The following is a 288,358-nucleotide window of genomic DNA, read 5'->3' as shown; positions in this document are numbered from 1 at the left end:
GAGGGGGCTCCCTTTGTTAGCCCATTGCTTATGGGTTACCATGGCAGTCGGGGCCTAACAAAGGCCCCCAGGTCTGCCATCTGTATCTGCCTAATAGGCTATGCCAAAGGCATGGCCAAATAATTTGCCTGTCAGTGATACACTGACAGACAATAATTCTTTGAAATACTAAGTATCGCTGCTTCAAGTCATCTAGTGGGACAAAGCAATTTTTTGAGTTTAACAAAGTTTAATTAAAATGAAAATGTACCCCCCCCCAAAAAAGTTTTTTTTATTCAAAATTATATATTATAGAAATACATATTAGGTACCGCCTCAATTGTTGCAACCCATCAATATATAGACTCCAAACAAAATTGTAGTAAGGGCTGGGGACTGTTTAAACCACAACTGTCCCCCCATATCATCTAGGCGGCTCCATGAACTAATCTATATAACACAGAGAAACAATTAGTAGAGCCTTTGACGCCAATGTATATATAAAAGTTTTACATTTTTATTAAACAAACACCATAAATAGTTAAAATACACAGGAAGATACGACTCTAGTATAACAGGCGAAGACCGCACAAAATATCATTGCTAACTAATGTCTATGGGCAAACATGTAGAATACATTGTGGCATCAGGGGGAGGGGGGGGGGGGGGGTAATGTGAAGAGGGTTTTGGCGCAACGGGAATGTAAATGGATTGTCACGCTGGGATCTATGACACCACGGGGACTTAATGAGAATCTCAGCTTTGTGCCATTTCTATAAGCTTATCCTACAATCTCTACCGTCCATTCGTTTTTATATTTGTGTTTTAATTATGTGTTGTTCTATATGTCCTTTTTATTAGGTATTATGTGTGATATATCAAGTACCCTCTACTTTGTTCCTTGGAATGGGCCTGAATGCTATGAATCCTCGCGGGACAATATATACAGCAATTGTATTTTTGTCTTTACTGTATGGAAATTGTATTTGTTGTGTTTGGGCAGTGTCTAAACACTTTCTCTCTGATTTTGTATCTCAGTGTATGGGGATTGGTACCTAATATATTTAATATATGTTTATGAGTATTTGTAATGTTATATATATATGGTATACTTTTGAGTAGGCTTAAAAATGGAAGTAATATATGGCTACTATTTATATATTCATTTCTTTGTATTTATTGACTTGTTTGATTAATATTTCACTATTTCTATATATGGGTTTTTGAGCATGTTTTATTTGGAAGTAATGTATGGTTATCACTTATTTATATATTTATTTTTCTGTAATTATTGACCTATTTAATTAAATATTTCACTATTTTTGTATATGTGGCGTTTTATCTATTTATACCCTTGGGTCATTATGTACTGTTTTTATTTATGCTTCTGTATTTATCGATTTATTTAATTAATACTCCACTACTTTTGTATGTGGGGCGTCTTATTTATATATTCGGGTCACGATGTATTCTATTTACTGATCGCTCTGTATTTATTGACTGTTAATTAATATTCTCTATTTGTATATATATTAATATTCCACTATTTTTGTATATGGGGTGGTTTACCCATATATTTGGGTCAGTATGTACTTTATTTATTATAATTCTGTAATTATTGATTTACCTAACACTGGGTGTTTTTTTATATATGTATTTGGGTCATTATGTACCCCTTAATAATAATTTTTTAGGGGTATTCTTGATTTTTTTTTTTTTACACACTGCTAGTTGTGGGTTCTTTTACCTTCTTAATCTTTATTACTTTTTCTTTTCTCTTATACACAATCTCTACACTCACTCTCTTTGTTAGTCTACACAAATTGCAGTAGTCGTAAAACCAGATCAATTTGTCCTACATATTAACATTCTAACACTGTATGTTTACGTAGTTGTTCCTTTTATTTTTAGATACACATATGTAAATAAAGACACCAATCTTCTTGAATAAATTTATAACTATTGGGTTATGATATAACCCTTACATATCTATGTCCTATATGCACTTTATCATGGAGAGATAGTTCGCTGGGTTTACTAACCTACACACTGCTAATACAATCCATAGTGAGAGGATAGGGAGATCGATTAACTCAATACATCGGTTCAGGCTCCTATAACTTCGATTTGGTGATGTTGTGCGCATGTCCGCTGTGACGGCTGCCTGCGATGCACTTCGCCTCCGCCTCCTTGAGCGCACTGCGCATGTCCGGAACTCCCGTTACGCGTCGGGAGTCCGGACACGTGCTGCCGTGCCTCGCTTCCGGCCATTTCAGCGGTGATGCGCCGCTGTACATCATCATAATCACACGTTCTAGGCATTATATAAAGGTAGCGATGGTGCACACACTATTATACATCCCCCTGAGGAAGCACACGTGGCGAAACGCGCGTCGGGTTTTATACGGCGGAGCAGACACTGTCTTTTACTCTCTATTGCTACCTATGGGTAAGTCTGTGATCAGACAGCTAACTTTGCTCAATGTACTGTTCTTTGTATTATACTTTTGAAATAGATGTCTGTCTAATATATCTACATGTTTGCCCATAGACATTAGTTAGCAATAATATTTTGTGCGGTCTTCACCTGTTATACTAGAGTCGTATCTTTCTGTGTATTTTAACTATTTATGGTGTTCGTTTAATAAAAATGTAAAACTTTTATATATATACATTGGCGTCAAAGGCTCTACTAATTGTTTCTCTGTGTTATATAAATTGTTGCAACCCGTAGAATAAAGATTATTTCTTATTTATACCACACAACGCATGACATTAAAAAAAAAGAAAAATTTGCTGTTTTTTTTTTTTTTTTAAATTCCACCCAATTTTTTTTTTTAAATAGTCAACTAACTATGTGTACCCCAAAATAGTATAAAAAAACAACAACTTCTCCCACAAAACAAGCCGTCATATCGCTACATCAACGAAACAATAAAAAAAGTTATAGTTTTCTATAAAATATGCTTTATAGAGCAAAAGTATTAAAACCTATACCTGTTTGGTATCGCCGCATTTATACTGATCTGTAGAATAAAGTTAACATGTTATTTTTACTGTACAGCAAGTGGCAAAAACAAAAACTGCAAAATGCAATGGAAAAATTGCAGTTTTTTTTGCATTCCCGTAAAAATGTAAAAACTTTTATAAAAGCTAATCAATAAATTATATGGACCCCAAAACAGTGGCATTGAAAAATACAACTTGTCCCGCAAGCTCTCATACAGCAAAATGGACGGAAAAATACAAAATGGAATGTGAGGATGAAAAAAATTCAAAAAATGTTTTCATCATTTAGGGGTCAAATAAATTAAATTAATTTAATAAAAATTGTTAAACAGTAAAAAAATATGTTCATATTAGGTATCCCTGTACTTGTAATGACCCGTACAATAAATTTATTTTGTCAATTAAGGAAAACAAAAACAAGAAAATAATATGCATTGCCACATTTAAAAATTATATAAATTAAAGTTAACTTAAATGTACTTTAAAATTACATCCTGTAAAAAAACAAGGTTTCAAAACGCTATATAGACATAGGAAGAAAAAAGTTATGGCTGACGTATTGCGATGAGGCAAAACCAAAAAGTTCATGTGGTCCTCAACACCATAATTGTATGGCTCCTTAAGTGGTTAAGAATGAAATAGGCACTACAGTACTGAAGCTTGTATCATGTATTACATCCAAGAATGATCATCCTGCGAAATAATTATCCTCCCAAATCAAGTGGGTCGTTTTCGGGCATGATGATTTGCGCTGTCACAAGATCATTGAAGACATCTTCTGTTTTATTATGCATGCTATTACCTTCTACCTTCATAAATAGTCTGCAATGGCCTAATAATCTGAGATTGTACTATTTATCATTTCCATTAACAACCAATCTGGGCAGCACGGTCAGGCATTAAGTTACATGGTATTTTTACCTCATAGGGTACAGGTTGTGGAGTAGAAGTTATTCCTCATTAAAATGGCACTGCATTGAATTAGGACACCTGAGGATGTATGCTCGCAGAGCTGCATGCTGTAATGATAATACTGCTGTATTACAATTCTCTAATCTTGGCTTCCAATATGTGATAGTCTTCATAAAAGCATCTGTGATGTACCAACACCATAGCAACACGATAAAATAAAACAAAACAATTGTTACAAGAAGTATGTTGTTGTGGTTGTTTTATTTCACTCTGTTACCATGGCTTCTTTACTTTTAAAGATCCATCTAAGTTTTCTCACAATTTTTTATATGCTAGAATGCCTTCTCACGGGCTGTTAATGGAGGAGCTAGAGCAGCGGGTGATATCTATTGCAGCTCTGAGAACAAGATGCTGAGCAGCAGCCTTGGTGTGGCATGTCTGGCTCTAGGGGACATTTACATTTTTCTCACATGTTGGCATTGACAGGACACAACTCGGTGGGTATATAGGTTTATTGAATGGCTTTCTATTATAGTGTATCGATAAACCTCAGCACTCAAGAATGATAAGAGTTGATCTTATTGCAAAAAAGTATTAACCAACCCAAACCTCCGAAGTCACCACTACCAGGAGTGCGTCCCATCTTAACGTTCTAATTTCTATTATACTGTTACCTTCTTCTTTGCAACCTTTACAAAAGATAGAATCGTAGTGTTGGTTCAGTCGCAGAGATTTATGTTATTTAAAATTTCGTCACTGACTTCTTACCAAAAGACCACACACATACACACTGGATAGTTATTAAAACTTAAGTGGTGTGACATCCTACAAATGGCGACTACAAAGAAAAGAAAAGTCAATGCAGAGTCAGCTAACATCACACGTCTCACCAAAGAGAAGCAGATCCAGACATCACATCAGGGGTGAGTTAATTAAATGTTTGACCAAGTATAGCAGGCTCATTTTTAAGTTGATCATTTTGTATGGCCCGCAAATAATTTTACAAATATCCAAATGGCTCTCGGTAGAAAAAAGGTTCCCCACCCCTGTTCTAGAGCATGCCAGTACAGCCTCACCTTTGTCATTCCCCAGACAAGCTCATTAGGTGCACATATGCAAATTTTAAAGACTGAGTAGATCATAAAGACTGGACTATAGTTGTCATTATACCTGCTTAACAGGATTCCACAAAGGATGGATGAGAATGCAAATGGACAGTAACAAAAACGCAGTTGGCTTAGAGGCAGACAGATGGAGGAGACAGATTACAAAAGGGGGAAGAAACACTAGACCTGAAAAATGGCATTTATATTGGAAAAAGACAAAGGTAGGAATAGACATTAAAAGGGGTTGTCCACTTTGAACAATTCCTTATTAGTTTATAGTTATAGTTTGTTCAGGCGGGCGTATTTCATGTTCGTGTGCTATCCGTTTGTCCAACAGATTGCAGACAGACAGCAAAGGACCAGTATAATCAATTGGGATATTTACACGTCCTAGGTCCGTGTAAAAAAATTGCAGCATGCGCTACTTTCATCCATTTTGCATCCTGGACTCGTCAATAGGGACGCAAATGCAACGGACAGCACTCGGGCACCATACATGTGTGGCCCATTTTTGCGTTTATGTTCCTAAGAACGCTAAAAAAAAAAATGGTCATGGAAGTGGCAGTAGTAGAAGTTTGTGGACGAGAAAAAAAGATGACATACGGAAGTAAAGAAAATGGACACACGGAACACAGACGGACCCTCACACTGATGAAAAAGAGTCTGCAAAACCGCACACGCTCATCTTAATATGCCCTTGTAGTTAGTAGTTACCTACGGAGATAAGCAGGTCACAGGGTTTCCCACTGCTAGGACCTGCGATCAGCTGTTATCTGGTGTGCAATCTACCAGCAAGTTTTAAATTTCCCTTCAGCGCCACCACTGATGAAATGAAGCATTACATGATCCCCATTAAAATCAAATGTTGCTCATTGAAAATAAACCGTTTCACTGCCAAGGACGTAAGTGATATGTTATGTCTTTAAACACGTGCCGTGACTAGACTATAATAGCTAAAACTTATCATATTAAAGGCCAGAATCTTAGCCTTAAATGATACCAGTCTCATAGTTCTAGATGCAATATTCGTTTGAAGCCGGGTGCAGAATGAAAAGTTTAGGAGGGGAAAGCTGCAAGTGAGAGCAGAAAGAAAGATCACAGCCTGTTTCTTTCATCTCCCCCTCTGTGCATCCTTCCAGTTACCCTGGGGAATATAAGCATTTAATACATGTTATTAGCCGCTTATTAATTAGAGAGCCTATGTGCTCTCCCATTGTCTTATTTAGGGGGATTTTTTTTTACCTACTACAGGGGTGAGCAGTTGCACATCTAATCACCCCTTTCACCTAATCATGCCACTTGTCGAATCTGTGACAGATGTTTACTTGCACGTATGTGCACGAAGAAATACAGTAAGTGTTTTTTGCATTTTTACGCTTTGTTTCAAAATTGCATGAAGGCACCAATGAGTGTAAAGTGCGTAATATGTCATAACATTCCGATCCCATAAACAAAGAGACAGGTTCCTTTCTGCATTTCTCTTCCACAGCAGCACTCCCTGCCACTTGCTATGCAAGAAGCTGCAACACAGCTCTATTCAATTGAATGGGGCTGTGTTGTTATTCTCTGCACAGTAACTGGCCAGGAGCATCACTGCAGGTAAAATCAGTGCTTAGTTAGTGCTAGCACTGTGGCCCCTTTGATCTGAGAATCGGTGGAGATCCCGACAATCAGAACCAAACCGATAAGGGAGTGATGCCATCTCTTAGCAATATGCCACACTTTCCATAGTGGGAAAACCCTTTATGCATTACACAGTGCATCATGTGTAATTTACGGATATGCTGGGCCCTCCAGAGCGAGAGATGCTCTTTGTGGTTATTCACTGTTCTGACTAGTAGATGAGAGACCTCAACTTTATTTAGACTTGGTGTAAAGAATCTGCCAGACACAACTTCTGTGTCGACGCCCATAGGTAATCAGTCTGCACCTGCTTCTATGTCTGTGAGACTGACTCCATCTTCCACCACCCAGGATGGCAGGCTTAGGAGTGGGAGAGCCTATCACAGCCTGGCCAGACGGAGCTAGCTCCCGCCCTCTGTCTATTTATACCTGCCTTTCCTGTTCCTCCTTTGCTTGTGATTCTTCTCTGCTGGTTTCCTGGCCCTGCTGCAGCTTCTTGAACTACTGATCCTCTGCTTGTGTTTGACCTTGGCTTTACTGACCACTCTTCTGCTCTGCGTTTTTGTACCGCGCTCATCTCCTGGTTTGACTCGGCTCGTTCACTTCGCTTGTTGCTCACGGTGTCCCCGTGGGCAACTTCCCCATTTCCCTGGCTTCTTTGTACCCTTGTCTGTTTGTCTGTCGTGCACCTATTGAGTGTAGGGACCGTCGCCCAGTTGTACCCCGTCGACTAGGGCGGGTCGTTGCAAGTAGGCAGGGACTGAGTGGCAGGTAGATTAGGGCTCACTTGTCTGTCTCCCTACCCAGACATTACACTTGGGTATTTGAAAATTGCTTTGAAAAAAGTTATAGATGCACATTTCCCAGATAAAAAAAAAATGTAAATGGTTGTCCAACTTCACCTTTAAAACTACATTTCTTGTACAATTGAATGTAAAACAATTGTAATGATGTAAATGTCCACCTTTGGGTTGTGATGATTTTTTGCTTCGGGGATCGTTCTTTAGTGGTTTAAAAAAAATTTAGACATTTTAAGCTACATTAAAGTAATTTTTAAAAAAAAAAGCTAGGCATGGATTACGACCAATGGTGAGGCCCAAGCTTCTGTTTTGTTTGGTGAGGCCCCAGTAGAAAAAGATTGAGAAGCCGTGGTCATAAATCCCTGAGCTACTCCACTTTTATTGTAATTTTATAGTGTCAGGGATCATTACTATGTATATTGTTTGAAAAATATTATCCTCACACATATGTATATACATTTCAGTTCTTTGTGTAATATACTGATATATATAACAAGTTCTTTGTTCATGTCGGACACACCTATGGAAGACACCGCCCCCTGGAATGCAAGAAGAGTGAGTCTGAGAAGTTACAGCTGAGAAACTGGTGGGGGCTTGGGCACTCCCACATCTCTGGGGAGGAGGCATGTGTCTCTTTCTGTGTTTCTTTGTTGTGAATAAAAAGTTTTCAGTCTTCCTCCTGGCTGACAGAGAGAAGCTGTGTACCAAACATATTTGGCTGGTTTACTTCTTTCCAGGCATGCCTTCAGCTTACAAATTTACAGAGGTGGTTATTCGGTGTGAAATACGGACCAGACATTTGGCGCCCGAACGTGGGGCCTCACTCGAGGAAATATCAAAATCCGGACAATCGACAATCACAGGGTGAAACAGATAACTCAAAGTTGCCCACTGAAGGAATTTGATCACCTCCGCAACACGGTAAGCGAGTTGATTTTATGAATCTTCGACTTATCTGTGTTAGTGGACAGTCTTGTGGCGATTTGTAGAACCCTTTTGTTGATTTCCTGGATTATCTCAGGCGACAGAGGTGATATTTTCCGCTGTGAGGTCAAAAACCTGTGAGACCTTAGTCGCGCCCGACTAACCATCCTCTGGGTAATTAGGGACTAGATAGAAAATACGCGGACACAATATATATGTGTGATAAGTCGTGGATAGTATTATAACCTGTCCTATACACGGGCACGCGGGGTGCAATGCAATGCACTGATAAGACATGTGATAAGACGTGAGACAGGTGCACGCGGGGTGCAATGCAATGCACTGATAAGACGTGTAATAGATTTGTAGGTAATATAGTGGCCAGACCAGAGAGTTGTAGACCGAAGATTGTTATATAAATTACATGTATAATATAGACTGTTAGAATGGATGGTTTACGTCCATATTCAAATCATCAGGATCACCCAATCCTATTCATGATTTGGTGAAGTGAATGGAAGTTAGGAATAAGAAAGGTATTGTATGTTATATGTATTAGAAAACACAGGACCAGCCGACGCCCGGTAATGGTGTCCGTACCTCGTGTTGAGTGTGTCCTCATTGTGGGTGGGAAACCCCCCCTTCACAGCTGCGCAATGTGTTTCCAATGGGAGAGGCTGCCCCCCACCACCCACCCCTGATGTGGCTATGCCCGGCCCAACCAAATCAGTATGAAATAATCGCCTTGTTAATTTTGTCATTTGTAGTGTCTTTTCTATTTTTAGGTTCCATGCTAGTGTGCAGGACGCTGTTCACTGATGAAACAACACGTCATCATAATATAGAGATGGTGGCCGACAGATTGGACTGTTACAGATTATGTGTTTGATGATTTGAATTTAGATAATTCCTATACAATGGTGTGATGAATGATTGCAGATACGTATGTTGTTTTGCCGGCATTGAAAGTGTTAAGATTGTGAGACTAGACGCCGTGAGAAGTGAGTGTGTGACCCCCCCCTCCCCCTGTAGTATGCTGTGTTTGGGAGGAGGAGGGGGGGCTGACTGGGTGCAGTCTGCAGGGCTGATGAGACAAAGGGATTTCAATATGCACTGCTTAGAGAGATATATATATATATATATATATATATATATATATCAGTAATGTCTACAAACCTAAATAAATTTCTTCTCTTTGCGCATGCGCTGTTGTTTATAAAAGTTACGATATTTATGTGTTATGATGTGATCAGATTTCATGTGTTTTGATGTTAATTCAGATGTATTAAACTATAGATACTGTGAGACACAGGGTTTTGAAAATGTATGTGCCCCCACCGTTCCCTATTTTTATATATAGTTTATTGGTTTGCAGTAATTAATGTTATCAGATATAATATTTTCTGTTTTATTGAATAACTAACTACAATTGTTTTGTTTTTGATTTCACACATGAGTTATGTCATTGTAAAGATAAAATGTATTTTCGTCAGGAAAAAGTCATTTTTGTTTCAGGCTGTTGTACATTACAGGGGGTTAAACTAGTGCCCGACTTTGTTATGTTGAGATGTAGTTTTGAACTCTGCTACATTACTTTCGCAGAGTCCACAAAGGGGGGAATGGTGAAGGGACTGATCAGGTACAATTTTGGTTTGTTTTGAATTAATTAATTTGTTTTCAGGAGATCTAAAAATGTGTATGAGACCCCAATGAGTAATCCAGATTAAATGTGTATGAGAGTAACCTAAATTTTGAGTTTTTTCTGTGTAGATGGTTCCAGATCTTTCCAGAACAGTAAATATGGCACTGGGTAAGCTGTGCTGTAGTCTCCACCCAATATGAGGTATTGTGTAATAGACCATCCCCCTCCAGCAAAGTTACACAGGAGGTGACGTCACTCACAGATGGGTCTTTACAGATTTAGATGGGGAGAAGGCAAAACAAAAAAAATAAATTGTCTGGACATTGTTAATTTGATGTAAAGTTTTTAGGAATTTTTTTATTTGTTTTTGTATTAATCAAGTATTTGCAGAACCTGATAAAAGTGAGATTCTCAAAGTGTTCTGGATTATCAGATGAGTGTGGAGAAGTGTATAACATTTGGTTTTATTTTAGAGGATGAAGATGCCACCCCTTTGAGATGTTCTATCTATATGTGACATGGGTTTTTAATGTAAATTTGTAATAAAGAGATTTTATTATACAGTATGTACAAGACAGGATACGAGGCACCAGGTAAATTACCCAGAAACCACTCTCACTTTCTTGTTCATCTCAAGGAGCGGAGCTGGAGGTGCTCGCTGAGGCTGTAACCTGGCGAAAGGTAAGACGGCCGACATTTACACTGACTCTAGGTACGCTTTTGGCATCGCCCACAATTATGGGCCCATTGGTAGTAGGAACTTTATTGGATCATCGGGTAAGCGAATTGAGAGAGCGAGAGAAGACAGACCTGACAACAAGGATATGTGCAGCCAGGTATCAGTAAATTGGCTTGTCCCTGGATACAATAATGCCACCACTAGGTTTGTAGCAGCCGGCATGATGTGCGCACGGCATGACATAGGTAAAACAGCAAAGGTACCTGTGAAAAGTGCAGCCCGGCCAGATTATCCGTCCCAGCGACTGCAGAACATACAACTACCCGAGGTAGAAGTGTATGATAATGTGCTCGTGTGTGTAGACCTGTTCTCAGGGGGGTCTGAAGCCCGGCCTGTATCTTCCCCACTGCAGATGTTGTGTGTAAGTGACGGGGGAACAGTGTTATCCCAAGTATTGACCTGATGTTTGTACAATGATAAGATGTTAGCAGTTCTCTAGACGTTGTCCCAAAGTTAGTTTGTTTAATAACTGTATTTAAGAAGTGTTGTGGGAATATTAAATACTGAGGTTAAGTTTTATGTAAAGTTCTAGACCAGCCTTAGCATTGGACTATTAGAGTCATGCGACAGATAAAAGGTACAGAAGCGGAATATTCCCATTCGAAAACATTTTTATTTGTTTATTTTTATTTTTGTTGTGAAAGGGAAATTTTAGAGCAGTGAATTCTGTGCAGTGTATATGTGTATGTATAGATATATATATAAAGAAAAGAGGAATCAGTTTGTAGGTATCAGTTTTAGTTACTGCCCAGTGTGAACGTTTAACATAAATCTGTCATTGTTAATGTTTTTCTTCAAGTTAATTATCTGATTAAGATCTAATTAGTATGTCCCAGGCTTTACAGCTGTTGCTGCTAAATTCTGTTAGAGCTGTTTGATTTGCCTACAGAACAGTCCTGGCAGACCGGTGCCAACCTTATCATACCCGCCTCCCACGAAGAGAACCGACCTTGAGAGGCCTTCCCAGGTAGAACGAACCAGATTAGAGTAAGAAAAATAGGTTTAAGACACTTGTCAGATAAACATGTGGAATCTGTGTATATTCCTGTGAGGTGGAGATGTTCTAGGCAATCAGCTGAGATCAAGGTACAAATCCTGCTGAAAGAGTATCACCAAGTGCAAATGAAATGTACCCAGTAATCACACATATTCTAGGTGCACTGTCCATTGTAACAGAGAAGTTTTTCCTTTTATATATATATATATATATATATATATATATATATATATATATATATATATATATATATATATATATATATATATATATATATATATATAAAGGTGTTTGATGTCATTTAAGGGCCTGACATTATTGTATGTACTTAGAACAACGTTTATAATGTATGCGGATGATGTTATCACCAGATTAGTATTTATTTTAACAATTGACAAGAGTTGGGGGTCCCCAGCAAGTGCCAGTAAATATGAACTAAGAGACTTTTAATATGATGAACTCCATCACTGAGATGCGGCAGGCGCAGCCTGAGCCAGTACAACGCGTTTATCATGAACTGACGGCAGTGTCACAATTCTAAGCGGCCGCCCAGACAAGTAACTTGCCAGAGGAAGAGTACAGATGCGGAGGGTTTGTGATAGTCACAATACAACTCCACTAATCCGCCTACGTGGGATCTCACCCCAGGCTCACAGCATGAGGTGCTATGTACAGCCCGGTGACGTAAACTAAAGGAGACGGTGTCGGACAGATGAGAATGACCAAACCAAGTCCTGATGACATCAGCAAAGATCAAAGTAAAGACCAAAGACCTGAGTGAATCCGTCAGCAGGATCAAGTGTTTTGATAAGTAAGTGGCTAGGAGGGGGTAATAATAACTCCCCCACTGGACACCAACGTAGTCTGACTCCACAATTGTGTGGGTTACCCTGAGAGTGACAGTCAGCGAAGAGCAGAAGACAGGAGAAGAAGGGGACGATGGTGTACAGGACTGGCAATGAACTGATGGGACCCGAAACCTGAGGGTGATAGCATGAGATTGGTGATAGCATTATGATTATTAGTTGAGGCCCTATTGTTTATAATGTCTGAGGTTTATAATTATAATGTGTGTAAATATGCCACGGTGCTGCAAATTACAATCTGAGGTGTGAGGTGAAGGTCACTGTGCTGCCCATGACCTGTCATATCTGCAGGGGTAAAGTCCCATTAGGACAGTAAGTGACAGTGCGACAATTATTACTGTTAATAAAAATGCAGACCGGATTAATTATATATATCACAACCAGCAGCGGTTTGTAGATTATATCAAGACAACCATCCTGTATCCAGAGGAGAATAGGGAAAGTTAGGACCACTCCGACACCTTGGAAGTCCAGGTACAAAGGGGAGTAGCTTGTCTCAAGCTGGTGAAGAAATCCAAAACCCCTACCCGCCTGGTTCGAGTGGTCAGTGGTAGGTTGCTAGGCAAGACTCAGGGATAGAGTAATAATATTTTTAGGGGGGACTGTCAGGGATCATTACTATGTATATTGTTTGAAAAATATTATCCTCACACATATGTATATACATTTCAGTTCTTTGTGTAATATACTGATATATATAACAAGTTTTTTGTTCATGTCGGACACACCTATGGAAGACACCGCCCCCTGGAATCCAAGAAGAGTGAGTCTGAGAAGTTACAGCTGAGAAACTGGTGGGGGCTTGGGCACTCCCACATCTCTGGGGAGGAGGCATGTGTCTCTTTCTGTGTTTCTTTGTTCTGAATAAAAAGTTTTCAGTCTTCCTCCTGGCTGACAGAGGGAAGCTGTGTACCAAACATATTTGGCTGGTTTACTTCTTTCCAGGCATGCCTTCAGCTTACAAATTTACAGAGGTGGTTATTCGGTGTGAAATACGGACCAGACATTAGGGCTAATTAGTTAGAATACATATCTTTATAAAGAAATCAGTAGAATAATACAATGTAAGCAGTGGAAATATTAGGATCATGCCTTCGTATTTCATGAATGGAATCATTACTGTAATGTCGTAGAGAGATTAAAAAAAGGGGCTGGAATCAGGTGGAAGTCACGAATTCAGGTATGGCCACAATTTATCGTTTTTGGGAACAAAAAATCTTATGGCAGCAGCTTATGGTCTAAAATAACGTATAGGCATTTACTAACCTTTTAATTCTCCCGCCAATCCAGCCCTGACAGGCCTGTGCTCCCTCCTATGGTATCTGTCTGTAATGCTGCAGCAATGCTATTCCATATAGACACGTGAGAACTGCAGCCAATCACTGCCAGGTTAATTGGCTGAAGAGGTCAAGTGTCAGTACAGTATGTCATCACTCCAGTGATGTATACTTAAAAAGATAGAAAACCCCTTTAATATACTGATATAATCACAATTTTATTTGACAGAATTGTAATATGTAAGACCATCAGAATTGGATAGAAAGTCCTAAGAAAAGATAGAAAATTGTGGTCCGAATCCTGTGAAGTACAGAAGATGTAGACAAGACACGACCATATTCCAAGTGAAACACTAGATGGCGATCTTATTGCACTATTACTTACTTTGCTGCTTGCTGACTTCATGATTGTTATTTGCTGCTAAAGTTGTCTAAGTAATGTTGACATAGAATAAAAATTGCTTATGTTCAGTGTTTTTACAGTTTACATTACCTAAAACCCCACAGGATAAAGTATTTATATACGACTCTTATTTATGTAATTAACTTAGCATTGTAAATGTGTATCATTAAATATATTGTTTAACAGATATCTTTTTGTATATTGCCTTGTAATAGATATTTAAATGCATTACATATACATTAAAGGGAAACGTCAGTCTTTTAGATTCCTCAATGAATTATTTTTATGGCAGCACTGTTCGCTTAGAAGCAGCCCAAATATGTATCAGCCACTGCTTAGGAACAAAGGACGCAGCATAATGATGTCAATGCTGGATCTGACAGCATCTGGAGATGTGGTAACCCAAACTTCCCAAGCTTTTTATCTTTATATGTTTAGGAATCCGTGGGAAGCATTTTCCCATCCTGAGGAACTACTGCTCACATTGATCAGTCACTCCTATCACACTGAAAACATACACACATGACCTCATTACACACAACACACACACACACACACACACACATACACACACACACACACACACACACACACACCTTATATTCACTCCTATATCCTAAATATACCACAATGTGCATTTTACTTATCTAAATAGAGACAATAAATGTAAGGCCAGAAAAACGCATTAAATAACTCAATCAAACTTTCTAAATATGTTATCCACCCCATACCATGTATTGGAAAACTAGATATATTGTACATGTCCATGAACTTAAACTCAATAGAAATTGGGTCATCCAGCAAGAACCTAAGCACTCAAGTCTGTCTGTCTCTCTCATTGAAGCAGAAATGTCACATCATGAACCGTCCAAGTTCATGCCTTAATCCATTAAAACTTTTATGGCAGAACCTATAATGGGGTTTCCATAGAAAAAAAAAATATTTTCGTTCATGGAAGTCAATAGGGAAAAGCAAGCTTTGTGTACACTAAAATACTTTCAACCATATAGTATGTAAAATAGTAATAGAAAATCACAGATAATAGAAACATACGATTTAGCAACTAATTCTGTCTCTATAAAATACCGCTGACATAAGGTAAATAATATAGCTGTGGGTAAAGCCTGCCGAAATGACATCATATGAAATGGTCATGTTTCCATGCGTGACTGCATTGTCTATAGACTCAGTCCCAAATGCTAAAGGCTTACTGGATGTGACATCATGTGGATGAGCTTTGCCTGATAAACTAAAACAGGGTTTATATGATATATTATCTGCATAGTGAATAACTTTTTTAACAAACTTGATATTATGTAAATGCAATGTAATCACACAAGCCACGGTCAAAACCAGTCGGGTGCGGATAATCAGAATCGGTAGGCAAAGTATTAACGAGAGACAAGCCAATGTCAGTATACACGAGCTCCGGAAATCAGAAATGCTTTAGCAATGTCCTTTTGTGGCTTACCCTCTTGTGGAGGGTGTTAATGACTGTCTTCTGGACAACTGTCACGTCATCAGTCTTCCCCATGATTGTGTAGCCTACTAAACCAGACTGTTGGAGCATTTAAAGGCTTAGGAAACATTTGCAGGTGTTTTGTGCTGATTAGCTGATTAGAGTGGGACACCATGAGTCTACAATCTTGAACTTTCACCCAATATTCAAATTTTCTGAGAGTCTAAATTTTGGGTTTTCATTAATTGTTAGCCATAATCATCAACATTAAAAGAAAGAAAATGCTGGAAATAGATCACTCTGTGTGTAATGAATCTATATAATATATGAGTTTCACTTTTTGTATGGAATTACTGTAATAAATAAACTTTTTGATGATATTTTAATTCATTGAGAAGGACCTGTATATGAAACCAAATCGAATAAGTAAGAAATGGGAAGAAAACGGAAAGGAAGGGGGGAAAAAAGGGGAGGGGGCTAATGGAGGGGAAAAGTCGTCAAAGGAAAGGAGGGACATTGCAAATCAAAATTGCAACAAAAACACAGTTTAAATTGTACAACCAATACAATTAAAGAGAACTGTGAGTTCCAAATGGTAACTCGAAGCCAGCCATGCCCTCCATGCCTCCAAATGTATGACCACCCACTCCTCAGTGCACCTTAATACTCTTCGGGATTGTACATTCGAAACGACCATGCGTTATGAATTTAAATGGCGGGGTCGTGCCAACCAGATTCCAGACAATATCTCCATGTAGTCATCTAATATATTAATTAAAGTAGTGTCATAACAGCGATGACCCCATCAGCACCCCTTCCTGGAACCAAATAGTGATTTGAAAACTGTGTCTCAGTGCGTCCTTGATGCGCTGTGGGAGAATGGAAATAAAACTGTCCCATGTGGCAAAAAATGAGTCAGTGAGTTTCTCCTTTCATATTGAGGTCTCAGTCCAATCTATTTTAAAGAGGAAGGCTAGTTGTCCAAAATGAGCTTGAGTCTGTTTATGTAGCCTTGTTTGTAAAATGGATTTAAGTCCTGCTGCTGCCACTAAGTGCAACAACTTGCTCGCCCCCTGAGTACATTTATAGCGTTCTTTGTCTAAATATCCAAAAAGCAGCCCAGTGGGTCTTGGGGAACAAAGTTAGTTAGGTTAGTAGTGGTGAAGATCTGTACCCTAACCCAAAACTGCTGTATCGTGGGACAGGGCCCAGAGGCAGTGATATAAATTTTCCTTAGGGAAATTGCATTTGAAACAATTGGGGGATTCAAAGATAAATCGCCTCTCGATGGAGTGAAGTATTCTTTATGGCACACTGAATCTCACCTCCAAATATCTGGCCGATGGTAAATACCTGTGAGCCTGGTCCAGTGCTGTACGTATTGTCTGATAAGTAAGGTCTGAATTGTCTGATGCCCATTTAGTAAGGGGAACCTCCAAAATAGCATAATCTATTTGCTTGTGTAGAATTATTTGCTGTATTTTATATTGCAATGATCTGCTTACACGTAACAAGAATTAGCACGATTCCAACTATTACGTGCATTAGCAACAATAATTTACAAATACAAATGAACATAAACAGTAAATCAACACATTTAACTATGCCTAATTCTGGCCATGGTCTGTGTCTGATATTGCAGTAAATGGGTCTGAACTGCAATACTAGACACAGCCCATAGACAGATATGATGCTGTTTCTGGAAAAAAGCAGATCCTTTTTCCTAATCCTGCACAACCTCTTTAAATTGGGCTGGGATGCAGTTCCAGACACAGCCCATGGACAAGAGTGGCGCTAGAAAGCAGCCATGTTCTCCTAAACTCAAACAACCCATTTAACGGACCCTTATAAAATTGTAGGAGTTTGGACCAATAATTGCTTTCATTAAAGACTTGTTGGAACAACTCCCCAGCAAATATAAAGGCAGCAGTTCAGTTTACACATATGTACTGTAGAAAGTTCTCAAATTAGAGAAAGTAAAATGCTGCAAGAAGTAAAGGAGATTCAAAAGAAGGATAGTAGGTAGAGTACTAATGGAACAGAAAATGGGAAAGTCTTAGTCAAGTTAGACATGACAGCACATGTGACAGTTACCTTTTTCTAAAGTTTCGTATCTGGAGAGATGAGTATATAAAAGTATGAGAAAATAATGTGTGTATATATTTTATATATATATATATATATATATATATATATATATATATATATATATATACATATATATATATATATATATATATATATCTTCATAAATATGTATTACATTGTTGTTGGCAGGAGCGATAAGAGCACTTGCCAACATACTTACTATGCTTCATCTTTAGTTTAATGAACCGAGACAGCAGCAATGGTGTTTGCATTGAAATATCTTTTATTCTGACAATTAAAATCAAATGCAGTCATTTTTCTTTGAAGACGTAGGTGAGACATGAAAAAAGTTGTGAAAACTGATTGCATTTGATCAGTGTACAGGAAGGATTAACAGGAATTATACACATATAGAAAAAGTGTGAGCTTTTGTAGATCAGGTGGGGCCAAACTTTTTCAGTATGTGATCTAACGGGCCAGGGACAAGTACATGTAGCGCACAGGTGATACACATTTTTTGCTTGCACTTTTTCAGATACTCTTATAATAGTGGTAGCAGCCACAGTTACCTACTTCTTGCATTTAAACCACAGCCATGTCTTCCTAATACATGACCGTGTATTAGTCATAAGGGAGTGTGTGAGACTTACATTAGCTAATAGCACTTGAAATGGCTGGTGACAGCAATACTGAAACACATACCAATGAGGATGCCGTTTTTCCACTGCAGTAGAAAAGCCCCAAAATCTACTGGTCGTCGCTTTGAGATCTACTGGTAGACTTGGATCAACTATTTAGCCACTAATGATGTATATCATAAGGGTATGGTTCCACGTAGCATGCGTCTGAAACCCACTTAATTCTGGTGTCCAATGGCTGCACAAGTTTGCTGGGTATTCCTGGTAAAAACGTTTGGCCATTAGCCACCACAAGTGAGCAGGGTTTCAGTCGCATGTGGACGCTGTTACACAGGGCCATACTCTTACATTCCTTGATGATATGGGTAGGAATATAATTAATTTTGTTCTCTAGTAACTTATTTAACCCTGACCAGCACCAATCCCTCTTCAGTTACTATATTATGATATAGTCAAAGTCTTGGTGCTGGAAACTCTCAAGAGGTATCCACATTTTTTGAAATTCCAATTGAAACTCTTATTAGGCTGGCCATATACATTAGATGTATGTCAGCTGAACCTGACAATTTCGTTGGGACCATCCGACCTTCTAATGTGTATGGGGGCGTCCTGACTTTCCCCTGACAGCAGATGTTGGGGGAGGGAAGGGACGGGCATGTTGAATTTCAATATGCCTGGTCTTTTTGTTTGCAAATAGGTAAGCCACATCTGACAATGGCTTTCTCACTTCTCTCTATTGAAAACTAGCGCATGCTCAGTAGAGCCAAGCATGCATGTGTATGGGGGAGTTGGGAGGAATAGCTAACGGCCGAACAATCGTTTGGCCGACAACTATGACAAGTGTATGGCCAGCTTTACACCTGTTATTGTCTATTGTTACCACATCACCTTAAAAAGAAAAGATGTTGTTCCACTCAAAACATGAGAATTGGCCATATATTACTAAATCAGATGATAGAATGGTAGCCAAGGTTTGGAAAATATATTTTATTTGCTTACAGTGATTTCATTTTTTTCTATTCAGTTGAAAGGTAATTTTTGCAAAAGAGTCAACAGGAAGGGCAGCCATATTGGTTGTCTGTTGCGAATTAGTTTTTCAGAAACTGATGGTAAAATTGTCACTGTTGTTGCTGGAACGTACACTTGGTAATCTGTATTTGAGAAGCTAATTCAAAAGCCAAAACCAATATGGCTACCCGTACTGTTGTCACTTTTTCAAACGTTTTTATGTAACTGTATGCATATCTTAGTAAGTAAAAAATAAAATGAAGTTACCAAACTTTGGTGATCACTAATTTGATATTTTTTAAGATATGACAGTTTTTGCATTTTTGGTGGAAATCCTATTTAACATGAGCCACCACTGATGTTGAATCTATGTCAGTAGAAAACCTACCTACAGGACTGTGCGTTGTGCTGGTTGCAGGTTAGGGGTTTATAGAGTTTTGAGCTGCTACATGTACAGTATGAAGGGACATAAAACCGTAATAAACCATAATAAAGCTACATTTAAAGAAGTAGAAGTACCCACTTTCCTAAAGGAGTGTTCCAGTTTGGCTGACCCTTTCTTATAGCTTGCTGATTCCCTGAGGTCAAGCTGATTTCTTAGGTCACGCTGCAATAAGTTGTTATCACCAGGAGAAATAGACGGATATAATTTTTTGTTCACAGCAGGAAAATAAAACATTGCAGGGTGCTCATTGAAGTGCAGTAGCATTTATTAATTTTAGTGGGTGTCTTTGGTTCTCCAGAATTGAGAGTTGTGCTGGAAGCGGCTGTAGATAATACAGTAGAGTCCCAAATTCGGATGATCTACTTTAACTAAATATCATTATTACATTGGAGCTGAAAATATCCATGTACTCTTACAATTATTATCGGAAACACTAATAGGGTCGATGCCCCTATCTATAACATATTAAGGTATTGGGCATGACAGTATAGACTATATCATTATGGCTATAGTTAGTTAAAGTCTATACAATGTATAGGTATGTTTATGTCCATGTATACAAGCAGGACCAAAGTTACAATGAAAAAGTGACGGAAATGATCCTTTGCCATCATGTGGCATCAGGTTAAATTTGTTTGTTCTTATTCCTATTGTTTTATCTCGTTAATAATAAATATCTGTTGTGGAATTTCAATTTGAGCAATACCCCAAAGGCTGCTGGAGAGTGCAAACGCAACCTCGAATCCATCACAACTCTGATCGACAGTGTCTAAGGCGACCCTAAGGTGTTCGCCACAGCCGACCGCAAGGTGGGATGGACTTTGCCGCTTAGGACCCAGGTTGTCTTTGCAGAGTTCAGCGTTGGATAGGAAGTGCAATGCAGACTAACCTGAGCAGGAAACCAGGGTTTAAACAGAAAGTCCAAATCAGAAGGCAAGACGATATCCGGTATAGCAAAGGTCAAAACCGTACGGGAGCAGATAATCCAAAATCAGCAAAAAAAGGGTTAACGAGAGACAAGCCGAGGTCAGTTTCCAAAAGGTCCAGAAGTCAGGAGTGCAGGGAATGTAGGAAGCTTGATCAGACACCAGAAGACAGGAAAATTCACAAGCAGTGACAGGTGGAGGAGGCTGTGTTTAAATACTAATTCTACACCTGAAGGCAGAAAGACAGACAAAAGAGATAGGCTCAAGGTAAAACAGACACGCAAGAAGCCAGAACCATAGTCATGGTAACCTTAAGGGAACAGACGTTTTCCTGACAATATCCTACAAATAAATAGTATAGAAATTGTTCTATTTGTATTCTTTTATTCGTATTTATACCTTTATTAACTTCAAATAATAGACCAATAAAATAAAACTAATTAAACTGGCAAAAAAGGTACAAAAGACAGATGAGAATGAACTCAATCATAAATCTACTGCAGGAAGAACAGGTATTTCTCATCTTTCCATGTCCTTGTTTTCTTTTGGTTTCCTTTAATAATAGTGGCAACTAGTGTATCATAGAAAATAATTACAGCAGAAAATACTTTACTATGGTTGCCAAGGAAACTGTTAAAATAATGTTCTCCTGATGGCAAAATTATAACTACTTGCAATATAAGACCCTTCCTGACGATAACAGGACATCACCTAATGTACCAATGGGATTTGATGCCCTCAATACCATTTACTTAAATTATGTTTATAATAAGCTACGATATTGATGCATTATGGTTTCTGACAAATACATTATATTGTGTCAATCAAAAATATCTTACAAGATATCAGTCTGACAGATGGGTCACACATTAATGTTCAGGACGAGGGAGTCTGGGTCCCTGTTTTCAGTGAATATTCACCTCTTCATTGAGATCATGGAAACCTACATATGCTCATGTAGTATGCTAAATGCAGGTTTTATTAACTCCTTAAAACCCTCACCTTTAGGCATCATTTACACGAGCGTAATATACGCGTGTGCGACGCGCGTGCTTTTCACACTTGTCGTACACACCTATATTACTCTATGGGGCAGTGCAGACAGTCCGTGAGTTTTGCGAAGCGTGAGTGCGCTGCGTAAAACTCACGACATGTTCTATATTTCAACGTTTTTCGCGCATCACGCACCCATTGAAGTCAATGGGTGCGTGAAAACCACGCAGGTCGCACGGAAGCACTTCCGTGCGAACTGCGTGATTCGCGCAACAGCTGTCAAACTCTGAATGTAAACAGAAAAGCACCACGTGCTTTTCTGTTTACAAACATCCAAACGGAGTGTCATAATGATGGCGGCTGCGCGAAAATCACGCAGCCGCGCATCATACACTGATGACACACGCAGCTGTTAAGTGCATTTTGCGCACGCAAAACACCGCGTTTTTTCGTGCTCAAAACGCACACACTCGTGTAAATCAGGCCTTAAAAACAGCCTTGATCACCACATTCCCAACATTGGTGAAGGTCCAATTTGCCAGATGCCTTGAGTGCTGCATCCTATTGTTTACACAGGGACAGCAACATGTCCGTAAGGGGCGACTGCCTGGTACTGTATCTCAGTCTTATATGGAAAAAGGGTTGTCTTCGTAAGATAGCCCCTGTAATAGGTGAGACAACCCCTTTAATGAGAAATTTTATAAACTCAAGTGTATTTTGTTTATTATTTAACTGAAGGACTAAAATCCACAGTTTTTTCTACTGTTTTGTTTTACATATTAGATTCTAACATGAGATTCAATTAGTTCTCCCTTTTGTCGGTGTGTACATGAGGAATATTAGCTTTCGGCTGGAGTTAGTGCAAATAATACATTTTGACCATATGTCAGAGTAATATTTTGCTTTGAACTTTAGGAAAAGGGAATGTTTGCTTATTCTTTAAGAGAATTATCACTTTAATTCCTGCACATTCTGTCGAAATTATAATCCTGTTTTTATTGCTCAACAATCTGCAGTAAATGTTAAAGCTTCTATAAGTATACACTTTGGAATAACAACTCCCTTGTTGTAATGTCTGAAGCATCCATCACTAAATAGCTCTTGTTTTGTAGAAAGAAAACCCTTTTCTCCCTGTTCTGCCTTTTTCTAACAAATACATCCTTGATTACATAAAAATTCTGGGAATTCTTTGTGTCAGAGAGGCACCTGTTTGGCAGGGTGCCATGTTCTCCTTGCCGAGACGACGCTCAGAAATATGTAGGCTTTTATAGCACTTTAAAATTGTTTTAACAGACCGCGTGAAAGGCCCATGGGAAAATAGGACATGTCATATTTTTGCCCGTTTTCTCGAAACCCTCAACAGACTCAAGTCTATGAGTGATCTGAGAAAACGTGTCCCGCACGGGTGCAAATCGGCCTTGAAAAAGTGCAGTTTTTCATGGACGATTTCACACATGTTGGTCTGAATGTGTAATTACAATGTAATTACATATGATAGACCTGAAAGTCATCACCTGTTAGGTGCTGTGCTACAGTACAGCATTTGCATTGGGGTAAAGAGTTTTAGTTAAAGAGGCTCTGTCACCAGATTTTGCAACCCCTATCTCCTATTGCAGCAGATCGGCACTGCAATGTAGATAAGAGTAACGTTTTTTTTTTTTTTAAATCGAGCATTTTTGGCCAAGTTATGACCATTTTTATATTTATGCAAATGAGGCTTTCTAAAGTACAACTGGGCGTGTTTAAAGTAAAAGTACAACTGGGCGTGTATTATGTGCGTACATCTGGGCGTTTTTACTTCTTTTACTAGCTGGGCGTTGTGAATGGGAGTGTATGATGCTGACGAATCAGCATCATCCACTTCTCTTCGTTAACACCCAGCTTCTGGCAGTGCACAGACACACAGCGTGTTCTCGAGAGATCACCCTGTGACGTCACTTCCTGCCCCAGGTCCTGCATTGTGTCGGACGAGCGAGGACACATCGGCACCAGAGGCGTTTGCAGGTAAGTCGATGTAGCTACTTACCTGCAAACGCTGATGCTGCTGCAGAATCAACTGTAGCCTGTGGTGCCGATGTGTCCTCGCTCGTCCGACAAGATGCAGGACCTGGGGCAGGAAGTGAGTGACGTCACAGCGTGATCTCTCGAGAACACGCTGTGTGTCTGTGCACTGCCAGAAGCTGGGTGGTAACGAAGAGAAGTGGATGATGCTGATTCGTCAGCATCATACATTTCTATTCACAACGCCCAGCTAGTAAAAGAAGTAAAAACGCCCAGATGTACACACACAATACACGCCCACTTGTACTTTAACTTTAGACACGCCCAGTTGTACATTAGAAAGCCTCATTTGCATAAATATAAAAATGGTCATAACTTGGCCAAAAATGCTCGTTTTAAAAAAACAAAAAAAACTTTACTCTTATCTACATTGCAGCGCCGATCTGCTGCAATAGGAGATAGGGGTTGCAAAATCTGGTGACAGAGCCTCTTTAAGGTCCATCTTTTAACACAGCGTTCTTCCTTAACATTCTGTTCTGAATAATTTTTTTATATATTTTTATAGCAGTTGGAGCTCCTTTTTTCTGATAAATATCTCTAAATCCTCTGCATAGACATTGACACAGATTTACTATTCAAAATGCTCCAGAATTCTGGTGTACATGATGTTCGCCACATTTATTAACTGTTATAAACACTTTTTAGCCCACCCTCGACACGGGTGTTTGGCTTATAATAAAAGGGGCATGGCTTAAATTATGACGAAATGAGACCAAATTGTGCCAAAATTTGTACGCAAAAACGAAATCAAGCACTGGTATAAGGAACAGAAAAGTGTCTGACATGTCTAGCCAAATGCACCAAATTTATCATGCAGCATGCACACCTTTAATATAATTGGGGCATCTTCTGACTGCCTTGTCTAAGTTTACACTGTCTAAAACTGAAACAGTATTAGTAAATCTTCTCCATAGAATTAACAGATAACACTGTCTTCTTGCAGCCACCACTAGGGGGAGCTTAGGAGCTTACTCAATAATGTTATTTTAAATACAACCTTTCACCTGCCCATACATGTGCAGCATGTAATGGGGAGGGCTGAACAAACCCTGGGGCACTTTACATTTTTTTTCTACCTCCCTCCGTTATTTAGATATCGGTGCTGTTATATTTGGCGCCCGATATTTAAATAACCCCCTGAACAGTCAACGGGGTGTATATTGGCAAGGGGGCTTGTTACTATGGCTGTGACACTGTCCAATCAGATATGGACCGTGCTACAGCAAGAGTGAGGAGAGAGTGTGAGATTGCAGTCTTTTCACCCGAACTGGCAACGGGGCGTGTCACTGCTACGGACAGTGTAAGGGCTGTGGAGAGGAGAGCGCGCTGTCATCTCTTGCGTGAGATCAGTCTTGTATTGTCTGCCGAACTGGCAAGGGGGAGCGTCTCTGCTATGGACAGTATAAGCGCTCCCCAGCTCTTACACTGTCCGTAGCAGTGACACGCCCCCTTGTCAGTTCGGGTGAAAAGACTGCAATCGCACACTCTCTCTCCTAGTTCTTGCTCGGGCACTGTCCATATCTGATTGGACAGTGTCACAGCCATAATAACACGCCCCCTTGCCAGTACATGCCCCGTTGACTGTTCAGGGGGTTATTTAAATATCGGGCGCCAAATATAACGGCACCGATATCTAAATAACGGAGGGAGGTAGAAGAAAAAAGTGTCCCAGGGTTTGTGCAGCCCTCCCCATTACATGCTGCACTCAGCTTCACATGTATGGGGAGGTGAAAGGTTCTCTTTAAGTTCAATGTTTACATTGAACAGTATTCAGTAAGCTCTTTAGCTCCCTCTAGTGTCAGCGAGCATTTTAACTATTAACAATATGTCTATGGAGGGGATTTGGAACTTTTTATCAGAAAAAAAGCACGGACCATTTTAAAGATACATAAAGAATTGAAGCGGCCCAGAATTTTTGACCTATTCAGCAAAAAAAAAGAGTTTAAGGATGTACAATCCTTTTAAAGCTACACCTCTACCTCAAATCGACAACAAGAGAGGGAAAGTGAAAACGTACAGGATATTCCTTGCTACCTGTCTGGTGAGTAATACTAACATTTACATGAGTTGGCATGACACTATTTATAATGGAATTCACACACTTGGTAGTGGCACAAAACACCTATACATACTATTTACTGATATGTGTGACAAGTTATATTATATAAATTAATTAAAGGGGTTTTCCCACAAACACATGTACCACTTTCCACAGGATACATGTGTGATCGCTAGGCGTCCAACCGCTTAGACCTCCAGCAAAGAGGAGAACGGGGGACCAAAAGTCCCCCAAAGAGCTCCATGAGAATTTAGTGCTAGTGCGCAAGCTCATTTCTATGGAGCTGCCGGAGACAGCGCTCTCGGAAATGGATAGGGGATGCATGTGTTTTGTAGAAAAAAAACCTTTAAGGATACATTTTGCAGTTCAGGACTTCATGCCTCGTCACCTTTTATCTTAGACCAGTGTTGACTAAACAGTATATTTTTATCTACCAGTAGATCTCACAGTGGGGACCAGCAGATCTTGATTTTAGGCCTAGAGTCTGTTCTCCAGAAGTTGAGGACTACAGTCTCCTAGATTTGTGCTTCACTGTGCCTGTCCCTATTTCTAGTTCATTGGTGAATCATATGGGGACTGGTAACGCTCGAGCAGTACTACTAGTTTGTGTGGGTCTCATACAATCCCTGACAGCTACCAATTTCTGCTAACTTTTTCTTTTACAGAGCAGTTGTGAAGGAGAGAGCAGCGCTTCATTTTGCGCTTGGCAATGCTGATCACCAGGAGAAAGAGCAGTGCTGCATTGTGTGATTGCCAAGTATTCAGCAGCGATAAATACTATGAAGCACTGGTCTCTCTCCTGGTGATTAGTGCTGCCAAGTGCATAATTAAGCGCCACCCTCTCTCGCAATGTTCAGCGCCGCCAAGCACACACGGGCGCTGAACCCCGTAAGAGGGAAGTGTACCAGCAGACTATGCCCAATGTGCCGACTGGGACCGTGCCACAGGTTGCTGACCCCTGCTTTCGAACATAATAGGGCAGAGGGAAGTAGCAGCATGGTCATGTATACAAACAGCATGGTTGTTGAAAGAAGGGCAATAATTTGGCGGCTATAACTATTATATGGGGACTGGGTCATCTGAAGAAGGGACATGCAATAAATTTGTAGCATTGTCCTCTGTTCCACATGTGCCTTGGTTTGGTCTGTTGATAGGGGACCTAACTTAATGCATAAATGTTGCCACTCTGCACGTCTTTGACCACATCTTTGTCTCCTGATGGGGTATAGCACCTATCTCTGGCATTTGGCCTGAACTTGACTGTGACGATCACCGATCTCTGGTCACGTCACAGGGGTGAACTACACTACTGAGTTTATTAATTTACCTCATAAATCCACGCCCACCTACTCTAGATGACAGGGTTATGCTAAATTACTCCCGTAGTTTCCAACACCCCAATAATTTATACCACAGTATGCTACCACCACCTATACTTATCTAGGCAATAGGGGCCTAAGTCTCTATGTTCCCTTAACACCAGTTCCTATAACACAGGTTATCTAAATTGAACATAAAATACAGGTAACGTTCCTCACCTTCGGAAGATTAAGTTCTGTAAGACTACAAGGAAGAGACTTATAAATATTTCAGATTTAATACACAATAGTGCAGTGCAATACATAAAATAGTTGTCAGAATAAAAGATAAAAAATATACATACAGTTACAATGCAATCAAACCGTTTATGAAAATAAAAGGGATAAAAGAAACAGAACAAAACCTTACTGATGTACAGTGGCGATATCCTGACTGTGGGGACAGCTGAAAATATGGGCAGTCACTCCAACCGAGATATGGATCCCCAACGACTGACACTGACCCTCACTTCTCATGGCATTTTAAACCCAGTTTTTTCCCTCCAGTTCACTGGCTGGTGATGTCACTGAGAGGAGGCTGTTCATATGATAATGAAGGGTACTCCTCCCATTACACAGTTGTATTTCTATAGAGAAACATAAAAGTGATCATGTGTCCTTGCAGGAATCCCCTAGAAATATAATATTACCTGCATTCACCTGTGCAGACATTTACCAACCAGGGCATATCAAACACACTATAATAGGCCCATGTTTTTAGCCAACAGCCAATTCCAGGTAGTTCCTCTGAGTGTAGGGATCTGAATTTGACATATATATGAGGGCTATTTTCCCTGATCATAACTAGCTATGTGGGTCATTACAAATATAAATTATGACGGGGTTTGCCTTGATGTATCATACTTTCTTTGAACACCATGCCATTCTCCCATGTTTCTCCTGGTCCACAGACAGACACACCACAGGCATCCATTTGCATAGCTTTAGATGTTTGGTCAGGATGTTTGGTCAGCCCTAGTGACAAATCCTTAATCAGCACATCTCGCACCTTGGTGAGGAAAGAGCCAATTAAACATTTGTCAGACAGTGGACATCCTTTGATGGCCAAAGATCTGCATTTCCTATGCAAATCAGATGTATCTTCTGTGTCAGAGGGAGTTATGAAATTACCTCCTAGTAACCTACTTTTGATTCTCTTACCTATAACACCACATTGACCAGTCTTCTATGTACTGATTTGGTATAGCTTTAGGAGGTTCTGCTTCCTACTGTACTTCCAGAGCCCGTGAGTTGTTGAATAATAGCTGCAAGTTCAAGTCCCGGATCAATCTTATTGGTAAGTTACAATGTTCTAAGGAAAGGGGGTTGTGATAGGTAAAAAACACAATTAACCTGGTTTTTATTTCCAATTAACATAATCTTCATTAGGACCATAAAATGAATCAGGTCATTCTAAATCATTTTTTTTTTTTTAGTTCTTTGTCTAACCAAATGTGTTTCCTGTTTGTGGGACATGTCTTTTGTACTCATGGTCTAGAGATATAGTTGTTTCTTGCTCCACTATAATGTCTTTAATTCAACTAATGAAACTTAGCTAATGATGATAAACCCTCCAAATAACACAACTATATCAATAGAAACCATGTATTTCTCTCCATCTCACTTGATTGCTATCTTTCATTTCACTCTCTTCCTCCCACCAGATGTTATGCACATAAATATTTCAGTTCATTGTCACATTGGCTGTTGCTCTGAAAGCTAGAATCCAGCTGCTGGGGTGGGGTAATAGGGAGGCGTTAGACATCCGTGCGCCATGATTACAAATGAATCAATATTAATTCATGGCATTTCGGAAAATGTTATATTTTGGCATGACATGAATGGTTAAATGTAAAAATGTAAATTGAAATACATTAATCATATAATTATAACAAAACAGTATAAACATTATATCACAGTGCTGGCTCACATAAAATTGTATTTCTAAGCTAGAATTCAAAGTTATTAAATATTTTCCTTTATGTAATTTTCTTTTGCAAAATAGAAGATTATATGAATCTTTCTCATGTAAATCAAATTTATAATAACTACATAAAAAAATAAAAGTGATTTTCTTTTTTGGCTAGTTTTCCGCTTTCTATTTTAGAAGGAACAGTGCTATTGTTAATAATAATATTAATAGTATTTGATGTACTGTATTGAGGATTTCTGAAAGGTCAGCACTTTTGTTTCTCTTTATTTTTTGTTGTTTTTTTTAATTTTTACAGAAGCTTTCCTTGTCTTTCACATTATCAGAAGTACATGTGCCCTTCCACACCGGGAATGTGGTACTGATTTTACGGATTGAAATATATACTGAAATATACTCTTTTAGCTAATCTGGTTTTAATTTTTTTAATATACTGTATATTTTTTATTGTTTTCATTACATGATTATAGGGGCAGGCATTTTGTCTGGGCTGCTGCCCCTGGAAATAAGACACCTTAGTCAGTAAACAACTCATTAGTCCCTATGGGAGATTGTTGTGGGCATGATTTGGGACACGTGCTATATATAACCTGATAGTCCCATATTTCTCTGCTGAGAGTGGACATTAGGATGACAGCATCTGGTTTATTTTAGAATCTGACTCCGGTGGGCCTCATTGCTCCATTTTCTATATAAACAAGTTCTCTAGTTTAAATAACTGTGTATGCCTCATTACGGGTTCAACATTATTATTAGGCCACGTCACCTATGGGTAAGTGAAAACATCGGTACATTGTCCCAATGCCGTTAGTATATGTTTTTTTTAATTTAGACCATCACCACGTACACATGTTTGGTTGAAGCTCAGGGGCTTGCCACATTTACCATAGATAGGGATAGTGTGACTATAATGAACCTGGCGGTGAATTCTCCGTACCATAATCAGAAACTTGGGTATAGCAGCTAAGGAAGCCCTGGTATTAACCCTTAACCCTATGGACTTTGCTCAAGGAGATCCCCAGTTTGTTGTCCCGAGATTGGTCTCCAATGGCAGGTCTCAGAATATGTTTGACTGTAGTCAGGCAGGGCCAAAATGAATTCAGGCAGCTGATTTGTAGTTGAAAAATGTAGCTCTGGTAGCCAGGATAGATTGAGAGTGGAAACCAGAAAGCATATATATCAAAGCAACAACCAGAAGGACAAGACCAGAATCAGGACTGAAGGACATGCCAACGTCACACCAGAACCGTGTATGGCAAAAGAACCAAAGGTTAGAATCTGAAAAAAAAAAACAACGCTAAAGCTCAGGCAAAGGCCATGGCAATAAGACAGAGCCAGATCATACCAGGAGACAGTGCTGAAGCAGTGAGCAAAAATGTACAAAATGCCTGATAATATCATAAGACATCGCTTGTAGGTGAGGCTGTAATTGTATCTGCTGGGCAGCTGCTGTAGTCACCACTGGATGAGTGATATGTAAGTAATAGCCACCACAAATCTCGTCCTTCAAGATGCAAATTGTATAGCAAAAATCTTTCTTAAAATTATAAATTCTATTAAAGACTCTAGTGAAGGTAAGCAGTGGCTAAAAATAAGACTACTTTCCATCAATATAAGTTATTTGGCAGCACTGATCAGTATTAATATAAACTGTAAGAGTTTTTTTACAGACTGGCCCCATGCACACAAACTTATTTTTTTCCTCCCATAAATACTGGCGTAAATACGGGTCCTTTGTCACACGTATTCGACCCGTATTCCACCAGTATTTACGGACCCATGCCTGTAAATACGGGTCCGGTGTCACCAGTATTCCACCCGTATTTACGGACAGGTTATCTCTGCACTAATCGGCAGCCCCTTCACTCTATCAGTGCTGGAAAGAGAGAAAAGGCAGCCCTTTCGGTCAGAGTTTCCGCAGCGATTGTAAGTAAAAGAAGTTCATACGTACCGTTGTCTTGGTGACGCGTCCCTCTTTTGAAATCCAGTCCGACCTCCCTGGATGACGCGGCAGTCCATGTGACCGGTGCAGCCTGTGATTGGCTGCAGCGGTCACATGAGATGAAACGTCATCCCGGGAGGCCAGACTGGAGGAAGAAGCAGGTAAGTTAACTTTTATTACTATTAACTCCAGCGGTAGTCACTGTCCCAGGTGCTGAAAGAGTTACTTTTTATACATAGAGGAGAGAGAGGAGCCTAGAAGCCATATAGTAAAAAATGAAAAAGCTTTATTACACATAGTTATATACACAGAACAAGATGTTTAAAAAGGTATAATTGGATAGAGTGACTCTATAAAATTCCAATACAGAAAGGCAGGCTCGATAAGTTACGTATAAAGGTACAAAAGGTTGTTATGGAGAGTGGATAAGAGGCAGTAAGTAAAAAAGTACTAGAAGACATATCCTGGCATAAGTATGCAAAGATAGAGACATAGACACAGTATAATGCTGGTACAAGTCTACAAGTACAGTTAAGCAATAAACAATCAGTCACAGACTGATACTTCCATACATTCCCTAAGTACTAAAGAGTCTTACCCATAGTAGAGTGTAAACAGGAGCCTGACAGACGTGTGGAAAACCCCAACGCGCGTTTCGCGGTATGCTTCCTCAAGGGGTGTAAAGTGTCTAATGCAAAGCAGCCTTAAATACTGTGAATTCCAGGTGTATACAATGTCTCCTGATCCAAAGAGAGTGTAGCGCGTATCTCCCGCCGAAGACCGGATGTGAGGCATGCCCCACTTCCAAGCCCCAGCGCCGTAGCGCACATCCCGGGTCCCCGACGCGTACAGGGACCCCGGACATCTGCAGTGCGCTAAGGGGGCAGCCACACATCGGCGATGGACGGAAAGGACGCGGTTCTCATTGGACAAGGGACGAGAGGGAGGTGAAATATCCTGTGAGCCAAACCCCTGTTCTAAGTTGAGTGTCAATGATCGCATGTATTTTTTAGTATTTGCGATCTTACTAAAAACAAATCAGACATAAGAATGCAGAGGATAGCAATGAGTGCATGACAGCAATAATAATCAGATAAATATATGGAGACAATTCATAGCATTATGCGCTCTTCATTGAGAAAAGTGAAATGAGTTAGATTTATTAGTGTAGCGCAATCTCCGTACACTAAAATACGGAGATGCAAATGCATCTTATATAAGTTGTGTATAAGAAAGTTAGCGTGAAGTTATCACTGTGAAATAAGATACAAGAATACAGATGTATCATATAAAAAACACAAAGGAATTAATATGGGGATAAAAAGGTGAGGCATAGACAAATATAATTTTTATATACTGAATAAAGCCCAATGCACATAATTGGCATATATGTACATAAGGACTGCCTATTAGTTAACTCTTTCAGCACCCTGGACAGTAACTATCCCCTGACGTCACCTAGCAACGCTCCCATAATTACGGGAGCCCCATAGACTTCCATGGGCCTGCCCCTGCCGTAATTACGGAATAGGACATGTTCCATATTTTTCAACGGCACGGGCACCTTCCCGTAAGCATACGGGAAGGTACCCGTGCCCAATAGAAGTCTTTGGGCCCGTAATTACGGGCCGTAATTACGGCTCGTAATTACAGGCGTTTTTACGTTCGTGTGCATGAGGCCTATCTGTAATCATAATTTTGACATAAAAATCCAATCTGGAATTTAAAATAGGAATCAGTTTATTTTTTTAAGAAAAATGTGCAAATTCCAGAACACCAATCATACTGAATAAAAAAAAAATTATCTTCCATGCGTTACATTGCTCTAGAAAATTCTGTGCTTAATTTGTTGTAAACATATCTCTTCTTTTATGGAGTCAGACAAGTTGGCAACCACATAAATACATACCATACAGCTGGCCATACATTTAACATTTCTCCTAACTCCACCACTAAAGGGGTATCCCCAGAATTAAAATTCATCCCCAATCCACAGGATATGTAATAAGTGTCTGATCGCTGGGGGACCCACTACTGGGACCTCACAATTACTAGAATGGGTGTCCCAAGTCCCATGATTCTTCTTACTTTACGACCGCATTAAGGAACACTGTCAATGGAGCAGCGGACAAGTACACGGCTGTCTCGGTCAGTCCCAAAGACTTTAAATGGAGCGTCACTGCATATGCTTGTCTGCCTCTCCATTTAAAGTTATCCACACTGCAGTTTAGCAGTGAGGAGGAATGGTTGGCTCGGGGTCCCTATATTAATGGTTGGCAGGGGTCCCAGTGGTGCACTTATCGATCATGCACTTATCACCTAAGCTGCGGAGAATACCCATTTAACAGGCTATGCTTGCACTAAACAACTCCAGCCCGCTAGTATCATTATTCACTACACATAGATATGTAAGCATATAGAGTGTGTCTAGTAGTAGGTGGTGCCAAGACTAAAGTTGGCCATATGGCCTAATTCAATACTAAAACAAGAATTAGGATGTTGATGGGTGATAATGAGCATTTAAACTTTCAGGGTGGTGCGTAGGTGTGAAAGTGGCTTTGGAACCGGACAGATATATTACACTAGTAGGTTAGTTCTGCTATTCTCTACTGTCTCTCAAAGATCGCTTTTGTTGGATGTTCCTTCTCTAGTACCAACCACTTTTTGACAGAAGACTGACATGTGTTCCCCCTTTTTTTAAGAATTGGTTATTATCGTTATAGCAGCTGCAGTGTGTATTATACAGTACTGTGCCTTAGACAGTGCAGGACATAGAAATACAGCTGTTGTAGACATCTCTCTCTCTCTTTTTCTTTAATAAAAGAATGAAGGTGTTTCGTATCAATAACCTCATTAATGAAGAGGACTATCTTATGCTTTAGAATTAGGATCTTAAACGCTGAGCTGCGTATTATAAAGATGAATGTACCCCCTACTCTACATTTTTAAGAATATTAGGATTCACCTCTGAGGTCCATGACCTGTATAAAAGCACTCAATCTGTGACTTGCATTTTTATATGGTCACAGAATTCCTCAGTGACTGCTAATGTTCTTACAATTTATAGCAGGGGACATAATCCCATATACAGTATATTCTCTATTTTCTCCGGTACTGAAACAATGATTCAATTGACACAAAGAAATAAATATATAGACTACAGATTGTAGAAGTACCGATTATTTATCCATTCCCTGACAAAATATTAGTAGTGGCTGATTTAATCCATACACTGTGTTATGATATTAATCGGAAATACGGATTAACATTAAAATATTCTCCATTACAATAAAGGGAAAACTATTTATGTTAATTGTAGAGTTGTGTATAGAGCTGCGCACAGAAAAAGATGAATGTTTATAGAAAAAAATTGCTGATCTAAATTATTTGCTAGTGATGGGGCCAGAGTTGTAAAACGTCTGGATTCCAGACTAGCTGGTTAGACAGATTTTATTTGGATCAACTTGTAATGTAATATGCTAAAACTAAAAAAATAACATCCATGTTTGAAATAGCTACAGATGTAAACTAATGTGTTTTCCGCCTTATATAATCAGGTAAGTATATGAAAGTATAATAAAATAGGGAATATTATTGGGCTATGACAATATTTTAAGGAGTTGTTTAGATAACAGTCCCGTCAAGCATATTTTTAGTTATATGTTAGTGTATTTATTATTTAAAATGTAATTTTACCTTATGTTGTGGAGTTGCCTCCATTAAAATTAATAGAAATGCTACTAGCATAAATTTTGGCGCAAATCTATACCTGAACATAGTAGATTTCGTATTCTGGCATGCGGATAGCCAAAGATGCTCGAAATTTTTTAGAAGACTTGCGCCTCTTAATAAATTTCTCGCATCTTACTGCATCGCACTTTGTTTCAAGACTGAAGTATGATACGCCAGTATTAGTAAGTTCCCCCCAAACTGTTTCTCAAACAAGTGAAATATTGTGCAGACCTTGAGAACAGTCACATTTTGAGCACACGTATAGTTTCATGAATGGGCTTTAATACAATTGCATTGTTTGTATTTCTTCTATTAGTTTAGAGAGTAATACTGTCAGTAGCAGGCGAAGCAGTTGGAAGACCAAATTCTACAAACGATAGTCTATAGATTTCTGATAGACTTACAGAGAACCCGCAAAGAGTTTAATGTTCTCCTGGCTGATAGGCTTTGAGTAAATCCCTAAATAAACTGTATTAGTGGACTGCTTTGTTAAGGGATTTGTTTTTTAAAAAAAAACAAAAACTAATTTTCCAATACCCTATTTGAGAATTCTAAGTTAATATTGGAGAGTTGACAGTTCTGGACCCTCATCTGTCAACCAAAGAAGAGAGTAGCTACAAAGGGCTTGTTCCACTACTGGGGACCCAGTATTTCCATGCATTACATGGACAACTCATTGATTTAAATGGAAACTATGTAAGCTTCATTATACCTGTGCTGGCGGTGCAAGGTAATAGAATGCTTTTTGCAGAATTTCTCACAGATTATAGCTGATGGCGAGGGGGTCCCATCCTGTGGTCATTATGACGACAACCCTTTTAAGCAACTGCCTATTATATTTGCAATTGACACTACATTGTCTTGGAAAATATTTAAATTTTTCTTACTGGGTTACAATCAATCCTTTAAATAGATGGGCTGAAATGAGAACCATTTAGCACACAGTGGACTGTATGCCAATTCATCTTAAGGTCTTATTACACGGCCTGATATGAGCCGTGAAAACGAGCACCGATCAACGAGACAGCTTGTGAAACGGCGCTCATTTACTCCTTTCACAAGGAGCTAGGATTGCTTATGTATGGGGATGAACCTACGCAACCTCATTTCACATTTATGTACCAATACCTATAAAATTTGGTTAATTTAACTTTTTACAGATAAAATCACTTTATAATTTGATACTTGACCTGAAATAAACCATGTGTCATCCTAGGGTATATTCTGTTGCATAATTGTACCAAACTTTTTAATTAACTCACTTGCTAAACTGTTGACTTTGTGCTGAAGCTGACTGGTGCTCATCTGGGAATGAGCAATATTATGGTATTCTAGCAATTCATGTTTAAGAGTAGACAATTATGCACCACTGCTACGCTCTAATAATCTGTCTATTGGTAAAGACACTTTCATTAGTAATGCTGTCCAAATGTGTTTAGTAAATGCAGAACAATAAAGTATTACTTCACCATGAAATCATAAAAAATTGCAAGTAAATGAGCTTGGATAACAAGTTGTGTCCTCATGGATGTAGGAAATAAATAATCTGAAAGTGTTTGAAGCACACAATGCTGTTCTTTATCTGAAGTCATTGGGTGAGTGTCTAGAACTATCTATCCATCTGTCTTTCTATCTAGTAAGTATGAAGGGACCTGACTTCTTTATAGTATATAAAAAAAAAAAACACTACAAAAACACATGCAATTACAATTGTTTCCTAGGCTGTGTCAGGATCCTGAAAAGGTTCAGATAGGGGCAACTTAAAGGAAACCTGTGATATTGAAAATGCAGTCCAATCTGCAGTCAGCATGTCATAAAGCAGGGGCAGTAAATTCTAGCATGGATTTAGGCCGGATTCACATGAGCGTATTCGGTCCGTGATATACGTCCGTTATCTATGACGCTAGTTGTCATTGCCTTGTCTTGTACTGTAATCATGTTTTCAGTACAGGACAGTAGTTCTGCGGTAAGGCAGGGACACCTAGCATCATAGATAACTATGATGCTAGGAGCCCCGGCTCCTTGCAGTGTGTTCGGTCCGGGAAATGCGGCCGGCATACGGACCGTATATCACGGACCGAACACACTCGTGTGAATCTGGCCTTAATGGTTAAAATGGTTGTCCGGGCACGGGGTGGGTTTTCATACTGATGACCTATCCACCGGATGTTATGCAGTGGCCATACTGATGACCTATCCACCGGATGTTATGCGGATAGGTCACCAGTGTGAAAAACCACCCCATGCCCGGACAACCCCTTTAAACTGTAAAAGTTTAACAACTAAACTTCTTTCGAGACAGCAGTTGTCACAGCTCCTGTATGTGTCGGGAGGACGATCTTCCCGTGACATACTATTAGGTCATGGAGCGCGAACGATGCACTTACCATGACCTAATAGTAGGTCACGGATCGGGAAGGAGTTAATTAGGCTCATATTCATAGAGATATATGATTGCCACATGAACTTACATCTCAGATGATAAAGCTTGCAGGAAATGTTTTCCTTTTTTTTACTCGTTACTACCATTCTGAAAATGTACTATGGTATAACTGTAATATATAACATCACTTGAGAGGGCCGCGCGGTTAGTATTTTAAATCATATCCCCTGAATCTGGATATAACATTAGAAAAGTCATAGAAATAATATGTTAAAGTGTAATAATATCACCAGAAGATAAATCTCACCCCTTGGGTTCACAATTGCAATTTTACACACATATTTTTTTCTCCTTTTGCTTTTTATATTGCTTTAGGTGTGTATCGTTTCATGCACCAGTATGTACTACAGTGGTGCTAGCCTTTTTGCATTTTTTTTTTTACAGTAAATCACTGTGACAATATAGCAACAATTACCTTTGTGACATCATCACAACAATCCCAATTGTGATATCACAACATTCTGACTTTACAACAGTCACCATTATGACATCATCACAAAAATCACCATTCTGACATAAAGACAATCATCATAGTGACATCAGAACAATACCCATTGTGACATTACCACTATAGTCATCATTGTGAAATCATCACAACAATTAGCATTGCAACATCACAACGGTCACCATTGGGACATCACAACATTTACCAGTGTGCCATTATGACAATAATTACCATTGTGACACTATTGTATTCGATCAAATGGAGGGCCCTAAAAGGAAACGAGCGAACTGTGGCTTTCTGGACACAATTTTAACTAAATTATAGGCCCTATTCCACACCTATAGAGAATTTTAGCTGGCAGAACAATGTAACACCGCCAGAATTGACCCCATTTTCAAAATAAAACCCCTGAGGTATTCATCTAGGGAGTATAGTGCGCATTTTGAGTCCACATTTTCGTCCAGAAATAATTCAAAGCTGGTGTGAAAAATTTCCTCAAGATAACTTTATATTTCTCCAGATATGTGAAATGGCAGAAGTAAAACCATCATAGGCAGTAGGTGCAGAATGTTTATTCTTGATATAATTTCTTTGCCTTGCATGTGGCATCCATGTTTATGGTCTCCTTTCCAACTCTACAAGATCATTCCGGGGTGAAATTTCCTTAGCCTTTAACTCCATCATCACATAGACATTATCAATGTAGTTTATAATACTCATTAGTCTCGAACAAACTCTGGTAACAAAAAAAGAAAGAAGAAATGAATCAGGAAATTTAGCATGGTCAGATATCGAGTTAAACGACTCCAGCAATGACGGCACCAGTTCCTCTACTAATGACTTGTAGAAGCCCGCCGTATACCCATCCGGCCCCGGACTCTTCCCAGCTGGTAATGATTTAATAGCCTGTACTATCTCCTCCTTAGTGAACTGCAGATCCAGACTTAGAGCCTCATCTTGGGTCAATGTAGGCAGCGCAGTATCCTCAATATACTCCGACAGAGAGAGCAATGGCTCGGGAGGAATATTACCAGAAGTTGGTGGTGGCAAATTGTAAAGCGAGGAATAGTACGCACAAAAGGATGATGCTATATCCTCTGTCTTGTACGCCAACTCACCCGACTCAGTCCTTTTAGAGGGTATAAAAGAAAGAGCCGCACGATCCCACATTGCTCTAGCCATTGCCTTCCCCATTCATAGTAAAAGCGAGAGCATACCTGACGAAGCCGAGCGCTGTTCTTATCCAAGAGAAGCTGAATATCATGGCGTGTTCTAGTAAGTTCCCTAAGTGTACGCACTTGCGACGTCTGTTTATGTTGGGATTCCAAAGCCTTTAACTGGGCTAAAAGCGTGTTAAGCTGCGCCCCCCTGCTCCCTCTTGAGACGAGAACCATGCTTAATAAGGACCCCCCTAAGAAGAAATTTCAGGGCCTCCTACTTCACGGCAGGAGCAGTTGTATCCCGTGCATGATCCTCATGAAAATTCTCCACTGTCCTTTTCAACATACACAAGGAATCTTTCAATAAAGACTCGTTGAGACGCCAGGTAAATTCTCTACGCCGCTGTGGTGAAAATCGTAAAACACAAGACACCAGAGCGTGATCAGAGATAAACACATTGCCTATTGAGGTATCCACCACTGAGGATAATAAGCTATGATGAACCAAGATATAATCTATCCTGCTATATGAGTTATGAGCGAAAGAAAAAAAAGGAGAAATCCCTATCATCTGGATGAGCTAATCTCCACGCATCCCAAAGTTGCATATCTCTAAGCCTCTTCCTCAATTTATTCAACTTATTATATGCCAATGAAGTCCGCCCGGAAGATGTATCAATTAAGGGGTTAATGGCCAAATTAAAATCCCCACACAAGATAGGAGTGCCTGATGAAAAGGATCCCAAAGCATCTAACATTTTAAGGAAAAAAGGGACTCGGTTAGTGTTAGTGTTAGGAGCATAAACATTGGCCACCGTGACGGTGCGATCCCCCAATTCACATTTCAGGAAAATAAACCGTGCCTCGGAACCCATGAAGGAATCCACCACCCTACCTTGGAAGGATTTGTGCAGGAATACAGAAACACCTCTAGTTTTACCATTCGGGTTACTACAATGATAGCCTATCGGGTAATATTTATTTTTAATCATTGGAACATGATCCGTCTGAAAATGGGTTTCTTGTAGACAAAGAACCTGGGTCCTCCGTTTGTGCGAGGAATACAAGATCTGCGACCTCTTCTCTGGAACATTAAACCCTTCACGTTGAGGGATGAAATAGTCAAATCAGCCATTATCGAAGAACGCGAGGAGACCCCTGATGCTTCTAGCTGTAAGGCCAACTAAATTCACAGCTGTCGCCACGTGCCCACAAACATATCAATGACGTTAATTATATCCCGAACACTCCATGTATACCGTGCATTTCTATAGAACAGCATGAAAAAAAAAGAAATAATACAGAAAACATAAAGACAAGCAAAACATCCTGTCAAGAAGCAACTACTATATTGTGCCACTAAGCACCTGTATCACTAAAGAGAACCGACCAATTCTCAGTGAGATTCCTATGTGGGGAACAACATCGATTTTAGAAGTGCCCACTACCCCCCGTGGATCAAAAACTTACCCTTTGGTCAATTTAGGAGAGTGAGGAAGAATTGCTCATCTGAACACAATTTTTTAAAGGAATGCGACATTTTAGAAAATAGATTTAAAGAAAAAAAATTTCCTGCACAACTGGTTAAAGGTGCACGTTTCAAAGCGGCAGAATTGACCCAAAAGTCCTGTGTGAACCAAACAAAAAAGACGGAGGATACCACTGATTGTACAAACAAAAATGGTCAAATTAATACTAACAAGACCAAGTTTACAAATAATTTTATTACAGCATTTAATAGTGGACATAAAATGGTGAGATCCATTTTGACCAAACATTGGCATATCTTGAAAAACGATCCTTTTCTCAAAAATTCTTTACCAGATAAACCAAGTGTCACCTTCAGACGGTCAGCTCATTTAAAAAATATATTGGCCCCTAGTCGTATCAATAACTCTAGGCCTTCTATCCCAAGAGTTCTACCAGTTTTGAATGGATCCTATAAGTGTAGCCAAGGGCGTTGTTTGTGTTGTAATAATATCTCACACAAAAAACTGACCTTCTGTTCCAATACAACCAAAGAAATTTTCCCTATTAAGGCTTTCCTTAATTGTGGTAGCAATTTTGTAATTTATCTCCTTGAGTGTTCGTGCCGTTTACAGTACATTGGGAGGACCATCCAATGTTTGAGAAGCAGAATTAACAAACATAGATATAATGTTCTAAAGGGGTTTTTAAAACACAGTGTTTCGAGACACTGTGCTTCTTCCCATAACTGCCAATTCAATAGAATTACCATTACGCCTATTGAACAAATTTCTTGCGACGTTCCTAACCGGTTCCAAAAACTCAAACAAAGAGAAAATTTTTGGATTTTTAAACTACTAACCCTACATCCAAACGGTTTGAATGATATCTCGGAAACCAGTCTTGATTGATGGTCTATGTATTTTTATATCACAGATGAATTTGTGTTTTTTTCAATTACTCTGGGACCACTTGGTTTTATCCTTCTCGTACATAAATTGATTCCTTTTTGTTTTAAATACGCTGAAGAGCTTTGATGTATGTCTACTTTTATATCCACTTGCTCTATATGTATCTATTTTAGTTGAGTTACCTTTTAGTCCATTTCATCATTATCCAGGAATTTGAACATTTCTGTGGTTGTTCGCTTCCTCAGGGAAGTTCCCTAACGTTGGGGTATTCTTTAATTCTCCTCATTGGTAAAATGGTTGTTATAATTTATTTATTCCTTGTAGTCTTGAAAGGTTGCTCATTATGGGTCCCTTGTAACAGATGAATTTGTTGCCCTGATTCTGGGTGACCGTTCTACATATAAATTGTTGGCTCCTTTCCTTCTCATTTTTATTCTCATTTTTAGCATATAGTATTTATTTCTAATTTATATGTGTGTACCTAACACTTATATTTACATATATTAATTTTTTTATGATAGAAGTTCACATTGAATTTTCCACATTTGATTCTAAAGGGCAACCATTGTAAATAATATCAAGATCATCTTAAATGGATGATCATTAGTTTTATTAAAATAGACATCATTTGGTGTGATTGCTCTGTTTAGTTGAGTTCTGGATGATATGGGGTTAATAGTAGTTTTTATCATTTTCTCCCTTTAAGTTCATTTTTCTCGAATTCGTTTTCATTATAATTAATTGGTGAATTACCGCGAAACATCGCTATTACGATACAGCACAAACCTCTGTACATTTTGTTGAGTTTTTAACTCTTGTCTAAATTCATCGATATGTATATTATTGTTTTTATGAAATTGTCTGCAATTGTCCCCGTTCATTTACATCAAGTATACTCAACACTTATATTCATTTACGATAGAATCCCCCACTGAATTTTCCACACTTTAGTGCAATGGGTTACTACTAAAAATAACATTTAAGATCATCTCAATGGATGATCATTGGTTTTACTTAAATAGACATCATTTGGTGTGCTTTCCACGTATAGTTGGGTTCCTATTAATATGGGTGTAATAGTAGTTTTTATTATTTTCACCCATTTAGTGTATTTCCCTTCGATTCGTTTTCATTGTAATTAATTGGTGAATTACCGCAAAACATCGCTATTAAGATACAGCACAAACTTTGGTGCATTTTGTTGAGTTTTAACTCTTGTTTAAATTCATTTATATGGATATTATTGTTTTCATGAGATTGTCTGCAACTGTCCTTTTTATGTATATTTCATATCCCACACCCCCTTTCATTTAATTTTGTCTATTCTAGTTTTAATTAATCAGTATATACGAAGGGATGTTTTTCATGTATTTTTTAAAGTCTGTACCTCTCCCGGTGATTACGTCATCTTTGCACTTTGACCCTGTTTACATTGGCGGTTTTTTCTCCCGCGTGGTGTATTTAAAGAGCTGTTGTTTTGACTGCAATGTGTGTGGCCTGAGGAAGATGCCGGTGCGGCATTGAAACGCGTAGCCTACAACAATAAAGCATCATTTATTAATACTACCGAATTATTCTTGTGTAGCAGCGCCTCACGGGGTCCCGTTTTTCCAAAGAATTTTTACAATGTGGGGAACAAGGAAGACTACTGTCCAGCAGAGAAACTCTATCAATTAAAGTAAGAAATGTGTATAAATCGACACTCCACAGCCTATGTAATCACCTCACTCTGAAAAAGAGATATACAAAACTATTTTAGGGATAGACCTACATTACATTGCGATTAACTAGATAGGGGGAACATATGAGCCTAGCAAATTCCCTCATCAGACCTCCACACGCAATTAATGAAGAGACCAACAGTAAGTACGAACAGGGACCATACTCAAACCCAGCATGAACCAGCAAGTGACCCTGTTACAAACTTCTTGGAACTAAAAACACAGAAAGTCCCCGTCTTGACGAGTACCTGCAACATAAAAGGATTAAGAGGGAAGAAAAGTTAATCAACGCTCCCGATGTCCTGATGGGGAGGCTCATTGTCTCCAACGCAGTCTCTATGGCAACGGCGATCTGGATCTCTCCCTCCTTCCAGATCTGGGCACCGCGATGGTCCACTTGGAAGGCGTCCCAGTCCGGCAAGGAGATGGCGGGCAAACCTAGGGCCCGCAAAAAAACTGGAAGATCAGCATGCGTATACAAGGAAACTGCCCTGTCCTCCACTCACACGTGGATGGCAAATGGATAGCCCCATCTATAAGGCATTCCACTCTGTTGCAAAACGGACAAGAGAGGTCGCATCAATGCACGCTGCCGCAGCGTACGTCTCGCTAAATCTGGAAACAGGAGTAACTTTGCTCGATCAAAATCGATCTCGTTCTGCAATCTTGCTTTCTGCATAATCGTCTCCTTTAAGCCATAGTAATGGATATGACAGATGACGTCACGCGGTCTCGTGGAATATGCGCTTTTCGGCCGCAATGCCCTGTGGGCTCTATCAATCTCAATATGAGAATCCACTGGTCGATTAAGCAAAGTGTTAAAGATACCTGTCAAGGTTGGAATCAGATCTGAGGTACGCGTAGCTTCCGGTAAAGCTCTGAGACGTATATTATTCCGTCTGTTCCAGTTTTCGAAGTCATCTAATTGCGCTTGAAGTTCACGCTGCTGTGTAGAGGAGACACTCTGCGCTTCTTTAAGTTGTTGAATGGAAGCAGACATAGACTCTTGCAAGGATTCCAGTTTCCCCACTTTTGATCTCAGGGTTGACACCTCAGACTGTACAACATGTAGGTCACGTCGCTACGCCATTTTTAGGTCGGAAGCTAGTATGTCCATGTCCCTTTTGGATGGTAGAAGTGCCAGCAAGGCCTGTAGCTCCGGGTGACCTCGGAGCGTTTGGGCCGCAAGTTCTGGAGGCGGCAGATCCCCATAGGATTCTCCTGGAAAGGGTATAATGGAGAGGATACCCCCCCTATATCTCCACGAGACCTCCGAGGCAGGCACGTCACCGGGGGTACCCCCCCCCCCTTCGTCTGAGGAGGAATCGTCCATATCCCCCTCAATATGGCCTGACTCTCCATGAGTCTGGGTGGATGTCTGCCCAAATAGCCTCCCCGACACAGCGACAGGGCCGTCTGCTCTAAGGCCCTCATCGGGTCCACACACAGAGGTAGAGTCTGCAGCCACACAGCTCACCTCAACATCCTCCTCTCTCTCTCTCCTCCATGCTCCGATCCCGGCAGCTGCCATCTTGGGCCTCACCAGGTAAGTGTCCTCCCGGCTTCACTCCTCCACTGGCACTCACCTGATCAGTAAGGCATCGTGTGGCCTGCTTTCCGGTCCCCGGAGACCTCATCTCCTCCACCCGACGGGCGATCCGAGCAGGGCTGCGCTCTGCACACAGTGCAGGCGCATACAGCAATGGCGGCGGCGGTGCGGCTCCCTCCAACCCCAAATCACAGTCACAGAGCGGCTGAAAAAAAAATTAAATCGGGGTATCCGAACCCCCTTGTGTCTGGGTCTTTCTAGAACGGGTTTTCCCCATGCTGTCACCGGTCTGTCCCTGTATAGCTGAGGCCTATGGAGAGCACTCCTCAATCACGTCTGCTCTCCAGCTCGTCCAGCCACGCCCCAAGATGTCGTATTTTTGATCATGTTTCATCATGTCCCAATATTTAATGTTAGTTGTTTTAATAAGATTAGAATGTTTATCGTAAGTTGAAATGAACATTGGTGGCTGTTCACTTTTAGCTTTTTCATTGCGTTTTCGTAAATCATATTTGCTACAAGACAATATTTCACTACCTATTTTCATCATTTCTTTCTTTTGGTATCCTCTATCAGTAAATTTTTCAATAATATTGTTTTTTTGTTGGAGATATTTGGTGTCGGTACTGCAGATCCGGCAGGCGCGTATGAATTGTCCCTTAGGAATACCTTTAAAGACCTGTGGGGCATGAGCACTGTCCCTTCTTAATAGATTATTTTTATCTGTGGATTTAGAAAATAGGGTAGTGATTAGATTATTGTCTTCGGTTTTAATGATTTCAACATCTAAAAAGTGTATTTTATTTTTATTAAATTCAAGAGAGAATTTGTAAAGGATCTGCCAGGCACAGCTTCGGGGTTAACTCCCAGAACTAATCAGTCAGCACCTGAGAATACATCCCTGAGACTGACTCCTGCTTCCACCATTCAGGCTGGCAGGCTTAGGAGTGGGAGAGCCTATCGTAACCTGGCCAGACTCAGCTAGCTCCCGCCCTCGGTCTATTTAAGCCTGCCCTTCCTGTCCCTCGGTGCTTGTGATTCTTTCCTTGTGGTTTCCTGGCCCAGCTACAGCTCCTGCTATTTTTGATCCTGCTCCATACAGACCCTGGCTTACCGACTACTCTTCTGCTTCTCGTTTTGTACCTCGCACACTCCTGGCTTGACTCGGCTCGTTCACCACTCTGGTTGCTCACGGTGTTGCCGTGGGCAACGGCCCCTTTTCCTTGCTTGTGTTCCTTTGTATGTTTGTCGTGTTTGTCGTGCACTTACTGAGCGCAGGGACCGCCGCCCAGTTGTACCCCGTCGCCTAGGGCGGGTCGTTGCAAGTAGGCAGGGACAGAGTGGCGGGTAGATTAGGGCTCACTTGTCCGTCTCCCTACCCCCTGCCATTACAGAATTAAATTAAATTATGACATTTATTAATATATGAGATGCATTTATTAAGATCCTCTATGTTACCATTCCATAATAGGAACACATCGTCCACGTAGCGAAGCCATATATTTATATGTTATTTAAAGGGGCACTCAGTGATATATGTAGTTTTGAAAAAAGTCATGAAGATATTAGCGTAGCTTGGTGCTGCAGAGGACCCCATTGAGGTACCTTGCAGCTGTAGATTATATTCGTCATTAATTCTGAAGTAGTTTTTAGTCACTATGATATCGAGGAGGGATAGGATAAATTAGATTTTTTGGTTATTAAGTGTGGCATCTTCAGCTGTCATGCCTTCATTATAAGTAATATTAGTGTACAGGCTTTTAATGTCAAGTGTACATAATATGCTATGTGTATGAATGGGGATATTCGATATTTTATTTAAGAAGTCAGTAGTATCTCTAAGACAATTTGGTAACTTAGTAACAACTTTTTGTAAAAAGGAGTCGACGTAAATAGCTAGAGGCTGAAGGATGAAATTAATGCCTGATACTATAGGTCTTCCTGGTGGTTTATTAACATTTTTATGTATTTTAGGCAAGAGATAGAATATTGGTACTCTTGAATATTTATTAATGAGTACAGTTCTCAAATCTTGATCGATAATGCCTAATAAAAAAGGCATCCTCTATTATTACGTCGATCTCCTTTTTAAAGTTGATAGTTGGGTTGCCTTTTAATTTTTTATATATATTACAATCAGATAGATGTCTATTTCTGCAAAATCTTTTAAAATCGACAATAAAGTTAAAAGGTTTGGTATCTTGTGTTCGAACAAAACCGAGCCCTTTATTCAAAAGACTAGTTTTTGATTGTCAATATAGAAGATGAAATGTTGATAGCTAGTTCGTTTTTTTCTTGTAATTTGTTGCTTTAGTTTTTTGCTTTCGAAGGTTTTTGTTCCATGCTGGGAGTTTTGGTACTTTCGTTGGACGAATCCATTTCCTCTTGGGTATTGCTTTTTTGTGTTTTCTCTAAAAAATATGTATTTGTGGATTTAGGTTTCCTTGAAGTGGATCGCAGGGTCATTTGGCCATCTTGTTTTCTGTTATTTTTATTTCTTTTGTTATCAGTGGAAGAGTAGTCATCACTAGTATTGGATTTATACTATTTTTTTTTTTGTCTATTAAATTTTCTTTCTTCGGCCCAAGTATAAACTTTATTATGTTGGTAATCTAAAGTATCACACTCAAAATTATTCAGTTTACTTTGTAATATAGAATTTTTTTAGTTTTTCGATACATAGTTTAATATCCTCATGGACTTGATTGTAGACATTGATATCTGTAGTTTGTTTGAATTCGCTATCTAATTTCGATGTTTCTTTCTGAGCGGCATCAATCGCAATTTGTAGGTATTGTATAGGTAAATACATGAGATCGAGAGAATATCGATTGCTAAGGGCAAACCAACGTTGGTGATAGACGGTATCGTTTTTCAATAATATAGTGTTTAATGAACTCCTGAGTCCTCTTGGGATCCTTTGCACGTTGATACATTCTGTAAGTGTGGAAGCGTGGATTAATAAACTGGTTTCTTTTTTCTTTAGTTTTTGTTTCTTTGAATAGTCTATTTTAGTGTTTTCAGACACTTTGTAAAATGAGAACCCAGCTAATTCTGCCAGCTGTAGAATATCGGATCTTTCTGTCTCTGTGAATGTGTATGTCTCTGGATAATTTTCTGTAATTTTGGCTATATTTTCAAACGACATGATATATGTCGATAGTATAAACTTTTATTTGTTTATTTTGGTCTAGTGAAAGCTATAATAAATAGCATAAGGAAAAACGAAAATAGACCTTTAGGCGGGATTCACACGAACGGGTTGCGCCCGAGCCAAAGTGCCGGCCGGTAAAATCGGCCATTCTGCCCGGCCGGTTTGCATAAAGTTTTGCATCCGTGCCGGGCAGATCTGGACAGTGACATCAGCGGCAACTCCTGAAGGGGAATCCCCATGTGTTCGGGGATTCCGCTTCAGGAGTTTCCCCTGATGTCACTGCCCAGATATGGACAGAGACATCAAGCGCTCTGTCCAGGAGCGGAATCCCCGAAAACACGGGGATTCCGCTCCTTCAAGGAGCTAAAGTGCGGCTAGCACATAGCAGAGCGGGGAGATACCTCCCGGCTCTGCTATAGTGGCGTCGCTGCAGTAGTAGCAGCTGCTGCTGCTGCTAGCGGCGCCATCAAAGGTGTCGCCGGGCCAGGGCGCTTTTAAAACAAGCAGGGGAAGGGAGCCAGCGCAGTGTACAGTGTACACAGTGTACAGCGATGCCATTCGTCAGAATGGCATCAACTCCTCCTGCTCACATGCACTCTGTTCTGTGCGGAGGAGGAGGAGATAGAGCGACACATCCCGGTGATGGCCGTGTATTACCCGGCCCAATAGACTTCTATGGGAGTCGGGCGGCCGGGTACCCGGCCGAAGATAGAGCATGTCCTATTTTTTGACGGCCGGTTTCCCCGGCCGTCAAAAAATCGGTCGTGTGAATAGCCCCATTAGGGGTCTATTATTCCTAATGCAGCCGGGTGCCGGCCGATTTATGAACGGCCGGCACCCGGCCGGGAAACCCTGCCGTGTGAATGAGGCCTAATTGGCATATGGGTGTGACGTGCAAAAAAGACATTTTCAAAATCTTTAAGTAGCCAAGAGTATAAATATGTACGTATCCATTAAAGACAATCCTTTTAGCGAGGGAATTTTTTTAATATATTTTCCTTTAAATATTTTCAAAGTGATGTACAATAATATGCACTATAGCAATAGTGTATACTATAAGGGCATGGCCAGACTTGGCAGAATTGCTCTGGAATTCTGCTGCGGAAATCCGCAGCGGACATTTTCTCCATTGCTTTCCACACCTTTTTAGTTAGGTTCGTGCACACGTTGCGGAAAACTCCGCTGCGGACCATAGGCTGCGGTGCGGAATTTGGTGTCCGCAGCATACAATGGCTGTTGCGGAACGTGTAGCGGACTTGTTGCGGACTTATTGCAGAATTTCTCCATTGACTTCAATGGAGATTCAAAATTCCGCAATGAAATCCGCAGATGTTATGTGTGTTGCGTTGCGTATTGGTTTTACGAACAGGATATTTCTTCATTCTGGCTGGACCTATGTATTTCTAGGTCTATAGCCAGACTGAGATAAAATGTTTTAAAAGACAGCAGGAAGTACTCTTCACCTGAATATGCAACGGCTAATCCGCATCAAATTACTGCACATTTTAGGCAAAGCCGCAACAGAATCTGCAACACAGATTATGTGCGGCTTTGATGCGGACAGTGTCTACAGAAATACGCCACGTCTGGCCATGCCCTAAAGGTCAGAGTCACCCAATATGCTGGAATCCTGATATATAAGATCCTCCGGTAGATGTTGTCTTTTTCCAGATGGATCTGTGAGAGGAGTCCTGCAGAGATTCACGTTAGGAGACAGAAAAGGCGTCTGACTGCGCCAAGTGCTGGTGCGACGTTTCGGGGGTCCGCCCCCTTTTTCAAGCAATTAGCGTTACATCCGGTGCCAGTTTAAATAGAAGGCGTGCAGCTTGTGACCTAGTTAAGTACACAATTGATTTTTTTACACACTACATTTATTTATTTTTTGCTACATATATTGTGTTCAGGTGTATGGCGTTACATGTACCAGTATTTATTACAGCTGTGTCTGCCATATTTGCATCTCTGAAGAGTGTATGTGCCCTATCTTATCTGTCAAAATGTTAAGTTTAACACAAAGTAAGAAAGCTTTTGTGGTCTACCGTATATGAGAGAAATATCTTTGCATATAATTATGGTGTATATATAATGTTTAGATATTGTTCCTCTGGATGTTTTTATTTTTTATAGTTTTTATTTTACTGCCTGTTTTAGGTAATCTTTATTTAAATTGTATTTATGATTATGCACAATAATGTACGTGCATATATATATATATATATATATATACTGTATATATATATATATATATATATACAGTATATGTACGTTAGCCTGTGCACCTATACCTAAGTATACGCTAACAACAGGAATTCTAAAGGGACAGCCATAGGGCCCTTTAATGTATGGATAAAGATTGCATCACAGGATGTCCCTGTGATGCAATCAAAGGGGTAATCCCCCCATTTGCTTTCTTCTTGTATGCTGTGATCTGCCTTGATTGCAGCATACAAGGAATTAAATGAGGTTTTTCTGATCTCTGTCACTAGAGCAGAACTGAGGCTATGTACTTCACAGTGCCAGTGCCCACGCGATCAGAGTGCTGTAATAGTACGGCACATGTACTTTGCATACTCCTGCCTGTGCGGTACTATTACGGCCTAGGTCGTCAAGAGGTTAAAAAATGTATTAAAAAATTCAATACATTTCTCATTTGTTCCGCACAAATTTACTAATATACTAAACAAGGCCAGAGGAGGTTTGTCATATACAAAAATCACACACACATGTACATAGTAAGAAAAATATAAGGAGAGGAATGTGTAATTTCCTGCAATTTATAATTTGTGGTTAAACAATTGTAAACACATGCGTGCACACATACAAAACACACACATGCACACATATGTACACAGGCACATATACAATACACACATGCAGATACGCACATACATATTCATATAAAAAGATTTATAATAATAAAAAGAACAGGTTTTCTACAGAACACCCATGAGACATTTTGTCATAATCTGGTAAAAGCTTTCAACATAATGTACAGTTATTTTAACTGACTGCAACAACAACTTGGCATTAATGGACTTCGGTAAATCTAGGTCACCCTACAATAGAGAGAAGAAAGCTTATGTATAAACTCATCCCATCAAAGTGGATTCTTCATTTACTACTGCTAGATTCACTTTAAAACATTTTTGGAAACATTTTATATGCCGTCCATTGCCATTGGAGTGGCATGCTAACATAAGAAATGGGTTACTATTCTAAAGTTACTAAAATCCATAATAACGCTTTGTAGCACAAGGATTTACCATAAATTGAAATGGCTTAACAGATTTTCATGCTGAAAAGACAGAAGCCTCTGTAGTAAAATAGCAGCTTGACATATAAATACAGTATATACAGATGGGACCTAACATGCAGATCAAGGGTTTGACAGTTTTTGTTCAGTGATATAATAGCTTAAAATGTAGCAAAAGTATAAAGCAAGTAAAAGTAACTATCAGTTCAAAAAAATTTCTTACATCTCATAGTGATGTGTTGAGACCTACTGATCGCTAGACTAAAGTGAGAGAAACGTACATAGAAATGAGGCAGAAAAATACATAGAAACGAGACAAAAAGCTGATCATAGCCAAAGGGGCGCAGCGCTCCAGCCAAACGCTTCTGCCCCTTTGTTCTAGGGATCAGTGGGATTTCAGCACATAGACCACCACATCAAAACTTCTGTTATGTCATTATGACGTGTAAGTAGTTTTTTTTTAAAAGGAGTGACCTTTCAAGTTCTGCTCTTATGTGAAGTTTTCTTCTATTAAACCATTCCTTAGTAAAAAAAAATAAAAAAAAATATTGCTAGGGATTGTAACCCAACTTCTTAAAGAGGCTCTGTCACCACATTATAAGTGGCCTATATTGTACATGATGTGATCGGCGCTGTAATATAGATTACAGCAGTGTTTTTATTTACAAAAAACGATCATTTTTGAGTAATGACCTATATTAGCTTTATTCTAATGAGTTTCTCAATGGACAACTGGGCGTGTTTTACTATATGGCCAAGTGGGCGTTGTATAGAGGAGTGTATGACGCAGCCCAATCAGTGACCAATCAGCGTCATACACTTCTCTCCATTCATTTACACTGCAGATAGCGATATAGATATATCTCTATCTGCAGCCTCATACACACACTATAACGTTACTGCAGTGTCCTGACAATGAACATACATTACCTCCAGCCAAGATGTGATGTGTATTCAGAACCCTGACCACTTCTGTAGCGTCTCTGTGATTTACAGCATAGCAGGCGTTGTCTCGCGAGATTACCCTGTAAACTGTCATTCACAACGAGATCTCGCTGTGCTGTGCTGTAGTCTCACACAGACGCTACAGAAGTGGTCAGGATTCTGAATACACATCACATGCTGGCTGGAGGTAATGTCTATTCATTATCAGGACACTGCAGTAATGTTAGTGTGTGTTTATGTGGCTGCACATAGCGATATAGCTATATCGCTATCTGCAGTGTAAATTAATGGAGAGAAGTGTATGACGCTGATTGCTCACTGATTGGTCAGCGTCATACACTTCTCTCCACAACGCCCATTTGGTCATACAGTAAAACACGCCCAGTTGTCCATTGAGAAACTCATTAGCATAAATCTAATATAGGTCATAACTCCGTCAAAAATGATAATTTTTCTAAATAAAAAACACTGCTGTAATCTACATTACAGCGCCGATCATATCATGTACAATATAGGCCACTTATAATGTGGTGACAGAACCTCTTTAAGGCTCCTGAATGACAGGTCTGTCTATTCTCGCAGGTATACATCCAAAATTGCTTCATAACTAGGCAGATTTGTTATTCAAGAGTCTAGAAAAGTTAACCCCTTTCCCAACCTTCCCTGGTGAGTCGTTCCTGCAAACTGCCATACATGTGCGGCGCAGTGATGGATTAGGCTCAGCAGTTTAGCTTGCTCCATCCATAGCAGATGTGAGCTTTAACAACAAAACCTGAAAAACAATGGAGGATTTGCAGTTTTTTTCCCAGTTTCCCAGTACATTATAAAGTATTTTAAATGGTGCCAATAAAAATGACAACTCATTCTGCAAAAAACAAGCCCTCTTACAGCTATGTCGACGATATAATAAAAAAGTTATGGCTATTGGAATGCAGATAGGAAAAAGCGAAAATAAAAAAACGAAAAATGGCTGCGGTGACAAGGGGTTAATATATAGCAGTATCAGTAGCTTGGCATTGTAAGGTTTTTTTTAGTCTTTGATCTAGGGCTAATTCTTATGATTTTTTATGGTTTTTATCTCTGTATAATATCCTAAAATGAGCACAACACTGTCCGTACATTGGCCCTATCTATAATAATAAATAGTTCAATTCACATACATGTTTTTCTGCACAGACACACGCAATGCAGTAAAAATAAAAAGTTGATACGGGTGTGATTCTATAAAGAATAAGGTATAAAATAAAAAACCTTTATTAGTAAATTGTGATCGATTAAAAAAATCCAATGAAAGTGTAATGTATTGAGTGCAGGTGTCCCCTAAGGGTATGATCACACGACCCCTTTTCAGACGTAATGGAGGCGTTTTACGCCTCGAATTACGCCTAAAAAGACGGCTCCAATACGTCGGCAAACATCTGCCCATTGCTTGCAATGGGTCTTACATTGTTCTGTGCAGACGAGCTGTCATTTTACGCGTCGCTGTCAAAATACGCCGTGTAAAATGACGGCTCGTCAAAAGAAGTGCAGGACACTTCTTGGGACGTTTTTGGAGCCGTTTTCTCATAGACTCTAATAAAAACCAGCTCCAAAAACGGGCGTAAAAAACGCGGCGAAATACGCGAGTTGCTCAAAAAACGTCTGAAAATCAGGGGCTGTTTTCCCTTGAAAACAGCTCCGTATTTTGAGAAGTTTTTGACTCTGCGTGTGAACATACCCTAACTCTGAACTGAGAAACGTAATTCAGTCCGTATATTTTATAAATACTCCCACGCAATACTTACATACTTACATGCAAACACGAGTAGGGCAATTTTTCATCTAGCCCGTAATTTTTCTATCGCCAGTGCAAACACTGGTGAGTTGATGCTGTGATTGATACTTTCACATACAGAGTGTCAATACTTAACACTGTGGTACACAAAGGGTTAAAAAAAAAAATTTTTTTTTTTTTTTTTTTTTTTTCTTTTTTTTTTTTTTTTCTTCCTTAGTCCAGCAAACAATCTGCTCATATTATATTGGGTGGCTGTGACTTCTGGAGACAATGATTATTGCACGATACAGTATGTGCACCTATAGCACATAGAGATTAACAATACCATTTAGTCCACATTCAATTGTTTCCCTTTAATTATTTCATTAGTGCCCAGGGCATTTTTTACCATCGCAGAGTATTCATAAAATGTACGGACTGAATTACATCCTCAGTGCAGAGTTAGGGGACACCTGCACTCAATACATTACACTTTCATTGGATTTTTTAATCGATAACACTAACTGATTTACTAATAAAGGTTTTTTATTTTATACGTTATTCTTTATAGAACCACACATCTTTCCCGTATCAATTTATAGACATATATTGGTGGTGTACACATAGTGTGGTTCCTCTTGCTGCATTATTAGAATTACAATTTTGAGGGCAGTTGCCTACTTTATCTGTTTAGTAAAAATAAAAATCCAACATGCATTATTAGATACCGATTTGTGGCTGAGAATTTCTCAGGGAAGTCAATAGAGACTTAAAATAATCATATCCGTATTACATCCATTGGGACAATAGAAGATTCTATTGAGAATTTCTGAGAATATGTACGGACGTAAAAAGAAACGGATCCATTACGGATCCAACACGGTACTAACACGTATCTAATATGGATAAACGGCCGTCATACGGACATGCTTACAGAACTCCATACGGATGATGCAATAATTCTTACAGACATGTGAATCAGCCCTTACAAGTACATTCAGATACTTCTCTTCTAGTAATTCTCCCAGTTTAAGTGGATCGTCAGCTTAATATACTGTTCTATTTGCACGAGAAATAACAGAGAAATGATACAACGTAGAGTTCTAAGAAAAAATGCTCCAGAATCATTATTTTATGGGGTTTACAAGTATTTACTAAAACAAACATTTTGAGGAGAACTGACGGGTCCTATTTAAAGGCCACGATCACAACAGGTGAAATATAGTATTACATGGCGGCCATTACATTACATGCCAGGTCGGCAGAGCTGTCTGCGTTGACATAGAGAGGGTTCCCGAGAAAGGATCTCCACTTTATCATGTCCATATGCCCTGATATAGTATATGGACAAGAGTTGTTTTGTGAGGCAACCTCTTGAACCCGTAGATGCAGCAACATCTTTTTTCAGTATTTTCATCACCACATTTCAAGCCGTAACATTTACATTTTTCCCATTAACATAGCTGTATGAGGGCTTGTTTTTGCGTCACGAGTTGTATTTTTTAATAGCATGAGAAAGTAATGTGTTGAATAACTTTTATCAAGTTTTTTTTAAGAGGGATTGGGAAAAAAACAGCAATTCCACCATTTACTACTTTTGTACAATAAAAAAAACACTTAAAATCATATGCTTTTGCATCGCCAAATTTTGTGAGCCATAACTTTCTTGATTTTCTGTTGACAAAGCTTTATAAAAGCTTCTTCTTTTTTGCAGGACGAGTTGAAGTTTTTATTTTTACCATTTTGGGGTACATAGGATTTATTAATACATTTTTTTCCCCATTTTTTTGGAGGGGTAAACAAGAACCAGCAATTTTGACATTGATTTTTTTTTAATTGAGTTTTTACAGTGTTCATCGTGCAGGCTAAACAACTCATTAATTTTATAGTACGGTCTGTTGCGGTTGTGCAAATACCAATTCGATTTTTTTTCTCATAATAAAACATTTTGTAAGGGGAGATATGGTAACAAATAGTCATTAACTTTTGACTCACGCTGTACATCTACGTCGCTGTGTGCCGAGTACATCCTGCCTACACTGCAATTGTATAGTTTGTAGTAGATTTTTCCACATTTGTAAAGTAGATGCCCGACAGTCCGTGTGTGTAGGTCAGTCTGTAAGTTAAAATCTTCCATAGACTGTATTACACTCGTTTGACGTCATCTGCAGACAGAAACAGTGCTACTAATTTCATCCTCTATGTAATTTATGGTCCCAGAACTGAACCTTGAACCAATGTCCCACCAAAATCACAATCGGGAGGGCATACATTCCTTCCACCAATACAAATTTTTGATTAAAGTTCTGGAATCTAAATGAGTGATAAAATCTTCATCACTCTCACCAAAATATGTGTTGTTGTATTCTTCCTTTTATGTTACTGCAAACACTTTTTTTTCTCTGCTATACACATCAGGTGGAAAACAAATGCAAAGACCTGGCAACATTATAGAGTAATTTCAAAGCCCTTCTGACTCATGCAGACTTGTTTAGCTCGAACTATTTGTTTTTCTCTTTTTCGCAGCATGACCTAAAGGGTTTATTGGACAAATGGCGTACAGTAGGAGTTGCAGCTGCAACAGTGATCATTGGTGTAAGTGACCTTCACCTACTGTGGTGATGCCAAGAAGAGATGAATAATCATGGTCATGCAAGCATTTTAATATCATGTCCACTGGGATTAGCAGTATATCATTATTATAGCTCATATTTATCCATTAACTCATATTGTTGCACATCTACATATAAAATATGAAACATTGTGTCCTGCCCTGGGGGTCTCATCATTTTGGCTTGTATTTATTTCTTTGTATTCCTGTACTTCCCGTCCACAAATCTGTCTCTCGTGGAGAGCTTAAGTAATTCTCCTTTATTCTAAATGACAATGAATCCTTGGATATTGCAAAGTGCTTTTGTGCTTCAGTGAGCACAACTGTAAAACTGAACTGCATGTGGGAAGTGCTTGAGCGTACCGGCAGGCAGTGATATTCTTACCATCTTCCATGCACTGCTCATGCTTATCAGAGCAAGAGGATAGTTTACACGACACAATTCTAAAGGAGACAGAACAGTGGGAGTACCCATTAAGTTGCGTTCCATTTATTTATCTTTTTAATCCTTCACATCTTTCGTGGAATAGGTTCCGGTTTTGCTTCTGTTTACATGAATTGGTTTACTGGCGTACAATGGACTAAGGAATGCTTTTACTTGGTGGGAATTATTATCAATGTGACTGTTGCACCTTAAGGCACAAACAATGGATTCTACAGCGTCTGAATCCTTGGAAAATCAGTATACTTCGTCAAAATTAAAAAAAAAGGAATCAAATGATAAAATGGTCCAACGTTTGCAAGGAATGTGAGTATCATATGTTCCACTAATATTTTATCTCAATTGTTCAGTATTATTACTGGTATGTTAGAGATTTCACTTACACTGTTCCTATATCTGAAGTGGTTCCGTATCACTCAATTGTCTTATTACAATACAGTATGTTTGTTGAAATGCTGCTTTGATACAATCTCTGTTTAAAGGAGTTCTGTTTGGTTAAATACGTATGGCGAATGGTAAGTCTATGTAGTGCTCTAACTTTGTAATGTGCTTTAGGTTACAATTTCTTCATTGAGTGCTGACCATGAAGACTGGATGGGCGGGTGGACATGTTTGTTTTTTTAACTTGTAATTGGACATGGTTCAAACATTAATCTCAAAGTATATTTTAAGGTTACAGTTCAGTTTATTAAGCCACATTTATATAAGCATATGGAACATCCTTACAGGGAGTCATCTGCTTTACACCATTATTTTGTATATATGTCCTTTTAGGAGAAGTAGTGTTAATAAAGGGCAGTAAGTAAATATAGCTAAAAGTGGATTCCAGTGAAGCTCTTGTCTCTGGAAGACCATAGGTGTCCACTGAAAACATTAATCACCCTTTCATTTCAATAGGTGCCTTGTAATACTCCGTTCCCGCTGCATTGTACATGCAATAAAAATTAGCATGTACCCTGTGGCTTCCTGGCAGATAACAGCTAATTGTAGGGCTGCAGCCGTGAGGACCCACAAAAAGGAACCAAGAGTGTTCAAACCAGATAACGCCTTTAATTGCTTGACTAAATGTTTGTCAAGTAAACATGTCATCTTTGAAATATAATAGACTAGAATGCTTTCATACAGAACTTTATAAAAAATGTCAATATAAATGTCTTTACAACCATTTTATGGCTCCAATGCTTCTAAAATATCCTAATGATTGTGTCTATAGCTCCTATTTATGTGTCTCCATGGTAACAGACAACAAACAAACCTTGTGTAGTCTGATCCTGCAGTCATGCTCACTTCCATCTGTCCGTACTTTTTTCTAACCTATTGACTAAACACTAGCAAGAAGTAATGGATAGCTTAAAGGTTTTATGACTGCAGGATAATTTTAGATCAATTGGTAGCAATGCAAAAAATGATTTCAAAGGATTACATGCCCTTTACAGTAGCAATAGTTTTCTATGTAAGATATTAAATTTTTTCATGCATTTGTATTGGGCTTTCATTTAGATGAGCATTATTACTAGAGAAACATGGTCTATTGTACTGAAAAATTATTACATGAAAACTCCATACTGTTTATGTACCACTAATTGTAATTAGTTCCCTATGCTTGCTGCTTTGTTGCATGTTTTGTAGTTAGGAGTATGAGATTAAATAGCAAAGCAGGAACCAAATCATTTACTTAAATGAGTAAGAAAAGTTTATCTAAGCGTGTAACAGGATAAATAAAAAGTGAAATTGGGGATTATGGATTCAAATAGAACTTCCAAGTATTTATATTGATCAAACCTAATAAAATGATTTACTTGTATTAACCATTGAAAAAGTTGTATTAACAGTATGGCCACTTTCACATGTGGCGGAATTTTTCCGCTGCAAATGTTGGTGCAGATTCGGGGTAATTACGCACCAACATTTGCATATTTGACAGGTAATTCAGATGTTGCAGATATCACAGCGGACTTGCCACAGATTTCCGTTTTTGTATTGCAAAGGCTGAAATCCACAGTGAAATTCCGCTGCTTCTCCGCAACATAATGTTCCGCACAGTTATTTTCCACAAAGTTTCCTAAAAATGTATAGAAAAAAATATAAATAACGGCTGCTGCAGAATTCCACTGTGGACAGTCCGCAGTGGAATTCCACCGCAATTCTGCCACGTCTGAACGTGGCCTAAACGTAAAGAGATAATGTAAAGGAAATCATTCACCTATATTTTTTTTAGTGAATAAAACCAGCTAGTCAAATATACTCTTTTTTTTCCTAATCTGTATTTATTTTCTGATTTGTATTTCCTGTACATTATTATGTGGGCCACCATCTTGCCTGAGCTGCCGCTCTGCGAACAACAGTTCGGAAAGTTTCTTTACAGCATTCAACTGGACAAAGGAAACCTCAGTCAGAAGATGACTTATTAATTTCTATGGGAGAGTGTTGTGGGCATGCTCTGTGATCTGTGCAGAGGTCACTGTATATGGAGGAGGATTCTTAGGGAAGTCAATGGTGTGACTCTTTGTTAAATGCCTCCAGCCTTATAATGGAGGTTTTACCTTTCATTGTAATCCTGCCTGACATGACTGCTGAACGTGAGCTCTACAAAACAAGTTACAGACTGCAAACAAACCCTGTGAGTAGTCTGATTCTGTAGTCATACTCCTGGCTCCAACTTCTTGCTAACGTACATTCGGTAATAATAATACTAATAATATTAGTATTAGAAAGTTCCTTCCTAGGGATTCTCAATTTGGGTCCATCTCTACCTAATAAAATAGAACCCCATGAAACAAATCAAAAGAGCTCTTGTTCCCTATGGACTACCTTCAATGATTTATTCCTGTGTGCCAAATTCCCTTCTACTAGTTAGACTTGTCCTAAAAGGGCATTTTATTATACTCTTTTTTTCACTTTCACCTAAAGTAAAAACAAAACCTCAAAATGCTAAAAGATGTAATATAATAAAGGTAGTAGTTTCACAAAATATGAACACTTTATATTGGTCCAGAAGTTTTCCTGTGGCAAACAATATAAGGCCTTATTCACACGAGTGTGTCTGTTTTACGTGGGCAAAAAATGCTGCGTCTTGCGCGCGCAAAAGCTCAGTGTGGTAACTGTATATGGTGCGTGGCTGCGTGATTTTCGTGCAGTCGCCATCATTATGACACTCTGTTTTTATGTTTACAAACATAAAAGCAGAAGGTGCTTTTCTGTTTTCATTCATTCTTTTTACTACTGTTGCGCAAATCACACGCGGCACCCGGAAGTGCTTCCGTGTGCCGAGCGCGATTTGCACGCACCCATTGACTTCAATGGGTGCGTGCTGCGCGAAACACGGACAAGTATAGGACATGTCGTGAGTTTTACGCAGCGCACATACGCTGTGTAAAATTCACTGACAGTCTAAACGGCCCCATTCACTAACATAGGTCCGTGCGAAGCGCGTGAAAATCACGCGCGTATCACGGATGTATAACACGTTCGTGTGAATAAGGTCTCACTGTCTTTATGTCTCCTAAAGAAATGGCATTAGAGGAGAGACTGACCTTTTAGCACCTTTTAACGTCTGATGGAAATATTAGAATACGGAGGTTTTTTTGGTGCTGTTATTTAGATGTTTTTTTAGCCAGTTTTCCTTAAAATAAATACTTAAGAATAGTTTACATGTTTTATCTGCATGTTTCTTTTCTAATTTTGAAAAGTTATAAAATGGAAAATTTAACAATAAAGCACAAGAGAGTAAATTCTTTGTAAATTGTTATTTACTATAACTTTGAGAAGTTGCGACCATCTTCGAACATTTCGCTAGCTGTAGCACACTTGATTATGTTGGTTTAATGCTAACTTCAAATGTCTATTTTTTTAAAGAGATACTTCAAAAACAAAGCATGATTATAGACAGCAGTGTGGGTCCCAATAATCTGCAACTGCTTATTTAGTTAATTGATTGATTTTTTTATTATTTATTTGTCAAATATAATTTAAGTGAACCTGTCATTAGATTTTAGGACACTACATGTCGTGATGCTTCTGGGTGTAGCGTCCTAAACATGACCCTCTCAAAACTGTCTGTTTTATAACTTTGTCTAAAAAGAAGTTATAGTACAACGTACTGTATGTAAATGACCAGAGAAGAGACTTGAGATGAGTCCAGCGGCATCCTGCACATGCTCAGATGCAGCCGAGGCCAGTACACCTGGACTCATCGCAAGACTCTTTTCTAATAATTTACATACTGCGCACTCTGTAGTATAACTTATTTTTAGACAAAAATCTAAAACAGACAGTCTTGAGAGGGGCATGTTTAGGGCGCTAAACCTCAGTAGTATAATGACATTCTGGTGGTGTAGTGCCTTAAAATTTAGTGACAGCTTCCTGTTACGTAAACTATCAAGCCCAGCATCATGAGAATGTCACAGCTATGGTTATAATGTTGTATGATTATTAGATTGGATAATCCCCCAGACGGCCAAAAATACCAGCTAAAAAACAAACGGTGAATACATTTTATAAGCATTTATTTATTTTACTTATTAATTACATCCAATTTTTGGATGCTGTTTTTGGTTTTTACTCATTGTTTATGAGAATAATTTTTTTAATTTCTTTCAAATTTATAAATACAAAAATAAAAATGTTTATGAGCATGTTGGAGGTATTTATTATTATTTATGTTTAGTTTTTTTTAAACTTCCCTGTGGGACACCATTTTAATGCCACACACATTGTTCCTACATTGTCTGTATAAACAGTGCCACAGGGTATGTGTGCTTTATGATAGCTTACATTTTTGGGATTTAATGGACAGAAACGTGTCCATAGACTAATCAATATAGTCTCCAAGAAGAGATGGCGTACAGTCCCCTCCACAGAGACTAAGGAGTGGAAGGAGTAATGCATAAAGAGCCAGATCTAAGTTTATAACATAGTGTTGCTACCCTGCCTTATTAAGGCCTCCAGCAGCACAATAAATCTGTAATCTCTCAATAAATCCCCCAACCTCTAATGACAATAAGATTACTCTTCTGACTGGCCCCAGACTACACAGCAAAGCTGAAAGGTGAGTTTTAGAAGAATATAAAATGTCAGTTCCAGTAGATAGTGTCAGTGCTCCAGTGGCTAGTTAAAATCTAGAATATTTCAGGATTTTTGATCAAATGTAAAAAACAAATGTAAAAAAAATATGTTTAGAAAAAAAACACCTGATTTAAATAATATATAATTTTTACTTTAAGAGATTTAACTCAGATCCCCTACATGTTTTATAAAGTTAGTCCCCCAGAGGAGTACTAGAAAGGGTTTTTTTTTAACTTGTATAATTAATTCATTTTTGGATCCTGAGATATCCCTTAAAATATCAGACAAATAGTAATACAAAACGGATACTTACATATTATGTACAAAGTTCTAGAAAACCCAGAGGAAACCTTAACTGTACCACTAACTTAGAAAACAGAGGGCTATGGCAAAAACATATTTAAGGTGCTTCGCCGTGGTGCCTAAGAGTGGCCAATGGTGTACAAGTTAACAGTATGAGATGTGCGCAATATCAATGACAGAAGGTGGGCCCTGGCACACATTTTGCCCAGGGGCAGGGGAGCATAACGATGCACCATATTTTCTCGAAAATCATTGAACACAAGTTTTAAGTGTACCTCCAACTTCATTCTGTAAATTAATTATCCTACCATAACATTCCTCTCCCTAAGGCTAGATTCACACTAGAGTCTATGGAGGAATGAGTGAAGCGTGAAAAAAATAGGACATCTCCTATTTTCTCATGGACCCCTCACACGGTCCGTTGGAACAACGGCCGTGTGAACGGCCACATTGAAATATATAGGTCTGTGTGACGGCCGTTGTGTCAACGGCCGTCACACGGACGTTTAACACGTTTGTCTGAATAACAGGCCTAAGACAATTCCAACTACGCCTCCATTGTACCACTTACAGATGTTGTCGTCTTTACCTTGACTTTTAAGTCAAGTTAAAGATGGCTACATCCGTACATGTTTCTGGGCGTAAATAAAGTCATTTGCCCAGGAAATTGCCTAAATTAGTAATTGAAGCAGCAGTAGCATCACTAAGACCAGGGCTACACCTAGACTTTTTGTATTTCTACTGATTGATTTTAACTATTGAGCTACAGCTGCAGTCCCAATGAAAACATTGAGTTGTATGCAATCTTGTGGACTGCAGCTGTCACTCAATAGATAAAATCAATCAGTGGCACTACAAAAAGTTTCAGTGTAGCCCTGGCCTTACACTATATAAACAGAAAGTAAATAATAGGTAAACTTGCATCAAAACACTGACCAACAGTGATTCCCTCCTTTTAACACAATGTTAAAGGGATTTATCAGCAATCGATGTCTGATCGGTGAGCGTCCGACTCTCGACACACCCGCCATTCAGCTGTTTTGAGGGGGCCCAGGCACTCGTGCGAGTGCTACTACACCCGTTATTGCTCACGTTGCTCTGAACTATCAAAGGCCGACACAATTGTAGCAGCGGTTCACAGTATTAATGCCTTCTCTTATTCAAATAAATAGAAACAGAGATTTGGAGATTTGGATTACAAAATTATCAACCTATTAATATAAAAAAAAAAAAATTGTGTTTAACGGTTGATTTATCTTTAAGACCTTACAAAGCAGAAAATAATGAACTTATTTGTGAAGCATGTGACTACTGTATTTGTCAGACCAAAAATAATTAACACATTGTTATATTGTTATGGGAACATTGTTATTTTTTACTATACAGTAAAGAATACAGAATACAGTCCATATTGCTTGCAAAGTATGATCCACCATTTAGCAAACCTGTAATGCCCAGTTATTTATTCAAGGAATATTCTGCTGAAAGATGCTTGGCTTTATATTTCATGTACTGTATGTATCCATGGCAATGAATTGTCTGGGAAATATATGCTAAATTAACTGAAACAAATTAACTTTAAAAGTTCCTTTTTTTATACTTCAACTACTTGATCTAGCCTAATCATTGCCGTAGCTACCAATATATACTATAAATTGCTATAGCTAACTTTTCTGTATTCTTTGTGCATTCACATATTACAATTGCATCCAATCGGTTCTTTTTTGCCGGAGTCGGACACAACTGATTCCGCACCTATGTCCTGCAGTGTTTCTCTGTCCAGCTTAGGCAAACATCTGGCATCACGTCTGATGCCACCGGAGACAAAGCTGACCCCATAGGAAACTATGGGATCAGTTTCAGCATCAGTTTTTGCACTATATGTCAGAGGGAAAAGAGACTGGAGGTCCGGACATACTGTATGTGGCAGGAGCCAGTAGTGTATGATATTATTATAGGTGCTATCTGAGACCTGTGTATGATTGCTATCTATCCCTTATTCACAGTCTGTAAAGTTAAAAGCTATGTACACCTTTGAGGGTATTTTTTTTTTTAATAAATAGATTAGTGTAACTTTGTAATTAGTCTTTATTAAAAAAATCTTTTTACTTTTGGAGATACAGCTGTTCTTTATTCTCTATACAGAACAGTTGTATCGTTTGTTTTACAATGAACCCGTCAGTCCCGCAGACCTGACAGGTTCAGTGTCTGACACGTGGGATTCACCTGTAAACTAACACATCTAAGTTCATAAAATAAATATTTGGGCAGTTGCCATAATAAAACATAAATAAAAATGTGCCTGTGATTATTTTAAAATCAGAGGGGCTTGTGCAGGTTATTGAGATTGTAATTACATTCATCTTACATTTCACAGTAAATGATTCTAATGTGTTATTAGTATTTTGAGCTATAGCCATATATACTAATAACTTTTATGATTTAGTTTTGATTTCGATTTTTTTATATAACTTTTGACTGTCTATGATTTTTTGCTAAGTTCAGAAAAAATTAAAAAAAGAAGGCTGGCAACGTTGGTGCTCTGTTGCTATTTTCCGGTGAATGGGGGAAAAGCAATTGAACTGGTCCTCTTCAATATAACTTCTTGCAACCATTTGTCCTCATAGGAGGCATTTTTGAGTATGAAATATCATAAAACTGCCCAAATAGAACCTTTACTTTAAGTCTCTTAATTTGAATGAACAAATAGTGTTACTTTTTGTAAGATCTTTATCTAGTTAGAATTTATTCCAAGAAAAGGAGGGAAAATCTCCAGTAGAACCTCTTGTAGACTGGTCACTTGTGCAAAACAAACCCCTTCACAACGGCTAAGGACCTGCAGGTACATCCGGTTGCCATATGAGAAGTGGTGCATCGTCTACAGTGCAGCTTTTCTTGTACAAATCTGATCTATATGCAAAAATTACCAGAAGAAAACTTTCCTGATCTATTCAAGAACATCAACTTCTCAAATATGCTAAGACACAGAAAGGAGCATATGAGGTGGGACATTATGGCCGCTGATCCCGCTTGTTGAATCTGTCTGATGCGTAATCACACTCTGTGTGCTTTGTTGTGTTCCCAGACTTGGACTCTAGACTTTTATTTCCTATGGGACTGCACCACTTGCCCGGTGGTGCTTACTGCCTTTGACATGGAGGTCAGGGTCTCTATAGACAGAGCCTCAGTTGCAGATTGTACCTCTCACGGCCCATAGCCACTGGGAGAGGTGCTTATTTGGTGGAGGTGGAGATAAGAGGGATGGACCGCAGCCCTAATAGTTCTGGACATGCCGAGTGCACTTTGTGGCGAAACGTATAATTTACTTCCACTGGATTGTTGACTATATTCCTGTCTTTTTTTTTTTTTTACTTTTTACAGTTTGATGAACAATTAGAAGAACGTTGAAAAGACAATTCCTATAAAGAAACAATATTATTTTATCTCCCAGTAAACAAAACCCTAATCCTTTCAATAATAAAAGGAAATCATTGGAAACGTCTCAACCATACCTCATAACAGTGATATGGCATGGTCTGAAGAAATAAACATTGAATTTAGATATATTTGGGGGGAACAAGGAGCATTTCAAGAAAAGGACACCTTGCAAACTGTTAAGCACGGGGGTTGCTCTGTTACTCTAGAGTTGTGAGAAAATATTGTGCAGATTAAAGACTGGATGCCACTAAATATCAACAAATCTGGAAGTTAATGTCCCACAAATATTAAGGTTTTGGAATGATCCTCACAGTTCCCAGATGTGACTATTATTGAAAATTTTGGCTACATCTCAAACATGCCGTGGATGCAAGACAAACAAAGAACATGTATGAACCAGAAGTGTTCTGCAAAGTAGCCAGGGAAGAAAAATCCTAAAGCAAGAATACAAAGTCTGATAGGTACTACAGTTGTGCAACTAAGTATTGAGTGACAAACTTGAATAAGACATACACCGGACACATGCAAGTATACAAGGGTAATTTATTTAATGATTGGGTGAGGCTTATCACATCAGATTAATGGCTACATTTATTATCGGGACTTGGCATCTCAGAGGCCAGATTTAATGTTTATCAGTTTTAATAGGAGTATTAGTAAATTTCATTTCTGCTCATCGTCCAAGTATCTCAATTTAATCGAACAGATTAAGACTTTGGATTGGATCATACCCTCATATATATGGATGACAGTTCACAATCTTAGCGAAATGTAATCAAAATTCAGAAAAAATAAATCAATATAAATGAAGAGATTAGAGAAAAGCCATTAATACTTTACTGAGTGGAATCACTAGAATCTCATTGTAAGCTACAGTATGTGAATCTTGGTAAGTACAGATCATTTTAACTATTCACCCACATTTATTTGAAGCTGTTTTACAAATCACTTTCAGTAAATTAAAGAGGTCTTCCTTACATCAGCCCACGCAGTTCAGTAATTAATTGCAAACAGGTGCACATTAGCTTGATAAATGGCTTCCATTCTGTAGGATTTTGATGTGACACGACTGTGTTTGCCCCGTGGTAATTTGTGTCAATGTGTATAATGAATCGTATGTGTTTTACACATTTAGAATCAAGCATCTCCATGACTCTTTGTATGTGCAATGTACTGAATGAACTTTAACAATGTATCATCTTCATTATTTCCCAAGATTATTAAGCTGTAAAATGAAATGTCTTGTCCCTAGTGCTTACTTATGAATCAAAAGGAATTAGGAAAATCAGCTATGATCCGAAAAGACTGAAAAATTAATGCTGTAGGTCGGAAAAATTTCTAAATAGATTTGGTGTTTTTCCAGGTGGCGGCTTGTTACAGAATGTCTTCAGTTCATTTTGTTTATTTCATCATTGATTCATGTTTGTGAATTATTTTTTAAGGGCACAGGTGTATAATCACTATCTCCAACAGTTTTACACCTACACTTACTAACAGATTATATTTATTTCAACCACTTCACATATTTTGACCTGAAAGTTCTTAACAGGCATCCTCCGAAACCCTTGCCACTTTCTACTATCGATTGAACCATAAGCAACTAAACCAGGATATACTGTTAGGCCTCATGCACACATTTGTATTAGGAATCTGTGCTGTATGGATTCTTATTACAGCACCTATAGCCTGCTATGGCTCCATACTATGCCTCTGTTTGCCTCCAATTTTATAAGGAGGCATAATGAGATTTTAGTCTAATGGAAAATATGGCATTCTCCGCAGGGGCACCATATGACGCCACCCATAGTGCCTATGGCTCTGTAATACTATGTGCGATCGTGCGAAGGCCCTCTCTGACCCACCTGTAGATAGCACCACCCCATATGTAGCTAGCACCCCCCCCTGTAGATAGCACCCCCGCCCCCATAGATGGCACCCTCCCTCTAAATAGCGCCACTGTAGCTCCCTGTAGGAGCAGAATCCCCAGCCAGTACCCACTCTGGCCGGGGAATCTGCTCCAGGTGTAGCCCCTGACATCACTGTCCATATATAGATAGTGGTGCCAGGGGCTACTCCAGGAGTGAAGTCCGCGGCCACAGCGACGGCCATTCCCCTGCACGGAATTCCGCACCTGGAGAAGCCCCCGGCGTCATTATCCATATATGGACAGTGATGTCAGGGGCTACACCTAGAGCGGATTCCCCGGGCAGAGCGCTGCCGATGCTCTATCAGAGAATTCTACTCTTAGAGGGAGCCGCTGACGTCACTGAGAGATTCCTCTCCTACAGGCAGCTACAGTGGCGCTATCCACAGGGTGGGGTGCCATCTACGGAAGGGGCATGGTGCTATCTACAGGGGGCTGGAGCTATCCACAGGGGGGTTGGTGCTATCTACAGGGGGGTGTGGCACTATCTAGATGGGTACAGGGACCCTATATGGGACTATGTGCAGGGGACATTGGCGCTATCAACATGGGCACTGTGGCACTATGTGTGCTCTGGCACTTTGTATGTGGCCACTATGTCACTTTATATGTGGGTCCTGTGGTACTATGTGGACACGCACTATGTGAGCACTGGCACTTTATATGTGGGCACTGTGTCACTTCATATGTGTGCACTGTGGCACTAGCTACAGTGGGCACTGTGGCACTATGTGGGGTCTGGCACTCTATGTGGGTAATATGTCACTTTATATGTGGGCACAGTGGTACAATGTGAGCACTGTGGCACTATGTGGGCACGATGTCACTTTAAATGTCTGTGGTACTATGTGAACACTTTGGCACTATCTACAGTGTGCACTGTTGAACTATCTACAGGGACATAGCTGCACTACATGGGCACTGTGGTGTTTTCAGGGGGTTGGGACAAAAAAACAAAACCCTGACAAATGAAATCCATCCATTGTTTTTTTAACGCCCATGAAAACCGGATGACAAACGGCCATTTAAAACGGACAGACGGACTGGAAATTGATGAAAATTTGGAGAAACACTGATGAAATACTGACAGTTGATCAGTTTTTAATGGCCATTTTTTTTTACTGTCTTGTGAATGTAGCCTTAGTAATGTCAAAGTGACAGCAACATAAATAGCTATGGGTAAACGGATAGTAGCTGGTGGTAACAAACAGCCTGTTTTAAAAAAAACACTACACTGTCGGATTTCTTATACTTTTCAAAATAAAAGAATGGTCCAAAAATGTTCCTTTTTTTTTGGGACAGATGCACATTATCCACTACTTCCACTGCCACGACTACATGTGCCAGTGATAGTGTGCCTGTTCGTCCTGGAAAGTTAAGCAACAATAGCTTTTTACTCTATGTATTTGAAAAAAATTGTCACTTGGACACAGACTGATGTATAACGCCGGTGTTTAACTGCTTGATGCAGAATAATATGCCAATTTTTGGTGGCACTATTATTAGCAATTAGATATATGCAAAACAATGAGTGATGTCTGTATCAGCAGACAACGTTACGCTATCAGCACCAGGATTTAATTTCAATAAAAAAATATTTTTGAAAAAAATTATCACTTGGACACAGACTGTAGTATAACGGTGCTGTATAAATGCTTGATGCAGAACAAAACATTCATATTTGGTGGCGCTATTAGATATATGCAAATCAATGAGTGATGTCACGTCTGTGACATCTGTATCAGCAGGCAGCTGTATGATGCCAGCACCAGGATTTTAATGAAATTGTCACTTGGAAAAAGACTGAATTATGACGGTGCTGTGCAAATGCTTAACGCAGAACAATACGCCAATTTATATTTGATATATGCAAAAAAACGAGTGATGTCACATCCGTGATGTCTGTTTCAAAAGGCAGCTTTCACACTATCGGCAACAGGATTGATATTATTGAAGACAATTTGTGAATGATGTGAAGAAGATTTATTGATTCATAAATTATGTAAGAATTGTATAGCTACAGCAGTACTTACACCAATGGCTGCTTGTGCCTGCCGAACAAACCAACTGACACTGACTCCTATCTCTCTCTAAAATCTATCTCTATCAAATGATTGTAAATCTATCTATTCCCTCCTCCTTACTATGAAACACACTCACTGACACTTAGGCTGGGTTCACACGACCTATTTTCAGACGTAAACGAGGCGTATTATGCCTCGTTTTACGTCTGAAAATAGGGCTACAATATGTCGGCAAACATCTGCCCATTCATTTGAATGGGTTTGCCGACGTACTGTGCAGACGACCTGTCATTTACGCATCGTCGTTTGACAGCTGTCAAACGACGACGCGTAAAAATACAGCCTCGTCAAAAGAAGTGCAGGACACTTCTTTCAGACGTAATTTGAGCCGTACTTCATTGAACTCAATGAAGCACAGCTCAAAATTTACGGCTGTCAGACAAGCCTCGCAAACTGCGAGGAGGAGGAGTTATGGCTGAAACTAGGCAGCTGTTTTCTCCTGAAAACAGTCTGTCATTTCAGCCGTAAAAGCCTCTCATCGTGTGCACATACCCTAATCCACTCTATCTGTGTTTTACTACGGTATCTCTCACTCTCTGTCTGACGTCCTGTCTCTCCTGTCTATATCCTAACAAAGTCCAAGGTCACGTAATCCTTCTTTATCTTTTTGTCTCCTTCTGATCTGTAAAATGGGATCTGCTAATTTGAGCGATTCGTGTGGGACGAATCACAAAAGTTTCAGATTCGCTAAAATCCAAATCTTTTGGGAAATTCATAACAAATTCATCGATTAGTGTAGTCGATTTGCTTATCTCTTGTTACACATATTAACAAAATCAAGAATCAATGAATAAATTAAAACTAACCAAAACCAAGCAACCAACCAAACTCAAGCAATTAACTTTAAGACTCCAAAGGTTAACATCACACCACCTTGTCCAGCCAGCCAAAGCTGGTCGACAAACCCCTAAATAACAAACACTGCAACAGTCTTTTCCAGTGGTGGGTGCATTGGGTAGCTGCCAGCCTCGCTTAAATCTTCCTCTCCATCCCACGCTACGGATCTTCCAATGACTGCAGCACGCTGATTACCGCACCTGTGACCGTTCTCCAGCTTTACCTAAAAAGGATTCTAGCACAGGGGTGTTAACGTACAAAGGGGAGGGAAGGGGCAAAAGGAGGGAAATGTCCTGGCTCATTGCCGATAAGGCCGGTCCATTAGTTTGTTTTTCATAAAGCTGAAATTAAGTTTAACAATAATATCTAAGCCCTCCAACAAAACCTCTTCTCCAATGGCAGGGCTAGGCCAAAGTAAGGTTTGGAAAATCTCAAAAAATGATTGACTGCACTTTCCAATATGACTGTATAAAAAAAGGAATTTTACTGTACGACGAATATAGCCTAATGGTGACAGAGAAGGCGTTTTATCCTATGACAATTTTAGACAGACAACGACAGCACCAAATATTTTGGTTTATTTTATTAGATGAAGCATTTGATCACTGTGAAATCGTATGCGTTCGCATGCGTTAATTTTATGACTTCTGGAAATTAGTAAGTATGGGAAATTACACTATAAATATATGTAACAAACCAAGTGTTTCTCATGCCTCTACTCACATTTGGAAACAAAACTTGTTATTTTTAATAGTCTACAAACAAGATATTGAAGGTACAGTTAAAGTTATATATATATATGTAAAACCTAATTATCCTTTTAAATTCTGTCCATGAAAAATATTTAATATGCTGAGTATAATTATATATCCTAAAATTATTGGAACGTTTGGACGGGAAAATTGTTTAACGCCAAGAAAAGACCAACTCTATAAAAGAAAGTTGCCAAGACAACCAGCTTATATTTATTTTCTGCAAAATTACTGTTTTGTTGGAATTAATATAAAGCGAAGTTTAACCCCTTCCCGACATTTGACGTATACATACGCCAAAGTCGGGTAGGGGAAGTATGGATGTTACAGCCGACACTTCATAGTAACGAGCGGGGTCGCGCTCGTGTGCGATCCCGCTCGTCCACCTCGTTAAATGCCACGATCAATAGCGACCGCAGCATTTAAATTGTTAGAAAGACTGGGGCGACCCCCTCTAACAGCTCATCAATTGCGGGGGGGGGGGGGCGATGGTTGCTATGGCTGCCTGGGGGCCTAATGAGGCCGCTGCCTCTATTCCTATACATTCCTATATATTCCTATACACAGCGCTCGGGCAGCAAGTTAAAATCCGCGCCGTGAATAGTCTATGGCGCAGGTTTTAAGGACCTTGACCACTGGCCGTAAATACGCAGCCGGCAGTCGGGAACCAGTTACTGCATCTTTGTGTCACTTGTGGCTAGCTATTTATGCTATATAAGTCTTGTGAAGACTGTACAGGACATTACATGCTTCCTCTCATTTTGCTAGGTACTTTACATTGTATTCATTCCCAGATATTTACATTTGTCTGTGTGTGATATTCAAGCTACCTCTTTGGGTTACTTTTTTATCTTTGTCTTGTGTATGTTTGTCATTTATATTTTGGGTGTTTTTCCAGCCTAAATTTTGAATAAAGCATTTTTGCATACTTGAAATATTCATGCCTTTTGGCTTTTTTTTGCTGATACCTTCTCATTGGTTTCATGCACACAATAAGGAGAAAGAGGGGATTTAAAAATCTTGCTTTATTAGTACACACATTAAAATTGAATTAATCCTGCTTCTCCCTGAATCCCCTGTTTCTTTTTTTCTTGTTACTGATTTCTTGCTCCTTGATAGGAAATTGTTGCATATTAGCCACTGAGAAGCTCGCTAACCTGTACTGTAGCGTCTGGACTCTTTAATCTCATAACTGTTAAACTTCTCACCCTACCTAGTTCACAGGCGGATGACTACATATTTTCCTTTACAATGGGCTTGAACTGTTACAGGGTGCGCTCAATGAGGAGCATTTTACCATTCTGGGTTTTTTGAAAAATGTATAATAAATGCATTGCTTAAAAAATAAAAATGTAATTAATCCAGAGCAAGATTTGAGGAAGTACAGCCAAAAATGGACTGTATCCTCTTGAATTTTCTACCCTATTGTTTACTTTGTTAGCACCTTTATAAACTGGCTTTAGTCTATATAAAAGTTAAAGAGGTTTTCCAGGTTTTCTAAAAAATAAACTTTGAGCTACATATGTGATAACTTAATTAAGAAAAGCCTGTACTCACTTTAAACCCACCACTCCAGTGCCACCAACCCATTCACTAGACTGTTGCAAGCGGCCACATGATGTACTCACTGATATCACCACTAAGACCAGTGATTGGCTGAAGCGGTCACATTCAGGTTTGGCATGTCACAGCTTCTGCCCACGTAAGCACAGACCAGTGGAGGACCATGGACGAGTACTTTTTAAATATTACTGATTACCTAGAAGGATAGATCATGCTTGCTGTGTAGGCTTCCATGGATAATACTAGATCTGTGGAGAACATTTTGCAATCGTTCTCTGCTTAGGTTGTTGTATTTCTTATAATAATTGCACTTGATTATATTTGTGCTGTTTCCTCTGTTGAATAGAAAGCAGAATTCAGTTTTTAGCTATGTACTTTGATACTCTACCAAAATCAAAAATATAAGTGGGTGGGAAAATAGGAATTGTTGCTTTGCTTCTAGTGTAACTACAGGAAACAATTATGACTTGACAGCTAATCTTCTTTTCATTGCTGATGATGTTGATCCATTATACAAAAGTGAGAAAATTTATATTCTGTCAAGGCTAAAAGTATATCATAAAAATTTATCTGGTTCAAGTGTGAACAATAAAATGTTCAGCTGCAGCAAATTTCATGTAAACGTTCTGGCCTCTCAAACATTCCCATAATATTTTTTTAACATCTAAAGCATGTCAGTCACCTTTTTAAGGTACTTTTCAGGGCAGGGGCATACGCTAGATTTTGTAAGCGGACATACCTGCAATGTAAATGCACATGTACACAATTTACACAAAAGAACACACATACATCATACATATAGTATATTCCTGCAAACATATACACCCATACATACACTTAAAATGCACATATATACATTGTGACACATGTATATACATACAGTACATTCATACACATACACACGCTGTGACGCACACATATAAATACTGTGACACATACACACTAATATCTCCTGTGCTGGTTTTCTTGCACAGAAGGACAGGACTGCTCCAGACAGCAGTGACGTGGAGAAGCTGAAGCTCTCCCCCCCCCCCCTTCACTTCTGACCCCACCTGCTGTTTGTATGTACTGCTGTCTGCCATCTGTTGGTTAAAGGTAAACATCTCCCAGGGAATAGTAACCACATTGATGGATAAAAATAATCAATTTGAATACTCTCGAAAGCCATTATTTAAGGACACTGAACAAAACAAAGAGATACAGTGAGGTTTATTGTGCAATTCCTAATATCTTCTATGGAATTTTCCCCTTCCACCAACAGTTTGCAAACAAAATTACATACAGACTATGTACAAAAGCCTGAGGAGGAGAGCCGTGGCCAGGGGAAATTAATTCACAAGATATTAACCCCAAAACCCCATCTTGTGTATGCCCCTCTCAAATCTCATGTGCTGATGTATGTAAGACAAGCATAGATGCATGTATCAAACTGAAGCTCATTTCATGATAAATTTGGTGCAATTCGCTAGGCATGTGTCACGTAGGGCTCGTGGACCCACTGGGCCGTACCGCCTTGGCGGTATGGCAGCTGGCCAACAGGGTGCAGGTTAGAGTCTATAGTTCATATAGGGTACCTGTGGCAGCTCGGACAGTAGCAAGGCAGGCTTAGCAAGAGCTAGGCAGCAGGTAGATGTCAGGCATGGAGAAGCAGGACAGCACAGCACGGCTACAGCTCAGCACGGCACTAGATCAGGATACAGGTTACAGGAACAGGGAACACTGGGAGCAAGAAACACTAGGGGACCATTTGCAAGACAAACTTGGAATACGACAACAAAACTCAGGTGTGGGAGGATGGGGCTGGGACCTTCTTGTAGCCCAGGGTGGTCTGGGAGCAATTAGCTCAATCTCCAACTTGGCTTCTTAAGTCTCGACTGAGCTCGTGATCGTGGTCACTGTGGAGCAGGACGGCCGTATGTGCAGACATCTCTTGAGAGAAGGGCGTCGACTGGATGGAAGGCATTCGTGGTCAGCGACCATGGAAGTTACAGCATGTTAGACACTTTCCTTTACAAGTTGGCATGGCTGACACACTTTACAACAATATTTTTGCCCAGTCTAGTAAATTCGATGCATTTTTTTAGCCACGCCCCTTTTTCTATCTATTACTGCCACTCACTGCCATTGGTGGATCATCATAGGGGTGTTTGCCTAGAGTACATTGCAATTTTGTCACTTTTTTTGCTGCGGATCATGGCAAAAAACACGACAAAACTGCATTGTGTATGTCCTGCAAACGGACCTGCAGACATAGGATCAGATGGCCTTATGTTTGCAGTTCTTGTTACTGTTAAAGACCTGCAGGTCACATGACCATGTACTCCTAGTATAGCAGCAAGACTCCATAGAGAGGACTGTGAGCTGCTATATAAGTATATGGGGTCTGTGTTAGTTTAAGGGGTCTGGGGTCTGTATTTAGGGGGTCTGGTCTGGGGTCTGTATTAGTTTAGGCTTCTGTATTTAAGGGTTCTGCACTAGTTTTGGGGGGTCTGTATTTAGGGGTTTGGGTTGTATTTGTTTAGGGGTCTGCATTTAGGGGTCTGGGGTCTGTATTAGTTTAGGGGGTCTGGAATCTGTATTAGCTTAGGGTATCAGGTCTGGGGTCCATATTAGTTTAAGGGGTCAGGTCTGGGGGTCTGTATTTAGGGCTCTGGTCCGAGGTCTGTATTTAGGGTGTCTGGTCTAGGGTCTGTATTTAATTAGGGTGCTTGTTCTGGGGTCCATATTTATTTAGGTGGGTCTGGTCTCGAGACTGCAATAGTTTGGAAGATTTGGGGTTTGTATGAATTCTAGGGTCTGGCCTGGGGTCTGAATTTATTAGTCTGAGTTAATGTATGGGCCTGGGGTCTGAATTTGATTAGGGAATTTATGTGTTTCTATAGAGGCTGGAAATGGCTGCAGAAGTGAGGGGGAACGATATCTCATAAGGAAACTCTGCAGTCATCAGAAGTTGCCATAACAGTCTGTGTCAGATGGAGAAGAAAAGAGAACGACTCCCATCAGAGAAGACATCACCTGTGAGTCACTGGCATTATAAAGGATCCGTCCCCTCTCCTGACATGCCAGTTTTTTTACAAAAAGTCTTTGTGTAATGTAGGACTGATAGGCAAATCACTGTTACCATTCCCCTTGTAAGGAGGATGTGTCCCTACACAGTGTGATGCTGTCAATGATGGTTGGAGATTGTCCTTATATAAGGACACAGCCATTTGACAAGGGGAAACGTAACACCCATTTGTCAATGTTCACACACAAAGGTGGCGTTGACTATAGATACGGCAGAGTGGCGGTGGAGAAGGGGGGGGGTCTAAATTTGGAGAACAGCCCAGGGCCTATGGTCTACTTAATCTGCAACTGCGAACTGCATAGGGAATTCCACTGCTTACAATAAACGCAGTAATAAATCAGTAAGCAGAAAGCTCCACCTAGTGGTGACAAAATAACTGCTCAGTAAAGGGGTTTCAGGTACTAAGACCCAGTTTGCTTATAATTGCCCCTTATTTTTACCGACTGTCCATGAATTTACGGACAATTGGCAACTCTGCCCACTGTAAAAATGGCTTTATCTGGTATGAAACAAAAGGTTAATATATTTTGTCCCATACCCCAGATGAAGTTTTGTTATGGCGAAACATGTCGGGGACAGATGTGTTTCTAGTTTTTAATATAAGATCAGAAGCCATTCAGCGTGACAAACATGCAATTATAGGGGATATCTGAAAGAATGCAAATACTTTTCCATATCATTGCAGATTAGTTATCTAGTTAATAGGGTTTTCCGGGATCATATCAGATCAGTGGGGCTCAAACTCCCAGCACCCGCACCTATCAGCTCAATGAACGGGGCACAGCGCTCCGGTGAGTACTGCAGCCTCTTAATTGCTTGCCGGACACAGCCGCATAGACTAGGTAGGGCCGGGGCCTGGCACTCAAGTCATTAGGACTGAGCTGCAGAACCAGGCACAGCCACTACCGAATGTACGGAGCTGTGCCTGGAAAGTAATTAAGAGGCCTTTCACTCAACTGATCAGTGCAGGTGACAGAAGCCACAGCAATGCCAGAAAAAACGGATTCACAAATTAACATTAGATTAATAACATCACCAAAAGTGCATGTAAATAATGTGATTAAAAGCGCATGAATCACATGGTTTGAAGAAGGCCTCAGGGTGCAGTCACACGTGGCGTATTTGACTAGTATGTCCAATGGGATAAATATTCCAACTCAGACAGATTTCTCAATTTCCTGAGTTGCAGGATATTTTACCTTTTAGATTAAATGACAAAATTTGTCCAGGATAAGAAAAACGTATCTGTTTTCTTACTGAAACAGTGCCACAGCTGTACATGGATTGTGTCTGGTATTGCAGCTCGGCTCGATTGAAGTGAATAAGGCTGAGCTGCAATACCATATAGGCTGTGGAAAGGTGTTTGAAAGAAAGCAGCCATGTTCTTCTAATCTCGAACAACCCCTTTAATTTATTCTTCTAAACTTTTTCAGTTTATGCTGTGATCATTTACTATGTTTTTAAGATTAATTTCCCTTTTCTTCAGCAGAAAATAGAAAACTATGAGCTCATGCACTTACAAGCTGCTGTAATTTTCGTAAACACTTAAGAGAAGTGTACTTTCATTTTATATGGATTGGCTAGATGTATGAAGACATAAAAGTTGCTGTTTTTTTTGTTTTGTTTCTTTTTTTTTTGGGAGGGGGGGGGGTTACTTTTTTTTTAATGCATTGCAGCCAGTATGTTCCCTATCAAACATTTATCTCAGAAGTTGATGCAATCCAGATGTTTAGCAGAAAATAAAGTCACTGGGAGATCTGGAAGAGATATGTGCAAAAGGGAGTGTAAGATCAATAGATTTTAATAAATTATATATAAATTAATCAGAAAAATGTTTTGTCTTTCAATACTTAGCGTTCATTGTTTTTGATAGGTGAGGAACATATCTTTTATTTTAAATATCTTACCCTGATAAGATAATAGTAGGGTCTCAGAGCATTTAGGACAAGGTCCACTGTGTGCCATTGGGGTAACCCTAAAGGGCTTGTCCCGTTTCATCAAATCAAGTTTTTTTTTTATAATTTTAAATTATACAAATTTTCCAATATACTTATTGCATTAATTCCTTATAGATTTCAAGATCTCTGCTTGTTGTTCTTTAGTAGGAACATTCATTGTTTACTTCCAGTGGATATGGTCGTGTGCTGGACACACAGCTGCACGGCTCGTTACAGTTACAGTATGTGTATCAGAGCTGTGTCTTCTATTGATCCCAGTGTGTTTATCACATGACTGTGGACAGAATTTTATCCACTGGTAAAAAATGAATGTTCCTAATGAATAACAACAAGCAGAGATCTTAAAAACCGCGAGGAATTAATACACAAAGTATATTGGAAAATTGTATAACTTAATTATACAAAAAATAACATTAATTTGGGGATAACCCCTTTAAAGGAACACTAAACCTAGAAATAAATGATAAAAGTAAATAGGAGATAAACTTGCCAGTCTGTTTGTCAGTCTGCAGGATTTTATGCATGTCCTAAAACAGTCTCGTAGAAATCCTGTAGAGAACACAGGTGATAATATCCTGCTGATCTCTTATTTTCGGCTAGTAAACGGCCAAGTGGGCAAGGCTTAGTCAAAGGGTGGAGCTTAACAATCTTAGTGTCCTATTACAGATACTGCAGTTTCCCTTCTGAAACCAGTTGACTGATCAACTAGTTGAGGATTGTGAGAAGAAAATTTGTTAGGGAGTTGGTGGCTGATCTCTTGGAAAACAGAGATTTCTTTATATATTTCACAGTTTTGATTGCAATAATTATATGAAATAGGATCAAAGAAGAGGAGAGGTGGATTTTAAGTAGGAATTTATGGGATTTTTAAAAAAAAAATGTGCACACTAGTACAGGGATTTTAGGGGTCAGCTCTAAAGACTCTAAATCTACAGTAGTTGTTGAATTGCGCCAAAGGTCCCAAACCAACCCATGATTTTTATATACTGTTTTCTTATATGTTATTATTGTATTTACCAGATGTTTCTAAGCCCTCAGCCAATTAATTGCTTTTGTTTTTCAGTCCATTAATAAATTATTGCCTAGTTATTATAATTAATTCCCAAGCTTTCTCTTGCTAAGCCTCTTACTAAAACGAGGCATAGATGAACATCTCCAAATCGTGTCAAAAATAGCATTTGACTATGTTCATCAGCAACAATCTGAGGAGTGTAGCCTCCCAAATGATACAGTATAGACTATCTAAGGTATGCTCAGAATGAGAATATTTCATATAGTCTATCTAACTGGGGGTTGGCAGTAACATTTGCAAACTCAAATATTATGAGGGTTGTGTGTCTAATATATCGAAATAATACTGAATAACACTGGATTGAAGTCCTGAAAGTGTGCGTTCTGAGGGTGCTGCAGTTGGAGGTACTGGAAATCAGGACCTCGGCGTATAATAGAGGGTCTGGAGTTGTGTGACTGGAAGCAGCAGTAGGGAGGCTTCTCAGTAGTATGTGATGTGTAGCGTGACTAACCCATTGTACCCAAGGCCTCTTCAGCCATTGTGGGATTTGAGTTGGGGCAACAAGCATGTCCAACTAAATCCTACAAGTGCTGCTATTGGTTAAAATACAGGTAATAAGACAACAAAGACGTGATCAGAAAAGTTTACAGCATTCTGACCAGAATGTGCAAAATGAGTACAAGGATTTTCTGTGTTGAGAACAACCTAAGGTACATTGGCTGACATTTGCTAATAATGGCATATTCAAGGTGGAAAAGTAGTTGGAGATTTGTGTAAAAAAAAAAAATTTCTAGGCCTTTTAGGAGTAGACAGAGATTTGAACCATAAATTTATGCCATTTCTTTATATACCAATTATTAGAGTTGGCCCAAAATACGTCTCCTGGCATACTAGACGCACTTTTCTTGTCTTTTTTGAAAGTCACAATGCATTTTAGTCCAAAAACTGTCATTAACACATTGATAAATGTGGGACAATGAGCCTGTAGAGATCCTGAGTAGGATTCAGCAATCACAATGAATAAGCAGTACTTAGTATCAGATTACTGCATCAGTACTTGTATATCAGATGAATAAAACATTATCCAGGCAGAGAAGTGGAATGAGAAAGCGGACCACTGGGTATAGTCAGGATGTAAACTGTAGCTACATGATCAATTAAAGGGATTTTCCTCAACACATCTTATTGTGTCTATGCAATTACTAATCTTTAAGTTACCCTGCTCTTTGTGAGAAACTATGCTAGGGTTGCTATATAAACTTTATGATGCCATGTAGGCATCATTAGAATTTCCTCAGGAAAGAGGAGTTGAGAGGGAGTTTTTGGGTAATGCATATCATTCTTCCTTTTATAAATTATTATAAATTACTATAATACAGATTGTATACAGTCAGAACGCTTTGCCACAGTTTATTATGTTTATTTTTCCCAAGGTTAATGTGGCCCTACTAGGTTTATGATAACATTACTGGCGGACGGATTCAGTGTATGTCAAGTTCACTTACCTGCATATTTTTAAAAAAAATCCTCTTATTATTTTTAGACGTTTAGGACAGAAGTCATTTCCATGGATTACCTGCCGAGAGGGAACATTAAGGCAGAAACCCACTTAATTCTATGTTTCAACTATGGCTGTAATACACAGATGTATTTTTCATTTCCTGAACTGCGCATTTGAAGTTAAATGCACAATTTATACCATCAATTTGTATTTTTGTGCTATACCATCTGCTACTGTAGTTTGCCTATTTTCTAGTATTATCAGATTGTTAGTAAATCAGCATATCTTGCAAGGAGATTGTGGGCATTTGAATATACTGTAGATCCTTACTTATTACGTACTAAAGTAAAAGGTAAATCTTAATAAAGTCATATCCTAAAGTCAACCATTTACATTAGATAGCTGTTAGCCCACCCTCTTTCGCCTGAACATATTTATTTATTGAGGAAAGTTACAGCCGGACACCTTACATTGGCATCTCACCTGTGGGTACAATGGATCAGACATGTTAAAATCCAACACGCCTGTTCCTTTTTTTCCCTTAAATCTGCCATCAAGGGGCGGTCTGGCTGTCCCCATACACATTAGACCGGTGGTCAATTTGGCCAACTTCAAAGGGGTTGTCTGGTTTAGAGAAAAACACTTTAGTACATTCTAAGTTAATAGAGGGTTCCCACATTTAGGACCTCCATCAATTAACCAGAATGGACAGCATCTACAAAGAGCTTCTCTTACAGTTGGAACTAGCATTTTAATGCTTGACATGGACAAACCAATGATTTCAATGGGTACATCTAATACTTAATTTCCCCTGTGGTGGCACTACAGGGTGATTGACTGCATGCTGCCAGGGTCTTCTGCAGCTAACAGCTGACTGCTGGGGTCCTAGCAGCCGGAATTGGCTTATTTTTGCTGGACCATTCTAATAAACAGATATTGTCCAATCCGGACAACCCCAGGTTAAGTTGTTTAAAGATTGACTCTAGATAGTCTTTATGGATGTTGATATCGTTTTTATCACTTGAAGTGTTTATGAATCTCACATTTGATTTATCTATCATTGTGAATGATTGTCAGTAACATGGGATGTATTTTTTAAATAAACCTGCTTTAACAGATATTTCAGCAGTAACAATAGTAGCCAGCAGTTTCTTTACTTGCTTTTTAAATAGTACGACTTCCACAGAGTGAGTTTCTTTTAGATTGTGTCCTATTTATCCTGTATTCCCATCTGTCTCTCAAGATGGCAGATGGCCAAGCAAACTATAACCTAAATTACATTTCTTTGTTTTCTCTTTCTTTTGCTTTGTAAATGTGTACTTATAGGGGTTTTCCGAGTTCAAACTTTTACAGCACCCCAGGGGATTGCAATTTGACCCAGTGGAACAGCTGGCAGGGAGGACGTTGGTAGTAGTAGTCCTATATCAAGGTTGTTCACAGTGGCAGGGCCCATCTCCACTAGACCTCCCACACTCCAATCCTAGAGCTGGCACAGTGATAAGGGGGTTGCATTTAGATGATGGTGGTGGTTGTTTTCCGGGGCACACCCTGAGTAAATGTCTCCTGACTGGTGGAAGGTGGGGTGCCCTTGATGGTGTAGTGTAAATGATAGGCAGGAGATTGCAGTGCAATTGAACAGATAACTGAAGTTTTTTGTACTTGTCAGCAAATTTCAGAACACTTTCAAGATGGAGGTACAAAATCTTACAAGGCAGTCTTCCAATAATGGACTGGCTGAGCTGGAGCAAGGTTTCCCAAATCTCAAGTTTTCTCTTGACAGTAATCTGTTTCTCTGATGCAATTTCTCCAATAGTGATTCCTCTAGTATACAGTTCCCATCTGAGGAGTGCACAAATACCTTAATTTTCTGCGATTCCTAACTGCAAGGCGCAGATTTTTCACAAAAAAGCAGCATATACGCTACCGTTCAAAAGTTTAGGGTCACTTAGAAATTTCCTTATTTTTGAAAGAAAAGCACAGTTTTTTTCAATGAAGATAACATTAAATTAATCAGAAATACACTTTATACATTGTTAATGTGCTAAATGACTACTCTAGCTGCAAACGTCTGGTTTTTAATGCAATATCTACATAGGTGTATAGAGGCCCATTTCCAGCAACCATCACTCCAGTGTTCTAATGGTACATTGTGTTTGCTAACTGTGTTAGAAGGCTAATGGATGATTAGAAAACACTTGAAAACCCTTGTGCAATTATGTTAGCACCGCTGTAAACAGTTTAGCTGTTTAGAGGAGCTATAAAACTGACCTTCCTTTGAGCTAGTTGAGAATCTGGAGCATTACATTTGTGGGTTCGATTAAACTCTCAAAATGGCTAGAAAAAGAGAGCTTTCATGTGAAACTCCACAGTCTATTCTTGTTCTTAGAAATGGAGGCTATTCCATGCGAAAAATTGCCAAGAAACTGAAGATTTCCTACAACGGTGTGTACTACTCCCTTCAGAGGACAGCATACACAGGCTCTAACCAGAGTAGAAAGAGAAGTGGGAGGCCCCGCTGCACAACTGAGCAACAAGACAAGTACATTAGAGTCTCTAGTTTGAGAAATAGACGCCTCACAGGTCCTCAACTGGCAGCTTCATTAAATAGTACCCGCAAAACGCCAGTGTCAACGTCTACAGTGAAGAGGCGACTCCGGGATGCTGGCCTTCAGGGCAGAGTGGCAAAGAAAAAGCCATATCTGAAACTGGCTAATAAAAGGAAAAGATTAATATGGGCAAAAGCACACAGACATTGGACAGAGGAAGATTGGAAAAAAGTGTTATGACAGACGAATCGAAGTTTGAGGTGTTTGGATCACACAGAAGAACATTTGTGAGACGCAGAACAACTGAAAAGATGCTGGAAGAGTGCCTGACGCCATCTGTCAAGCATGGTGGAGGTAATGTGATGGTCTGGGGTTGCTTTTGTGCTGGTAAAGTGGGAGATTTGTACAAGGTAAAAGGGATTTTGAATAAGGAAGGCTATCACTCCATTGTGCAACGCCATGCTATACCCTGTGGACAGCGCTTGATTAGAGCCAATTTCATCCTACAACAGGACAATGACCCAAAGCACACCTCCAAATTATGCAAGAACTATTTAGGGAAGAAGCAGGCAGCTAGTATTCTATCTGTAATGGAGTGGCCAGCGCAGTCACCACATCTCAACCCCATAGAGCTGTTGTGGGAGCAGCTTGACCGTATGGTACGCAAGAAGTGCCCATCAAGCCAATCCAACTTGTGGGAGGGCCTTCTGGAAGCATGGGGTGAAATTTCTCCCGATTACCTCAGCAAATTAATTATTTTCTAGTCATTTTGCAACTCATTTGATAAATATAAGTGTGAGTTTTCATGGAAAACACCAAATTGTCTGGGTGACCCCAAACTTTTGAACGGTAGTGTAAGTTGCCAAAATCTGTTGAGCCAGGCCGGAAGCCTATGACCCAGTCTTCGCTATGAGGCTGGGACAAACTTCCTCTCACAGACTGTTCCTCTGTGCTCCTCAGCCCATCCTAAGCTGAACTCCTTTCACACTGGACAGGGAGGGGGCATCCCAGGTAAACAGTGCAAACAACAGTGGGAGGGCTGCCTGCAAGGCATTATAGGAAAGGCTGCTGGGCCACTGCCCAAGGTCATGTAATCTTTCTTATCTGTCTTCTGATTTATAAAATGGCAGTCGCCATTTTGTGCGATTCATGCGGGCTGAATCACAAAAGTTTTGGATTCGCTAAAATCTGAAGCTTTTAAAAGATTTGTAACTAATTCTATTTGCGTAAAATCGATTTGTTCATCTTTAATTGTATGCTTCCAGCTTTGTGTCAACAGTTCGGGGAAGGCCATTTCCTGTTCCAGTGTAAATGTGTACAAAGCAAGGTCAGTAAAAACATGGTTTGACGAGTCTGGTGTGGAGGAGTTATGTGTGGCCTGTATGGTCCTTACAAAAATGTTGCAGCAAAGATGGTATGAAGCGGGAGATTGGTTGCAAAATTCAACTTTACTTAGACCATAGTTATCGGCACTACCAGCCACAGCAAGAAAAACAACAGACAATTTTGGATATGAGAGGCACAGTTCTTAGACACGTTCCAAGTTTATATTGTACATTTTAATATATAATGTTTGTATCGTGGCTCTAGTGATCTTGGTGGCTCTCCAGCAGACTCTTGCCCTCTCAGTTACTATATGAACCACCCTTATATAGCCCCTTGACTTAGTGCTCTGCCGCTGCTCCAGACCCCTACTCATTTGGGTCTTGCTTGGTCCTCAGGGCTGCTCTACTTCAGCAGCCGCTGCAGCAGACCTTAGTAGTGATTTGGGCCACCTCCAACCATGTATGGTCCCGCTGCCGTTATACTTGGGCCTCATTACTATCTTAGGCTAGGTAAACCTTCTGTGGCCTGCTCCTCTCACTTGAATGCTGCTCCACTGGTCCCACTGCTAGGCACTTGGACCTTTCTACTGCCCTGCTGCATCTTGCTTCTCCCTCGGGCGGGAACTACTCTTTAATTGCCTCCCCCTAATCTTCTCCCAGCCAGGGAACGCAGAGTAGTGACATCCACCACGTCCCTGCACTGTTCAGAGCTATCTTACCTACATTGTGTACTCCCTGGCCACAAAATCCACATCTCTCCGCTGCCCTGGTGCCCCAGGCGCGCAGCGCTGCCTGTGCAAAAGGGTCCCAGTGTCTTATTAGAACTACCTGTGTCTGTCCCTGATGAAAACGCTGCCAAGAGCCACCCATGCTGGTCTTGACAAAGTAAAGTACACAGTAAAACTAATTTTACACCATAGACAGCATAATTTAAAGTGACAGTCAACATTATCCATAGGAGGGGTGCTCCACTATTTACAGAGGAACTCTAGTGGCCAGAACAGAGCCCTTATACTCAATCTCATGGAAGACCTTTGGGATGAATTAGAACGCTGATTGTAAGCCAGGCCTTTTGTCCAAATTCAGTGTCTGACATCACAAATGCTGATTACACTGAATGGGCACAAATTCCCCATGACACAGACCAAACTCTTGTAGAAAGTCTTGCTAGAATATTGGAGGCTGTTATAGCCGCAAAAGGAGTCCCAACTCCATTTTTAGCTCCATTGTTTTTGGGATAGGATGTCCAGCAGCACTCCCCATATAAAATCAAGGCACTCAAGGTGGTCAAACTTCAGGAGTGGAACAGGATAGATATGCCAAAAAAGGCCAGCACAATACTTAAAAGTAACGGAGGACATACAAAGTACTTTATGTTACTGTACTTATTTGTGGCATTTAATAAAAAACTGTTTTTTGCAACCCTGGATTAGAGTAATCTTGTCTCTTTACCATATTCTACAGATATTAATGACATATCTTCCTATGTTTTATTAAATATGTTTAATAAATTAAAATGTTGTTAATCTTCCATGAATTGTAACGTGATCATTTAGAATTACTTTATGTTCATGTATGAAAGGGTACTGTATAATAGAAAAGATAATATAGAAAAGATATATAATAGACAAATAAATTCAGATTAACACACAACTATAAACTTTTGTATTAAATATAAAAGAAGCAAGTGTATATGCTTCTTTTAAATAGTACATGTCCCTGTGAGTAGAGATTTTATTTTATGATTTCTTACATACACAATTTAGAATGTTGAATACATTGAGTTCAACATTTCATTAATGTTTCTGCTAGATCATCCAATTTAGAATGCTAAATCTGAGTAAAAATTCAGAAAATACCAATATTAGAATAATGCGTATTACAAAGAAATGAAATGACTGAGTCTTATAGAGCATTAGTATTTTGTTATGTAACATCCATCTGGCTGATTGTTACAGTGAATACAGTTCATAGATATTATCAGAGAATTAATATATTGATATATCAAGGACCCCTAAATAGTGGTAATGGGGAGTTGGTCACTGGGGATCAGGAGAAGGCAGAGTTACTAAATGTTTTTTTTAGCTCTGTATATTCAACAGAAGAAATAGCAGCGGATGTAGCTGGCGCCAGTGCTGTTTATACATATATATTCAGTATATTAATTAATATACTGAATTGGCTGAATGTAGATATGGTCCAAGCTAAGTTAAATAAAATAAATGTGCACAAGGCTCCGGGACCAGATGGGTTACACCCTAGAGTTCTTAAAGAGCTTAGTTCAGTTGTTTCTGTCCCGTTCTTCATAATGTTTTGAGATTCTCTAGTGACTGGTATAGTGTCAAGGGACTGGCGCAGGGCAAATGTGGTGCCTATTTTTAAAAAGGGCTCTAGGTTTTCCCTGGGTAATTATAGACCAGTAAGCTTAAAGAGGCTCTGTCACCAGATTTTCAAACCCCTATCTCGTATTGCAGCAGATCGGCGCTGCAATGTAGATTACAGTCTTTTTTTCAAAAACGAGCATTTTTGGCCAAGTTATGACCATTTTTATATTTATGCAAATGAGCCTTTCTTAACTTTAAACACGCCCAGTTGTACTTATGTACAAGTGGGCGTGTATTGTGTGTGTACATCTGGGCGTTTTTACTTGTTTTACTAGCTGGGCGTTGTGAATAGAAGTGTATGATGCTGACGAATCAGCATCATCCACTTCTCTTCGTTACCACCCAGCTTCTGGCAGTGCACAGACACACAGCGTGTTCTCCAGAGATCACGCTGTGACGTTACTTCCGGCCCCAGGTCCTGCATCGTGTCGGACGAGCAAGGACACATCGGCACCAGGCGACAGAGGCTACATCGACTTACCTGCAAACGCCGATGCTGCTGCAGAATCAACTGTAGCCTCTGTCGCCTGGTGCCAATGTGTCAGCCAGCATGAATTTACTAAGGACAGAACTTGTCAAACCAACCTTATTTGTTTTTATGAAGAGGTGAGTAGAAGCCCAGACAGAGGGGCCACTGTGGATATAGTGTTTTTGGACTTTGCAAAGGCATTTGACATTGTTCTAAAGATGCAGCAGAAAGAAGTAGAAAATACAGCACTCACATGTCTTGTAGAGAAAATCCTTTTATTACGGCATAAAGAGTTAAAATGGACTTCATAGGCAGGACATAGCAGACAGCAATAGGTTACAGCCTTGTTCGCGCTGTACAGCGCTTCTGACCACCACCCATAACTTGAAAAAGGAATCCCTGATTTGAATCTGCTATATTTCGTCTTTTTTTACTTGTCTATCCTGCAGTGGTGCCAACTTCTTCTCACTTATGACTGCATTTGACATAGTCCCTCAGACTCCTAATGTGTAAATTAAGGTCTATAGGTTTAGAATGTATAAATTGTAATTCGATTGAAAATTGGCTCAAGGACCATATCCAGGGAGTTGTGGTCAATGATTCCTATTCCGAATGGTCACCGGTTATAAGTGGTGACCCCAGGGTTCAGTGCTGGGACCACTATTATTCAACTTATTTATTAATAATATAGAGGATTGGATTAATAGCACTGTTTGTATTGTTGCAGATGACACCAAGCTATGTAGTATAGTTCAGTCAATGGAAAATGTTTATAAATTACAAGCCGATTTGGACACACGTGTATTAAAAGAGGCATGGACTCGCGGGACAGGGATATAATATTACCACTTTACAAAGCATTAGTGCGGCCACATCTAGATGTGCAGTTCAGTTCTGGGCTCCAGTTCATAGAATGGATGCCCTGGAGTTTGAAAAAATACTAAGAAAAGCAACTAAACTAATAAGGGGCATAGAGAATCTAAGCTATGAGGAAAGATTAAAAGAATTAAACCTATTTATCCTTGAAAAGAGACGACTAAGGGGGGACATGATTCACTTATATAAATATATGAATGGCCCATACAAATAATATAGTGAAAACCTGTTCCATATAAAACCCCCTCAAAAGACAAGGGGGCACTCCCTCCATATGGAGAAAAAAAATGTTCAATCTCCAAAGGCGACAAGCCTTCTTTAGTGTGAGAACTGTGAATCTGTGGCACAGCCGACCGCAGGAGCCGGTCACAGCAGGAACCGTAGATGGCTTTAAAAAAGGCTTGGATAATTTCCTAGAACGAAAAAAATATCAGCTCCTATGTCAATGTGCACAATTTTTGTTTCATCCCTTCCCTTTTTTCAATCCCTTGGTTGAACTTGATGGACATAAGTCTTTTTTCAACTGTACTAACTATGTAACCTCTCCTGTCCTCTGAAAGTCCGTTGTTAGGAATTCAGGGAAAGATTTTAAAATAGACATGTTTGGCTTTTGCTCACTTCTGCTAGTTATCTTAGTTATGATATACTGTAACTGACTGTCTTTTAGAAGCTACAGTAATTACTTGCTGAATGGGCCTCAACCTTGTGAAACAGCATATTTATCAGATTTATTCCCCACCCCCATATTTCCATGGCCACATCTCCTAAAACAGGAGTGGGAAAACTTTTAGTATTTTAGTTTTTATATTCCTTTTTCAGATGTACCAGTGCTCCTGCCCTCCTCTGTTCTACAGTGTATACTAGCTGTAACTGATTGTGTTAGACCCTCACCAACTAATAGCAATGATCCAGACTCACAAGTCCCTATATGATCCACCAATTAACTAGAAATTGTGATAGACACACTGAAAACCAAACTTATCATGAATTCGTTTTTTTTGTGTCAGAGTTGAAGCCAATAAGCGAATGGCCTGGTGTCCTACATGTCCACACTCTGAGGTCTACTGATAGATAATGATTTATTATTTGGCCACGACTATCCTAAAACAACCCTGGTTTTAATTTCAGTAGTGTGTTACCTAAAAGCCATGACCTAGTGACTAAAATTACTTCACTGAATTTTTCCACACCGTAGTGTTTACACTTTGGCTACTCCACACTGCAGTGGCCCTCATAGTAGTAAACAGGGCCAGCCTTAGGGGTGTGCGACTTGTGCCATTGCACAAGGCGCATCACTCCAGCAGATGGAAGGGGGCACAGCGCTGGCTCCCTTCCCCTGCTTGTTTTACAATCGCCCGGGCGCCTCTTCACTCAGTGGCGTCGCTACCGCTGCCCATGGCCGGCGGCGCCGCTAGCAGCCACTGCGGCTGCTACAGCGGTAGCGACGCCACTATAACAGAGCAGGGAGGTATCTCCCTGCTCTGCTATCTACTAGCGCCACTGTAGCTGCTTGAAGGAGCGGAATCACCGTGTGGCAACGCTGTGGTCGGGGATTCCGCTTCAGGCATTGCCCCTTATGTCACTGTCCATATATGGACAGAGACATCAAGCGGAGTGCTCCAGTAGCGGAATCCCCGGCCACAAGCAGATTTCGCTCCTTCAGGGAGCACAGTGGCGCTGTGTACAGGAAGGGGGGTGCTATCTACTAGAGGGCTGTTTGGCACTACCTATAAGGGTGCTGTGTGGCACTACCTATAAGGGGGTTGTTTGGCACTACCTAAAAGGGGGTTGTTTGGCAATACCTACAAGGGGGCTGTGTGGCACTACCTACAAGGGGGCTGTGTGGCACGACCTACAAGGGGGCTGTGTGGCACTACATACAAGGGGGCTGTGTGGCACTACTTAAAGGGTGCTGTGTGGCACTACCTACAAGGGGGCTGTGTGGCACTACCTATAGGGGGCTGTGTGGCACTACCTACAAGGGGGCTGGCTGTGTGGCACTACCTCCATGGGGCTGTGTGGCACTACCAACTGGGGGCTGTGTGTCACTATCTACAGGGGAAATCTGTGAGTGGCGGGCTGATGGTCATTTTACTGTGAGTGGGGGGCTGCTGGCCATTTTACTGTGAGTGGGGAGCTGATAGTCTTCCATGGTTTCCACCTCTCAGCTCCAATTAAAATTAATAATAGGCAGAAAATACCTGTGGCGCCCGTTTGGTGCTTTTTTGCCTGCATATTTTGCATTAGCTTCAACGGCTTAAAAAAAGCGCAAGAAAAAGGTCAAACAACGCTGTCAATTCAAAAACTTCTTCAAAATTACTGAAGGAATTGGCAGATTTTTTTTTGCCTTACAAAAAACGCTGTGTGAACATACCCTAAGATTTCTGTCTTTATCGAAACAATTTTTGGTAGGGGTGCCCTGAGGAAATTTTATTTTTCCAGTGGCGCCTCAAGTCCGAAAAGGTTGGGAAACTCTATACTAGGCTACAGGATCACGCCGGCCTACAGAAGGAGCCCGTCGTGCAGCATCTCAGTTCGTTGTGGGAACTAGGCGAGTACAATGTTTTTGTTTGGGTGGCACTGTCTACAAGGAGGGGTGGGGGATTATGGCACTGTCTACAGGGAGACTGTATGGCACAATTTACAGGGGGGCACTATCTACAAATGGGGGCTGTGTGTGGCAGCCAGGGGAGGGCGGGCATTATACTGTGTGGGGGCCACTAAGAGGACATTATACTGTGTAGGGTTACTACAGGGGGCAATATACACTACCGTTCAAAAGTTTGGGGTCAGCCAAACAATTTTGTGTTTTACATGAAAACTCACACTTATATTTATCAAATGAGTTGCAAAATAACTAGAAAATATAGTCAAGACATTGACAAGGTTAGAAATAAGGATATTTATTTCAAATAATAATGTTCTCCTTCAAACTTTGCTTTCGTCAAAGAATGCTCCATTTGCAGCAATTACAGCATTGCAGACCTTTGGCATTCTAGCTGTTAATTTGCTGAGGTAATCTGGAGAAATTTCACCCCATGCTTCCAGAAGGCCCTCCCACAAGTTGGATTGGCTTGATGGGCACTTCTTGCGTAACATACGGTCAAGCTGCTCCCACAACAGCTCTATGGGGTTGAGATCTGGTGACTGCGCTGGCCACTCCATTACAGATAGAATACCAGCTGCCTGCTTCTTCCCTAAATAGTTCTTGCATAATTTGGAGGTGTGCTTTGGGTCATTGTCCTGTTGTAGGATGAAATTGGCCCCAATCAAGCGCTGTCCAAAGGGTATGGCATGGCGTTGCAAAATGTAGTGATAGCCTTCCTTATTCAAAATCCCTTTTACCTTGTACAAATCTCCCACTTTACCAGCACCAAAGCAACCCCAAACCATCACATTACTTCCGCCATGCTTGACAGATGGCATCAGGCACTCTTCCAGCATCTTTTCAGTTGTTCTGCGTCTCACAAATGTTCTTCTGTGTGATCCAAACACCTCAAACTTCTATTCGTGTATTCATTACACTTTTTTCCAATCTTCCTCTGTCCAATGTCTGTGTGCTTTTGCCCATATTAATCTTTTCCTTTTATTAGCCAGTCTCAGATATGGCTTTTTCTTTGCCACTCAGCCCTAAAGGCCAGCATCCCGGAGTCGCCTCTTCACTGTAGACGTTGACACTGGACCTGTGAGGCGTCTATTTCTCAAACTAGAGACTCTAATGTACTCGTCTTTTTGCTCAGTTGTGCAGCGGGGCCTCCCACTTCTCTTTCTACTCTGGTTAGAGACTGTTTGCGCTGTCCTCTGAAGGGAGTAGTACACACCGTTGCAGGAAATCTTCAGTTTCTTGGCAATTTCTCGCATGGAATAGCCTTAATTTCTAAGAACAAGAATAGACTGTCGAGTTTCACATGAAAGCTCTCTTTTTCTAGCCATTTGGAGAGTTTAATCGAACCCACAAATGTAATGCTCCAGATTCTCAACTAGCTCAAAGGAAGGTCAGTTTTATAGCTCCTCTAAACAGCAAAACTGTTTACAGCGGTGCTAACATAATTGCACAAGGGTTTTCCAGTGTTTTCTAATCATCCATTAGCCTTCTAACACAGTTAGAAAACACAATGTACCATTAGAACACTGGAGTGATGGTTGCTGGAAATGGGCCTCTATACACCTATGTAGATATTGCATTAAAAACCAGACGTTTGTAGCTAGAATAGTCATTTAGCACATTAACAATGTATAGAGAGTATTTCTGATTAATTTAATTTTATCTTCATTGAAAAAAACTGTGCTTTTCTTGCAAAAATAAGGAAATTTCTAAGTGACCTTAAACTTTTGAACGGTAGTGTACTGTGTGTGGCACTTAGGGGGCATAATACTGTGTGGGCACAATTAGAGGACAAAATACTGGGTCCTTGAAGGGGTTATAAAATATTATATTATTAAATATTATTATTATACTGTATGGGGGGCACTAAAGGGGCATTATACTGTGTCGGGCACTATATAGGGCATTAGACTGTGGGGACATTATACTTTTTTTATGGGACATTTTTTTTATAATGGGATGGGGCGCCGAAAGATAATTTTGCAAGTGGCACCATTTATTCTAAGGCCGGCCCTGGTTTGTAAAGGTCAAGTAGCAATGTAAATGAACTTTGTCACTATGTAATGTCTGATATTGTTTGTTTCATGTTCCCTCTAAATTGTAAAGTGCTGCGTAATATGTTGGCGCTATATAAATAAAGATTATTATTATTATTATTATTAATAATGTAAGCAAGGTAATATCATTCACAGAAGTGTTCACACAATTTTACCCGCCATGCAGATTTACCCATAAAATTGTGTAAACCACATAGCTGTGACCACAATCACATTGCAGTGCCCACAGAGTAGTTAATGCCACAACAGTGCCTATAAAAATTCACCATACACAACACACCTATTATATAACACATTTTCCTCCTCTATGAGACTGCACTGCTCTTTACTCCATTAACTAGAAAGTTACATCTGAGCAGAACTGCCAATCAAATGTAGTGATCTAGATTTGTAGCAATATCTGCAGTCAGAGTTCAGCACTGGAGAATTCCAATGGACAGGAGCAATCTAATATTGAGCTGTGGTGTTTCTAAACTGTACCAAGAATCTGGGTCTCATTGAATCTTGCAAATCAGTACAATGTAAGGGCATGCCCACACGTGGCGGATTTCCTCCGCAACTGTCCGCATCAATACCGCACAGAATCTGCGTTGCAGATTCTGCGGCGGATCTGCCCAAAATGTGCAGTAAATTGATGCGGACTAGCTGCTGCGGACTGCGGTAAAAGTGCTTCCCTTCTCTCTATCAGTGCAGGATAGAGAGAAGGGACAGCACTTTCCCTAGTGAAAGTAAACGAATTTCATACTTACCGGCCGTTGTCTTGGTGACGCGTCCCTCTTTCGGCATCCAGCCCGACCTCCCTGGATGACGCGGCAGTCCATGTGACCGCTGCAGCCTGTTATTGGCCTGTGATTGGCTGCAGCCGTCACTTAGACTGAAACGTCATCCTGGGAAGCCGGACTGGAGACAGAAGCAGGGAGTTCTCGGTAAGTATGAACTTCTATTTTTTTTACAGGTTGCTGTATATTGGGATCGGTAGTCACTGTCCAGGGTGCAGAAACAGTTACTGCCGATCGCTTAACTCTTTCAGCACCCTGGACAGTGACTATTTACTGACGTCGCCTAGCAACGCTCCCGTAATTACGGGAGCCCCATTGACTTCCTCAGTCTGGCTGTAGACCTAGAAATACATAGGTCCAGCCAGAATGAAGAAATGTCATGTCAAAAAAACAAGACGCATCCGCAGCACACATAACATGTGCATGACAGCTGCGGACTTCATTGCGGAATTTAGAATCTCCATTGAAGTCAATGGTGAAATTCCGCCATGAGTCCGCAACCAGTCCGCCACAACTCCGCAACAGCCATTGCATGCTGCGGACACCAAATTCCGCACCGCAGCCTATGCTCCGCAGCGGAATTTTCCGCATCGTCTAAACGAACCCTACTAAATAGAAGTGGAAGTCAATGGAGAAACGGCTCCGCTGCGGATTAACGCTGCGGAGTGTCCACAGTGGAATTCAAGAGCAATTCCGCCACGTGTGGCTTTGCCCTAAGAGGGATTACATAGTTGATAAGGTTGAAAAAAAGACACAAGTCCATCAAGTCATACAGTGTTGATCCAGAAGAAGGAAAAAACCCATGAGGCAGTAGGCAATTGCCCCATACTAGGGGAAAAAATTTCTTCCAAATATGACATTCAAAATAAATCCTTGAATCAATAACCCATCTCCAGCAATATAGTACATATAACTTGTAATATATCTTTCAAGAAGGGTATCCAGGTCCCTCTTTAATTTGTTCAATCAATGAATTAAGGTTTTCAAGAATAGTTGTAAACTATAAGGGTAAGACCACACGGAGCGGCCCCTAAACTGTCGTGATGTGGCCAACAACCGTGGCGGCACCATGTTCGGCGTGACTGTCAAATCCCCTTTTAATGGCCGCGCGTTATTGCAGGTAAAATGGCCCTTTACCGGCAAAATTGTGCGGCCATAAAGGGTGTATTAATTAAAGGACGCACGAGTATGCAGAGAAAGGGACATTTTACGCCCATTTACATGGTGTTGGACAGCCACGCCGAACTTGCTGCCGTCACAGTTGTTGGCGAGTCCTGTCCGTGTCGGGGCTGCTCCGTGTGGCCTCACCCTAATAATTGGACAAATTAGTTGGGTTGATGTTGGTTACAACAGGATCCCATGACAAACGCAGAACGAATAAGGATATATGATGATTTGAGCCAGTCAGGCCTCAATCACAGGGATGTATTATAGATCCATATTGTGCATATAAAAAGACCAGACTGGGAATAAAAACCAACCCTGGCACTTATTCCACTCCAGCCCACTGCGGAAAATCCGCAGCATAATACAGTAGCAGCAAAGTGGATGAGATAAAACAAATCTCATCCACATGCTGTGTAAATAGTGAGAGGAAGAACTGCTCAGAAATTGACCTGCGGTGCAGACTTTTATTCCGAAGCATGTCAATAGTATTTGTGTAAACGCTGCTTATTTGTTGAACGGTTTCCCCTGTGAATTCAATTGGGAGGTAAAACCCATAACAAATAGCAGTTGTTGTGTTTATTGCGGCGGAATCGCAGCGATTCCACCGCAAAAACGCAATTCAGGAAAAAAAACCTTATACTTACCCAGAAGTCTGTGTTCTTCCTCCAGGCCGGCCTCCTGGGATGACGTTTCATCCCATGTAACCACAGCAGCGGCGGTCACATGGGATGAAACATCATACCAGGAGGCTGGCCTGGATGACGTCAGAGCGTCGGCCTCCTGGAATGAAACATCATTCAAGGAGGCAGGCCGGCTAAAATGCTCAGCAGTCTTCCGCAGTGGACATTCCGGGCGAAAAACTGCACTACAGTTTGGTGCAGTTTTTCACCCGAAATTCCCTGTGGCCACCGGGGCGGATACCAGATACCGCGGCCCGGTACCAAATAATCCGCGTCCCGGTGGTTGGGGATCACTGTTTTAAAGCATATCTGTCATCATACTATACTTTCCTATTTAGTGGCAACATAGTATGAGGACAAGTCCGCTGCAATATTAGCCTAAGTGGCACAAAAAAAATATTGCCCTAGCTAACAGCAGCTATCAAAGTGTACAGCGGACTCATAGTTATAGTGTAGCGAACCTATCTCCACACAATACTGCCCTTAAACAGGAAAGCAAAGTATGATCACAGATCCACTTTAAGGACGCGGGCAGGTAGTTCTCTGTAACAGCCTGCATAGCCAGTTGTGCCAAAAAGTTGACATGGCTTAGTGTGAGTAGCAAGGCTTTATAAAAAAAAAATGGTATCCTGCAGAAATACTGTGATACAGTAGTAATGAATAATCTTGTCATCTACTGTACACAGAAATACCAATATACTGTACACATAAATAATGACACCATTCAGTACTATATACTGTACATATAAATAATATCCTTATACTGTACATATAAATAATGCCATCATATACTGCATATATTATTACCACCATGTACTGTACATCAAAATATTACTGCCACATGCTGTATGTATCTATGTATACATATATATATATATATATATATATGTATATATATATATATATATATATATATAAATAACACAATAAACCAATCAGCCATAACATTAAAATCACCTGCATATATTGTGTACTGCATGTCCCCCTTGTGCTACCAAAACAGTTCTGAGTCTACTGATTCATTGAGGCATGGACTCTCCAAGACCTCTGAAGGTGTGCTGTGCTATCTGACACCAAGATGATAGCAGCAGACCTGTAAAATGCGAGGTGGGGCTTCCATGGATTACGCCGTTTTTTTTCAGCACTTCCATCAGATGCTCAATTGAATTGAGATCTGTGGAATTTGGAGCCTAAGTCAACACCTTAAACTCTTTGTCATGTTCCTCAATCCATTCCTGAACAATTTTTGCAGCGCGGCAGGGCGGAATATCCTGCTGAAAGAGGCCACTGCCTTTAGGGATTATTGTTGCCATGAAGAGGTGTACTTTGTCTGCAATAATGTTTAGGTAGGTGGTGTATTCCATTGCTTTATGGTCCCGTTCTGATTCTCACGTGCCTATTGTAGTCGCTTTCAGAGGTGAACGGGGGTCATAATGGGTACTTTCACGGTTATGCGGCTACACAGCCCCATTTGCAACAAGCTACGATGCAGTTTGTGTTCTTACACCTTTCTGTCACAGACAGCATTAACTTTTTCAGCAATTTGTGCTACAGTAGCTCTTCTGTAGAATTTGACTAGACAGGCTAGCCTTCGTTTCCCCGGCACATCAATGAACCGTGGGCACCCATAACCCTGTTGCCAGTTCACCAATTGTCCTTCCTTGGACCACTTTTGGTAGGTGCTAACCACTGCATACTGGGAACACCCCACAAGGCCTGACGTTTTGGAACTGCCTGACCCAATTGTCTAGCCATCACAATTTGGCTCTTGTCAAAGTCACTCAGATCTATATGCTTGCCCATTTTACCTGCTTCAAGAACTGACTGTTCACTTGCTGCCTAATATATCCCACCCCTTAACAAGTGCCACCTGTCTGTGGTTTTAATGTTATGGTTAATTTGTGTATACTGTATAGTAAATACAGTAAATTTAGAAATAAGTGCGCTTATAATGTACACATAAATAATACTTTTATACTTTACATATAAATGATGGCACCATATACTGTACATATAAGTAAACCATATAATACAAATTACACACGTACACATTATACACACACACATATAAAAATATGCGCTTTATATACACCGATGTATACACACAAACACATTACATACACACACATTACAGACATTACATACTCTTTATACACAACTAGTACACACACACACACACACACACACACACACACACACACACACACACACACACACACACACACACTACGTTATAACACACATTAAACATATACTGTATATACATATTATATACGCACAGAATTTGAAAGATTGATACAACTTTTGTTATTTTTTACCATATTGAGCCAATTTGAAAAAAAAATGGCTTGTAAAAAAGAAATTACTTTGAAAATTAATGCATTAATGGAAAATCTTCAAAAGGGGACTAGATTTACTGTCCTGAAATGAACAGGATGATGAGGCGGATCATAGATCAAACTGCTGGCCTGAGAAACAGGAAGACACTAAATTTAGGGCTTTCATGAGCTCAAATGCAAATATATCACCAGTTTGGGAATCTCCATAAAAAATGTTTCCACAGTGACCTAGAATTTAATGTTGGATACTTTAATACGTTATCAGTTTTCTTTTACCTTACCTGATGTTTGAGTAAGAGGATAGGCCTTAAAATACAAATAATTATAGTAAGTTGGAATGTAGGGAGGAGTTATTTGGCTGATATCCCAATCTTCCTTAATAATTTCTTGTCATCAGTAAATAAATACTTATTTTAAAAGAAACTGCTGTATGTTCCATGTTGCAGTTTGCAAATTTTATTACGTCAAATAAATTGTAAACATACTGCACTTATATTTTGTGCACATTTATATCTATTTTTCTGTTTGTGTTGTTGAAAAATATTTATTGTTTTTTATGTAGTATAATTAATTTGTGTATATTAATCTAGAGCACAAAATGCTTCATCCAGGCAGTTTAATTGCAACAGTCAATTTCCATGCAATGATTATAGGATGAAAAAATTACACAAATGCCCAGTGGCCTACACCATTTTGGGACTAACACCTCCTCTTTAGGACGATTCACAAGACTGGCTTATTATAATTTGCTTTGTCACTATCAATAGATTTGGAAAAATGGTAACTTGGACACAGAGGTCCACATGGTCCCCTACCGACCATGTGCAATTTATAATACTGGTGTCTTCTTATGTGGCAGAGGGAACTTTGATTCCCCTAAGGCACCAGGGCTCAGGTGCGTCTGCTACCTCTGAACCTCCTGTAGCTATGCTCCTGCTTGGGCATTGTATGACAATGTAAGTGGGCACAATAGCACTGTTTTTGTCCATTGTATCACAGAAAGGCTTTCTTAAAATATGATAATTATATGCTCATTTCTATCACAAATCCACATGACAAAGAAATTAATTAGAACAGGCAAAAAACATGCCTTTTTTTTTCTGTCCCTAGTGTCTAATTGTACATCCAGGCCTGGTGGTGTATAGCACAGATACAGCCTTATAAGTAAAGAGCCATTTATTTCCACTTGCATAAAGCTGTTTTGGGCTTATCAGCCTTCGGTTTGCTATTTCCCCGACCGAACACAATTCATGGAGTCGCACTCCTAGCATCATAGTCATCCATGATGCTGTGAGTTACTGTCTCACCGCGGGACTACTCTCATATACTGAAAACATAATTACTGTATTGGACAGTACAGGGGCGTAACTAGGAAAGACTGGGCCCCATAGCAAAATTTTGACTGGGGCCCCCCCTCCCCTGGGTATAACACAACCCCCCCTTGTAGATAGTGCCTCCCTATAGATTCGGCCACACAGCGCCCCCCCATAGATAGCACCATACATCCCCCTGTAGATAACGCCTTACAGCCCCCTGTAGATAACGCCATACAGCCCTCCCCCTGTAGATAACGCCATACAGCCCTCCCCCTCTAGATAACGGCATACAGCCCTCCCCCTGTAGATAACGCCATACAGCCCCAAATCCCCCCTGTAGATAATGCCGTACGGCCCCCTGTAGATAACGCCGTACAACCCCCTGTAGATAACGCCATACAACCCCCCTGTATATAGCACCATACAGCCTAAGTCGCACAAGCGCGACCGGTGCACAAGTCATTTCTATGGAGCTGCCGACAGACCCCGGAAGTCCGAGGTTTGTCATGGAGAACTTCGGGGGACTTTCGGTCCCCCGTTCTCCTTATTGCTGGGCGTCCCAGCGATCACACATGTATCCCTTATCCTGTGGATAGGGGATGCATGTCTTTTGTAGGAACAACCCCTTCAGTGGCGTCGCGCTGTAGCAGCCATAGCGGCTGCTAGCAGAGCCTCCGGCCAAGGGGGAGAGGGCCCGTGCCGGCGGGTGGCACGGGCCCCCTCATGCTGTGGGCCCTGTAGCAGCCACTACGGCTGCGATAGCGGTAGTTACGCCACTGGGACAGTATTCCCGCACCAAGGCAGGGACTCCTAGCATCATAGATAACCATGATGCTAGAAGTCCGGCTCCCTGAACTGTGTTCAGTCCGGGAAATACGGCCGACAAACGGTCCGTATCTCATGCACCGAGCGCGGCCTTGTGAAGCAAGCCTTCATCAGTGCCAGATATGGAAACCATGGTACAGTTATTTCGAGTTAATGTTTTAAGTAGGCCTTGCTGTGTTCCAAATTACTTGAGTGAAGGGGCATTTGGTTTCTATAGGCTTTTCTCCCCTTAACCTTGCTACCTAATTTGTTCACTGTAGTTTTCTGCCAGTTTTCTGCCATGTACAAACCTATAAAATATGGTAGCTGTATAATTTCCAACTTTCACCTGTAGCTGTTCCTTTCACATGATTTTGACATAATTTTTAGACATGGATATATTTAGCTGCTTTTAAACATTTAAAAACACACAAAAAACTTGCAACACAAGTCCCACAGGCAGTTGCCGTTTGGTACAGTTTTTGCAAAAATTAAGGTAAATGGGTGAAAATTTACCTGAAAAAACCCCACACTTTATAAAAATGCCCCTAAAAATTGACAACTAGCTTATATCTGTCTTTTCTCAACCATAAAGTGCCCCAACAACGTAACACCCAAACACTGCGCAAATCCAGCCTGTTTTTCCGCCTGCCAATGACTTTATTTTATTGATGTTTATGTCCTAAGTTCTACATCTGTTACTGCATATTGAGCTTTCTTGCATGATATTTACATCAATATTAGATTTGTGCGGGTCTGATGGCCGAGACTTCCGTACCTTGTAATCTGATGGGCCACAGAGGGGAGGAAGAGGGAAGTGCATATGAAAAGCCTGCCCTATGCTACTCTTTCAGTGTTACATATGCAGCGGTTCCTGGACTGTTTCCATATCTACCATAGACTATAATGGAGTATGGGTAGCCTTCATTTGCTTCTTCTCTGTTTGTTGGTGGCCAACAAGATTTCAGTGCAGTGGATTGGGCTCTATTACTTGGACCTCACCAGTCTAATATTTAACACTATCTTGTGAATGTCCCTGGAGCTCTGCTTCCGAGTCTGTTGGCTACAGAGAACAAATTCTAGGAAAGAAGAGTGCCTGATAAAGAGGGCCATCTGTAGACAACTTTTATTTATTTATTGTTTGTTAAAGTACTTGGCGCATTGAAACGTGGTCTTACTTGACAGAGCTCATCCAGGATGAGCTATTTCACCTAAAAGTCTTCCCACTAAGAGCTGAAGAGCTGCACCAGCGTTCCTCTCCTGTAATGGAGAAAGGGGAGCTCACAAGCTTGTCTTCTGTAGGGAGACACTAAAGTTGCGCTAATGCAGTCATTTTTCTGTAATTTACACACAACAAAATACAGTATCTCAGTGTAGCCCCAGCCTAACATTTTTGGAATTTACCCCTAAGGCTAAAAAGCATTCAGGGCAGAATTATTTGTTAGTAAATCTGGAGGCCTTCAATAGTTAATATTTAAGAGAACATACAATACAAAAGAATTAAGGAAGAAGTAAACAGTTAGAAATATCACCATGCAAAAGACAAATGTGAAAAAATTATTATCCAGATTTTTTTAAATAAAATTTGGATTTATAACAGAATGCAAAATACAAAACAGAAATTATGAAATTTATATCATGTATAAATGACATATAATGAAATTAAAACGTTAATACATTATTATTACAGAAAATAGAATGCATTTTAATACTAACTGTCACGTAATTCTGGAAAAAACGATTAATTACTAAATAAATACAATACAAACCACACACATTTTTATGGAGATGAATTGCATTGTGTTCTTTTTCCTGATGTTCTGAGGGCAATGGAGGTTAGTAAGGACAGCAGATACTTAGAGGATAATCTTGGAGGCTCATAGCTAGGCGTGCCTGTCTGTAGGCTATGTAACTACACAATAATCCTCAAGGTAAATATCACAGACAGGCTCTTATTGTTTCTGGTCACAAAATACAGGTGATAGATGACTGCAAAGACTAAACCAAGCATTGTACCCACACTGCAAAATGAATTGATGGAATTTTAATTTTCCATTTAAACTTTTAAAAAGTATCAATAATCATCAACACTTGACATGTATTTTCTTGTCTTGTCTTGTCATTTATAATGGCAGCCCACCCTGTCTGATTATATGATGGAATCCTTTATCAAATGCCTTAGGCCGAATTCAGACGATCGTAGTATACATCTGTGACGGCCATTAAAACAACGGCCCTCACACGGATGCATGTATTTCAATGGGGCAGTTCACACGGCCGTTGTTTCAATGTACCGTGTGAAGGGTCCGTTGAAAAATAGAACATGTCCTATTTTGTACCGTTTTTTACGGATCCCTCGATAGACTCAAATCTATGGGGATCCGTGCAAACGGGACTTGCACGGGGGCAACTCGGACGTGAAAAACTGTAGTTTTTCACGTCTGAGTTTCCCCACGTTCGTCTGAATTCGGCCTAAGACAACCTAGCTTTAGCTTCAAAATACATATGTTTTTGAGATTACTCAGTATTCACTGATATTAGAAAGAGGATGTGACAACCTCTAGAGGATTTATATAAAAATCCAGTGGTTCATGGTAAATGGGAGGGAGCTGTAATACTGTGCTCTGTCGCATATATAACGGCATTGTGCTGTGGTGAGCATAGAGTACAGCGGGGCCGGTCACATGATGAAGAGTTGCATCATCATCAAAGAAGACTGTGCAACAAGACTTCTGATCCCCCAGCAGCGCTATAAAAATCTATGAAAATCTCAGAATCAGCGTGACGGTGGACTGGAATGTATATTAGCGAGTGTACTCACATACTGCAGTGAGTACACTGCTAATAAGTTTTGGTCCCTACATAATCCCTTTAAAATCCTGTGAAATTATTTATTTTTCTAATACCTCCCCAATGCCACCAGCACCGTCAGGGATTATTTTCTGTGACGTTTTGCATGGATGCATATATTAATGCATGGACGAATCCATGTTATATCAAATCCACATAAATTATTACCATCACTACTTTTTGTCTCCCTAGCTCTGCCCTTATTTGCTCTTATTCCTACAATTTACAGCTCTCAAATACCACCTTAAAGGCTATGTACACCTTTAAAATATTTTTATATATATATTAAAAAATGTCCATCAGTGTGATTGATGCAACTTCCTATATACATTTTATTAAAAACTATTTAACTTTTTTTTTAATGAAATCTATTTAGGAAGTTGCACCAATCACACTGATGCACAATCTTATTTAAAAAAAAAAAAAAAACTATTTCAGAGCTGTACATAGCCTTTGAGGCAGCACGCCCGCTAGAGAAAAATGGTGATTGGGCGTTATAGCGATGATGTTGGTGGGGCAAAATGCACTTATTTGGTATCGTTATGCATGAGAGAGAGCAGGAATTATTTTGTGACACAAAGGAAAAAATGAAGAAAATTTGCATTTTCACCCTATTTTTACCTAAATAAAATGAAAAAAATTAAATATACCGATCCTGTCTTGGTACTACTCTTAAGCCCCATCTGTTCCCTAAAAAAATGAAATAAAATATATCTGGCTAAAGTATAAAATAAAAAAATAAAAACGATTTACTCTTAGGTCTTAGACGAACGTTGTATATGTCCGTGTGCTGTACGTTAAAAAACGGGCAGCACACAGACCTATGCAATTCAATGGGGCTATTCAGACGTCCGTGATTTTTCACGCAGCGTGTTTCCGTTGCGTGAAACTCACTACATGTCCTATTCTGGGGTGAGTGAATTACACGTACAGCACATGGACGTCATCCGTGTGCTGTCTGTGTTTCGCGCAACAGTTGCTTAAAAAAATGTTGAGAAAAAAAATAAATAAAAAAATATACACCAACACTGACATTAAAAACTGATGCCACATGGAACGCACACTGATGGCACACGGAACGGAAATGCATTAAATACGGTCTGTTTTTTGCGGACGCAAAACGGACACGCTTGTCTGAATCTAGCCTAAGTATGTGGCATTCCAAAAGATGAAATTTTGCAATGGACATTCAGGCATCGGAAAGCCTTGGTCCTGAAAGCTTCTCTTTATGTGGGATCTTATTGTCCCACCTGACTGTGTAGTGGCGCAGCGCATCAGAGTAACTACGCTACAATCCCAGCCAGCACCAGGCTCTTTCTGGGCCCAGCCAAATCATCTGTTCCTCCCCTGTCACTGTCCCCTAGAAGCCTATAATTCATATATACAACTGCGACCTGTCCTCCAATGAACCTGAACTGTATATACAGTGCAACACAACATAAATACAAATTCACATTTTCAGTGAACTCCTAAACAGTCCATTTAAAGAGACTGGCAAACAATTAAAATACACAATCAGTCCATAGTCTGCAAATGAAGGTTATACAGTTCACACCCCTTACATGCCACTTACTATCACGTTCTTAATCCCACCCTGACTGAAAGTGTAGTTCCAATTATGAAGCGACTTTTCATAAATCAATAGCACAAACGTAGATAATTTTATATATATACACTACCGTTCAAAAGTTTGGGGTCACCCAGACAATTTTGTGTTTTTCATGAAAACTCACACTTATATTTATCAAATGAGTTGCAAAATGACTAGAAAATATATCTATCAAAGACATTGACAAGGTTAGAAATAATGATTTTTATTTCAAATAATAATTTTCTCCTTCAAACTTTGCTTTCGTCAAAGAATGCTCCATTTGAAGCAATTACAGCATTGCAGACCTTTGGCATTCTAGCTGTTAATTTGCTGAGGTAATCGGGAGAAATTTCATCCCATGCTTCCAGAAGCCCCTCCCACAAGTTGGATTGGCTTGATGGGCACTTCTTGGGTACCTTACGGTCAAGCTGCTCCCACAACAGCTCTATGGGGTTGAGATCTGGTGACTGCGCTGACCACTCCATTACAGATAGAATACCAGCTGCCTGCTTCTTCCCTAAATAGTTCTTGCATCATTTGGAGGTGTGCTTTGGGTCATTGTCCTGTTGTAGGATGAAATTGGCTCCAATCAAGCGCTGTCCACAGGGTATGGCATGGCGTTGCAAAATGGAGTGATAGCCTTCCTTATTCAAAATCCCTTTTACCTTGTACAAATCTCCCATTTTACCAGCACCAAAGCAACCCCAGACCATCACATTACCTCCACCATGCTTGACAGGTGGCGTCAGGCACTCTTCCAGCATCTTTTCAGTTGTTCTGCGTCTCACAAATATTCTTCTGTGTCATCCAAACACCTCAAACTTCGATCCGTCTGTCCATAACACTTTTTTCCAATCTTCCTCTGTCCAATGTCTGTGCTTTTGCCCATATTAATCTTTTCCTTTTATTAGCCAGTCGCAGATATCGTTTTTTGTTTGCCACTCTGCCCTGAAGGCCAGCATCCCGGAGTCACCTCTTCACTGTAGACGTTGACACTGGCGTTTTGCGGGTACTATTTAATGAATCTGCCAGTTGAGGACCTGTGAGGCGTCTATTTCTCAAACTAGAGACTCTAATGTACTTGTCTTGTTGCTCAGTTGTGCAGCGGGGCCTCCCACTTCTCTCTCTACTCTGGTTAGAGCCTGTTTGTGCTGTTCTCTGAAGGGAGTAGTACACACCATTGTAGGAAATCTTCAGTTTCTTGGCAATTTCTCGCATGGAATAGCCTTCATTTCTAAGAACAAGAATAGACTGTCGAGTTTCACATGAAAACTCTCTTTTTCTAGCCATTTTGAGAGTTTAATCGAACCCACAAATGTAATGCTCCAGATTCTCAACTAGCTCAAGGGAAGGTCAGTTTTATAGCTCCTCTAAACAGCAAAACTGTGTACAGCGGTGCTAACATAATTGCACAAGGGTTTTCAAGTGTTTTCTAATCATCCATTAGCCTTCTAACACAGTTAGCAAACACAATGTACCATTAGAACACTGGAGTGATGGTTGCTGGAAATGGGCCTCTATACACCTATGAAGATATTGCATTAAAAACCAGACGTTTGCAGCTAGAATAGTCATTTAGCACATTAACAATGTATAGAGTGTATTTCTGATTAATTTAATGTTATCTTCATTGAAAAAAACTGTGATTTTCTTGCAAAAATAAGGAAATTTCTAAGTGACCCTAAACTTTTGAATGGTAGTGTACATCGACATTGATGGTTAGTTCCTGAATGCCCTGTTCTAATATGGCGATTCAGTGGCGTCTCCTTACATCTGCGCATGTGCGGACATGCGCAATAGAGTGACACACTCCTGACGTATCTTGTCTCCTGGGCATGCGCAGTAGCGCTCTAGGGACGCCGTGATTAGCGCGATTTGTAATAACAAACTTTCCTGCCATTACCATTATGGTGAGTGTTTCTCCATGTGATTCTGTTTTTACAGGTGATGTTCATCAATAGTTATGTATAATCACGAATATTTATCTACTGTTCTTATATTTCTTGAAGAGTGAAGTCTATGTATATCACATTTTAAATACTATATGCATTACCTGTATCATTGTATTAGTTATACATTTGTTATACACTATTTTTATTGTGTATATTTTTTGTATGGTTAATTATCACTTGTTGTATACAACTTCTTCTTAATTGAAGTTCCTTTATATATATGCTGCTGTTACATGCTTTCACTAGCTTGAGAAAGGCTCTATTGTACAGCTGAAAAGTTGCATCTGACTGATGGATTAATAAAGCACCTTCACGTTTTTGCTATATCTCTGGAGAGCTGCCTGATAATTGAAACTATAAGTTTGGGTGACTTTGGTCATGTCCCTGGCGGGCTTGTACCCTCATCACTACTATCTTTGGCTGTGCGGCTGACATTTTTTGTTTTACTATATATATATATATATATATATATATATATATATATATATACATGCTCTTTCTCTCATCTCCCCCTGCATCCTTAAATGTACACTCACTCAGAATTCATATATATATATATATATATATATATATATATATATATATATAGCTTCTGGCTCTAGTAAGTGTTTTACCGTCTAACTCCAGATTACATGTGCCTAACTGCTGTTTAATGTCTTCCATGATTCTACTTCTTCCGAGTATGTGTGAGAGATAGAGGAGCAGGATCTTCTCTGTATGGAGACTGTTAGGGCCTTAGTTCCTGCTTCTGCTTCCTCCTCCCTTGTTCCTCTTGTTCTTAGCAGTTTCACCATGCCTCATCCCTCAATATGTTGAAAAAGAACAGATATACATATAGAACTATATATATACAGTGGAGGAAATAAGTATTTGATCCCTTGCTGATTTTGTAAGTTTGCCCACTGTCAAAGACATGAACAGTCTAGAATTTTTAGGCTAGGTTAATTTTACCAGTGAGAGATAGATTATATATATAAAAAAAAGAAAATCACATTGTCAAAATTATATATATTTATTTGCATTGTGCACAGAGAAATAAGTACTTGATCCCCAACCAACCATTAAGAGTTCAGCCTCCTCCAGACCAGTTACACGCTCCAAATCAACTTGGTGCCTGCATTAAAGACAGCTGTCTTAAATGGTCACCTGTATAAAAGACTCCTGTCCACAGACTCAATTAATCAGTCTGACTCTAACCTCCACAACATGGGCAAGACCAAAGAGCTTTCTAAGGGCATGACCACACATGGCGGAATTCCTCCGCAACTGTCCGCATCAATGCCGCACCTAATCCGGGTTGCGGATTACGGCTGCGGATCTGCACAAAATGTGCAGAAAATTGATGCGGACTGGCCGCTGCGGACTGCAGGAAAAGTGCTTCCCTTCTCCCTATCAGTGCAGGATAGAGAGAAGGGACAGCACTTTCCCTAGTGAAAGTAAAAGAAATTCATACTTACCGCCCGTTGTCTTGATGACGCGTCCCTCCTTCGGCATCCAGCCCGACCTCCCTGGATGACGCGCCAGTCCATGTGACCGCTGCAGCCTGTGCTTGGCCTGTGATTGGCTGCAGCCGTCACTTCCACTGAAACGTCATCCTGGGAGGCCGGACTGGAGACAGAAACAGGGAGTTCTCGGTAAGTATGAACTTATATGTTTTTTTACAGATACATGTATATTGGGATCGGTAGTCACTGTCCCGGGTGCAGAAACAGTTACTGCCGATCGCTTAACTCTTTCAGCACCCTGGACAGTGACTATTTACTGACGTCTCCTAGCAACGCTCCCGTCATTACGGGAGCCCCATTGACTTCCTCAGTCTGGCTGTAGACCTAGAAATACATAGGTCCAGCCAGAATGAAGAAATGTCATGTTAAAAAACCAATACGCTCCGCACCACACATAACATGTGCATGACAGCTGCGGACTTCATTGCGGAACTTAGAATCTCCATTGAAGTCAATGGAGAAATTCCGCCATGAGTCCGCAACCAGTCCGCCACTGCTCCGCAACAGACAGAGCATGCTGCGGACACCACATTCCGCTCCGCAGCCTATGCTCCGCAGCGGAATTGTACGCATCGTGTAAACGAACACTGCGAAATTAAAGTGAAAGTCAATGGAGAAACGGCTCCGCTGCGGATTAACGCTGCGGAGTGTCCGCAGCGGAATTTAAGTGAAAATCCGCCATGTGTGAACCCGCCCTAAGGATGTCAGGGACAAGATCATAGACCTGCACAAGGCTGGAATGGGCTACAAAACCATAAGTAAGACGCTGGGTGAGAAGGAGACAACTGTTGGTGCAATAGTAAGAAAATGGAAGACATACAAAATGACTGTCAATCGACATCGATCTGGGGCTCCATGCAAAATCTCACCTCGTGGGGTATCCTTGATCCTGAGGAAGGTGAGAGCTCAGCCGAAAACTACACGGGGGGAACTTGTTAATGATCTCAAGGCACCTGGGACCACAGTCACCAAGAAAACCATTGGTAACACATTACACCGTAATGTATTAAAATCCTGCAGTGCTCGCAAGGTCCCCCTGCTCAAGAAGGCACATGTACAGGCCCGTCTGAAGTTTGCAAATGAACATCTGGATGATTCAGAGAGTGATTGGGAGAAGGTGCTGTGGTCAGATGAGACTAAAATTGAGCTCTTTGGCATTAACTCAACTCGCCGTGTTTGGAGGAAGAGAAATGCTGCCTATGACCCAAAGAATACCGTCCCCACTGTCAAGCATGGAGGTGGAAACATTATCTTTGGGGGGTGTTTCTCTGCTAAGGGCACAGGACTACTTCACCGCATCAATGGGAGAATGGATGGAGCCATGTACCGTCAAATCCTGAGTGACAACCTCCTTCCCTCCACCAGGACATTAAAAATGGCTCGTGGCTGGGTCTTCCAGCACGACAATTACCCGAAACATACAGCCAAGGCAACAAAGGAGTGGCTCAAAAAGAAGCACATTAAGGTCATGGAGTGGCCTAGCCAGTTTCCAGACCAAGTGACAGCCTCGAAATCTTAATGATTTACAGATGATCTGCAAAGAGGAGTGGGCCAAAATTCCATCTAACATGTGTGCAAACCTCATCATCAACTACTAAAAATGTCTGACTGCTATGCTTGCCAACAAGGGTTTTGCCACCAAGTATTAAGTCTTGTTTGCCAAAGGGATCAAATACTTATTTCTCTGTGCACAATGCAAATAAATATATATAATTTTGACAATGTGATTTTTTTTTTTATATAATCTATCTCTCACTGGTAAAATTAACCTAGCCTAAAAATTCTAGACTGTTCATGTCTTTGACAGTGGGCAAACTTACAATATCAGCAAGGGATCAAATACTTATTTCCTTCACTGTATAGGCTGTATGAGAATTCTACCAGTTCAGTGATTTTAAAAGCTGAATGTTACAAACAACACTGAATGAAAGAGAAGGTAGTATGGAACTAGAGATAAGCACATTTTTTCACCAGAACCAAGTTTCACTACTTAGTAAATCAAGTCACAATGGCCATTAGGATACAGTAGGCAAATTGATATTTCCAGGCTTGAGGCACACTTTTGGCAAATTTAGGAGATTCATAGAGAAATTGGTCCTCTTATTGTATTCTATGGACTGGCCAATAGGCATCCTAGCGAATCAAGGGAAATATTTGCTAATCTCTACATGGGACATTTTCAAACTGACGGCAGTCAGGATCATAGGATAAGGACTTCATACAGAGAGAAAGGAGCACTGGAGGTTAAAGGGGTTTTCCGGGTTCAGCAAATGAATATTATTTTTGGTATAATTAAAAGTTATCCAATTTTCCAATTTACTTCCTTTACTAATGCATCAAGGTTTTAAAGATATTTGCTTACTGTTAATCAATAGGAAAATTCATTGTTTACTTCCAGTGGATAAAATTCTGTCCATAGTCATGTGATGGACACGCAGGTGCACGGCTCGTTACAGTTACAGTGTGTGTATCAGTGCTGTGTCTTCTAACAATCCCTGCGCCTGTGTGTCCATCACATTACCATGGACAGAATTTTATCCACTGGAAGCAAACAATAAATGCTCCTACTGAATAACAGCAAGCAGAGATTTTGAAATCCATGAGGAATTAATACAGAAAGTATAATGGAAAATATTATATCTTTAAATTAGACAAAAGATAATATTAATTTGCTGAAACTGGACAACCCTTTTAATTAAATGAAAAAACGTATGAAAGCAAGCGACAAGGATGTAAAATGCAGAATGTGGAAGGGAACCACTGATTTGTAGATCCACCAAAAGTAACATGTACAATCAGTTCATCTATTCTTCATCATATCACTAAAAGTTCCGGAATCTGAGCAAGCAAAACAAGAACTGTATATACAACACACTGAGGCTAAAGCTTTTTCTGCTAAATTTTATTTGGAAAACCTCACGTGTTTTCCCAATCTTAGATGAGCAGAAAGTGGGAACCAATTAAAGGAATATATAAATTCACGCCATTGTACATTGACTGTACATTCTAACTGGACTTGATTTAGAATGTTATAAAACTTACATACTCAGTGATCTAAAGCAGAGCTTCTCAAACCTTTTCCACTAGGCCTATACCAGCCAACACATGGTGATTCCTGGGCCCCACAATTCGTTTAAAGAACAACTGAACGTTCAACAAACTTCTGACATGTCAGAAGTTTTGATTGGTGGGGGTTAAAGCAATGAGGCCCCCACCAATCGCTAAAACTAAGCGACAGAAACGCTCGTGTGAGTGCTGAGCTGTTTCGTTTCTGTTCGCCTCTTTCCGGAAAGCCGGTATAGCGGTGCACGGGCTCACAGACTTTCTATTTAGCCTGTACACCCCTACATCGATTTCCGGAAAAAGCAGAACAGAAACTAAGATGCTCAGCACTCACACGAGTGCTTCTGATGCTTTGTTTTAGCGATTGGTGGGGGTCTGAGTGCTCGGACTTCCACCAATCAAAACTTCTGACTTGTCACTATGACATTTCAGAAGTTTGTTGAACGTTTAGTTACCCTTTAAATCCATGGCAAATTTAAAAATTGTTCTCAATCAATTTTTTCCTGAACCCAATTTAACAAAGAGAAGCACCACCTTTATACTAGTTATCGTGCCTGCTTTCTGTTTTAGCTGTCTTCTCACATGAAAAAAAATGCTTTTAGGCTATATTCTCACAGTGCAGTCAAATCACGTTTTCGCTGCGATTTTGAAGAAGTTGTGGCAAAAAATGGGATTTGACTGCACTGTGTGAATAGACCCTAAAGGCCCTCTTACACCAGCCGATAATCGTCCGGTGCAGCGAGCGCCGTTCAACGAGACATAACATGGATCCATGGATGGGGACGAGCGGTCGTTAATCCGATCGCTTGTCCCCATAGGTTATTATGATGTCGGCAGCGTGTCTCCCTGTTTACACACCAAGATGTGCTGCCAACAACAATAATATTTTACTTTTTAAAATACAATTTATGTGAATCGGGTTTTCTAAACCCCATTCACATGCAGCAGAAAAAAATCTGCATAGGCATTATGGCATTCTGCTGATTGTTAAATCAGCGGCATGCCTATTATGTTGCAAAATTGCCACGCATTTCACCCTTAACAATGCAAAGGGTTAATTTGCTGCAAATCCTTAGCAAAATCTGTAAAGGTATATTCACACGTAGATTTACAACAAGGCAAGCGTAATCTCGTTTTAAATGACAATTTACAGCGTAATCCCGCGAGATTACGCTTGCCTTGCCGTAAATCTCACACAAACGTTACCGAAGTGTCAGGATTCTGAATAGACATCGCCTCCTGGCTGGAGGTGATCTCTATTCACTGTCAGGACACTGCAGTAACGTTAATGTGTGTGTATGTGGCTGCACATAGTGATCTAGCTAGATCACTATGCTGTGTAAATGAATGGCGAGAAGTATATGACGCTGATTGGTCACTGATTGGTCAGCGTCATACACTTCTCTCCACAATGTCCACTTGGTCAAAAAGTAAAACACGGCCAGTTGTTCATTAAGAAAGACATGATCATAAAGCTAAAATAGGTCATAACTCCGTAAAAATTATCGTTTTTCTAAATAAAAAACACTGCTGTTATCTACATTACAGCGTCGATCACATTATGTACAAGATAGGCCACTTATAATGTGGTGACAGAGACTCTTTAACTGGACTAATGACAGAACAGTTCCTTATGAAATACATAGCTTTTCAGGGGTTAATACCACATACAGCAGCACTGAGCAGGGGGTCAGAAGCTGTCAGTCATCACACAGGAGGGCTGAGGACACTTCCCCTTAACAGACTTCTGAATGAAATTTTGCAGAAACATTGGGAGAGATAAAGACTTAGTAACTTTACAGAGCTGATGTCCACCTTTACTGAAGCTAATCATAGCTACTATAACCTGGCTAGTATTTGTTTTTACAAGAATGGGCCCAAAGTTTATCTTTAAAATAACTGCAAAAGGAGTCAATTGTGTTTTTAAACCAGAGATAGGTCCAACCATTGAGAAGCCTGTTCGGGGTATGATCACTTCTGTTAAAACTGCCTCTCCACCTGCACCTCACAAGTAACAATTTGGGAAGAACTGATCTAAATTATTGCACAGATTGCGGTTACTATATTGCATTTTAATAAAAAATAAATCCTGATAAGCACCCCAACGATAAGGCTCATTAGTTATACTTGAGTCCAGCTTAGAGATGTTTAATATCTTGAACAAAGAACGTCTAGTAAAAACATGTCTGTGAAATTCTAGATCCATTTTCCCATGTTTTTGGCTTCTTTCCGACAGTAAAAGTGACTCTCCTTCTCCGCATCATTGCCTTACTTGACTTGATCTTTGCTATGTACGATGATTGTATCAGCTTCATGTTTATAACTGCAAAAGATATCTATATAAACATTTCAATGGACTCTACAGCTGAAAAGCTTTTACTGTTGAGGAGAAAGTGAGGATAGAGCTAATGCTTTTATACATGTAATTCTCATGCAAACATTTTAACATTCTCAGAGCATTTGGCAAACATTAGAAATAATTTACATTTGTAAATACAGTGAAACCTCTCCAAAAGACCACCTCCTCATCTAGACCACATTTCCTGTGACAGATTTTTCATTTCACCATATAAAAATGAATGTAATATATACTTGCCATCTTCTTTGAGAAGACCACCCCTCTAAAAGACCACTTTTCAATGCAATTTTGGATGGCCACCTAGAAGAGGTTTCACTGTACTAGATATTCATTTTTATAGTACAGTATATGGCTGGTACAAAATCAGAGCACAGGTTGTGACGATCATAACTTTTCATGGAATTTCCTGTTTAAGTTTGTCTACATTTAAGAGTTTATTTATACAAATAATCAACGTAAAAAAGTTCAATAACTTTGCCAATATACTAGTTACCTTGGTTTATGTTCGTTTATGTATATTATATTTATATTTAATTACATTCTGTATCATAGTCCAGAACTGCATTCACAATTCTGTTGGTTTCTATTAACTTGTTGACAAACACACCCCTAACCGCTTTGCTGAGATTCCACTAATGCAAAACACTTGCATCACTCTTTTACATTAATTTTATACATGAGGCCCATATATTAATACAAGGAAAAAGGTATAACTTTATATGTCTGCATCCTCCCGGTGCAATGTCACATACCAGATCGGGTATGATTTATTTATTTTTTTAAAGATGCTGTAATAATAAAGTTGTTTATATGGATAATATGAGTACTAGTACATATAATTATACAATGTGTAACATTTTGTGTATTTTCTGGAGACAGCACTTTTCCCACTTAAATTTTTATCTTACAGCCCATAGCATAAATATAAAATAAAACAGTATGGAGAGTGTTACTATGTTCTGGCATAGACTGGGCAAAAGTTTAGGCGTAAAAAAAACTTTGCACAAACTTTTTACATTTACTGCACATTTGCTATAAATTAGACCACACAACAAGGAATATATACACAAAATGATGGCCAAATGCTAAATGTGCCTTAATGTATGTAGGCTTTGCTGGCACATAGTGCGGTATGGTATATTTAATGGCACTATGTGCTGTCACAATCTGAAGGTTTTATACATCAGGAAGCGAGGCAAGTACAGGTGCTGGAGTGTTCATCCAATCATAACTATGCCCACGTTAATTAAATTTGACTACTGGCACCAATCTGATGGCAGTTAGAATAGTCAATCCCTAGCATTTCTGTTTTGTGTCTTGATCGTTGACCTGTGATTTCTAACCTGGATCGTTCCTGACCATACTCCAGTCTAGACCTTTGGAAAAAACAATTTGATTCTTTTTATTGCACTGCCTGATTATTGTTGACCCCCATCGGTCTGACTGCTTCTGTCTTTGTGTTTCTGACTTGACTTCAATTGGATTTTTGGGGGGATTTGCTGCAGATTTCACCCATAGCCAAGCACTCTCACTCAGTTTTTTCCATACCTCCCATAGAGGTAGGAAAGATTTTCTCATCTCTACATGGAACATTTGCAAACTTTATATGAAGCAGCAAATGGCTAATTTTTTCTCACTCATTTATTTTATGGGATAATCAGTTTGTCCTCCCACTTCTTCAGTAATTAGTTGTGGACGTCCAAAATGAACCACTTACTTTTAACCCTGCTGCCTCTTCATTCAAATTCGATAGGACTAATGTAAACAGTCGAGTACAGTGTTCAGCTATCTCCCTCATTCCCATAGACTGAATGAAGCGGCAGCGCACGTTCTCGACTGCCATTCCATTCCAACTTCTCCTCACTTTGGTCGAGCAGTTAGGAGGAATGGGGGAGCTCAGGACCCCAGTACTAGTCATCAGTGGGGGTCCCAGATGTTCGTACCTTGTTGTCTTATAATTAGCAAGCAAATAGTTTAATCACTTCTGCCTTTCCAGCCATGGAGCAGCTACAGTGGTTACAGTTGCCCATGGCCACCCACACCATGTCTGTCAACAGTGACTGTAGTAACTGGGGTCTACAGTATGTAGTTTCCAATAGTTGAAACTACACAAGTGCCTGTTACTATAGTAACTCCTCCATATACTGTACTTACCCTCCTGGCTGCTGAGTCAGGTCCTCTTCGGCACGTTGCACATCGTTGGGTCCTGATGCCGTTCGGTGTCAGGACATTGTTTGCGCAGCGCATTTAAGATCCTGGCGCTGAACATCATCAGGTCCCTGCGCTGTGCACTGGGCTGCGGAGGACTCGATTCAGTACTCTTATCATGTGTGATACGGTCTGCTAAAGCCCTGTATCTAAGCCTATCATGTGTGATATTGCCTGCTGAGCCGCTGTATCTAATCCTATCATGTGTGGTACTGTCTGCTGAGCCTCTGTATCTAAGCCTATCATGTGGGATAGAGGGATATAAGCTGAGCTCTGTGATATGATAGGTTTATATCATTTGAATATTGATTTCTAAATAAAAAGCAGCGTAATTCTTGACAGAAATCCTAGGAAAGCGAGTGAGCATCTGATTGACAGCCTCTCTGTACACACACTGATATAGGGGAAACTGTCAATCGCAGCGTGTGTGGGGGGTTAATAGAACCCTTAGGCTGGATTCACACGAGCATGTTCGGTCCGTAAAGGACGGAACGTATTTCGGCCGCAAGTCCCGGACCGAACACATTGCAGGGAGCTGGGCTCCTAGCATCATAGTTATGTACAACGCTAGGAGTCTCTGCCTCGCTGAGGGACAACTGTCCCTTACTGTAATCATGTTTTCAGTACGGGACAGAAGTTCCACGGAGAGGCATGGACTCCCAGCGTCGTACATAACTATGATGCTAGGAGCCCGGCTACCTGCAGTGTGTTCGGAACTTGCGGCTGAAATACGTTTCGTCCTTTACGGACCGAACATGCTCGTGTGAATCCAGCCTTACTATTTCTTCTAAGAGTCCCGTCAAGAATTACTCTGCTTTTTACTCAGAAATCCTGCTTGATATCACATAAACCTATATATCATTGCGCTCAGCTTCTTTCCCTATAGCATATGCTGCTCTCCGAGCTGTATAAATCACCTGACAGGCTCACTAATGCTCCCTGGGAGAGTAAGAAAACTATCTGTTCAGTGGCACATATAGGACATTGACTTACAATTTAACCACCTGTAGGTGACACTGAAGAGACAGTTTTCTTACTTCTGGTGGAGAGCTATTTTGCATACTTCTCCCAGGGAGCATTGCATTAAAAACTCCCTATTAGCTGGATCTCCACAAGTAGAAACATTACCTTTCATAAGATACAACTGTTCAGATTCCTTACAGAATGTTCTGTCTTCAATGCTTCTGTATTCAGTATAGATGACTTGCTTTGAATTCATTCTTGTATGAGCATAAAAGGTGAAGGAAGTGGCGTTTAAGAGGTTGAAAATGCTTTTAAGTTATGCCCCTTGTGCCACTCTCAGCATTACAGCAGAGTGAAGAAGAATTAGATAAATACATTTCCCTGCAGGCCTATGAAACAAAAGTTGCCCTTTAGGGGCCATTTAGTGGGTGTCTTTGCTGATACTAATTTATCATACAGATGGCCTAATCTACCTGTTGACAGGCTAAAGGTGGCCACATGACTGGCCTGAGAATATTGGAGGAACACTTCTAAAAAACAGTAGTGTTTCCTATTGGTGGAAAATTGCTATGAGATTAAGTGACTTTATTCATTTTATTTAAAGAAGGGAAAGATTGGGGATCTGTGGTGCATGTGGGTTGGGAGAAAAGGGATGATATTTCACTAGCTGTTCACATCAGGGGCTCATCTTATTTTATTTCATTGGAACTTAATAGAAGGGGAAGATGGGATATAGGAAAAAAAAAACTCATATGTAAAACAAAACATTAAAAATGTAGACTTTTCTGAATAAGATTACAGCTCAACAGCAATGTGAGTTTCGAGTTACCCCTGAATCGCGCTATAATTGTGCTATTACCGTCATTTGCATATGATCTCAATGTTTCCTTATGGGGGAAAAGTTGCTTGATAATCATAGTAATTCCAACACTGCACCTTTGAGGTTGCATTGATGCTGTGATTTTACCAATTTTCACCATCAAAATGTTCAATATGCAAAAACTTTAATTCATTAGCCTCATTAAGATTTGTAAGCCCCTATGATTATTTCTTATGTAGCATGTTATACCGGACTATTATTGCATGTTCTTTGTATAATAGAAAAAAAAAACAACTTGCTCTACTGTATAGCATATCTACCATCGTGGCACATCATGCCACTGATAGGGGCCTATAAAGGGAGAGGAGCCTTGTGCACAATTGTTTCTGCTGCTTTCCTCCACATGGGAGCAACAGAAATAGCCTAAATTAGGCTGTTTCCGATGGTCTCATTCATGTCTATGGAGAGGTACAGTGCATGCTTATTTCGGGCCCGTCATTTTCAGCAACAGTGGGAGTCCCATTGCTCAGACCCAGTGGTGTAACTATAGGGGTCACAGCGGTCGAAATTGCGACCAGGTTCCCAGAAGCCAGGGTTACCCGCGACCCCCCGCACCACATCGCGGGGGTGTCTAACACTAAGCCAACCATAGTAATGGACGTTGTCAATCAGCCAGCAGCTATTACTAAGGCGGTAGTAATAAAGTTTAAAAAAATGCAAAGACATAGAAAAAATATTTTATTGAAATAAAAATCCCACACACAACCTTAGTTAACCATTTTATTGCGAATAAAAAAACGCCGTTATCGAAGTATTCCTTGAATCTGAAGTAGTCCAACAACCGAACCTGTAAAAAAACACAAACACACAAAAATAATTAGTAACACATAAAAAAGCAAATAAATTCTTACCTTTTCTGGGTCCAGCGCTAGAGCCACAATGTCAGCAAGCTGGGCCCTATATCTAATCCTATCATGTGTGATACTGTCTGCTGAGCCGCTGTATCTAATCCTATCCATAGCTATAGGGTCGTAGTGCTATAGATATGCTGTCTTATATACATATATATATATATATAAACACACATATGCATACACACACACATTTTACCATAATATAACATCACAATATTGGATTATATAAATGTTTTCTAAATACCACAACCTGGAATTCCCTACGAGGCAAAAAAAAATACAAATTGCCATAATACAGAATAACTCTTTAATTTGTATGTTATTATAGCTCAACATCATCCAGGAGTGAATAAAAGCCAGATTGTAAAGTAATTATAACCTGTTGAAAGTCAGCCAGCCACACAGACTGCATCTATCCGTCTTCATTAATTTGTGTACAGTTCTTATAACTGAACAAACTTTCTGAGGACGTTTACATGGAAAACTCGAGGACAGCCCCAAAACTTTTATTCTAAAGAAAAATACGTTTGTCTTCCAGCAGTGGTTAAGACGCTTTGGATCGCCCATATGTTTTAAGAGCTATGACGGATATGAGCAGCACTTATTCTCATAGCTGCAGTATGAGAACTTGCTGAGCACTTTTTTTTTTTAGGCTCGAAATGCTCTTGGCTGAGTTTCACTTTTCCTTGCAGACTTGAGTAGTCTGTGACTGTGGCCCTTCTCCTTTCTCAGTCCACTTTAGACATGTGCTTTAGTACGGTCTGCTCTGTGAAGTTGTGTGCACACTGTTGTAGCCTCAATGGATTGTTTTTGCACAGCAGTTAAGGAGAGAAAACTCAGAACACACAACTTACTTTTTGAAGTGTCTCCAGCACAATAGCTGAAGGGCACAATTTTTATTTTTGTTGGACTTTTAGCTCTATCTTTTTCATTTTCTGGAAAGCAATATTATAAATTTCCTCTGATTTAAATGGGTGACGCTATTACAGTTAAGAAAAAGCATCTTCAAAAGCCTATATTTAGGTAAGTTACTATTACTTCTTGTAAGTATTTGTCGTTGCCAGTTGCAGCTTTGTTGAAACTTTTTGGTTGTTTTTACAATAGTTGTTCTTGAGAGCTGTATACCCACTGTATGTTGATTTTATAGAGCACAATCTCAAGGGTTAATCGTGTGGTTTGACAGTGAGATAAAGTTTTATGTTGTCAAGAAGAGAAGATGTGTGTTTTTTTTTATCTGCTTGAAAACTTGATTTACTTCTGCTCCTATGAGAGTGTGGCATTAGGAGGGTCTCCTTTCTTAATACATTGCTCTTTGATCACTGGGATGCTTTTGTTATTAAACTGTGTTGCTGGTATCGGCTGTGTCTTTTAATGAGTTACATTTCCAGAAGTGAATGCAGAATGCGACAGCTTATACTAAAAGTTTGCAGATGCTCAGCCCACATAATAGAATAGCTCAGCTTCAGTTCTGCATTATATTTATTATAACTATTATGATGGAGTTTTCTGGTTTTCAGTGAAGACAAGACAAAGCTCTCCGGGTGTGTCTATGTTTTATATGGCACATTTGTTCACTTTGCTAAGCCCCCAGATATATATATATATATATATATATATATATATATATATATATATATATATATATATATATACATATATATATATATATATACACACACATATATATATATATATATATATATATATACACACATATATATAATGTTGCGCAGTATCTTATAAATCTGTCACAGTTTGATCATAATGGACGTCAGTCCATTTTTTGTGTATAACTACCATGAAGAGTTGATACATATGCTGCAATATTGTGACCTATTAACCACAACCATTTTCATATACAAGAAGAGGTCAGAAGTGGCAAGATTCATTGATAAATATGGCACAAATTTTGTCGCAGATGGATTGATACTTGAGGCAGACTAGGTCTTCAGTGATGTTTGTAGTTCTGATTCTTTCTGTTGTATTATATACATGTAATCCAGTTCAGCCCCCAAATGCATACATATGTAATCTATAAGAAAATACAATGTCATATTAAAATGAGCTTGTCAGTACACATTATGTAGATTTCTTCATATATAACTATTTATGTTTAAAGGGTTATCCCATGAATCATTTTCATACTATGAATATGATATGTAATGATAGGACAGCCCTTAAAAATGTTTGAGAATTGGGTTGTGGATGCTCCATGTGCTGTGAGTTGTAGATGGAGCTCTTGTGCCAGTGAACAGCGGAGTATAGATCTAGATGATAAGTATTAGGTTTTGAAAACATTTTCCTAACTTCCTTGTGATTTAAACCAAAATATTAGCAAAAATACTAATCTAGCACTCAATAGCCAACTCTGTAGTAATGTTATCATTCAGAATGATACCACAAGTTGGCTAAGGTTTGCTAGATTCAAATTTTTGCAAATATTTTGGTTTAAATCGCATGGAAGAAACAAATTTTTTTCCAAACCTAATAGTATGGCTCTGTTCACATCTACGCTCGAATACCCATTATTCTGTTCTGTCATAGGAACAGAATAACAAAAATAACGGAAGCACGGTATCCGTCACATGGTGCCTGATGGAACATATTGACTTTAATGGGTTTCGTCTGGTTTTTTGTCTTGGTTTCCGTCATTTTGCCAGACAAATCAGCACTGCATATTGCTTTATTTTTTCCAGACAAATATGACAAAATCTGCAATGCAGAAGTGAACAGAGCCTTACAGTAATTAATATCTATATGTATACTTGTGCATATAAAAGTAGGCTGCACTTCAATTAAAAGTGAAAAAGTGAATTTCTTTATTCGCCCTGGTGCGATGTTTTGGCTGTAACACTGGAGCCTTTCTCAAGCATAATTCATGTGTACATAGTAGTGGTTTATATAAGTGTAATCAACATATACAGTATACACCTGTGTAAAAGCAGTTATGTTTACCGTGATACCTCATGGATCCAGGTGCCAGTGTGTCTCTAATGCCGATATTGGCGTTCTGAGCGCTCAATTGCACATGCCCAAACATCACAGGTGAACAATGATGCAAAATGCTGTCAGTCTCCATTCTATTCCTAGTGCGCATGACCGCGCATGCGCCATTCGCGCCAGTAGTAACCGGGCGGCCATATTAGAAAATCGCTGTGCTCAGCAGTTGCCTAGCAATAGCTAGTATATATCATAACAAACAGGATAAAGCAAAAAGCTATAAACAGGAAGGACAGCACTATCCAGGATAATGGATGAGTCTGGGGACTGCATTATTAAGTTATAATACCAAAACTCTCTCCTGACATAATTTTAAAGAGTCGGATATACCGCTAATTAAAAAAGCTCATGTGTGAACAGAGGCTTTCTACTAAGTTCATTCATCCTCTTATGAAAATCCCCTATGACATCAGGTTTTATTTAAACTGCCACTCGGATCATGTAGTCTATGTTCTGGAATGCCCCTGCCACCTCTTTTATGTAGGTGAGACATCAATTGAATTTAAAACTAGACTTAATCAGCTCCGCTATACAATTAGAAAAAAAGCGAATGGACCTTCCAGTATTCAAACACTATAGCGAAGCTAAACACACAGAAAGAGACCTTAAAGTATACATCATTGATCACATCCCTCTTCCCTGGCGAGGGGGTAAAGGGTGAGAATATTGAAACGAAGGGAACTTCAATGGATAGAGAGGTTAAATACATTGAGACGTTGTGGGCTAAATGTGGACTTCTCTACATAGGGTGTTACTTCAGGCTGATTTGCCTTTACTGCAGGATATGCTGATCTCCTTCTTCTGTATAGTATATTCATTGTACTGTACATTATAAATTAATTCTTTCAATATTTTAATATGGATTTTTTTCATTTTTTCTCTTACGGGTCAATCAAAGTGCTTTTATTTTCAATAGGTTTCTTTTGGGTCCAGTTGTTGTCGTATACTGCATCGGGGTCCATAATATATGTGTCCTGCTGCAATGTGACAAACCCCAGAGTCATTACCCTACATACACAGTTGGAGGTGGAATGGAATAGTAGCACCGGGGTTTCTGTTTAGACACTCGGGTTGCTCTTTCATGACCACTGTTCACACAGTGTTGTCCACTTTTGTGTATTATGTTGTGTGGACTTCTTCATACTGTAAGTGTTTGACCATACAGTTTTTCCATTTAACTCACTGATGTTTCCCTTTTGCGGTAGTAAGCTTCTGTTCACACATGAGCTTTTTTCATTAGCGGTATATCTGACTCTTTAAAATTCTGTCAGGAGAGAGTTTTGGTATTATAACTTAATAATGCAGTCCCCAGACTCATCCATTATCCTGGATAGTGCTCTCCTTCCTGTTTATCGCTTTTAGTTTTATCCAGCAACTGTAACTCTATTTGTTATGATATATACTAGCTATTGCTAGGCAAATGATGGGCACAGCGATTTTTTTTCCCCAATATGGCTGCCTGGTAACTTCGGGGGTGAAGGGCACATGTGCGGCCTTGCGCACTAGGAATAGAATGGAGACTGCCATAATTTTGCATTATTTTTCACCTGTGATGTTTGGGCATGTGCAATTGAGTGCTCAGAACGCCAACATCGGCATTAGAGACACACTGGCACCTGGATCCATGAGACATCACGGTAAACATAACTGCTTTTTACACAGGTGTATACTGTATATGTTGGTTACACTTATTAGCACTATATGCACTTTAATATTGAGTCAAAGCACCGATTTTTAATGTTTTTTTATTGTTTGTGAGTCACAGTGGATTTTATGCTTTGTTCTAATATGTATTACACATTGTGACAATACTGTATTTTTTTTATGTATTGAATTAATCACTTGTAATAAGGACCAATTGTTATTTCTTTATATAAACCACTACTATGTACACATGAATTATGCTTGAGAATGGCTCCAGTATTAAAGCCGTAACATCTCACCAGGGCGAATAAAGAAATTCACTTTTCACTTTTTATTAGAGTGCTGCCTACTTTTGTATGCATAAGGATTGAATTAGGAGCTTTGGTCGGATCCCTGAGGCGTTCACCCACCCATATCTTTGCTGGTGCTGCTGGATGGTGGATTGGTATATGTATACTTGTAAAGACATCATTGGGAAATACTTGGTGTCAGATTACTAATTTTTAGATACACTGGGTGATCAAACAGTCAAAGAAAAGTATATTACACTAACTGGCAAGTGTACAAAACCTTGAAGGGAATGTCTACCTTTTAACGAAAAAAAAATTCATTTATTATTTTAATTCAATAGGTTCAAAGTTCTATGCTGGTGAATTTCTTAATATATCTTTATAGATGTTAGTGCTCATAGAGATACTGTAAATTATAACATTCTCGCTGACTTCTGCCACCACTAGGGGGATCTTAGAAACTTATTAATACATTTCAAGGGAATCTTTCAGCAGATTTGAGATCACAAAACTGCTGACAGATCGACATATGTCTTGTGGAGTAGCTTAAATGTATCTAAATCACTGATCAAAGTGCACTTATTAAAACTTTATTTTAACTTTTTTTTACCTGCTAATGCAAATTAGCAGTCAAGTGTTGACTGGGCCTTCCTGAAACCCTGAAGTGTCCTGACTCTTCTGCAGTAAAGTGACCCTAATACTTCCCCTTTGTTGTTGAGTGACGTGGCAGGCACTGGCATTAGAATGCAGAGTGTATTGATGCTGTACACCCCTAGCCACATCAATCAACCGGAGCTGGCGTAAGTTTCTGCTGTAATTGATACCAGTCTTGCGTAAATTATAGTCAATTCATCAGGTCACAGGAGGCCATGTCCTCTTTCGCTAAGCTCTGCCCATTTTTTATTTTTTTTTTTAAAGTGGCAAGAGTGGGGGAAACAGCCAAAAAGTCACAATTATTGCAGCTTTTGGGCCATTTGTGACATTTCTACGCCTTTCTGATGTAAAAACTTTGTCCCATCTCCCCCTATATCTGTACAGGGCATTTGGAGCTTTGCATCAGGAAAATGGGGCTCCAGTATAAAAATAAATTATGCAATCAATCAGCAAAGAATTTTGGATCTAAATATGACAGCAATAAAAGGTGTGCATTAACTTTAAAGAATGTCCAAAATAAAATTTTAACACAAAAATGACTACCATAATGTTGTTTTTTTAATCTTAAAAAGTTTCTAATTGGTTCTCTCTGCTCAGTTTTTTTTTTTCTGGTCATGTGAAACTACACAATATATTATAGCTCTGTGCTGGTAACAAGTGTCGGATTATTACATCTATCAAATGAAAGACATGATATTTAAAGAGGCTCTGTCACCAGATTTTGCAGCCCCTATCTGCTATTGCAGCAGATCGGCGCTGCAATGTAGATTACAGTAACGTTTTTATTTTTTAAAAACGAGCATTTTTGGTCAAGTTATGACCATTTTCGTATTTATGCAAATGAGGCTTGCAAAAGTCCAAGTGGGTGTGTTGAAAAGTAAAAGTACAACTGGGCGTGTTGAAAAGTAAAAGTACAACTGGGCGTGTATTATGTGCGTACATCGTGGCGTGTTTACTACTATTACTAGCTGGGCGTTGTGTATAGAAGTGTCATCCACTTCTCTTCACAACGCCCAGCTTCTGGCAGTGCAGCACTGTGACGTCACTCACAGGTCCTGCATCGTGTCGGCACCAGAGGCTACACTTGATTCTGCAGCAGCATCAGCATTTGCAGGTAAGTAGCTACATCGACTTACCTGCAAACGCCGATGCTGCTGCAGAATCATCTGTAGCCTCTGGTGCCGACACGATGCAGGACCTGTGAGTGACGTCACAGTGCTGCACTGCCAGAAGCTGGGCGTTGTGAAGAGAAGTGGATGACACTTCTATACACAACGCCCAGCTAGTAATAGTAGTAAACACGCCCCGATGTACGCACATAATACACGCCCAGTTGTACTTTTACTTTTCAACACGCCCAGTTGTACTTTTGCAAGCCTCATTTGCATAAATACGAAAATGGTCATAACTTGGCCAAAAATGCTCGTTTTTTAAAAATAAAAACGTTACTGTAATCTACATTGCAGCGCTGATCTGCTGCAATAGCAGATAGGGGCTGCAAAATCTGGTGACAGAGCCTCTTTAATGATCAGAAAGTCATAAAAGTCATGTCAATGGAAGTTTGGAAGCTAGGACCTTTACTGAACTCCAGAATTAAGGGTACCATTTCCCGTTTTTTGAGGTCAGGTGGCTATTGAAATGAAAGGGAGCTTCAGAAACTCCCAAATTATTGCATGAAGGTGTAGCCACCTATCCATTAATAATCAAAACAGGACCTTGTTTTTCTGCAGATTGTTGGGCTTCCTCCTTGCTGCTGTACCCCCAATGATCTGACTTTTATAAAATGTCTGGCTGACATGCCATAAAAGTCTTTCATCCAAAAATGCCTTTAATGTTTCAAGCATTTAAAGCTGTAGTACAGCCAATTCTACTTTTGTTTTACTCTAAACAGTTCACAGACTTGTAATGGCTTTTCTGGCATAGATAATATGTGTTTCTCAGAGGCTTAGAAAATAAGTGCTTCCAAGGTCACCGCTATGGTAACTGTTTATACTGTACTACCAAGAACATCTTTATATATAATCAAAATGCAAAGTGAGAACAGACTGCGCAGACACAATATCATCGTACTCTAAACTTTGCTGTCATCATTGGTAGATAAAAAAGAAATATGACATTGATCACCATTAAAGGGGTTGTCTGGTTTAGAAAACCCACTGTGAAACACTCTATTAGGGCATTTTGAGTTAATGGAGAGAGGACTCTCATTATGGACCTCCATCAAGTAGCTGCAGTTGAGAGAGTGGCTACTGAGATAGAGTGTCTCACTTCTCTTTCTCTGGAGGACCCAGACAGCCCATTGGCTTCAATTGACACCATGTAATGTTACATTTACCCTGCGGAGGTGCTGCATGTGAATTGAATACTTTCTGCCAGATTTCCGAACAGCTTGCAGTTGATCGCTGGGAATCCCAGCAGTAGGACACCCTGTTATCATCTTATTTTCAGGGGACTACTCTAACAAAATAGGATTGTCCAAAGTGGACAACCCCTTTAAATTCTATAAACTCTTACTTATCTGTTTGTTTTTAGTATCACAAATTTCTCTTTATAATGACCTGAATATTGGAAATCAATCTATGCTCTAACTATGGCATTTAATACATGAGCATAGGTTGCTATAACTGCTAAATAAGACGTCCACATTGGTTTATAAAACGATGAGTGATCTGAATTATTAATAGTATAGTACATTTACATGTTATACCTTCAATGTGGCCTTTATCTAAACACATCTCTTGACACGCCATCATTAAACAGTTGTCATCTGGGTTACAGTTTGAAATTAAGGGCTTTGCCAGAAATACAAGCTTCATGTGGACAGCAGTGATATATACTACTCCTCAGCTTTAATTGACAAGTCAGGCCGTCATGTCACAATTGTCTAATTGCTTTGTTTGTTCTTTTGTTTTACCCATTGTATGTGGATAATGAATGCGGCCAACATCTGTCATATAAATTAATATTTTTATGTAGAAGTACGTTTTTTCTTCATTTATGTTGGAATACTTACAACATGGAATCACCTCTGGTTTGGTTCTACTTTAAGGGTTCCCTAATACAATACTATCATAGGAAGGATCTGATGAGAAGAACCCGTAGGACTGCAAAAAATGACAAATGCTCATTACTTGCCTTGGAGAACCAGAAGATCATGGCAGTCTGTAATCTGCTAATAGGTCAGCAGATCAAGTACAAGGAAACGTCCTATAGGTTTGAAGGCCATGACGTTAGGGGCAATGTTTATTTTTTGGTTTTTACCACTAAACCGTTAGATTGTATTAACGATATGACATTTACGGAAAATCAAAAAAATCCCAAGTAAAATAAAAACTTTTTCCTTACAAAATTCTTTACTAGTGGAAAAAAATAAAAAAAACTGAAAAAAACGATACAATATTGCTATCGCTGCATCTGTAATGACCTGCACTCTAAAGAGAAAACATTATTTATCCCGCACGTAAACGCTGTATAAAAGAACAGAATGTCAGAATTGATGTTTTTGTTCATCTCGCCTCACAAAAAATGTAGAAGAAAAAAAAAATTCATACTTACCCAAAAATGGTACCAATTAGCACTGAAGCTCGTCCAACAAAGATGAAGTATTTATAAAGCTACATCAATGGAAAATAAAAATGTTATGGTTCTTGGAATGCGGCGACACAAAAACAAATGATTTTCTATAAAAAGTGATTTTATTGTGCAAAAGTAGTAAAACGTAAAAAAAATTATACATTTAGTATTGCCATAAAGAAATCGACCCACAGAATACAGTGTATATGTTATTTATACTGAACGGGAAACAACATAACGGGAAAACCCAAAAAACAATTGCAGAATTGCTGTTTTTTTCAATTGCCCCCAAAAAATTCATAAAACTTATTTAATACATTATACTGTATGTACCCCCAATTTATGCCCAAAAAAAAAATGGTATAGCCCACAGATTAGTCCATAGAAATGCATCCATAGGATAACTGAATGGACTAAAGATGGCGTCAGTCATGTGACCCAAATCATGTGACCGCTGGCATTCAGGTAACACTGTCCAGGTATGTAACAGGTGAATAATAAGTTATTAAGGAGCAGAAGTTATAAAGTATTTCTACCTACAGCAACATCTCATCATCATGTCTGTGAGGAGCAGCTTTTACATTTTTCTCCCTGTCTCCTCTGTGTGTTGTTGTTTTTTAATTTAACTTTATTAACAACATCTCAGAGACAGGCAGCCATTTTATAAATCACCTAAAGACAGTAAATACACATACAGTGAAGTAGTTGTTATTATTGTATCATTAGTCCTATTCACTTAGCCCACGGATGTGTCCTCTATGTGGCCTCAACACATTGTGTGTGTGTGTGTGTGTGTGTGTGGTGGTCACATGACTGATGCCATGTTTAGTCATATTCAGTTAGTCTGTGGATACATTACCCAGGACTAATCTGTGGGCTATACCATTCTACTGTGACAGGGGTCTCATGCACTATAAGAAATGTATGTGAGCAAAGTGTCTTATACATGTATATCAAAAAACTGTATGATTTCTTATTATACAAATAGGTAAAAAAAATATATAAAAAATTGATAATCTCTTTTACGCCCACTCTAGGCCACGACCTTAAAGGGGTTTTCCCATGAGAGACATTTATGACATATCCACAGGATATGTCATAAATGTCAGATAGATGCAGGTCCCACCTCTGGGACCCGCACCTATCTCTAGGTCTGTATTGTGGCTGAATGAGGTGAATTCCGACAATGAAAAAGGTTATATGGTTGTGAGTTACATAAACAGCGTAGCTCACTGAGCTATGCTGTTTCCGTAAGTCACATAGAACTCAATGGAAGTTATGGAAACAGCGTAGCTCGCATGCTACGCTGCTTCTGTAACTGCCATTCACTACTATGGGTGTTACGGAAACAGCATAGCTGAGTGAGCTATGCTATTTTTGTAACTCCCGACCATATAACTAGGAAGTGGCTGGGAGTCAGCGAGATCAGACAAAGCTAGAACAGGGTTTATGGGCCCCGTTCTGGAGACAAGTGCGGGTTCCAGAGGTGGGACCCGCATCTATCTGACATTTATAACATATCCTGTGGATAAGTCATAAATGTCTCTCATGGGAAAGCCAAGATCAGAGCTAGGTCCGATTCCGGGCATTGCATCACGGCATCAGCTGTATGTTACAGTTGACACCCGCAGCTGATGGTGCGGGCTCAGCTTCTACCACCTGCCATCGCCGTAAATGTATGGCACAGGGTGGGAAGGGGTTAATAGAATTGCATTTGGAAAAAAATATTTGTTGATGCTTTTATTAAATAATAATCCAGTTTCCTTTCTGAGCCTCCTCACAGCATGAACTGTCAATACTACATTACATGTGTTACTGATTTCCTTCCTAATAAAACAAACATATGGTTTCCACATGGATTCAAAATGTTCCTTGCTAAAAACAAAACTGTTTGTTGCAGAATACGAAAGGCAGACCTATCAACGACCAGGGGTCGCAAACGTGATGTATTTTCTTATGTGTCTCATGTTAGTGACATGACCAGATGTGAACGATATATCCACAAATTTGTATGACTTCCCCTTTTTTTACCTTTAAAAGCTGACAGTAAGCTAGCGGCCAACAAACAAGAACCTCTCGCCGTTTACTTGAAGCCAAAACTTTTTCAATAGCTTAGTAACAGTAGTTCTTAAGGTTTAAAAGGAAGTTAGTCTATCGAGTTCAAACTATTCTTCTGCAATTTTGATCTAGATGAAGGTAAAACCATGAGACAGAAGCCAATTTTCTCCACCTTAGGCCACTTACACATGGCAGTATTGGACGGTATTTTGCTTCAGTGATTGTAAGCCAAAATATCTTGGGTCCCAAAAATGTAAGAGGTGCAAATCTTTCCATTAAACTTCTTTTGTGTTTATGATCTACTCCTGCTTGTAGCTTACAAATACTGAAACAAAATACTGACCAGTAAAATACTGCCGTGTCAAAGAAACCATAGAAACAAAAAATATATTGAATCCAAATATAGCAATCAGAATAAATCCTTGGATCAATGACCCATCTCCCGTTATCTAGTACATATAACTGGTAGTACTTGTACTTTCAAGAAAGGCATATCCAGGCTTCTGTAAACTCTTTCAATGAATTCAACATGGCAACATCCTCTGCCACAGAGTTCCATAGTCTCACTGCTCTTACAGTAAAGAATCTCTTTCTATCTTGGCGTAGAAACCTTTTTTCCTCTAGATGTAGTGGATAATCCCTTGTTATACTTACTCTGTATTGACCGTTGATATATTTATATATAATTATTAGGTTGCCCCTAAGCAGTATTTTTATTTATTTTTTTCAAAACAAAATAATCCCAATTTTGATAATATTTCTGGATATTGCAACCCCCATTTCATTTATTACTTTAGTTTACCGCCTTTGAACCCGCCTCAGATCTGCTATGTCCTTCGTGTAAACTGGTGCCTAAAACTGTACACAATGGGGCAGATTTATTAATAATAGTTTAAAGATAGATATCTAAGGGATCATTCAGACGAACATGAAAAACGGAAATGGAAATCATGCGCAGCACACGGACCCATTGATTTCAATGGGGCCGTTCATACATGCAGGAGTTTTCATGCAGTGAGAGTCTGTTGCGTGAAAATCACTGCATGTCCTATATTGGTGCGTTATAACGCACCAACGCGCCCATTGAAGTCAAGGGGTGCGTGAAAACCACGCACCGCACACGGATACACTGTGCAACCGTTTTGCGATGCGTGGTTTGTGCATCAATTCAATTGAAAATAAAAAAAGATGTGCTTTGCGCGAATAACGCATGCCCTTTACAAAGCACTCTGATGCATACAGAGCAGATTCACGTGCGTGAATCTGATACGCTCGTGTGAATGTAGCCTTAAAGCTAGAGGGGCTGGACTGAAGATGTGACACATTTTTCAATGATGTGCCTGTTGTTTGATAAATCTTGGCGCATGTTAGATGTCTTTCCCTTCTTTATACCACCTATCGGGTGCTATACTTTAGACTAGTATTATGCACCACAAAACTGGTGCATGCAAGTGTTAAATCTGGCGCATTTCACGAAAAAATTAATGGCCCGATGTGGCAAGCATGTTAAGTCGCATATTTGTCCAACAATATATGCACCAAGAAAATAGGCACACAAAACGCCAGAACCAATGCATAAAAACAATAATGATTCGCCCTCAATAATGCATGTGCGGGCTGACTAGTGATTTGTAAAGTAGTAGAATAATGTTCTTGAACAAAGAACAAAATTGATCATTCTGTTTAATAAATCCCTTTTTTTATAAGCTTATTCCTCTATATCTCTATACATATATGGGAAGATTTACTAATGCTGTCTAACATTTATACAGCGTAAATTCAGACTAGGCAGTAAGCTGTATGATACATTTGCTTGACCTGTTAGACATCTTGCTTGACATGTTAGGCTAATTATGGATGAAATTGCGGACCCATTCATTTCTAATGGCTACAGGGCACCTTTCCGTACATTTACGAATATGTGTGTCCGTGCCGTAGAAATGATCCACAAATTATAGAAGAGATATAGTGATATAGTGCCAGATAAAGCGAGCCAGAAGACCCAATCAGTGAACTGCTGTATTGGATCTAGGGGAGATGGGTTTGGAACTGAATCTAGGGGGGTGGGATTAAAATTTGTTGCCGCCTTGCATGTTTGTGTCAGCGCCATCTTTGGTGCATGCAGGGTGGCTTGTCCCTCCAGACCCCGGGACAAGGCATCATGTGACATCAGATGCCGGTGCCATGTTGTGCTGTGAGACATCGGCGTCTGACGGCACATGATGCTATTATTACTTATCCCCACCCCCAGATGAAGGCTTGAGATGCTGAAACATGCATCGGGAGGGCACCAGTCAGCCAAGCATTTATTCATTTATGGGTAAGCAACCACTTGTATATTATGTCAGCTCCTTATTTTTAAGAGAGTAATCTATGTACTATTGGTACACATTTTCTGAAATTAGATATCACTCTTTTCTTCCTGTCAAGCATAGGGGACATATATCAAGCATAGGGGACATCTATCCCCAAATTTTCTTGTCTAAATAGATCTCTTTTTGACTACTCCAATTTGTTTGGATGTTCTGCGTCTGGTCAACAACTGTGTGACTCATCCTTGTGATCATTTGTGTATCATCATTTTTGTACGTGTATTTTAATCTTTGAATAATAAAATGTGTAAATTTTTCATTACATGGCGTGTGATTCTCAATCTGCTTTAATATAGGTCTGTGTACTTTTTAAAAGTGTCCAGCGAGGCACAAAGATCTGTTCTTTTGGTGCATTTGCTTAATAAACTGGTCTATAATCTTGATGCAACATTATGCATCAGACATGCGCCACATTTTGTTGCATTTTAACATATTCTAGGAGCAAAGACATTAGTAAATCTGCCTCATAGTCTTCAGTGTTTCTAAATGCTTAAAAAAGGAATCAGATTCTCCAAAACATAGCAGATCAGATGTCAGAGGCGATAAATGCATTTTCCCACACATATTTATGAGATTTTACAATAATCTGGGGTTCTTAGTATTTCAATTCCTGACCTAAAGGTGCAATCTAAACCTCATTTATAGTTTCCAACAACAACATTTTGTAAATCATACAGCAAATTCTGAAAAGAACTATAAATTCCCCATTAACATTTACATATCTTAACCTTCCTGTGAACTCGGGATAAAATAATGGTTAAGATCATTTAGTAAAGTTCTTATGCCAGATTACACTTGTTTTGCATGAATGAATATGATTGCCAAGAAACAAATATTCATAATTGCCTACGACTTAAAAACAAATCAAGATTTCGGCATAGTGAGCATTGGGCACACCATGTGAGTCTTGCTATAATTGGCATGCTTTGTTTTGTTATGTTAAGTACAGCTCTAAACATCTGCCCATAAAAGTTAATGATGGAGCAGAAATGACATAGCAGAACAGGTCCCCACTGCATCTTCCTGCAATTACTACTCTCAAAAGTAAAGATAATATTTTCTTAAGTTCTGTAAACCACAGAATACGTTCAGAGAGCTGTGTGCAAGATTTTGAAGGAAATTTAATTTTTTTTTCAAGATGAGGACATCTTTTTAGCATTGTGGTGACCTTGTTGCTGTTACTATTCGTTACAGAAATTGGTACAATGTGAACTGCTACCATTTCTGCCAGGATAAACCGGGCAAAACAACACTGAAATTCTAACTAATGTTTATCTGCATCTTTGCCGGGCCAGATTTACAAATAGGCCTGTACCTATAGGTGGTCCTGGGGGATAGGAGCCTGCTGTACTGAAAATGTGCATATGAATACAGTCAACATAGGGTATTACATGTTTTTTTAAGTGAACACAGTGCTGTGGGACGGAAAAGCTGCAGATGTTGTCAGAACCGCACCACAGTGCTCTGCAGATAAATATTATAAAGCCATGTATGACTTAAGGTGTAGCCTATTTATTGGGCAGGGTCTAAGATGCCTGACAAACTTGGCCTACAGACTCCTGAATTGTAAATCCGGTCCTGCATCAGTGATAATGTTTATAGAGGCAGAGGGGTCAGAATCACAAACACAAAGATGAAATGTAATTAGTCACTGTGCAGACAAATAATTATCTACAGTTAGGTCCAGAATTATTTGGTCAGTGACACAAGTTTGGGCATTTTAGCTGTTTATCAAAACATATTTAATATAGAGATATATAATCAATATGGGCTTAAAGTGCAGACTCTCAGATTTCATTTGAGGGTATTCACATTCTAATGTGAGGAAGGGTTTAGGAATTACAGCTCTTTTTATTATGTAGATGCATCTTTTTCATGGGACCAAAGGTAATTGGACAATTATCTCAAAAGCTATTTAATGGGCTGCATGGGCCATTCCCTCATTAATCCATCATCAATTAAGCAGGCAAAAGGTCTGGAGTTGATTCCAGGTGTGGCATTTGCATTTGGAAGCTGTTGCTGTGAAGCCACAACATGAGGTGAAAGGAGCTCTCAATGGAAGTGAAACAGACCATCGTTAGGCTGAAAAAAATTAAGACTAGTGTTTATTGATGATTGTTTATTGATGATGTGACTGAAGACAGAAGCAGACGGAAGAATTCTGAAGTGTTCAGGGATATAGTTTCTGCTCAGATTCAACCAAATGCAGCAAGGTTAATTGGACGTCGCTTCACAGTACAAATGGACAATAAACCAAAACATACTGTGAAAGCAACCTAGGAGTTTTTTAAGGCAAAGAAGTGGAATATTCTGCAATGGCCAAGTCAATCACCAGATCTCAATCCGATCGAGCTGCATTTCACTTGCTTAAGACAAAACTTTAAGGCAGAAGGACCAACAAACAAGCAACAACTGAAGACAGCTGCAGTAAAGGCCGGGCAAAGCATCACAAAGGAGGAAATCCAGCGTTTGGTGATGTCCATGGGTTCCAGACTTCAAGCAGTCATTGCCTGCAAAGGATTCTCTACAAAGTATTTTAACATTTTTTTTTATTTATGGTAATGTTAATTTGTCCAATTACTTTTGAGCCCCTGAAATGAAGAGACTGTGTACAAAAATGGTTCTAATTCCTAAACGTTTCACAGGATATTTTTGTTCAACCCCTTGAATTAAACCTGAAAGTCTACACTTCAATTGCATCTCAGTTGTTTCATTTCAAATCCTATGTGGTGGCAGCAGAGCCCAAATCATGAAGATTGTGTCACTGTCCAAATAATTCTGGACCTAACTATGTAAACAAAAATTGACCACTAAGAATAAGACCTCTATGTGTTACCTATGGTAACACACATTTACGGTATTTAAATTGGGCTGAACTGAAATACCAGACACAGTCCATGGACAAGAGTATAACTGTTTATGGGGAAAAAAGACGGCCATGTTTTCTACTCTAATACAACCCCTTTAGCGGTGGGTCCAGGAACTGGGACCACAACTGGTGACCTTAACAAAAAGGGCCTGGAAATCAGTATAGGACTGGACCCCTTAACCCATTCTTGGCTTCATTATAACTGAGGATGGTAAAAGCCAAAGGGGTTCAGCTCTGTACTGAATGTCTCAAGAGCTTTTTCAAGGCACCACCGTTAGCCTAGCTCTTAAGACCCCAAAGGCTTTATTTTCTGAACTGACATTTCAAAGAAAATGAAAACTAGGGAACTAATTTTAATCAGTGTCTATTAGATTCTGTTTACACTAAGGTCATAGCTAGATATTGGAAACTTTGACGTCAAAAATTGCAATATAGACATCAAAAATTCTGGAACCCCTGACAGAATGGTAAAACGCCAATGTGAACAGAGCCTTAAAAAATCTTTTCTTGAACTCTGTTCCTGTTTTATATGTCGGTCAGTCTTTTGCTTTTGACCATATACAGCTATCACCTATAACATTGCTTGAAAGAAACCTACATTCAGTCTTTGCTTTATGTAGTTATTTAAAAATATGAAGAGCAAAGCATGGTCTGGGATAGTGTAATATATGTCTTTGATCGACTATGTTTGTAAGTTTGAAATAAACACTTTTTTGGGCAATAAAATTGAACGTGTTGATTTCATTGAAGCATTTGATGTTCATAAGGAGATTTTAAATCGCGCAAGGTTGTTGCTTCCATTAAAATATTAAACATCGATGTTTGTGTCTCTGCTACATTGATCATCTTTACTTATCAGCAATGTGTCACATCCTTAACCAATTCAAGACTTCCCACTGTAAATTTGTGCGGGCTTTGTGCAGCACTGACAGTGCCATCAAGTAGACCAGGCTGTCAATCTGACTATCCCAAAAAAAAAGACATTGCGGTAGACAAAGAAAAAAAAAGCACCTTTAGAAGACAGCATTCCATGTGAAATTTTGCTGTGGTCATCAAAGTCCAACACCGCCAATCATACAAATATGTTGATAACAATTCCTGATGTCTCCTCATCTGTAATTTAGAATAGATCGTAAATCATTTTAAAGCAGTCATCAGAAAACCAATTGGGTCTGAGCCCGGCCCTTGTTTGTTCTTCCACCATACTAGTGGGAAAAGCATAAGCAGCCCTGAAGGTACCAAGACTTTTATTGAATATATTGCATTTGCATGTTACCTTTCTTCACTGTTTCCTTTGATGAAGTCTGTCTTTGAATACATTAACCAATAATAGTGCTGTGGCGGTCATTGCTATTCAGTAATACATTACTTTACACTAGTTAATGCAAAACCATACCTTCATTAAGTTCTAGATACAAGTGGATTGTGTGACATCAGTCAGGTGATTGTGAAACATGTTGTACAGTTATTAACCTACAAGAACAAGGTTGCTTTAATGCAGATCTGTTCCAGTTTCAGTAACACTCAAGTTAACATTTATGACTGTTACATGACAGCGCATGAATATTTATACCTGGTGCCTCAGATTGGATATATGTGTTCTGTATTAGAAATGGTGAATTGGAACATATCTGGAGGGTATGAAAATAACTGTATAAGTGATCACGAATAAATGAACAGATTACTATAAAGCCCCCCATACATTTTCTCTTTTCTAAAGCCAGCGAAATATCAGCATTATAGAAGAGTACAGATCATAATAACTTGAAGGTAGAATGTTTATTCGCCATAGAGTATTCTCAAATAATCAAGCAAAATTACAATAGTAATAATAATATGAACATACTAAAACGACAACTTTGTGGTCCGTCTCAGACCAAGTCGCGTCTGAAGAATATAATGTAGAGCTCTAAAGAAAAAGCAGCCACCGCTGCTGAGGGTAATGGAGAGTCCTTGGAGGTCTGCTTTATATTCTTCAAACGTGACTTGAAAGAGGTCAGACAGATCGAAATGTTGTTGTTTCATGAATTCTATGTACCCATTTATCTATAAAAGAAATCACGACAACTACAAACCACAAAAAAAAGAAAGTCTCAAGTTATAATGGTGCACAAGTGAGAAGTGACCCTTGCAGAAGTAGTTCCATAAACCTCTCTTTTGTTTTCAACGGATCACTTAAAATGCAATTTACAAGATTATGAGCGGTAAGATTCTGAAAATAGGCCAGAAACAGCTGAACTTGGCTAACAGTCTTTACAGCATTCCTCTGAGAGTTTACTTCCAGTCAAGTCACTTAGTAGATTTGGCTTTATATTTACTTATCTTGTAGAGAATTTCCTTATTGCATAACAAACACAATGTTATAAGATCCCATATACAATGGACAGTATATGCCTTTGGTTAGTCATGCGTTTCCAAATACCTTCCTAACTTATGGATCTTATTGAAAAATGGAACGTATTCATTAATAAATCATAAAAAAAACAAGTGAATAAGAGTTAGGTTCGGCCATACTTTAGTTGGTTTTGCGGGATTAGGGACGGTCTGTGTTGTCTTGACAGTGACTTTTAAAGTGGAAGCATTCTTTCATCTGGAACCACTAACATTTCAATTCCCTGAGCTCATCAATTGTAAGGGGTAATATATAAAAAATCTTCCAAATCTTCTGAAGCTGTGGCGAGTTGTACCCCAGTTATTGGTGAGGCACTGCTATTGAGACAGTTTGGACAGAAGCTATGAAATATAAACATTTCTCATGATGCAGCATTCTCTGAATTAGAACATCATTGACTCCTCCTTATGTGCTTATTTTATGCTATACTGGGTTCAGGAGAAACATAAAAGATAAACCAATTCATTTTTTTAATTTTGGCATGGACCAATGGTGAGGCCCTGATGTCGACATGTTCTGTCTGTTGAGGCAAAAGAAGCCCAAAATTAAATGTTACTAGTAACCAAGGTTATGAGTCAAATGCACTCATTTCCAGACTGACATGCTCTGGATTCACAAGGCAATAAGAAAAAGAAAAGTCTCAGTCTTGTTTTCTCTGTACAAGATCCAAAAGTGGTAAAAGACCTTAAAGGGGATTCTCACTAAGCCAACCCTTTTGAGACATTTTGCAATACTGGAGAAAATGTTCTATTAAAAAAAACCAAAAAAACGTTTATTCTGTTGTTGCTTAGGACAAATATAGATATTGTTAAATAAGCATTTGGAAGATAAAAAAAATTATAGTATTACATTTTAAAAGGTTTATTTGGAATTAGCGCAATATTAATGCTGTGCAGTGAAAGAAGCTGGGCTGGAACAATGAGAAGTGTATGACGCTGATTGGTCACTGATTGGTCAGCGTCATACACTCCTCTGTACAACACCCAGTTGGTAAAAAGTAAAAACACGCCCAGTTGTCTATTACAAAACTCATTAGCATAAATCTAAAATTGTTCAGAACTTTGTCAAAAATGATCTTTTTTCCAAATAAAAACCACTGTAGTTATCTACATTACAGCACCGATCAGATTATGTAAGGAGATAGGGCACTTATAATCTGGTGACAGAGCCTCTTTAAATCCTTCCTACCATTTTGCTGCTATAGAGTCTGTGCAGCTCCTGTACATGGCTGTCTATGCTGCTGCCTCTAACATAGATCTAACAGCACACTGCTCCTGGCTGCTGTCGGTTCAGGGCTATTGTCATTTGCTCCCTCCCTTCTCTCAGTGTTAGAAATACCAGCAGATATAAATTCTACCAGGTATGTTCTGGTAGGAATTACTATTCCTCTCAGTTAACCATTTTTTTTGCATTTACTCCATGGATAGTAAGGTTACTCTTCACACAAGTAATTTCAGTGGCTATATTTGAGCACCTTCAAAGCCATGTAAACCTTTGAGCACTTTTTTTTAAAATTTAAACAATGTATTATGGTGTTTTAAGCAACTTTGTACTTCGTTTTTATTTTTAAAAAAATGTTTACATTTTGAGACACAGCTTCTATGTATCCTTGCACTCAAACCCGAATCCGTCAGGTCAGTGGATCTGGCGACTTCGGTAAAAGCAGGTCCTGTATGTCTCTCACATGCAGGATCACCCTGTTATCGATCACATCAAGTTATGAACTTAGATGTGATCGATAACATCTGGATCCTGCTGTCACCGAACCCGTTAGTTCTGCTGATTCGGATTTGAGTGCAAGAGACGGCTTCTATGTATTCAGGATAATTAGAAGCTATATTTGAAAAAGTTAAACAATGGTTTAAATAAAAAACAATTACAAAGTTGCTTACAAAACCATAATACATTGTTTTATTCAAGTATTCCCTTTGAATCTATAGCAACTGATAATGATAAGGAGGGCCCATATATTTTCATCGATTGTAAATTGCACATTATCCCTTGCATTATACCCGCTGTCTATGTCCGTCCCCCCCCCCCCCCCCCTACTCTGCAGTGGTTCTGAAGAAGAAAATAGTTTTCGGAGCTCACTACTGATCATACTTCTGATCATAAACGCTTATTTCAGAGGCAGCAATACTATAAGCTTGGGAAAAGGGCTTGTCATTTACTATCTGTGATTACCAAGGCGCATCAGTGTGTATGATATATAGCTACATTGAATGGACACAATGGGAGGGTGGAATCCTCTCCTACTGGAATCTTAAATATATTGAAGGCATTCTATACCTCTCTGTATGAATCTCAGACTCATCTTTCCCAAACGGAGCTAGAGAGTTATCTACACGTCCTAACCCTTTCTTCTGTTAATAATGCACAGGCCCAAGTTCTAGATAGCCCAATAATTGTGGTAGTATTAGAGATTAAATAGTGTTGTCCAACTGCCTTTCCAAGGTAATTGCCACTATTATACATCCTGATCAGGCTGGCTTTATGCTCAACATGTCCACAGCAGTTAATCTTAGGCGCTTGTTTCTCAATCTTCAGGCTTTTCCCCCCACTCTTCAAAGTTCTGCGGTCACGTCCCTTGCATTTCAAAGCATGGAATAGCCTTATTTCTTGCGACTCCAAGGAAACTGGGGTTGGGGGAGACCTTTGTCTTCTTCGGTCGTCATTGTACACCTCCCCAAGAGATAGAATCAGGACGAACTGCCTTCTATCTGAAGTTTTACCTTTACATAGTGTTGTGCCCGCGATCGCTGAATGCCAGCATGTCCCACTTAAAGGCAGCCACAACCACAGGACAGTTTCTTTATGCCGGGCTAGAGACGCCAGCACACGCGGCTGCAGCTTTCCCCTGTGTCTCGTTGGGTGCGTGCATGCTCACTCCCGGCCTTAAAGGGCTAATGCGCACACCTGTGTAAGTTCCCCAGCCAATCCCCTTACTTCCTGAACTTTAAAAAGGGATCTGCCCTCCCTCTCCTTGCCTGAGCGTTGTTGTTGACTTCCCATGTTAGTTAAGCAAATGGTCCCTTAGTTGTATCATGTTCCTGTATCCTGCTTCCCGTATCCTGCAACTGTGTTTGTTCTTGAGAAGAAGTCTAATGTTGGAGTCATGTTTGTTCCATCTGCCACATCCAGTGTCATCTGCCACGTCCAGTGTAATCTGCCACACTAAGTGTCATTTGCCTTGTTCAGTGTCATCTGGCACGCCAAGCCTCATCTACCACACCAAGCGTCACCTGTGCCACGAATCATCGGTGCCAAAGCGTCTGCTACATCTCGTGTCTGTCTGGAATCTCATGCAGGTACTCTTGCGCTAAGACTTTCCATTGACTGTTGTTTGGCTAGCTGCCACTCTGCTACGATGGAGCGGCCTAGTGGGTCCACATACCCCGGAATCGGGACACATAGGGGTATGGGACAGGGGTGCCGTCTGTTGCCGCTATTGTTTGCAGTGGCAGCTGAGCCCCTGGCAGCAACACTGAGAAAGTACTGGGATTTAAGTACGAGGAACTGAAATAAAAAGTACCTCTATATGCAGATGATTTGATTTTGTTTTTGGATGATTACCAAAGATCTCCGCAATCTGACATGCCTATCATAGATAACTTTGGATATCTCTCTGGCCTGACAATTAATTGGACTAAATCAACTGTTCTCCCCTTGAAGCCTCTTAGTGACTCTTCCATACAGGAAACTGTCTGCCTAAAAATAGTTTCCACCTTCAAATACTTAGGTATTCAGATGTAGCCTTCAGTAACTGATTATGACCTGCTCAACATACAGACTTTGCTCCGCAAATTTCAGTAGGTATGTAGAGATTGATGCAAATTACCTTAGTGGTTAAAGAATGGGCCAATTTGATTAAAATGATTCTTATGCCTCAACTTATATATTTGCTTCATAATGCCTCAATTTGGCTTCCCTTGATACTTTTCCATAAAATAAATGCAATTTTCCTTAATCTTGTCTGGAAGAGAGGTATTCTGAGAAACAAACTTCACACTTTGCAGAGATCTAAGGAAGATAGAAAATTGGCTTTCCCTGGTTGTATGACCTTTCTGATCAGCTACAACACTGGTGTGGATGGGGGGAAACTTTACCAATTATGTCTTCAAGGAGACCAACTCCATATTAATATCAGTATTGTAAGTGGATGTGCGGTCCATGACTAGTCTAGTCATTGACCGCACATCCACTTCTTATACTTTGATCTATAGCTGGCATGCAAAATTTTTAAACATGAATATGAGGTTCTTTGTTAACATTTTGATCAAATTGTATAAGCCCACTTGCCACTTCACGGCGACCCCTTTTAAAGTGGGTCCCTACTCTATTGGTTGCAGCACTGCATGGCGGCCACTGCAACACTGCTCCCGCAGAGGGAGCACCCAGAGGCCCAAAAGCACCCATGCTGCCAAGCCACGCCAAGCCTCTTCGAATCTGGGCCACATCCCCCCACAAGTGCAGCACTATAGCAACAGACACAACCACACAGTACCACAACATGTGAGCAGATTGCATAAGCTCACCTTACCATGCGCTCCTAGTGGCCAACTGAGAGCACAAGCAAGAGCAGAAACACTTATGAGGTCATTCCCTAATTAAAATCAACTGGTCCAAATGTGTGGAGTGCTGGTGCCAAGTCAAATAAAAAAAATGAGGGGTATACACTGCATAATAATATCAGTATTGTAAGACATGGACCGCACATCCACTTGTTATACTTTGATCTATAGCTGGTAGGCAAAATTTATAAACATGAACATGAGGTTCTTTGTTAACAACTCCATATTAATGCCTATGTATTTAGAATGGGATGTCATAAAATTTCCTGTATGTGTAATGTGTAGGTGTCCCAATACTTTTGTCCATATAGTGTACCTTCAGATGGAAACATTAAAAAGAATGATGCAACCATGCCCAACCAAATTTATCAGATATGCCAAATATCTGAAAATTCAAAGCTACACTGTATAAATATGTACACATATACATTTCAAAACTAATTCCTCTATGCCTAGCCACAAGTCATACTCCTGTACTCATGTATTTGATCTTAAACTACACTTTAATCATTTGTTCTGCTCTGCTTCCAATACTTTTTATTTCTTCGCCAATGGGTGGAGTATTATCACATCTGTTTTTATTAACGTAACCATGTGATTTTCATAAACAGAAAAAAAAACACAGAGCATTTTCCTTCAGAGCCAAATCCACCACTATGCAGAGTAGAATTATGTTCCTTCTATACCCGGCGCACCAAAGTAGGACATACTGTAATTGTGTCTAATCAAAAACTAATCTCGGATCTGTACATGTGTAAGTGGAAAGGTCGGGACAATTGCCAGAAATACCAAAACATCTGCTTGCTTTGTGTTTACGCTCTTGAAGTTCAGGGGACAAGTTGCTAGTAATCCATTGCTGATCAGGATTAAGCACTCGAGATAAAACCAGATTCCACAGCCATTAACATAAAACAATCTGTGTTACATTGTATCGCACTTTTAGCATAATTTAATGTGTTGACGTCTCTGAAATATCTGCTATTAATACAGCGTAATACATACTTATATATTTTTTATATAAAAATGCATTCCTGCACAATCAAGAATTACAAGTATTGGTTTTACTTAGTATAAAGTACCAGCAACAGATAAATAATGTAGCTCTAAGGCCCTGTTCATACAGAGTTTTTTTGCAGGCATAAAAAATCTGCCTCAGAATTCCTTTAGAAATTGTGAGGCAGATTTTCAACTGCATGCGCTTTTTTTCCACGTTTTTTGCCCACTGTCATTGAAGCTAATGCAAGGACCGCGGGCAAAAGCGTTGCGAAAAACGCTCAGAAACTAGGACCGCAGGTTTTTTCTGCCTCCCAAAAGCCGCCCGGGAAAAAAAAAAACAATGAAATCAATGGGGGGTGATTTCAGCCGTTTCTTGGAGCTGTTTCCGCATCACGATCAGTGCCAAAAAACTCTATGTGAACTGACCCTAACGCATATAAGAAATAATAATAGTCGTAAAAAGAGAAGTAATAGTAAAACTAGTTTTCCAAAATCTAAGAATAATGTTCCATATGTTTAAAGGCTGTGTAAATCTTGAAACTTTTTTTTTTTTCTCTAAAACATTGTATTTTAGTGTTTAGTGCAACTTTGTAATTTATTTTCAGGTTTCAGCTCAAGACCCAGCTTCTTCGTACCCAGGATCCATAGAACTGAATAAGTAAAAAAAAATTTTAATAAAAACAAATTACAAAGTAATTACTAAACACTAAAACACACTGTTTTAGTAAGAAAAAAAAATAAGTTTCAAAGGTTTACATAGCTTTTAAAATAACAAAATGTATTATGTATGGCACACCATACAGCTTGGGCAGCCATTGACTGCTGGGGTCTCCTGTCCATGTCCAAGATAAACAAGATGTGGCTGGTGACCAAGGAACCCTTGCCACGAAATTTGAGATATTAAGTATATTGCATTTTGTTACTTCTAAACATTTGGGACACATTAGCCAATATTCTTTGGGGTTGGAAAGCCTCTTTTGTAAAGATGCTGTATACTTTCAGCTGGTTCTCTTCATAGTAAATATAGAAGCAAAGTATGGACTGGGCATACCTGTGGAAGAAACGCATTCAAGGAAGACTAGGTTTTAGCCAAATATAAAAGGTAAGAAAATGTATTCATTATGACAATCGAACCTGCCAGCCAGCCAATAGAACATCTACAGTAAGCACAGGTTTGCCCTTTAATGTTATGTTCTCCTGTCCTTAGGGTTACCACCAATATCTGTCCCAAGCAGGTAAAATACTGTGTCTATGGCACTGAGTATGTAAATAAGTACTTCAGTCGTGTGTAAATAATTACTTCAATTACTTCTTTCTATCTGCACCCCATAGGTTCTGTATGTGTATGTAATCAGATTCCTTTATTTTGTCCATAATAACACCAATGGAGCAATGGGAGTTTAGTATTGGGGAATAATTTCCTATGGCAGTAGTACCAGTTAATACAGCCTTGGTAGACATTAAGGATTTCAGTTACTATGGTACCAGGCCAAGCACATAAATAGACAATACTACGTGAAGAATATACAGAGTCAGTCTTTCTCGATTTGTATAAAGCGCATGCAGTCATACAATTCTGTGTTCAACAAATAGCTACTTATGTTTCTTAGCATTGATACATATAATTTAGGCATCGTTGATTGCTGATGTCTTCTGTGCACTTTATAAGAATTCACAGACTCTTAGGCTGGGTTCACACAGAGTTTTTTGCCGCGGAAACCGCGCCGCAAAACGCGCCAAAAAATGTCCGAAAATGCCTCCCATTTATTTCAGTGGGAGGCGGAGAGGTTTTTTTCCCGCGAGCGGAAAAACCGGCTTGCGGGAAAAAGGGACATGCCCTATCTTCGGGCGTTTATGCCTCTGACCTCCCATTGACATCAATGGAAGTCAGAGAAAGTGTATTTTGCTGCGTTTTATACCCGCGGCGCTCGATGGCCGCGGACCAAAATTGCAGCGAAAATCGGCGTTAAGGCAGTGGAAAATCTGCCTCAAAATTCCAAACGGAATTTTGAGGCTGATTTTTCTCCTGCAAAAAACTCTGTGTGAACCCAGCCTTACAGTTCTAGGTTCTTACTTTATATAACTGATTGGTTTTATATTGTAACATTTTATTCAATGCCATATGTGTCATGGCATATAAACGTATTAAAAGTAAGAATAAAAATATCTTGTGTGATTCTTCACTTTGCTTTTTCCACAAAACCACTGGATACATAAATTCACAATTCTAATAAATAAAAAGATTCTATAAAGGAAATTACCCAAAAAATACTGAAATCCTCTTATTATTATTATAATCGTCATTGTCTCCATTATTATTATTATTTGATGCCGGTAAAGTGCATCTCTATCCAATTAATACAATTATATATGTTCCTATTCTCTGCACAGAGGATCAGTTTGTTTTCCACGATTACTGTACCCCTACTGTAACTGGGAACAGAAAGGGGCAACCGTAAAAAGCCATTTTGAATGCTATAGATAGCTATCTAGGTGGCATTCACCCACATGCACACAATATACATATTGTATATATACTCTTCTTTATGCTCTTTCCTCCTGCAGGTTCCTGATAATGAATATACATCACTACCAGCCTGGACGTGATGTTTATTCAGAATCCTGACACTTCTGAATCTTTTCTGTGAGATTCCAGCAAGGCAAGCGTAATCTCGCAAGATTACGATGTAACCTGTCATTTCAAATGAGATTACGCTTGCCTTGCTGGAATCTCACAGAAAAGATTCAGAAGTGTCAGGATTCTGAATAAACATCACGTCCTGGCTGGTAGTGATGTATATTCATTATCAGAACACTGCAGTAATGTTAGTGTTTGTGTATGTAGCTGCACATAATGATATAACTATATCGCTAGTGCAGTGTAAATGAATAGAGAGAAGTGTATGACACTGATTGGTCAGCGTCATACACTCCTCTGTACAACGCCCACTTTGTCTAACGTAAAAACACGCCCACTTGGGCATTAAGAAACTAATTAGCATAAAGTGAAAAATCGCTCATAAAGTGGTTTAAAATAGATCGTTTTTAGAAATAAAAAGCACTGCTGTCACCTACATTACAGCGCCGATCTCCTTATGTAGGAGATAGGGCACTTATAATGATGTGACAGAGCCTCTTTAAGGGGAATGTGTCATGTATTTAATTTATCTTTAACTAAATTAAAATATGTAGGGGAAATATACTGTGTTTATTCATTTATATCTTTTTTTTTAACTTTTGTAGCTGTTCATTTTTTTAATTTTCTTGGGGCAGCCATATTAGAGGCACACACATCCTTCCTGCATAGTCTGTATAAACACTACAGCAGGGCGTGAGTTTTTTATGACAGCTGCAACTAATGGATGTTAATTACCGTCATTATTTTGCGCTTTAATGACCAAAACCTTTTTTTGCATTTTCTGATCAAACAGCTATTACGTTTTAAAAAAAATTGAGCTTATCAAAGTGATTTGGACAAATAGGGTTCGGGGCTCTGCATTGGGGGCATGGGTTCAGATATGAATTACTTTTTATTAATATTTTTTAATAGTTTTTCTTATTTATTGTAATTTCTTACCTTTACTTTTTTACCTTTACTTTTATGATATGTCCCCCCAAAGGTCCGAAAAGACCTTTGGGGGACTTGATAATTATATTATTTTTTTTTACTGGACATTTCCTCTTTAACTAAAGCTGTCATAGCAACCCGAATGACAGGGGAAAAACAGTCTCCCTGCAATTACAGTAAAATACAGTACTGTTTCTGCCTTCTCTTGCAGCACCCAACCAACAGTTGCCCAACTTCTGTGTGACTGTTATTCTAGGTTGACCTAAAATAAGGCCCTTATAAAGGTGTATAGGGGGTCATTCATGGGTTAAATTCTATTCAGAAAAAACATCTAATAGATGCTCTTTCCTAAAGGGGGCTGTCTGGTGACAGATTCCCCTCAATATTGCATAATGTTTGTTCTGGACCCTGATCTTACGCCGTCATTACATACTATTACATAAAATATTTTCCCAGGAGTTCTATTTTGAACCTACTCAAACAGCCGTTCAATTACATGGAAGAATAGCAACTGAAAACGAAAATGTCAGCACTGGGGATGTTTGTCATAGTTTCCCGTATACCTCTAGACTGATGAGTACCGAATGAATTTCAATTCTAATTACATGAGTTGAGGATTTGGATTGAATAAGTAAACTATAAAAATATTTTTGCACTTTGTTAAACAATTTTATACTTTAAAGGGAATGTGTCGTTAGAAATTTTTTATTTTTTTTTAAGTTAAACAGTTATTATATACATGATTAGACATTGTTCTAATTTTTTTAATTTTTTCACAAGTCAGGAAATATTATAAATTAGATTCTAATTTATAACATTTCCCTGTGCTGGTCACTAGCGGGAGCAGTTCCCAAAATTGCAGCATTGGCATGTGGTAAAGCAACCACATTGCTTTATGCTGCAAAATTTGAGAAGACACACTCGCTCTAGCGTCCTCAAACAATCCCCCCTCCTTTATCCTGGCTAGTGCCAGGAGAAAGGAGGGGATTGAATATTCAAACCTCCTACACTGTGTGCCGACATTTTTTGAGCGAATACACAGTGTAGAAGGCTTACATACAGTGGTTATAACACAAAACATACACAAACATGACTTACCTGCTCCTGCCGCCGCCTCTCCCTCCGGTCCGTCTGCTCCCTCCGCTTGCTTCTGAACACATGCCTGGAAGCCGCGACCGGAAGTAGTCATCTTACTGTCCGGCCGCGGCTTCCTGTCCACAAGACAATGGCGCCGGATGTCGCTCGGCCGAAGACCTTCCATTTGGACTGTGTGGGAGCGGCGCATGCGCCGCTCCCACACAGACCGCGTACGCTATAGTAAATGAAACGGCTCCCGTTCGCATTCTCTATGGGGATGTGTGTGCCGTATTCCATCACTGTATGTGTCGTTAATCGACACACACAGAGATGGAAAAAAAAATGGCAGCCCCCATAGAGAGGTAAAAGAATGAAAAACTTAAAAAGTACAACACAACAACACAAATAAATAAAATGTATTTAAATATCAAACTAAAACCAATATTATATTTTAAAAAAAAATTTCGTGACACATTGCCTTTAAAGGGAACAATATTGTACAATATTTCACTGCTTGATCCCTTAAGTACCAATGATATATTCGTGGTGTTGTATATCCCCCACCTGGATAGAGATAAATTCGTTCTCCGTAATATTGATACATGTTTGTCATCCATTTTAAACAAGCTCAGTAAAAGTTATATTTTATTACTCCGGATCTATTTTTTTTTTTTTTTATTCCCTTAAGTACCAAGCCAGTTTTGGTGTTAAGGCCTGCAGGTTTTTTTTTTCTATTTTGCGTCGCCGAATTTGGAGAGCCATAACTTTTTTCTTTTGACATAGCCTTATGTGGGATGAGTTGTATTTTTCAATCGCACTATTTAATGCATACATAAAACTTATTGATTAACTTTTATTAACTTTTTCTGGGTGGGGGAAGAAAAAAAAAGTTTTAAATTGATGACGTTCACCATGTAGTGTAAATAACATGTTATCTTATTATGACGATACCAAATATGTACAGGTTTTTTTTAATATATATATATGTTACTACTTTTGCACAATAAAAACACTTTTTGTTTCAAATAATTTGTTTTTGCATTGCCACATTCGAAAAGTCATACATTTTACATTTTTTCATTGATGTAGCCATATAAGGGCTTTTTTTTTGCCGGACAAGATATCGTGTTGAATGGTACCATTTTGGGTACATGGAACCCATTGATTAACTTTAATTATAATTTTTTTGGAGGAGGGATAGAAAAAAACCAACAATTTTGTCGTTGTTTGTAACGTTTATTTTTGTACGCCATTCCTCATGCAGTTTAGATAATATGTTAACTTTATTGATCTGGTCGTCACGATCGCAACAATATTTTTTATTTTACGCTTTTACAAAATGAAAACAACTGTTTATAGAAAAAAAATATTTTTATACTGAGCAATTGTTTTTGTCTAACTAAAGGATTTCACAAAGCGATCTTATGATCGCTTACACTGTATAATGCTTTGGTATACCAAAGTATTGCTTCCTGTCAATGTAAAATTTGACATTCAGTCCTTTAGGCCGTGCCCCTGGCATACAGCCATGGAAGTCTTGGGGGAGTTTGTTAGTCTCCCGGCTGGCATGTCAACCAATCGGCGGCGCGCGATTGTACTCGCAGGCTGCCGATGAGTGTCAGAATGATCCTCCTCCCTCTGTCAAACTACTTAAAGAGGCTCTGTCACCAGATTTTCAAACCCCTATCTCGTATTGCAGCAGATCGGCGCTGCAATGTAGATTACAGTAACGTTTTTTTTTTTCAAAAACGAGCATTTTTGGCCACGTTATGAGCTATTTTATATATATGCAAATGAGCCTTTCTTAAGTACAACTGGGAGTGTTTAAAGTTAAGTCCAAGTGGGCGTGTATTGTGTGTGTACATCTGGGCGTTTTTACTTGTTTTACTAGCTGGGCGTTGTGAATAGAAGTGTATGATGCTGATGAATCAGCATCATCCACTTCTCTTCGTTAACACCCAGCTTCTGGCAGTGCACAGACACACAGCGTGTTCTCGAGAGATCACGCTGTGACGTCACTTCCTGCCCCAGGTCCTGCATCGTGTCGGACGAGTGAGGACACATCGGCACCAGGCGACAGAGGCTACAGTTGATTCTGCAGCAGCATCGGCGTTTGCAGGTAAGTTGATGTAGCCTCTGTCGCCTGGTGCCGATGTGTCTTCGCTCGTCTGACACGATGCAGGACCTGGGGCAGGAAGTGACGTCACAGCGTGATCTCTCGAGAACACGCTGTGCGTCTGTGCACTGCCAGAAGCTGGGTGTTAACGAAGAGAAGTGGATGATGCTGATTCGTCAGCATCATACAGTAAAACAAGTAAAAACGCCCAGATGTACACACACAATACGTGCCCACTTGGACTTAACTTTAAACACGCCCAGTTGTACTTAAGAAAGGCTCATTTGCATAAATATAAAAATGTTCATAACTTGGCCAAAAATGCTCATTTTTGAAGAAAAAAAACCGTTACTGTAATCTACATTGCAGCGCCGATCTGCTGCAATACGAGATAGGGGTTTGAAAATCTGGTGACAGAGCCTCTTTAAATGCTGTTTTCATTTGACCAGGACAATCAATTAGTTAAATGGCCTCGATCTGACTTATCTGGCATGGCAGCGGGAGCTCAGCTGTCAGTCAATGCTGGGCTCCTGCGGTGATCATTCGGGCACAGCTTCTATGCCAGTGCGATTATCACTATGTAACTGTACGTCCTTTGTTTAATATAAAATTTTTATTTAAAGATCAGGAACTATTCAGTGTGATAAATAGGGGACATCTGGAGGGGAGAAATTATTTTTACAGCACTGTACCTCATAGAAGTTATGTATAGTATAATCTTTTAAAGCTCCACAAAAGTTAATATATAGTTAAAGGTGTATTCCGGTTACAACAAGTCATCCCCTATCCGTAGGGTAAGGGGTAACTTGCTGATCGGTGGTTGTCCGACAGCTTGGACCCCCCACCGTTTACGAGAACGGGGTCCCTGAAGTTGCCCGAACCCCTCGTTTAAACCGAGCGTCAGGTCGCTCATGTGCACTGCCGTCCATGCATTCTCAATGGGAGCACCGGAGATAGCCGAGTGCAGTGTTTGGCTTTTTCCGGCGCTGCCATAAAAAATAAATGGAGCAGCAGTGTGCATGAGTGAGCTGCTGCTCGGTTCAAACGAGGGGTTCGGGCAACTTCGGGGTCTCCCTTCTCATAAACGGTGGGGATCCAAGCTGCAGAACACCTACCAATCAGCAAGTTCCCCTTTACCCTACGGATAGGGGGTAACTTGTTGTAACCGGAATACTCCTTTACATAAGTTTTTAGATATGATGACAGATCCATGAAATTACAATTTAATAAACAATTCAGAAGGCACATAAATGGTAAACTATTCCTCCCGTATTCATGGACCTTGTTATATGTAACTTAGCTTGGATGCATTATATATACACACCCTGTTTCTAAATGAGGTGATTAATTTGATTACCTTGTATATTAGAGAACTGAATCAATACTAAAAGACATAATTAACTGTAGATAATAGTGGACACAACAGAAGAAAGAAAAATACATTACTGTCACTTTAGATTTTTTTGCGCGGTATGATGTTGGTCATTGCTTGCACACTGTTTAACCTTACAAAAATGTAAGAAGTCAAACATTTCGTTTCCTTAGAAATACAGGGTCATAGTCAATTATTTGCCAGGATGCTATCACCAATTTATATTACATGACTTTATGTCACCTAAGATCATTTTTAGAGATTTACTAACCAAAATGCGCAAGAATTGTGTTGGAGTACTTGGTGTTTGCCAATTTTATTATGCCTTTTAGATACATTTTGCTCCAGTTTTTAAAGCTGTCTAAACAATGGGACATGGCTAAACCTCAATATGCACTAATATACTTTATTAAATATGTGCAAGATTGTTTGGAGCAAAATATTGGTGTACATGTATGCCAGCCATATTGGTGGCATAAAGAAAATAATTTAACATGTTGGGTTCTTTTGATAAATTTGGTGCAAATTGCGCCAATTGCACCTTCTCCTAAATAGATACATCCTATGTAACTATTGATAAATCTACCCCATTATCTATAGAATTCCTTCACTTGTAAATCACCTGTCTTGGATTAACTACTGCATATTGTTTTATTATTGAGTTTAATCTTATAAACTCCCCCTGGTGGTGGCTGCCGACAGACAAAATATTATCTTTTAACTCTAGGTCTATACAGGTTATTTAAAACTATATATCAGAAAACCTGAGCTCTCACCACTATAAAGATATATTAAGAAATTAATCAGGACAGAATTTTGGAACAAGTTAGGTTAAAAAAAACAACATATTTAAAGGTGGACATTCACTTTAAGCTTGAATAGTAGACCCTGACCTGAGCATGACATTAATATACTTATACTATAATATAGTATAATATACTCAGATTTAAAACCTACCTTAATTTTAGTTGAGTTCTTTGCATAAAATTAATAAATAGTGTAAAGGGCATTTCCCTATAATTCCAGCATTTTCTTTGTAAGGGGTTAGTAGATAGTATGTATTAAACGTTTGTCCTAGTAACCCTTTACTACCTTGAGCAGCATGTTATATGGACTGATCACTTTAATATAGTTCATGTCAATTTTAAAGTAGATAAACATATTATTATTTTCTGCAAATATAAGAAATATGCAAACAATTGCTAACTTTTTAATAAGTCTCTGTGTTTCGATTATGTCTTTCATCTACAATTGTCTTAAAAAATAGCTACAACTGTAATTACAGAAGTTTGTAATCTCATTCTATGTGGTTTGTTCACTATGTCTAAATTTTAGTTCTCATAAAAATGATGATCCTTTAAGATGAAAATATTTGACTTTACCAAATGTAATGTTTTCCATTGAAAAGAGCCTGGATTCTTTCATTTTGAAGCCTATTCCTCAGACGTACAAGTCAGGATTACATTGTGGAAAAATGTAATATATTTCAATGGAGGTTCAACTTTTGATATTTATTTTACAGAAGAACATAATTAATCTTTAGCTTCTGAAAGATTGAGAATTAAATAAATCAAATGGGTTGACAGAGGTCTTCATACCATATGTACAGGATGTGCTCTCATCACAATGGACTACATTCATTCATGCGACTGTATGAAACAACATCAAACTTTCATATGAATATTCTATTAAGTGCTTACAAGACATTTTGTAGCATCTTAATCAGTGCTTCTTAAACTGTGAGGCAGACTTTACTGGCGAGGTGCCCCCCATATGTTGGTGAGGTGCAGCTGGGGAGGCATTTTTGATAAAAGCGTTTCTATGCTGTACAAGCCTTTCTATGATTGCACAAATCTCTGGTAATAAAAACATAATTTACACCTTTTGTTTTTATTTAAAAATAGTTATTTCCATCTAAGTCATTTATGGCATATTCACGGAGCCGTACCTATCTCGAGAACGGAGATCTATGTCTTGCCTAGTGAGGCGGTTGCAGCATCCAGGCAGAGAATCAATGTAGAGGAGGCCACGGCTCTCTTCATGGATTCCTATGGGAGTTGCGGAAACAGCCGATCAAGCGGCCAACTCTTCATGATTCTCGCCTGGATGCAGCGGAAAGCGGACACCTCATCAGACGGGATGGCATTCAGGTGGACTTAGGAGATCAATCAGACATTTATGGCATATTGCTAACATATACCATAAACGTATTAGATGGTAATACCCCTTTAATAATCTACTGGGTTTAGGAGACAAATGAAAGATTAATTGGGGTAATTTTTAATAGTAAGACCCAGACATTGCTCTAATATTTAACAGAAAGGGGTACCAATCAGTAGGGTCCTATTTTATTTTTTAGCATAAAGGAGTTGTCCTTACTGGACAACACTTAATCTAACTAAGGACCTTCTTGCGATTAGCTGATCACCATGCTATCAGCTGCTATATCCAGGAAAAGATATGGGCCACTGCAGGAAAAATATGGCGGTACATGATGCATATTCAAATTATTAGACGACCGTGTATTACTTGATTGCGCTGTGTCCTCCAGTATGGGAGCCGATGTTTGCAGCTGCTCTCTGCTCTGGCTAATAGAGTAGGGTGCCAATCAGGATGGGGCAACCCCTTTAACACTATCTAATAGGGTATTTAGCAAGGTGTTGTCTAACATAGACAATTCCTTTAAGAACTATGGGTGTAATCTTTGTTTTGCAGTGCTGAGAATCACAATGCAGTGATTGTTATTGGGTATATTCACACGGAGCATGTCTGTTCGAAACATCTAAATAGGGTTTGTAAAAGTTCTGTAGAAAACAACTCCATTCAGATATATGGAACGGTTGCAGAAATTCACTCATTGCAAAGAGAGGGGTGAAATCGGTAGTGAAATCTGCAACAAATTCCACAGCAAATTTTGCATATAACATTCAGATTTTGCTGCGGATTAGCTGCATTTCCACAGGCGCATTTGCAGCAAAAAAATTCTGCTATATGTGTATTTAGCCTAAGAAATTCGCATGTCAGCGAAATGCAAACAAAGCAAATTTTTACAAAAAATGTCATCTTATTTCACAAATTTCTTCTCAGATAGATAGAGAAAGAAAGAAAATAAATTAGATAGAGAGAATATTAGATAGATATATAGATATATCTTGTCTGCAATATCAGAGCTAGGCAAAATAATAAAAATCATTGACGAGTTATGAAAATAAGAGTTTTGTGACCTATTTTCCATATACAGTAGGTTCATAAACACATATTAACTGTTTAGCTTCCTAAATAGCAAAAAAAGAAATAGCAAACAAAACAGTACAAGCCGTGTAAAGATTCTTTATTGCTATCCGATATCTGGGAAGCTGTAAATGCGAATGTGCTTATGATAGACACTTGCATAATAAGAGGTTGACATTTACAAAGGAACTGTGTGGTGTGACCTTTATATTACTAGAATCCCTGCATACTGAAAAGGTATCCTTCACCTGTTCCTCTGATTGTGAATCCACAAAGGGCCTTCATTTCTAAGACTGTGGTAGTATACAGCAAATAAAATTAAATTAAATGTCTTTATTGTGTATGCTGAATGTAAGAACTGGAGAATGAGTAGAAATACACTAGTGATATGTGCTAATATAGGGGGCTAAATGTATTTTGCAATTAAATTCGTAACTTTCTGCTAACTTGATTAAAAAATATGCATGCAGTCCGGTAGGCAATTGGAAGCACCAATATATATATATATTTTTAAAAGGCTTTATTTTCAAAATTTAGCTGTACAAAACACGTACAAATATACAAACAGTAGAAAATAAAGACATTCAGAGAGGCTTTATCATCACATTTAAATGTCAAGTCGGATTATATTCATTTAACAACAGTAACACATCGTACAGCTGCATAACCTCCGAAAGCCTAAATTAATTGAAACACTCACTCACACACAAACATCCTTGTGCTCCGAAACCCCCCCCCCCCCACATGTCATCATTTTCGAGCGACCATTAAACCGCAGTGTCAATAGTCTCTATCCAACTGGACTAAATTTTTCCAAATTTATCTGGACATTTCCTGCTAAGATACAAATTTTTATACATAGGTATATAGTTATTCACTAGTTGTTGCCAGTGCAGTATACTCGGACTATCCGTATTCTTCCAAGCCATCATTATAAACTTCCGGGCACAAAAAAGAACAAAACGAAAGAATATCTTAGCATAGTGATTATGAATAACTTCATCCATAATGCCCAAGAGGCACATCTGGGGGGTAAGAAGTTGCGGCTACTCATAATAGGTATGAAGAAACTCCACCACCTCCGACCAAAAGGGGGCAATACTAGGACACATCCACACACAATGCAGAAAGGTACCAACTTCCGATTGACATCTAAAACAACCATCTGAAGCCAATGCCCCTATCCGCTTAAGCCTAACTGGAGTGTAATAAATCCTATGCAGGAACCGAGACTGTATGAGGAAGTCCCTTGCACTTACCACCAAATCAAAAAAGGAGGATTCTACCTCCCGCCAGTCCTCCTCTGTCAAGGTGGGAACATCACCCCGCCATTGCAGATACGCCTTATCAAATTGCCTATCACCCAGGGATGTCATGAAGGTCCTCTAGCCTAAAGAACCCCACCTGAGGTGACATAGAGCCAAATTGGGCACACCAGGCATGCTGCAACTGCAGGTAATGAAAAAACACTTTTTCTGAAATGTTAAATCTATCCTTCAGTTCGGAAAAGGATACAAAACACACCAGACCCAAAAATTTGACCCCTGCCCCCGACCACATCCCCGCTACCTGGAGTGATTCAAGATGAGGCAACCAAGGATTATTCCACAGTGGAATCCGAGGTGAATATGAAGGGACCGTATTAACGTGCAGCAGAGCATGCACAGTCTTCCAAGAAACAGCCACCATCCGAAGTGGCAGGTGTACGCAACCCAGAGACATATCTATATAACAAGTTAGTCAGACTCCCATAAGAAGTCATAAGTGCACCTGCCAGTGCAATAGCTGCATTACTCAGATCTTTATCTATCCACCAACGTGCAATCACTAGTTGAGAAGCTAAACCTATGAATATTAATATCTGTACTCTTCCCTGGCATAAATCCCGTTTGATCAGGGTGAATTAAGGACAATATATATTTTTTTAATCTAGTAGCAAGGATTTTGGCTAATATCTTAGAATCAGAATTGATAAGTGAAATAGGACGGTAAGAATCTAGCAGAGTAGGGTCCTTCCCTGGCTTCAACACCACAACAATAAGTGCCTCCCTGATAGATGCCAGCAAAACACCCAACTCCAGCGCACTTGAATAGATGCCCCCAAGTCTTGGAGCCAAAACATCACTATTGGCCTTATACCACTCACCCCCCAATCCATCAAGTCCCGGAGTTTTACCCGAGGGTAAGGACCGAATAGCGACCTCTGTTTCCTCCACTAAAATCGGGCTATCTAACTCATTGGCCTGAGCATCTGACAGACGCCATAGAGGCAGAGATTGTAGAAACCCCTCTACATCACCGTCCGGACCACAACATTTTGAACCATAAAGTGCTGAATAAAAATCATGGAAGACCTTATTGATTCCCTTTGGGGTATTGCAGATCACGCCATCTAAGGAGAGAACTGATGGAATGGACACACAGGGATGCTCTGAACTTGATAGATATGCCAGGAGTTTCCCATTCCTATAACCACACTGAAATACAGACGCTTCAGTAGCTAGCATTCTTTTTATTAGTCTGCTCAGTATGTAGAAGGAGCAATTCCCTTTGAGCTCTCGCCCATTGAGTTTTGGTGTCAGGTTGGGGGTTCACAATATAGTCCTGCTCAGCCCTTTGGACCTCACATGTCAGGAACCTCTCTTTGGCCCTAGAGGCCTTCCTACATTTCGACCACCCCTGCAATAAATGCTCCTCTCACTGTAGCTTTGTATGCATCCCACACAACTAACGGGTCTGGGTGAGAGGAATTGTTGTCCCTATAAACAACATGAGAGGTCGCGACCTCCGACACCACTTCAGTATGATCCAGCCACGCAGGATGTAACCTCCAAACTTTGGAGTCAATCGGCAGGCCCGTAGAGAAGGTTAAAAGAAGTGCCGAATGATCAGATATACCCCTAGTAGTAATACTAATAGAATCAACTGCAGGCAAAAAATCCCCGGAGGTCATAGCAAGGTCAATCCTAGAAAAGGTTTTATGAGCAAAGGAGTATTAAGTGTACAACCTGTCAGTCGGAAATTTCCAACGCTAAACATCAGTGAGGTGAAGCGCCAAAGCCCATGAATTTAGATATGCAGAAGCCTGGTCCGCCCCTCCCGTATGATCCACCAGGGCATCAGGTACCGCATTAAAGTCACCCATACACACTAAATTCCGATAATTTCTTAGCCACCAAGTCTAGCAGTGCAGTATCCATAGGTGGAAGAACATATAAGTTAACAATAGTGACAAGATACCCAGCAATCGAGCAGTGCAAAATAATATACCTACCAAAATTATCACAGGCCACCTACAGCACCTCCAGACGCAAACTTTTGGCTATTAGGAGCGATAATCCACGAGAATAGTTAGAGTAGGAGGAGTGATATCCCCTTGATATCCAGGCACGTTTAAGAGCCAGTACCCGTTGTCCAGTTTAATGAGTCTCCTGTAAACATATGATATGTGGGGTATGCTTTTTACAAAGTTAAAGACAAGAGCTCTCTTAAATTTAGAGTTAAAGAGGCTCTGTCACCAGATTTTGCAACCCCTATCTGCTATTGCAGCAGATAGGCGCTGCAATGTAGATTACAGTAACGTTTTTATTTTAAAAAAACGAGCATTTTTGGCCAAGTTATGACCATTTTTGTATTTATGCAAATGAGGCTTGCAAAAGTCCAAGTGGGCGTGTTTAAAGTAAAAGTCCAAGTGGGCGTGTATTATGTGCGTACATCGGGGCGTTTTTACTACTTTTACTAGCTGGGCGTTCTGACGAGAAGTATCATCCACTTCTCTTCAGAACGCCCAGCTTCTGGCAGTGCAGACACAGCCGTGTTCTCGAGAGATCACGCTGTGTCGTCACTCACAGGTCCTGCATCGTGTCGGACGAGCGAGGACACATCGGCACCAGAGGCTACAGTTGATTCTGCAGCAGCATCAGCGTTTTCAGGTAAGTCGATGTAGCTACTTACCTGCAAACGCTGATGCTGCTGCAGAATCAACTGTAGCCTCTGGTGCCGATGTGTCCTCGCTCGTCCGACACGATGCAGGACCTGTGAGTGACGACACAGCGTGATCTCTCGAGAACACGGCTGTGTCTGCACTGCCAGAAGCTGGGCGTTCTGAAGAGAAGTGAATGATACTTCTCGTCAGAACGCCCAGCTAGTAAAAGTAGTAAAAACGCCCCGATGTACGCACATAATACACGCCCACTTGGACTTTTACTTTAAACACGCCCACTTGGACTTTTGCAAGCCTCATTTGCATAAATACAAAAATGGTCATAACTTGGCCAAAAATGCTAGTTTTTTTAAAATAAAAACGTTACTGTAATCTACATTGCAGCGCCTATCTGCTGCAATAGCAGATAGGGGTGGCAAAATCTGGTGACAGAGCCTCTTTAAGCCCCCGAACATTCTAACTTAATATCTTAATTGAAGCCATAATGCATCCAGAGTAGATACAGCAGCCTGCGACCATAGGCAGACAGGAAACCTAGAAGAAGTGAAAGCCAGAGCACAACAAGCACACACACAGACCTCCACATTAGCATAGATAACATTACTATACCAACCATAGTATCCCCTGAATAACCCCTGTCAGACACTAAACAAGCTAAGTGCAGACCTTTACCCTGTAACTAAAGAACTACTAGAGAACAGTGGTCTCTGACTAAACTAAACCCTACAACACCAAAACAGTCCAGAGACCTGACTCCCATATCTGGGAAATATTGTTGCAAACTTATCGTATATCAAGCTAAACCACGCCCGAACCATACTATACGGGAACATCAAGGCATACATTTCAATTTAAAAAACTAGCATATAAATCTTAGCACTATGCCATATAACTGAAAACATCAGCACAGATTCTGGACCATAATAGAATGTTTGAATCAGGAGGGGAAGCAATTCCAGGAGCACGTGGCGCTGCCTCTGCCCATTCCAGAGCCTCAGCCGAAGACAGGAAAAACTTTGAAGTCGGGCCGTCAATCACTCTCAGTTTAGCAGAATACAACATGGCATATTTATATGCCTTCTCCCGTAGCTTCTTATGGACATCCGTAAATTGAACTCGCTGCCTGCGAATGTTAACCGAGCAATCTGGATATATGGAAATCCGTTGAGAGTTGTACAGGATAGTCCCTTTTTTCCTTGCCGCTTGCAATACAACATCCCTGTCCCTGAAGTGTAAGAGTCGTGCGAGCAAGGGATGTGGAGGTCCACCCGGAGGACCCATCCTTGCAGGGACCCTATGAGCTCGCTCAATGGTGAAAAAGGCAGAAAAGTGTTCCACATCCAGGGTATCTTTCAACCATTGTTCCATAAACTTGACCGCATCCGCACCCTCAGACTTCTCCGGTAAGCCCACAACCCGGATATTGCTTAGGCGAAGACGGTTTTCAAAATCATCCACTCTGTCAGCCGACGCCAATACCTGCCTCCTCAAATCAGCAACTTCAGCCGGAATAGGGCGCAGAGTATCCACCACCTCAGAGATTCTGCGCTCAGTGTCAGTGGTGCGATCCCGGATTTTCTGCATATCATGCCTCAGTATAACTAAATCCTGGCGCAGTTCATCAACCTTGGTAGTGAGCTTAGACTGACAGGAATTAATAGCCGCCAGCAATTCTGCAAATTTTACATCCACATGTGAGGAGGAGACAGGCTGTTCTTGTGGGGACAATGGTCTCGGCGGACTCATGGAGCCCTCAAACATGGATAGTGAATGATCCGGAGAACTGCTCAAGTTTCTTTGCTGCCTGAGCTTGGATTTTACTGATAATTGCACTTGAGGATCTAGCATCCATATCAGGGAGTGAAAAGGCGGATCTCCCAAAACAGATTCATTATCAGAGGGGGGACAGAGCATCCTGCCATGGATTTACTCTTCCCTTTTTTTCCCTTCCCTTTTTTTTCCTCTGTTTCCTCCCATATTATCAGCACAAAGTTCCAGAACAGTCTCAATCTGTGGGGACACAGGGGTGTAGAGAGGAGTAGAGGGCCAAGCCAGCAGCCCTTATATCACAGCACAGCAGCGTGTGCGTCGGTACAGCAGGGGTCTCAGTATATCCACACACCTAAGTATGCAGCAGCAGCTGCCTCCAATAGAGGGAAATGCAGCTAGTTCAAAACCCTGAAAGGGTTTCCAGGACAATTCGTCCACAGACCGTATCTTAAGACAATGGGAAGGGGGAGGCCCCGCCATTCACCTACCTCCCAGCCGGTGGATGAGGCAATGTTCCAGTTCTCAGGGCTCCACAGCCGACACATGCGGAAAGCACCAGGGAAGAGACCACACCTTGTCGGTCGTTCGCGCCTCCAGCTCCTCTCAGCCGCACACCACGCCTCAGCCGGACGTACTAGGCCGCACTCCGTTCCCGACCAGAAGTCCTTTTATGTCGGTCCACACCACAAATCTTCGCAGTGGCAGATACCGGAGGGTAAGTGGACACCTGTCCCCGTTGTGAGGCATTTAAAGCTGCAGGACAGATGCGATATTCGCAGGATTAGAAGTCAGGGAACTCGGGAGCTCAGTGAAGAACGTCTGCTCAGTCATCCGGCCACGCCCCTCCAATATTTTTTTATTTTAGGGCTTATTCACACATTGCGGATTTGGTCAGTATTTTACATCATTATTTTGGAACCAAAACCAGGAGTGGATGCTAAGAAGAGAAGTATAAATCTTTCCATTATTTTTCCCCTGTGTTTAGGATCCAGTCTTGGTTTTAGCTTACAAATACTGACCAAATTTACAATGTGTGAATGAGGCCTTAAATTAGGAGTGTGTCCCAATGCCTACTGGGTCCCTGTGCAATTTCACAAATTACACATATGGCACGTATGTCCATGAAGGATTGAAGACATATTTTGACCAAAATATATAACCCAGTATATGATGTCACACAGCCTCCCTGTATATGATGCCACACAGCCTCCATGTATATGATGCCACACAGCCTCCCTGTATATGATGCCACACAGCCTCCCTGTATATGATGCCACACAGCCTCCATGTATATGATGCCACACAGCCTCCCTGTATATGACGCCACACATCCTCCCTGTATATGATGCCACACATCCTCCCTGTATATGATGCCACACAGCCTCCCTGTATATGATGCCACATAGCCTCCCTGTATATGAGGCCACACAGCCTCCCTGTATATGATGCCACACAGCCTCCCTGTATATGATGCCACACAGCCTCCCTGGATATGCCACACAGCCTCCCTGGATATGCCACACAGCCTCCATGTATATGATGCCACACAGCCTCCATGGATATGAAGCCACACAGCCTCCCTGAATATGCCACACAGCCTCCGTGGATATTCCACACAGCCTCATTGGATATGAAGCCATACAGCCTGCATGGATATGAAGCCTCCCCACGTACTGCACAAAAAGATTCATTGCGGAACAGGGGAAGTAGGGACTCCTAGCATCATATATGTCGATGCCCATGACATCGTTACTTACCATCCCTTCGTCTCGCTGGTCTCCTCTCGTATCGCTGGTCCCCTCTCGTCTCGCTGATCCCCTCTCGTCTCGCTGGTCCCCTCTCGTCTCGCTGATCCCCTCTCGTCTCGCTGGTCTCCTCTCGTCTCGCTGGTCTCCTCTCGCCCCGCTGGTCCCCTCTCGCCTCGCTGGTCCCCTCTCGTCTCGCTGGTCTCGTCTCGTCTCGCTGGTCTCCTCTCGCCTCGCTGGTCGCCTCGCTGGTCGCCTCGCAGGTCTGCTCGCTGTACAACCTCCTACCACTGTGCAGTCGCTCATAAAATGGCGGCACACAGTGTAGGAGGTTTGAATACATTCAAACCCCTCCTTCTCCTGGCACTAGCCAGGATAAGGGAGGAGGGATTGTGTGAAGACACTAGAGTGAGAGTGTCTACCCCAAATTTGCAGCATAAAGCAATGAGGTTGCTTTACCACATTGCCAATGCTGAAATTTTGGGAATTGCTCCCTCTAGTGACCAGCACATGGAAATGTTATAAATTTGAATCTAATTTATAATATTTCCTGACTTGTGAAAAAATGAAAACAATGTTTAATCACTTATATACTAACTGTTTAACTGAAAAAAATAAAAATACAATTTCTAGCGACACATTCCCTTTAATGGATATCTTATTCAATGGATCTATACAGAACTGCACTGTGATCAATACCATAGCAACACACTGGAGAAGCAGCCCCGCAGTCCCATGACAACCCTGCCACTAAGCTAAACACCTAATGACCCTGAGTCTCACCGCTGACAAGTCTTTTGGCATTGTGATATTGTTCATGAAAAATTCAGCTCTCCTACATTCGTGTAACTTGAAACACTCAAGGGTGAATATATAGAAGTTGTGTTAAAGGGAATGTGTCGCTAGAAATTTTTTTTTTTTTCAGTTAAACAGTTAGTATTTAAGTCATTAAACATTGTTTTAATTTTTTAAATTTTTTCACAAGTCAGGAAATATTATAAATTAGATTCTAATTTATAACATTTCCATGTGCTGGTCACTAGAGGGAGCAATTCCCAAAATTGCAGCATTGCAATGTGGTAAAGCAAACTCATTGCTTTATGCTGCAAATTTAGTGTAGACACACATGCTCTAGTGTCCTCACACAATCCCCCCTCCCTTATCCTGGCTAGTGCCAGGAGAAGGAGGTGGTTGAATCTTCTAATCCTCCTACACTGTGCATTCGCTCAGAAAATGGCGGAGGAGGATTAGATACAGTGGTAATCAGACAGTATAACACGAACATAATACACACATTACATACACAAACATAACTTACCTGCTCCTGCCGCCGCTGCTGCCTCCGATCCTACGCGTCTTCGCTGCCTAGAACATATGTCCGGAAGCCGCGACCGGAAGTAGTCATCTTACTGTCCGGCCGCGGCTTCCAGTCCACATGAAAATGGTGCCGGATGTCGCTCTGCCGAAGACCTTCCTTTTGGACTGTGTGGGAGCGGCGCATGCGCCGTTCCCACACAGACGGCGTACGCTATAGTGAATGGAACGGCTCCCGTTCGCATTCTCTATGGGGATGTATGTGCCATATTCCATCTCTGTATGTGTCGTTAATCGACACACACAGAGATGAAAAAAAAAATGGCAGCCCCCATAGAGAAGTAAAAGTAAGAAAAAAGAAAAAAGTACAACACAAAAACACAAATAAATAAAATGTATTTTAATAACATACTAAAAGCAAATTTATATCAATTTTTTTTTTTCCGCGAAACCTTCCCTTTAATCTCAGTAATGGCGTAATCACATTCTGGAGTTAGCAGTGCAGAGTAGCGCATTTGCCTCTCGTTAAGAGGTATAAAGCATACAGAAAGGAGTATTTGACTACACAGTTTGTTTGTAGTCTGTTACCATGGAGACACATTGGTCTGCATTGGGGCTATAGACACAAAACAGTAGACATTTTCTGACATTTGTAATTTTGCTAAAAAAATCTTTTGCAAAGGTGTATATAACCTTCACACTTTTCAAACCTATTCGAAAGCTTGGCTCATTGAGTTTCTATGTACTTTTATTTTATCATTGTTGATCTGTGTGCTTTGTTTTGTTAGGTTGCCTGCTTTCTCTTTTGAAGAACCATCTGCTTAAGTAAAGCATTGGCGGTTCTAATCATGGGGACACAAATAAATATTATAGCAACAAAAAAATGATAACTGGAAACAGCGAATGGAAATTTCATTAATGTCTAATGTTTATGGAACACTTTTGTGTTTTTGGAGATCTTTGACTATTTAGGTTCGTGAAGCAGTGAGCCTAAACACTTTAATAAAGACATTTTTAAACCTGGATTAAACGTTACATAATTTATTAGAAGCTCATATTATCAATTAAAAGATCTTATTAATGCGTATAAATAATAGAAGGCTGATAGAACTGTTTATACACTTCTTGCTTATCAACTCTTTGGCCGGTTCCAACGTAGCGTAAGCGCTGCGGAATTTCCGCAACGGATTTCAGTGCGGAAATTCCGCACAATTTACAGTAGCAACAAAGTGAATGAGATTTAGAAAATCTCATGCCCACGCTGTGGAAAGAAAACACACAAAAGTCATGTAGAAAGTGTTTTGTGCGGAGATGCTGCGTGTTTGGCCCATAGACTTCAATGGGGAGTAGAAATTGCGCAACAGATTTATGTTGTTGCAGTTTTTAAAGCGTTTACGCCGCGAAAACGTGGTAAAAACCGCTGGCAATCCGCAGGTGCCCATATACTTTGCTATAACCAATGTTTAACACTAAATCCGCAGGTAAAACCGCTGACTCATTGTAGGTTTGTGGGATTTATTAAAGAAACATTGCAGTTAGGAGACAGTGAATCTGTTGACAGCCTCACACCCATTAGACTCACCATTCAAAAATACAAATAACAGAAATCAGGAGAAGGTGAAGGTCTGAAAGTGCATTTCAATATGTGGAACCAGCCCTTTAGGCCGAGTTCTCGTTCACAAGCACGGATACCCGTGCTTTTACGCAGCGTATCCGCCCTGTGCGCCGCAGGGAATACCGGGCGAAAAAGCCCACCAAACTGTGGTGCAGTTTTTCGCACGGAATGTCTACTGCGGAAAACTGCAGCGCTTAGCGTTTTATCTCAGGAGACCGCTGCAGCCTGTGATTGGCTGCAGCGGCGGTCACATGGGATGAAACGTCATTCCAGGAGGCCGGCCATCTGACGTCATATAGGCCGGCTTCCTGATGACCCTACATCCCTAAATATAATAGCGCCATACGCTGCACCTCTAATTATAATAACACTGTGTCCCTGATTATAATAGCACCATAAACTGTGTCCCATACAAACAAACACACACAGTGCCCCATGTAGATAGAGCGCCCTGTAGATAGTGCCCCTTGTAGATAGTGCCCCCATCGAGCCCCCTGTAGACAGTGCCCCACATAGAGTCCCCTGTAGATACTGCCCCCATAGAGCCCCTGTAGATACTGCCCCCATAGAGCCCCTGTAGATAGCCCCCTGTAGCTAGTGCTCCACATATAGCCCCCACCCCCTGTAGCTAGTGCTCCACATATAGCCCCCACATACAGCCCTACCCCCCTGTGGATAGTGCCTCATATATAGCCACCACATACAGCCCTACACCCCTGTAGATAGTGCTGCACATATAGCCCCCCTTCATACAGCCCTAACCCCTGTAGATAGTGCTGCACATTTAGCCCCACAGACAGCCCTACCCCCTGTAAATAGTGCTGCACATATAGCCCCCACATACAGCCCTATCCCCTGTAGATAGTGCTGCACATATAGCCCTCCACATACAGCCCTACCCCCCTGTACATAGTGCTGCACATTTAGCCCCCATATACAGCCCTACCCCTCTGTAGATAGTGCTGCACATATAGCCCCTCACACTTTTAGCAAAAAACTCAAAAACTTTACATACTCACCTAAACCCGTTCCCGTGCTGTCTTCTTGCAATGCAGGTCTGCTTGGGCTGGCCGACGTGGCACTGAAAGGCAGGGCAAGTCATTCTGCCCGGCCAATCAGTGCTTTTCAACGTTGCGTCGTTGAAAGACACTGATTGGCAGGCTGCCTTGCCCGGTAATTCAACGAAGCTTGCTTCGTCAAAAGGTGCTGAGTGGCAGGGCAAGTCACTCTGCCTGCCCAATCAGCGCCTTTCAACGTTGACAGGCTGCCTTGCCCTGTCATTCAACGACACAAGCTTCGCTCTGCTTATGTCAGTGAAAGGTGCTGAATGGCGAGGGACATAACGTGTCCCGCAATTCAGTGCTTATGAATGTAATTGTACCTGTGTCCTATAGACAAAGGTACAATTATAGTGCAGGAGGGGATGGTGGCGACTGGTCTCAGAGAGGCAGCAGGGCGCCGCCTGAGGCGAGATGCTCATCTCGCCTCATGGGCAGTGCCGCCCTGCTCAATGCAGTATGTAAGTACACTCGCTAATATACATTCCAGTTCCCCGTTGCGCTGATTGTGAGATTTTCATAGAATTTCATAGCGCAAACGGGGCATCGGAAGTCTGGATGCACATCCTTCTTTGAGGATGATACAACTCTTCGTCATGTGACCGGCCCCGCTGTACTCTATGTACAATTAGCAGTAGTACAGCGAGTACATAGAGTACAGTGGGACTCACATCTGACGAAGGGTCTTATCATCATCAAAGAAGTCTGTGCAACTAGACTTCCTGTTCCCCGGCTGTGCTATAAAAATCTCAGAATCAGCGCGACAGGGGACTAGAATGTATATAAACGAGTGTACTCACATACTTGCCCTGACAAAGACAACCTCCAGACCTTGATCCTAATATAATCCCATCCCATACACAGAGTCTGCACCTAAATCCAGATAGAATCTGCAAACATTCTGCCGCCAATGAATGTGAACTTGTTAGTTATTGATCCAGATTCTGTGCTGAAAATACGCACTTTAACTCCATTGATTTTTAATGAATCTAATCCACTTGCGGATCTGCATGCAAAAATCGGAGTTTCAGCTAAGAATTTCTGCTGTGAATTATCTTCAAAATCCTGACTATGTGAACATTATATTCACAGCCCAGAGTGACACTTTCTCAAAGTCAGTCTATGTAAAAGTCTATGCTTATGATACTAGAATATGCCATAACAATATGATTGCTGGGGGTCCGACCTCTAAAGCCCCATGCACACAACCATAGAATTTGTCCGTAATTGTGGACCGTAATTACGGTCCACAGTTACGGACCAATTCACTTATATTGACCACGGACACCTTCCTGTATATTTGCGGGAAGGTGTCAGGGCCGTAGAAAGCCTCCGCAAAAGAAAAGACATGTCCTAACTTTTGCTTTTTGCAGACCGGGATCGCATACTTTATATGGGAGCACGGGACAAAAATGGGAGTGGCTGTCCACGGCCGGCCGTGCCCATAATCGCGGACAATGACTATGGGCACGGCCCTGTGCATGAGGCCTTAGATTGACTGTTGAATCAACTGCAAAGGAGAGGCAAGGGGTTGGAGTGCTAGGCTCTTCCTTATATTTTTCACTCATGCAAGCAGTAACATCAGGGTCACAGGTATGTTCCTAATCTGTTACCTGATAAGCTACCCGCAGTGTCATCCGTTTGGTAGCGTAAAATCTAGTGACAGACTTCCCTTAAGTTTTGAAGACATTTAATGAATTGTTCTGAAAATATTTTTTCAACATGCATATAGACATATTTATTATATTGATATTAAATTCTTGGAGTGATGTAGGTTTTATGTCATTAATTTTGTGAACAATGATGTCGTTTTAGTATTTGAGCCCATAGCATTCACACATAATTGACTTCTGCACACATGATTCATAAATACATAAAGGAAGTGTGTGAATAATTGTGTTCATGGCTGTGAGACTGCAAAAGTGTGTCTAAGTATATCTTGTAGAATCGTAATTGAGACATTTATCTGACGTTGTGACTCCATGCCTATGGCTATCATTATAACTGTGCCTCTAAAGCATCATGCACACAACCATATTATGGAGCTGTGTGGTATGGATACATAATATGGTGCAATCAATATGATATGGTGCAATCGAATATTTATGGCGTACCCTATCTATGTATATGCCATAAATATTTGTGGTGGGGAAAACAGGCTTTTGCAGGGAGATGAAAGTAGAAGACTTGGAATCAAATAAGTAATATCTGGCTATATATATGATTGGATGTGAAAACATCTAAAAGCCTCATAATCCATCATGCTGGGATTAAACCAATCTAGTTGATGCTGGTATAATAATGTTTTACTACGCTAAGATATTTACTTTGTAGATCTATCTATCTATCTATCTATCTATCTATCTATCTATCTATCTATCTATCTATCTATCTATCTATCTATCTATCTATCTATCTATCTATCTATCTATCTATCTATCTATCTATCATCTATTTATCTATCATCTGTCTATCTCAGTGTACTAACCACTATTCTAAGGCCTCATGCACACGACCGTATTTTTGTCCACCCGTAAATACTGGCGTAAATACGGGTCCTTGGTCACACGTATTCGACCCGTATTGCACCAGTATTTACGGACCCGTGCCCGCAAATACGGGTCCGGTGTCACCCGTATTCCACCCGTATTTACGGGCACGTTTTCGCTGCAAAATTACACTGCAGTAATCTGCAGCCCTTCTCTCTATCAGTGCAGGATAGAGAGACGGGGCAGCCCTTTCCGCAGAAAAAGTAAAAGAAATTCATAGTTACCCGGCCGTTGTCTTGGTGACGCGTCCCTCTCTTGACATCCAATCCGACCACCCTGGATGACGCGGCAGTCCATGTGACCGCTGCAGCCTGTGATTGGCCTGTGATTGGCTGCAGCGGTCACATGGGCTGAAACGTCATCCCAGGAGGCCGGACTGGAGGAAGAAGCAGGGAGTTCTGGGTAAGTATGAACGTCTTTTTTTTTTTACAGGTTGATCTATATTGTGATCAGAAGTCACTGTCCCTGGTGCTGAAAGAGTTACTGAGATCGTTTAACTCTTTCAGCACCCTGGACAGTGACTATTTACTGACGTCGCCTAGTAACGCTCCCGTAATTACGGGTGCACACACGTAGTCACCTGTAATTACGGGAGCCCTAAAGACTTCTATGGGCCTGTCCGTGCCGTAATTACGGCCTGAAATAGGACATGTTGTATATTTTTCAACGGCACTGGCACCTTCCCGTAAGCATACGGGGAGGTACCCGTGGCCAATAGAAGTCCATGGGCCCGTAAAAACGTGCCGTAATTACGGGCGTTTTTATGTCCGTGTGCATGGGGCCTAACAGTCATTTATTACATGATGCAGCCTGCGAAATGTCTCTTCAAAGGAGAATTGATCCTTATGTCAGCCAGTTCGGACTCTTTAAGTATTAATACAGAACAGTAGAAATTCTTACATATTGGTGTTTAGAACTAAAAGGAATGAAAGGTATAAAGAAAAGACTGATGCATCTCCTCTCTTTTGTGTCCACTCCTGTGTTTGACAAAAAAATGAAAATGACTTAAAAAATTAGACAAAAACTGCACGAAAAATTGCATAATAACTCTGCGTGTGATCCTGTCCTTATCATTTATGTACCAAGTACTTTGTATAGTTAGGGTATGCATAACATTAGGAAATTAATGTTATGGACACATTATATTTATCAGAATCAAGAAGATGCAGAATATAAATACTAAATAAATAAAAGTATGCTTTTTATGGTATGTTCACCCGTGGCATTTTTGCTGAGTTTTTGCCACGTGTGTTGTTGTAAAAAAAGTTACAACACGTGTCAATCAGATATGTCATAAAAGTCAATTCAGTAGGAGTCGTGCAACTGGGACCTATGACGATCATAATCTTGAATGTCCACCCTTAGGCTATGTTCATACAGGAAGAGTTGAGGGAGTACTCCAAATCTTAAATGGGACTTTAAAGAGACTCTGTCACCACATTATAAGTGCCCTGTCTCCTATATAAGGAGATCGGCGCTGTAATGTAGGTGACAGTAATGCTTTTTATTTAAAAAAACAATCTATTTTCACAACGTTAGGAGCGATTTTGGTTTATGCTAATGAGCTTTCTTAATGCCCAAGTGGGCGTGCTTTTACTTTCGACCAAGTGGGCGTTGTACAGAGGAGTGCATGACGCTGACCAATCGGCATCATGCACTCCTCTCCATTCATTTACACTGCACTAGCGATATAGATATATCGCTATGTGCAGCCTCATACACAAGCCCTAACATTACTACAGTGTCCTGATAATGAATACACATGAAATCCAGCCTGGACGTCATATGTATTCAGAATCCTGATACTTCTGACTCTTTTTTTGTGAGATTCCTGCAAGTGAAACCAAATCTCGTTTAGCTCCGTGATCTCGCGAGATTTGGTTTCACTTGCCGGAATCTCACAAAAAAAGAGTCACACTTGGTCGAAAGTAAAAGTAAAAGTATGCCCACTTGGGCATTAAGAAAGCTCATAAGCATAAACCAAAATCGCTCCTAACGTTGTGAAAAAAGATCGTTTTTTTTTAAAAAAAGCATTACTGTCACCTACATTACAGCGCCCATCTCCTTATATAGGAGACAGGGCACTTATAATGTGGTGACAGAGTCTCTTTAATGTCAAAACTTTTACGTGTTTTTATGCACTATTTCTTTAGAATATGTGCTGTTGTTGCTACATTCACCCCCTAGTTGATGTTCCATTGCAGAATTGGCCTGTCTGGTCTGTTGCTCTTAGTTTGTGCTGCCATTTTGTTTATTGCACTCTAACATTACTTTCTGTTTATGGCAGGTGAAGCAGAATGGTGATTGGGTAGCTGGTCGCTAAATTACTTGGTGCCAGGATAAATGGCCCTGATGCCATCTTGGTTACTTTTGTGCTGTATTACATGTCGCAGCGTGGCTACACCATCTCCTGAAACTGCGGACAGCACATAGTGCATAAAATGGCCAAGCTGTGGTTATTTTTTTGGTGGAAAAGTGGGGGAGCCTGGCTATGGAGAGAGTTGCTGAGTGAGGAGAGAGCTACTAGCGTGCGACAAGCACAAGTGGTTGGGCCTGAGTCTGTGGGTCCTTGAGCCAGTTGCGAAAGATGGGCAGGAGTCCCACTTTTTGGGCGTGCAAGTGTCGCGTGAGCTGTGTTGGGAGATGGCCAGGAGCCTTTCCACATATCCAGCGTGCAGAAAGTCCAGAAACCAGTTGTGACTTAGTAGGCATAAAATTGCCAGACCATCCCCTGTATCAGGGAGATTCACCCTTGTCTTTGTCCGCAACAAGTAAGAGACAGCCAGACATACATCAACCACCGGCCTAAACCGTCATTCTTATTGAGCTGTGTTTTGTATTTGTTGTGGCGGTGTGTACCATCGACACCAGCATGGTAAAGCTCAGTTGCCGTAAAATCTCACGGTATCCGTTCCATGTATTTTGCGACAGACCTGCATTGACCCTCACACCACCTCGAGGACACACTTTGCAATTACATGTTTTTTGGCGTACTGCTCAGTGTACCCATGAGATCGCGGTGTGAGGGCAGCTGTAACACAGTTTGACGGAGGGTGCGGGCTATCTCTGCCAGCCAACCGGCACCACCAACACGCAATAAAAACAAAGGTAAAAGTATGTGCCTAATAGATTTCCTGTCAGTGATACACTAACAGGCAATAATGCTTTCGAATACTAAGTATTATCAAAGCATTATTTATCGGATCAAGTGATCACAGGTACAAGTGCCCAAGTGGAACTAAAAAAAAGTTTAAGAGAATTAAGTTGAATAAACTAAAACTGCTTTTTTCATGAAAAATTTATTTACTGTTTAAAAGTAGTAAACTATTAATTAAAAAGTTTTAGGATATCGCTGCAATTGTAATGACCCAGAGAAAAAAGTTAACATATTTTTTATACCGCACGGTGATGATGTAAAAAAATTCATAAAAACTATAGCGGATTTGCTATTTTTTAGCTATTGAAAGATTTAAAGCTATAGCTGTTGGATGCAACAATTAAAAGAATGGAAACAAAAAGTTTGGTTCTGAAGGCCCAAAATAAACTGGTCCTTAATAGGTTAATCCATTTAACAAAAAAAAATCTGAAACAGGAATTAGTCTTTTTAGTTTGTATTCATAAATGTATTTGATGTGATCAGGATGTTGCTAGGCATTAGTGTATTGCTATATTAATATTTATCTATATTCTTAAATATTGCCATTCCATACTGTATATAACATTCTCCATGTCCTGTCAACCAACTCCAAGTCATTATTATGATTGTTGCTCTCATCACTGAATCGTATTGTGATCTTACACAAGGCGTTTACATTTAGCAGTGCATGTATAATAAAAGTGTACCGTAGTTTTATGGCATCTTTAACCCTTTTGTAGATGGATTATTAGTTATTTTTCTGTATGTATGTCCACTCAGCACTCTGGTATTTCCTGCAACTTGTACCAAAACTTATTAGAAGCCCCTAAAAGTGAGTGACACAGGTACTTATAAGTGACAACCACAGTTCCTCACAGATTACAGCCAGACCAATATAAGTAACAACCCCAGATCCCATAAGTTATATCCAAAGCCCCCATAAATGAAGCAAAGACCACCATATGTGATTACAAAGACTCGATTTTTGACAGCCATAGATCCAAAAATATGATTTGCCACAGATGGCAATGAAATAAAAGGAAAAAAAAAAAATGTCTATCAACCACCTCCATGAGTCAGCAATGCAAAAGGCCTCTCTGGACATTAAGTGAACGATGAAATATGATGAGTCTTAGTTGCTTCTTTGAAAAGCAAAGAAATATCCTCCCAAAGAGCTCTGGCTTCTGAACTCTTCCCTGGACGGAGAGCCATGTGTGAGGAAACACACCTTTTGGTGACTTTCACACAGCAGAATTTTGGTGAGTATTCTGCTTCAGTATTTGTATGCCAAAACCAGGAGTGAAACCTTTAGGCCATGTTCAGACGTGGCAAATTTTCCGCTGCAGATTTTGCCATTAGGCCTTATTCACACGGCCGTTTTCAGAACAATGATGTTCTATGGGTGTATTCACATGGCCGTTATTTTAACGGCCCGTGAATAATGTCCTATTTTTGGTCGTTTTCAAGGCCTGACGGCCCCCATAGAAGTCAGTGGATCAGTTTTTAATGGCTGTCAATACATGTAACAACCGTTAAAAACAGATCTGTGACATGGAGATTGGCGTCGCGGCAGCACTCACCGATGCAGCGCCAACCTCTTCAGGTGTGGTCTCTCATGTTCACGGGTTCTGCGAAGGGTTGGGACGAAAAAAGCCTGACCAATGAAATTCATCAGTTTGTTTAACAGCCATGAAAAACTGATGCAAAACGGACATTAAAAATGGACAGACGGACTGGAAATAGATGAAAATTTAGAGACACACTGATGCAAAGTGGCCATGAAAAACGGACAAATGATCAGCTTTTAATGGACATTTTTTTTCACTATCGTGTGAATATAGCCTATGTTTGCTGTAATTTCGCAACAAATCTGTAGCAAAATTAGCATATACGACAGGTAATTCAGACATTGCGGATATCACAGCTCTTCCTTGTTTTGGACCCCCAAATACTGATGCAAGATACTGATCAAAATACTGTCGTGTGAAAGTGGCCTCGTAGGAGATGACCTGAAGTGGGCATAGACTTAAAGATCTTTTACATATGACCAGTGTTTCGATTATTTTTGCAATTGGAGTGCTTATCATGAAAGAGCCTATACACAGTAGATCGTTTCTATTATATAAAAGATTTTTGACATGGAGAAAATATGGTTGAGAAAAACACTAAGGCAACACAAGGAAAAAAGACTGTACATATAAAATATGAAATCACTAAATGCAAACTTTTTTGTATCTATATAGCAATGACTCCTTTTCCTTTATGCACTTTCCATTACGAGATTTAGTTGCTTTGGAAATAGTGAATTGGAATAAAGTTAGTGTTTTATCATTACCAAGCAATCTATTTATACTATTTCCCAGGCAGTGGCGGAATTTATTAGCTTATAAATAGACTTCATCATGAGTTCCTTGGAGAGGATTCTGTTTTGTTGTGCCACTGAAATTGGTATTACTGTGTACATATCGTTTAAACTATTATAGTGAAGTACATAGCATAAATTTGTGACCTGAAGCAAGTGGCAAGAATATAACTAATATCATAAAAATATGTTATTCCTAAAATAAGATATTTGCCTTTGAAATCAAATAGATTTATTCCAGTCAGATGATATATTCCCATACCCCTGCAGTTTTATCTTCTTCTTCATAGGTGGCATTGTTTTTGTAGTTATACTTAACTGGCTTTCGTTAATCCTATATATTTTTGTTCACTTTTTGAACAAAGAGTATGCTCAGAACAGCTGTCTTTTGCATTTCACTGTACCTCTTGGCAGGTCATGCAAGGTGAATTAGCCAGCAGGGGGTGACAGTGAGAATAGCAAAAAGCACTTCCTGCTGTAAAAGATTGGGAAATATGTGGATCAACCTGAAAGCATGAATAAGTATTTTTTTAAATAATACTATTTACAAATAAATATGGTTGCCAAAAATTAAATGTTTTAATTGGCTTGCTCATTGAATATAGCTAAAATTAATGAATAGCTGTTAAAGGGAATCTGTTGTCAGAAAACAACTACAGAGAGGGAAAAAAAATTAAAGTTTTTATGTTAAACACATTTTTAGTGTGTTTTCTAATGTCCCTATTTCTAACAGAAAAAATATCCTTAAATATTGCAGTTTTCACACTGGTCACTGAGCTCTCACAATAGGCTGACACTCACTTTTATGTAGAGATCACTTTTCAGGTTGTGCTTTGTATAGTGGGTGACAGGCTCAGCAGTCATCTTATTATCAGAGGTAACACTTCTATTATAAACCTGGAGACAGATAACACAGGATCACATTATTGATAATAGGTCAGTTCCTTTTGCCTCCTTCCCCTCAGAGCATGCCCACAACACTCTTCCATAGTCAATAGGTCATTTTCTGGCATCATAGTTTTCTCATCCGTAGGTGCCAGCAGTAAAGCTAATGTCTGCAGGTGCTGTTGGAACAATTCAGCCAAAATGTCTGTCCCCATAATCATGTAAATACAATACAGTTACAGGAGTTGTCCAGTCATAAGAAATGTATGGGATGAGTCTAGTCTTTAAAAAAAAATTTTATTTTTTTTTTAAAGTGACAGTAGGTGAGTGATGGAGGAGAGAGACAGAAAGACTGGGGATATGCAGGAGAGAAAGAAAGTAGTCAGTACACAGTGGGTGGATTTGCAGAGCGGGGAGCAAGCCGCTGTGATATAGCTGGGCAGGGCAAGAGCTAGCAGATTGGATAGCCGGACAGAGCGAGAGCTGCCAGATTGGATAGCCTGGCAGGACGAGAGCTGCCAGTTGAGATTGCCAGGTAGAACGCAAGCTACAAAGTGACTAATCCACCAAAAAAGACTTTGTATTGCTAGGATGAATAGTGTATCATCAGCTCAGCACTTATTATGAGAACAAAGATCCCCTGCACCACAAGTTTAACTTAAGACTGGACCATTAGCCAACATGATGTCCTGTTCTCACCAGTAATATCAGAAACTGCCAAGTATAGAGCCTATTTATTAGAGAAACCGTCAAGCTTATGTACCACATATTGTAACCATGAAGATTGTGCCTCTGTTGGAGTAAAGTTCTGTACAGCATCTTATACCTGTGTCGTCTGAAGTTCTTCCTCTGCGGGGCAGTAACCATCCTAAACCCCCTCTCACCTGTTACAAATGCATATGCATGAATAAACCACTATTTTGATTGAAGCTCTGCTGGAGTTTTGCAACTTCTTTGGAGTTTATGTGACTTGGACCTTGATCGGGGTCTTGAACGCTGGAACCCACCTACAGTATATTTATAAGAAGGAGTAAAAAAAGCAGCAAAAAAGCCACAAGTGTGCTCACCCAGTCTTCATTCTGGGATCTGTAGTTTCTCAATGGAGTGCAATTGGAAGGGGGACTTGCAGGCAGGCAAGAAACTCAATGTTAGAAGAAAGAAAATTCCTCAGCACATCCGTAGAGTATAAAATATAAAAGGAGCTTTATTAGGTCATTGTAAAGGATCTGCCAGGCACAGCTTCTGTGTCAACGCCCATAGGTAATCAGTCTGCACCTGCTTCTATGTCTGTGAGACTGACTCCATCTTCCACCACTCAGGATGGCAGGCTTAGGAGTGGGAGAGCCTATCACAGCCTGGCCAGACGGAGCTAGCTCCCGCCCTCTGTCTATTTATACCTGCCTTTCCTGTTCCTCCTTGCTTGTGATTCTTCTCGTTTGGTTTCCTGGCCCTGCTGCAGCTTCTGAACTATTTGACCCTGCTTCATACTGACCTTGGCTTACTGACTACTCTCCTGCTCTGCATTTGGTACCTCGTACACTCCTGGTTTGACTCGGCTTGTTCACTACTCTCCTGCTCTGCGTTTGGTACCTCGTACACTCCTGGTTTGACTCGGCTCGTTCACCACTCTTGTTGCTCACGGTGTTGCCGTGGGCAACTGCCCCATTTCCCTTAGCTTTGTGTACCCTTGTCTGTTTGTCTGTCGTGCACTTACTGAGCGTAGGGACCTTCGCCCAGTTGTACCCCGTCGCCTAGGGCGGGTCGTTGCAAGTAGGCAGGGACTGAGTGGCGGGTAGATTAGGGCTCACCTGTCTGTTTCCCTACCCCCATCACTACATAATCACAAGCCCATATACCTAGTCTACCCTGGTCCCTCACACTACTATGGACCCCCTTGAGACCCTGGCTCAGCAAATGCAGGGTCTCTCCCTACAGGTCCAGGCCTTGGCTCAGAGGGTCAACCAGCCTGACGCTACCATGGTAGTGCCCCTCACCTCACCTCTCGAACCCCACATTAAGTTGCCTGACCGGTTCTCAGGGGACCGGAAGACTTTTCTCTCCTTTCGGGAGAGTTGTAGGCTCTATTTTCGCTTAAAGCCTCACTCCTCAGGTTCTGAGAGCCAGCGGGTGGGTATAATTATGTCCCGGCTCCAGGAAGGGCCCCAAGAACGGGCCTTCTCCTTGGCTCCTGACGCCCCTGAACTTTCCTCCGTTGATCTTTTCTTTTCTGCTCTCGGACTCATTTATGACGAGACTGACAGGACTGCCTTTGCCGAGAGTCAGCTGGTGACCTTACGTCAGGGTAAGAGACCTGTTGAGGAGTATTGTTCTGACTTTAGGAAGTGGTGCGTAGCTTCTCGGTTAAATGACCCTGTCTTAAGGTGCCAGTTTAGGTTGTGTCTGTCGAACACCCTGAAAGACCTGCTAGTTAGCTATCCCTCTTCTTACTCCCTAGACCAGGTTATGGTTTTAGCGGTACGACTTGACCGACGTCTCAGGGAACGACAACTTGAACGTTTTTGTGTTTTCCCCTCTGACTCCCCCATGATGCCTCCCGAGGTCCCGTTGCTTCGCTCTTCCATGGAAGACTCGGATGTACCTATGCAACTCGCGGCCTCCGTGTCCCCCCGACAATGTAGAGAGTTCTGCAGGAAGAATGGTCTCTGCTTCTATTGTGGGGATGACAAGCATCAAGTGAACACCTGTCCTAGGCGTAAGAATAAGCAGCCGGAAAACTTCCGCGCCTAAGTGATCATCGGGGAGGTCACTTGGGCGCACAGGTATTTCCCGTAAATATGAAACGTAATAAAATCTTGCTTCCCTTTCAGGTCTCTTTTGGTGGTAGGTCTGCTACCGGCAGTGCCTTCGTGGATTCAGGGTCGTCTGCTAATATCATGTCTGTGGAATTTGCTATGTCTCTAGCTATGCCTTTGATTGATTTGCCTAAACCTGTCCCGGTAGTGGGTATCGACTCCACTCCTCTTGCTAATGGTTATTTTACACAGCATACCCCTGTTTTTGAACTCCTTATTGGCTCCATGCATTTGGAGCAGTGCTCTGTACTGTTGATGCAGGGATTATCGTCCGATTTGGTTTTAGGCCTTCCCTGGTTGCAGTTGCATAATCCCACGTTTGACTGGAATATTGGGGAGCTTACCAAATGGGGTAATGAATGCTTGACGTCATGTTTTTCTGTTAATTCTATTTCTCCCCCTGAGGAGGTGAACACGCTACCTGAGTTTGTTCAGGACTTCGCTGATGTTTTCTCTAAGGAGGCCTCCGAAGTGTTACCTCCTCATAGAGAATACGATTGCGCTAAGCTCCCTAAGGGTAGGATATTTAATCTCTCTTGTTCCGAACGTGAAGCCATGAGAGAGTATATCCAGGAATGCCTGGCCAAGGGTTACATTCGCCCCTCTCCTTCTCCGGTAGGTGCTGGCTTCTTCTTCGTAGGGAAGAAGGATGGTGGTCTTAGGCCATGCATTGACTACCGTAACTTGAATAAGGTCACTGTAAGGAACCAGTATCCCCTTCCTTTGATTCCTGATCTCTTTAATCAGGTTCAGGGGGCCCAATGGTTCTCTAAGTTTGATCTACGGGGGGCGTATAACCTTATCCACATCAAAGAGGGGGATGAGTGGAAGACTGCGTTTAACACACCCGAAGGTTATTTCGAATACCTCGTCATGCCCTTTGGGTTGTGTAATGCTCCCGCGGTCTTCCAGAATTTCATAAATGAGATTTTAAGAGATTACCTGGGGTATTTCTTGTAGTGTACCTTGATGACATACTTGTGTTTTCCAAGGACTGGTCCTCCCACATTGAGCATGTCAGGAAGGTGCTCCAGGTCCTTCGGGAAAACAAACTGTTTGCGAAGACCGAAAAATGTGTGTTTGGGGTGCAGGAGATACCATTTTTGGGTCAAATCCTCACTCCTCATGAATTCCGCATGGACCCCGCAAAGGTCCAGGCTGTGGTGGAATGGGTCCAACCTGCCTCCCTGAAGGCGTTACAGTGTTTCTTGGGGTTCGCTAATTATTACAGGAGATTTATTGCTAACTTCTCGGTCATCGCTAAGCCTCTAACGGACCTCACTCGCAAAGGTGCTGATCTCCTCCACTGGCCTCCTGAGGCTGTCCAGGCTTTTGAGGTCCTTAAGAAGTGAATATCTCAGCCAAGTCTAAGGACGCAGAAGCCTTAGCTTTGTGTACCCTTGTCTGTTTGTCTGTCATGCACTTACTGAGCGTAGGGACCGTCGCCCAGTTGTACCCCGTCGCCTAGGGCTGGTCGTTGCAAGTAGGCAGGGACTGAGTGGCGGGTAGATTAGGGCGCACTTGTCTGTTTCCCTACCCCCATCACTACAGTCATCTTAAGTCCTCCATGGATTTTTTTAAGACGACCAAATAAAGCTCCTTTTATACTAAACATTCTACAGATGTGCTGAGGAATTTTCTTTCTTCTAACATACAGTATACCGTATTTATATTGACTGAAGTGCTGCATCCCGATCACCTATAATATTAAAACCACTCACAGGTGAAGTGAATAATATTGATTATCTTGTTACAATGGCGACTGACAGGGTGTGATATATTAGGCAGTAAGTGAACAGTCTGTTCTTGAAGTTGATGTATTTAAAAAAATGGACAAGTGTGAGGATCTGAGCGACTTTGACAAGGGCCAAATTGTAATGGCTAGATGACTGGATCAGAGCGTCTCCAAAACACAGCAGGTGTTGTACCAAAAGTAATCCAAGTTAGGACAAAAGGTGAAATGGCGACAATCTAGAATGCCTGGTCTGAAGCCACAGCAGAGCTACTGTAGCCCAAATGCTAAAAAAGTCAGCATGGTCCGTTGAATCACTTTCTCTTTTACCTCATGTGAACAGCTGAGTGTGTGTGCGTCACTTAGGCTGGGTTCACACGACCTATTTTCAGACTTAAACGAGGCGTATTATGCCTCGTTTTACGTCTGAAAATAGGGCTACAATACGTCGGCAAACATCTGCCCATTCATTTGAATGGGTTTGCCGACGTACTGTGCAGACAACCTGTCATTTACGCGTCGTTGTTTGACAGCTGTCAAACGACGACGCGTAAAAATACAGCCTCATCAAAAGAAGTGCAGGACACTTCTTTCAGATGTAATTTGAGCCGTTCTTCATTGAACTCAATGAAGCACGGCTCAAAATTTACGGCTGTCAGAGAAGCCTCTGCAAAATGCGAGGAGGAGCATTTACGACTGAAACGAGGCAGCTGTTTTCTCCTGAAAACAGTCTGTCTTTTCAGACGTAAATGCCTGCTATCGTGTGCACATACCTTTACATGAGAAGTGGATGGCCATATGGATGAAACTTTGACACGTACGACCTACGTAAACATTGCTGCAGACCAAGTACACCCCTTCATGACAATGCTATTCCCTAAAGTCATTGGCCTCTCTTAGCAGAATAATACTATCTGAGACATTGCAAAATGGTTCAGGAATGGTTTGAGTAACATGACAAAGAGTTTAAGGTGTTGATTTGGCCTCCAAATTCCCCAGATCTCAATCCAATTGATCATCCGTGGTATGTGCTGGAAAGACAAGTCTGATTAATGGAGGCCCCACCTCGCAACTTACAGGATTTCAAGAATCTGCTGCTAACATCTTGGTGCCAGACACCACATGATATCTTTAAGCTGTCTTCTGGAGTTCACGAATCAGAGCTTCAGAGCTTTTTTTGGTTGCATGAGGGGGACCTACACAGTTTAATGCAGGTGGATTTAATGCTATCGCCAAATGGTGTATATTCTCTTCATGTATGTATGTATATATATATATATATATATTTAATAAAACATTTTATTTCCTTTTTTTTTTTTTTTTAGTATTTTTGGACACTATGGAACATAAAAATCCCTTAAAGTGGATATGTCAGCTGAATATGCTGCACTAGGTAAATGCAGCATATTACAGGAACATGTCCATTCTCCTATTAGCCAAAAATGGTCTGGGAATACACCACACTCCTGTTAGCTAAACGAAACAATATTTTTTTCGAGCAATTTCCGTTGATAGAAGATTGGACGTGTTCCTGTAATATGCTTCTATCCCCTTAAACATCCTAGGCTTTGGGGGCATTTCCTTTAGGAGAAATTCAACTAAATTAGTTATGCAGCATGTGTCAATCGTTTTCTCTTAGCATAGAGCAATTCTTAGCTATTAAAAATAGTTGCAGGATTAGGGCTTGTCCACACGTAACGGAATTGCTGCAGAAAGTTTCTGCAGCAATTCCGCGGAAAATAGCAGAAATTCCGCTGCGGAAAAACCGCACTATTTCCTCCGGTTTTAAAGAGGCTCTGTCATCAGATGTAAGTGCCCTATCTCCTACAGAATCTGATTGACGCTGTAATGTAGATAACAACAGAGTTTTTATTTTACAAACCGATAAATTTTGAGCAAGTTATGAACAATTTTAGATTTATGTTAATTAGTTTCTTAATAGGCAACTGGCTGTTTTTTTAACTTTTTACCAAGTGGGCATTGTAAAGAGAAGTGTATGATGCTGACCAATCAGCGTCATACACTTCTCATCGTTCCAGCCCAGCTTCTTTCATTGCACACAGAGAGTGATCTCGCGAGATCACGCTGTGCTGTGTGAGTAAATCCCACAGAAACTTTACCGAAGTATCGGGAGTGTGAATAGACATCGCTTACTGGCTGGAGGCGATGTCTATTCACTCTCAAGACACTTCGGTAAAGTTAATGTGTGAGTAAGTGACAGCACAGTGTCATCTCTCGAGATCACGCTGTGTGTGCAGTGAAAGAAGCTGGACTGGAACGATGAGAAGTGTATGACGCTGATTGGTCAGCGTCATACACTTGTCTTTACAACGCCCAGTTGTCTATTAAGAAACGAATTAGCATAAATCTAAAATTGCTCAGAACTTGCTCAAAAATGATCGTTTTTCAAAATAAAAACCTTATAATCTGGTGACAGAGCCTCTTTATCTGCAGAAAATGGTACGGAATTTGCTGCGTTTTTCTCAATGATGGGAGGTGGTGACATCTCCTCTGGAAAACGCAGCGATTCAGTCCACTTTCCGCAGCAGAAATACGCACCGCAGATGAATATCTGCAAGGAAATTTTACGCAGCATCTGGAAGAGATTTGTTGAATCTCACCCACCTTCCTCTTCTGTATTCTGCTGAGTATTTTCCGTCCGCATTTCCGGACTGAAAATACGCAGCAATTCCGCTGCGTGTAGACAAGCCCTTACACATTAATAGAATGTCTGTTTCCAACCAAGACATGCCAATAATGCACTCAGTATAGTAAACTTTTCAAAATAAATTTTGAGCTTAAACTAAAGACTTGTATTCTGGGTAAATTTGAATCCTCAGATTTTTTTTAATTAAAACTCAGATCTCTAGAAATGTATTTGTTTCAAGGAAATTATTAACTAGGAATTGAAAGATTAAACTAACACCTTCTCTTGCAGCTTGGAAAAACGCTATTGATCGTTTGGTCCTATTTTAAAAATGTACCTATATTCAGAGGGGGAAACTAGAGTATTTTTTCAGATCTGGAACCCTTGGATTAGTCATAATCTTTGTTGATTATGATTAAATATGGGATAGACTGGTAACAGGCCACTGAACCAGGAGTAATAGTAACCTTTTGTCCTCACTTCCATCCTGTCCTTTCGGTCATTGCTGCCATGTGGGTTGTGGGTGGGTAGGGGGGTTGTGGGTTTGAATGTATAAACCAGCTAGTTGTATTATGCATGGTATAACAAACGGGATATTTCTTTATTTTTTTTTTGTACAATCGCTGATTTGATACTGTGCAAATGTATAATTTTGTTTTACATTTTCAATTAAATAATTTGGGAAAAAAATATAATTAAACAATATTTTAAAGGGTTCTTGAAGAATGAGCTACAGTTGCTTTGAGAGAAGTCCAATTTTGTGTGAGTTTTTCAAACATTCTGAGAAAAAGCTTAGCAGTAAGGCACCATGCACACGAACGTGCTTTTGCGGCCGCAATTCCCCCGAAAATCCACAGGAGAATTGCGGCCCCATTCATTTCTATGGGGCCATGCACACGACCGTAGTTTTTACGGTCTATGCATGGTCCGGGAGCCCGCACTGCAGAAAGAACAGACATGTCTTATTAAGGCCGTCTTCTGCGGTCCGGGCTCATTGAAAATAATGGCCGCGGCCATGTGCATAGCCTGCGATTTGCGGGCGGCTTGCGGCTGACAGTCCGCTGCCGGCCGACCCAAAAATCACAGGCGGGCACATGGCTACTGTCGTGTGCATGAGGCCTAAGGGTTTCAGCACTTTGGCAAATCCCAGGATCAGTTTCAGTTAGGTAAGCAGTCAAGGTTTGGGGAAAGGGACCCTCAGCCATCTAAAATTATTTTGATATGAGGCATATATACTGTACATTGGAAAATTTCTAGGGGATTTCACACATCTACCATAGCAGAACGAGACTGTAACCCTTTAATGAACAGAGTGTATTGGTCCTAATAGATGAGACACTTTTTGCGCACCTGGTGATTTAACAGTCCCAGCATTTTTTTGTGTGCTTGCTTACCAAAATACAATTTGCATTATTTTTTGGGGATACATAAGGCTATTTTGTCATACCTTTTTATTGAAATATTTTTACTCTTATTTAGTTCTAATAGAGGCACAGTAAATTGTACAAAAATTAGATTTTTTTTTTTACTTTTGCAAATTCCCACTAAAAAAAGTTTTTAAATATGTGCCCAATTTTGTATTGGTTGTTTTGATATATTATATCTTCAAAGGAGTCCAAGTTACAGGTGTAAACTGTTCTAAGTCTGTTAACACCTTGCAGCGTTGCTATGCAGAGGGACAGCTGGCCAGAGGGTCCTCCAACTATTATGTACCATTAACAATACTGGTGCCTTCTGATGTGTCATAGATGCCTTTAGGCCCCTCAGGCACAAGGACGAGGTGTAACTGCTACCTCTGTGCTCCCTATAGCTACGCCTCTGCACCCGGTTGTTGGGTGTAATATAGGGAAATAGAGAAGACAGAAGCGGTAAAGAAAATGCTATTTCTTCTCTCTAGGGTGTCCCAGCCTTCTCATGCTCGTCTATAGGTGCAGGGGCTTTTTTAAACCTGTGCCGTACATTTACAGTGGAGTGACTTTAAAGCCCAGGACCACACACCCTACATTAAGGGCACATTCAGACGTGACAGAATTGCTGTTGAATTCCGCTGCGGACAGTCCGCAGTGGAATTCTGCAGCAGCCGTTTTTTACATTTCTTTCTATACGTTTTTAGGAAGCTTAGTTCAGACGTTGCAGAAAATAACTGTGCGGAAATTAGGCTGCGGTGCAGATTTTTCTCTCCGCAGCATGCTCATTACATTGCGGAGGAGAAGCGGAATTTCACTGCGGATTTCAGCCTTTGTAATGCAAAAACTGAAATCTGTGGCAAGTCCGCTGTGATATCTGCAACATCTGAATTACCTGTCAAATATGCAAATGTTGGTGCAGATTCGTTGCGTAATTGCCCCGAATTTGCACCAACATTTGCAGCGGAAAAATTCTGCCACGTCTGAACATGGCCTTACGGAGTGTGGTACTTAACTGGTAAAACAGAATCATCTTACTACTCAGAGTGGTAGTTATAGGGACAACGACAACAAGCGCTACCTATTTCTGTAGAAAAATACTTGTGTTTTTTCCAAATCAAAAGTATAATAATAGCAATAATTAAGCAGTCGAGGACCTATGAATTTAGCATAAGATTTCCACTCAAAACTTAAACTTGTCCATATATTAGTAAATCAAAAGTCAGAACTGCTGCCAAAGGTTGCTCACTTTGTTTTTCTGACTTACAGAGATATTGTTATTTTTCTATTCAGCTACAGCTTCCATTTTGTAATAATTAACCACAGCAAAGCCGTAATAGTTGTCACTTTTGATTAAACTGTAATTTTGTTATTGATAGAACATTTAGGCAAATTGACGGGTGCTTGTTTTGGTCTATGCTAAAAAGAGACATGTACCCCACTTTTTGGAATTTGTAATGGAAATGATAACATGTCAATACCTCTATTTTGAAAATATAATGTACTTGAAGAAAAATAAAATGCAATCATGATATTAATATTAAAAATACCAAAATATCACAAAAATAGCATTGTTTAAAATACAGATCAATCCTGTGTCATACAAGCTTCGACTGCTTCCTACCCTCAAGATCCCTAACTCCTTCCATGTCTCCTTGCTGAAACCCGTGGTCCTGAACCGCTACTCCAGGACTCCTAGTTCCGCAGCGGCTCCTGGCGGTTCTTCTGGAACTTTCGAAGTGAGGGAGATCCTGGCCACCAAGAAAATGGGAGGAAGGACGTTTTATTTGGTGGATTGGAGGGGATTTGGTACAGAGGAGAGGTTTTGGGAGCCAGAGGAGAACTTAAATGCTCCTCTCCTCATGAAGAAATTTCTCTCCCGCTCTGGTCCCAAGAGTAGGGGGCGTAAGAGGGGGGATACTGTTACGTCTATGGCTGGGGGCCGTCGTTCAGACTTAGCCTCTGAAGGCCCCGGCCATGGACATCTGTCTTCTCTGCGTCATCTCCCTCCAGGGAGATGCCGGCACTCACTTCCGGATCCTCTGACTGTTTCAGCAGGGCGCGCGCGGCCTTAAAGGGCCAGTACACGTCCAGCTGTCACCAACCAATAATTAGCCCAAATGGCTGCTGGACTATAAAAAGGGGCTCTGCCCACTTGTTCCTCGCCTGAGCGTTGTTGTATACCTAAGTTTGTCTTGCAAATGGTCTCCCAGTGTTACCCGTTCCTGCTGCCTGTATCCTGTATTCCGTGTTATCGTATCTACTGAGAAAGTCAAGTCGTGTCTTCCGCTACTGTCAACATTGCCTCAGGTACCCATTCTCGTACTGAATTATAGACATTGTTTTGTACCTTGTTGGCCAGCTGCTATCCCGCTACGCGGTACGGCCCAGTGGGTCGTAACAGGAAGAGTCCCTTGCAGGGACTTCTGGCTCGGTGATTGGGGAATAGGTTAAAGGACCTTCTCCTTATGGAGAGGGCTTGTGAACTTTTTTCAAGCATTTTTGTTACACTAGGGTAAGAAAGAGCATGATATGGGACTTTCGAAAAAAATTAAATAGTAAAAATATATATGTATATGTATTTTGGACACAAAGGGGCTAAAATAAGATAATTAATATCTAAAAATATCAGAGATGTGTTTAAATTGGTTATATCCATCCAGTCTTCCGTTTCCCAACTGTGCATGTTTCTGGGTTACGTTAATTGTCATTTGTACAGTGACAATGTTACACTGCTGCGCTATCTATGTGTTAGTACTATAAGCAGCATAAATACAGAAAATCATTGATTTAAAATCTACAAATGCATAAAAGAAGAAATATGAATCCAGGGCTGGTATAATACAATGCTATTTCACACAGTACAGAACAAATTACAAGCGTTTAACATCAAAGCCAGACTTAGTCATCAGGCAGTGGAAGATTGTTAGTGTGTGCACAATTAAACCCTCACATGGACCATTATGTACTAATCATGACATGATGTGACCCATTGTACTCGCTCTTCTGTTTTACACCCACCAACAACAAGACTTTATTCAACAACAGAACCTGCTTTGAAACTACAGGAAATCATAATTCCTTTTTATCTATCTAAATTCTCATGGAACAGATTTTTATTTTGCAAACACGTGTTGTATTTTTCTCATTGGTTACGTTGCCTCCTGCACAATGCATGTCTTACTATTATTTTAAAATAGTTTTCGACCTTACTGGTAGCGATACATGTTTTTTGCTCTTTGGAAGAAGTAAACAAGTGACAGCATTAAAGAATACATCCAGCCGCAGTCGAGAAGATGACTGGCTCCTGAATTGTTGTGTAGTAACAATGTGTTTTATATAAATATATATATAGATAGATGATAGATAGATAGATAGATAGATAGATAGATAGATAGATAGATAGATAGATAGATAGATAGATAGATAGATAGATAGATAGATAGATCTATATATATATATAGCAGACATAAAATGGCGACAGCACCCTGCGACACTAATGCCACCTAAAACACTAAATATAAATAAATATGCACTAAAGCTAAATCTACTTACAAATAGGGAGGTTCTTAGTGCACATTTTGATCAAAAAGTGTTAGCCCACCTGCCACAACAAGGCGACCTCTGTAAGGTGGGAACCTACGCTGCACATACACCCAGAACTGGGACTAAGCCTACATATATACACTACCGTTTAAAAGTTTAGGGTCACTTAGAAATGACCTTATTTTTGAAAGAAAAGCACAGTTTTTTTCAATGAAGATAACATTAAATTAATCAAAAATACACTCTATACATTGTTAATGTGCTAAATGACTATTCTAGCTGCAAACATCTGTTTTTTAATGCAATATCTACATAGGTGTATAGAGGCCCATTTCCAGCAACCATCACTCCAGTGTTCTAATGGTACATTGTGTTTGCTAACTGTGTTAGAAGGCTAATGGATGATTAGAAAACCCTTGAAAACCCTTGTGCAATTATGTTAGCACTGCTGTAAACAGTTTTGCTGTTTAGAGGAGCTATAAAACTGACCTTCCTTTGAGCTAGTTGAGAATCTGGAGCATTACATTTGTGGGTTCGATTAAACTCTCAAAATGGCTAGAAAAAGAGAGCTTTCATGTGAAACTCGACAGTCTATTCTTGTTCTTAGAAATGAAGGCTATTCCATGCGAGAAATTGCCAAGAAACTGAAGATTTCGTACAACGGTGTGTACTACTCCCTTCAGAGTACAGCACAAACAGGCTCTAACCAGAGTAGAAAGAGAAGTGGGAGGCCCCGCTGCACAACTGAGCAACAAGACAAGTACATTAGAGTCTCTAGTTTGAGAAATAGACGCCTCACAGGTCCTCAACTGGCAGCTTCATTAAATAGTACCCGCAAAACGCCAGTGTCAACGTCTACAGTGAAGCGGCGACTCCGGGATGCTGGCCTTCAGGGCAGAGTGGCAAAGAAAAAGCCATATCTGAGACTGGCTAATAAAAGGAAAAGATTAATATGGGCAAAAGCACACAGACATTGGACAGAGGAAGATTGGAAAAGAGTGTTATGGACAGACGAATCGAAGTTTGAGGTGTTTGGATCACACAAAAGAACATTTGTGAGATGCTGAACAACTGAAAAGATGCTGGAAGAGTGCCTGACGCCATCTGTCAAGCATGGTGGAGGTAATGTGATGGTCTGGGGTTGCTTTGGTGTTGGTAAAGTGGAAGATTTGTACAAGGTAAAAGGGATTTTGAATAAGGAAGGCTATCACTCCATTTTGCAATGCCATGCCATACCCTGTGGACAGCGCTTGATTGGAGCCAATTTCATCCTACAACAGGACAATGACCCAAAGCACAGCTCCAAATTATTCAAGAACTATTTAGGGAAGAAGAAGGCAGCTGGTATTCTATCTGTAATGGAGTGGCCAGAACAGTCACCAGATCTCAACCCCATAGAGCTGTTGTGGGAGCAGCTTGACCGTATGGTACGCAAGAAGTGCCCATCAAGCCAATCCAACTTGTGGGAGGGGCCACTGGAAGCATGGGGTGAAATTTCTCCCGATTACCTCAGCAAATTAACAGCTAGAATGCCAAAGGTCTGCAATGCTGTAATTGCTGCAAATGGAGCATTCTTTGACGAAAGCAAGGTTTGAAGGAGAAAATTATTATTTAAAATAAAAATCATTATTTCTAACCTTGTCAATGTCTTGACTATATTTTCTAGTCATTTTGCAACTCATTTGATAAATATAAGTGTGAGTTTTCATGGAAAACACAAAATTGTCTGGGTGACCCCAAACTTTTCAACGGTAGTGTATATATACAAATATTCAGCAACACCATTAGGCCTCATGCACACGACCGTAAAAACTCCCGTTATTACGGGTCGTAATTACGACCCGTAATAACGGGCTCATAGACTTCTATTGGCCACGGGTACCTTCCCGTTTTCTTACGGGAAGGTGCCCGTGCCGTTAAAAAAGATAGAACTTGTCCTATTTCAGGCCGTGATAATGGCACGGACAGTCCATAGAAGTCTATGGAGCTCCCGTAATGACGGGTGGCTACATGTGTGCACCCGTCATTACGGCAGCGTTGCTAAGCGACGTCAGTAAACAGTCACTGTCCAGGGAGCTGAAAGAGTTAACTGATCGGCAGTAACTCTTTCAGCACCCTGGACAGTGACTACCGATCAGAATAAAGAGCAACCTGTAAAAAATAAAAATAGAAGACGTTCATACTTACTGAGAACTTCCTGCTTCCTCCAGTCCGGTCTCCCGGCCGTTGCCTTGGTGACGCGTCCCTCTCGACATCCGGCCCGACGTCCTGGCCGTCCCTGGATGACGTTTCAGCCCATGTGACCGCTACAGCCAATCACAGGTCAATCACAGGCTGCAGCGGTCACATGGCTTGCCGCGTCATCCAGGGATGTCGGGCTGGATGTGAAGAGAGGTACGCGTCACCAAGACAACGGCCGGGTAAGTATGAATTTCTTTAACTTTTATTACAGAAAGGGCTGTCCCTTCTCTCTATCCTGCACTGATAGAGAGAAGGGGCTGCCGATTAGTGCAGTGCTATTTTGCCGGCAAAAACGTGCCCGTAAATACGGGTGGAATACGGGTGACACCGGACCCATATTTACGGGCACGGGTCCGTAAATACTGGTGCAAAACGGGTCGAATACGTGTGACACCGGACCCGTATTTACGGGTGGGAAAAAATACGGTCGTGTGCATGAGGCCTTAGTATACCAGGAATCCCCAACAGTGGGTGGTACATGCAGCGAAAAAGATCCAAGGTCCAACGGAACTTACTTATCCAAAGTAGAGAAGAGAAAAAAAAACGCAGCAATCCTTTTGAAGAAAAATTGTGTACTTGTTTGTTCCCCAATCATGAACTTGCAACGTTTCAACCCTTCTCTACTTTTTGCAAGTGTGTAGTCATTCTGTAATGTAAGTTATTTCTGCTGCAGACTACTGACGTGAGTTTCTGCCATTCTACCATTGCAAGCATCTGGCAGGGGCACAAATGAGCACAAAGATGGCAGACCTGGGGGCCTTCATTAGGTCCCAATACTGCCATAACAACCATCGCCACCCCGCCGTTGCGCCACAGTGGGAGCGATGGAGGGGGCAGCCCACCTGTTTCGAATGGCTTAGATGCCGCAGTTGCTATTGACCGCAGCATCGCAGTGAAGTGTCTGCAGTAAAGTATCAGCCGGTACACGTAAATTATGGAGCAGGCTCAGCCCATGAGCCCACTCCATACTTTCCCTTCCGACCTTTGCCGTATATATATGGCATACATCGAGAGGGCTTAAATCACAAGGTAGAATTGAAATAATACACTGATTGGTAAATCTCCAACTACAACTTTCATATCTTTTATCCTGAATCCGCTTCTGACTTTGAATCAAAAATCTGCATCAAAAGCTGCATAAAAATCTGCAACAAATTGCGATGTGTGAATATCCTAAGAAGGAGAAAGGCAGCTATATGCCGCAAAGTTTGTAACTTAACCCTTTTACTGCCAGAACATGTGGGTGCTGTACTTGTCTTATTTTTGCCTTACTATTTTATTTTGGTATCAACATAGCGGTAGAAAGTCTAGCTTTTGCAAGACAAGCTGTATTTTTTTAGGCACCGTTTTTCTATAAACATAAGTAAGCGTTTAATTTTAAATTATTTTAACTTTTATTATGTGTTAAATACAGGAAAAAAAAGCCATTTGTGCCATGTACTGATCACCATAAATTATGTGTTAACTGTATATTACAAGTTGTTACGGTTATGAGGATACCAAATATGTCTTTTTATTTAGAGTTTAATAATGTTTATTTAATAAAGTATATTACAAAATAAGTTTTTTTGTAATTGTTTTTGCACCATTTTTTTTTTTGTGACTTTACTGTAAAAAAACAAATGTGCCTGAGGCACACTGAAAATCAATTTCCCAACTGCTAATCAGTGTTATTAAAATATAACTTTTATTATTTTTGCCATTAAAGATGTCTAAGGGGACATAACATTCAGCACGAACAGTTAAAATTAATAGCCAGTATTGCTTTAGCGCACGCTTGTTTCCATTCTATCTGCATGTATTGCCAGACGGAGTGTAAAGTACTCAGATTGCAGAGCGTCAGGTCGGCAGCTGCAGACTGCCGAGCTTTTAGTGGATAGGATGTGGTATGCGTGCTTAGGATTGCCAAGCAAGCTAGGCTCTTTAAAATTATAAATTTAGCCCCCCCGACATGTTTCGCTGTCAACACAGCGTCCTCAGGGGATCAAAACGCGGCTAGTGAGCGCGCGTATAGATTGTTCAAACCCTTTAAAGATTTCGTTTTGCATCACACAAGATTCACCTGTGTGGGAACCAATAGGAGCTCTGTACAGAAGACGAGCCTCCATGGTGGAAGATTGGCGTATTCGCCAACCAATGTGGGAGCCATATGTATGACCAATTAGGATGCGCCGAGTGCGCATGGGCACTGGAGTCACAACTGGACTCAGAAATTTTTCTGGGTTAAACACTGTCAGATTTTTACAAAAGATGGCTGGACCATTGTCCTGAACTGGCACTTTTTAAATTTTGTGTCTCCCCTATTTCCTGATAGATTGTAAACTCTTGTGATCAGGGACCTGTCTCCTTTTGTTTGAATTGTTAATTAGTTTTGTGACTATGTAATGTCAGATATTGTCTGTACATGTTCCCTCTGAAATATAAAGTGCTGCAGAATATGTTGGCGCCATATAAGTAAAGGATATTATTATTCCAACTGGTATTCCTAAGAGTAGGTTCATTTCTTAAATAAGTGTTTCAAATACAAGAACTCACACATTCAGTTTGACTATCACAGCACGGAGACGTTTTACATCTACACTAGGCTAGACCCATCTGACTGCCTGTAACCAAGGTAATCTCCCGTATTCTTTTGTGTTTTACTGTAAAAGACAGATAATTCAGCTTTTGTTACCAAGCTTGGAGGAACATATAATTTGAATATCAAATTGAAAATGTAACCATAATACCTTTTCTGTTAGATGGCAACTGTGATACGATTTGAAGCTACTCATTTTCTTTATTGGTGCAGAAATAAGGAAAGATAAAATGTTATACTGCTCATGACGAGGGCCTTGCAACTAATGGTGAAGAAATGATAATGTGAAACACATATGTGGGAAGAAGTTCAGGGCTTCTGTAAACACAAGAAGAAGAATAAAATGTGTTTTAAAAGATTTATGAAAATAGAATGTTCTTAAAAATGCAGAAAGAGGAGTGATTACAAATCATTGCAAATAACATAGATTAACCTTAGGGTACCTAATGTATAATCAGTTCTCAGTTAAAGGGTTTGTCCCACTATTAAAAATCATAATCATTGTATAGATGAAAAAAAATGAACTATGTTTGCCGTTTACATGCTGCTAAAAAAAAAATGATACAGTGAAGTTCTGACATTTACTTACATAGTGTGGCGCCACCTGGTATTCAAAGTGTATAGTAATGTGCACTTTCACCTAATCAGCTAGGTGTTGGTGGATATACATGGTCAGTCATCCTCCCTACACCAGGTCTCTGCATAGTGATCATCTGCTTACTGCAGAGCAGCCAATAGAAATAGCTTTCTGTACTGCTTGCCAGGGAAGGAGCAGAGTCTCTGCGGTAGCATGGCAGTATTGCTAAGAAGACTCCTCACCTTTTTTTGGACTATAAATGATATGGCGCTGCACATGCCCACTTAGTTTTTATAGTTGTATTGTATTATATTTTTAATGTTTTTTAGGGGGACTACATAAAGTGGATGTCACACAGTATATACTTTCACTACTCTGGATCCCGTGATTCCTATCTGCAGGGAAAGTAATAAGTGACTATATTGTCTTTTGCCAGGGGGTGCACTATTTTATGTACTTTATAATGTACTCAGAAACTTTAAAAAATGTTTTTTGTCCGGAATGAAAAAAAATCACATAATTTAAAAAATAAATAAACGATGTGTTGTCCCCCCCATTTTTCATAACCAGCCAGATACAACATAGCAGCAGCAGGCTAGCATTACCAGGGTGGGAAGGCCCACTGTTTCTGGCCTTTCCCAGTCTAAATATACCATCCTGCGGTCGCCCCCTGTGCCCAGCCATCACTACAGATGGTCGGATACTGGATCGTACCTGTCTCTTCCCGGTACCACTGGTGGCGGTGGATACCGACGTAATAATGGGGGTTAGTGTTAGCCTTTTCACCGGCTAACATTAAGCCCCGCCTTAGTAATTGATGCTGTCAATCAGCCAGCGGCCATTACTAAGGCGGTAGTAATTTGAAAAAAAATATAAAGACAGAAAAATTATTTTACTGAAATAAAAAAAAATCAGACAAACGCCGTCATCGTAGTAGTCCTCAAATCCGACATAGTTCAACAACTGAACCTGTCAAAGAAAACACAAACACACAAAAAAACTTAGTAACACATAAAGAAGCAAAACAATTCTTATACTTACCTTTCCTCGGTCAAGCGATGGAGCCGCAATGTCAGCGAACTGGGCCCTATATCTAATCCTAATCATGTGTGATACTATCTCCTGAGCCACTGTATCTAATCCTATCCATAGCTATAGGGTTGTAGTGCTATAGATATACTGTCTCTGATATAGAATTATGTATTTTTATATATATATATATATATATATATATATATATATATATATATATATATATATATGTAAAATCTATACACACATGCATTTTTTAGGGAAGGGCATATATATTGGGCCTATTGCCCCTGACGTTTTAAGACCTTAGCTACGCCCCTGGCTGCTAGTACTGCATCGTTTTGTCAGTTAGGAGACCCAGCGATGCAGCTGAAAGCTGTGGTCCGTCGGCCATGAAGAGAAGTGGGGGGGGGGCCATGAGCCTTTACCTACGCCCTGGCTATGACTTTGATATTACTAATGCTGTCTTGGCGTTAAAGAGCTTGAAAACTATTGGATACAGTTTCAGAAGACCTCAGAGAGTCATACACTACTTTTCAGGGCAATCGGAGCACTTTCGCAACGATCGAGTCTGGCGGCCGGTTCGACCTAATCAAACCCGAAATGAATTTTGGTAAATTCGTTCATCTCTACTCATGTATTGCAGTGTATTGTGCATCCTGCTTCCATCTCTTAAGCCCTATCTTAATTTCAGACATAATTGGCGTTGTCGTGTGCACATACCCTTATAAGATATGTAACTGACTGATATTAATTGTCAATTTAGGCTGGGTTCAGACGTACACGTCCGATACTCCTGAAATTTCTGAGCTATTTTCAGGAGAAAACAGCTCCTGAATTTCAGACAAAATGGCATGTACAGGCGTTTTTCGCAGCGTCCATTACGGACGTAATTGGAGCTGTTTTTCTATGGAGTCCATGGGAAACGGCTCCAATTACTTCCCAAGAAGTGACATGCACTTCTTTGATGCGGGTGTCTTTTTTACGCGCCGTCTTTTGACAGCGGCGCGTAAAAAAAATGACCGTTGGCACAGTACATCCTAAAACCCATTCAAATGAATGGGCAGATGTTTGCAGGCGCTTTGGAGACGTATTTTTGGACGTAATTCGAGGTAAAAACGCCCAAATTACGTCCATAAATAGGGTGTGTGAACTCAGCCTAACAGTCCCAGAAACATTTCTGAACAAGGGTAAGGCCACACGGAGCGGCCCTGACACGTTCGCAACGCGGCTAACAACCGCGCCAGCACCATGTTTTGACAGCCTGTTAGTTAATGCGGCTAAACCATCCCTGGATCTGCACAACTGTGCGGCCATGAATTAATACACCCTTTATGGCCCCACGAATTTGCAAATTACAACAACTTACCCCCTATGCATTCTCTGTGGCAGTGCCGGAAAAAGTTGAACACTGCACTCGGCTTTCTCCAGCGCTCCCATTGAGAATGAATGGAGCGGCAGTGCTCATGCGCATGTAACTGGAATACTCCTTAAAGAGGTATTTGACAGCCGCGCAATAGTGCCGGCGCGGTTGTTGGCTGCGTGTCAGGGCCGCTCCGTGTGGCCTTACCCTTAAGGTCTATTCACATTGAATTTTTCAGCATATTGTTGTCAAACTTTTGCAAAATTACACATTTTGACATACATTTGCCACATACAATTGTTGGTATTTAAACATCCATTTAAAGTCATGTCATGCAATGTGAATAGAACCTAAGATGTGATGGAACAAAATTTTTAACAAAATAACACCTCATTGGTGACTTTTGGTGATACTTGGTGATTTTTAAAGGAATGTGCTCTTTAAAGGGGTCATCTGCTTTGAACAATCCTTTATTGTTAGAAGAGTTTCCCGACAATAAAGATGGTCGCCGGAAGTTTTACTGTTGGGACCCGTGGAAATCAGCTGCAATCTCTGAGGGAACCCCGCAACAAGGGTTCGATATCCCTGCAGTGTTAATAAAGAAATGCATGCAAAATATATGCCATGAAAAATGCCAACCATTGTTTTTTTTATCTTACCCAAATCTTATTTAACTGGATCTGACAAATAATCCACACAGAATGATGAATGTCCTCCATTCATGTAGACTCTATCATGTTTTCAAACAAAATTTGCTTTCTGCCATATGAGAACATGACAGACCTTGCATAAGTCTAAGGGCATGGCCAGACGTGGCAGAATTGCTCTGGAATTCCGCTGCGGACACTCCGCAGCGGACCCGTTTCTCCATTGCCTTCCACAGCTCTTTAGTAGGGTTCGTTTGCACGTTGCGGACAATTCCGCTGCGGAGCATAGGCTGCGGTGCAGAATTTGGTGTCCGCAGCATACAATGGTTGTTGCGGACGTGTGGCGAACTGGTTGCGGACTCATTGTGGAATTTCTCCATTGACTTCAATGGAGATTAAAAATTCCGCAATGAAGTCCGCAGATGTTATGTAGATGTTATGTGTGCTGCGGAGCGTATTGGTTTTACTAACATGACATTTCTTCATTCTGGCTGGACCTATGTATTTCTAGGTCTACAGCCAGGCTGAGGAAGTCAATGGGGCTCCCGTAATTACGGGTGACTACGTGTGTGCACCCATAATTACGGGAGCGTTGCTAGGCGACGTCAGTAAATAGTCACTGTCCAGGGTGCTGAAAGAGTTAAGCGATCGGCAGTAACTGTTTCTGCACCCTGGACAGTGACTACCGATCACAATATACATCAACCTGTAAAAAAAAAAGAAGTTCATTCTTGCTGATAACTCCCTGCTTCTTCCTCCAGGACGGCTTCCCAGGATGACGTTTCAGTCTAAGTGACGGCTGCAGCCAATCACAGGCTGCAGCGGTCACATGGACTGCCGCGTCATCCAGGGAGGTCGGGCTGGATGCTGAAAGAGGGACGCGTCACCAAGACAACGGCCGGTAAGTATGAAATTCTTTTACTTTCACTAGCGAAAGGGCTGTCCCTTCTCTCTATCCTGCACTGATAGAGAGAAAGGAAATACTTTCACCTCAATACGCAACGGCTAGTCCGCGTCAATTTAATGCCCATTTTGGGCAGATCCGCAACAGAATCTGCAACGCATATTCTGTGCGGCATTGATGCGGACAGTGGCGGAAGAAATCCGCCACGTCTGGGCATGCCCTTAGGGCTTGTCCACACACAACGGAATTGCTGAAGAAAATTTCTGCAGCAATTCCGTTGATAAACACAGACATTTTGCTGCGGCAAAAATGTACAATTTCCTGCAGTTTTTACGGCCGAAAAATGAAGCGTATTTTGCGGCGTTTTTCACAATATTAGGTGTTGGAGACATCTCCTCTGAATAACAGCAATTCTGCCCTCTTTCCACAGCTGGACTTGACATGCTGCAGTCTGAAAAATACGCACCGCAGGTTATATTCTGCTCTGAATTTTTATGCAGCGTATGGATGAGATTTGTTAAATATCATCCACTATGCTGTTACTGTATTCTGCTGCGTTTTTTCCGTCCGGAAAAAATGTGGCAATTCCGCAGCGTGTGGACGATCTCTAAGGGCAAGTCTACACGTAGCATAAATACTGCAGATTATCCTCAACGGAGTTCATTGCGAAAAATTTGCAGCGTAATACAGTAGCAGCAGAATGTATGAGATTTGAGAAAATCTCATCTACACACTGCATAAAAAACCCAGCAAAAAAAGTCAATTTATGTTGCCGAATCGCTGGTTTTCTTTTGCGGGTTCAATGGGGAAGTAAAACCCACAACAAATAGCAGATGTTGCGAATTTTGCAGCGGAAAAGCTACGATTCCGTTACACAAAAATGGCAACTAAAAAAAAAATATATAATTACCCAGATATCTCTGCTTCTGCGTCCAGCCCAGCCTCCAGAGATGATGTTTCATCCCATGTGACAGCTACTGCTAATCACAGGCTGCAGCGGTCTCATGGGATGAAATGTCACCCCAGGAGGCCGAGCTGCAGGACATCAGAGGGATGCGTCTGATTGCCTTTTTTTTTAACCTGCTGTTTTCCGCAGCGGACATTCTGGCCGAAAAGCTGCACCACAATATGATGCGGTTTTTCATCGGGGATTGCCTGCGGGCTCCAGGGTGTATACGTTGTGTACCTTTACGCAGCATTCGTCCTGTTTGAACATACCCTTAGGCTACATTCACACGAGTGTGTCCGATTTGCGTGTGCAAAAGACGGACCGTATTTCCTGCATTTCATGTCCGTGTGCCATCAGTGTGCTTTCCGTTCCGCATCAGTGGGCTTTCCGTTCCGCATCAGTGTGCTTTGCGTGTGGCATCCGTTTTTTTACGTCCGTGATTCTCCTCTGCAAGCACTTCCTTTTGTTATTTTTTACTTCTCTGCATTTCTTTAATAACTGATGTCTGAAACACAGACAGCACACAGATGCCGTCCGTATGCTGTCCGTATTTTTCACGCACCCATAGACTTCAATGGCCAACAAGGTTCGCAAAAATGAACCAATATAGGACATACAGTGAGTTTCACGCAATGGAGTCTTGCTGCATGAAATTCACGCATGTCTGCATAGCCCTATTGACTTGCATGGGTCCGTGTGCTGTCAGTTATTTCAACGGACACCGAAACTATGAGATGACCCTGATAGCTGGCGGGCAATAGACATTCAAAAAAGGACAAATGTGCTGGAGCACACAAAACACCCAGATTTCCCAGCTATCAATTAAATGTGTGAAATTAAACTAAAATATAACTTTTATTTGTATAACTAAAAAGGATAACAATTAGGACATACAATATTTCAACGGACAGCACATAAACGCGGAACACGCTCGTCTGAATGAGCCCTCACTGAGGTTCTAGTCCAAAAACGACTCCCACTGGGAAAAAGGCACAGGAATATTACTGTCATGTCTGTCATTCTTCATGCGTTGAGCAGTAGATGATATTAATGTCAGGCGTATTAGGCGCTGAGACTGGGACTGTTGCTGGATAAGGGTTAAAATAAGTGGAGGTAGTTTAGGAGGGGTCTTCCCTCCCTCCTTTTTTGTTATCATGGTGAGTCATGGGGGGGATGGTTGGGAAGTGGGGTGGTTATGGGGATGAGGCAGTATATAGCTTCCCTCTCCCCTCTCACCTACCTCTTTTGGTTGAAGCTTTCCCTCCCTCCCTCCCTGATGATGCAATGGTGCGGTGTTGGTGTTTTGTTCTGTCATTTTATGCATTTATTTGTTTGCTTGTTTGGTTAATTTTGGTTTCATCGTCTTTTTCTAAAACAAAAAAAAACTATTGTAACCACACAAAAAAAAAAAAAGAAAGAAACACAACAAAATGGACATGGTTCATGGTTTTGTCCTGATATTCTGTGGTAGACAAAAAAAAATAATAATTAAAAAAAACAAAGTTTATATTTCAATACACAGATTTTTGTTCTCTTACTGATTTTATTTCTGGCACAGTGGTGTCGTCATGGTATATTTTGTATGAAGTTTCGTTTTGTCACGGCTGGCGGTTTTTTAAGTGGTATTTACCTACATGTCCTTGGAATAGGCAGGCATACGGGTTTTCATTGACCTCTGTTTAAGGTCATTTAGCATTTTAATTAATCATTCAAATGAATAAAGCTGTGGCCAACCCCGGGTCAACCACACATTCAAAGAAGTCATGTGTCGGTGTTTAATTAGTAGGGGGTTATTTAATTTAGCTAGACTACCTGTTGGGTATAAGTATTCTTATGCCTACAGTCTCAGAGAACGTAGCATGCTCAATGTGCACTTCCAAGGGAAAACATACCAGACAGGAAATGCTACTTTTGGTTTACAGAAACATTGCAAAGATTTATTATGGTTCTTGAGCGAGTAACATTTCTGCGTTCCTTCAGTGGGACTGATATCCTTTAAATTATAGGACCTCCAATTTAATGACGTGTAACCGTGTCTACAAGTTTAATGTTAAAAGTGATTCATAGAAGGATATAACGTCAGTTTGCGTACATTAACCCCAAGCAATGTTGGCACCAGATGCTTGATGTTTGCTTTCGCTAACATTGCTTAGTGTATACAGTCGTGTATGTGTATTTGAGTTGACTTTTCTTAGTGATTATATATTTGCAAGCTTGTTTTTCCAAACTTGTTTGCAGTGTTCTCTAATGAAACACTTGTCCTGAAGTTTTGTTGGCAGATGGCTTGTTTTCTTTTTCTAATGGCTTTGATTGTTGCAGCAGATTTAGCCTAACCCTGCAAAAGTAGGAGATAAAATATAATCAATCTAGGTCATTTTGTGCTGGTGTGTTGTGATCTTATGTCTCTGAATATTCCCTCAGCCCATAACATACAGTGGCACCCTACACTTAGCACATAACATACAGTGGCACCCTACACTTAGCACATATAATACATTTAATAACTAAAACATAGAGCTACATTTAATACCTTAATGACCAGACCTGAAAAGGCTGTAATGACCCACTACATTTTTTTGTTTTAGCCATAACTTTTTTTTTTTTTTCATTGACGTGGTTGTATCAGGCCTTTTTTATGTGGGAGGCATTGTATTTTTTTTTCTGCACAATTCGAGGGTGCAAATAAATCACTGTAATTTATTTTTGCGGTGTGCTCATAGAACAGTGATTTTCACCATTATTTTTATATTTTTTATACCATTCACGTTTCATGCCAAATAACCTGTTAAATTAATTCTTCAGGTTATTATGGTCATATAAATACCTAATATGTGTCGGTTTTTTGTTTTCATGTAATGTATGGGTAATAAAATATATTTTGTTCTAAATAATGACTTTTTTATTATTTTTTTATCATTTTTTTTAATCCTATGAAGGGATAACTTTTTAAAGACTTTATTTTATACTTATAATGTGTTAGCATACTCCTACATGCTAATGCATTATGTCACTATGACACAGGCTGCTGTTAGGGGAATACATAGTGTGCCCTAACAGCAGGCTTACAGAACAGACAGCCCTGGAGTCCTTTCTAGGTCCCCAGGGCTGACTACAAATGGTTCCCCCGGAGCACTCATAAGCTTTTCCTACAGCGACGCCAAAAGACGTTGCTTTAGACTCCGGACCTGCACGGCCACCGTCAAAAAAACTGTGGGGATTCAGGAAGGGGTTAAAGTGAATCTCAACTTTTTATTAGTATTGCATTTTTAGATTCAACTTTCTGTGCTCATTCATTTCTTAATATATTTTCATATCAGTCGGAGCTCCGTTTTTCTGTTAGAGAGCTGCTAGAGAGCTGAATAGCCATATAGTTATATGATAAAATTCTACCATCAATCGGGTAAGCTTAGGAGCTCACGGCATACTGTCTTAATATTGACTTCAGTGTATAAACAGTAGGCAGTAAGCTCCTATGCTCCCTCTAGTGGTAGCAGAAGTTTTTTTTATAAAATTCAATGGCTATGGAGGAGTATATGGTGCTCTATAACAGAAAAACAGAGCTCTAACCACTTTAAAGATATATTGAGAAACTCATCAGCACAGAATATTGGACCTATTTAGATTACAAAAAACAAATATTGTTCAAGGCTGAACAATTACTTCAGAACATGTGGTTATAATGAAAACTGTATACAATATTTTACTAAAGGGTCACTGTAATAGAGACATGTCAAATGTTTATATTGATGGTGTCCAGGCACTGAGACCTCACCTATTGTTAGAACAGAGGGGCCCAATTGCTCAGCTAAGTGCTGTTCTCCTTCAGCACCTGTTGGCGTTTTTAAATTTTCATCAGAAAGCTGCGGCTAGCTGAATCCCATAAAATTTCATATGTTTATTAATTAATCTCATTTGAAAAATACACATCCACTTCTAATAAATTTAAAGGGGTTTTTCAGCCAATAAAAATTGATGGCCTATCCTCAGGCTAGGCCATCAATAGCTGATGGGTCAGGGTCTCCCGGGACCCGCGCCAATCAGCTGTTTTGAAAGGGATGCAGCGCTTGTACGAGCGCTGCTTCCCCTTCATTCCGGTCACCTGCTCACACTGTGAAACGCCGACTCAGCAGTAGCGGCAGTTCACTGTATTACAACCTTCTCCCATTGAAGTGAATGGGAAAAGGCTGTAATACTGTGAACCGCTGCCACGGCCATGTTGGCGATTCACGGTGTGAGCAAGTAAGAGAAATGAAGGGGTAGCAGCTGCGGCCTCTTCAAAACAGCTGATCAGCTGGGGTTCTGGGATTTGGACCCCGACCCATCAGCTATTGATGCCCTATACTCAGGATAGGCCATCAATTTTTATAGGCTGGAAAACACCTCTAAAATTAGTTCACACATAAAATAGTTTTAACTTTATTATAAGTGTATGTGTCTTTTTAAAACAAGATGAATTGATAAACACATTAACTTTTATGGAATTTTGGTCATGCATGTTTTTCTTATTGTTGTGTTACATACATACCATTGTAGTTTGTAGGTTGGAACACACCATATTTAAGATCTCTAATTAGTGTTGAAATAAATGGAGTTAATCAATTATTTGTCATGAAAATATTATCCTTCCATTATTCTGTAGTCCTGCCATGATCCTTTGGTGCTGTTACTAAGTTTTAACCACGATGGTGAGAGTGGGTTGTGCAGGAGAGGTGCCGAACCAATTTGGAATAGTCTGAAAAGGAAGGAAAAAAACAGGGCTGGCTTCATCATAAGGCAAATCTGGGAAAATGCCAGGACTCACTGGTCTTGGGAGCTCTATAGTCATCTATGTAAACTCGCTTTACTCTTGTCAAGTTGAGTGTGGGCTAGACAGGGGACCCACTGTGACTCTGTCGCCCAAGGGACGTTATACCATGATCTGGCTTGCCCTGTCGAAAAGGATAGATCAGTAGGGTTTGGACCAGGGGTAGGCAACCTATTTTGTACGACGTGCCGATTTAAAAGGAAAAAAAATCAAAGATCAATACTTCGTGTGCCATGCAGCATGAGACCCTTATAACACAAACTGTTCCCATGTATGTGACATAAACGAATTAATCAGTTAATTAAACTTACATTTCAGTGTGACCCGTGTCCCTGACTTTTTTGCATAGATGGCCCCTCTGTGTTGCAAACGATGTGACTAAGCTGAACAGAGGCCTTATTACAGTGTTCTGCAGTAAGTCTGCTTTGTGAGAGGCCAAGGATGGAATTCATGTGTGAAAAGATCTGCTCAGACACATATGTTTAAAATAAGTTACAGCCGCTCATAGACAAGCTCACATATTGTTCCTTGCAAGGCTTATGACGGATGGGGGGACATGTTGTATAAGGGCAACTGCCGGCGTTCATAGAATTTCACTGCGTAAATGAGACTGGCGCCCAAATCCTGGTCAAACGCCGCCCCCTTGTCTTGCGCCAATGTCACTGATTCCTTTAGTGAAAACTCAGGCAAGCACTGTGCGTTCCTTGGTTCTGAAGAATCCAGTGACGGCGCACACTAGAGTCATCAATCAAGTCAAGGGGGGGGCTAGGTTTAGGCTAGAGAGCACTTGCGGGGCTTAGGACTCATCGTGCCATGCAAACATACCCTGCATGCCAGCTGTGGCACACGTGCCATAGGTTGCTGACCCCTGGCTTAAATGATAAGACAGGCTGAATGCAATACGGAAAAAAAGCTCTAATAGAGAACCAATACCATGTCTTGTAAATATAACGACAGAGGCAGGATCATTGGAAACAGGTGATATAGCTGTTTCTATAGTCCTGTTTTATAACAGCCTGTAATGTAGAATGTAACGGCTGCCACAGCTAAATATATATAATAAAGCAACAACTATTATATAATTTGAAACTACATACAATAACACAAGTAAGTACAAGAGTACAAGGTAAGTAGGTGAGGGGTGATGGGACCATTCACTTTTGCCATCCCCTTATGTGTTATTTGTCACATGTTTATTGTTTTACTCATGTTTTCAATCCCCTGCTTTGTCTAATGAGTAAATGGCATTTTTACAATTTTAAAGAATGACATAGTTGTGCATATGAACGTGTTTGAAATAAATATCCAATTAAAAACAGTGAAATTGTTCTCAGACTAACTCATTATGTAAACTTCAATGTGATTATAAAAGTTATAAATCAAAATCTCCTGCAAAATTCATGAGAATATAAAATATATTAAAAAAAACATTGCTTGTTCTTAAAAATGAACTTCCTCTGAGTCTTTTTTAAATATTTCATTTAAAATTACTACCTTTGACACCTTGGCTTCTTTCCTTTTCAATTTTCCAAAATTTTGCTGATTTACAATCCTTGGCCATGTGTCTTCTCTTTTTCTTTTAAATTCTTGTTTTATAAATTTTTTCAATAAATGTGTCATACAGAATATTAAACAATGAGTTGAGCATTTTGACAGATTCAAGTGGCTTGGATATACATCTCATAAGAAATAATATTGACTCAAAGAATCTTAATAAAAGGCAATCTTTTCAAACATTCCACTCTGTTACTTCACAAATTAGACAATTAAATGGTTCTGCACAGAATCCTTACATTCTTGAAGTTGATGTGTTAGGATCAGGAAAAATGGGCAAGCAGAAGGATCTGAGCAACTTTGACAAGGGCCAGTTTGATGGCTGAACGACTGGGTCAGAGTATCTCCAAACCGGCAGGTCTAGTAGTATGCTCCTGGTATGCAGTTGTTAGTGTCTACCAAAAGCCAAAAGTGGTCCAAGGAAGAACAACCAGCGACAAGGTCACGTGTGCCCAAGGCTCATTGAAGCGCGTGGGAAACAAAGGCTAGCCAGTCTGCCGATGTGACAAAAGAGCTACTACAGCACAAATTTCTGGCACACAATGCATCGCAGCTTGCTGCGATTGGCGCTGTGTAGCCACAGACTGGTCAGAGTGCACCTCGGAAATAGGCATACTGGCAGAGGCAGTTTGATGATCTGGGCAATGTTCTGCTGGGAAACCTTGGGTCTTTGATTTCATGTGACTGTTGCTTTGACATCTACCACCTTCCTCCTTAACATTGTTGTAGACAAAGTATTTAAATGAAGCTGTGCTGTAGTTCCTCAGAGGTCAGACCTCCATCGATCATAATCGGTATAATATTGCCATAACATTATCAGATGGGAATAGGTACCAAATAAGGTATTATTAGTTGTTATTGAACCACAGCCCTCAGGTCTATAAAATCACCAGTTCTTGAAACATATGAGATATACTGTTAATTACATATTTATTATTTAATGAGGAAAAACTCATAAACAAAGATTTATTTGCACGGGTAAGTCTTGAGGGGATTTTTACCGCAATCCATTCTATAGATCTATATGGGGTTATTTCTGTATCCATCTTGTCAATTGCTTCATTCAAATATCTTTTTGATTATGCCAGATATTTTGCATCTTGAATGTATACTTTTATTATCATTAATGCTGCGCTTACAGATTTAAAAAACTTGAATTAATTCTTTATTGCTGAATTGTCTGTACATAACATTCTGTATTATCAAAATTTAGTTTGTTTACTGCTGTAAAATGTAAAACCACAGATAACATACCATAATATCAGAGCTCTGCGGCATCTGTACGTTATTATTATTATTATTGTTAATATATATAGCACAATCATTTTACATTACACTGTAAAATTTTAAACAAAACAGGTATGAGAACATTAAAACACAATTACAACTAAACAGTTTCAAGCATAGCAGTAAGAAGATAGGGAGAGCCTCGCCCATAGGGGCTTACAATCCAAATAATAATGAATGATCACAAAGCTCTATGGACTAATTACAAATTCTAGTAGTAAAAGTCCAGTCTTGTATTTACACTAAATATTCATTGTAGAAGGTACAGCTTCTGCTCCCACATCACATCACTGTGACACAAAGCATGTTTGACATAAAACAGGTCAGGAAGGAAGACACAAGACTTGCCGTTATAAATAATACTTCTATTTTTCATTAAAACTAACGCTATATATTCCAGATTTCCATAGTCAAAGTAAATCTACATTACATATTGCAATTCTGAGTAGATTTATGACACCCTTTTACAGCAATATTTATTAATAGAGAAATAAAATAAACTGATACATTCTAAGAAAGTGAGCTGCGGTGATAATATTTATTATTCCCCATTCCTTACGTCATGAGAAAAGTACAAACACAGCAAGAATGTGATCTAAAAGCCCCACTTATTTACAAATGTCCTGATAAAAATAGACAAGTCTGCTACATAAAGTTTAGAATAAAAGAAACATTCATGACCTTTAGGTCAGGGACCTACGTAGCCGCGGCCACATGCGGCCATAACCACGCTCGCATGCAGTGGCCACTGGCCAATCAATAGTGCCAGTAATTCCCGTCAAAATCATGCGTCCATTGACCTCCGGAAGTGAGTGGGTCTTCGGCTGCATGCAGTTGGCGCTACATGGGACCATAATTTCCAGTCTTGTATTGCATACTTAGGCTGGGTTCACACGAGCACATTAACGTCCGTAATGGACGGACGTATTTCGGCCGGAAGTCCCGGACCGAACTCAGTGCAGGGAGCCGTGCTCCTAGCATCGTAGTTATGTACGATGCTAGGAGTCCCTGCCTCTCCGTGGAACTACTGTCCCGTACTGAAAACATGATTACAGTACGGGACAGTTGTCCTGCAGAGAGGCAGGGACTCCTAGCATCGTACATAACTATGATGCTAGGAGCCCGGCTCCCTGCACTGAGTTCGGTCCGGGACTTCCGGCCGAAATACGTCTGTCCATTACGGACGTTAATGTGCTCGTGTGAACCCAGCCCCACATAGTAGCTACTCAATATACATTTATATACTACATATAGACATAATCCATAAAAAAGTAGACATTTATTTGCAAATCACTTCATCTGAAGCAATATTTTAATATGATCCATTTAAAGTCTCTAGTATATATTACCACAGATATTTTATTGAGTAATCAAAGATCACAATTTCCATGGGTGTGCTTTTTATTATTTTGCACTTGATTTCCATGAAGTGAGAATAAAATCCACATTTATTAGCAAAATGACTCACATTTTCCTTGCAAAGTAGAAAAGGCATTGAATGAATAATCATTTCATTAGCCATTTATTTTTCCTGAAATGTAACATAATATGGAAAATGAGTGTTCATAATGTCGTTTATGTATTCGGAAACTAATGTTCGTAAATAATTGTATTATGTCTTCGGGCATTTATTTTTTGTAAACTATCTATTTATCTATCTTATGGGAAATTATGCCATGACATTTTAACTTCGCAATGCTAAAGGAACAGTGTGCAGTACTTACATAGGGGTCAGTACCGCAAATGGTTTCCAAATATCAAGTTAAAAAGGATCCCAAAATGAGAACCTAATGTGCATGAACTTTTACTCACTGATAATGTAATAGGCCAGACTCTCTAGTAAACCTGTGGAAAAGCGTTTATTCAACCATCATAGTAGCCCAAAGGCAAGCATCCAGTTCATGATAGCTTACCATAGTGTATATGCATCTAGTCTCTAGTGCAGTAGCCTGACCTTGGTGTCCTAGTGGTACAGTATCATGACCCTGGTAGTCCGGGTAATCTAGTGCCTAATCCTTACTATTTAGAGATCCCCTTCCTTTAAAGCTTCTAGAATATGTGACTATTTTTTTGTACCCTAGTCACTTATATTGATTTATTCACAAAAAGGACATTAAATATCACAAATAAACCCAAATATACCATAATATTCTCCTCTTATTTAAAGTTCTGATCATTTTTACATTTATGCTAATTTTTTGTAAAAGCCCAACTGGGCATTTTTTTAGTTTCACCAAGTGGGCGTTGTAAAGAAAAGTGTATGACGCTGACCAATCAGCGTCATACACTTCTCTTCATTCATGCCCAGCTTTATTCACAGCACAGGGTGATTTCACGAGATCACGCTGTGACGTCACTTACTCCCTCAGTTCCTTCACTGGAGCGACGGAAGACTGAACAGACATCGCCTCCAGCCATGCCAGGACGATTATCCTCCTCACCAGCAGTCCCGGCATGGCTGGAGGCGATCTCTGGTCATTCTTCCATCGATCCGGTGAAGGAACTGCGGGAGTAAGTGACGTCACAGCGTGATCTCGTGAAATCACCCTGTGCTGTGAATAAAGCTGGGCATGAATGAAGAGAAGTGTATGATGCTGATTGGTCAGCGTCATACACTTTTCTTTACAATGCCCACTTGGTGAAACTAAAAACAAAATGCCCAGTTGGGCTTTTACAAAAAATTAGCATAGATGTAAAAATTATCAGAATTTTGTCACTAATAAAATTTTAAAAAAACAAAACAAAAAACAGTAGTTACCTACAGCAAAGCGTTTATTAGATTAGGTAGGTGATAGAGAATTATTAAACTGGTGACACAGACTCTTGAAGGATTGCAATTTTTTAATCCAAAAATTGTTTATCCACAGAATTTAAAAATATCCATGTCTGTAATATGCATTGCGGCCACTCGCCATTCTATATACAATTGTCGGGTTTTCCTTTTTAATTCAACAGTATTTGATAGTATGAGGTCTTTATGGGAACAGCTCAGAATTCAGACAGTCAATGAAATAGATCTCTGTCTACTAAGTTGCCAGTGTGACCCATATTTACACCTGCTTTTTTTTTGTAAAGGAAAAGCAGTGACAGGATGTGGGGCAATTGCACTCACAAGTGTCTCCTGGCACATTTTCTTTTTTTACAGACATTGAAATTTCAGCCAGCTCTAGAGGAACATAATAGCATGAGCTGCCACAAACTAGACTTTAACCCCTTCCCGTCGTAAACAGACTTTCATTTTCGTTTTTTCCTCCCCACCTTCCAGAAGCCATAACGTCTTTATTTTTCCGTCTATATAGTACTATGAGGACTTGATTTTTGCAAGACGAGTTGTAGTTTTTTGTAGCACCATTTATTTTGCCGTATAATGTACTAGGAACTGTGAAAAAAATTATTTGTGGGGTAGAAAATGAAAAAAAAACAGCGATTCCTCCATGGTTTTTTGAACGTCGTTTTTACGGAATTCACTGTGCAATTAAAAGAACATGTTCATTCTGTGGGTTAATACGATTACGGCGATACCAAATATATATAGTTTTTTCTATATTTTACTACTTTTACAAGTAAAAACCTAAGTGTAAAAAAGAAAATTTATTTTGTGTCGCCAAATTCCGAGAGCCATAACTTTTTATTTTTCCGTCGATTAAGTGGTATGAGGGCTTATTTTTTGCGGGATAAGCTGTAGTTTTTAATAATACCATTTTGGTGTACATGCAACGGTTTGATCACTTTTTATTTCATTTTTTGTGGGAGATGAGGTGACCAAAAAATAGAGATTCTGGCGTTTAGAATTTTTTTTTTACGGCGTTCACCGTGCGGGTTAAATAATGATATATTGTAATAGTACAGACTTTTACGGACGCGGTGATACCAATTATGTTTATTTATTTCATTTTTTACCATGCTCTAGGGGGAAAATGGGAAAAGGGGGGTTTTTTGAACTTTTAATATATATATTTTTTTTTTACACAAACCAGCGATCATTAGATCGCTTGCACGATATACTGCAACACCAATGTATTGCAGTATATCGTGATTCTGACAGGCAACTATTCAGGATTTTTTTCTATCCATACTGAATAACCTTCTCAATTTGCATGCCAAAATATCAGACAGTATGAGATATTTTCACATGAGGGCGTTTTTTTCTATAAAGCAATGAAGAAATTGCTAAAGACAGATATTCAGCCAACATTTCTTAATTAAAATCTGAATCAAGGCCATAACGGAATTAATTTGATTTATAAAAGAAGTATTCTCTAAAAATTTTTAGACATATTGGTCATACATGGGGGTCTCTTCTATAATTTTCTGAATGCTGTAATATATATTAACAGAGTTGGTGTCCAGATTCAGTCACTAGTAATGCCGATTATAAGATATACATTAAAACCAAATTGTTGCCTTGAAAATTATGTTAGGTCATTTTTAACAGAAACGCTGGTCAATTTGTGTTTTCTCTTCTATTACAGATATGTTGTTAATTAAGAAAATAACGTTCAGCATTTAGGCTCTTTTCATATCTGAGTCGGAGGCTCAGTTTCGGAGACTAAAGCACAGCATGTTGCGCTATTGTGTCCGGTAAAATCACGGACACCCCGACGGAAAGCCAATGGAACCTATTAAATTCAATGGGTTCCGTCGGCAACCGGCACTGCCCGTTGTTCACTTGTTTTGCTCCTTTGACGGAGTAGAACAACGGAATGGTTCAATTCAGGTTGGAACATAGCCTTTGTTGGATATATTGAGTAACCATTTTTTTGCAGTACAGCTAATTACCTCTCCGCAAAAAATGCACGTTTGACCATAAATTGCCGCGGTTTTGCGATGCGGACTTTAGCTGCATGGCTTTTTCTAGGTGAAAAAAATTAAAGAACTTATTTTAGTTGGTAAAAGTCTTGCATCCAAAATCCACATTGCAAAATCAAGTCAAATTCACTGTGAAACTAACCCGGTTTTGAAGAGTGATAATCAGCTCCTTGGCAAAAAGACGGTGCCATTTGGCACGTATGAAGTTACCCTTTCATTTTTAAACTTTTAGTCCTTGCCATTTCCCAATTTTTACAGAATTCACTTATTCAGGTTTGTATGTCCTCCACAGAAGGTCCTAGTTACAGTGAATGCCTAGTCTGCCTTTTTAACAATCTACTGTTCTGAGAGTTAAAACTGTTCAGTCAGTATCAAACTTTATTATGACCCATCTACCAGTATACTCTGAAATGGAAAAGAAAAATTTCCAATGCCATATATCGAAATCATTTTGAGTGTTATAAGTATTTTAACTGTACTTTGTAAGGAATACAAGCAATCATGCAGGCAAAAGCTGAAAATTCTGATTCTGTCCTGAAATGTAATGATTACCATTTTACTGAGACCTGGTGTCCTTATCATGGCTTTTTCTTGCCTCTTTCCTCCATCTCATGACATACTCAGTGTAAACATTGCATGTGTTCTACTATCAGAAAGTAATAGGGAATATCAGGGGTGTACAGGGAATTCATAGGGCCCGTTGCAAAACAAAGAATTAACCTCACCCCCAAAAAATTTAAAATAAGGTGAAAAAACACCCCAATTGCTTGTCTTATACTGATGCTGACTTATAGTTTAAATTGTAGTCCACAACGTCATTCAAAAATCTGCAGGTGCCTCTTTCGACCTAGTAATGTATAGAGATCTCATATTGGGAAAATTAACTGTCCCATTGCATTATAGGAGCTCAGCTAAACTGTTAGGGATATCTCCGACATCAAGCATGTTGACTGTTTCCAATGACAACCAGTAAAACAGTACAAGCAGCTCTGGAGCATAATACAGGCTGTAATTCAGGGTCAGTACAACATAATTAAAACTAAATATTTACAAAGTTACTTAACTTTGCATGTAGACTAATTCTATTAGATATTATTATTTATTCATTTATTTTTTAAACAGATAATTCTTCCTGGAATAACTTCTAGTTAGTCAGCTCAACTTGCTCATTTCTGAAAAATATTCTTGGAACTGAAAGATATATGTAAATGTATTTTCTCATACTTTGCACTTCTGGCTATTTCACATTAACTGTACCTTGCTGAATGGTTAGCCACTAGGATATGGAAAACAGAAAAAAAGAAATATTGTACAAGAGGTTTAATCAAAAATTTTAGTTGAAAGCACCAGCAAATAATTTAATAAGCACTGAAGAAGAATAAAAGTGGAATTCATGAATAAATTATGAAAATATCTTAAAATATTTAATAGCACTTTTGTAGATATTGGAAAATGTATCAAAAGGTTAATTTCCGGGCCAATACTTCAAGGGACTGGATCCCCTGCCGTCTGCTAATTCCTAGCAGGGATCAATTTAGTGAAAATGTTACATATAAATTATAGAAAGTATTTTAAGTATGTGTAAGATGAATCATTTGCTTTATTATCATTGGCAGCAGGATATTCTGTAAAAGAAATGACCTTGATTGCAATGGAAACTGTGTTTAATCTCCTGGTTGTCTATATGGGCCTGATTTAAAAGAAACAGATTGAGCTGAGCTCCTTGGTCATGTTGGCAAATAAGCCTAACAAGTTCATGGCGTAAAGAATATTTTTTTTTTTTTTCAATTTACGGAATATCAGTCTCTTTTGTGTAAACATAAGCTTAAATTGCACATACAGTTATTACAAGAAATATAATAGATTTGGAATTTTTATCTAATACACTTGTTAACTCCTTAACGCCGAAGGACGGATATATCCGTCCTCAGCAGCTGCTAGTTCGCGCAGGAGGACGGATATATCCGTCCTGTGATGGCGCGGGTACTGAGACTGTACCCACGCGATCAGCGGCAGGAGCACGGCTGTTATACACAGCCTGGCTCCTGCTGCAACTGCCGGAATCGAAGCGCGCGCCCATTCCGGCAGTTTAACCCATTAAATGCCGCTGTCAATAGTGACAGCGGCATTTAATGTGTTTGACAGAGGGGGGAGCTCCCTCTGTCACCCGATCGGCGCCCCCGCAAACAAATCGCGGGTCGCCGTCGGGTTTCCATGACAGCCGGGGGTCTAACAAAGACCCCCAGGTCTGTCTTCAGCATCTGCCTGTTAGGCGATGCCGGAGGCATGACCTAATAGATTGCCTGTCAGTTTTACACTGACAGGCAATAATGCTTTGGTATACGAAGTATACCAAAGCATTATATATGCGATCGGCACATCGCATAGTGAAGTCCCCTGGTGGGACTAAAAAAAAAAATGTAAAACAGTTAAATAAAGTTTGTGAAAAAAAATAAAAAATAATTACAGTCAAAGTCAAATAAAACTACTTTTTTGGCCCAAAAAGTGGTTTTATTTAGTAAAACGGTCAAAACAAATAACACATGCACATATATGGTATCCCCGCGATCGTAACAACTTGACCAATAAAATGAACATATTAATTAAACCGCCGGATGAACGGCGTCCAAAGAAAACGCCAAAAACAACGGCAAAATTCTCTCTTTTCTCCCATTCCCCCCATAAAAAATAAAATAAAAGTTAATCTATAAGTCCTATGTACCCCAAAATTGTACTAATAAAAACTACACATTGTCCTGCAAAAATCAAGCCCATGTACGGCCACATCGACGGAAAAATAAAAACGTTACAGCTCTTGGAATGCGGCGATGCAAAAACAAGTAATTTTTTTCTAAAAGGGTTTTTATTGTGCAAACGTAGGAAAACATATAAAACCTTTACATATTTGGTATCCCTGTAATCGTGCCGACCCATAGAATAAAGTTAACATGTTATTTCCGCTGCATAGTAAACGGCGTAAATTTATAACGTGAAAATTAATGCTGGAATAGCTGCTTATTTTCAATTCTCTCCTAAAATAAAGTTAATAAAAGTTAATCAATATGTTATAAGCATCTAAAAATGGTACAATTACAAAATACAACTCGTCCCGCAAAAAACAAGCCCTTATACGGCTATGTCGACGGAATAAAAAAAGAGTTACGACTCTTGGAATGAGACCGTGAAAAAACAAAAAATAATCCTTGGTCATTAACGTACAAAATGGCCCGGTCATTAAGGGGTTAAGAATGTATTGCTCCTCTTCTTGAGCATAGAGCATCGCTCCTTTACTTCCCCCCCACACACATACTTGCATACAATTTCGGCTGCATGCTGTTGCCACTAGGGGATAGGTGTGTATACGATTCTTATTCAGGTCAATAGAAGCAACATATATATATATATATATATATATATATATATATATATATATGTATATATATATATGTATATGTATATAGATCAGCCCCCACCAGTGGCAATAGTCAGTGGAGATTTTTCATTATATGTTTTGGAAACAGTGGTATAATAAAGCCCTGTACTAAAGACACAGAGAGCTGTAGGCTTATCAAGTTTATTATGAAACCACTACAAACTTATGTTGCTGGTTTCTTAGAAAATAAATATAATAGAAGTTGCCGTTTTCGCTAAGATTCGCTCGCTGAGGATCATACACTTGCTGACTGACGGAATCACAATGTAAATATGTTGTTTATAAAAAATGTAATAACTCGTGACCTAACTTTTCTTGCAGATATTAGACACATTTTTTATTCTTTTTAATAAGTAAAACCAGTATCAGTTTAAGGCCCCATGCACACGACCGTGCATTTATCATCTGCATACTGTCAGTAATTGCAGAGCTGAAATTGCGGATAGTATAGGGCACATTATATCCTATGGGTCAATACACACGACCATAGTTTCCACGGTCCGTGCATTGCCCGGAGCCCAGAGCACAAAAATAATAGGACATGTCATTTTACAGGCCCCATTTGCGGTCCGGGCTCATTAAACTGAATGCACTCTTGTGTGCACGGTCGATGATTGCGGACGGCCCGCGGATGACACTTCTCGGTCCGTTCGTGCCACAATCACGGACCGTGCAAACAGCTACGGTCGTGTGCATGAGGCCTAAAATATAACTTATTATTTTTATAGTAAAATAATGATATTGATTATGTATGTAGCATTATAGGTATAGGGAAGAAGCATGTGGCATGCAAGCTATTCAAGATATGGTGCTACCTAAAGTATAAGGCCTGTTCACAATGCGTTTTTTTGCCGTAGAAACCGAGTCGGAAACCACGGCAAAAAGCATCCGAAATCGCCTCCCATTGTTTTCAATGGAAGGCAGGGGCGGTTTTTTTCCCCGCAAGCGTGTGTTTCATTTGCATTCGCAATAAGCTGAACGATTTTTATCAATATGAATGGCTTCATTGACTTGTATAGGTCAGTGTGCTGTCTGTTGTTAAAACGGACAGCACACTGACAGGACATATGTTCATGTGAATAGGGCCTTAGGCTGTATTGACACATCTGTAATTGACGTATTTTGTCAATTCTGGTTTAGCTTCTCAGAAATTGATTGAACATGCTGGAAGAATAAAAGTTTTACCATCAGTTTATATGAAATGTTAAATACTTTTGTGTCAAAAAAGACAAAAGTATAATAGGCATCAGTTTATAAAACCTAATTCAAAAGTGACAACCAATATGGCTGCACTTCCTATAGTGATATACAGCACTTGCTGCAATACCAGACACAGCCAATGGACAAGAGTGGAGCTGTTTCTGTATAAAAAAGCAGACCGTTTTTTTCCGAATCTTTAAATGTTCACAAGCAGGATTGATTTTAATCTGGATATTTATTTATGTTTGTAATACAACTCAGCTCAGCTGTGTCTGGAAAGGCAAAGACTAGATAGTTCATTTTATAAAGGGCACAGAGCAGTCTGTAGCAATGGATCAGGTGACATAAAAGACGGCTGAATTTCCACCGAGCTGTCAGCAGTTTAAATGAATCTCCTGCTAAAGAACATAAATATATGCTTTAGAAGTCCCATGTACGTGTTCTGTGATGTGCACGGAAACTGGCAGGAGAAGATTATTGAGTACAGTATGAATGGAATTGGCATGATGTGGATAAGAATATTGTATATGAGAAGACTAATGCATTGATATCAGGGGACCACACACTGGGCGGGATTCACAATCCACACTACAGATTATAAAAGCAGATTAACACCTAATGGGTTCCGCTGGGGTTTGATAAATGACGCTAGATCGGGATAACTTCTTCAGATTTATATTGAGTACCCATTGCTTATGTCCATGGAGACATTCCTTATGGATGATGGGTGATGGCTGTCGTACCCACATGACCACTCTGGACAATTTATCCATTTCTAGTTCTATAGATTTGGTCACTAGCAATAGGAGATACTCATGGGAAAACTACAGTATTGATTTATACACTGCCATAGAATAATATTTCCACTCGCATATGAATTTGATGATACTATATGGTCAGTACTCTAAAAAATTATTGTGATCTGTGGACGCGATTTGTCTGGATTTTTCCATCAACTGCTTATTGTTAATTATGTTTTATTTTTTTTATTTTTAATGAGAACATACTCTGATGTATTCTTTATAAGTAATATATTTGTAGTTCATATAGAGCCTGATTGATTAAACTAGAAATATGGGGAGGCCGATACCATCCTGAGCCATGTAGTCTTACAGCAGCATTATATGACCTGTAGATCTACAAAGACATTCGCTTACTGATGTAAATAATGGGAGCAACACCCTAACAGCAAATATCTGATCAGTAGGTATTTCACAGCTTCATTTACAAAGTCGTCTTTTTTTTAACATATTTTTTAACATTCATTACAGAATTTAAGCAGATTTAGTAAGGTCCTGGAGAACTTTTTTATACAATATGCTGCTGGGAAAAAAAATGCAAAGATATGACAGTTCAATACATAATTATGTAGAAGAGATTCTTAGCTTAGCATTGGAAGGAATAGTCGCAGCTCTATTACAATCTCTATGTGAATTATTTCTGCATCTATGACTACTCGAATTCCTATTCTCCGGGAACGATAGATACGTTCTATTGTACTCTCAGAAATAATCAAAGGGAGATGAAAGAATCCGCTAAAACCCACACATATATCTTCAGGAATGGAGTGCATACCTGTAACTATAGCCAGGTAGACATAAAAATAAAATTGAAAAAACAATCACTCTTGAATGGTTGGGTTTTATGTTAAACTACTGTTCATTAAGTTACAGTGGTACTGAATTTCACTCAAAAATTGTATTGCAAAACTTGTCCATGTCTCATAAAATGGCAATTATCAAATTTTTTTCATTTACTATACTTCACTCCTAGCACTTTTAATGCTTATTTCTATGTGAGTGTCATCTCCATATGTGGGGAGATCTGGGGGTCACCTGCTGACAATGTACTTAGACATAGACAAAAATTCAAAACCCAGCACAGAAAGCATGCACATTTGCAAACCAGCAGCTGAAAGGACAGCTTGCTATACCGTAGAGGTAGCCCATGTGGCTGCTATGTAGCTCGTGGCTGGAAAGGGTTGGTCTAGTCCTTATTTTAGTGTGCGGTGAGGACCCACATAAGAATATTATCTCCATGGGTGCTGCAATGTTAGCAAACAAGAAAGTGAAAATGTTTTGAGTCCTGAGAATACGATGGGGGCACCAGACCCTGCTGTTGGAGGTGGTAAGGAGTTTTGTGGTGTCAAGCAGTGCCTGAAAGGAGCCTAATTTTTATCTTTGCTATGAGCCTACCAGTTCTCTATGTATGCCATTGTTTACTACTTACAAATATAGGACATTATTTAGTAACAATCTGTAATTGCTCATTTGTTTTTTTTTACAGATTAAGATGTTTGGTGAAGCAGCTTGAGAAAGGAGATATTAATGTGTCTGACCTAAAGAATAATATTGAATATGCAGCATCAGTATTGGAAGCGGTTTACATTGATGAGACCAGGTATGCAGATTTTATGTTATTTTCTGTTTTTTTGCTTAAACTTACTTGTACAGATTTATGTTTTATGGTGCACAACTCCTACACTAAGGGTCTAATCTATCAAAACTAGTACAGACAAAAAGGGTCCAGCTTGCCAGTAGCAGCAAATCAGATCAGTGGCTCCAAAGTTAGTTGTAAATGGGGATTATCTTCTGCTGGACTTTTGGATCTGAACCTAAATCAGATCACAGCTTTCATATTATATCCTTTTCTGGAAAAATGAAAACTAAAATTTCATTGGTTGATATGGGCAACACTAACAATTTTTGTCTTCACGAGTTTTTATATATGACATTAAAATTAAACCCTAAACTAAGAATTTTCCAAGGCTAGCTCCCCGGGAACATGTGAGATATCAAGGTGCTGTTCCTTATTCAGTGTAGAAGTTCCTTCTTCTTGTTTACTTTTCCAAGTAGATACAAAAGGTACAGAGGTGTGACATATAGGAGGCTGGCAGACATGGAGGAGGAAGGGAAGAGCAATGTTTGTGTATATTTGTATGCAAATGGGTGACTAAAGACAAAGACAGTACAGTGGTCCCTCAAGTTACAATATAGGTTTCCGGGACGACCATTGTAAGTTGAAAAAAAAATGAACATGGCTGTATGGAAAACTAGTGATTGGTACACATACGAAAATTGTCAGCTAATAGCTATCTCCCCTGTCTCTCACATAAATATGCATGCTCAGATCAGTCAAGCATGCATGTTTACCACAGGGGAATACGCTACTGCCTTACACTTCTGCCAGAGCTTATCTTCAGAGAAAATAAAGTATGTGGCATATTTAAATCCAAGATTAAGGGAGATTGCAGATCCCTTGAATCTCTCCATGCACATATAAATATATTGTGCAAATGATAATTACAAAATATCAATAAAAATAACCTAATCTTATCATTGACAAAATAACATAAGGTCTTCCCTATCATATATTGTTGTACAATTTCATTTAAAATCATGTATGCTATACTTTTTATATCTATGCGATACATCTCACTATTTAAAGCATGCCAAAGGGCCTTTCACTTTACTTCTATAGGTTATGATAGCAGGGGTGTAAAGACTGGTCCCCTTAGCAAACTTTTGACTGGGCCCCCTCCCTCACAATCAATGCCCCACAATGCCCACCCTCCCAACAATGAACATTTATCAGTTCTGTGTGCAATGTAAAAATACAGCTAGGTCGCCAACTTCTAGATCATCTACCCCCCCCCCCTATTTTCTGACATCCAATTAATAATGATTCCACAGCCCCCTGTAGATAATGCCACACACAGTCCTCCTTTAGATAGTGCCACACCCCCCCCCCCCCCCCCCCGTAGATAGTGCCATACACGCCCCTGGGTAGATAGTGCCACATGCCCCCTGTAGATAGTGCCACACACCTCTTGTAGATAGTGCCAGGCGCACACACATCTTGTAGAAAGTGCCACGCACACACACATTGTAGATAGTGACACACAAAATCCCTTGTAGTTAGGGCCAGACAGCCCCCTTGTAGATAGTGCCACAGCCCCCTTGTAGATAGTGCCACAGCCCCCTTCTTGTAGATAGTTCCACACAGCCCCTCTTGTAAATAGTGCCACACAGCCCCTCTTGTAAATAGTGCCACAGCCCCCTCTTCGAGATAGTGCCACACACCCTTGTAGATATGATATACACTAGAGACAAAAAGGAGCATACTAGCCAGTATTAAAAGAAAATAGTTTTATTAAACATATAGAAACATGTATGAAAGATAAAAAGGTACAGAGCTGGACTTGAAGACTCTGAATAGTTACACTAAAACACAACTAGCAGGAATATCTCTATATAGCAGAATAAAGGGCAGTGTACAGTACATAGACTAAAGTGAGTGGACCAATATAATCATGACGCAAGTCATATACAACAACACTGTAAGACAATAGTGTCATGGGTAGATTTATACAAATACAGTACCATAAACAACAGGTGATGTATGACCTACAGTCATGCAAAGGTCTAGAAGGAGTTACAGACCATCAGTCATATAAGATGAAAGGAGATTCACAGACTGCAGCCTAAGTAAGCCGAACGTCCACCCACTGATATAACAACTTACCCATACTGAACGATAAATGCAGAGAGTCGAGCTAGTGTGAGTAGAAAAACCCCAACGCGCGTTTCGCGATGTGCTTCCTCAAGGGGTGGACCCCTTGAGGAAGCACATCGCGAAACGCGCGTTGGGGTTTTTCTACTCACACTAGCTCGACTCTCTGCATTTATCGTTCAGTATGGGTAAGTTGTTATATCAGTGGGTGGACGTTCGGCTTACTTAGGCTGCAGTCTGTGAATCTCCTTTCATCTTATATGACTGATGGTCTGTAACTCCTTCTAGACCTTTGCATGACTGTAGGTCATACATCACCTGTTGTTTATGGTACTGTATTTGTATAAATCTACCCATGACACTATTGTCTTACAGTGTTGTTGTATATGACTTGCGTCATGATTATATTGGTCCACTCACTTTAGTCTATGTACTGTACACTGCCCTTTATTCTGCTATATAGAGATATTCCTGCTAGTTGTGTTTTAGTGTAACTATTCAGAGTCTTCAAGTCCAGCTCTGTACCTTTTTATCTTTCATACATGTTTCTATATGTTTAATAAAACTATTTTCTTTTAATACTGGCTAGTATGCTCCTTTTTGTCTCTAGTGTATATCATTATATACGGGAGTTGCCCTCTCTCTTATTAGGGTAGTATGCTACACCTTAAGCATCCAGCCCCACACATGCTATTTGAGCTGGTTTTTTTTGTGTATAACACCCTTGTAGATAGTGGCACACTGCCCCTCTTGTAGATAGTGCCACAGCCCCCTCTTCGAGATAGTGCCACAGCCCCATCTTCGAGATAGTGCCACACACCCTTGTAGATAGTGGCACACTGCCCCTCTTGTAGATAGTGCCACACTGCCCATCTTCTAGATGGCGCCACACAGCCCCTCTTGTAGATAGTGCCACACAACCCCTCTTGTGAATAGTGCCACAGCCCCCCTCTTCGTGATAGTGCCACACACCCTTGTAGATAGTGCTACACTGCCCCTCTTGTAGATAATGCCACACCCCCCCTTTTGTAGATAGTGCCACAGCTCCTCTTGTAGATAGTGCCACACAGCCCCCCTTGTAGACAGTGCCACAGAGCCCTCCCTTGTAAATAGTGCTACATACACCACCAAACAAATTAAAAATAATTTGCACTCAGCTAGCCCCATTCCCGGGATAATCAGAGTGTTCCACAGCCTCCTCAGCAGCCTATGAGAAGCCGAGACGGGACCCTTGCACAGGCCGGCGTGATCCAGTGACGTTATCGCGCCGGCCTGCGCAGGGATCCTATTCCAGCGCCTTATAGGCTGCAGGCCTAAATGGTCTGTAGCCTAGTGAATGGCAGAGCAGGGAGCTATCTCGCTGCTCCACCATAGTATTCAATTGTATCTGCGTCCTAAGGCCTCGGATAAATGCTATGTGTCAGGCCAGGCGGCACAAGCCCCCTCATGCTGCGGGCCCCATAGCAGCTGCTATGGCTGCTGTAGTGGTAGTTCCGCCACGGTATGATACTATACAGGGTCTTTGCACATATCCATTAAATCCCTACAACTGCAAGTGAACGAAGTATACATAAAGCCTATGGTTAAAACAAACGCTATTTTTAAGCATCATCTAATTAGACACACACTTCGTAGCTGTTCAAAAGGAGAAAAAGTTATTTTGGAAACTGTTTTCTTACAGGTCATGACCTAAAGTCTAATCATGCTGAAAGCCTTGTATTAAAATAGACCTGTATCCATACATGGTCCTGTTACACATTAATTCGTTAGATGCCTTTTAAGATTATCACTTTAATATCTTGTCCATTAAAATCCTGACCTATGGGTTTATTAATATTTCTTTAAAGCGGATCAGTCAGATATTTATGAAGCCCTGAGGGCAGCATAAAGCAGTGACAAGCACGCTGATTTCAGCGTGCTGTCACTTATTGGTTGAGGAGTATTTAGATATTCACTCTTTCCCTGCCTAAAACCGCCCTCCAGCCACTGATTGACATTTTCCTCAATATGCACATTAATAGGGACAAAGGTATTAATCTGTGGGTGGGGGGTCTGCTGGGGCAGCATGAATATATCAATATACTTGGACTCATACTTGCAGTACTGGCCACGTGCCACTAATAGAAGTTCTAAATACTCAGAAACTACTTATAATTTTATATTAAATGACAGCACGCAGAAATGAATGTGTCTGTCACTTCTTTATGCTGCCCTGTCACTTCTTTATATCTGTCCAATCCACTTTAAAGTGAACCTGTCATTTCTCCTGACACGTCTGTTTTAATAAATACTTGTATTCCCCATAAAATCACGTATCTGGAATTCCTTGTCTTAGAACTCTGCGTTGTGCCGTTCCTCTGTTTTTCCTCATAGAAATATGAATAAATTGACAACTGTTATTATTCATTTTGTCAAAAGGGCGTGTCACTACACATCTGCGTCTGTGAGCACTGATTGGACGATGGCAGACTATGTACGGGCACACCCCCAACTGGTAACACCCAGTTCTCAATTTGTTCATAAAGAATAGATGCTCTAGAATCATAATTTTAAGGGGAATACAAGTATTTACTAAAAAAAGGACATGTCAGCAAAGCTAACAGGTCCTATTTAAAGGGGTTTTCCTGGAGTTAAAAAAAATTTGTGTGACAGGAAATGTAATAAAATTAAAAAATATCTTATACTCACCTGTTAAACCCCTGTCGCTCCTGCGCCGAAGCTCGGGTGGTCCACACTGACCTTTGCATACTTGTCCTACAGTGATGACATGCCGTTCATCCTTGTGACCACCTCAGCGGTCTCGTGCCATACATGCAAGTGTTAGCGCTAAGGTCAGTGATTGGCAGCAGCGGTCACGTGAATGTACGGGACGTCCTTGGGGCTGGAGCGGTACAGGATTTAATAGGGGAGTATTGTTGTTTTGTTTTGTTTTTTTATTCTATTACTTTTATTATAGTCACTCTAATTTTTTTAACTCCTGGAAAATAACATTAAGGTTTATTTATTTTTTGTAGAACCAATACCAAATTAAGCTTTTGTTAATGGAACTAAATTTATAATTCCTGTTACTTTCACTTAAACTTTACATTGGTCTACAACAACCAAGTGCTCAACCCAAAAAGCAACATTTATAATGCCTCATGCACGCGACTGTAGGGGTTTTGTAGTTCACGAAACCACTGATCCGTTGCAGTCCATTTGTCCGCAATAAACCTTTTGTTGTGCATCTGTGTGTATCAGGATTCACGGAGCCACAACAACAAAAAATTATGTCACCAGTTTATGAAGCCGCAAATCTGGACCGTAAAATGACTTTTTGCGGTCCGGATTCGCGGCACCAGCATGGATCAGTAAAAACCACGGTCGTGTGCATGGGGCCATAGAAATGAATAGGTCTACAATTTATCCGCAAAAATGGGGATAAATCGCAGACACAAAAGCACGGTCTTGTGCATGAGGCCTAAGGGAGAGCAATAGACTGGACAATGTAGAGATTAAACAGATAATTTCACAGCCATGATAAATTTACCTTCTACGTTTTGAAAAATTACAGCAAGTTACCCTCCAAAAAACTGGTGAATTTGGTCACATGATGTTTGCAGTTAAATCATGGGTTACCAAGACCATTATGTGATCTAAATGTTTCCCTATGGGGAGAAGTCATGGGCAACATATGATGAACACAAGAATTATGGCCAAGTTGGAATTGCTGTGATTATTGTGTGACTTTTTCTCCATAGGCAAACATTGAGGTTGCATGACAGCAGTAACCTGTGACTTTATCAAAAGTCTTAAAAAGTGTTGTTGTAATTTAATACCACGCCACATAATTGCAAAATCATCAATTAATTATTATGTTATTCATTTGCTGACCTGGCAATTTACCTGATAAGATAGAATAAAGATAGAATAAAATAGTCAACTAAATTAGCTGATTATTATTTTTTTTATTCTCCAAACCTGTACCACTAACCCGTCAAATTGTTTAAACTAATACATTCCAATGGATGGAAAATCATGGAGGAATTAAAGGGGTTGTCCAGGTTAGAAAATCCATTCTCATATACTTTATGGAATTTAGAGTTAATAGAAATGGGGTTCCCTGTTCAGGATCCTCGTTTATGGGACAGAGTGGATAGCAGTTTTAAAAATCGTCTCTCGCTCTGGAGGACTAGTCCTGCATTACACAGACAGCCCATTGATTTGAAATGGGCACTGTCTAATGCTTGTGTCTGGCCTAGAATGTGATTTTTACATTTCTTTATAGTCAGTGTATTATTTTGTTTTTATTATATCAAATATATAGGAAACTATTGGATACAGAAGATGAGCTCTCTGATATCCACACAGATGCTGTTCCACTGGAAGTACGGGACTGGTTGGCATCCACTTTCACCAGAAAAATGGGAATGAGACGAAGGCGCCCAGAAGAAAAACCAAAGTTTCGAAGTATTGTCCATGCAGTCCAAGCTGGTATATTTGTTGAAAGGTGATTCTTATTTTATTTTTTATATATGTGGCTGGAATTATGTGGGTGGCATTAGGATAACTGTTGCCATGCCATGTGTATCCTGTACCCATGCTTATGAGATTGATTTCCCAGTTGTACTAGACAGTCTCTGGTAATTTGCTTTCACCATGTTAGCAGTTTTGCAGTGCCTATTGTTTTGGGTGGTCAGAGGTGACTTTGATTGGAAATTATGGTTTAACAATTGCGATTGTACATTTTTATCAAGTGTTTCTGAGCGCAGTCTTCCAACACCAAATATACGCTAATAGCAGTTACCTGTTGTGCTAACATCTCTCCTATCCTTTAAAAGACAGTGATTCGTTTTCAGCTGTACCTAAACATCACTGAATAGAAATTTTGTCTTGTCTACCAGCTACCTTGTGGGGAATTCAGACACCAGCGACGTAGCACATAGGCACAGTTGTGTCCTTTTTTACCTTTCCATTTATCTTAACATATCCTGAGATGTGTGGCGTGATGTGAACAGCTTTAAAAAGATATGATCTTGCAAAACTCTGTCACGAGATGTATATGCTATATGTGACTATTTATGGGCACCCTGCGGTTGCATAGTTGCAGTCATTTAATTTTTTTTTTCAGGGACACTTAGGATGTGGCCTCTTTTGTGGGTGTGTCCTATCTGGTGTGGCTTATCTGATGGGTGTGGCTAGTGGGCATGGCTTTCTTTCCAGAATTTCTGCATACAAATAAATGGACAAAAATCTCTGCACTAGTTTGGCTGACAAATACTATGGCGGCCAGTATCTCTCTTTGGTTATCCGGTTGTTTACAGGCACGTGTTGTCTCACTTTATCACTAGGGCTAGGTGATATGTGCTGACCACTACTGGTAGCATAAAAACCAACTTAGTTAGTACCACACTCAGTGCCCCTTGTAGGTGGTGCTCCACACTGCCCCCAGTAGATAGTGCCATGCACTGCTTCCTGTAGATAATGCCACATGGCCCCACTGCAGATAGTGCCACAGTGCCCCTGTAGATTGTGCCACAGTGCCCCTGTAGATAGTGCCACACATCCCCTTTTTAGATAGTGCCACAGTGCCCTCTGTAGATAGTGCCACAGTGCCCCCTGTAGCTGGTGCCACACTCTTCTCCCCTGTAGATGGTGCCCCCCCCCCGCCCCTGTAGCTAGAGCCATCGTGGCTCCCTCTAGGAGGGGAATCCACAGCCAAAGCGTTGTTGATGTGCTGGTTGGGGATTCCTCTCCAGGAGGAGACCCTGACATCACTGTCCATATATGGACAGTGTCACCAAGGGCTCCTCCAGTAGCGGAATCCCTGGTCAGAGCGTCAGCAGTGCTCTAGCTGGAGATTCTGGTGCTCTAGGAGGAGCCCCTGACTTCACTGTCCATATATGGACAGTGATGTCGTCAGGGGTTTCTTCTAAGAGCGGAATCCCCAACCAGAGCATTGCCGATGCTCTGGTCGGGGATTCCGCTCATAGAGGAATCCCCTGACAACGTCACTGTCCATATATGAACAGTGAAGTCAGGGGCTCCTCCTGGAGCGCTGGAATCCCCAGCCAGAGCATTGCCCATTCTCTGGCCAGGGATTCTGCTCCAGGAGGATTGAATGGCAGAGCAGGAAACGGATAGTTTCCTGCTCTGCCATAGAATTCAATTGTATGTGCATCCTGAGGACGCTGATACAATTGAATGTGACAGGTGCTGGGACACGTCCCGGGACAGTAATTTGCCAGGACTGTCTCTGAAAATTTGGGACTGTTGGCAGCTATGTGGTTGTGATGTAGTTTGCAGCCTATACATAAGAGACAACAAAATGTAATCAGCACATTCCAACAAAATGAAACAAAACATGTATACAGGTGCAAGGAAGCCTAAGACTGCAAACAATACAATATCCAAAAATGGTGACAGCACTCTGCAAACACTAATGGCACCTAAACACTATAAATACATAAATATGCAGTGCTGCTGAATCTACTTACAATAGTGAGGTTCTTAGCGCACATTTTGATCATATTGTGTGAGCCCACCTGCCACGACAAGGCAGCCTGTCAAGGGTTTTGCTAGTATGTCGTGATATTTTATTGAAATGGTTTTATGAGAAATTATAGCCTTAAACCAAAATCAATCAAAGGCAAGGGTGGACACATCTGTTAGTAGAAGTGAGGAAGCCACTGAGTGCTGAACAATATCAAGAAATCTACACCAGTCCAGTTCATTTTAATAACACTAATAAAATGTAAATGTTAAGCTGGCCTAAATTTGGTACACGGAAACAGATTTATGTCATACATTTCTCAGATAGCGGAATAAAGACTTTTTTCTGTTTTTAGGATGTATAGGCGCTCCTCCAATATGGTCGGGCTCATCTACCCATCTACTGTTATAGCCTGTTTAAAGGTAATTAAATATGATTGTTTCTAGTATTAAGTTATGGGATTTCCTTTCTACAGAGCTTATTTTAGAAACTCTGCAATGTGGTTTTGTGAAAAAAAAGTTAGCATTTTTAATATACCTTATGATATTCTTTGCATAGTGTTCCCCTTCACAAAGCCATAAATCTCAATAATTTAAAATAGACTGTTGGCCTTATGCATAACCCCTTAATGACTGCTGATACGCCTTTTCACGGCGGTCATTAAGGGGCTTTAACCTAGGCCGCCGCCTTTTCACGGTGGCCTAATCAACGTCCTGCACAGGTGTCCCGTGCAGGCTGGAGTGGGGGCTCGGCTGTCTGATGGCAGCCGGGCTCCTGCTTAAATGGTAGCGATCGAAGTTTACTTTGATTGCGACTGTTTAACCCCTCAAATGCTGCAGTCATTAGCGACTGCGGCATTTAACTTGTTTACAGGGGGTGGGAGCTCCCACTGTCACCCATCGGCAGGCCAAAAAAAGCAATTGCGGGCTTCCGATGGGGTGCCATGGCAGCCGGGGGCCTCACAAAGGCCCCCAAGCCTGCCCGGCTATATGCCTATTAGGCCGTGCCAGAGGCATGGCCTAATAGATGCCTATCAGATTTATACCAACAGGCAGTAATGCTTTGGTATACTAAGTATACCGAAGCATTATATCTGCGATTTAAAGATCACATAGTGATGTCCCCTAGTGGGAGTGAAAAATGAATGAATGTGAAATTAAAATTTATAAAAAGGTACACATAAAAAAAACAATTTCCCCATAAAAAATGGTTTTATTTAGTGAAAGTGTAAAAATAGATTAAAAACTACACATATATGGTATCTCCGCAATCGTAATGACCCAAAAAATAAAATTAGCATGTTATTTCAACCGCAAGGTGAACGCTGTAAAAATAAACCACAAAAATAAAACCCTGCAAAATTGATATTTTTTCCATTCCCCCCCCCCCCCCAAAAAAAATAATAAAAGGTTAATCAATAAGTCCTATGTACCCAAAAATGGTAGCACTGAAGTCCCGCAAAAAGCAAGCCCTCATATAGCGACATTGAAGGAAAAAGAAAAAAGTTATGGCTCTTGGAAAGCGGCGATGCAAAATAAAATTATTTTAGTTCAAAAGTATTTTTATTCTGCAAAGTAGTAAAACATAAAAAACCTCTATCGTATCGGTATCGTCGTAATCGTACCGACCCATAGAATAAAGGTAGCATGTTATTTACGTAGCACGGTAAACGGCGTAAATGTAAAATGCATAGAACAATGGCTAAATTGCTGGGTTTTTTTTATATCCCCCCAAATAAAAGTTAATAAAAAAATTATATATACCCCAAAACGGTGCCATAGAAATGCATGCAGGGGGAAGGGGATAAAAACGGAGAAATAGCAAAGCATTAGCTATAAGCTTCCATACCTCCACTATGGTGTCTTCATAAGAGGTACTGCAGCATCCTGATGATGATCCCTCACACTAAAGACTAAATTTACCCCAATCTTTAAATCATCCTGTAGTATTCTGATGTATGGGGGTACTATAACGATATTTATTAACCACTTATGCAGTGGCACTATCTTTACGAGACCCAGAGCAGCTGTGTATGTGACACGCTACATGGCATTTCTACCTTGTAACTGGGACTTCTTTGTTTTAAAGTAGAACATTTTAATGTAAAAAGTAAATATATAATTATAATGCTTCCCAGGGTTTTATTGTGACCTTTTTGAGGTATAATGTGCGAAATGAATGAGAAAAAAAGTAGAATAAAAAAACTAACAATCATTCATAAAGTAAACATTGACCCAACCCCACGGTATATATCAAAATAAACCATAAGACCTTGGCAAAGCCATAATAATAGTAGTGTACAATTATAGACATTTGAAAACCTTATTTTTTATTTAAAAATATTACTCTTATTATGCCTCTAAATTATTTTTGTCAAAAAGAAATGAAGCGCTATATGTAACCTAAAAATGGACAACACTGTCCCTTAATTAAGGACCAAAAATGCCATAATGTGGTTATGCGGAATATGCGGAATATATTGGGCCTGATGTACTACAACTGTCTCAAAGGGAAAAAAAATATTTTTGCCCATAGCAACAAAGCGCAGCTCACTTTTAATTTCTTAAACATCTCTGGTACAATGAAAGCTGCACTGTGATTGGTTACTATGGGCAACAATTTTTATTTTCTGTAATACAGTTTTGATAAATGAGGCCCAATGTGTGGCTAAATTCATGGTTTCCAGACAATGCTATTTAATTTTACACTTATATATTTATTCTAAAGGAATTTTGATGACAAATTTATGAAACATTTTTATTTGTAGTTTACATATGCCTGTATTTTACCAACAGGAGGTTGATCAGTGGTCATTTAATGTGTTTTCTTTGAATGAGGCGAGTGGAGAACATGCACTAAAATTCATGGTCTATGAATTGTTTACCAGATATGACCTTATCAATCGCTTTAAGGTAAAATCATTAATTTTTTACTGTTCACGCTTATAATAACAACCTCACATTTTCACTCAGTTATCTTACAGTCCTGAATGACAAATATGTCTAACCAATATGGGAGCGGGAGATGTATAACTGCATGACTAGACATATTTGCAATTCAATAGTTTGAGTGACAACCAGGGCCGGCCTTAGGATAGATGGTGCCCCGTGCCAAATTGTCATAAAAAAATGCCCTATAAAAAAAGTATAATGCCCCCCACAGTATAATGCTGTAATGACGGGGTAGGGAGACAGACAGGTGAGCCCTAATCTACCCGCCACTCAGTCCCTGCCTACTTGCAACAGCCCGTCCTAGGCGACGGCGTACAACTGGGCGACGGTCCCTACGCTCAATATGTGCACGACAAACAGACAAGGGTACACAGAAGCTAAGGGAAATGGGGCAGTTGCACACGGCAACACAATGAGCAACAAGAGTAGTGAACGAGCCGAGTCAAACCAGGAGTGTACGAGGTACAAATCGCAGAGCAGGAACGTAGTCAGTAAAGCCAGGGTCAAAATGAAGCAAGGTCAATAATCATAGCAGGAGCAGCAGAGCCAGGAAACAGGAAAGAATCACAGGCAAAGGAGGAGCAGGAAATGCAGGTATAAATAGACAGAGGGCGGGAGCTAGCTCCGTCTGGCCAGGCTGTGATAGGCTCTCACACTCCTAAGCCTCCCAGCCTGAGTGGTAGAAGACTAAATCAATCTCTCAGACTTAGGAGCAGGTGCAGACTGATTAACCACGGGCGTCGACACAGAAGCTGTGTCTGGCAGATCCTTTACAGTACCCTCCCTTTTATGAGGGGCCCCTGGACCCTTTCTAGGTGGACCTGGCTTATTGGTGAAACGAATATGGAACCTCCTGAGCAATACCCCAGCGTGAACATCCCGGGCGGGTACCCAAGTCCTCTCCTCAGGCCCGTATCCTCTCCAATGGACCAGGTACTGGAGGGAGCCTTGGACCATCCTGCTGTCCACAATCTTGGCCACCTCGAATTCTACCCCTTCAGGGGTGAGAACAGGGACCAGAGGTTTCCTCGAGGGAGCCAAGGACGGGAGCAGCGTTTAAGGAGGGAGGCATGAAACACGTCGTGTATTCGAAAAGACGGGGGTAACTCCAGTCGGAAGGAGACAGGGTTAAGGACTTCAATGACCTTGTATGGCCCTATTTACCGGGGAGAAATTTTTTTTGACGGAACTTTAAGGCGCAAATTTTTTGAAGATAGCAACACCAGATCCCCGACCACAAACAAGGGGTTAGCAGAACGTCTTCTATCTGCCTGAGTCTTTTGTATGCTCTGGGACGCCTCTATGTTCTTCTGAACCTGGGCCCAGACTGTGCATAGTTCCCGATGAATGACATCTACCTCGGGATTGTTAGAACTACCAGGGAAAACGGAGGAGAACCGTGGATTAAACCCAAAATTGCAGAAAAAGGGGAGACCCCTGACGAGTTACTGACCCGTTTATTAAGGGAAAATTCGGCGAGGGAAATGAAGGAGACCCAATCATATTGACAGTCAGAGATAAAACACCTTAAATATTGTTCTAGAGACTGATTAGTCCTCTCAGTTTGGCCATTCGTTTCAGGATGGAAGTCCGAGGAGAAGGACAGATCAATCTCCAACTTTTTACAGAAGGCTCTCCAAAACAATGAAACAAATTATACCCCTCTGTCAGAAACAATATTGACAAGAACCCCATGGAGACGCAGGATGTGTTTGAGAAACAAGGTAGCTAACGTCTTAGCATTGGGTAGTTTCTTGAGGGGCACAAAGTGGCACATCTTACTGAAGCGGTCTACTACAAACCCACACCACCGACATGCCTTGAGACGGAGGCAAATCGGTGATAAAATCCATGGAGATATGGGTCCAAGGTCTCTGGGGAATGGGCAAAGAACATAGTAAGCCCGCTGGTCGGGACCTGGGAGTCTTGGACCTAGCACAAATTTCAAGAGCGGCGACGTACGCCTTAACGTCTTTAAGCAACCCAGGTCACCAATAGTTTCTGGCAATGAGATGCTTGGCACCCAGGATGCCTGGATGGCCAGATAGTGCAGAGTCATGATTTTCCCTGAGTACCCTTAGCCGGAATTGCACGGGAACAAACAGCTTGTTCTCAGGAAGGTTCCCGGGAGCTGAACTTTGATTAGCCGAAATTTCCGAGGCTAAGTCAGAATCAACAGAAGAAATGATTATACCTGGGGGCAAAACACAAGCAGGATCTTCCTCCGAAGGAGGGCTGGCCATGAAGCTACGCGACAGTGCATCAGCCTTAATATTTTTAGACCCAGCCCTATAGGTGACCAAAAAGTTGAATCTAGTAAAAAATAACGCCCATCGAGCTTGTCTCGGGTTTAGCCTCCGGGCAGATTCTAAGAAAACCAGATTCTTGTGGTCGGTAAGGACCGTTACCTGGTGCCTAGCCCCCTCCAGGAAGTGGCGCCACTCTTCAAATGCCCATTTAATGGCTAAGAGTTCGCGGTTGCCAACATCATAGTTACTCTCAGTGGGCGAGAACTTCCTGGAGAAGTAGGCACAGGGACGGAGATGGGTGAGGGACCTGGTACCCTGGGACAAGACAGCACCCACTCCCACCTCGGAGGCGTCAACCTCCACGATGAATGGCTCCATTTGGTTAGGCTGAATCAGCACAGGGCCCGAGATAAAGCACTTCTTAAAGACCTCAAAAGCCTGGACCGCCTCTGGAGGCCAGTGGAGGAGGTCAGCACTTTTGCAAGTTAGATCCGTAAGAGGCTTAGCGATGACCCAGAAGTTAGCAATAAATCTCCTGTAATAGTTAGCAAAACCCTGAAAGCACTGTAATGCCTTCAGGGAGGCAGGTTGGACCCATTCCACCACAGCCTGGACCTTGGCAGGGTCCATGCGGAATTCATGAGGAGTGAGGATTTGACCCAAAAATGGTATCTCCTGCACCCCAAACACAAATTTTTCGGTTTTAGCAAACAGTTTGTTTTCCCGAAGGGCCTGGAGCACCTTCCTGACATGCTCAATGTGGGAGGACCAGTCCTTGGAAAGCACAGGTATGTCATCAAGGTACACTACAAGAAATACCCCCAGGTAGTCTCATAAGATCTCATTTATGAAATTATGGAAGACCGCGGGAGCATTACACAACCCAAAGGGCATGACGAGTTATTCAAAATGACCTTCGGGCATGTTAAACGCAGTCTTCCACTCATCCCCTTCTTTGATGCGGATAAGGTTATAAGCCCCCCGTAGATCAAACTTAGAGAACCATTGGGCCCCCTGAACCTGATTGAAGAGATCAGGAATCAAAGGAAGGGGATACTGGTTCCTTACAGTAACCTTATTCAAGTTTCGGTAGTCAATGCACGGCCTAAGACCACCATCCTTCTTCCCTACGAAGAAGAAGCCAGCACCTACCGGAGAAGTAGAGGGGCGAATGTAACCCTTGGCCAGGCATTCCTGGATATACTCTCTCATGGCTTCACGTTCGGGACAAGAGAGATTAAATATCCTACCCTTAGGGAGCTTAGCTCCTGGTACCAAATCGATTGCGCAATCGAATTCTCTATGAGGAGGTAACACTTCGGAGGCCTTTTTAGAAAAAACATCAGCGAAGTCCTGAATAAACTCAGGTAGAGTGTTCACCTCCTCAGGGAGAGAGATAAAATTAACAGAAAAACATGACGTCATGCATTCATTACCCCATTTGGTAAAATCCCCAGTATTCCAGTTAAACGTGGGATTATGCATCTGCAACCAGGGAAGGCCTAAAACCAAATCGGACGATAATCCCTGCATCACCAGTACAGAGCACTGCTCCAAATGCATGGAGCCAACAAGGAGTTCAAAAACAGGGGTATGCTGTGTAAAATAACCATTAGCAAGAGGAGTGGAGTCGATAACCACTACCGGGACAGGTTTAGGCAAGTCAACCAATGGCATAGCTAGAGACATAGCAAAATCCACAGACATAATATTAGCAGAAGACCCTGAATCCACGAAGGCACTGCCGGTGGCAGACCTACCCTCAAAGGAGACATGAAAGGGAAGCCTAGGACAGTTGTTCACTTGATGCTTGTCATCCCCACAGTAGAAGCAGAGACCATTCTTCCTGCAGAACTCTCTACGTTGTTGGGGAGACACGGAGGCCCCGAGTTGCATAGGTTCATCCGTGTTTTCCGTGGAAGAATGAAGCAACGGAACCTCGGGAGCCATCATGGGGGGGTCAGAGGGGAAGGCACAAAAACGTTCCAGTCGTCGTTCCCTGAGATGTCGGTCAAGACGTACCGCTAAAGCCATAACCTGATCTAGGGAGTCAGAAGAGGGATAGCTAACTAACAGGTCTTTCAGGGCATTCGACAGACCCAATCTAAACTGGCACCTCAATGCAGGGTCATTCCATCGAGAAGCTACACACCACTTCCTAAAGTCAGAACAGTACTCCTCAACGGGTCTCTTACCCAGACGTAAGGTCACAAGCTGACTCTCGGCAAAGGCAGTCTTGTCAGGCTCGTCATATATAAGCCCGAGAGCGGAAAAAAAAAAGATCAACAGAGGAAAGTTCAGGGGCGTCAGGAGCCAAGGAGAAGGCCCATTCTTGGGGCCCGTCCTGGAGCCGGGACATAATTATACCTACTCGCTGGCTCTCAGAACCTGAGGAGTGGGGCTTTAAACGGAAATAGAGCCTACAACTCTCCCGAAAGGAGAAAAAAGTCTTCCGGTCCCCTGAGAACTGGTCAGGCAACTTGAGGTGGGGTTCAAGAGGTGAGGTGGGGGGCACTACTAGGGTAGCATCATGCTGGTTGCCCTTCTGAGCCAGGGCTTGGACCTGTAGGGAGAGGCCCTGCATTTGCTGAGCCAAGGTCTCAAGGGGTCCATAGTTGTGTCAGGGACCAGGGTAGAAAAGGTATATGGACCTGTGATTATGTAATGACGGGGTAGGGAGACAGATAGGTGAGCCCTAATCTACCCGCCACTCAGTCCCTGCCTACTTGCAACGGCCCGTCCTAGGCGATGGCGTACAACTTGGCGACGGTCCCTACGCTCAATAAGTGCACGACAGACAAACAGACAAGGGTACACAGAAGCTAAGGGAAATGGGGCAGTTGCCCACGGCAACACAGTGAGCAACAAGAGTAGTGAACGAGCCGAGTCAAACCAGGAGTGTATGAGGTACAAATCGCAGAGCAGGAGCGTAGTCAGTAAAGCCAGGGTCAAAATGAAGCAAGGTCAATAATCATAGCAGGAGCAGCAGAGCCAGGAAACAGGAAAGAATCACAGGCAAAGGAGGAGCAGGAAATGCAGGTATAAATAGACAGAGGGCGGGAGCTAGCTCCGTCTGGCCAGGCTGTGATAGGCTCTCCCACTCCTAATTCTCCCAGCCTGAGTGGTAGAAGACGAAGTCAATCTCTCAGACTTAGGAGCAGGTGCAGACTGACTAACCACGGGCGTCGACAAAGAAGCTGTGTCTGGCAGATCCTTTACAAATGCCCTATATAGTGCCCCCACATAGTATAATGCCCCTTTAGTGCCCCCCATACAGTATAATAATAATATTTAATAATATAATATATTATAACCCCTTCAAGGACACAGTATTTTGTCCTCTAATTGTGCCCTCACAGTATTATGCCCCCTAAGTGCCACACACAGTATATTGCCCCCTGTAGTACCCCTACACAGTATAATGCCCCCTCCCCTGGCTGCCACACACAACCCCCACTTGTAGATAGTGCCCCCTGTAGATTGTGCCATACAGCCTCCCTGTAGACAGTGCCATAATCCCCCACAACCTCCTTGTAGATCATGCCATACAGCCCCCCACCTCCCCCTTTTAGACAGTGCCCCCCCAAAAAGAATTGTTCTCATCTAGGCTCCATTCCCACGACGAACTGAGCTGCTCCACGGTGGGATCCTTGCGTAGGCCGGCGTGATCCTGTAGCCTAGTACAGAGTTTCCCAACCTTTTCGGACTCAAGGCAGCACTGCAAAAATAAAATTTCCTCAGGGCACCCCTACCAATTTTTTTTTGAGAAAGACAGAATACGGGTAAAAACAAGCACTACACTCGTAGGGTATGTTCACACAGCGTTTTTTCTAAGGCAAATAAAAATCTGACTCATAATTCCAGGAATTTTGAAGCAGATTTTGAATTGACAGCGTTGTTTGACCTTTTTTTTTTTTGCGCTTTTTTTAAGCCGTTGAAGCTAATGCAAAAGACACAGGCAAAAAAACACTCCAAACGGGCGCCACAGGTTTTTCTGCCTCCTATTCATTTAAATTGGAGCTCAGAGGTGGAAACCACTTAAAGACTATCAATGGGGGACTCACAGTAAAATAACCATCAGCCCCACACTCACAGTAAAAAAACCATCAGCCCACCACTCACATTAAAATGACCAATTGCCCCCCACTAACAGTAAAATGACCATCAGCCCACCACAGAACCCTTAGGTAGAGCCACACAGCCCCCTGCAGATAGTGCCACACAGTCCCTTGTAGGTAGTGGCACATAGCCCCCTGTATGTAGTGCCACACAGCCCCCTTGTAGGTAGTGCCACACAGCCCTCTTGTAGGTTGTGCCACACAGCCACCTTGTAGGTAGTGCCACACAGCTCCCTTGTAGATAGCACCCCCTTCCTGTAGATAGCACCATTGTAGCTTCCTGAAGCAGCGGAATCCCCCTGTGGCCGGGGATTCCGCTCCTGGAGCGATTCTCTTGATGTCTCTGTCCATATATGGGCAGTGACATCAGGGGCAACTCCTGAAGCAGAATCCCCGTCCACAGCATTGCCAACGCTGTGTTTTCGATTCCACTCCAGGAGAAGTAGACTGAGGTACAGTATGGACACAAAGATTTCTACGGGCACTGTATTTTGGATCCATATGCATGAGGCCCAATGGGAATTATTTTTCCTTATGAGGAGATTACAACCCCATCACATTGAACTGTATAATGAAGATGCAAATCATACAACTTCTCTAACCTGTTCTAGATCCCTGTGTCCTGTCTTGTATCATTTGTGGAAGCTCTGGAGGTTGGTTACAGCAAATACAAAAATCCTTACCATAATTTGATTCATGCAGCTGACGTTACCCAAACTGTGCACTACATAATGCTTCATACGGGTATCATGGTAAGCAATTTATCATACCACTTTAAAGGGAATGTATCACCTATTGGTTTTTTCCCCAATTAAAACCAGGTAGTGAAACATAATCGTTATCCCTAATCTGTTTTTATTTTGTTATTCCATTTTCTGTACATGATTATGGGGGCAGCCATATTGTCTGAGCTGCTGTTAACAGTATTTAGAGATATGCTTGACAACAGCCACATGGAGCATAGGAACCTGTGAACAGGAGATGACTCATTGACTTCTATGGTAAAGTTTTCTAGGCATGCTCTGTGACCTGTCCAACACCTATTGTGAATGGCGGATCCTGTAGTATCTATATATAGGTGTTACCTTTCATTGTAATCCTTCCTGTGATGATAATGAGATGACTACTGAGAAGTGATCTCTACAGAACAGGAGGGGTCAGTCAATTATGAGGCTCAGTGGCCACAGTAAAAAAACAACAATATTTTAGGATTATTTTTTAATATAGATAATGACATAGAAAATGTTAAAAAAAATATTTAACATAAAAACTTGATTTAAATAATAGGTGTTTTTCTGATGACACATCCCCTTTAAGTTAAATTAGGCTACTTATATATGTGCAAAGGCAGGTGCCTTACTGAACACTTGGAGTAAATAAACACTGTGTTTTATTAACCCCTTAATGACCGGCCCTGAAAAGGCCTTAATGACCAGCTAAATTTTTCTGTTTTTGCCTCTCTGCATTTCAGCATAACTTTTTTTATTTTTCTCATTGACGTGGCTGTATGAGGCCTTGTTTTTTGCGGGAGAAATTGTATTTATTTTTTTCGCAGTTTGAGGGTAGAAAAAATTTCTTTTTACGCTGTGAATATAGGAAAAAGCAATTCTCAGCATAGATTTTCTTGTTTATGTTTTTTATCCCGTTCATGTTTCACACTAAATAACCTGTTAATTTAATTATTCAGGTTATTACGGTCGTGTAGATACCTAATATGTGTAGGTTTTTTGTTTTTATGTAATGTAGGGGCAATAAAATATATTTTATGCAAAATAAAGACACTTTTTTTGGGCCATTTTTTTTTATTACTTTGTTTTAATCCCATTAAGGGATAACTTTACTTACAACATTATATTTATTTATAATGTATTAGCATACTCCTGTATGCTAATATAATACACTATGACACAGGCTACTGTTAGGGCAGCACATAGTGTGCCATAACAGCAGGCAAACTGGGGTCCTTTCTTGGTCTGACTGCAGAGGGATTCTCTGGTCTTTGATCACGTCACCGGGTTTCCGATGTCAAGATCAAAGACGGGAGTTCCCTTTGATCATGCCGCAGTCACCGACAGCTCCTGCTTAGATGATGATCTCACAGGAGTGCTCATCAGCCTCTTCTGCAGCGACTCCAAAAGACGTCGCTGTAGACTAAGCACCTGCACCGCCTGCCATCAAAAGACGGTGGGCGGTTGTTAAGGAGTTAATGAAGTTCAGTTGGAAAAAGTCATACAGGTGTTTACCTAATCCACCCACAGCAATTTACCAATTTAACCCCTACATGTAGGAATCTGTTTATTTTTTTACTCTATTTTATTATTTGTTCATTCTGCCATATATCACAAGGATTGAGGGGCTTCTAAAAAGGTTTTTTTTAAAGTGAAGGTCCACCTTTGATTGTCAATGCTTATATATTAAAAGCATTTCAATGGGAGCTTCATACATCCATACGCAGTAAGCTCCCTCTAGTGGGGGGTGTAAGCAGTCATAATGTTATCATTTAACCTTGGCTCTGTGAAGAAAAAAAGGTATTTGGAGAGTGCTCTGATCCCCATAAAGATATTATAAAGTTAATTAGCAAAAAATATTAAAACTAAAGCAAAATGACAGTGACACTAACCACTTCACTATCCCAGTAGTTAATGTAACCATTAACTACTTTCTGGCCGAGACCACCACAGATTATACCACTATAGGCTGCTGGCGCTATTGTGCAAGGGTGAAACTCAGCTGGCAATGTTTATAGGGGCACTCAGCTATGGGGGTATTCTGCTGCCACTACTGTGTACAAGGGACACTCAGCTGGCATTGTCTATGATGGTACTATCATTATGCACATGGCAATGTCATCGCGGGCACTCTGGCTGTCTTTATATGGGTGTACTATTTGTGCACTGTATGTAGCATTATTTATGTGTACTGTATGGCAGCATTAGTTATTATGTTAGTACAGCATGCCAGCATAGGGATGGCAGCATTATTGATTTGCTTTCCAGTGACATCACGGATTAAGACCAGTAAGTGCATGCGCATCTGTTTTTTAAGTGTTTGCGCACTGCATATGCATAACCATATTCGTGAACCCCCTTAAAGAAATCTTTCATATATCCGAACTCTATTTCTTGTGTTGGCATGGATTATTATTTCTCCGGTTTACACACATGACTTTTACAACTCTTAACATAAATGCCTTGTCAAACAAAGCTTTGCTTTGTCCTTAATATATTTCACATAAATATAGTTGTCTTTTCCCTGAGTAAATAAACTGAACCTGTTTTGTGTTTTATTATATATTATTTCCTTTACTTCTATTAACATATCCTGTCTCATAAGGACACAGAGTAAAGTTTGGAGTAATCTTCACATTCTTAATCATTCGAATGTGGTCTTTAACAACCATTGTATATATCTACAGTGCCTCGTGAAAGTATTCACACCCCCTGTTTTGTAGCATTACGACCTGAAATTAAAATGGATTTTACATTTCATTTTATGTAACGCTGAGAAAATAGTCATAATTGTTACAGTGGAAAAAAAAAATACCTTGTACTAAAACCTGAAAAGCTGTGAGTGCTTATGTATTCACCCCCTTTGCCATAAAACCCATAAATAAGGTCTTATCAAACCAGTTCACTTCAGAAGTCCCATAATCAGTAGAATAAGGTCCCTCTGTGTGCAATCAAAGTGTCACATGATCAGTCACATGATGTCAGTATAAATACACCTATTCTGAAAGGTCCCTGAGTCTGCAACACCACTAAGGACATGAGACCAAGGAGCTCTCCAAACAGGTCAGATACAAAGTTATGGAGAAGTATAGATCAGGGTTAGGTTATAGAAAATATCCCAAACTTGGAACATCCCAAGGAACACCATTAAATCCATTACAACAAAATGGAAAAACTATGGCACATCTTCAATCCTGAAAAGAGAAGGCCGCCCACCAAAACTCACAGACCGGGCTAAGAGGGCATTAATCACAGATTCAACAAAGACAACAACTATAACACAGAAGGAGCTTAAACGATTGGCCAAGAGTGGCCAGAAAAAAGCCATTACGTAAAGAAAAACATAAGAAAACACGTTATGAATTCGCCAAAGAGCATGTGGCTGCCCAAAACACATGGAAGAAGGTTCTTTGGCCAAATATTGAACTTTTTGGCAATTATGGAAAACGCTATGTGTGGTGTAAACAAAACACTTCGCATCATTCCAAGAACACCCCTCGACAGGGAAGCATGTTGGTGGTAGCGACATTCTGTGGGGTTGCTTTTCGTCAGCAGTTACTGGAAAACTGGTCAGGATTAAAGGAAAGATGGATGGCAGTAAATACAGGGCAATTCTTCAGGAAACCTTTTGCAGTCTGAAAGATATTTGAGACTGGGACAGAGGTTCACCTTCCAGAATTGCAATGACCCTAAACATATTGCTAATGCTACACTGGTGTGGTTTAAGGCCCTATTCACAAGACAGGGATTCTCGGCCATGTGACGGACATTTTTTGAACGGCCGTCACATGGCCGCATTAGGAACAATAGACCCCAAATGGAGCTACTCACATGGCTGAATTTTTTTCTGCTCCTATTTAAGTGAATAGAAGCAGAGCTGCAGCTCTGTCGAACAGCCGCTATGCAGTGGTCGGAGCCATCTGCTTCTGGTTCCAACTACTGCATACCGTTCCAAACATCTGGTGCACGGAGGCAGAGTGGTGGATCGGTGCGGCGTCCGGGTGTCGGACACGCACCGATCATATACTGATGAGCTATCTGGTGGATAGGTCATCAGTTGTCAGAAAGTGGAAAACCCTTTTAAGACTTAACCTTTACTTGACATTGGCTTGAAAAAGGCCCTGCGAGAAAATCAAAAAGGCCTATCAATCTAATAGTTTACGTCTATTGACTCTTTCTATGCCGTTAAAGCTAACTCCTGCATAATTTATCTCTCTAAAATGTAACGGGTCCACTTAGCACACGGTCTGGGTTAACGGGACTAAAAGACCGGACTGTAACAGGCAGGTGATGTCCAGTCCACACTGGGCTCAGGACAGAAGTGTTGTCATTATCCCTTTACATCCGAAGAAAGTCACAGACACAGTAATGCTGTAAACGGGTTTCCATTACTTGGAACTTTCAGAGAGGCAATGTTTTTAAACGTTACAATGTAGAGCAGTCTCTTTATAAACGCAACTATATACACGGGTTAATGGTGACAATGACTTCTTCCCCTTGTTGCACTTATTTTGACCTGTTCCCAACGTATCCTGCCTGCTTGGCTAATTTGGTACTCGCAAGCCTAAGTGGCTCCTGCCCCGCTTGGCATATCGGCTTTCTCCAGCCCTTGACGGCTTCCTTCCCGTTCAGCAATTCTTGGCTCTGCACGCCCACCTACTGACTGAAACCCGGGTGGCCACTTTTATCAATCACTCCACCCATACGTTCAGGGGCACAGGCCGTAGTTGACTTCTAAGAGGAGTACATGTATCCTTGCCGGTCATTGGTATGTATGCCCAATCAACTTCGCGCCAATACACAACCCCTTTTATCATAAGTCTCATGAGACTCCACCTCATTAACTTGAGATGCGCGACGACAAAATAACATTTATGCTAGTAAGAGGCCTTAGCATTAGGGTCTAGGTACTTCCGCAATATAGCGCTGATCCCATCTTGATCCAGGGCTCAAACACACCACGTGCAACAAAACCCTAATAGTATAGGTGGCCCTGGACCCAACGTGGTCCCAGTTAACCCTGATAAAGATTGCCGAACCCCCTTGTCTAACATGCCAAAAACCCCACTACATAACTTTACCTGATGAACTACAATAAATGTATTAAACCAAAATGTTCCCAAACCCAGGGAACGTCATCATCAACTGATGTAAAGCATACACATTAATAGGTATACATAATTTAACTGTAATGTTCACCCCTCCTGCATGATACAGGGATAAACTTATTTATAATGTTTTTAATGGAGATAAATTCCTCACTGCATATCGTACTAAATGTAGGTACATGAGAATCACACTCTTGTTCTCTTCTTTTATTGAATAGGAAACTCCTATCTAACTCATCAACCTGTTTTTTTCCACTCTCTGTCCAAGGTCTAATTAGGATCTTCTAGTTTTCAAACTACATCTGATGTTGTTACACTCTGACCTAAAATTGCAAATCTCAGAACAGTTACGTTTAGATCTTATCAATTCACCTTTGGGATATTTTTCATTACATGAAAAGAATGACTGGAGTCAGCATGAAGAATAGTATTAGATGCTGATTTTTTTCTTAAAAGTCTTCGTTATAATTGTATTATTTACTGACAGACCAAAAAAGGAAATATTATTTGAATCAAAATGTGCAGTCAATTTTGAATTAAACATAATATTGCTTCTGTAATCCACAAAGACGACCCTCCCATATATAATGAGAAGGTCGTCTATGTAACGACCATTCCAAGTGATGTCACCGAAGAACAGATTCTCCCACCACGCCATATATAAATTTGCAAGAGATGGGGAGAATTTTGCGCCCATAGACGTTCCCCTAAGTTACAAAAAATAATCTCCATTAAAGGAAAAAAAAATTGTGCTTCAACTGGTAATCAATAGATATTATCAAAAATTCATTGGTCTTTATTGACTACAATTATTAAGATGATAAGAGATCGCCTTTATTGCAGTTCCTGGGTACAAGGAAGCGACATCACACGTCATCCAGACCCAATCTACCTGTCCCAATGTCTGTAATACCTTTGCTGTTTTTCATATAGCCTGGCATCTCTTTGACTAATGGCTGTAACATGTCGACCACCCATGCCACCAATCTTTCATTCAGCGAAATGATACCTGCAACGATTGGACACATGAGAGGAGGGAACAACAACTTATGAATTTTTGGTAGGGAATGGAGTATAGGAGTTTTTGGATTTGAAACTAGCATCTTTAATTTTGTCTTTAGTACTTCCAATTCCACAACTTCTGCAAGTAATTTATCAAGGACCCCTCTAAAAATATTAGTGGGTTCCCTTGTGGTATCTTCTGATATGTTCACATTTAATATTTTGTAAAGAGATGCATCCATCATTACCACTGTGCCACCCTTGTCTGCAGAGCATGTCACCAAATTAGGTTTATTCCTAAATTCATGGATTGCTGCTAGCTCTATTTAACCCCTTCCCGCTGCAGCCATTTTTTTGATTTTCACTTTTGTTTTTTCCTCCCCACATTCCAAAAGCCATAACTATTTTCTTTTTCCGTCGACATAGCCATATGAGGGCTTGTTTTTTGCGGGACGAGTTGTAAATTTTGATGGCACCATTTATTGTACCATATAATATACTGGGAAACTGTAAAAAAATTCTTTCTGCAGTGGATTGGAAAAAAACAGTGATTCCTCAATTTTTTGTTTGTTTTTTTTGGCGTTCATCGTGCGGTAAAAACTGCATGATAACTTTATGTTGATTCAGTGGTATGAGGGCTTATTTGATGAGGGGCGAGCTGTAGTTTCTATTGGTACCATTTTGAGGTACATGAGATTTTTGATCACTTTTTATTTTATTTGTGGTAGATGAACTGACCAAAAAAAAACTGCGATTCTGGTGTATTTTTTATTTTTTTTACGCCATTCACCAAGCAGGTTAAATAATGCTACATTGTAGTAGTTCAGACTTTTACCGACGATACCAGTTATGTTAATTTTTTTTATTTTCTTTTACATTGCGTTTGGTGAAAAATGGGAAAAGTTTTTTCTTTAACTTTTAATATTAAATTTTTTTTATATATAAAAAAAACAACTTTATTTAACTGTATTTAACTTCTTTACTAGTCCCCCTAGGGGACTTGAATCAGCGATCATTTTCGCTTGCATGATATACCTCACTACTAATGTAATGCAGTACATCGTTATACTGATAGTCTACTATGACGCCCTGCCGGAGAACTGCTATGAAAACCATCGGCACCCCGCAATCGCATTTTGGGGGTGGGGGGAATGCAACATCACAGACGGCTGCCCCCCCCCTGTTTCTAAAGGCATAGATGCCACAGTCTGTTTTGACCATGGCATCTAAGGGGTTAAATGAGCGTTACACTGAAGTGTTGGCTGTTACACACAGCCGACACGCTCGTTCTATGGAGTGTGCTTAGTCCGTGAGCCCGCACCATACTCCCCCACCTGACCTCTGCCATGTGTATATGGTTTCTAAGAGCAACCAACTCTTCTTAAATCCACTCCAGAAATGTATCCAGCGCAGGCATGCGAGACTGCACTGGCTATAAGTCAGGGTTCTTTAAGAAAAAGTTTGTTAATTTGCTCAGTCTTTTTATCAGATTCAAAATACAATTAACGTAGCTGTAATTCACAAAACTGATCTAAAAAATACAAAGACAGCATAGTATCCATTTTAGTAGCTATAGAAATAGATTCATTATATGATAGAACAATAGTACAAACTCTATCTACACCATCACAAGTACACAGGTTAAAATGCCTCTTTTTACAGTGAGTAGTCTCGAAAACCTGTTCACGTCCAATATAGTCCCAAAAGGTTCAAAATGTCTAGTAGGGGAGAAACCCAACCCTTTTTATAGTAATAATGATTGATAATCAAAGTATAAGCAGATCAATTTATAACATTTACGACCTAGGTTTGCGATTCCTCTGTGGACAACTCTGCGAGCCTCTTCCTATGTTTGTGCCCCGATCTCCAGATCCGTTTTTTGCTGGTTTGTCAGTAGATGTATGGACGCTGTTTTCACGATCAGAGTAAATGTCCTCAGCACTGGATAGCCGGGATGACTTATGTGACGAATAGGAAAAATTCTCTGAATACCCAATACAAGTATAAGTCTCGACCAAAGAGACCCGATTTGATTGAGCATAACTCCTTGAAGAGCGTTTCTGGTTCAAAAGCTATTTTTATACTAAAACACATACATTTTATATAATAAAAAAAAAAGACACCAAATGTTTTTCATGGTTGCAGGGCAAAAAAAAAAGTATTGGTGCAAATAAGGACAGAAAAATGTATATACAACATGATGTATACATTTTGTAGCATAAAGAAATGTCAGATATTTCTAAATAATTTTTCTTTCCTTCAATTTAGTCAGAACTACTATGAGCGAGCAATTCAAAGACAATCATTATGATTAAAGTGAATGACATATGACATATAGAAATATATACATAGTCAGTGTAGTTTGAAAATCTTCTTGGCATATTAATACTAAACTATGATTACTTGTCTGTATCTTTGAACATTGTCAGGGAAATGATATGCCTGTCTTGTTCTTCTTCTTTTTTTTTTATTACGTGTTGTAAAGTATAGGAAGAATTGTATAAAAGAAAATTATATTCTATATAATAATATTTATATTTAGAAAAGGCTTCATCAAACGAACTGTCAGAAGGGCATTAAAGGGGTTGTTTGGTTTCAGCAAATAAATGTTTTTCTTTGTATAAAGAAAAGCTATTAGATTTTCAAATATACTTTCTGTATTAATTCAACATAGTTTTTCAAGATCTCTGCTTGCTGTCATTTAATAGGAACCTTCGACTGGATAAAATAATCTGTCCTAGTCATGTGATGGACACACTGATGCAGGACTGATTATAGTCACAGTACAGGTATCAGAGCTCTGTTTTCTAATAAGCCGTGCATCTGTGTGTCCAATACATGACCAGTACAGATTTTTATCCTCTAGGAATAAAAAAATAGTTCCTATTGAATGACTGCAAGCAGAGATTTTGAAAACCATGAGGAATTGACACAGACAATATGGAAAATTGGATAACTTTTCATTCTACAAAGAATATATATATTTTTTGCTTAAACCAGAATACCCCTTTATTCCTTGTATATAAAGCAAAATACATCGGTACAGATTTACTAAGATTGACATTTCATACGCCACTCATAAACAGACGCCCGCTGTAATACAATGCGATACATTTATTAAGCGTTGTATGCTGCTTAATAAATTTGTTGAATTTTGGGCTTTCCGTGTGCCACAAAAGTAAAAGTACAGCAGCTTTGAGCTGGTGAAGATGTTCAATATAATGTTACCCAATTTCTGGCGTAAATTATAGTAAGTATGTCCGGCCACTGAGGCCCTGCCCCCACTTTTATTAAATTAAGAAAAGGTGTCTATGGTCCTGGCAGTTTATGTTATCTGGATCCCACTCAGCTACATCTTTGCCATCAACCTATCAACCTGCTGGGGAGGGAGCAATATGCTCGGGACATATTCTTTCCTTTTTGGAAGAATGGGAATTGATGGAAGCCCAATTCTTTATAGCCTTTTATACCGAGGTTAAAGTCCTGTACAAAATGTAAAAGAGATAGCATGACCTTCCCTAAGGTTACCTTTACATTTTTTTGAAATGTTATTCTAAATAAAGATTATCATTTGCAGCACTGGCTCACAGAACTGGAAATTTTGGCAATGATCTTAGCTGCTGCTATCCATGACTATGAGCACACTGGGACCACCAACAACTTCCACATACAAACAAGGTAAGATCCAAGATGCTAAATTGTATTCATCAAAAGAAATATTAACAACATAATTTATGAAATGGTTAGATATTTAGTGCTCGATATTGAACAAAGACATTTTCCAACATTTCATCAATTAGCCCTTCTATTTTCTCATAGAAGAGATTGTCCCCCTACTATGCTGGTGGTGCAAAGGGGTGGGGGGTCTGAATAGGAAGATGATCTACCCCCACTTTTATGTGCTGATAAGACACCTAAAGCTGGTCATACATTGTAGATAGTTTTCAACGGACATCTATCTCTCCCATCTCAGCCGACATCAGCAGACACTTGTGATAGCGTCTTATCTCCGGCAACAAAAAAAGGATCAGGCATGTTGACACCCAAAATGCCCAATCCCACTTACCCCCGACATCTGCTGTTGGGGTCAGTGGACTTTGGCCCGCTCTGATCTAATTTGTATGGCTGCCTAAGCAAAGCAGGTTATATCCACTGCCAAAGCAACCTTTTCAGAGCTTGGACTTGATGAGATGATAGGGAATTACAGTTGTCTTGGCTTTATGGTTTTGTAAGACTGGCGTTTCATACACTACTCTTAGCTTTCTGAACTGCTGGAGGATGATGCAACAGATTTATTAAGAGGCGCACTCCTCCTAATAAATTTGTCACATCTTTCTGCTGGCCGTGTGCAACAATTGTGGCATAACCGTAGCCGTGCACCAACCATTTCTGCTCCCTATTGGTCATGAAATAAATAAAAAAGTATGCTCACCCCACCACTTCTGCTTTTTCTCCCTGGGTCCACTCAGGCTCCCTCACCATGCAGTGTCACATACAATGTCCTCATGCTGCTTGTCGTCAGTACGTTGTATGAGCCGCTGCCAGCTGAGGGGGACCCAGAGGGAAGAAGCGAAAAGAAACGGTAAGGTGAGTAGACATATTTTTTTCTTGTCTGATGGGGATAGTCTGATCTTGGGGGGCAAGGTATGGGCCCCGCACAGGCTTCTATCTTGCTACACCCCACAGAATGAAGTCTACGTCAGCTAGGAGAATAAATCACCGCTATAATTTATGCCAATTTTCAGGCGTAAATTATAATAAATTTTCGGGCCTTGGTGGCCCCACCCCCTTGGTAAGCCATGCCCTCTTTTCACAAAAGCGGTGAGGGTGGCGTTTTGCAATGCAAACTTTGCAACTTTTCTAAGCCAGAGGGAGAGGTCCTAGGTCTTGTATCATATAGGGCTCCATATAGAGAGGGATTATATTCTTAAGCTCTACCAATAGACTTTGTTCTCACTGCGAGTCATTAGAGGGGATCCCTCATTCAGGATCCCCATGTATCAGCCAGAGCAAACAGTGGCTGTAAAAGAGAGGTTTTTTTCTCTCTTTGAAGGACCTAGCACAACACCCTATGGTGGTGCTACATATAAATTAAACATTTGTTGACTGGTACCTCCACAGATTTTGGACGCTTTCACACAGCATCAGAGTGGTCACTATTTTTCTCCAATATTTGTAAGCTAAAATCAGGAGTGGGTCCAAAGCACGAAAGAGGTGCAAATCCTTCCATTATACTTTTTCTCTGTTTATGTTCCACTCCTGGTTTTGGCTACCAAATACTAAAGCAAAATACTGACCAAAATACTGCCGTGTCAAAGAGATATAAAGCAGATTGCTGAGGGTCCCAAAAAGGGAATACCCTGTGACCTGCCTGTGCAGCTCACCAAACTGCACAACTCCTTTAATTTTGTTGTTCATTGAGAACATTTATAAAAAAAAAACAGTCATTATTTTATGCGTAACAGTGTATATATTAATATTATATAAGAATTTTACAGAAAAAATCTGTAAAATATTATATTGTACAATATGATGCTACCTGTTCCGTTCTTATTCTGTTTAGATCTGATGCTACAATACTGTACAATGACCGTTCTGTTCTAGAAAATCATCATGTAAGTGCTGCCTATCGTATCATGCAAGAGGATGACATGAATATTTTGGTAAATTTGTCCAAAGATGACTGGAGGTAAAATATCACATTTACTAAAAAAAAATTCTATATAATATTTTTGGGTTTGAGTAATTAATTGATTAATAATAAACACATAAAAAACAACATTATTAATTTAAAACCATTCTCCCCTAAAATCTAAAATGTTATGAGAAAACAACGATTTATGTTGTTTTTTTTACACCATTTACCAATTAAAAATTCACTGAAGTGATAAATGAGTAAAATGTATAATTTTTATTTCATAGCTATCTAAAAACAGGGGTACAATCACCACTGTGAAAAGCCCAACCATGTATTTAAAAACGTATTAAACAGAATACTCCCAGTCCTAATTCGTTTGCGAACCCTTTGTGACTGGGAATGTAAACAGAGATATCAAAATATGAAATCAGCGTATAACATTGGTAAAGCAGTGGTTTGGACCCTCGTTCACACAGGAGCCTGCGTTAACCGCACCAGATTCTCCCAATGTACAGATGCACAACAATGCCACTGCCCCCTACGCAAAATTCCCTCACTTCACCCGACCCGGCGTAGGGGGCAGTGGCATTGTTGTGCATCTGTACATTGGGAGAATCTGGTGCGGTTAACGCAGGCTCCTGTGTGAACGAGGATCCAAACCACTGCTTTACCAATGTTATACGCTGATTTCATATTTTGATATCTCTGTTTACATTCCCAGTCACAAAGGGTTCGCAAACGAATTAGGACTGGGAGTATTCTGTTTAATACGTTTTTAAATACATGGTTGGGCTTTTCACAGTGGTGATTGTACCCCTGTTTTTAGATAGCTATGAAATAAAAATTATACATTTTACTCATTTATCACTTCAGTGAATTTTCAAATGTTCATATTTGTGGGAGCACAATATATATCGTTAAAATACAGTGAATTATCACCATTTACCAATTACCTTTAATAATGTTATAGATTTATAGTACAGGTTGTTAGGGCTATGGTGATAGAAAATATGTGCATTTAATTTGGTGTTTTGTTCCATGTAATAAACTGTATATAAAAAGTACTTTACCTGTTGCTTACTATTTTTCACTTGCGGTGAATTCCCATAGTTACTGCCTATATAAATTGTACCAATAATATATTAGGCAGAAAGTGAACCGTCAGTTCTTGAAGCTGACATAATGCAAGCAGGAAAAATGGGCGAGCGTAAGGATCTGAGTGACTTTGACAAGAGTTAAATTGTGATTGCTAGGAGACTGGGTCAGAGGATCTCCAAAGCGGCAGGCCTTGTGGGGTGTTCCCAATATGCAGTGGTTAGTACCTATCAAAAGTGGCCCAAGGAAGGACAACCGGTGAACCGGAGACAGGGTCGTGGGTGCCCAAAGCTCATTGATACATGTGGGATTCAAAGGCTAGCCTGTCTAGTCTGATCCAACACAAAAGCTAAAGGTTAATGCTGGCTATGATGGAAAGGTTTTAGAACACAGTACATCGCAGCTTGCTGCATTTGGGGCTGCGTAGCCACAGACGGGTCAGAGTGCCCATGCTGACCCTGTCCACCCCCAAAAACACCTGCAATGGGCATGTGAGCCGCAAAACTGAACCATGAGTTACATTTTCTTTTACATCATGTGGACGACCGGGTGCGTGTGCATGCCATATCTGGGATAGAAATGGTGCCAGGATGAACTATGTGAAGTAGGCGAGCCATGTGATGTTCTAGGCAAAGTTCTGCTGGGAAACCTTGGTTTCTGGCATTCATGTGGTTGTTACTTTGACACGTACCACCTACCTAAACATTGTTACTGACCAGGTACACCCTTCATGACAACGGTATTACCTAATGGCAGTGGACTATTTCAGCAGGATAATATGCCCTGCCATACTGCAAAAATTGTTCAGGAATGGTTTGAGGAACATGACAAAGATTTCAAGGTGTTGACTTGGCCTCCAAATCCCCAGATCTCAATCCAAACGATAATCTGTGATAAGTTCTGGAAAAATAAATCCGATCCAATGACACAACTTACAAGACTTAAAGGATCTGCTGCTAAAGTCTTGGTGCCAGATACCACGGGATACCTTCAAAGGTCTTGTGGAGTCTATGCCTCAAAGGGTCAGAGCTGTTTTGGTGGCACGAGGGGGTCATAAACAATATTAGGCAGGTGGTTTTAATGTTATGACTGATCGGTGTATGCTAGTACATTAGCCTGTGTACCATAAAGTATGTCCTAACAACCGGTATCATAAATAGACTGTGCTAGGGTTCTTCAATAGGCATGCTTGTGATGTGATCAAAGGAGGATGTCTCCCTTTTTTGCCATGTGTGGCGCGAACAGCTTTGATGGCAGTATACAAGACCTATTGTAAAAGAAAAACAGCAGCTGTGTATGACAGCTCTTACTTCATTCCTGATCATGTGGGTGCAGTGGCAATGCCCGTGTGATTGGTGCACAGTAATGGCATGGCCCAGGTTTTCCAAGGGCTACTGGCTTTGCTGTACTTTTACAGTAGTGGTTGGCATGGGTTTATTATCACAATCACCTGCATATAGCATACCTGTTTTTGCTTTTAGAATTATAGGACATAAAGCCTCATGCACATATTTGTATTGCGGCTCCATACAACCTCCAAGTTGTACGGAGCTTTAATACGATTCTTATACATGTCTATTGGGCCATACTCCTCACCTCTGTAAGCCTCCAATTTCATACAGATGCACCCAGAATTATTTCTGTCAGATCTATACGGAATTTGAGAGAAAAAAGTAGCATCCTCCATCGATGCCATATTATGGAGAGGTTCTCCCCTTGAAGCATTTCTTCTAGGCAGGAATATCTCTGTAATGACAGTTCTATACTGAGACAACAAATATCCGCACATGGAGTCCCTACAGCTCCATAGTAGTACAACGCTATAGTGTGTGCTGCGTACAGGCTTCACGACCTATTAGAGCATATTTCTGAAAAATGAAAAGATAAAATATTTGTATAGCAATGCTCTAACATTGAGTGAAATAAACACTGGAAACACCTTTAAGCCTGTTCCGCAAACAGATAACTTTTTCGGGTATGTTCACACAGGGCAGATACGCAGCATAAAAGTACACAGCGTATCTGTCCTGGTCGCCGCAGGAAATTCCACCCCAAAAAAAATGCACCAAATTCTGGTGCAGTTTTTTGGCCGGAATATCCAAAAAATAGCAGATAAAAAAAAAAAAAGCTCATACCTGAGCGACGTGGCGTCGAGTCCCTCTGACGTCCTACAGCCGGACCTCCTGGGATGACGTTTCATCCTATGTGACCGCTGCAGCCTGTGATTGGCTACAGCAGTCACATAGGATGAAACGTCATCCCAGGAGGCCGGCCTGGATAAAGAAGCACAGAATTCTGGGTAAGTATAAGATTTAAATTTTTTTAATTGCGATCTTCGCGGCAGAAACGCAGCTTTTACACCACAGAAATCGCAAAATCTATTTGCTACAGGTATTACCTCCCCTTTGAATCAATGTGAAAACCCGCAACAGAAAAGAACCGATTCCGAAGCATAAATTGACATGTTGCGGATTAAAAAAAACCATCTCAGGTCAATTTCTGAAAGTTTTTTCTGCCGTATTTTTTACGCAGCGTGTGGATGAAATTTATTCAAGTCTCATCCACTCTGCTGCTACTGTATAATGCTGCAAATCTTCCGCAATGAAATCCGTTGAGGAAAATCTGCAGTATTTACGGTACATGTGAACTCGGGATTAGATTGAGTTTTGCAGTTGCAATGGGGATATTAGTATCACTGACATTCTCGATATGAAAAATATCTCAAAACATAACCAAACTAGTATATTTACAATTATATTATATTAAATAAAAATTTAATCAAGCAAGTCTGAAATATTATAATAGCTTGTCAGCAAGAATATTATTCAAACCTTTAATAGATTGTAATTGTATGATTTGCAATTGTTTACAGAGACTTGAGAACACTGGTGATTGAGATGGTACTTTCTACAGATATGTCTGGTCACTTCCAGCAGATAAAGACCATGAGAAATACGTTACAGCAGCCGGAAGGGTAAATAATCCTATGAGTTCATCTGTGTTGTATTTCTTTGTAGGTCATTTTTATTAGACTCTTTACAATAAAACAAAAAGATTGAGAACAAGGAGTCATAACGCCACAGGTAATGAAACTAGATACAAAATTTTATTAAATCCACATTATGATACAATACAGATAAAAACATAATACAAGGATCAAAAATACCATATGTGGGCCATACAGAACAGTTTATGTTTATCACGGGTATATTAACCCATTAGTGACCGACCCATCGTGTTTCTACGTCGGTCACTAACGGGCCTTATTCCGATGCCATAGACTTTTTACGTCGCGGCATCGGAATAAGTTTACAGAGCAGGGAGCTGTCAGATCTCCCTGCTCTCAGCTGCTAGAGGCAGCTGAGGGCTGGGGGCATCCCTGCTGAGATCGATATTAGTACCGATCTCACACGTTTAACCCCTCAGATGCGGTGCTCAATAGCGAGCACCGCATCTGAGTGGTTTTGGAGAGAGGGAGGGAGCTCCCTCTCTCCCCCACCGACACCCGGCGATACGATCGCCGAGTGTCTGTGTCTCTAATGGCAGCCGGGGGTCTAATAAAGGCCCCCAGGCTGCCTGGAGTGAATGCCTGCTAGATCATGCCGCAGGCATGACCTAGCAGATGCCTGTCCGTTTTAAACGGACAGGCAGTAATACACTGCAATACAAAAGTATTGCAGTGTATTATAAATGCGATCGGAGAATCGCATATTATAGTCCCCTAATGGGACTAGTAAAAAAGTGAAAAAAAAGTTTAATAAAGTTAATTTAAAAAAAATGTGAAAAAAAATGAAAAACCCAGCTTTTCCCCTTACAAACTGCTTTACTATTAAAAAAACAAAATAAAGTTAAAAAGTTACACATATTTGGTATCGCCGCGTCCGTAACGACCCCGACTATAAATCTATTACATTATTTAACCCGCACGGTGAACGCCGTAAAAAAAATTATAAAAAACTATGGAAAAATTGCTGTTTTCTGTGAATACTGACTTTAAAAAAATGTAATAAAAAGTGATCAAAAAGTCGCATCTACTCCAAAATGGTACCAATAAAAACTACAAGTCGTCCCGCAAAAAAAAAGCCCTCATACAACCGCATCGGCGAAAAAATAAAAACGTTACGGCTCTTCAAATATGGAGACACAAAAACAAATCATTTGGAAAAAAAAGCGTTTTTACTGTGTAAAAGTAGTAAAACATACAAAAACTATACAAATTTGGTATCGTTGCAATCGTAACAACCCGCTGAATAAAGTTATTGTGTTATTTATACCACACGGTAAACGGCGTCGCTTTAGGACGCAAAAAAGAGTGGCGAAATTTCAGATTTTTTTCTATTCCCCCCCAAAAAAAAGTTAATAAAAGTTAATCAATAAATAATATGTACCTCAAAATGGTGCTATTAAAAAATACAACTTGTCCCGCAAAAAACAAGACCTTATACAGCTATGTCGACGCAAAAATAAGAAGGTTATAGCTCTTGGAATGCGACGATTGAAAAACGTAAAAAATAGCTTGGTCATTAAGGTCCAAAATAGGCTGGTCATTAAGGGGTTAAGTAGAACATACCAAAGAACATGTATACACTGTGGAAATGAGTAAACATTTGATTATTGCTTCATCATCATAGCGTCTTACCTATGACCTCAAAGGAATGAAGTACGTGTAAAACATGTAATATGGCACACAAAAAAGCCTAGTGCCTTCGGTAAAGGTTATAAAGTGGACGCTAGGAGGAAACAACATCCAAACAACGTGAACTATTACCATGAATGTAGGTAAACAAGGAGACATCTCCTGGCATGTACTCTGGTAATTGGTCAAAAGAAATCTGCCTGTAAATGGCAGATATCATGGTGAAAAAGATGGGCTTACCCATGGAGGTAGAAAGAGATCAGATGGTACAATGGCGCCACACAATAAAATTCTACAGTCATAAAAAAAATCAAACAATGCAAAAGTCATTTTATTTGTAGAGTCCTTACAATTTCTACTCTAGGGTTACAGGAAGGAGGCATTGTGTCAGAAACAAGGGCCAGACTATCAACATTTTGGAACTATCATATAGTATTTTATAATATATAATAAGCAAATACTTTTTTCTACTGTAGTTATTAGCTAGGAGGAGCGGATAATCAGAACATTCACTGAGGCATTAAGTGACTACAGCTCTGGAGTATTGAACCGTAGGGTATCCATGTGCCACGATTCAGGCTCCAAGCTTTACCGTTTATATAAGGCCTAAAATCAAGAATATACCTGCGCATAAAAGTCCTTGAGTGGTCCCCTTCTGTGTTATCTTGGTCTTACAGATATCCAGAGGTGACCATCAGCAACTTTATGAAAATCAATATAATACAAATGGGGTTGTCAACCATTTATCGGCAGACCCTAAGGCTTCCCCTGCTCTATTTTGCCTGTAAACCGCAGCTGTAGCAGTTCTAAAGTTCTGGCATTATATTCATAAACCAGCAACGTAATATTGTAGAAAAATACAGAAAAATTCATTTTAATTGTAAATATTTTTTTTTTCCAATAAAACCAGGACTATCATCAGCTGCAAATGTGGCAACATTATATGGAGCTTCCTGGAATATCTCTTTGATATTATGAATCCTGTATAATAGTATAACTAATCGTGTAAATAAAAGAAAAAAACATTTATTATGGTTATTAATATATAAAGCAGCAATAGACTGAGAAATACTAAATGTCTCTTCCTTCACTGTCATGGGCACGATTGAATTGTTTTATTTATCTCGCAGAATAGACAAGTCGAAAGCCATGTCCTTGATTCTTCATGCTGCTGACATCAGTCATCCTGCAAAAACATGGGATATGCATCAGCGGTGGACGGATCTACTGATGGAGGAATTTTTTAGACAGGTGCTAGTTCAATATTCCATTCACTATCTAATATCCAGCATCAATTCCTTATTGGCTTCATATTTGCTTATATGACATTCATTCATGTTTAACTTGTTTTCATTGAAATTTTTTATAAAATAATGTCCCATAATGTATTTATTAATTTAAATAATTGTTGTAGTCGTTTATATTATACACTGTTCTAAGATGCATATGAAAATTTATAGTCCAGTATATTTAGCCTTGATTGAATTAGAATTTCAATTATTTTTTGGGAAATGGAACTGTCCTGTCAGGAATGCAGAAGATTGGGACACCTGCAATAGAATTTCTTAAATCGATCCTATTTTTCACAGTTAAAATTTCACTATACATGAAAATTGTGTAGTTAAAGACTATATACACCTTGGATTGTTGTTTTTTACTATGATGATTATTATTATTACTAAATCAATGTTTTTTTTATGTTTTTAAGAACCTTTTTAATTGACTTTTATTAAAAAAGGTTTCACTTTTTACAATACTGTTTCTATATATCTTATCTACATAGAAGCTTTTTATCGTTCTCTTTCAGCTGATTCCGTCAGTTCAGCTGAACTGATGTCTCGGCTGAGAGCGGGTCCTGCGTGTCTCCGGCACACAGAATCCAGCTAATATCTAAGTTAGATGTGATCGATATTAGCCTGATCCTGTGTGTCAAAGACACGCAGGACCCGCTCTCTGCTGAGTCGTCTGTTTTTCTGAACTGACAGAATCGGCTGAGAGAGCAAATAATACAGCTTCTATGTATGCAGGATACATAACATTTGTATAGTAAAAAGTAAAAAAAATTAATAAGTCAACTTCCCAAACATGTCAAGTCTAGCCTACTTCTCAAAGACACAATATGGACTTGGAAAGCAGTCAGGAAATTATATGGCTTGCCATATTGCCCTTCAAAATACTACACTAATTATGGGACAACACAGTATTCCCACCAGGTAACCAATATAAACTATTCTCCCATTGGAAATCTGAAGTGATTAGTAGTTTGCGTGATCTCATGCACTTAGAAGAGGGGAGATTGTTAACATGGCAAGAATTCTCTAGGAAATATCACCTTGGCCACAACCAGTTTTTACAATTTGCTCAAGTGATAGAATTTTGTAAATCTAAAGTACGTAATATAGGCGAAGTAAAGACGCCAGGGGCATTCGATGGGGTAATGACCTATGACAATAACAGAAATTCTCTATCAGCAATTTATAGCAAATGAAGGCATCAAACTCTCAACTCGATTATCACTACTTGTTTTAAAGCCTGGGAATCAAAACTAAGTGTCTCAGAGCTGTCTGGGACAATTCTAGAAGGCTGGGAGATAGTAAGGACAGCTATTGTAAATGAGCAGTGCGTGAGATGAACTTTCGGCTTATGCATAGTGCAACGTATGCATTTGATTTGTCATATAGAGATGCACCAGCGCATTACTGACGTAGCTGCCCTAAATGTGACTTACATACAGCTAATCTTGTACATGGTATGTAGCATTGTCCACAAATAGATGAGTTTTGGAAACTAGCCTTGAAACTCATTGAAGACACCTGTGAGGTGACGCTTCCTGTCACTCCACCAGCGCTGTTATTTCATTATATTCCCCGAATTCAGGGTGAAGGAACTCAGAAGGTGATTCACATAGCTTTGTTAGTTATCAAAAAGTGCACATTACGTCACTGGCTTCAAAACTTCATCCAGAGATATCTGAAGTGATTAGTACTCTAAAGATACTACTTATGTATGATAAAAATGAAACGGAAGGACACAAAGACAAAACTACAGAAAAGGTCTTTAAAACATGGCGATCACTTATTGAAAAACATTACTCTTCAGCTGACATTGATACTTTAATGTGTACATTTCAATATACATCCGGCTACAATGAGCAAAGTCTTCAGGGCACTCTGGGACAATTACAGAGTAGTTAGAGGAGATAATGTCGCCGAGGCGAACATGATATTTTGGAGTTCAAGGGCTATTTAGTATTTTTTGTGTTCATTCATAATTGACATACTATTACAAAGAAAATGAAAAATTGAGTTTGGAGAAAACTTTTGTCACACTATGTCATCCTGTACATGTTAGGGCCTGTTCACATCAGCGTTCGCTTTCCGTTCCGGGGTTCAGTCAGAGGTTTCCGTCGGGTGAACCCCGCAACGGAAATTGAAAGTGAAACCACAGCGAACGCTGATGTGAACAGACCCTTACTGAAAGTAACATCGCTGTGTCACCTATGCTTCATGATGTCATGAGATATGCATGTGTATAACTTTTGAACTCTGAATAAAAATTATTTGATAAAAAATTTATAAAAGTCAAATAAAATGGTACCTAAAAATACAAAAATCTTTGATTTAATAAAAAAAATAAACATTCATAGGTGTTCATATCCTGGTACCTTCCTTTTCAATGTTTCTGGCGTAATTTGCGCCATTCACAGTCCCCTCTTCATGTATGTATGTCCGTTAGCTTCTCAGACTTGCGGCAGCAACATGAAAAAGGAGACACTAGGTATGTGAACTACTACATGTTTAGGGAACCATTCTACATGTTTAGTGACATTTACACTGTAAACCGGAGAGTCGCTTTAAGGGTATATTTATGGCATAGTAAAATGAAAAGATTTTTCCAGCCCACCGGTGTCCAGCGTGTTCCGTGATCCAGTGCACGGACCTCGCCCTGACCCAGGTGTCTTACACAGTAGCAAAAAAAAGGTATGATCCAGCACTTTGTCAAGAAATCTCAGGACTTTATTTTATAAACATTAAAAATCCACCCAGCACATAAAGACAAGGGACCACTACACTTACGCGTTTCAAACGCCAACTGCGTTCTTAGTCATAGCTATGAGATTTCTTCACGAAATGCTGGAATATACCTTTTTTTTGCTACTAGATTTATGGCATGCAGTACATTTGTTGCAGAAATTTCTGCGACTCCAAATCTGTTCCAAACATATGAATGGAGATGTTCTGTCGCATGTGCATGGATTTCTGCAAACCTCATTGCAAATTTCTGCAACAAATCTGCCATATGATTATGGCATTTACCATCTACATCGATGTCTTACTTCTTACATCTTACTTAGTTTGACTGAGTAGCATATGACTGCAGGATCAGGGTTGTGTGTAGTCTACAGCAGTGGAGGCGAAAAGATCTGCATAAGAGTTGTATACACCAAACGGTTGGATTTTTTTAAATAAAGACTATTTGGAGTTTCCTTTACCCTCTATTTACAGTAACAATTTATATTTACAGGGGGACAAAGAGGCGGAATTAGGGCTACCATTTTCACCACTCTGTGACCGAAAGTCAACACTGGTAGCACAGTCACAAATAGGTGATCAACTGCTTTTGTCTGTTTCATTATTATAACAATTTAAAGTATCCTGGGAGTATGCGTGTATATATATACACACACATATATGGAGAAAGGCTCCATTCAGTGAGCTGAAATGTTGCAGAGGTGAATAAAGTCCACAAATTTTTTTCACTGAACTTACGGGGGTGCTGCAATTTTTTTTGCCTTTTTATACTCCGTTTGGATATTGGATCCGTATTTAAGGGCTTGTATCCGCGCTGTCTATATAAATCACAGTGCTGCTTGCTATTTTTGTATATATATATACATATATATGTATATATATATATATATATATATATATATATATATATATACACAAGTTTATATATACACACATATATATATATATATATATATATATATATATATATATATATATATATATATATATATATATATACACGTGAAATAAACTCTAGATACGGTCACATTTTACAATATACTCTATTCTGTAATTGAGTCCCCAAACTTTTCTCTTGCGGTCTGGGGCGGCAAGAAGAGGAGACTGAAAAAATACAAACACTAAGAGCAAAGTTATTTAATTTGCAATAAAATCTTATTTGTTTTTTACAAAACAGCGACATAAATGTATTTATTACAAACTAAGGCACACGAAAAAAAAAAAAAAAGGACATGTCCTATCTTCTGCGGAGCCTTTTAACGGTAAGGACACCGTCCCGTAAATATACGGGAAGGTGTCTGTGGGCAATAGAAATGAATGGGTCAATAATTACGGAATGTAATTACGGATGAATTCTACAGTCGTGTGCATGGGGCCTGAGCGTGTAGCCAAAGGGAAAATAATCACAATTGTTAGCTCATATGTCTACCACATTTATTAACGTCCAGATAACCACTTAGAGTGACTAAACTGTATTCAGTTAACCAGTAAAAAGCAGAAATCTGCCTCAAACTTTCCTTTATGATTTTTTTAAGCAGATTGTGAAATGCACGTGGTTTTTGAAATTTTTTTTTTAAGGCGTTTCTTAAGAATTTTTTAAAATTTTGCAACTTTAAAAGAACGGCACGTTTTTTTTTCTGCCTCCTATTGATTTAAACTGCCCAGAAAATAAAATGCCTCCACCACCCATTAAAATCGATGGAGGGAAGATTTAGGGCATTTTCAGGCACTGATTCTGATGTGGTTTTTGCATCAAAATCAGCACACAAAAAAATAATAATAAAAAAAAAATGCCGTAAATGATAGTGGAAAGTGGCGTACGGACAGCAGAAGACACGATAGATTTATTAAGAGGCGTGTGTCTCTAATTAAATTTATTGCATCTTCCTCAAGCGGGAAAAAAAGCTATGATTGGCGTAGAAAAAAACTGTCTAGTAAATTTACCCCAATTTATTTTAAAGTGGATTTGTCCGCCGAATATGCCACCCTATTTAAATGCAACATTGTATAGGGACAGGTCCGCTCTACTATTAGTCTTAAATAGGGCAGCATATTCAGGTGACAGATCTGCTTTCATTCTCTATGTTGTTTACGATTTTTGTTGTATAACTTGCAGGTTTTATAGACTTCATAGTGGAGCCAACTTTCACGCTTCTAACTGATTCCACCGAGAAAATTGTTATGCCTCTTATAGAGGAAGCTACAAAAACTGATCATTCTGTCTACGATAAATCCAGGTTTGTCAGTTTACTTTACATTTTTAGCATTGTTTAGATTTGTTCTTGCTGAAAAGCTGTAATTCTTTTTTCTTCTTCTTGCTATTCCATTCCTATGCAATACCGCCACCAAGTGGCAGTTTTGTGGAGTACATGTGCTCTGAAAATTACTACTGATCACAAAAACTCACTTATTACCATATATTCTTCCTGTATATATCGCACTTGTTAATCCAGTAAAAGGTATCGCTTAAATCTATTTAATTCAGAGAGAGATGAGCTATGTGTACTATGTATATATATATATATATATATATATATATATATAAAACTGTCAGCATCTATGGGCAGGGCTCTCTCCTATTGTTGTGTTCGATACTATTTTGCTTGATTACTTGCACCTCTCTCTACCACATTGTACATAAGTTGTCACTATAATAATATTTATAATAAATAATTGAAATTGTTATATGGTATCCATATTTAGTGTCTTTGGTACTTTGTATGTTCCTTGGCTGTACATACGGAGCATGTTTATAATGTGGAGCCGTGTACATTGATCATTAGAGTGAAATTTTGCTCCTTATAGTTCATTCATCAACTGTTCAAGTAGCTCTGATTTAATGCATTACATGGACAGTTTATTCATTTTAACGGGCCCCGTGTAATGCTTCACTTTTTCTGTGGCAGCGCTGCAGGTAAATTGAGCACTTCCTGGCAGGATTCCCCACATATGACAGCTAAGACCGTATTCACACGAACAGGTGTAAAACCGTCACACGGCCAATTATCCCTGTCGTGTGAATAAGCCCTAATAGTTTAGGCAGTGGGGACCCCTCAAACAAAAAGAGATTGTCCAAATCGCATATCCTCTTTAATACCGTACTTACAATACTATACCTAAAAACATGGTTTGCTATTAATGTGGTTGTCTCGTCAAAGACATTGGTGTTGTATCACTACCAAAGTCTATTTGGCAGAGGTTTGTCCCATCTGACCCGTGGCCATCACTAGAACGTGGCAGCAGCTTTAGGAATGCATCGTGCACTTTGTCTGCATTCAGCTCTCCGCTGCTTTTACTGGCCGCAGTCCAGCCAATCAGATGTAGGTTGAGCATCCTAGCAAGACAACACCTTAAGGCCAGGTTCACACACGCAGATAAAGGCGTGCCGTGCTTCATTCACGTCTCTGAAACGCCTTGGAGGGACCAAAACACTGATACATTTCCTGCAGCAATTAAGTCCCACACAAACTTTACTAAAGTGTCGGGAGTGTGAATAGACATCGCGTCCTGGCTGGAGGTGATGTCTATTCACTCTCAAGACACTTCAGTAAAGTTAATATGGGTGTATGTGACAGCACAGCATGATCTCGCAAGATCACGCTGTGCTGAGTACAAATGGACATGAATGGAGAGAAGTGTATGACGCTGATTGGTCAACGTCATACACTCCTCTTTACAACGCCCACTTGGTCAAAAGTTAAAAAACGCCCAGTTGGTCATTAAGAAACTAATTAGCATAAATCAAAAATTGCTCATATCTAGCTAAAAAATGATCATTTTTTCAAAATAAAAAACAGTGTTATTATCTACATTACAGCGCCGATCAGATTATGTAGGAGTCAAAAGATAGAAAGTATCGAGGCACTCACTGACTTTGCAACAAATTACTTTTATTCAGGATCTTGGTCTAGGATGTGGAATAAGCCGCTTATTCCACATCCTAGACCAAGATCCTGAATAAAAGTATTTTGTTGCAAAGTCGGTGAGTGCCTCTATACTTTCTATCTTTTGATATCAAGTTATTTGGGCTGTACTGGTCGATGAGCACCTCTGGGGCAATTTCACTGCCGTGATCCATCAAAAAAGGCCATTGGAAAACTCCATTCAAATATTTACTGGTTCAACAGTGCCAGCCTTTTCCTTCTTCCTTCTATCTAGATTATGTAGGAGATAGGGCACTTATAATGTGGTGACAGAGCCTCTTTAACAAAGGCTCCACCAAATTTTCTGCTGCAATTCCGTTACATGTGGACAAGCCCTAATAGTGTGGATTCTTGCCACAACAATATATGCACATGAGCAGTGGTCACCAACCTGTGGTTCTGCCTCCCTCCAGCTATCGTGAAACTACAACTCCCATCATTTGGGTGTATTTGTTTTTTTTAAACATGGACAAATATCAATGTAAAACTCTCATATAACAAAGCTCAGTTGTCCAGAAATCTCGTTCGTTTATCTGTATTACAGTATCTGTGTGCAGCCAGAAATTGGAATATTAGTAATTTATCAATCGTCAGCAATGTGTCTGTAAATTGCTTTTTTTTTCTTTTGTAGTCTGAATAATTCTGATTGTGGACGTGGTACTGACACACAGAGGAAGACCAGTGTGCGAACATCACAAACAGATGGAAGCTCTACAATAGATTACTCTTTGGCAAATGTAGACTTGCTACATTTCAAAAAGAATTTGGTTGAAATTATTCAGCAAAACAAAGAGAGATGGAAAGAACTGGCAGTACAAGGTATTACTAATACCAGTATGAAGAAAATGCTAAATCTTCTAATTGTGCCATACATTCATCAACAATAGTGGCTAAGCCCTGCCTGCTGCCACTACACAAATATATATATATATATATATATATATATATATATATATAAATATATAAACACACACATTTTCTCCGTATACTCTGTACATATTTGAGTGCAAATAGGGCTGCATTTCAGTATCTGCGTTGTGGTGCAACGATTAGACTCCCTGTTGTTCTACTCAACCGAACTTGTGTGACCACAGAACCCTGGCTCAGTAGAACGGCGCAGGGTGGGGGCGTTTGGTGGAGGTGGTTTTTATCTCAGTGAAGTTTTCAGACAGGCTGCTGAGTACTCATGGTAGGTTAGTTAGTCTTCCTGTTTTGTAGAGATCACTTTTCAGGTTGTGCTGTGTACACTGAGGGCAGGTTCAGCAGTCAACTCCTTATCATGAGAGGGAGGATTAGGCTGGATTCACACGAGCATGTTCGGTCCGTAAAGGACAGAACGTATTTCGGCCGCAAGTCCCGGACCGAACACACTGCAGGGAGCCGGGCTCCTAGCATCATAGTTATGTACGACGCTAGGAGTCCCTGCCTCGCTGCGGGACAACCGTCCCGTACTGTAATCATGTTTTCAGTACAGGACAGTAGTTCCACGGAGAGGCAGGGACTCCTAGCGTCATACATAACTATGATGCTAGGAGCCCGGCTCCCTGCAGTGTGTTCGTTCCGGGACATGCGGCCGAAATACGTTCCGTCCTTTACGGACGTAACATGCTCGTGTGAATCCGGCCTTACAAGGAAAACTGGAGGCAGATAACACAGGTCCACACCTTTCTCAGTAGGTGATGAGGACAGCTCAGTCCATCCTCCCTCTTATTATGCAGGGGCACAGAGCATGCTCACAACACTTTTCCATATTAGTCATTGATTTGTTTTCTTATGTAATGGTTGATGCTGTAAAGCTAATTTTTGCACCTGCTGTTTACAACTCAGACAAGATGGCTGCCCCATCAAAGCATATTATAAAAAACATGTTTCTATCTAATTATACCAGTACAAAAAATAGTTAAACAAGGTGATACCATCTCTTTAGGTCAATAATCTGCTTAAATTATCCTTTGCACCCTTGTGTTGTCTGCACAAACCTGTCCCTCTCTTTTATTACAACTCACCTAAATATTTGGTATACCGTTATTTTACACCCATGTACAAATGCTACACATGAACTATAATAGGGAGACAAACGTAAAACTATAATGGTCCTCTTTGTACTTGGGGCTTTTGCTGCATCACCCATTTAATTTTGGTTTGTCTATACAGGAGAGAAGTATAGGGTTCATTGGGGGATGCATTTCATTGGCTGGGCAAACAACATTAATATACGGCTATGTTCACACATGGCGTATTTATTGCAGATTTTGGTGTGAATTCCACAATACTTGTGGATAGGATACTCAATGCCTTATCCACACGTAGCAGAAAAAATCTGCATGCATCTCAGGCCATGGTGCAGATTTTGTTGCTGTATTGTCATGGATGTTCTCCATGATTTTCATCCTTTGCAATGCAAAGGATGAAATATATGGCAGATCCGCAGCAAAATCTGTGTGTAAAACATTAACATTTTCCAGTGAATCTGTGGCGCAAGCAACCCTTAGAAGCTAAACAACCAGAGCAAACTGGATTTTTTTAGTTATCTGCCCAATAATTTCAAAAAGATATTGGCCCACATTTAGGGTATGTTCACACAGGCTGTATGCGCTGCGGAAAAGTCTGCAGTATGTACAAACCAGAACACGTAGGGATATCTGGCCAAAATATTTGCACCAAATGAGGTGCGTATATTCACTTACATTTTCCATTGCGGAAAACGGTCGCTAGACAAAAAAAAAAAAAAAAAAGACCTCTCAGGCTGTTGCCATAGCAGCGCGTCCCTGCTCTTTCTGCTGTTCTGTGTCTAGGCGCCCTCCTGTGATGATGTTTTATTACATGTGACCGCTGTAGTCTCCGATTGGCTGCAGGGCTCATATGTGATGAAATGTCAACACAGGGGGCAGACTGGACACAGAGCAGCTGGAAGCGCAGGGACGCGTTGCTATGACAGCGCCGTTGGAGGTATTATAGGCTTTTTTTTTTTAATAACCTGTGTAATTAGCTGCGAATACGCAGAATAATCGCAGAAAATTCTTCTAACAATGGCATTTGTTGCTTAATTTGACTTTCCCAGCGAACTCAATGGGAAATTCTGCAAAAAATGTGCAGCAAATTCGCAGCATAAATTGGCGTATAATCTGCACCCCATGTCAATACTGCCCGTTTTCTGTGCGGACCTAATCTGCAACGTGTGGATGAGATGTGTTCAAATCAACTTTGCTGCTACTGTAATACGCCAAGGTTTTTTTCAGTAAGATTGGTGATTTCTCAATTATGAACTGCTCATTTCGGGTCCCATCATTGCATTTCTGTTCGGTTTTGTTTTCTCCCAACCATTCAGATGTGGACTTGCTTTGTTGTTTCGTATCATTGTCTTGCTGCCGAACCTAATAACCCTGAATCTTCAGCCAATGGACATACATGCAGATATTGTCCTTAAGAATTTTCTGGTCCCTTTGATAAAGGCATGTTAGTTGTCTAGGTGTCGAGACGGCAAAGTATCTCCACAGCATTGCTAGAGCGCTACCATTTTTGACTGTTACTATTATTGACGGTATTATGTTCTTGCTTTGGAATATTACTGTATATATGCATAATAATTCTGCATTGGATTTTGCATCAGGATCCGCCAAGCAAAATCCGCCATGTGAATATAGCCTAAGGGAGCAGTTACATGTGGTAGATTTGGTTTCAGAAATTTTCTGCGGCTGAATATGGAACTTGCAGAAATCCATTCACCTGCCACAGAAACAACCCTACTGAGATGAATGGAACTGATTTGCAGTCATATAAATTTCTGTAACAAAATCTGCCATGTGTGAATCCCCCCTAAGGCCAGGATCACACACACAGTTTTGATGCAGTTTTTGTGGTGGTTTTTAGCCACATTTTTTGAGCCAAAGCCAGAAGTAGATCCATAAGAAATGAAATGTATAACGAAAAGACTGATTCTTCTCCTTACATTTGTATCCACTCCTGTGTTTAGCTCAAAAACCTGAGCCAAAAACTGCCACAAAAACTGCCACAAAACTGTGTGTGTGATCCTGGCCTTATGGCAGTGGCGTAACTACCGCCGTAGCAGCAGTAGCGGCTGCTACGGGGCCCGCGGCATGAGGGGGCCCGTGTCGCCCGCCGGCACGGGCCCCCACCATGGCCGGAGGCTCCGCTAGCAGCTGCTATGGTTGCTACAGCGGGACGCCACTGAACAGTACGGCAGAGCAGGGAGGTATCTCCCCGCTCTGCCATTAACTGGTTCCCGACCGCTGGCTGTATTTTTACGGCCAGCGGTCAGGGTCCTTAAAACCCGAGCCCTAGACTTTCTACGGCTCGGGTTTTAACATGCTGCCCGCGCGATCGGGCAGCTGAATGTCGGGTCTCCGGCTGTCAGTGACTGCCGGGGACCCTGAGGAGAGGATAGAAGCAGCTTTTGCTGCTTCTGTCTTCTCCGATCACTTGTACACAGCGCTGAATGCGCGCTGTGTACATGACCTTCCTAAGTAGAGTCGTGTGTTAATGAACCTTCCCTTACCCATCTTATCCCTCCACCCCCACCTTTAGGAAAGACACGTGACACCGAGGTTGGATGTGAAATGGCCACAGCAGCCGTTTATTAATTTCACAGTTTTATCAAAACAATTTAAATCCGAAACATTCGGATAACTAGTTAGGAATCCACCAGAGAATTCCTCCTAATAATTCACTTGACCCAACATGGGTCAGAATCGTACATAACAATTTAACGTTAACATTAACCCGAGCAGAGGAAGTCCTTGAAGCCCCTTCAGATGTTCCTTTTTAAGAACACACCGAATTAGCCATCTGCAAACCACCAATTACCTCCAGCCGTAAACCAGCTCGGAAGCACCGTTCACCTCTGCAGATGGCTCCAACCACTAGAAGTCCACTTCAAGGGGATAACACCCGATGAAGCCCTCAAGTGATATACCGACCACTAGAAGTCCACTTCAAGGGGATAACACCCGATGAAGCCCTCAAGTGATATACCGACCACTAGAAGTCCACTTCAAAGGGATAACACCCGATGAAGCCTTCAAGTGATATACCTTCTACCAGAAGACCACTTCAAAGGGATAACACCCGATGAAGTCTTCAACCATGTACCTTTTTTGGGGGACGCATACCCCCGATGCGACCCCCCCACCATTTTGTACTGACTGGCCTCAAGGACTCCCCCCGCCAGCTGCCATGACAACAGAACCTACTCCGGGAAAAAAGGAAAAACATGTTAAATAAGCACACAAAACAAAGACAACACTCATAAACGGACGTACATAAAGCCCCACAGGGGTAACAAACAAAGGGCGGGAGGGTGGGAGCTTGTCTCTCCCTGTGTTACTCCTCCCGCTGCTTCCGGCTCAATGCCGCAAACAGCGGGAAGCTCAGCAACGGCCCCCTGACTCCTCCTTGTCCCTCCTCCACCTCCTCCTAACTCTCCCTCCAACTCTCCCTTACCTATTAACCCTTTCCCTACCAGTGAGGTCATGGAGGCTTCCCCTTAAGCCCTGCAGGCTGCGTCCAGCCTCTTCTTGACCTTCCTAAGTAGAGTCGTGTGTTAATGAACCTTCCCTTACCCATCTTATCCCTCCACCCCCACCTTTAGGAAAGACACGTGACACCGAGGTTGGATGTGAAATGGCCACAGCAGCCGTTTATTAATTTCACAGTTTTATCAAAACAATTTAAATCCGAAACATTCGGATAACTAGTTAGGAATCCACCAGAGAATTCCTCCTAATAATTCACTTGACCCAACATGGGTCAGAATCGTACATAACAATTTAACGTTAACATTAACCCGAGCAGAGGAAGTCCTTGAAGCCCCTTCAGATGTTCCTTTTTAAGAACACACCGAATTAGCCATCTGCAAACCACCAATTACCTCCAGCCGTAAACCAGCTCGGAAGCACCGTTCACCTCTGCAGATGGCTCCAACCACTAGAAGTCCACTTCAAGGGGATAACACCCGATGAAGCCCTCAAGTGATATACCGACCACTAGAAGTCCACTTCAAGGGGATAACACCCGATGAAGCCCTCAAGTGATATACCGACCACTAGAAGTCCACTTCAAAGGGATAACACCCGATGAAGCCTTCAAGTGATATACCTTCTACCAGAAGACCACTTCAAAGGGATAACACCCGATGAAGTCTTCAACCATGTACCTTTTTTGGGGGACGCATACCCCCGATGCGACCCCCCCACCATTTTGTACTGACTGGCCTCAAGGACTCCCCCCGCCACAGCGAAACAGGCCTTGACCACCTTAAGCCTGTGAGTTCCGCCACACCACCACCGCCCTTTCTATTCCTTCTGCTATCGCCAAGCTCCAAAGATCAATGCCAACCTCGGTCAGATGAACCCCATCACCCCTCCAGAAGTTCCCCACTCCTGACTCCAAATCCCTGTGCCGCACACAAATGCCCCCGATTTTTGCTACGAAACGGGACACCGCCCGATTAACTTTTAATGCGAGCCTTATTGACTCTTTCACTGACCTAGCCAACCGCCAATGTTTCCTCGGGACTATGTCCGACCACACTATCACCAACTTGGGATAAGAAACCCACAAACCCAACATATCGTGTTTGATATCCCGCACCAACTCACGCAAGGGGCAGACTCCCAAGTCATCCCCACCCACGTGCAACACTAAGACCTCCGGAACCCTATCAAGCCGGGCCTATGTCTGGAATTCTGCCAACCCCCTGCTCCATGACATACCTCTAAATCCCAGCCAATGCACAACCGCATCCTGTCGCGGAATGCGCAACTGGCGACCGTCCGGGCACGTACGAATGACCCAGTGCACGTACGAATGACCCAGCAACCACACCAAACACGGAGGCGAATCTGAAATGGAAAACAATTAGACACTGCCATACAAAACATTTTTTAAGCGTTAACCACAACCTCATAACAAATGGAGCGGACATAGGACTTAACTCAGTTGGACTCCCAACGACCAATGCGCCGCACCCCTTCATCATCCAACCCCCAGCGCCCCGCTGCAGTTGCTGCGCCAATCCTGAAGGAATGAGATGAATATGAGCCCGCCGCGACACCAACCGCCGTCAGACATTCCTTAAATACATCTCCAAACTGAAACCTGGACAAAACGACCCGTCCACATGGCGTAACAAAGGCAAATCTGGAGACCCCGCTTGCGGCTTAAAAAACCCTGCATGCACTCTACTGGGCACATAACCGACCCCGGGAGGGCGAACAAAACTATCAGCTTACCCTTCCCTACTTGGCTAAGCAAAGCAAACGACACAGGCCTTCTACTATCCGCCTCCCCTCTACCTCGGCCCAACCCCTTCAAAGCCTGTAGCACCAAAAATTCCTTAGATACATCTTGAAAGCCTCGTAACTTGAAACCAAACGCCACCGCAGATATGAACCGGTTCACCTTTGCCACTGAAAACCCCGCCTCCCAGGCGTCCCCTAACCAGTACAAAAGTGCCACCAACCTGTCTCTATCCGTATTGACGTCACCCAACTCTCTTACCCACTCCTCCCACTGCCTCCAACAAGCAGAATAAGCACTCCACGTCGTGCGCGCCAAAGACCTTTGTATCAGTTGTTCTACGGGACCGAGACCAGATCCCAAAGATGTTCCGGACAAGCCAAACCGAGACGTTCCGCTCCCAGTGCCAATTGCCGAAACCGGTCCCACTGCGAGCGAGAAAGAGCATCAGCGATGCAATTCCGTACCCCCGGCACATGCACCGCCACCACCCACGCGTTCAACGACAAACATACCAACACTAAATGTCGCAACAATTGAACTACAGGAGGAGAGGACGCCGTGATGTTATTAATGGCCAGCACCACCCCCATGTTGTCGCAGTAAAAAAAAAACGAACCTTCTTATCCCTGACCCTGTCCCCCCAAATGGTTGCCGCCACCACGATGGGGAACAGCTCGAGCAGGGCCAGATTCCGCGTGAGTCCGCTGGACACCCAACTAGCCGGCAATTGACCTGCGCACCACGGACCTCCCCCGTAAGCTCCAAAACCGCCCGCCCCAGCCGCATCCGTAAAATTATTCAAATCACTCGCACTCCCGCCGTTGCCGCTGCCAACCGTCTACCAAACACCCTCCCCATTGGCATAATCCGGCAGGCGAAATTCAACTTCCCCAGCAGCGACTGAAGCTCCCGCAGCGTCATTTTCTTCAGTCTACAAGCCCGCCGTACCTCCAGCCTCAAAGCACCCAGCTTATCCGCAGGGAGACGACACTCCATTGCCACCGAATCTATTTCAATTCCCAAAAAACAAATCGTCGCTACTGGGCCCTCCGTTTTTTCTGGCGCCAAAGGGATCCCAAAATCCCTCGCAACCTTCTGTAGTGCATAAAGCAAATTACCGCAAACCGGCGAACCCCCCGGGCCAACGCACAAGAAATCATCTAAGTAATGGATCAACGAGTCGACCCGGATACTCCCCTCGCTACCCACTCCACGAAGCTACTAAACGCCTCGAAGTACGCACAAGAAAGGGAACGCCCCATCGGAAGGCACCGATCCACATAAAAGGCCCCATTCCAAAGACAGCCCCAACAGCCGTTGGCTTTCTGGATGAACTGGCAACAACCTGAACGCCGCCTCGATTTCGGTTTTTGCTAGCAGCGCGCCCGGGCCCGCAGCCCGCACTAACCCCACCGCCTCATCGAATGAGGTATAGGCTACGGAGCACAACTCGTGATCTATCCCGTCGTTTACCGACGAACCCTTGGGATACGATAAGTGTTGAATTAAACGAAATTTTACGGGCTCACGTTTAGGAACAATACCCAACGGGGACGCAACTAAATCTTTTACTGGCGACTCAACAAAAGGCCCTGACATGCGACCCAACGAAACTTCTTTTAACAATTTGTCCGACACGACCTTGGCATGCGAGTAAGCCGATTTTAAATTCCTCCGCGTAACCGGAACCTCATAAGGAGGCGGGGAATAACGAAACCAACACGAAAACCCTCGTAAAGCAACTTAGCCGCCGCCCTGTCCGGATACTCATTTAGATAAGGGGCCATCTTTTCCACCCTCACCGGTGACACCCCCTTGACCAGCCGCGGAGGACTGGTTCCCTGACCTCCTTTTCCGCATACATTTCGCCGCCCCGTGTGATGCACCATTACACTCCGAACACACGTGCTTGAACTTGCACGTGGCCCCGAACTTGCACTGGCCTTCATTAAATTGCCAGCAAAACCCTGCCTTTCCCCCGCCGCCTTGTCCAACCTGACTAGACTGGCCTCCTTGGCCGGCGCTCCCGGGGAAGGACTGCCTAACCGGAGCCGTAACCCGTAACCAGAGAGCAATATCCTTCTGGTCCCACCGAATCGCCGGCCGAACCGCTTTTCGCTGACGGAATTGCTCGTCGTATCGCAGCCACGCCTGACCCCCATACGCCCTATGAGCCTCCCCAATAGCATCAAAATAACAAAACAACGCCGAACAATTTTCCGGCGCCTTTTCCCCTATCACACTGGCTAATATGGCGAACGCCTGCGACCAATTAACGAACGTCTGCGGGATAAGCCTATACCGCCGCCGTTCCTCCTCGTCCTTTTTACTCTCGTCCCGCTTGCTCTTATCCAAATTAAATTTAGCGAGCGGCAAGAGAGAAAAAATCTCTACATATTCGTCCTTCCAGATCCGCTCACGCACCTCCTGCTTTAAATGCGCCCCCAACGGACCTTCGAAACACACATACACCTCCCCACGAGCGCGATCATCAATACGCACCCGATCGCCATCTTTTTGCGCCTCGGTCTGTACCGACACCGCGACCGCCTCTCTAACCGCCGTTACGGGCCGCGCTTGTAACAATCCCCCTTCCCTGGGACCCTCCCAAACTACCGCCGGGGACACTTCCGTGACTACCGGCGCCACCGCCCTATCTAGGCGCCCGACCAGCTCTCTCAAGCAACCCACTAAGTCTGCCAAACCCGCGCCATCGCGCCCGCCCGCGCCACTACCGGCCACCGATGCGACGCTAGCAGCCCCCCCGCCGATACCCGACATAAAAATCGCTGGATATGACAATGATGGAGTTATACACTCACCGGGCTGCACAGGCGCTGTGTTCCCGTCAGCCGGACCATCCTGACCTCGACGATACACGTCCAGTTCACCTTCCTCCAGCTCTTCTCTCGCCGACGACTGTCCATCCAAACGACATCTTCGGAACGGGGATGAGGACGCGCTGACCGATGGGCCGGCAACCTGCCGCCCGACCGCCGGGACCCAGACTTCCGACCGGACCTGTTGCCTCGACGTCGCTGCAGATCTAGACGTCCGTCTCGCTGATCCTGAAGAAGCCTGCCCCCTGGCCGGAACATCACCAGGCGGGGCGGCCGTACCTTGTCCTCCGAATCTTCCATCCGATGGGGGAGGGGTGACAGGGAGCCCGGCCTGCGACTCCCTGCTTACCGCCGGACCCCGTCGCGGCTTGGGATTCCTGCCAGGACGCAGGGCCTGGGAAGGGGCGGTCCTCCCAGCTGCCTGGCCTGCAGCGTCCGAGATCGGGCTCCCTCTGCGACGCCGTGTCCGCGGGACTGCCTCAGGACTGAGGCGCTCTGGAGGTCGGGACCGCCGGGAGGGACGGGTCGACCCGGCCTGAGTCGCCGTCACCCCCGGCAACGCTCTCAGCCTGCTCCGAGCAGGAGCGGTTGTTGCCGACTCCCCCCCCGCCGCCATAGTAATGCTAGTAAGGGGGCCGGGGGAGGGGAGCCTGTCCCCTGCAACAGACCCCGAACGCCGGGCCTGGCGTGGCGAAACGGCGTCCGGGATCCTAGTTAATGCAGCCACGGTCTCCTCAAGCCATCCGGGACCGTGGTGCACATCAGCGGCACGCAGCCGCTCTAATAATACGGCCTCCGACATTGTTATAAGCGCGGGCAACGGGGAGCTTGTCTCTCCCTGTGTTACTCCTCCCGCTGCTTCCGGCTCAATGCCGCAAACAGCGGGAAGCTCAGCAACGGCCCCCTGACTCCTCCTTGTCCCTCCTCCACCTCCTCCTAACTCTCCCTCCAACTCTCCCTTACCTATTAACCCTTTCCCTACCAGTGAGGTCATGGAGGCTTCCCCTTAAGCCCTGCAGGCTGCGTCCAGCCTCTTCTGGAATAGAGACAGCAGCAGCAGCGGCGCTGTCTCTATTCTTGGCGGTAATCATGTGACTGGTCACATGATCGCCGGGTGCCGTTAGTGGCAGGCTGCTGCTGGGTCTTACTAGACCCAGCACAGCCCTATTAGTGACAATCGTCACTATGAGAGGGCTGATTTCCCCTGTAACTGGGGCTGCTGTGCAGCTCCAGTTACAGTGAAAAAACATGGTGTAAAAGAGGAAAAAAATATATAAAAGTTCCCCAAAGGTCTTCTTTGACCTTTGGGGGACAGACCATAGTAATAAAAAAAAATAGTAACGTAAAGTGCAAAAAAAATTTAAATTATAAATACACATAAAATACCCACCCCAAAAAAAAAACCATTCCCCCCGCCAATCATTGTTGTAACGCTAGCGCTGACCCAATTACCCTAATATAGACATGTAATATATAAAAATTTACGGTAGACAATGACGATCACAAATAAAAGGTCTATTTTAGGGTAAAACTATGTTATTACCCAAAAAAAATAGCTGAAACGTAAAAAAGCTTATTTTTTTACTATTATTTTCAAACTTTATGAATAAAAATTCTAAAATAGCAAAAAAGGTGTTTATAAAAACGATAAAAAATGAAACCTGCATTGTCTATGGAAAAAACGTCGCAAAAATCACGTCGTTATCCCAACAAATAAAAAAGTTATAGCCATTTAACTAACACGTGCTAAAAAGGGCTAAACGGTGTCTGGTCCTGAAGGCGCAAAATAGAGCAAAAGACATGTATCCCCTATCCATAGGATCTCCACTTGATCTCCACAGGACAGGGGATACATGTGTGATCGCTGGCATTGATAGGGAGAACGGGGGACTGAAAGTCCCCTGAAGTTCTCCATCACAAACCTCTGACTTCCGGGGTCTGTGTCGGCAGCTCCGTAGAAATGAATGGAGCGCCGGTCGCGCTTGTGCGCATGCGTGACCAGCGCTCCTTTCATTTTTATTGAGCTGCGCAGACGCCGGAAGTCAGAGGTTAGTCATGGAGAAGTTCAGGGGACTTTCAGTCCCCCGTTCTCCCTATCGCTGCCATCGATCACTCATGTATCCCCTATCCTGTGGAGATCCTGTGGATAGGGGATACATGTATTTTGTAGGACACACTGTAGGTCGCATTTTTTTGGGAGGGGGGACGCTTTATGGCGTTCCCTACAGGGGGGGGAACGCTGTATGGCGTTCCCTACAGGGGGGTTGCTGTATGGCGTTCCCTACAGGGGGGGAGCTGTATGGCGTTCCCTACAGGCGGGAGCTGTATGGCGTTCCCTACAGGGGGGAGCTGTATGGCGTTCTCTGCAGGGGGGCTGTATGGCGTTATCTACAGGGGGGCTGTATGGCGTTCTCTACAGAGGGGGGGCTGTATGGCGTTATCTACAGGGGGGGCTGTAAAAAAGGCACTATCTACAAGGGGGGGGGGGGTTGTGTGACACCCAGGGGAGGGGGGGGCCCCAGTCAAAAGTTTGCTATGGGGCCCAGTCTTTCCTAGTTACGCCCCTGCTTATGGGAGTTTAGGAGCTAACGGCATACTGTTTTATATTGGATTTACATGCTCGCCCTAGTGGAGGCTACAGGCAGCCAGAGTGTTATCTTTCAAATCTGTGTCTATGCAGGGGATTTGTTGCTCTGTATCAGAAAAATAGAGCTTAAATGGTATAAAGGGGTATTCTGGTCACAAGAAGGTTATCACCTATTCACTGTGGCAGTGCTATACCGCAATTATTCATTACATAATACATTATTGTTGATATTATTAGTAGCAGTAAATGACTAAAGGGAACCAATGTGCGCTAAACACAGCAGCACCCAATATCTCAGCTCCACTAATGGTTTGCTACCATGCTGTTTGGGTCCCAAAGTATTGTCTGTATACATTTTAGCAAACCCTCAGCTGTGAGAAGTATGTTGCTGGCCAGTGGCGTATCTACCGCTATAGCAGCCGTAGCGGCTGCTACGGGGCCCGCTGCCTGAGGGGGCCCGTGTCACCCGCCGGCACGTCCCGCCCCCATGGCCGGAGGCTCCGCTAGCAGCTGCTATGGTTGCTACGGCGCGACGCCACTGAAGGGGTTGTTCCTACAAAAGACATGCATCCCCTATCCACAGGATAGGGGATACATGTGTGATCGCTGGGACGCCCAGCGAAAAGGAGAACGGGGGAGCGAAAGTCCCCCGAAGTTCTCCATGACAAACCTCGGACTTCCGGGGTCTGTCTACAGCTCCATAGAAATTACTTGCGCACCGGTCGCGCTTGTGCGCATGCGTGACCAGCGCTCCTTTCATTTTTATTGAACTGCGCAGACGCCGTCATGGAGAACTTCGGGGGACTTTCGGTCCCTCGTTCTCCTTATCGCTGCTAGCGATCCCGTGGATAGGGGATGCATGTCTCTTGTAGGACAAACTATAGGCCATATTTGTTTTTTTTTGGGGGGGGGGGCTATATGGCGTTATCTACTGGGGGGTTCTGTATGGCGTTATCTACAGGGGGGGTTCTGTATGGTGTTATCTACAGGGGGGTCTGTATGGCGTTAGCTACAGGGGGGATCTTTATGGCGTTATCTATAGGGGACTCTATATGGCGTTATCTACAGGGGGTCTGTATGGTGTTATCTACAGGGGTCTGTATGGCGTTCTCTACAGGGGCGTCTGTATGGCGTTATCTACAGGGGGGTCTGTATGGCGTTAGCTACAGGGGGGATCTTTATGGCGTTATCTATAGGGGACTCTATATGGCGTTATCTACAGGGGGGTCTGTATGGCATTATCTACAGGGGGGTTCTGTATGGTGTTATCTACAGGGGGGTCTGTATGGCGTTATCTACAGGGGGGCTGTATGGCGTTATCTACAGGGGGCTGTATGGCGTTATCTACAGGGGGTTTGGGGGCTGTAAGACGTTATCTACAGGGGGCTGTGTATGGCGCTATCTACAGGGGGTGTCTGTATGGCGTTATCTACAGGGGGGGCTGTATGGTGTTATCTACAGGGGGATTTGGGGCTGTAAGACGTTATCGACAGAGGGCTGTAAGGCATTATCTACAGGGGGCTGTGTATGGTGCTATCTATAGTGGGCACTGTGGTGGAATCTATAGGGAGGCACTATCTACAAGGGGGGGGGGGTTGTGTGATACCCAGCGAATGGGGGGGGGGCCCAGTCAAAAGTTTGCTATGGGGCCCAGTCTTTCCTAGTTACACCCCTGTTGCTGGCCATACACATTACATTGGATCTGTTTACAATCTGGTGCCTATTTGTTCTCAAGGATTTAAGCATTGGGGTGAATAGCTGTTTAATGTGTATGACCAGTTGTACTGAGTGCAAAGTTGTTTCCATTCACTGACCGTAAGCAGATATATTTAAAATAGTGCAGAATTCAAACACAAAATATATTAGAAAATGTGCAGAACTTCTCATTACAGCAATGAAGTCCTTTAACAATGCTAATAATATAGCAATAAGCATTTTAAATGTATTTTTTTATGTATTTGGTTACAAATAGATCTAATTGGATACATAAAAAAATAACTAATTTTCTAAGCAACACATTTTACGTGCAAAGTCATGTGACCTTTTCCATGCAAAGTCATGTGACCTTTTCCATGTAGATAAAAACTGGACATTAAATAATTAGGAAGGGGAAACGTCATGGGCTACATAAACTAGAGGATATGGTGACAGCTTAGGTCAAGTATGACTAGAATCATTATAGTGTCTGTCCTGTTATTCTGTGAACCCATCCTATATGGCATTGTGATGACTGCCCTATTGACCAGGTCTAAATACTCCGCAATTACATGTTACTTTAATGAAGAATCAGTTACATTGGCAGAGCAAAGCAATGTAGGGCACCAATACAGACATTTCATAGGAACTTCATCAATAAACAATGTTCAATAGCTGAATAAATAGTACAGAATGTTCTAGCATGTGGGATTAGCATAGGATACAAATGTAATAAATGTCAGAGACAGATCATAGAAAGATCAATTACTCTCAGGCTTTCTGACTCAATGCATTATGTAATAGGGTATAAACATTACTAGGGGCAATGTGTCCCTAGAGGAGTAGCATCATGCTGAGGTGTAACTATAGAGGTTGCAGTCGCATCTGGGTCCTGGGGCATGAGTGGGGTCAAGGATCACTGTGCTAATTGAGGGAATACCAGTGTTTATTCTCTGTGGTGTGACATTTCTGTTTATTATCCATGTACTGTGACATCACAGCCTTAATTATCCTGTACAGTTGTGTGTTTATTACTTACCACTGTACTGTGACATCACTGCATTAATTATCCCAATGCTATGACATCACTGTGTTCATTACCACCACGCTGTGATAACAACTACATCATTCTCATCATCCTTGTATTATGGTGCTGTTTTTCTTATCCCTGTATTGTGAAAAACGGGCCCCAATGATTACTGTACTGCAACGTCACCATGACTATCCTCGAGCTGTGACATCACTATCTTTTTTATCTTTGCACTGTGACATCACTATATTTATTATCACTGTTGTGTGATATCATTGTGTGTGCATTATCCAGGTTCTGTGACTTAACTGCAAGAATTATTCCTGTGCATTGACATCACTGTGAGCATTTTCCAGATCATAAGAATATATGAGGTGCAGAGGTTGCATTAACATCTGGGAATTGGTGCTTAGATAGGCTAATAGTTCTTCTGGCACATAAGAAGAGACCAGTTCTATAAACTGCATATACATTTGGAAGGCCCTGTTACAGATATTGCATCGGAACCTTATAAAATCTAACATCAAGTTATAAACCAAATTTTATTACACAATTTGTATTCAAGACAGTAACATATTTTCCATATGGCAACACTAAAATCTTTAGTGGTCTTTTAGTACATTACTGGTTTGTGATTATAGCATTATATACACAGTTCAGCCATAACATTAAAATCACCTGCCTAATATTGTGTAGGTCTCCATCATGTAGCCAAAACAGCTAGGGCCCACAGTATCAAGGTATGGACTCCAAAAGACCTCTGAAGTAGAGATGAGTGAATAGATTTTACACTAATCGAATTTGATGTGAATTTCACAAATGTTTCAGATTAGGCAAAATCCGAAACTTTGGGGGTTGTGGCGCATGAACCGTGGCAAAAACTGGCCACCATTTAAGGGCCTCCTTCACAACAAATTTTTATTGCCTTCCGACGGAGGCATATGTTGTGAGTCCTCCCACTTTAAAGGCATGAACTCTCTCCATTCAGTTGTGTACATGCTGCTAGGGGTAATGGGCGGGCTGTGGAGAGCTGTAGCAGCCAGAGTCCTACATCAGGATTCAGAGAGATTTTCCTTTCTTAATCCTGATGCTTTGTCTGGGGACTCAGTCCTAAGGGTATGTTCACACGGCTTATTTTTTGCAGTTTTTCGGGCCGTAAACGTCCGAAAAATCAGTGGCAGAACACCTCCAAACATCTGCCCATTGATTTCAATGGGAAAAAGGGCATTCTGTTAAGAAACGCCTGCGAAAAAGTGCATGTCACTTCTTGAGACGTTTTTGGAGACATTTTTCATTGACTCTATAGAAAAATAGCTCCAAAAACAGCCATGAAAAACGCTAGTTTGAGAAAAAAAAAAGTCTGAAAATCAGGAGCTGTTTTCCCTTGAAAACAGCTCCGTATTTTCAGACATTTTTTGCTAAGCGTGTGAACATAGCCTAATAGTTACGTCAGCACCTTCCCGAGATCAACTTGAGTATCTGGCCCTGGGGAACCTCCTGACATAACTTTCCTCACACAAAAGCCTCATTGGATCAGGAACAAGCTGCTTTGTATCTCCCCCCGGGGAAGCTACGTTACTGGAGCCTCCCTGGATTATCCCCAGTGATGTAACTTTCCATATATGTAGATATAGACTGTGGTACAGATGACAAGCCATACGAGAGCAACAGTCTTTCATGCAGGAAATACAGTTAAAGGGGTTTCCAGGATGTAAACTCTGTAAAAAAATTATAATATACTTACTTAACTTATTGATTTTGCGCAATTTATGCACCGCTACTTCACACTGTTCCTGGTTCTTCTTGTTTACAAGCTGCTCGTAGTGATGCATATCTGATGTCAATAAAGACAGTGGCGTAACTACCGCGGTAGCAGTCGTAGCGGCTGCTACGTGGCCCGCGGCTTGAGGGGGCCCGTGCCGCCAGCCGACACGCCCCCCCTATATGCCCGGTGGGGCCGCTAGCAGCCGTTATGGCTGGTACAGCAGTAGCGCCGCTACTATGGGGCCCGCACTGCTGAGCCTCCAACAAGTATTGGCCGGGTGACACAGTACCTCTCATGCCTGTAGGCGTCGCTAGCACCGGAGGGGGCCCCGGTGCTAGCGACAGCCAAATACATGCATTAGCGCTGAATGGCCCGACCATCCAGCGCCTTACAATGACGCTGATTGGCTAGTGGCGCGATGACATCATCGTGCCGCTTCCATGCTTGAAAGGCGCTGATTGACGGGGCAAGTCATTCTGCCCCACCAATCAGCGTCATTGCACGACGCTCGTTCAGCTCCAGCAGACCTGCTCAGAAGAGAGCAGATCTGCATCGCCATCGAACAGCATGGGAACGGGATCATGTGAGTATGTAAAGTTCTGTTTTTTTTCTCATAAAACTGTGAGTGGCTTTATCTATAGTGGGGGCTCTATCTACAGGGGGGCCGTCTATATGTGGGCCACTATATACAGGGGGGTCTATATGTGGGGATGTGGGGCACTAGCTACAGGGGCGGTCTGCATGTGGGGATGTGGGGCACAATCTACAGGGGGGTCTATATGTGGGGATGTGGGCCACTATATACAGGGGGATCTATATGTGGGCCACTATCTACAGGGGGGTCTATATGTGGGGATGTGGGGCACTATGTACAGGGGGGTCTATATGTGGAGCACTATATGTGAGACACTATACAGGGGTGGGCTATATGTAGAGCACTATCTATAGGGGAGCTATTTTTTTAGGGTACTTTCTATAGGGGTGGACTATATGTGGGACACTATATACAGGGGTGGGTTACCTGTGGGGCACTAGCAACAGGGTGGCTATATGTAGGGCACAGTCTACAGGGGTGGGCTATATGTGGGAGACTATATACAGGGGGAGCTATATGTGAGACACTATCTACAGAGGTGGGCTATATGTGGAGCACGATCTATAGGGGAAGCTATATGTAGGGCAGCAGAAGGCTGGCTTAGTGGTTAGCACTATTGCCTTGCAGCTAAGGAGTCCATATGTGGGCACTATCTACAGAGGGTTGTATGTGGGATACTATCTACAGGGGCTTCTATGTAGGTCACTAGCTACAGAGGCTCTATGTGGGTCCCTATCTACAGAGGGTTGTATGGGGGTACTATCTACAGGGGGCACGGTGTGTGTGACAGTGTATAGTACTATTATAATTAGAGACACAGTGTATGGCGCTATTATAGTTAGAGGTTCAGTGTATTGTGCTTTATTTTTTATTTATTTATTTAGAGGTGTTGAGAATTTTAACTTTGTTTATAGGTGCAGAAATGTTTTAAAAGTGAGAAGCTGAAGACATCTGAGCGGAAAACTGCAGAAATGGGTCATGGCCTGTAGAAATCCATCATAGATGTCTGGACCAGAGGGAGAAGAAAAGAGCTAGAATCTGAGACATCACCGGTGAGTCACTTAATGTAAATGTTTATTCTGCCTCTAATCAGTATTGTAGTCACTGTGTGATCTGCAGCGAGATCATGGTGGTATGATTTTTTTTGTGAAACAGCATCTCCCAGCATATCCTCACCATTGTTCGGGCCATGCTGGGAGCTGTAGTTTTACGCCATACAAACCTATATGGCAGGGGTTGCACTAAATTGAGCTGTATTTGTTCTGGTGTTGTATATATGTACTGATCTTGGTTCTGATGCTGTATGTAAGTACTGAGCTTGGTTCTGGTGCTGTATATATGTACTGAGCTTGGTTGTAGTGCTGTATTTATGTACTGAGGTTGGTTCTGGTGCTGTATTTATGTACTGAGGTTGGTTCTGGTGCTGTATATATGTATGGGCTTTGTTCTAGTGCTGTATATATGTACTGAGCTTTGTTCTGGTGCTGTATATATGTCAGGGCTTTGTTCTAGTGCTGTATTTATGTACTGAGCTTAGTTGTGGTACTGTATGTATGTCAGAGCTTGGTTCTGGGTCTGTAGTTATATAGGATATATTTATAATAACAAAATTGCAGGGTAGATGGTATTGTTCTCAATTCATTGTATATTTAATGGGAATCTGTCAGGTAGTTTTAACCCCTTGAACCGCCGCCATGTGGTAATACATGACCTGACAATACTTCCAAACATTCCCTTGTATTTTTGTTTTTTTTCAGATGCAGCAAAATCCACTTTTAAAACGGCACATACTATATACTAATTACTCATTAGAGGGTCATGGGGCGGTGCCGCTATCCTGAAGAGTCACATAGTCCTGACTCCAAACCCACCTTCCCATGTTTGAGTGACATCTCCCTGGCTGATACAACTTTCTCAGATGCGCCATTGCCTTATGGCACTATACACAAGGGGGGGCTGTGTGGCACTATACACAAAGGGGGGCTGTATGGCACTATACACAAGGGGGAGCTGTGTGGCACTATACATGGGGGAACTGTATGGCACTATTTACAAGGGAGAGGGCCGTGGCTCTATCTACAGGGGGCTGAGTGTGGCACTTTCTACTAAGGGGGGGCTGTGCTGCACTTTCTACTAAGTGGGGGGCTGTGTGGCACTGTATACAAGGGAGGGGGGCTGTGTGGCAGTATATATAGTGAGAGCTGTATAGCGCTATATACAGTGGGGGCTTTATGGCGATATCTACAGGGAGGCTGTATGGCACTATCTACAAGAGGGAGGTGGGGGCGCTATCTACAAATGGGGTGTGACACTGTCTATAGGTGGGGCTATATAGCACTGTCTGCAGGGGGGCTGTATGGCACATTCTACAGGGGGCACTATTTATAAGGGGGGCTGCTTGTGGCACCCGAGGGGGGGGGGCCCGGTCAAGAGTTTGCTATGGGGCCAGTCTTTCCTAGTTACGCCACTGAATAAAGACCTGCTGTGGAGATGTTTCGTCCGTGCCTAGGTCACATCACACTGTAGTGATTGACCTCCATGGTGACCTGATGTCTGTTTGACAACAAGAAGGATCAGGAGCAGCCGTTTAGCAGATTTAATAAAGTAGGCATAAAAAAATTACATTTACATCCCAGAAGACCTCTTTAACCTTTTAAGAACATAGTCGTGTTTGGTTCTTAAAGGCACCATGGAAAGATAAATTTTTATTTGTTAGTGGTGAACTTTAGTTTAAAAGTTTCAGGCTGCAATCCTCAATCTTTCATTTATTTTCAGGCTACCTGATATATCGTTTTACAATTTGCTCATAGTTTTAGATTTTTCTAATATTGATGGGTCCCTCCCAGTAATACATCCTGGATGTGATTTTTGGTAATCCAGGATGCTTCTGCTTTCACAAGCTCTCATTTACTAGCACAGCTTCATTCCTGTACTGCTTTCTCCCTCTACAGCCCATAAGGGATCTCTTCTTCCTTGTGCTCACATGATGCACTGCCCTGGGACTCCGGCCCTGGGGATCCTGACAGTGGGATACGTTTTGGCCAAAATACAATGTGAAGGGATCCTTATTATGCTGTTAAACCACTAAAGTACAGGAAATGACAATAGTGAACCTGTCACTAAACCTGTCACTAAACTTTAAGGCACTAAACCACTAGCATGTCTTTATACTGCTGCAGTTTAGCGTACCAAACATTCCACTCTCAACACTGTCCATTTTAGCATTTTGTCTAAAAGAAGTTATAATACCAAATGTACTGGCTTCGACTTCATCTGACCACTAGGCGTGAAAATTTTTCTTCTTGGGCTTAACCAGCTAAGCCAGGATGAGGCATGGTCCTAACCAGTGGTTGATATTCATGCCAAAAAATGGACGTGTAGAGTACTGTCAGTGCCACCAGCCATAGTGCCTCCAGTACTAGACAGTCTCTATACCAGCTACTGTGCCCCCAGTCTGCCCAACACTTAGCTTTTCCATAATTCCTGCACCTCTGCCAGAAGAAGGAAGTTAACTTGTAATAAAGCGCAATATAAGAGATAAAAGCTGGCCTGTGTTAGGTTGCTATGGGTAACAAAGACAGTCTTCATGAAACTCACCCATTGTCTTCCTGAATGAAAAAATATATATATCACAGGACAATTGTACTGCCCTGCAGGATTTGCATAGTAGCCAACATTTGCTTTATTTTTTCCAGGGACACTTAGGGTGTGGCTTATCTGGTGGGTGTGGCTATTTGGGCATGTCTTTCTTCCAAGAATTTCTGCATTGAATTAAACAACCAAAAATTTGGTGGCCAGTATATCTCTCTGGTTATCTGCTTGTATACAGGCAGGTGATGTCACACTCAGTGCCCCTTGTAGATGGTGCCCCATACTGCCCCCAGTAGATATTGCCCCACAGTGCCCCCTGTAGATAGTGTCAAACCCCCCCTATAAATAGTGTCACACTGCCCTCCCTGTAGATAGTGCCACACAACCTTTTTAGATGGTGCCACAGTGCCCTCTGTAGATAGTGCCACACAGCCCCCTGTAGACAGTGCCACACACCCCCTTTTTACATAGTGCCACAATGCCCCATGTAGATAATGCCACTGTGCCCCTGTAGATAGTGCCACATGCCCCCTGTAGATAGTGCCACTGTGCCCTCTGTAGATAGTGCCATACACCCTTTTTAGATAGTGCCACAGTGCCGCCTGTAGAAAGTGGCACACACACACACCCTTTTTAGATAGTGGCACAGTGCCTTCTGTATATAATGCCACAGTGCCCTCTGCAGATAATGCCACACCCCCCATAGATAATGCCACAGAGCCCTCTGTAGATAGTGCCACACACTGCCACCTTTATAGTTAGTGCCACACTCCCCCCTTTATAGATAGTGCCACACAGCCCCCCTGTAGATAGTTCCCGTATGCCCCCCAAATAAATAAAAATCTGTACACTCAACTAGCCCCGTTCCCGCGAAGAACGGAGCTCCACAGTCTCCTGTAATGCTGCTTATGAAGCCCCGATACAGGATCCTTGCATCGACTGGCACGATCCAGTGACATCGCCGCGCCAACATGCAGGATGCATGGCTAATGTGGCCTCTAGCCTAGGGAATGGCAGAGCAGGCTTCCTTCTCTGCCATAGTATTCAACTGTATCTGTGTCCTGAGGATGCATATACATTTGAGCAGGTCAATCACCAGTTCAAGTTGCCAGGACACGGTCCGGGACAGTAATTTGCCAGGATTGTCTCTGTAAATTGAAGACCGTCCCGGCAAATTCGGGACTGTTGGCAACTATGGATTTGGGATGCTTGTGAGGCATGTGCACTGGCATGGTGTCTGATAGTTTGAGAAAGAAACGGACTAAGGCCTCATTTATCCGTATTACGGTGCCAAATCTAAAACTCTAAAACTCCAATTTCATACAGTGGTTTCTTTATTATGTATTGGTCTGTGAGATGTGGGTTAGGCCTCTTCAACAGATCCAGTACAGTAATATGACTTCAATTAAAAAGAGAAGACATGGGGCAGAAGTGAACAGAGCCTTTCCGAGGTATTCTCCTCAGAATCACTGCTTCTAGGGGAGAATATGGCACCCATTGCTTCTAGGGGAGAATATGGCACCTCATGGAGTCCCATGAGGCACCAAAGGCACAGCATGTTGCATGGTTCCATGAACACAACTTGTGACAGTACTAAACCACTTGTACGGAAACTGCAAGTGATATCACTAAAGGAAGATTTGAAGCAATCAAGTCTTGGCTATAATTAAGACAATTACTACTAAATTAATCATTATTGTAGTATGATCATGTGTAAAGTTATTAAACAGTGATGACACATAATAATAGATCATATTCCTGGCTTGACACATGGCCGTAAAATCTGTATTAGAGATAAAATTTCCTTTCAAAAAGAAAGAACTTTAAAGTGACATATGGCTCTATAATTAGTCTTCTTAGACGTGTAGATCGTAGACTTTAGGCAGAAGGAGAGAGTGTAATGAGAAACCATCAATGCTTCAAGGCTGGTCTGGAAAAGTGCAAATCTCTCTAAAGAGATTCTCTGGCATTTAAAGTTATAGGCTAATGTGCTTTGCTGCAATTATCAACGAGACAAAAAGCCATCTGCAGTCCATTAGTGCTCGAAGAATACACATTGATATGATTGATAAGGAGTCAAGTTACCTCTTACCTTCTGTGAGCAAACTACCGCGTATTGCTGAATCAAATGGAAACATTTTACTTGAAGAATGCTAGATGGAAAACCATTGATGTCATTGCTGCATCTTGTCCCGAAAATAGGACCATTTTCAAATAATTTTGTTGAATTTGATTAACAACGTGAAATGAGATGTTAAAGTTGTTTTCTTAAGAAAAAACAACTTCCTAGAAATAAGTCCTGAGATGAACCGGATAAAATTGTTCCTGTTAAATCTATTTTTGGACCAAACATGTTGTTGTGAGTTTACAGAACTTTAGTCACAGTTGATGCAGCCCACGCAGTCATTAGTATATACAAAATTACAAATTGCTCAATGGGGCAAATTTAGTAATATCGTCTAAAATAAAGACAGCAGAAATCGAGAGTAGACAGGCAGAAGATGTGCAAAATGTATCATCGTGGCGTACGCTATGCGATAGATTTGGTGCATCTCTAATTCACGACACCAATTAATAAATTTGCTGCATTTTAGAACTCCATTTAGGCACACACCTTTTTCTAGACACTGAAACGTGTCTGGTATAGGGCAAAAAGTATATAAAACACATAAGCAAATCGGGTACACAGCATGTATGCCAGTTTTCTCGCACAATTTTCTTACAGCACTGTCTGTTATATGTACCTACGGTATATTTTTTGTGATATAGCCTATTAGTTGCGGCACTCATATTGCGCTCTGAGCTAGGAGTGCTGGGTATTCATGAGCTGCCGCTCCACACGCCTGCTTGCCGCTGATTTACAGCTTTCGCCTAATGTACAGTAATAGTGAGAAAGCTGTCAATCAGCAACAAGTCGGCGAGGGGGAGCAGCAGCTAATGAATATCGAGGACTCCTAGCTCAAAGACAAAAAAAAAAAAAGAAAGCAGATAATTTTTTCTAATCTCAGACAACCCCTTTAAGAAATTAATTTTTTAAAGCATTACCCAAAACTCACAACGTCTATGATAATCCCACTTGTGTAAAGTCTTAATATTCATTTCAGCCAATCTTGGTTATCTTGGTCTCTTAGGCTTTGTTCACATCTGCGTTTGGTGTTTTTGCATTGTTCTGAGTCATAGGAGCAGAACAGCAAAAATACAGAAAGTGCCGGATCTATTGCGTGAATCATCGTTTATGGGTGACGGAGGCCGTAGGGTAACATCACAGCGTAAACACTGCAGAATTTCCACAATGGATTTAATTTCATTGCGGAAAATCTGCAGTGTATTATGGTAGTAGCAGAGTGGATGAGATTTGAACAAACATCCACCGAGAAACCGTTCATAAATTTATCTGCGGTGCGTTTTTTTGATCAGCAGCATGTCTATATATGCTGCAGAATCGCTGCTCTTTTGTTGTGGGTTTTCCCCATTAAATTGAATTTAAAATTAAGGTCCTGCCCAGCACCTCCCATCTGCATCATTAACGTCAGCACCAGTGAGTGCCTTGCCTAAAAAGAAGCTTCTGCCAATTCTCTGACAACTTCCGCTAGGACGCCAGAACAGTCACCAGATGCGCATGCGCACTCACCGCCCCTCATAAGTGTTAATCGATGTACTAATATATTTGAAAAGCCTACGGGAAAAAAGCCTAAAAATCGGACAAACCGACACCTTGGTGCATTTAAAAAAAAATTTAACTGACCTAAAAAATGGAAGACATAAAGGAAAGAAAAGCCACAAAAAAACACAATATTTGTCATGCATTTAATAATTCCCTTTAACCTACGTTCAAAAACCTGGTTTGCATTTGGACCTACACCCATCAGAATGAGCAATTTGTAGCAGTTTAGAAAATACTGTCATCGTACATACTACACGAGTTCATAAAACGGAATGGAGGAAATGTATCCCAAGTATTGTAGGGAGCATGCATTTATAAGTCTTCGAAAATTGGGTTAATTGTAGCGAATTTATAAAAATGGTGCATGTGACATGATATATTTGGCACAATACAACGGCCACATTGTTTTTTACACTTTTGTCTTCTTTGTGCCACCTCATTGCTGGCATACATTTACACAGATAATTGATGCCAAAAAATTGCACTCTTAATAAATTTTATTCCTAAGCCATGCCCCTTTTTCAAGACATCTTCTAAACTGTTCGGGTAATTTCATACGGAGTTTTTTTACGTGGAAACCGCGTCGGAAAATGCGCCAAAAAACTTCCGAAAATGCCTCCCATTGATTTCAATGGGGGGCGGAGGCGTTTTTTTCCAGCGAGCGGAAAAACCGTCTTGCGGGAAAAAGAAGCGACATGCCCTATCTTCGGGTGTTTACGTCTCTGACCTCCCACTGACATCAATAGGAGGCAGAGAAAGCATATTTCGCTGCGTTTTTGCCCATGGCACTCAATGGATGCGAGTGAAAAACGCTGCGGCAAACAGCGTGCAGGCAGATCAAAATCTGCCTCAAAATTGCGAACGTAATTTTGAAGCAGAATTTTCTGCCTGCAAAAAACTCAGTGTGAACATGCCCACAAGTTAAGCACAAAAAGTGTCTCAAATAATTAATACATTCGTACACACCATGTACTCCCATTTTTGGTGAAATTTGTGACAGAATTGTGCTGCATATCCATCATTGTTTTCCAAGTTTTACAAATATTACTTTTTTTCATTTTAGAAAGAAATTCTAAATCAATAAACAACAATGAAGAAAGTCCAAGAGAACTTTGAAATCTGTCTTTATGGACTGTGGAAAACCATAATAATCAATGGTAACCGGAGGCAGGTTCCAAGAGGTAGCACAGAAGACAACAAGAATTTATGACATGACTACGTTGACACTGGAGAAATAAAGGCCTGTATACATTTATCTTCAGATTTAATTATCCAAGATTAGAAAACTAGGAATGGACACAAATCCAGACACGATCCATGCAGTAAAATGATGGGATTTTTGTAGTAGATTATAATTTATGAATATATCACATATACACAAGAGCATGTAAATATCAAGAACATGTAAATAGTTTGTTGACCTATGCACTCGTTTCCTTTATAATTTTTCCAAAAACTTTGACACTAGGAAAATCTGTTTGTTTTTCTTGGTTTTTCCCTGTGGAAATCATCTTTTCACTTTTTAAGACTGTTAATAAAACCTTGTTCATTTTGATTGGTCTGGTTTTGGTTAATAGAATTGCCATATACATGTATAAAAACTGTCATCTTAAGTTTTCGTTGTGAAAAATGGCATTAAGTTTACCAGGCATGGACCAAATTCACTAAATCGGTGCAAGGAGACTTTGGTTCACATTCTATGGGGGAAATTTACCAAAACTGGTGAAAGGGAAGAGTAGAGCAGTTGCCCACAGCAAATATTCCACTCCCAGCTCTTATTTTTCTGAGGCCCAAGGAGTGGACTCACATACAGAAGCCGCTTATGCCACCTTTTAAGAGAGTGGTCCAGTCCTGGCTAGCCCCATCCCTATTGCTACTAGATGGAAAGACCCTGATCAGGATTCCACACTCCAGATAAACGGCATTTAACAAACAAGGGGGTAGGGAAATTGCCTAATGGTCATGGAAAGGGCACGGAGAGAGAAACAAACACCAGGCACTTCTGTCCTGAGTGGCAAAACCCCAAACCATAATGGGGGTCATGTTTGATGGCTTCTGTGGCGCTCCTTCTCTTCTACATACACCACTGCTGAGAAATTGAAAATAGCTATCTTATTGGTTATGGGTAACGGCTCTACTTCTCATTTGCATCAGTTTTGATATCTATCTTGGAACAGGCTCACTGAAACTTGTAATTATTTATTTAGTAACATTTCATCTATAATATACACCGTTCAGCCATAACATTAAAATTGCCTGCCTAATATTGTGTAGGACCCCCTCGTGCCGCCAAAACAGTTCTGACCCGTCAGGGCAATAGACTCCACAAGACTTCTGAAGGTATCCTGTGGTATCAGTCACCAAGAAATTAGCAGCAGATTCTTTTAAGGAGTTTTCCCTAAATTAACATTTATCACCTATCTATAGGATAGGTGATAAATGCATGATCGCTGGGGGCCCCACCACTAAAACCCTCACCAATCTCTAGACCGGGGGTCCCGACCTCGTTCTCTCTCACCTCAAGAGCATGGTGGGAAGTATTTCGAATGGAGCGGCGTGCACTGCTCAGCGGTCTTCAACAGCCCCATAGACATCGAATGAAGCGGAGGCGCACATGCACAACCGCCACTCCATTAAAAATTTTCCTCAATGCGATCGTGCATTTAGAAGTAACGGGGATAGCGACCCTCTTTCTAGAGATCAGTGGGGTCTCCATTGGTGCCCTCCTTCAGTGATCATATATTTATCACCTATCTAGAGGACAGGTGAAAATGGGGACTGTGGGAAAACCCCTTTAAGTGCTGTAAAATGCGAGGTGGTGCCTCTACGGATTTTTTCAGCACATCCCACAGTTGCTCAATCAGATCAAGATCTGGGTAATTTGGAGGCCAAGTCAACACCTTGAACTCTTTGCCATGTTCCTCAAACCATTTTTACAGTGTGGCAGGGAGCGTTAACCTTGTTAAAAGAGGTCACCGCCATTAGGGAATACAATTGCCATGAAGGGGTGTACTGGTCTGCAACAATATTTAGGTAGGTGGTAAGTGTCAAAGCAACATTTGTTCCATAGTAGGGATCAGAACAGACAGACCAGTCTTTGCTCCCCACACACATCAATAATTGTTGTTCGCCCATGACCCTGCTGTCGGTTCACCAGTTGTCCTTCCTTGGACCAGTTTTGGTAGGACTAACCACTACATAATGGGAACACCCCACAAGATCTGCTGTTTTGGAAATGCTCTAACCCAGTTGTCTAGCTATCACAATACTTACTGTATGTTTGCCCATTTTTCCCTCTTCCAACACATCAACATCAAGAACTGACTGATCACTTGCCGCCT

At 40.7% G+C, this 288,358-nt stretch overlaps 1 protein-coding gene across 1 annotated transcript; it reads left to right on the top strand.

Annotated features, from left to right (window-relative positions):
• The first annotated feature begins 56,729 nt into the window (after window positions 1-56,729).
• Window positions 56,730-286,572, top strand: PDE1A (phosphodiesterase 1A). The gene is made up of 14 exons (XM_075831158.1): window positions 56,730-57,076; window positions 215,814-215,927; window positions 222,346-222,528; window positions 224,867-224,933; window positions 227,307-227,423; window positions 234,441-234,581; window positions 244,245-244,345; window positions 246,231-246,356; window positions 250,273-250,374; window positions 253,167-253,287; window positions 256,561-256,642; window positions 258,184-258,304; window positions 260,622-260,809; window positions 286,081-286,572. The coding sequence occupies exons 1-14, from the start codon at window positions 56,976-56,978 to the stop codon at window positions 286,131-286,133; spliced, it is 1,617 nt and encodes a 538-aa protein (XP_075687273.1). The 5' UTR covers window positions 56,730-56,975; the 3' UTR covers window positions 286,134-286,572.
• Window positions 286,573-288,358: the final 1,786 nt, after the last annotated feature.

This window comes from Rhinoderma darwinii, chromosome 6, assembly GCF_050947455.1.
Source record: "Rhinoderma darwinii isolate aRhiDar2 chromosome 6, aRhiDar2.hap1, whole genome shotgun sequence".
In the NCBI taxonomy this organism is placed as follows: domain Eukaryota; kingdom Metazoa; phylum Chordata; class Amphibia; order Anura; family Rhinodermatidae; genus Rhinoderma; species Rhinoderma darwinii.
Note: the sequence above shows the minus strand (reverse complement) of the source record. Positions and strands in the feature narration are given on the sequence as shown.

Coding starts and splice junctions, on each gene's coding strand:
- PDE1A (XM_075831158.1), top strand. CDS start 56,976: ATGGATTCTACAGCGTCTGAATCCTTGGAAAATCAGTATACTTCGTCA. Junction 215,928..222,345: donor GTTTACATTGATGAGACCAG/GTATGCAGATTT, acceptor TCAAATATATAG/GAAACTATTGGATACAGAAG. Junction 222,529..224,866: donor GCTGGTATATTTGTTGAAAG/GTGATTCTTATT, acceptor TTCTGTTTTTAG/GATGTATAGGCGCTCCTCCA.